Below are 229142 nucleotides of genomic sequence, written 5' to 3'. Positions count from 1 at the left end.
AGCATTAAACTACCAGGCAGTTGAAATAATAACTGATGATTTTGTGCATTGTACAAGCAAAAGGGCTTATTTTCAACAACATTAGTCAACAACATACAGCTGGTCTGGTATCAGTGGAAGTAAATTAAGTTTTACATATAGCAAACATTTCAAATGTCCAAACTTTTGCTTACTTACAAAGTCTTGTAATTGTTTGTATTAAAGCAGTGTTGGAACAGACTGTCACTGCACTCTCCACTGCAGAAATTAGACAACATTGCACATCTGGACCGCTGTCATAATGTTAACTAAGAAACATAGATAGATCATTAAATAGGCCATTATATATATATATATAAGTGTAATATATATATAAGTATAAGTGTGTGGGATAGGTTGTAAAGCCCTATCTAAGACCCTGGGACGCCTACAAACCACAGTGAGAGTCATTATCTCCAAATGGAGCGTGCTAAAGTACTGAAAGTGCAATAAAGGAGGCTACGAGAGGGACTGGGAAATGGTATCCATAGCACAGCTGCAAGGCAAAATTCACTATACAAAATTCACCAAGAGGAACGTAAAAGGCTTTTCTCTTCATTTGCCAAAACACACCTTGATGACCCCCCAAGCCTTTTTGGAGTGGAAAGCTTGGGATGAAAGCTACTTTATCAGATATAGCAGCACCAAAGAGGCCTGTGCGACATATACATGTAGTCAGAAAAAAACTGTACTAATTTTATAGGATTTACACAATACTCTGTATTTACATGTGTGCTTAAATGCAGGCTAATATTTATGCATGGTGCATCTTGAGAGTTGTAGATTTAATGCTGTATGTATATCTCCTAATCTTTGAACAGCAAATTAACAGCAAGTATATATATATAGATAGATAGATAGATAGATATACATTTCCACACCTAGGAATGTGTTTATTTGGCTTTTGTGTGTCTCTATGAGGCCTCTGCTGTGATTGTGCAGTATTTGTTTCTTTAGGGTCATCCTTTTTCTTGGAAAGGTGATTGTGATTAAGAATAAGGTGATAATTGTTTACCAGACTACCAGACTGTAAACTTCCGTCACTGTTTACCTGGGTGTAAGGTGAGTTGGTGGTGAGATTATTGATATCCAGACCTTGGGCCTTACAGGTAGTGACAGCTACAAATGGCATTAGGATTAACTAAACTTAACACTTACATTGTTATTTTAAAGCTAGTCAGATTCCTTTTTATAGTTTACGAATCAGCAAATGTATACATGGTTTATGTGTATTTAATTTGCATAAACAAATAACTACTTTGACCAAACCTGGGCTGGTTAGTAAGACACGCAAAGGTGCTCTCACCTCCATTTCCTTGCTCATCCCTTTCTCTCTACATCTCAGTTGGGTTTTTGAGCCTGGTAATTTATTTTGGTCCCATTTTTGCCTTAGTTAAACCTTTGTGTGAGAGGTTCTGTGCTTCTGTGATGGTGCTGACCTGCTGAGATTGCTTTTCTCCATTTCCCTCCCTTCTCCTAATTGTGTTACTGAAAACCCATTTTCTATTCAGTTTTGCCGTTGTTCAATTTCATGTCCAGTTAGTGATTTGTGGCCTGGTCTGCTATATATTATATGCTATATATAGTCTTATGGAAAAGCTTGGGCACCTCTGGTCATATAACATATTTTGTTTGTGTCTTAGTGTAAATAGGTGAACAAATCCAGTACAGGAAACTTGACATCTTTTGCTCCTATTTATTGATACTGATAAGTTGATGACTTTTAATGCATGTCAGTGTAGACAGACTTTAATTCTAGTCATTTTTGAGCGTTTCTACTGGTTCATTCATTATAAGATTTTTAAATTCTAAAAACATTTAATTAGTGAGGGGGTGATTCCTCATTCATCATCCACATTTCATGAATGTTAAATGAGTATCTAATAAACTACCTAGTAGTACAAATAACACATACTGTATGTGTGTAACACATGCTGGAGAGGTGTTTATGTGACAGATCAGAGACAGTTCTCCTGTGCTGCAGGTGTACAGGGTTAGGCCATTTGCCAGGCAGGCTGGCTTTTAGTTTGGACGGAAGCCAAACCAAGCGCACAGATGAGGTATTGAGAGGAAGTGGGCAAACAAATGCACAAAAGCATCAGTGTGGCACCAGTTAACCTCACAGCACCAAGCTAATGAGTCTCATCATCATGTTGTAACACACACATACGCATATGCACATGCATGCTCACACACACACACGTTCTTGCATATGTATGCATGCAATTTAAAAATGGAGTCCATTGCGCTTTAGCTGTGGCAGAGTGAACGTGACCTACAGTCATACAGCTTAGTTCACAGCCTAGTAGTGAACTGATGAGCTGGCTCAGGTGTGTTGGAAGAATATCTAACCCTTAGATGTCACAGTTATTGTTGACTGTATATTTATTTTTAATAAAAAACTATTTCTCATTCATAGCCCATTCACTCAAACAAATACAGACATTTCATCTGAACTGCTATTTTAAAGAAAATACCCTTATCCGGTTTGTATCGACTAGGATCCAAAAGATACCTCTAAGCTTAGATGCTACTAAACACAACAGTCAGTATGGAGACCACAATACTCTGCACTACACTTCAGTAGTGCGTTTGAAGACGGCAAGCAATTCTGCTGTTCAGACACCCAGGGGAAGTTCATTCCACCCCTTCGGTGCCAGGACAGAAAAAAGCCTGGCTGCTCGTCTTTAATGGATCTTAAAGGATTGCTTTTAACTGTTGTCATCAAGTACAGAGGGGCTGGTCCATTCTTGGCTTTGTAGGCCAGCATCAGGGTTTTGATTCTGATCCGGGCAGCTACAGTGTTTACAGTTGAAAATGTTTAGTATATTGAAAGTATTGAAAGTATTCAGAAACATTTGAATATAGAAGTTAAATTGAATAGAAATGCATTTTATGTTGTAACTATGAAATTAATTTGATTTAATTATGTAGGGCTGCTTACTAAAAGTTGACCAGTTCAATCATTAGTTGGAGAGCCGTCAATCGACTGAGAGTCTTCAAGACATGTTTTTTTTACGCAATATCATGGGCTGGTGATTAACTGGTGAGTCAAGCTGAAGCTGAGAAGCTGAGGTGGACAGGGTGGTAAGTTGGTGCCAGGACCTCGTTCTCGTGCTCTTCCCTGGGGCAATCCCAGGGCTCCGCCCAAGAGCCCTGTCAGCAGCCAAGCGTCTGGAGAGTGGCTGAGCATGCGCACTGCAGCCGCTTCCCCCTCATTAAAGTCCAGTCTGATTGGTCAAGTTTGTGTCGTCTGTGTCCCTCAGTTGCTGCTGTCTTGGTTTATCCCATCTTGTTTGTAAACCCTGTTTTGTGTTGCCCTAACTGTGCTTATTAAAGTCTTGCATCGTCCCATCCCTGCAAGTGTTTTCTGGTTTTCCACTGCCACGCCTGAACAGGCATGACTGTTGGGCTAGCAATAGTAATGTTTCCGAAAGGAATGAAGGCATTTTTGAAGGAAAATCCTAGCAAACTTGAATGCATGCTCTGTCTGCCTGAATTCCCTTTCATTCACCAACATCGAGCACGGCAAACCACCTGAAACATGTAAATTGCTGTAAGTGGCTATTCTCCACTTACGTGGGCAGTTATAATGCAGGCAGTAAGTTTATTTACAGGCTAATTCAAAATTGATGTCCTGTATGTCTCTGCTGGGCCGGTCATAACACAGGAAAGTATGACCACGCATCTGCATTGTGATTAAATGGGCCAGGCCAGACCTATTGGCAATTTGTTTTATTTTTATTTTTTTACCTATTGGCAAGTCCTAATATTTTTATTTAGCCCTAGTATATAGCACTATTATATAATTATAATATAGCCCTGGAATGATACATATAAGATAAGATAAGATAAGATAGTCCTTTATTAGTCCCGCAGTGGGGAAATTCACAGTGTGACAGCAGAAAGGGATAACAAGACACTCAGTTACAAAAATTTAGATAAATATATATTTATGGTTAGAGTATTTCTGATCAGATCATATCATTCCTATACCCTGAGTCACTGCAGTGTGTAATAAGGCCCTTCAGTCCAAGGACACTGCTGTTCCTTGTTTATATGCTGAATGGATCTCGCTCAAAGCTGAAGAAACCCATTAAAGCCAGTGTTGAATTACACGCAGTGTGCTGATTGAATGCCACCAGTCTCGTGTTTTTCCCTATCTGACTCAAACCCACATATTTGTAGAATGTGTAAAAGTAATGTGCCTCATGAGCCAAGTAGAAACTTTTAACACCGTTAACCGGATACCCCTCTGGAGAGCCCATCAAGTCAGCCCAGTGAGTATCAGAACACAGCATGGCTAATAAACACCGCTAACAACTCTGATCTAAACAGAGCAGTTCTGCATGAAAATTCATGGATTCTTGCAGCTAGTGCTTGGAGTATATGTAATTGATTCCAAAAAGCAAGGTAGCAAGGATTTTATCAATGCATGGGACACCACAAGAACTGAACAGTGTCTGCATGGAAGGGTTAATGCAGAATCCAGCCCTGCCCAGAGTCAGAAACCCATAAACACTGGTCGGTCCATCTCTATTATAATTGATTATATTTAGTAGAATAGCAATAAAATGTCATAGTCGTAAAATGTGCAGTGCAGAGGGACCACAGGAGCAGGACTGGACGCACTGCCTAAGAAAAAGACGTTTCTACACTTAATATACACTATAAACCTCTTTCTGATATTTGTTTTATAGACAAGACATTTGCACTTATTTAGATAGCAAGAGTGACAGTACAAGTTTCAGGGTCCCTAAAGGGAAGAGAAAGAAGAACATGGAGAAGGGGAAAGAGAACTAAAGGAAAGAAGAAGCAGCAGCAGATGAAGAAGCAAATAACCAAAATAAGGGTAGAAGCAGGAAACCTGAAATATTAAAGACAGAGTGGCAGAGGCAGAGTGGAATAAGGAGTGCAAAAAGGTCCTGGCTGACCATCTCCACATATGCTGTTTTGTGGCTATTGAGTAGCTAATGAAGGATTCCATCTTCGCTGATGTGCTCATTAGCTGGCTGGAGCAGATGGACGAACTAGCAGGAACAGGACAAGGTGCTGGGCCACATATGGGCGGCGTGTGGGGGAAGCTGCTGGACATCACTGACCAGCTGTGAGGGTCCATAATGGTGATGAGTTACCTGAAACCCCCTGGAGAAACCGAGACAGAACATGGCCTCAGTCAGACAAGCCCAGCATGGTCCGCCTCTGGCCCTCACAGCTTCATAATGCAGATTACACCAGTTCCACCTTCATTGTTCCTTTTATTCTGTTCATTGCCAGTAATAGTTTCCCTTTACTGTATATATTGGCCACATGGAGAAATGAGAGAGAATATATTGCAGTTTAGTAATTTCACTACCTTCGCATAATGACTATAGCTCTTTACCACCAGCCAACCCTAACCCGTCTTAACATCCCTTTTACATTGTCTTCTCAATGTCTTCTGGCCTCCATTCATCTTCCTTGCCTGACCCGGGTGGTTACAAACGTGTGCCAAATCAGAGACACCTGTTTCTGGTGTCTCTTCCTCTCTGCCAAGTTACAAACACACACTCCACCACACCAACTGCCAGTTCTCTCCCTCAAAGAAAAATAAGACATCGATGCCAGCCGTCACCATAGCAGGAAAGGGGTCTTCTCCGAGTGTGTCATTGACAAAGCATAACCACAATATTATTGTCATAAGGGTCTCGGAGAAATTCTCAGACTGCCTCAAAACTTTGCTGATACTATTCAAACCTGTTCAGATATGTTCCAGACAAGCCTTTCAACTCTTTTGAGGAAACGCAGACGACCTGAATCGACCCCTGCTCATCCTCAACAGGGGAAAAAGTTTGGGGAGGTGATCGTGTATCTGGTGGAGAGAAGAATGGGGAAAAGCAGGAGGAACTTCTTGACCAGCTTGGCCAGGTCAAAGGGCTTCTGTGTGGACAACACCTTGAGGTATGTCATCTGGAATACATCTGCAATTACATCCCAATCCATCACTTCTTTAACTGCAGAATAACCCAGCCCGGTTTACATCTAGTAAACCTGGATCTTTATAGAGTTAAACATGGAGGGTGAACAGGCAAAGTCTTTTCCATATTTTGCAAGCCTCCTTCCCAAGAAATGTTGATTTGTTGCATATTTGATTGATGCATTTCCTCAAGGCGAGCTGTTCTTTTTATAAAGCGTTATGTAAGCTGCCAGTCTGAGGTGATTTGATTTTTATGCAAATCGTAATGATAATGTGAAGGTGTGTTCCCAAGTTTCTAAGAACACAGAAATGATGACAGCATAATGACACAGAAGATGAAAATCTATCACTCTGCATGAGCTGGGAGGGGGTGTAACTAACTGCTACAATCAACCGATTGCTTGAAGAAATGACATTTGTGAACTCTGTAAACCGAGAACATTTGCACATCAATTGTAGCATGGTGCAACATCTAATTTCACTCTCTTTTAATACTGATTGCTCGTGGAACAGCCTGTTAGAACAGGTCAAAGACATCACTCACGAAGTGTCAGCCACAATGAAATGCGGCTGGTATGGATCCCGGTTCTCTGCTGTTTCAAAGCCGTGTTATCTGGGTTTCTGCATGCCTTTGGATGCAAGCTGAGGGTGGTAGCCCTGCCTGGCTGGGGCTGATACTAGCCTGCTGTCTGCCAGTTGGTGACGGGCGCCAGGCCTGCACAGCTGGCCACTGGCAGCGGTGGGAGTTGTTTTGGGCAGGCTGGCATAACCGCAGCCAGCAGCTCGCTGTGGTGTAGTGTGCCACGCACAGCTGAGGGATGGCACCATTCCCAGAATTGCAGCTTGAACTCCTGCGTCCTACAGCTCTGCAACACCCGATGAACTATTGTCTGAAGCCAACCGCAGGAAACAGCCTGAAAGAGACGCAAACTGACATTTTACAAGCCAGTGAGGATTAGATATCAGTGGCGGTTTGATAATACATTGGCCGATTTCAAATCCCACTGGTGTTACTGAGAAAACAAAATGGATAAAAACAGACACACACATGTTTGTGCCATCCATAGGCTAGACTGAGGAGAGACTGAGGAAACTGCCAAAAGGCCTGGAATCTGTTTCATGATACTAAAAAGTACATTGAAATCAGTAAGGTTTCTGTCATCAGCTAGCTGGAATTTAATCTGCTTTTATAGGAGAGTATTTGGAAGTGTATTTGGTTGCATATGTAATGCTTATTCTTATTTACATGAATCTCACCTCATTGTCTAAAATGACACTGGGATCATGCCAAGGTATAGCAAATTCTACAGCTAATTATTTCTTACCATTAAAGCAACATTATGTAGCAAATCTACCTTAAAACAGCAGCTTTAAAATCCATTGGATGCCTCACTGACTGGAATAGGGAGAACAGTGCCTCTGCCATTGCCACTCTCAGACCAGAGCGCTGTTGCTACACTATGTTACTTTGGTAGAATGCTGACAAGACCTCTCCAGACAACTGCTTAACTCTTGAACTCATTTTTGTGCAAAATCCTGTAACATTACCATGGAAGTCCACATGTGTGGGGGTGAAGGGTGGGGGTGGAGGGGTGCATGATGCATCACTGTAGTGGAGTAAAATTGAATTGCACTCCTTACCTGTAGAGGGAGCCCAAGAAAAACAATTCTTGCATAATGCTGCTTTAAACTGAGCCTCATCCTGCATTGGTGCCATTGTTTGTCCAATCCAGTCAGACGACCCAGCTACAACAGACATTGACATCTTGACCATATGGGACTGTTCAGACTTTTTTAAGAACAGGTTTAAGAGGCATTGCGAGGTAACTTGAAAGAATAAAAATGTAATATGCTAAAAGTATACTAAGCTAGAACTTGGGGGATGGGAGTTTCTTCATCAGATATTCTTGCTGGGTATACCAGGTATACATGATTTATGTAGGTTGCATATTTCTCATTCATAAATAAAATCTTGGTTATACTTGATTTACCCAGTAATTTTTTGATAAATGTTTTTCTATACCCTTTCCCTCCTTGTCAGCTTCCACATGTGTAAAACTGTGTAATAATAGTCTTGTGAGGTTTGTACCTGAGCACTGACCTCTGCCCTGTTAGACGGTGAGTATATGAAGACCCCTGTTAGAGCAGCTCTGCACATATATCCTGCTTCAGTGCCGTAATCATGTGCCTTTTGGAAAGGTTAGAGGGGTCAGCTGTAATGTGTCGCACAGTAACATGTGAGGCTGAAGGGCACAGTGGTGGTAACTATATTGCAAGCGTATTGAGTCATTCACAGGTTCACATTTGCTGCTAGAGCTAAACTTTTCACCACAGTCTATGGCACTGTTAACACTTGTGGTGTCACCACCATGCAACCACGACCCACACAATAAACAGGGTTTTATAATAGTGGGTCACCTACACTACTCGACAAAAGAGTAGTAACTGTGCCAACAGTGAAACTGAAGAACAGCTTCAAAGATGGTTAATGTAATTGAAATGGAGTATAGTAAAACCAAAAACTTAATATAAACTTAAATAAAACTGACCTCTATCCTCATAACTCTAAAAGCAATGTTGGCTGGTACAGGCATCTGTTAGCTGGTGTGGCGGAGCTGGGGAGGTGGTGACTGACCTGACGTATCAAAGGATATGTGTTAAAACAGAAAGATCCCAAACTCACACCAAATGTGGCTGTGGAAAGGATAAGGCAGGCTAACATCAAGTTTTTCGAATGGCTTTTCCAAAGTCCTGATTTCAACCCTTGCCAAAATATGTAGACTTGTCTTTAAAAAGTCAGTCAATGCCAGAAAACAGTCTAATTTAATCAAAACAGTTTTGTTGAAAGTGTGATGAAATATCCCACTAGAATTGTCAGAATTTTGTTGATGGCAGCAAAAAGCGTATTGTCATGTCTATTTTGACCTCATGTTGATTTAGGAACCCCCCCACAAGTGTTATGTATTTTGTCACTTATTCTGTTTTCAAAAAAGAACAGAATGAAAAAAAGACCAATTTTGACCTTTACATTGATGTTCATGATGATGTTCACCATAACTTTAACAAAACACAAAAACCTTGTATCTTCAAAACGTCAACCTTAAAGGAAAAGGGGGAAAAACATGTAAAAATATTCAGTTAGTTCTGACACAATTTAAAGAACAACAGTCAGATTTGTGGCATGTCAGACAACACAACAAACAGTGATACAACACCAAAGGAGATGCAAAAGGATTCCTCATAGCCATTATTAACTGAAACCTGGGATGGCAACATTATGGGATATGCAACTTTCAAAGCACAGAGAAAATAAGATGCTGTGCAGACTTGCAGTATATTTACACGTGAAACAGACTGCAGTGCTTTTGTACAACATTGCAGAATTAAGGATACAGCCTAATATGTATAAATTAAATCCTGTGGTTTATGTAGTTCCTCTCTGTATACAATTATACTGAAATGTAAGAGGAAGTTCTCTATAGAGGACTTGACTCAGCTGTGTTTCACTGGATTACTTAAATACACAAACACACACACACACACACACACACACACACACACCCTTCTCTTTCTTTATCTTCCAATTGGGACATCCATGGAGTTTGCTGGTGTGCTTTTTCTACCTCTGTGGGACTTCAGTGGTGGAGCTGTACACTGGGGGTAATTATGCACGGGTGACTGCTCTCACTGGCACTGTAATTAAACAGAGCAACAAAAACAAGGGTGGCTGGCACCCGGGATGACTATAGCGGATGTTTGTGTGTTTATGTAGGTGTGTTTGCGAGAGAGATTTGACTGCTAGCATTCTTTAGGGAATTCCCAGGTCGCCGCAGCTCTGATTGGAATAAAGGAAGGAGTGCACAGATACATGGTATTTACCAGGGTTTTGCAGAAATCCAGAACAGGTATTTAGACGTCTGTGTGAATGCTGTGTATCAGAATAACTGGAGGTTCCGTAGTTTGATGTCCGTATTGGATTTAAACAGGGTCTAGTAAGGATGCATGTTATAGTCAAGGAGACCTTCTGAAAACCTTTTATTTTTGCATTTATTCTTTACACATTTAAACATATTGACATTTCTACCCATTTTGGAAGGCCAATTATCCAATTCCTGTTCATGTGAACTCCCCCTCTCACTAGTAGCACCCCAACTCCAGGAGGGTAAAGCACACATGTGGAGCCAGCCACCACCTCTCTTTTTTCGAACTGCCACTGAAGCAGCATCACTAGGCATTTCTAATACACTTGGTCATCTGATACAACAACTAACAGACACCTGTGCTGATCATCAGACCAACCCTGAGAGAGCAAGGCCAGTTGTGTTCTATCGGGCTCCAGCTGCTGATGGCAAACAGCATGACCCATGATTTGAACCAGGGATCCTCGGCTCATAGGCAGCACTGACCACTGTACCACTCAGACCTACTTGTTTTGCTCTTGATTGTTTGAGTGAGTAGTATCACCAAGGCAAGATGCAAAGAGTTCTTTGAGACTCTTTTTGAGTTCTTTGAAAAAGAAGGCTGTTCTTTGAGAAAGAAGGCTCTCCTGCCATCAGGAAGAAGGTACCGCAGCATCCGGTCCAACACAACCAGACTCTGCAATCCCAGTCCCAAGCCATTGACTATTAGTGTGGGAATGTTTTCCACCAAATCTTCAGAAAATGGGTTAATGGAAAATGCTTAATTCCATCAATATTTACTAAATGAGAATTAACCACAGCCCTCTTTGGTCAAGCATCTGTAGAAAAAGGACTCCTGCAGAAGGGGGTGAAACAGTAAACAAATGTAATTTTTTACACTGTTGGTTCATCAAAATTACCCTCATTCGTGTCCAATTAGTTCAACAATCCAGACTTTGAAAAGTCCTCCAGTGAGAAGCAATTTGCAGACTATGACAACCATTACTCTCTGAGTGTTTAACAAGTAAATTAAACGAGTGACTGGGAATCCTGCTTTGTGTGGCTTATAGGCAAACTTCATGGGACGGTGTGCTTGTTTCCAGTTGTACAAGTTTCAGATGTGTGTGTGTGTGTGTGTGTGTGTGTGGAAACTAAGTGCAAACTAAGTCTAAATCTGCCTTTGTCTGATCTATGCAGTGCTGAAGTCACTCACATTGTAGCCGAAGGCAACCCAGCACATGAGCTGTGGCCATGGTTACAGGAACAGGATGTTCCACACCTGGACAATACCAATGTACTGGACATCACCTGGTTTACTGAGAGTATGAGAGCTGGCAGGCCTGTTCCAGTGGAGGAGCAACATCGCATACAAGTGAGCTTGAGCCTTGTGTATGTGTGTGTTTGTGTGTGTATGTTTGAGAGAAGGAGAGAGAGTGTATTAAGAAGGTGAGTTCAGTGGCTTTTGAGGCAGATGTATAGAGATCTATCAAGTCAGTGAAAAGCAGCAGAGACTGGCTGAGTGTGATAAGAGGCTGTACAGGCTTGTATAGACTATGTGCCAGTTTGTAAAGAAGTCTATATAGACTGCAAAAAAGGTAAGGTGACCGTGAATATGCATACAATGAACACTAGGGGGAGCTGTCAGCCCAGAGGGATGTACTCAGGGGGCACTTATGTTTTGGCTAAGCATTTCTGTATGTCAAAAAAATAAAAACAATTATGTAATGTAGGAAAACAGTCAATGAGAGTCAACGAGAGGGCTGAGGAAAAATACATATATCAAATTTTAATCAAAATTGGGTATTTAGACTTTCTGTACTGGCAATACAACATATGGACAAAAGTATTGGGACACCTTCCAAAATCAAGGGTATTAGCAGATTTAAAGATCTTGCTTTTATTGCGGTAACTCTCTGCAGTCTCTACATCCAGGGAAGACCTTCTACTAGATTTTGGAGCATTGCTGTGAAAATTGCATGCAGTGTTAGTGAGGTTACTGATAAAATTGTAGACACATGCATTTTTGACACATGCATATACTCTTGGTAGTCAAATGCATCTCTGGTTAGTCCGACTGAAATCTGATCACTGTGTGGGATGAAATATGCAAATATTGTGCGAACGATTATTACTAGTGTTTCAGTAGTACTGGGGGGAGTCCAGGTTGTACCTGGAGGGGTTTTGGTTGTGGAATATATGTCTCAAAAAGACAGGTGTGTTCACACTGCTGTAACACGTGACTCAAATGCATTTGTATCTGTTTTAAATGCGTCTTGGGTGAGTTTACACTGGCATTGTTATGTGGCTTGGCTTTATCCTGATACCTGTTCACACCTGGTATTTACATGTGTTTTGTATCTGGATAGTATCTGGACCTCCTTCCAGATCTACAACCGGATTCTGTTTACACTTGTCATTAAAATGCGTCCCCAGGGTTGACCAGATGAGCACTGATTTTTCTTCCCCTTGTAAAAAGCACACCAACGTGTACATCATTTCTGTCTTACTTCCTGTAAACAAAGGTTTTTCTTCATAATTGTCCTGCTCCAGGAGACTGTGAACAGTTTGGAGTAACAGTGGTGGTTCTACAACACGGTGGAACAATAGATGGTTTTTGCATTCCTGTGACAACAGAAAATATGTCAGACTATATAAACCACAAGGGAACACAGAGAGAGAGAGGGAGAGAGAGAGGGAGAGAAAGCAAGGAAAGCAAGAGGGAGAGAAGCCAAGGTCTACAGTAATTATTATTATACTATTAGTGTATTTTCCACTTTCCTAATGGAACCTAATCACAGAAAAGGGATTCCATTTACACTTGTATCAAAAATGGACGAGATCAGACGTCTCTGACTGCCTCCAAATGTGGTTTGGTGATTATCTATTAACATGATCTGATCACCAAAACAATGGCGGGTGTAAACAGACTCACAGTGACCGGTGCAGACGGGGTCTTTGATTGCTCTAAAGGTAGGTCAGTGTACTGCAGAGAAAAAGGCACCCATTCTCCTTTACCTCCTCTCACCTCTCTGTTTGGCTTAGAGTACATAACACTGTTTCTCTGAAACAGACCTCAAACAGCCGGAATGCCTCAATTGCACTGTCAGCTACAGTGTCTGAAAGCAGGTTTATCTGTGCGCTGGGAAATAATGAGGAGCATTTCCTGTGTTGGCCACGACGCCACATTTCATATCGCCTCATCCCCCGCTGCCTGACAGCAATGGAGTGATGCTCAGCACTGTGGGCGCCTGTGCCAAATAGACCCATCAGCGCTGCGCCTGCGCTCTTAGCGCATCGCTAACCAACGCTAAAGACAGATTTCTTTTCCCCTGGACTACACTGTAAGGGGCTTCCATGAGCATATGTGCTGAAAATAAAGAAATCTGCTGCCCGTTTCGGGAGACCCATCAATCTCACCACGCGCTCTCAGTGGGAAAAAGGAGAGACAGAAGTTGTCCATCTTGCACCTCCGCCAGGCGCGCCCGCAAAACTTCACTCTCCTCTGTGTCGCTGAAGAGTTATGGCCATGAACTCACGCTTGTCTTCTAGCTATCTTTAGAGTGTGGACCAGCAGAGAGTGTCTCATTTACTTTCCTTTCACTCCCCATCTAGACATTCAAGAGTGACTAGACTGAGGACTTTTATGGATACAATCAAGAAAAAAGCGAAGGAGCGATCCAGCCCAGACGCTTATTGACTGGTTTACACATTTCATTCACATTGAGTCTCCCCCCCTTTTACGCAGAAAGAACCATGTACACAAAAGGCATCTCTGGACTTCATTCTTCTAATGGACTGTTATTTTATGGGTGATAAAAAGAGAGAAGGAGGCTGGTGAGAAGGGGCAAAGTTAAATAAAGCTGCCTTTGTGAACATGTCCGCCTTTGCCTCTAGCGCTTGGACTACTGCATAGTGTGAAAAATGCCACGCTTTTGCAATTTTTCATTTTCCCCCCTCACATGTGCTTCTTTATAGGGGAGTACAAGCTATTACACCTATTGGCCTGTGATAGTCTCTCCAGTGTGGATAGGAAATGCTTAATGGTCATAGTCAGGGGTTGGTGTAGTGTAGAGGACAACAACACTGTCTCCCTGTGGCAGACTTCTCATGGCATGTTTGCCTACCTGTGTTACATGATTCAATGTAAGTCACTCTGAGTAGGAGCATCAGCCAAATGACATGAATGTAAATGTAGCTATTTCAACCGTAATGCCAGTATACCTGTGGTATAACACCAGTGTATGGCTAATTAAAAATTAAATTCCCCAAAATCAATTCCCCATTTTCGCTCAGCTGCTATTTCAGGTGCCAGAATTAAATGTACCGGTGCCAGCCCAGGTGGATCGGGGCCATAAGGGAAATAGCATTTGAAATCTATTGCTGCAGTAGTATTCCCAAACCTACTTTGGTCCAAACTTGCCTATACTTTACTGGTTTCCTACAGTCACTCTACCGTTATGGGTTCAAATTGGTATTTTTATGACATAAGCAAAAACCTAAGTCTTGCCCCACTTCTTACAATGCAGTGAGGTATATGCAGTATACTATATAGATGCAGTATACTATATACATGTATAGGGACGCATGTATCATTCATTTTTTTCTCAAGGGTGTATTAAGTAAGTTTATTGTTCTTTTGTTTGAGTAACTGTCTTTACTGTCCAGAAAAGGTTTTACTAGGTCATGGTGCATAGCTGTGAGAATTTGATTGAGTTTGTGAGGTCAGAATGTTGGATGATCACCACCCCTCCTCATCCCCACCTCATAACAGAAGTATTGGATAGTGCACCGTCCCATCATTTCAGAGAACAAAGTTTTACTACTCCACAGCTCCGTGCTGGGGGGCTTAATACCCCTCTAGCCCACACCTGGCATTAGGCATGATACCAATAGGTTTATCTGTTTTAGAGAGTCCTAGAGGCAGGCTGTGTGTGCATTTGCACATCTGTATCAGAAATGGGTGCTTACAGTAGCTGAAGTATTGTGACCATGAAGGGACAAGGTCAGCAACAAGGTCAGCAACAATTCCCAAACAGGCTATCACATTCAAGCGGTGATTGATTGGTATAAATGGTCCCAAAGTATGTCAAGAAAACATTGCCCACATCATTACACCACCTCCACCAGCATAGACTGTTAAAAAGGCAGGTTGGTTGTTGACTCCACAGTCTACCCTACCATTTATGCACCTCAAAGATTGGGAAACCGAGATTCATCACAACAGACTATGTTTCTCCTGTCTTCAACGGGTCAGTTTTGGTAATTCTGTGCCCACTGCAGCCTCAGGTTTCTGTTCTTGGCTGCTTATAGTGAAATTTGACATGATCTGTTGTTGTAGCCCAGCCACCTCAAGGTTGGATGTGTTTGATGAGTTATCTTAGTTACTGAAGCCTGAAAAATTCATATCCAAAGAAAATGACAAACACAAACGACTAAACACTGTTTAGTATACAACACACAGCAAATACTAAACTCATGACAATTTATTTTTAGTAAAGTCAGTGATTCTATACAGAACTTAAAGAACCATTTGAATGCTGTGGTTCTTTTCCTGATTTAATGGTCCCTCAAATAAATAGCACCTGAAGCGTGTTTTAATATGATGAGTCAAGGAACCCTTTTTCAGTCCAATGTAGATCCCTTTTTGTTCTGACAGTAAATCCACCTGAATAAGAACACATGCAGACAGACAGTAAGAGACCAACACTGTATATAAAGATGAGGGGATTGTGTGTGGAGGCCTGGTGTGGGACAGGGACAGTGTCAGCAGTGGAACCCAGGGTGGAACTGTGTGTCTGTGTGCCTGCACTGGCTCCTATCAATCTCGATCTGAGAGAGACAGGAAACCGTAAGGTCATAATCAGGAGAGATTTGACCCCATCTCCGGTCACTCTGAGGGCTGTGATCTCATTAACCCGAATGAACACGGCTCACCTGTGCGTGTGTAGATCATTATCCACAGCACGTGTTCCTCTCACCTGAGTGTGAAACTGGGCTCTTTCTCTCACACACACACACACTCACACACTAACACACACAGTCAGTCTCTTTTCTCCCTCTATCTCAGGGTACATTCCAGTTTTGGGTTTATATTAAAATCATGTGGTATAATGGCAGTAATGTATATATGAAATATGTGTGCCTGTCCAGAAAAAAGCCTATATTGTGTAAAAAATAGATTTCAAAGTGTCCTGGAAACTAAAAAAATTACATGCTTTGATATAGATACACTATATGTCCAAATGTTTGTGGACAGCCCTTCTAATGAATGCATTCAGCTACAGTTAATTGCTGATGTGCAAATGCACACACACAGTTCGTTTTGTCTCTGTAGAGAAGTATTACCAATAGAATAAGACTCTTTGGAGCAGATAAACAGGATCCTTTTGGCACCACTAATGGCAGGCATGGGCTAAAGGGGTATAAAGTCCCCATCACTGAGCTGTGGAGCAGTGAAACTTCTACAAAAGCAAGATAAACTCTTTTTTTTAATACCCTTGATTTTGGAAAAAAACAACAAATGAGCAGGTGTCCCAATACTTGTGTCCATATAGTGTCTCAACCTGGGCTGCATTCTAAATAAAGCAGAATACAGAGCAACTAATCAGAGCAGAGATAATTTACAGGAAAGGTTTTCTTCTAATGGCTCTTCCATGAAGGTCATATTTGTACAGGTGCCACTGCACAGTAGAACAGTGCACCACCGCTCATCTTTTCACATGGCTGAGTGTTAAACAGAGTCTTACTGGTAGTTGCATGGACCCGTAATGTTAACTGAGTTTTTGAATAGAAAGAATCTTTATATTGGCTTTTATTTTTCAGTCGGATTTTACTTTTTATGATCCGTCAGTCTTTCTTTGTACTGCAAAGGCCTCTTCTGTAGTTCAGAAGTACCTGCGGAGAACAGAATACATCCACACACAGTCTTCAGTCTTCAGCTATTTCCATATCTCCTGTTTTAGTTTCTTGGGTAGGGATTTGTCTCATTTACTTCATTCCATGGTCCTTCTAGGCTTTTAAAAGAGTTTATAGATAAGGATTTTAATTGAGGCCCCGTCCACGGGAGTCCAGAGATTTTTGTGTGCGTTTTTGCAGTTTTTGCTCCCTGAAAACAGAGCTTTTTGAAAACACTCTCCAAACTGGAGGTTGTTAAACTCTGTTGCCTCTGTGGTCACACTTCTTTACTTCTTTAAATCAAAGATTTCTGATTTGAACATATGAATGTCAATACTGTTCTGTTACGAATATAAAACGCTTGATTTTAAGTTAGAATCTGTAGTTGTGTGACTTGCCTAGTACACTACATAGGGAGTAGTGTGTAATTTGGGATTAAACCTATCTCTGGTACTATCCCCCCATACAGGGCTAGCATGCTCATGCCAGCATTTTCCCAGTGTGTGGACAGAGATATTTAAAAAAAAAGGAGGTAGGCAAAGTTTTTAAAAATATCCGGATATGTGTGGACGTGGCACAAAACTACACTTAAAAAGAACATGCGATGCTGATGTTTTTAATCTATCCATCTTGTGTAGTGCATTAAACACTGTACATGAAGGCGTTTATGTAGCTCTGGTTCCTGTAGAGTGTTTGATAGAGTCATGGTGTGTGCTTTTTTCACAGCAAGGGAGACTCATGGACTGAAAATCACCTTTGATTCTCAAGCATAATGAGAAACAAGAGCGTGAGATTAGTTTCTGATATAGAGTGAAATTTGCTTTAGGGAATGTACGTGGTGTAAGTTGATGCTTTTTAAAGGAGATGCCACAGGCAGTGAATATAAGTGTTTTCCCCTCTAATAGCTGATGCTGCTTGACAAGACAAAATATCCTTCTTTTCCCATTCTAATAAGTAACTAAATGCCTCTTTAATGGCTTGGAACAGCTTGGGAGCGGTTGCATTTACATTTCCTGATCTCAGCAATGTCACAATGTGCCGAGTTCGTTCTACAGGTAATTTGCGCAGACACAGAGCTCTATTGCATATTAATTCCCCAGAATACTAATGTCACACGCATAGCCCTTTTGATACCTTACCAGCGGCCTGTGTGATTTCAGTGCTGAAATGAAAAGGCAATTTACAGGAGGTAAATTGAATTACGGCTTGGTGAATTTTTTATAGGCCTGGCTGCGGGGAGTAATCGATTGTGTTGCTTTCTTATCTCTGTGATGAGGAGAAGCCATTAATGTGTTGTCCTAATGCCTAGGAGATCTAACGCTGAGGTTAAGTCGTCCACACTCACTTGGTTAGATTTAAGCTCTCGAGAAATAAAAGCTATAGCATGTTCACCTCAAGGAGATGGCTGATTTAATGCCTGCTTGTGTATTGTTAGTAGTCAGGAACCAAACTTGTGTTGTTCTAACTGTGATACACATTGGTAACTTCACAGAAAACATCACACCAGTACACCACTCCACAGTCTGCTAAATCTTCCTGAAGTTCTTTTGCAGTCACACAAGGTTTGTTTTTTAGTAAGCCTATGAACAGACCTCAGCGCAACTTCCACTGGTTCTGTTAACTGCCATTATTTAATTACATAAAGAACTGAAGTAACTGCTACCTGAAAATGCTTTGCTAGCTTCTTATAGCCGTCTTCTGCATCTCTTGGGGTGCCCATGCATGCATTGCATGCTGCTCATTTACATTTTTTCACTCTTAAATTGTAAAAACAATATATATAGAATATTTACAACATTCAAATTACAATATTCTTGCTTAAAATGTTGAAAAGAATGTTTTATCTTTAAACATTTTGAGATCAGGTTGTTAAATATTCATAGTAATAAACCACACTTGCTGCTTAGATTGGTTTTAAAGAATTTCTGTGAATTAGTGCCCAGGAGCACAGTACTGTTGGCAAATCCCTTAGAAGTAACAAAAATATGGTTGTGCTCACATAAAAACCTTGTATCTCTAAAATGGCAACTTCACAGGAGAAGGAAAAAACCTTCTGAACTTTCACTGGATGTCAATGTAAAATGATTTAATTCTTTAAGTCTTATTGGAGCAGTTCTATTGGTCCATTCATCATGAACTTTCAATAAATGTCATGTACAAAACAATCGGCAGATTCACATTATGTACAAAAGTGAAAGGAATATGGACAAAAAATATAATAATAATAATAATAATAATTATTATTATTATTATTATTATTGTTATTATTATTGTGTTCAACCAGCAAAGAAATTCTGTTTAAAGTGTTTCAAAGACGTGTTTGAAGAAGAGGATTATTATTATTAATTATTTGAATATTGTTTGAATATAAGCTCCCCAGACAAACTCACCTTGTGTGTTTAAGTAAACTTAAGACAAGACAAGACAACCATATTCACTATTTGTTTTAGACACACAGATGGAATTTGGCTTCTGCCTTTTACTGTGCAGTAAAACACACAGTGGACAGTGAGCACACATGCCCGGAGCAGTGGGCAGCCATTGCTGCGGCACCCAGGGAGCAGAGAGGGTGAAGGGCCTTTCGTGGCCGAAAGACATTTCACAGCTTGTGAATGGAAAGCACTTGGCTTCCAGGCAAGAATTGCTTCTAGAAGTCAACACAGGTCCTTCACAACCATTCCCTGAAAAAACACTCCACAGAAAACTGCATACCATGAACATACGCCTTTGCTCACTTCAGTTCGAGAATGGGATTTCTGCCCCTGCTGGCAGACCCAAATGACTGTATGCTTTGATACACCTGCTAGTTCAGCTACTTCCTTCACACTATGGCCTTTGGCATGCCCCACACATCGAACGAGACATTCCCTGCACTGTACCATCTCTTCTCAATCTATGAATCCTACCACACACCCGACAGGTATTTATAGTCCAATCATTCTTGTGCATCACCATCTGCAAGAGCCTGAAGTTACTACCCACTTTAACATGCAAGGTGGCTAAGTTTTGTGTACGGGGAGCTTATCTCTGTTATCTCTGAGTTTCAAAGACTTAGTGTTTGAAAGAGGAGATATTTGATTGTTTGAATATTGGAGAATTCGACCCTTCCTCTTTAGAGAGGCCACCCAGGTGCTTGTTCAGTCTCTTGTCACATCCAGACTTGACTACTGGAACTCTCTTCTGGCTGGTCTCCCTCTGCGCACCATCAGGCCCCTGCAACTCATCCAGAATGCAGCGGCACGGGTCATCTTCAACGTTCCTAAATTCATCCATGTTACTCCACTGCTGCGTTCTCTTCACTGGCTTCCTGTAGCTGCTGCCTGCATCAGATTCAAAACCCTGACGCTGGCCTACCAAGCCCAGAACGGACCAGCCCCTCCGTACTTGATTGCAATGGTCAAAAGCCGATCCGCACCGAGAGCCCTTCGAGCTTCAAGTACGGCTCGGCTCGACCCGCCATCCCCCAAAATCCACGGAAGACAAGCGTCCAGGCTTTTTTCTGTCCTGGCACCAATGTGGTGGAACGAGCTTCCCCTGGGTGTCTGAACAGCAGAGTCGCTCGCTGTCTTCAAATGCAGACTGAAGACCCACCTCTTCAGAGAGTACTTGGGCGAATAGCTGAGTACTATGGTCACCTTATTGACTTGTGCTTAATAATGTCTAAAGCTTAAAGGTATCTTTGAACTATTACTCTATTCTAACTAGCTGTGGTTTTTCTTGGGTAAATATCAAAGCACTTTTGTAAGTTGCTCTGGATAAGAGCGTCTGCTAAATGCCGTAAATGTAAATGTAATGAATATGGTTTGAATATATAAAGTTGTATGTAAAGTTAATGTGTCTATTGTCTTTTATACTGTTGGCATCTAAAGTGCAGAGGGGAAAAAAGGTCGATACTGAATGTAAATTGAATGTAAATGTACTTCGGTGTGTATCTAACTATGTGATTAATTCCGTAGCCAGCTGCATATTTTAATTAAAGCTCACAGCAACCTCCATTCCTCAGCCCTGTATCTTTAGAATAACTCGGCCAGTTTGCATTGCTTTGCATGTCATTACTGAATATTAAGCTTTAGATTGTAATAAGTAGGTTAAGAGCACCACATCAATAGTTAAATAATGTAAACTCAATAAGTCAAATATTGTTTTTTAGAAATTATGTGATATTACCATGTGATATTAAAGCTCCAAATCCAAATGCTTTCTCTGTCTGTCTCCTTTTCCTCTCTCTCTCTCTCTCTCTCTCTCTCTCTCTCTCTCTCTCTCACACACACACACACACACACACACACACACACACACACTCTCTCTCATTTTTCCTCTGTTCCTCTTTTTCTCTCTTTCTGTCTGGGTGCAGAAGCCCTCGCTGCAGCTGAAGACATGTCTGCCAGACACGTCTTTGCCCACTGTGTCTCAGTATGCATGCCAGAGACGGACCACGCTGGACAACCGCAACAAAGTCCTGACTGTGAGTGCACACACACACACACACATGCATGTGACACATGGAGAAGGAACGTTTCTTCAACCTGTCAATGATACTGGTTATTTTCAACCTTGTCCCATTTTTTCAATGTAACGCAGGCCAAATATGAGGATTGGGAAAAGTGCACACACGCGCACACACATACTGCACATCACCCTCAAATCACACAGGTGCTTGGTGAAATGGAGCAACATAAATGGAAAGCTGGAAACGTGTGCAATATTAAAAATTGAGCGATGCAAGTGATAGAAGAGCCATATTTGGGTTTGTGAAGAACTATGTTTGTATAGAGATGTGTGAGTGGGAAGAACCTAGGTATAACAGACTTTGACTTGTTGTAAAGGTTCTTCATTAATCAGAAGATACTTCACACTCACAAGAAAAACGGTTCTTTATGGAACTAAAATTAATGCCAGTGCTCTAAGAACCATTTGAATCATACAGTAAAAAAAAGGTTCTTCAAAGGATCTTTAGTAAAGACATTGGTTCTATATAAAATTGTGACAACCAGCAATGGCTCTTTGCAATAGTGGAAAACCTTTAGTACATGTTTCTACATAGAACCTAAAAATGGTTTTATATAGCACCAAAAAGGGTTTCCGATATCAGGTATACAGCTTTTCAGTACTATCAAGAACCTTTTTTTTTTGAAGACTTATGTATTCATGCATAAAAGATGAGCACACTCGGTTTGTACATTTGACGAAACAAAGGAAAACTTTTACTTTCCATCTATAATAAAGCAAGGTCGTTATGGAGAAATGTAAATAAAAGAGTCTGTCCTTTTTCAAAAGCATGAATGCGTGATTAAAATCAGGCAGCATTAAGATTATACAGATTCACCCTTGAGCTGGTCTCAACCTGCTCAGCAGCTTCATCAGATATTAATGAAAATACATAATCTGGATTGCTCAGTTTGCCAGTGGAGCAAACATGCTTTCAAAGCAAACAGATTTGCCAGAATCATCCCAGTCTGATAACAGCAGGGAGTCATAATAACTACAGTGATTTCTGTGAGGTAAAGCTACCTCTGACCTCACCTCATGTGGAGAGGAGGGTTTACTTACAAACACACACTCCCGTACTGCTAACTGGTGAGTCTTTCTGAAAAGAAAAAGTGAGCTGGCACACAGGCAGAGATAAGAGAGGTAGGAGAGAAGTAGAACCGCACAAAGAGGAAGAAAGAAAAGAGGGGGCAGAGCGTAGAACACATGAGAGCCGGTCACAGTCAAAGTGGTGGAGAGTAGTCCCTTCCAATACAGGCCACAAGCATGATTCCCAGTCCAGTACACCCACAAGGTGTACACCAGAAGACGAGAGAAGAGAAAATGTGAGGAGAAAAGATAAAAGAAGTGAAAACGAGAAAAGAAAAGATGAAAGGAAAATAAGAGATGATAGAAGAGAATATGAGAGAAGAGAAGATGAGATAAGAAGATAAAAAAGAGAAAAGGAGAAGATGAAAAGACAAAATGACATCAGTGGAGAAGATGATAAAGGGGATAAAAGAAGAGAAGATGGTACAGGAGAAAATGAGAGAGGATAATAGAAGAAAGGAAAAGAGAAGATGATAGAAGTGAGGAGAAAAGAAGATGAAAGAAGAAATCATAGAAAAAAGAAATGGGGGATGAGAGAACATGAGAAGAGATGATAGCAGAGAATACAAACTATAGCAGAAGAGATACTGTAGCACTAATTGCTCAAAAAGTGAATGCTGGATATGTCTTGTGGAGTCCCTGTCTCAACAAGTCAGAGCTGTTTTGGACCTACGCAATATTAAGTCAAAGGTTTATGTTATGGCCGATTGGTGGGTGAGAGAAAGATGAGAGACATGAGCAGAAGATGAGAGAAGAGAACAGGAGAGAAGAGTAGATGAGAGAAGAGAACAGGAGAGAAGATGAGAGAGGAGAACAGGAGAGAAGATGAGAGAGGAGAACAGGAGAGAAGATGAGAGAAGAGAACAGGAGAGAAGAGAAGATGAGAGAAGAGAACAGGAGAGAAGATGGGAGAGGAGAACAGGAGAGAAGATGAGAGAAGAGAACAGGAGAGAAGAGAAGATGAGATAAGAGAACAGGAGAGAAGAGAACAGGAGAGAAGAGAAGATGAGTTAAGAGAACAGGAGAGAAGAGAACAGGAGAGAAGAGAAGATAGAAGAACAGGAGAGAAGATGAGAGAGAAGAACAGGAGAGAAGATGAGAGAGGAGAACAGGAGAGAAGATGAGAGAAGAGAACAGGAGAGAAGAGAAGATGAGATAAGAGAACAGGAGAGAAGAGAACAGGAGAGAAGAGAAGATGAGAGAGAACAGGAGAGAAGAGAAGATGAGAGAGAAGAACAGGAGAGAAGATGAGAGAGAAGAACAGGAGAGAAGATGAGAGGGGAGAACAGGAGAGAAGATGAGAGAGATAAGACAGCTCTGATCTGTTGAGATAAGAACTCCACAAAACATATCCAGAATTTCAACGTTTTCAGACATTTTGTGCTACAATAGCTCTTCTGTGGGATCTGACCAGACAGGCTAGGCTTCTCTCACCTGTTGTCCTGTCCACTTTCGATAGGAACTAACCACTGCACGCCAGAAACACCCACAAGATCTGCCATTTCGTGGATGCTCTGACTGATCACAATTTTGTCCTTGTCAGAGTCGCTCAGATTCTTATTCTTGCTCATTTTTCCTGCTTCCAACACCATCACCTTTAAGAACTGACTGTTCACTTGCTGCCTGATATGGATATCCTACCCCTTAACTGCTGCCACTGGAACCAGATCATCAATGTTATTCACTTCACTTAATGTCAGTGGCTGATGTGTGTATGTGTGTGTGTGTGTTTGTGTGTAAAGCTGTGAAGCAGAATGTCTAAGGTGTTGGTGGTTGAAGATTAATGAGCATGGAATGAGGGTTGTTTTCCTTCACTATGGGGCCTGCAGTAGTGCACCGGATGCCCTGCCAGTGGCCTTGTGATGGTACTGCGAGGTCCACTGAGCAGCAACGCAGATGGATCTTTTTAACAATCCTGTGGGCAGTGCTCTCTTGCATTCCTGCACTTAATCACAGCAGGAGTACACACATGCTTACTCACACACAAATGTTCGTATTCCTGTCTTTGTGGTGTATTGCTATTGGCTTCTACAGTTAATATGCCTACTTAAAGCCTATTTATGTGTGTATCATTATATTATTGTATTAGTATTATGCAAATATTCATCAAGCATGTTTTTAATTGTTTCTAAATCATGCACTTTATCATTCTTAAACATAAACTCCAGGTTCAGGCCATGCCCAATTCCAATTCAAATACAAATACTTTATTTAATATTTTATTAGTATTAGTGTTTAGTTTGCTGTTTGCATGTACACAGTGTTTTTTACTTTAATAGCTGTTTCATGATGATTTAGTGATCAGTTAAATTAGTTAAATGTTCCAACAGTGCCATGGAAAGTATTTGCTGAGTATTTCAAGCTTAAGTTTTGTGACTTTAATTGAGGGAGAAAATGTTCAGATGTCGTTTGCAACCCTGTTATATTGTCTCATAAATATAACATGCTGAATTTCCTGCACAACATAGTTTGTACACTGTACAAACCAGATAGTGCTGCTGTCCTCTCATTGTGTCCTCTCAGTGCGATGAGCTGTTAGCAAGCTGAAGAGTTTGTAGCTGACTTACAGTAAGCCATTTATTTCCCTTCAAGTTTGTGTTTAGCTCTAGTTTGTGAGTCAGCAGAGGTAGTCCAGCATGTTATATTAGCTTTATATTAGCTTTTAGCCTAGCACAGATTCTTGTTTGAGTTTCATGGCATGTCAGTTCCAGTGGCCAAACCCCTACGCCACAAATGAATTGCATTTGGCAGCAAAAGCATATGTTTAACTTCACCCCCAAAAATCTGAAGGTGTTCCACTGACTCCATTGGTCAAGCACTTAAGGTTGCCTTCAGCCAACAGCCAACGTGACCTTTAATCTGGTCACTTTTATTGCCTTGTTGCTTGTGTGCAAGATATAAGATTTAGATAACATTATAAGAAATAGCTGGCTGGATGGCGCAGACTGCTAGAGTCTGCTCCTAACACACTCCCCGGGAAGCTGCACTGCTGCCATCCTCAGCACAGCAGGCTTTCAACCTTTCGGCCTCTGCATTACCAGCCTCACACACTCATTAACCACTGCTGGGAGGGGAGCCCTTTGAGAATGTGTGTGGGTGTGTGTGTGGGTATGTGTTCGTATGTTAAAATATCTCTATGTACTTGCTCAAAGGGAAACATTTGAATGCATGTGCGTTTGTATGTGTGTGTGTGTGTGTACATGTGTGTGCGTTTGTGTGTGTGTGTGTGTATGTGTGTGTGTGTGCATGTGTGTGTGTGTGTGTATGTGTGTGTGTGTGCGTGTGTGTGTGTGTGTCTATTTCCGGCTTTAGTGGTGTTGTTAGTCTCTGATCTTAAAGGGAACCCTCAATGTTAGGACATGTTGTCTGTTGTATTTTTTAACCGATGCAGCTACAAATGATCTCTCTCTCTCTATCTTTCATCCACTGAGCGAGAAACAACACGCACCACATTTGAGCATCACATTACCCAAGAACAACTTGGTAAGGTCATGGCCTAAAGGTTAGAGAAGTAGACAGTAGAAGATGAGGAGGAGAAAGTGCTGCTTTTTTAGCCCTAGTCACTACAGTGAGTGTGATGATTCACTGCCACATATCTTTCATGCAATGGCTGAAAGTTGGTTTCTAATTATTTACTGATTACTTTTCTATAGGACTGAATCTACTGCAACCATATTACATTATCACTGGTCAAGAGATTTTGCCATATTTTGTGTTTATTTTTAACAAACATTAAAAATTTGGTTTACACATATACACATATTTAACCGCATTGTACATAATTTTAATGCTTTTGAGTCTTACCATTCAGGGTAGCTTGAATGCCGTTGCATGATGTAAAGGTTCTTCACCAGTTTTTTTCATCAATTCTTCACATTTCCACATCTCATAAAAATTGATCATCAGGAAGCCCAAGGAGTGGCATCGCTCAAATAACTTTTTGTAGGACCCTTATTGTTAAGAGAGTGATTAGTTATATAACAGAACTAAATATAGGATTCAGACTTGGCTGATTCGGTCCATCCGTGGTATGGGAAAAAACAGAAATGTAAATATCTATTTAAATATGCAGATCATAAATGACCCCCCCCCCGGTTTGAAATAAACTCTGCCCACTAAATCAGCTCCACTTACCATATAGGAGCACTTTGTAGTTCTATATTTACAGACTGTAGTCTGACTGTTTCTCTGTATAATTTGTTAGCCCCCTTTCACCCTGTTCTTCAATGATCAGGACCCCATGGGACCACAGAGCATGTATTATTTGGGAGGTGGATCATTCTTAGCCTTCAGCAGTGACACCGTCATGGTGGTGGTATGCTAGTAATGTTGTTCTGGTACGAGTGGATCAGACACAGCAGTGCTGCTGGTGTTTTTAAACACCTCAGTGTCGCTGCTGGACTGAGAACAGAAATATTCAGCCAACAGTGTCTTGTGGGCATCATCCTGTGATGAAGGACCAAAATAATCTTTGTAAACTGATGAGCTTCTGTTTCTGACTTTACATCTAGGTCCAACTAGGTAGGAGAGTCAAAAGAGTGGACAGTGAGTAGACACAATGTTTAAAGACTCCACTAGCACTGCTGCGTCTGATTGAAATGTACCAGCGCAACACACACTAACACCCCATCACCTTGTCAGTGTCACTGCAGTGCTGAGAATGACCCACCACCCAAATAATATCTGCTCTGTGGCAGTCCTGTGGGGTCCTGACCATTAAAGAACAGAGTGTACGGATGCACTCTGCAATTATAGAAGTACAAAGAGCTCTTATATGGTGGAGCTGATATAATGGGCTGAGTTCATTCCAAACCAGGGGTGATTTAAGTGATTCTTATGTGCAACCTCACTTATATGCAGGAATAAATGTACTGCTACAGTGATGTGCACCTTTTATATTTCTCTTATTCCACGTTTACATCTGCGTATTAATATGCAGACATGCACCTAACACAGGCAGTCAACATTTGCTCATTTTGAGCTAGACTAAGCAGGCCTCACACTCCCTTCAAACCATTCATCTAGTTTGACACTGCTATAGAGCGACCGGCCAGCTGTCACCTCAGACAAAGACATACCAACTCTGTTTTTTTTGCAGTCCTGTCATGTTTGCAGTGCCAGCTTTGCCCTGGTTTGCATTTCATGCCTAACTAGCAAGCCTTCCCATCAGTCATTATTAATCAGCTGCACACACTTAAATCAACTCAATCTGGCCAAATCGGGCCTTCCGCCACTCCATAGCACACAGAGTAAGCGTGCTGTCTGCCTTGAGTATCAGAAATGCCTTAACATCTTTTGGCAGCTCCAAATGTGTTTGGCCCTCTAGGACTGGAGTCTGACACCCTTGATCTATCGTATGGCATTATATGAAAATCTCCGCTTGTGAAATGGGAGTTTAAGATGAAAATGCAGGAGGAGCGTTGAGTATTAGCAGACGATCCCTGAGCTTTGCTGCCAGTCCTGTCACATCCCTACAAATACGCTGCTTATGTCATTTCCATTCACAGCATTTTCCTTTCACCCGCTGTCAGTACTTTCTACCCATCAGCCCTTTGCAGGCTTGCTTACAAATAATCCTCAACATGTTGCTGTTTCACTGCACATCTAATATGACTACTATTTCATTGAAGTATGAGCTCTGGGTGAATGCTGCTGCTAACCAGCCTCCCTGTCATACCCTTTACATCGCTCTACTGTCATGTCTATCTCCAGAGTGAAGTGTGAGGGCGGTTAAATCATAGGCACCAACTAGGGGGGTGGGGGTGGGGTGGGGGTGGGGTGGGGGGGTGTTTGGGTTGTTTGCTCCCCACAAACTAAAGGGAGAGGGGGCATGCTTCTGTAATCCTAGTGATAGGCACAAGAAAAGCCATGATTGTGAAACTGCTGTAACAGTCTGCAATAGTGAAACCTTTGAGAACAGTTGGGAAGGTCTCAGCTGCAAGGTTGCTATGACAACCAGAAACACTCTGGTGTTTTTAACATGTGTGCTTTTTCGGTTGCTGGTAGTTTCCCCTGTGATGTTGCCAGATTTGCATTTTTCACGCCAATTTAGGGTACTCTGAAAATCCTATTTCGGTTGGATATGATGAATTTGGACACCTGGCAACCTAAGAACAGTGGCTTAAGTGGGAGAAGGTCAGTAGGAATATGAATGAATACTTTGATGTGATAAAAGATTTGGTTGTTGTGGGTTTTTACGCTCTCTTTAAACATTATCGTTTGGAAGAACATTTTGGGCTAGATTCTGCTTTTGGGGAGCAGGAATTTAGAAAAAAATTAGGCTGGTAGTCTGGCCTGTTCAGTCATAGCCTCTTTGTCTCTTAATTTGTCTGATAGTTTTTGAGGGAACTAAACTGTTTTAGAGAATAATTAGGTACAGCGCTAATCTAATCTAATCTAATCAGGCTAATCTAATTTTAGCTTGAGAGTCATTCTGCCCAACTAAAAAAAGCCTGCCCAGTTCAAGATGGTCAAGCTGGTTAAGCTGGTTAATCAACTCTAGGGCTTGACCAGCATAGGTTTTGTTTGAGTTTGTGATGGTTTAGCTGGCCTACAAGCATGGTCCACCTCACCAAGCTAAACAACCAATGCACTGGTTGACCCGCATGACCAGCAAGACCAAATTGGTCAACCAGCAATGACCAAGAATGACCAAAATCAAATGCAACATACACTGTGCTGGTCAAGGGCTGGTCAACCAGCTAGCTTACCAGCATAGGGTATGCTTTTGTCTGGATGACCAGCTTTTCAACCACCTTGACCAGCTTAGACCATCTCAGACCAGCAACTTTCACACAACTGTGACTTTTCACAAGGGTGGTCATATTCTTTTCTCCTCAGTGTCTTTTCTTCTGGACTTATTTTTTCATATTGTTGGAGAGGTAGGTTGTAACTAGTGGCAAAATTAGACCATGTTTACACAGACCTTTTTGAATCAGTAAAAACACAGTTTGCCTTTGATTTCTATGAGAAGGATGTGTTGATGAACTGTAGACACTAACGCCATGACGTGTGAAAATCTTTTCTGTCGACTCCAGAGCTGTACAGTCCCGCTCTAATGATATAGCAGGAACACCACTGGTTTGATAAACTCTCATATGTCGTTTTTCCTTCCCTTGCAAGCTTTCATGTTTGTGAACTTTCAGCTCACATCAGTCTCCATGTATAAACACGGCCACTACAAACCAGTAAAACAAATATCTAAAAGTGTGGTGAATAAGGCAGGCTTTTAGTTAGCTTGCAAGGGCATATGACACTAAGGCTAGGCTATAGCTTCCCGCTGCAGACCTTTTAAATTGGGTGTCTTTCTCTGGTCAGCTTGTTAAATCAAAATGTGAATAATGTTACATCCATTCTACAAGCGAGCTTTAAAATGGCATTGCATGAAATTAAGTCTTTGTAAACTTATACAAAGCAAAAGCAGCTACAAAACCAGCAACTGAAACTGTACTACTGCTAAAGCAACTTAGCACATTGCTATTTCAGCTCTTCAGTCACACCCCTCATCTTTGTCACAGAGAAAAACAGCTTCGACTCAGAATTCCTAATAAAGGCATGAAATGAATAAATAGTTAATACTGTAGAAAAGCTGACTACTTTTAATACTGTAGAGGACGTAGCAGTACAGATACCAGTTAGTCTTGTGTACACACTATCCATGGTCAGCTGTTTCCATGGTCAGCTGGTACATCAGCTGATCAGCTATAGTGGTCAGTACCTACCAAAAGTGGACCTGAAAATAACAAACAGTGAACCGGTGACAGGATCATGAGCACCTTAGGTGCCTCACAATTACAGCTTTAGCGCATAAGAATACACACTCTTTCTATCAACATTCTCATTCGCAACAGCTGTGTGCTTGAGCAGGAGAGGTGTTTGTGTGTGTCTGTGTGTGTCAGTGCATGTGTGTGTGTGTGTTATCCCCTTGGGGAGGATGTTGTGAACAAGTGGAAAATGACAGGTTCCTCTCCGGCACTCGCAAAGACGCATGGCGCTGTGCGGTCATCCAGTAGACGCCCTGGCACAACAGACCCAGAGAGTGAGAGAGAGAGAGAGAGAGAGAGAGACAGAGAGAGAGAGAGAGAGAGAGAGAGAGAGAGAGATGGAGGGAAGGAGGGAGAGTGAGGGCGAGTGAGAGTTAGAAAGGAAAGAGATGGAGAGAGAGGAAGACAGTGTGTTTTAGCCTTTTCTTTGATCCCTGTCTGCAGGTCAGTGCTTAAGGAATACAGGCAAATACAGTATCTGATACATTCATATTTATACTCTCTCTCTCTCTCTCTCTCTCTCTCTCTCTTATTATTTGTAATATTTATTTTAACAATTATAATATTTATATCATTTGTACGTTTCTTCCTACATTTACTCTGTCCTCTGTGCTAGTTTCTTATATGCTGTATATGTGCTCTGCAACAGGATGCGCTGGAGGTGCTGGCAGAGAACTATGAGTTCAATGACAGTAAAGGTTCGTGTTTGGGCTTCCGAAGGGCAGTGTCTGTGCTGAAAAGTCTGACCACTGCGCTGAGCTGCCTGCAGGACGCAGTGGACCTGCCCTGTCTGGGAGAGGAGAGCAAGATGGTTATAGAGGTGCAGTATTACTCCTAAGTCAGGATATGTCTGGATCTTTGACCTTTGTAGCTTACATTTAAGGCCGGATTCTAAGACAGGTATGCCGTTAAAACTCCTATCCACCTCAGCCTTAGCATAACAAGTACATCCACTGAAAAAGTAATCAAGATATACAAGTAATATAGAATTTATCCTTTCATTATATTTAGTTAATTTAAAAAATAATATATAAATAGAAACTTATAACAGAATAAAAGATACACTTCTAAAATCTTCAGATAAAACTGACCGTGTTGGAGCTGACACACAGGATTGTAGGAAATGTAAGGCAGTAAGGAATACATCTACACTGCCTCCAAAAAAAAAAAAGCAAGTACCTCAGCAAACAGCATTTTATTAAAACCTTTATGATTCGGGCATGACTGCCTGCCTTCCTGCTTCACAGTACTGTCTGAGTAGGCAGGTCCTGTTATGTTTCAGACACTGCTCGATTAATACACAAAAATGGCCTTGAGGGACACCTCAGGATTTGATGTGATTATGATTCAGAGGCTGTGATGCTTCTATAAAATAATTATTATTAATTATTATTACTTGATGCATCTTAATGAATCTTTTTTTGAACAGGATTTTCGAGTTCAGCGAAAGCTGAGACGTTGCTTGCTTGATGGTTGTTGTTGCTGCCAACCTGAGCCAAAGTGCTTCCATATGCTAGCTCATCCAACTTGTGTCTCTGTTATGCACATGTTACAGACTGTCCGGCACTGCACTTTCGCATTTCCGCACTTCCGTCAACATTAGGTCATCAATTAACATTCTTTGACATTTGTGAATTGATTCAGAATCATCCCCATCCACATTGAGATGCTTCTGGAAATCCGACCCCCCCCCCCCCACCCTTACCATGTACAGAAACAAGCATTTCCCAGAAGACTTTATTTAGCAGTAACTAAAGAAAACTCCAGCTTGTCCAGCAAACAAGCTTTTGTTGGATCCTCAATGGTAACAAAGTGCTCTGTCAAAGCTGAAAAACCTGTGGCGTGCCAGTGGCCAGACCAACTGTGACTGACTCTTTATTTGTTTAGCCACCCCGCTGCCTTAACTCCTGTTCCATTCATTGTTCGCTGCATTAGCCTTGTAATTGCCTTGCATTTTAAGCGCATAGCACTCACTGTAAACTGCTCTCAAATGCTGCATTCATCAACTCGAACTAATTGTACCTCTTATTTTCCTCCAAAGACAAAACTGACAAACTACAGACTTTTGTTTACTGTATTTATCAAAGTAACACTTTAAAAATGTTCAATTCAATCAGAACAAAATGTAAATGAACCAAAGCCACGGAGAGCAGTCATGTGAAAACACGTCAGCGACAGTCTCAAAGGGGTGTCAGAGTGTGAGAGGTGTGAGGTGAGGAAAGTGCAAGCTTGTGCTGTTGTGTTTGCGAATGTTTGTGTATGAAAATGTGTCTGTGTGTCAGAATATGGTTCACCGACTTGGGAGGCCTGGAGGTGTCACTGGTAATCCGAATGCAGAGCCTGAACTAAAAAGTGGGCTGCATACAAACGAAAGGCTGAGGTGCAGTTCTAACAGAACAATCCACAGACCCTGTTATAACCCACAGATCTGCTCATGAATGGGAAATACGGCATTACCTTTTTTATGTTTAGTTTTGTAGGCAATGAATTCCGCACTGTCTACAGCCTAATGACATAAAACAAAATGTAACTCTGAAAGGTTGTATGACACCTTCAAGATGTGTGAAGCAGATAATGATTCTTCTGGTTTTGTCTATTAAACATTTAGCCTCTTACATGCTCATTATGCTCTTTCATGTTTAGTTTATTTGTCTGGGAAAGCAAAACAGACACTCACTGAGCACTTTATTAGAAATTATTTGCCTATTATTAGAAATTAATAGGAAATTGCAATCTGCATTGTCAGCCAATTGTGTGAAAACCATGCATCGCATCAAATCATGAAGATATGGGCCAGCAGCTTCAGGTAATGTTCACATCAACCATCAGAATAGAAACAAATTGTGATCTCAGTGATTTTGAATGTGCCATGATTGTTAGTGCAAGACTGGCTGGTTTGAGTATTTCTGTAACTGCTAATCGTCTGGGATTTTCAGAGTTTACTCAGAATGGAGCAATAAAGTAAAATACATGACTCAGTACAACTGTAGTGAGCAGTAAAACTTCTCAGAATCCACAACGTGTTAAACTTTGAGGCGGATGGGCTACAGAACAGAAAGCTGAGGCTGCAGTGGGCACAGGCTCACCTAAACTGGACAGTTACAGACTGAAGAACCGTAGCCTGGTCTGATGATTCTCAGTTTCTACACACAGATGGTAGGGTCAAGATTCTAAGGGAAAAGACACCTCATTAGTGTAAGGATCCCATTGCCTCAAGTGCACATTTTTTGCTACAAAAAACATTTGAGCTACTTTCAGCATGACTACATGTGGTAGAATGGCAGATTAACAGCATGAAAGTGCTGTGAAGTGAGAAATCCGCAGGAATTGTATTGCACACTCATGTCAACATGGACAGAATCTCAGAGGGATGTTTTTGACATCTTGTGGAATTTATGCTAAGAAGAATTAATGCTGCTTTGAGAACAAAGGGAGGCCCTACACAGTATTAGTACAGTGTTCCTAATAAAGTGCTCTTGAGAGTTACACAAAGTTAAAAAGATCCATCGTGGTCCAACATTAGCATCGAGTGCCCGATTCACTTATATCAGCCCAGCAAATACTGACATTGTGCTGTCATGTTGATGGCCCTTCTGAGAATGGTCCACCACCCAAATGATATCTGGTTGGTGGTGGTGCTATGATGGATGTGTGCTTCAAGTCAAGTCAAGTCAAGTGGGTTTATTGTCATTTCAACTACATACAGAGTACACAGTGAAACAAAACAACGTTCCTCCCGGACCATGGTGCAACATAGACAGTGCATACAAGACACAAGTGCAACACAAACAAACAAGTGCGGACAGACAACACAGTACAGACAGAGGATAATAAATAATGACTGTAGTGTGCAAGTTGTGCAATGTGCGATAAATAGAGTCCAGTGAGGTAGTAAAGTTATCAGTGCAAATGCTTGTGCAAAAAATGCTTCCCATGTTATCTGGGATAAATGGTTGGAAACAGGGGGGCTATGCCAGACTTTTGAATGGTAGTATAAGTACATGGTGTGTCTACGAAATATACTGGCAGCTCAGTGTATCATGTATCAACACATGAAATTGTTTCTGAATTATAAGTAGAGATCTTTTTTGTTTCTGTTCCAGGAGATTTTGGAATGTGGATCCTCCTCCAGGGTTGACAATATTTTAGCAGATGAGCGGTATCAAACACTGAAGGTTAGTTGTTGACGAGAGAAAGTGATTTTTCCATTGTAGAAAAATTAAAGATCCAGTATATTGATATTTTGTGGAGGGCAAGAGAAAAAAACAGCCGATCTCAAATGTACTGCCCTTCAAACAAAACACTGGGCCTCAGGACTCTTATTGGTTCTCCAATAACAAAGCCAATGTAGATCTCCACTGCTTTGTTCTGATGCTAGGAGAAGTCAAATTTGTACATGCTTTGGTGTCTTGATTTAGTTAGTCTAGAGGGGTTTATAGTACTTCTTCACATGTCAATGACATTGATCTGTGTGAGCTTCTCTATGTTTTTTTGTGTGTGCACAAAGGTGATAAACCATGACATGCATTGATTGCTGTGTGTTTGTGTTTGTGTGTGTAACAGCTGTTTACCAGTGTGTTTGGAGTTGGACCCAAAACAGCAGAGAAGTGGTACCGCATAGGCCTGCGTAGCCTGGAGCAGATCCACTCCAATTCTAGCATCCACTTTAACAGGATGCAGGCAGCAGGTACCACACTCAGCTCATTGCCAACAGTGCTTAACACTACTTACCCTGTCATTTGGCTATGAAGTAAAATGACAGTTCTATTGCCATATTTTCATAATGGTTTCTCAAAGCTTCCGGAAACCTAAATCTGAGTTTTCTTTCTACATGTTTTACATGACTTGGTATTAAACTGAAGTGAACTTCCCGTTTCACCTTAAATGAAACAGCAGCAATTACAGATGATTGATATGACAGCAGTGCTATTTTAAACATCCTATATGACTTATATAAACACATTAAAACACATTAAAACATACAGAAGGATCCAATTCAGCAACCAACGCAGGGTACAGATTCGCTTTGGTGAGGAAGAAAAAAAAGAAAAACATTTATCCACAGTAAGGCCACTAAGAGCCAGTAAGTCCAGGAAGAGCACTTAATGCACCTTTTCAGGGCCACCGTGCTGGGGTCAGGGGAAAAGACGACCTAAATCACTGAACCATGTTGCTACAAGCTTAAGCAGCTCAGCGATCAAGGACACCAAAGCAGTTGTCAGACCCTAGAGCACTCCAGTTCTAGAACCACCGCAGAGGCAATCATGGATTTTCTTTTCTGAGGTGGGGCTAAAAAGGGGGCCACCATTCCTGTGCAGGAGCCAGATAAACACTTTCAAATCAGAAGAGTGATAGAGAAAAAAACACTGGAGAAACATTTCAATGTGAGCAACCAGAAAATGATTAGAGTCCCATGATGAAACCAATGCTAAGAGGACCTCTGCCCAATGTGGTGCCACTATGTTCTGGATGCTGGTGTAAAGCCCTAACACACTGAACCATAGCCACAAACAGACATGGCTCAAATTCTTCATGCCAGGCACCTCAAAAGCGGTTTGGAACTGGATTAGAAGAACTTTTCTGAAGTCTTTGTAAACAGCAAAGAAGAAGCGATGCTTAAAACTTTACTAGTGATGGGGTCCGTTCTGGATTGTTCCTCTTTGGCTTGGCGGCTCTGAAATGTCACCAGATTGCGCTCCAAAAAGTTGGAAAGCATGACAGAGACTTGATGAATGTACCTATCAAAGTGGCAGTCATCATTTGGCTGTCATTGTGTTGATACTGGCTCTGCTACTTGTGTCTGATTGACCGTCTGCAGGCTGTGTCTGGGGGCTGCATTGGGTCCTGGCCGGTTAAGCAGCCTGAGTCGTGCTTTGTAGCTTAATTTACTTTGGATCCCTTGTCGGCTTCTGTTTCTCTTTATCTTCTGGAAGATTCACTGTTTTCCGTGTGAGGAGAGAGCAATGCCCTGAAGACTAAACATGCTCCAGTGGCAGGCCCTGCCGCCACATGAGACCTTGCGATTTCAGACCGACGGAGGGGATGAGCTAGAGAGAGCGGAGTGAAATGCCAAGGCTCTGCAGCTCTCCCACAGAAATACACCAACACACTCCGTAATCAATCAGGCAGCTAAAAAGGCCAGCCACCAAAAGGCCACCCTCGCTTTCGTTATGATGCTTCTTGTGAGTTATGATCCCTTCGTGTTATTGCATTTTTTAAAGAAGTTACATTGCCTGACCCGGCGAGAAGTAAGAAACGCTGTGTCTTAATTTGACTTTCTAATGGAGGGTTTGGTAGTTAATTGCGGATTGTTATGAAAATCTGTTGTGAGGTGAAAGTTTAATGAGGCTCAGGTTTTTACCGCCACCATGCAACTGATTTTTAATAGGCAGTGCTGGTAGGTTTCCACACGCGCAAACACAGACTCACAGGCACACAGGCACTCATTTGCAACCTGCTGGCCTATAAACAAGCTCGCTCCTAAACAATTATGCAGATTGAGTTGAGGAGCTTTCCTGGAAATATACGAGATGCCTCAGGTGCACTGCACAACTAAACACATTGGTTGGACGCTTGAATAGATTTGGATTTTTTCCAGCATATTTTTACAAGACAATATGTGTTCACAGTGTTTCGGCTGGAAGTTCAATTTACTCTAATGAAATGTGATGAGAAATTTGTAAAAGGAACGGCAGTATACCAGCATGGCTTTATTATGTACAGTACAGGACAGTAATTGGCAGTACAGGGTAAAGGGAAGGATTTGCACTAGATGTTGGTACATTGTTGTGGTGATTTGATTGCATTCAGCCACAAGATTGTTAGTAAGGGTCAGGTATGGATGTTGGATAATTACTTCTGGATCACCAAAGCCACTCCAACTCATCCCAAAGGTACTGGATGAAGGAGCATTAATCAAGAGAGATGCAGTTCCACTGCTCCCCAGCCCAGTCCTAAAGGGGGCTTTATACTCCTCTAGGCCAGTGGTTCCCAACCCTAGTCCTAAAGGATCCCCTGCACTTGTTACTGTTTACTCCTCTCCCAACACACCTGATCCTGCTAATAAGCACATTAACAAGCCCTTTCTGAGCTGAAAACAGTAGGCTGCCTTTTTTTAGCCACTATATCATAGGAGACCTGTATAAAGCCTATAAATACAGCCTGGGCTTGGAGCAATTTCAAGGAAGCAACTGATGTATCCTTCCTGGTCCTCGGTTACCCACAGTTCTCTGTGCACATAAAATGTGAAGGGGAAAAACCTAGCACTACAGAAATGGTGGAAATGAAAGGGTTAGGTATAGGGGTCAGACAGTTTAAAATATTAGTTTTTATAGAAATTATTATTAATAAGCAAGAGGTAATTTGGGAACCACTGCTCTAGCCAACACTTTGCAATTGAGCATGATGACCTTAGGGCAGGCGTATTTCATGTATTTTACATCATAAAATCTCATTTTAAGTTTTACTGCTTCCCTTAAACTTATTAAAATGCAAAATAATAGTATACACACATACAGATAAACAAACAAACAAACAGAAAATTGCCCAATTAGGGTGGAGTCTCAGTTAACTGTTAAGTTGACTGACCTGTTGCTGCATGACACTACACAAGCTGTGTGTGTGCGCAACTAACATCTGTGTCAGTAATGGAAGAACTTTAAGATGAATGTAATCACCATTAAAAAGATTGTCTGGATACTTCTAGACGTATATTGTGTCTATTTTGACAGAACGCAATTTGGCATGTTATTGTCATTTTAAATGAGAAGTCTTTATCTTGCTCTACACAGGTCTTGCTCTTTGCTTTGTGAGGCTGCTAATTTGTATGCGAACAGTAGGCTTGTTAGGCATGCAGAATTGTACACTGGAGGCCAGTCTGGGGGCATAAATAAAAGGTATAGATGATAGGTGAGATTAACTGTGCTGGGCTCTAATAGAAGTTAACAATGCTGCAAATTGCAGCTGCAAAAATAAATAAATTAATGAAACAAATACAAATTAAGTTCCTTAACCAATAGCGAAGAGAAACGGTCATTGCTGGACCTCAGCTATAAACAGGGGCGTCACTAGAAATATATTAAACGTATTTGACATAATTGGTATCATCTGCAGCCCCCCACTGACCTTATAGCTGCTATCTGTAGTTTATCATTTCAGACTGTAGTCCTCCCATTCATCAATGATCAGGATCCACAAGGAGTCCACAGGTATTTTGCACAGGTATTTTTTGGGCAGTGGATCATTCTCAACACAGCAGTGACACAGATACTGTAGGAGTTTTGTCCTTGCTGAGATATGCATACGTATAATAGTTCCAGCAGCACTGCTTTCTAACACTATTCCAGAAATGATCCCCTGCCAAAAATATGTGATCACACCTATATGGTCAGTGGAGGTGGTAAAATGGACAGCAAGGTCAGTGTATCTAACAGTATTTTTCATTAAAAAAAGACCTTCCAAAACGTCCATCCAAATGGCCACAAATAACACACCTTCCTAAGGTGAGCTGTTTAAACTTTAGCTGGAGTGAATGCCTCTATAAACAATTCAGCAATTAGTCACAGTATTGGCCTCAAATTTTAAATGTAGAAATTCTGTTTATCTGCTGCCGTGTTAGAAAACATTTGAAAGATTGCGCCGTGGGTGGGGCTAGGTGTGCTTTGGAGTTTGGCACTGTGAAACACTGTGAAACAGTGCCAAAATAACAATTAGGTTTTTTTTTTTTTTTTTTGCTAAATATACTTTTTCATTTTGATTCTCAATATTTTGCTTGCAGATTTGATTATTTTGAATAAATAAACCTCTGGCACAAAATTAACTCCAAAGAGGTTTTACAGTGTGGTGGAATAATAAATAGTTCTCACATTTCTGTAACAACTCTATTAGAAAATACTGTTTAAGCTGCAATGGAACAAACTTTGCTCTCATCTACCAATGAATAAGCGTGAGCACAAACACACACTCATGAAAGGGAGCATAAAGGCAGAGAGAAGCCAAGAGCCAAAGTAATTAGTACTTGTATGAATGTTTTTGTCGATCGATGTATTCCCGCTTGCCTGAGAACAGAAAAAGCCTCCATTTACACTTGTATTAAATGTGGATGATGCGTTTACGCCTGGTTTTTCATGCTAGTCAAAGCCAGACAAGTAAAATCCGAATGTGATCCAATCAACAAAAATGCATGTTAATGCCAGGTGTAAGTCGAACATTACTAACAGGGCTCGGTTACAGCAGCAGAAGCAGGGCCTCCCCCAGGCCCTACCACCCTGCTATTTTTTAACGTTTCGAATTAGCAGACATGATGACGCTGCTGAGTGAAGAGGATGTGTATTTAAAATAGTAATGTACGTTTATATAGGGAGCTGAAGTTCATTTAGGGGAGTGACACCCTGGGAATAAACCACAAAAGACTAGTCTAGTGGGCGATGTTACCATATGAGAGCCTGAAAAATATTTGTGGCGTTTGCTAATAGGAAATAGATAATTAAAATGTTTTGGATCTTGGAGCTAAGAAGCCATGTGTAGGAGTTAAACTGCTCTATTTAGGCCATCTCAATCCCTAAAGGAAATGAAGCAACGGTGTTTGTGGGCGAAAGCCTCCGCTTCCAACCTGTTACAAACACTTCTTGAGTGCTGCTCCTCAGAAAATTGGCAAGCATGCCAATTCCCACCCAAAAAACCCATGTGACCCATTTCAGATTTCGATAAACATGAATTAGCAGCATGTGCATTATATTATTTCTTTACTGGAAATGCTGCACTTAGTAGTAAGTAGTAAGTAGTACTTGCATTGAATGCTTACATTGATTTTAATTTAGATTTTAATCACATATTTGACTTTTGACACTCTCAGGGTTCAGGATCTAGCATTCATATGTCTGAATGTATTTTTGTCAACAAATGACAAACAGACAAAAGTACTGCATGTACAATAGCTTTTAATTAAAAGTTTAATAAAATATCTCCTCTTTTTAACACAAAATGAGCCGTCAGTTGAAAGTGTAGGATCGGCACATTGAACTACATTTCTATGCTTATTTATGAGCTACAAGTGAAAGAAATGACACCATCTAAAGATTACTGAAGACTGAGACCCACCTACTTGTTGCCTAAAGGACTGAATCTTCGGCAGTGTCTATTTTTAATCCATTCATTTGTTTCTTAGTTTGATTGATTTGTTGATTATTTAATTCATTAATCTGAATTCTTAAAAATGTGTTATTGGTTCAGTGGCATAAAAACTTTCTATCCACTAAAAATATTCAAACAGCCATTTTTTAATAACACCATTATTGTAAATGAGATTTGTCAGTGTGGTTCTAGGAAGAACTCTTACATTGGTAAAGGTTCTAGCTATAGGTTATAGCTTTAAAAGTTTCTTTACATTATCACACCTATTTTTTTAAACACATGATGGAAACTCCTAATTTCTAACAACCATGCAAGACCTGATAGACCACCAAAGCTGCCCCCATCAGACACGATTCTTTAAGGATCCAAAGAGGTTCTTCTATGGCTTCCTTGTATGACATCCATCCATCCTTTAGGGAACCAGAGTGGTTGTTGTATGGCATCCTTCCTTCTATAACATCCTTCTATCCTTAGAGAACCAAAGTGCTTCCTCTGTGGCATCCTTCAAAGAATGCTTTGTTGCTTTTCAATTGTTAAGATTTTATTAACTCACTCACTCATTCATTTGTTGATCTGTTCTCAGGGTTCCTCTACTACGAAGACATCTCAAAGCCAGTAACTATTGCTGAGGCCAAAGCAGTGGGCTGTATTATCGAGGAGACTGCCAGCTGTTACAGTTCAAATGTCACTATCTCTCTGACTGGAGGCTTCTGCAGGTAAACAATCTAAGATGCCAGCCAAATGGCTTTGTTTGCTGCAAGCAGTAGAGCTTGATCTGATGTATCATGTATTGTTTGTAATGTCATCATGTTAAACATTTTACAACATGTCAGATTATTTGATGTGATTTGGATTAAGAGTCAGAGTTTTAGTGTTCAGGTCTGCTTTACATTTTCCTTGCAATCCATCCCTAGTAAAACGAGCATAGCCAGTCGCACACTCAAGGAGTGCCCCAGTACTGACAATGTAGTATGTGCAGTCCATTCAGGACCAGTGTAAAGATGAATTTTTGGGTGAATTCAGTTAATGGCTTGCTAAATTCATTATTTAAGGAATTTGCTAAGAAATGTGATTGAATGGCAGATTGTCAGCTGAACGGGTTGATTAGACCCAAACCAATTAAAAACAGGGCAGTCCTCCACAGCAAGGCTTTGAATCTATGCTGGGACCCGAGTCACATCTGCAGTGTGTTGAGCAATGCTTTCACTGGACACACCAATTGGGCTTGTACAACATGAACTGGTTAACAAAGGCCCACTCCTTAATTTGTAGAGTTGATTAAATCATCTTCACGTCTGATGATGCAGCACAGCAATCACAAAATCACCACTCAGCCGTGATCACTCCTCAGTTCTGAGTGGCAAGTCTGAATTTCGAGCTCCTCTCAGAATAGATTTCCTCATTAAGTGACATTAAAGTAACTGTCCATGAGCCTCATAAAGAGGCAGGGCACAGTGGGTGTTGCTAATGTGATGTGCACTTACTGTCCTTGTTAACACTTGAGTTTCCATTAACGGAATGATGGAGAACCTTTAAACATTTTCTCGTATTTCTGGAAAGACTGGGATGTTGTGCATTTTGATTTATTTATTTAATTTTAAAATTTTTTGTACCATGTACTAAATCAAGGTACTCAGAGGAGGTCTCAAAGTCTGCACAACACCACCTGTTTTCACTAATGAGCCCATACTCTTAACAAAAAGAGGAACTCATTAGGAAAATCAGGTGTTGTGTTGCGTGACTGAAACAAATATCTGTACACAGAATATCTCAGGCATTGAAGTTTTTTGTGATATGTAAGCAGGCACAGTTAATGTTTTACTTTTTGAGGTTCCCACTATGTAGTATGTGAGTAGTGAATTTAGTTTTTTAATTAATGTTTGAAATGATAGTGTTGTGCATCTCAGCATCTAAAGAGAGTCTTTAATTTGCTGTCTTTCATAAAACCACCTGTCAGTGATCAAAACCTGGCATCTGAGTTCATCCTGTCTATTTCTATATTGTTATATTCCAGTTTCACTGCAGAGAGACCTGCTACTCTACAGTATATTGCCTTTAAATTAAGTTAGTACATGATCCAAGTCTGTGTAGTAGACAATACATGCTTTGTATGATGTTCTTTATCTATTTACAAGAATCATCAGAAATTGTAAAAGATGAGATTAAGTGAATGGTCACACTCCTATGGATCTGTTGTTTGTTTCTGGAATGCTGTTCAGTACGTTATTCAGCTAATCACTTGTCCAGTTCTTTGCAGCCTTAAATCCTGAATGAAGTGATGCTTTTGGTGCAAGAAGAAACAGTGACATAACTGGTATACATTTTATAACAACATAACTGTATTTTACACTAAATGCCTGTAGCCTACTAAATGCACTTCATTCAGATTTTACCCATGTCCAAGTCCTGACAACCTTGTAAGACCTGGTAGACTATCAAAACTGCCCCTTTAAATGAACAGGGAAGAAAAGCTTCACTTTTCACAACAGAGCTCAAATAATCCACATCTTGGTGTGGCCTACCTTACACTGTGGGTGAGAGGATATAGTGCTGATTAACAAGCTCGTACTGAGAACAGGACATTAAGAGGAACTTGATTAAATCAAACTGCAGAGGCTGCTGGTGTTCTCAGACAACCTGAGAGCTCAGAGCTCAACATCATGGAATAAGTTTGGGATCCCTTGGATCCAGAGAAGAAACAAAACGCTTTCTGTTTTCTTCTATGTTTGAACTTGAAATGTGGAAGAATCACCATGCAGATTTAGTTGTGAGTTATGTAAATATATAACTAATATATAAAGATGAGAGAGGTCTGTAATTTTCCTCATAGATACACTTCAACTATGAGAGACAAAATGAGAATCTTTATTTTTTTCAGATTTTTAAAGAATTTATTTGTGGAAATAAGTATTTGGTCAATAACAAAAGTTCAACTCAAGACTTTGTAACATAACCTTTGTTGGCAATGCCAGGGATCTAACGTTTCCTGTAGGTCTTCACCAGGTTTGCACACACTGTAGCTGGTATTTTGGCCCATTCCTCCATGCAGATCTCCTCTAGAGCAGTGATGTTTTGGGGCTGTCGGCGGGCAACACAGACTTTCAACTCCCTCCACAAATTTTCTATGGGGTTGAGGTCTGGAGACTGGCTTGGCCACTCCAGGAACTTTAAAATGCTTTTTACAGAGCCACTACTTTGTTGCCCGAGTGGTGTGTTTGGGATCATTGTCATGCTGGAAGACCAGACCACCTTCAATGCTCTCACTGAAGGAAGGAGGTTTTGGCTTACAATCTCACGATACATGGCCCCGTTCATTCTTCCCCTAACACTTCCCTTTAAGTTGTCGTGTCCCCGTCCAGCCCCAAAGCATGATGTTTCCACCCCCATGCTTCACAGTAGGTATGGTGTTCTTGGGATGCAACTCAGTATTCTTCTTCCTCCAAACACGACGAGTTGAGTTTTCACCAAAAAGTTCTATTTTAGTTTCATCTGACCACATGATATTCTCTGGCAAACTCTCTGCAGATCATTCACCAGATCCCTCCGTTATTAATAACGAATAAATAACTTCTCTATGGCCTTTTTGACTGGAAGTGGCAGTACATGAAGGGAGGGTTCTGACTTTTGTACCAATGTAACAAAACACAATTTAATAACAGACACTGGAATCAAAAGGGACACATTTATTGTTTGCATATCATTTAGAAGCACAGCATCCCTTTCAACTGATTGAGAAGTATAGAGCCTCTAAATTCATTTAGAAGCAATATTCCGATCCCTCAACCCACATTTCGTATTCTCCTATGGCCATGGCGAACAGATTGAGAAGCACTGTATCCGCCTGTTTTTCCACTCTTCATCATGCCTCTTTTAAATATTGCACCTGTTTTGCTTGCTTGCACTTGTCTTCCCACAGACATGAAGCCTTTAATGAATATGCACTCGTATCACCTCCGAGCTGCTCCGGTCTGTCACCCTGCTAAATGAGCTCGCTTCGGTTACTCCGCTTAGGTCACACTGGCCGATGGGCACACAACTACCAAAATTCCATTTCCTGACATCCTCTACTCCATGTAAATGCTATGAAAAATGATATTTTTGTCAAGGCCTTGGGCTCTGTTACTGCAGAATAAGCTGGAAAAAGAGGAGACATAAATAAGGCTAGATGTTGTAATTGCGTGCAACAGTGTGGACTGATTGCCAGTGAACCAGCATGAGCACAAATAGCTGGTTCTTTGATCTCTTGCTTTCTTGCTGATACACATTGTAATGTACTGTAAAGGGAATTCCACCAATAGTTGCACAATTCAATTGTTCAGATTGTGAAGAAAGTCATATAAAGTAGTTTGGTGTGAGTCATAATTGTGTAATAATAGAAATCAGGACTTGTGGTGTCTGTGTATTTAGACATAGAGAATGAAGGCATTTTATTTATCATTTAAAATGACCACAAATTGGTAAAATTGTGGTAAACAAAAAAATAATGCACATAATACTCCACCATATATGGCTTTTAAAAAGAGTTTTTAGCCAAAATTAATGTGAACACATCATGCTACATTTAGTGCATTATCAATACATGAATTATTAATATAATGACATGTTGAATCTATATATAAAACAAATATATATATATATATATATATATATATATATATATATATATATATATATACAGTGAGTCCAAGAAGTATTTGATCCCTTGCTGATTTTCTTTGTTTGCCCACTAATAAAGACACTATCCTTCTGCACTTTTAATGGTAGATATATTCTAACATGGAGAGACAGAATATCAAGACAAAAATCCAGAATATAATTTTAAAGAATATATTTTAATTAATTTGTATTTCAATGAGGAAAATAAGTATTTGATCCCTCTTGCCAAACACACTCAATACTTAGTGGCAAAGCCTTTGTTTGCAAGCACAGCGGTGAGACGTTTGTTGTAGTTAACCACAAGTTTAGCACACACACCAGGGGGAATTTTGGCCCACTCTTCTTTGCAGATCCTCTCTAAATCATGAAGGTTGGTGGGCTGTCGCTTGGCAACTCTGACCTTCAGCTCCCTCCATAGATTTTCGATCGGATTGAGGTCTGGCGACTGGCTGGGCCACTCCATGACCTTAATGTGATTTTTCTTGAGCCAATCCTTTGTTGCCTTTGCTGTATGTTTAGGGTCGTTATCATGTTGGAAGACCCAACCACGGCCCATTTTCAGATCCCTGGCAGAGGGGAGGAGGTTGTCCCTCAGGATTGTGCGGTACATGGCTCCATCCATCTTCCCAGTGATGCGGTGAAGTAGCCCTGTACCCTTGGCAGAGAAACACCCCCAAAACATTATGCTTCCACCTCCATGCTTGACGGTGGGCACAGTGTTCTTGGGGTCATAGGCAGCATTTTTCTTCCTCCACACATGGCGGGTGGAGTTGAGGCCAAAAAGTTCAATTTTGGTCTCGTCTGACCACAAAACCTTCTCCCAATAACTTGGTTCATCTTTCAAATGATCATTGGCATACTTGAGGCGCGCCTCCACATGTGCTCTCTTCAGCAGGGGTACCTTTCGGGCACTGCAGGATGTGAATCCATTGTTGCGCAAAGTGTTGCCAATTGTTTCCTTGCAAACTGTGGTCCCAGCTGCCTTCAGGTCATTTGCTAACTCCTGCCGAGTGGTTGCAGGACGATTTCTGACTGTTCTCAGCATCATTGCCACCCCACGAGGCGAAATCTTCTTTGGAGCACCGGGCCGAGGTCTGTTGATTGTCATGTTATACTCTTTAAACTTTCTGATAATTGCACCAATAGTTGTTACTTTCACATCCAACACCTTACTAATCTTTTTGTAGCCCATTCCAGCTTTGTGAAGGTCAACAATTCTGACTCTGAGGTCCTGTGACAGCTCTTTGGTTTTACCCATGTTGGAGACTTGAAATCTGTGTGATCTGTCTGATTCTGTGGACAGGTGTTTTTCACACAAGTGATTAGTGAGAACAGGTGGCTTCAGGTCAGGTAACAAGTTGATTGGGAGTGTCTAACTGGTCTGTAAAAGCCAGAACTGCTAATGAATACTAAGGGATCAAATACTTATTTCACTCCATGAAATACAAATCAATTAATATATATTCCTTAGATTTATTTTCTGGATTTTCTTTTTAATATTCTGTCTCTCCATGTAAGAATACATCTACCATTAAAAGTATAGAATGATCATGTCTTTATTAGTGGGCCAACGAAGAAAATCAGCAAGGGATCAAATACTTCTTGGACTCACTGTATATATATATAGTGATATTAAAATGTCATTTTGCCATATTTCAGAATTCACCAGAAATTAAATATATATATAGTCTTTTTTTCCAATATCATATAGCCCAGAGTGCTGGTCAGATCAAATCAAAATCATATACTGCGTGTTGCTGCAGTGTTGTGTGAGGCCCCCTCAGACGCTGCAGTTGATTGAAGTGCAGTAGATGGCAATACGGACCTCCCGCACAGCTACACAAACCCAGAAGCCAGAGTTGAAATCTGCCCCGAGTGCTAAATGTTTCCAGCATTATTTATTGTATCTGACCTAAACTCACATATTTGCAGAATGTGTAAAACTGTCTATGATGGGGCCTGCGGTGCTAAAGGCGTTGGTGGTTTACCTCTAAAAGAAATTTAGCCTTAACTGCTGAAGCCTGCTGTAAATTATTCAGTAGCAAGCTGTCTTCCAGGACAGAGTAACTCTCTCCTTTGTGGGAATGACAGGCTGTCTGTGTTGTTTATGTAGCCACAGGTTTTCCAGGCTCCTGCAGTTACCTTCCCCTTGCCTCTAGTGAAAATAGTTCTGGGAATAGAACTACTCCACTGGCTCGAAATTGTCTGCTGTCTCAGCTCAGTGACTAACGCACAGACTCCCAAGAGTGTCAGTCTCCCAACCTGAACACGCTACGCTTCCAGATATGTCTGTTTTTAATGTCCTCCATGGCAAAAGGAGGAAAAGAACTGAGTAGACCACGGTGTGGGTAAAAGGGTTTGTTGTATCAGTGTGGCAGTGTTTGCAATGCTGTAAAATGTAACCATGTCCTGGGGGACTAGCTTGTGGTCTGCTTCTGTTGCTCTTGACACTTACAAACACAAAATTCACATGTACAGGAGCGTGCCACTCAAAATCCAGAATTTAGGTGGCGATGTATGATTTCCTTCTTTATGGCATAAAAGATGCCAGATTATCCTCAGGTGCTTACTAACCCTCCATGTGTTAAACTACCTTCCAGTAGGTTTCACTTTCAGCCCAGAAACACCTCAGCTAATCAAAAGCTTCTGAATGAGGATTATTAAGGTTGGAGCTAAAAGTCTACAGGTGGATGGATCTACAGTAGTGGGATTAGTGACCACTACTATTGTGCATATGTCAGATTATAAATAGACATATTCAGTCATGTAAAAAAAAATAGGACACAACTATGAAAGCCTTTGTTTTTATTAACATATATAAACATCTGGGCACTTGATCTTCATTTGAACAATATTGAGAGATGATTTCACACAAATATGACTCAGGTTATGCAGCATTCCACAGTTCTTGTGAGAGGTTTTTTGCTTCACCAAAAGTACCTAATGCAGTAGCTGACATTTCAGGCCGACGATGGCAATTAGAGAGAACTGCTACTTCCTGCTACAAGTCAGTCTACCATCAAAATAATTTAGGCTGTTATTTTAAGGTAAATAAGTTTGAAGTGGAGACTTCCAGCTTTAATTTAATTTAAGAGTTTTAAAGTATTACGTAACTCCTCATTTCCCAAAGTGCAAAAGAAATTGGTTAAACCAACAGTTATAATAGTTGTGAATATGAAGATTATTTTTATTACTTGGAAGCAAATTCTTTGCAGTCAGTTACTGCCTTAAATCTTGAACTCATGGACATCTCCAAATACTGAGCTTCCTTTTACTGCAGCCACCTCCAGTTGCTACTAGTTTGCGGGTCTTTCTGCTTTCTAGTTTTGTCCTCCATGAGTGAAAAGCTGCTCAGCTGGGTTGAGGTGACTGACTCAGCCATTTGGGAACATTCAATTTCTTCTCAATGCCTTGAGAAGCTCTTGTCTGCTTTCACAGTGTGTTTTGGGTGCACTAGGAAAAGCACTGCTCTGAAGCTGAAGTGCCTTATTTGGGGTGGAGAATTTTAAATGTGTTCCCATCAGCAATGAATCGAACCACAGTCAGCCTGAAAGCTGACCAAGACCCGCGACTTTTGGCAGACCATGGTTCGAGTTGTTTGGTCTGAACCTTAGTACAGGTTGAGTGATCAAACCTGTGAAAATGTGCAGAGCTACAGGAAAAATTTAATTGAACCACATGAGCCAAGAGACGTTTTTCAGGTCTTGTGGGTCAATGAAGGCACATCTCTGGAGGCATTCCTCTGCAGTAACATACACTCTTGAAGACACAGAAATTATAGACACAGAAAATGAAAAATAAGAGAGGTTGTATTCTTATCACAGACTGTTTTTAGAATTGTAATTAGATCTAATGATATGCAAATTCTATGCCAGTGTCACAGATGTTACGGTGCAGGTCTAAGCAACAGCAAGGACTGTGCTGTCATGCAAATGGCATCAGGTGTTTGAGCTTGCAGAACTGGTGTGAATGGCCTGGCTTTACAACCATTTTGTAGCAAGTGGTTCCAATTTCTGCCTCAGCACTGGAGTGTGTGTGATTGTGTGTGTGTGTGTGTGTGTGTGTGTGTGTGAGAGAGAGAGAGAGAGAGAGAGAGAGAGAACTGGGCCTGGGGGCTTGGTAAGCTTATGCCTAACCGTTCCTCTTGGAAGTACTTTTGCACATCGTGCAGTAAGCTCTCACTGGGTGTGTATATGTGTATGTGTGTGTGTGTGTCTTGTGTGTCTGCTTTTGGAAAAGGGACATCTGTGCCACCGCTATTCGCAGACGAGCATGAAGAGGATTAAAAATAGCTGTCAGGCCGTCTCCGCCATCAGCACTGTGTGAAAAGACTGCCAGGCATCTGGAAAAAAAAATATTTTGTGTACTTTGGAAAACCTGTATAATGTGACAGTTTAGTTACTTATTTATTGTTAATCAGTAATAGAATAACAGAAGGATAATGAAAAATGGATACATACGATTAAAATAATAATAATAGCAGGTATAACAAAGGATACATGGAGAAAAAGAAATGAAAAAAACAAAACAAAGAAATGTATTAAAAACAGAGGCCAGTAACTGTGTTCAGCATCGCTTTTATAGCATCACTTATCTCTAAATATTTGCTGTTAATTTAAATTTCTAGTTTATTTTAGTTTGCTTTATTATCAGATGCTTAGCCCATTGCATTAAGGAGCACATAGTTCTTAGGTGTTAGTACATGGTTTGAAAACAGTCAGAAAATGTATTATGCTATGCCAGGCCTGACACGTGAAGTGAAGTTCTAGGAGGTTATGATGTAGTTCCCAGTGAGATTTAAAAATACCATTTGCTAAGCTATATGCTTTAAGCCCAATGGGGATGCTGTTAGTTTTACATGGGGAGGTGGGGAAATGTAATTAAAACAGTCTCAATTTCTCAGTGATTTTAGTCCCGACAGAATGCGCCATGGCAGTCATTTTCACAGACTGTGCTCTCCCGCATCAGTAAAGATTCCAGCACGTCTGTAAAACAGGCCACAGGAATAACCTCAGGTTAAATGAATTCTGTGCAAAGCAGCATGTTGGTAAATATTTCGTCATACTCTGGAAAATGAGCTGTCTGTGTTGTCTCAAGTATAGAAGAAGCACAACGCTTCTGTGTAGAGTAGCCCATAGCCTAGTTTACTTCATCAGCTAATTAATAGCTCATTTAAATGTATTTTTATAGCCAAGTTTCACAATAATAATTAGTAATTATTCATAATTCATTATAATTCTTCTTATTATTATGCTTTTGTTATTATTATCCCTATCATACAATTTTGTAGAGCTGTAGAACTGTGTTCTTTGGAATGACGATGCCTTATACAAAACTTTTGGGATGTGTTGGGGATGAGGTGGGGTGGTGATTATCCAACATCCTGACCTCACTAATATCCTTGTTGCTAAATGCAATCAAATCTTCACAGCAACGCTCCAAAATAGTATTTTCTTTACAAAAAGCAGACAGTTTTAGAAAGTTTCTCTAAATGCAATAATCTAATGATTTTGCCATGCTGAATGATTTTTGCCAAGCTCTGAATGCACCGTAGCGTTCTGAATTGCAGCATGCTGTTTGTCAAAAGAAAAAGCCAACAGGAAGGCACTTCTGATAAAGACAAAACAGATATTTTGGAGAGTCTTTAAACAGTAATTGACAAATAAATAAATAAGCACTTAATTAAATAATAATTTACTGTTAGTAGTACAGTTAATTCAATATTTTCTAGCAGCTACATTGCCTACATTTATGAACATATTATAAAATGGTTATGGAAGAAGTTATGTTGTATGAATGCGTTATGCTGCCCCCATTCACATAAGGTCTTAAATGATAATTGACCATAGGATGCTCCTTGGTCAGTGTCCTCAAAGATTTGAAGAAGAGCTCATGTCCAGCATCGAGAGCTTATTGATTTGGAGGCCTGATCAGCTACTGTCATGCCTGCAAGGTGAAGCAGTACTAATATGGTATGATGGAACAGGGATTCCAGTATCTCCTCCTGAGGTGTTATTTGTGCAATTCCATGCAGGCCGGCACTTCCAAGCCGTATATTATTCATTTGTGTTTTTACCTTGTCATGTGCTTGTAAATATGCATGTATATTTCATCTGTGTAGTGCAGCAGATGCTGAATTATTTACCCCTTCTCTCACGCAACAGAGGTAACACAGTACATAAGAAAGCAAATTGCTGCCAGCCAGCTGCACTGCATTACTTTGTTCATAGTTCGTTTCGGTTTTTGGAAACACCATCAATCCCAAACAGGCTGTTATGATGGGTAATTGTGCTGGATGCTAAATTTAAAATTTTAACACTGTCTTGTCAGTTTGTGCCATTAGAGAGGATGCATTTCCAGGGCTGACAGGTGAGCTGGAGGATGAAGCTATATGATATATATACTGCCGGGCTAAAAAAATGGTCATGCACTCAAATATTTAGCTAGACCACCTTTAGCTTTTGGCACACAAGCCTCACTTCTGCAATGTCACAACATTTATTTCTGTCCAGAGTTGCAGTTACTTTTCCCCAAGATCTTGTATTGATGATGGGAGATTTAGACCACCGCACAAAGTCTTCTCCAGCACATCCCAACGATTCTCAAAGGGGTTCAGGTCTGGACTTTGTGGTGGCCAATCCATGTGTGAAAAAGATGTCTCCTGCTCCCTGAACTACTCTTCCATTGCTGGAATAACCTGGTCGTTCAGTATTATTCAAGTAATCAGCTGACCTCATTCTTTGAGCACATAACATTGCTGAACCTAGACCTGACCAACTGCAGCAACCCCAGATCAGAGCGCTGCCTCCACAGGCTTGTACGACCGGCACTAGGCATGATGCAGGGTCCGTCACTTCAGCCGGATCTCTTCTTACCCTGATGGCCCATCACTCTGGAACAGGGTAAAAGTGGACTCACCAGACCACATGACCTTCTTCCATTGCTCCAGAGTCCAATCTTTATGCTCCCTAGCAAACTGAAGGCATTTTTGGTGATTAGCCTCACTGACAAGTGGTTTTCTTAGGGCTACACAGCTGTTCAGTCCCAATCCCTTTATTTTTTCCCCTTTGTTTCCTTTGCATTGTGTGTGTGGAAATGCTCTTCCTTTCACTTTTAAACATACCCCTGCATTCTACTGTTGTTTGTCTACAATTTGATTTCACCAAATGTTTAAGTGATTGTCAATCCTGATCATTCACAATTTCTTTCCGATCACATTTTTTTCTCGAAGATGATGTTAATAATGCGTTGGACAGTTCTTAATCCGATTTTTGTAGTCTCAGGTTCACGTCTCCTTAGATGTTTTCTCTGCTTGATTCATGCTAATCATTAGATTAACAGATTAACATCTTTTCCACAACCATAGGATGTATCTTTCCACATGGTTGTTCAACAAATGAGAAGCTACTCACTGCCTCAGTTAGTGTTAAATAACATGTTGCCATGAAACATAATCACCCATGCAGTAAATATCCAATGTATCTTTCCTATTTGCTTAGTTAAATCCAGGTCAGACAGTATATTTTGATATATAATTAGCATGCAGCTTGATTGGATTGGAATTGGAATGACCTTAAAATAAAACAGATTTTTCTTTTACGGTGGGCTTGTGAAAATAAAATAATGAGCTCTGCTTTTATGGGCTTAGCTTAGCATAACCTAGCAAAGCATAACTTTTAACGCTGTAACTAGACTTTTTGTAATTATTCCAGAGTCGTACCACAGAGTGTTGCTGTCCTTCCTGTGATCAGCCGACTCAGTATGTGGTCAGCAAGCTAACGAGGTGGTGGTAGGGTCTGGGAGGGTTATTCTTCTTCAGCCATTCAGAAAATACTTGCATCAGCGTTTCTTCATGCCGTCCATTCTCTGGCCGGTGGTTCACCCAGTTGGCTAGCATTAGCTTCAAGCTTTTTTAATCCTCACTAAAAAGGCTACAACTTCAGAGATCTTGTGGAGTCCATGCCTTAGTGGTCAGATCTGGTGTGGCGACACCTACTCAATTTTGGGCAGTATTTGGGCGGTATTAATGTTATGGCTGATCGATGTGCACTTGTGTTGAATGTGATCAAAATCCATCTCTAGCCACCTGTCTTCCAACTAGCTTTTTTATTGAGGTCAAGTGAAATCAGTACTTCTATGAAATATTGACCAAGTTCATACATCAGTGATACACCACTTCCAAAAATCACAGAATTTTTTTTACCCTGGTTGCTGTTAAAGATAAATATATATTCATTCCCTTAGTTGCTGTTAACAGCAGATATGTTCTCTGTGAGCAGTTGAGTAAATTTTGCCAACAAAGCAAAACTCAGAGTGGAGCGCAGGCATGTCTCGCTATCTAAGTGAGGACTGGCAGAGCCTGTTTGAACCTGCCACTGCATTTCAGCACAGCTAATTGGATATAGAAAGAGGTTTGATACTTCAGCGCTGAGAATGCAGCTTGCACATGTCTCATACATTAATCATAAATATGAGACTCTGCCTAGATAAAGTGTTAAGTGCAGGTAAGAGGAAGGAAAAGTGCAAAGCGCCCAGGACTGGAGACCAAAGTTTCCCCAGAGACTAGCTTCTTGGACCAACGTTCTTCTGTTTTAAAAGCACAGAGTAAATTTACATCACCGACATAAAGACAACATCATGTTTCAGAAATAGTCACTATAAGACAAGAAAAATGTTTCTTAGGGCATTTTGTAGGTGTTTTAACTCCTTAAAAAGTCTGGACCAAGGTCGAAATCGAGGTTCATGTTTTTGTACATACGTCTCCCTATACTTGATATTGATTGGTCAGTAGAAAGATGTGCGTCCGATGTTGGCGTTTTGTCAATTTAGCAGTAGTCTTTCCATGCTAATATCATGGCATTACTACCAGCAGCACTAACTTCAGGTGCAGATTTCAAGTTTGAAAAGAATAAATGACTGTTCTCATCATACTTTTTTTATTATTATTTTAAAGTTTTATTTATTATTTTTCACCCAATTTTCCCCAATTTGGATCGCTAATTACACAATCCATGCATATTCTCCCCATATCACATGCTATGCTTCCGACCCTGTGAGAGTAAATATCGACACATGCCTCGTCCAACATATGCGCAGCCAGCCATCATCTCTTTTTCCGAACTGTCGTTGATGCGTTAACCAACACTCTCGGAAGAAAGCTTTGATGCAGTGGCCAGCACTGGCGTCTGGGGAGTTAGCACCGCCTACCCACCCTGGATTGTGCTCTCTTGCAATTGTGCTCTCTTGGGGCCCCGGCTGCCGAAGGCAAGCAACATGACTGAGATTTGAACCAGTGATCCTCTAGTCATAGTGACAGCGCCCCCCCCGCTATTCCGCTAGACCACTGAGGGGCCTAATTTTTACTGAAAGGTCTGAAGGTCTGGATCAAACAAGGCAGGTGTAAAACCCCCTGAAAGCAGCACTCTGTGGCATTTGAACCTTAAAATAACAGCTTCAAAATAATGTTGATGCTCCACTGACCTGCAATAGGGAGAGGAGCACCTCTATCATTGCCACTTTGTGCTTGGCACATGGTCATATTTGTAACAAATGCAGTAATATTACTCTAACACAGCAGTCCAAATGCTTCTTTCATGGTGGTGTCCCAAAGCAGGAATTCCACTTCGTGATTGTAGGGGTAACCCAGGAGCAAAAAATATCCATTCTTGCATAATACTGCTTTAATTTAACAGTGTTTTAGTAACATTAAATATAATAATGTTTGGATAATCTGAATAATTTAATGAACTCTCCAGTTGTTAAGCACAGAGATGAACTGTTCATGACGTGAGCTTTTGTTTTAAGCCAGTGGCATGGGGAACATTTCACTAGTAGAGGGAAGAATGGATTTAATGAAATACCAGCACATTCTGGATGCAAACATCACAACAACTGAAAACAAGCTGAAGATGAAAAGAGGATGGATTAGCATCCTAAGCACACCTAAAAATCCCAATGAACTACTTCAAGAGGGACAAGCTGAGGGTTTTGCCAAGGCCCTCACAGTCCCCTGACCTCTTGAGGTTTAGAGTCCAACACAGTTTAGTGCTTTCTCTGTTCAAACAAACCTACTAAACCTGCCAATTAACAGATGAGTAACAAGTGATTCTGAGTACGAAAACAAACAAATTAAAAATTAGTGGACACTGACCTTGAAGAACCTGAATTTAAAGAACCCTGAAGTATGCTGTCAACTTCAGCCAGTTGCACAACTCAGATGCCACAAGGTTGCTTAAATCAACACTGATGCTGTTAAATATATTATAAGTGTTGATTAAACACTGGCAAATTTGCTTAGTTAAATTACTCAGAGAGCAAAGTCTTATTTGTATTAACTTTTTCTTTGTTTGTTTATTTTCATTTATTTATTCTTCATTTTCATAGAATTAGAAGTTAAAATCACAGAGAAAAATGATCATAAAATTGCAACTACAATATTCAGTGATTGACCAAGCTAGTCATGCCAAGTTTGTATCAGTGTGTATCAACAATAAAAAAGCTGTGTTGTAGAAAGTTAAACATTTGTGAAGATTTGTGTTAAGATCATAACACTGTTATACACTGGTGTTCAGTGTGATGCTCACTCTACTTATAAAGAATCAAAAAGGCTTGTTATATATATATATATATATATATATATATATATATATATATTATGATTATTGGGGTGTAATGGAGCCATTGAATTTGCATGGTATTGTAGAAGTATTACTATGGCAGCTGTAGTCTTATCTCGTCTCTCTCCCTCTTGCTGACTTGTGTAGACAGAAATACTCAGACCCAGTTTTTGTCTTACTGCTGTGTCTGATCCACATGAACCAGCACAGCATACATTAACACACCGTCTCCACATCAGTGTCACTGCAGTGCTGAGAATGACCCAACACCCAAATACACCCTGCTCTGTGGTGGTGCTGTGGGCTCCTGATCACTGGAGAACAGGGTGAAAGGAGGCTACCGAAGTATGCAGACATATATAACAAAGTACGACTGGGTACAGTTCTGTGTATACAGTGGAATCATGCGATGATGTTTGCGACATATAATAAAGATTTGGCTCACATAACCTTAAAACATACGAACGAATCGGCAGATGACCTCTACCACTGGCAGAAGAAAGAACTTTGATCCAACTATGTTAACAGAGTGTTATATCACCTAGATAGGCACGGGTGTAATTTAACATACCATACCAAACGTGAGCTGAATGAACAGGAAGTGTAATGACATTGGATGAGAAGGCACCGAGCAGTCATTCGAGTACAAGGAGACAGTTATCTCTTCCAGCCTTTTCTCCTGTTGGTTGAAGATGTCTGCAACAGTCTGATAATGACATCATTCATGCTCTTGCTCTTTCAAGCCTTTCAGCAGCATGCCTGTGAGTGTGTGTGTGTGTGTGCGCGTGTGTCTCTTATCTCTCTGTGGTTCTAGCTCTTTATTTTGCAGGCTTTGACAGAAGTGTGGCAGGTTTGATTTAGCAGTGCTTAAATGGAAAGCTGACAGTTTTAAGCTCTTCAAAACACTGTTTTGCATCTGTGGAGCAGAATGCTGTCCCCAAATCATGGGCTACTTAACCATGAATCCTTTTAAACCTCTGGGGTGTAAAGCCTTGGTCAGGAATTGCTGCAATGGTGGTACGAGGGCCAGCACTAGCATATAAAGTAGCCCGTGTAATGTGTAGGGTAAAAATAATCAGTTACTGATTACCTTACATTTGTACTTGACTGGTGGGTCAAGGGCACCTTCTGTACTAAAGGATATTTTATATGGCTTTGTTTTATCATGTAGAAATGTTTACGTCCAAGAAAGGATGAACCACCTTTGGTTTCGTAATTCCGGAAGTGTTGGTGGTAAGATCCAACAGGACAAGACTAATCACTGGAACAAGAGAACTAAAGCATGATGGGAAAGCTGTTATTTTCCTTACATGGAACATGAACAGTACTTTACAAACAAACACTCCACTTAATCCACAACATCTCCACTTAATCTGGTTAAATTCCACATTCATTCTAATAACTGTTTAAACAGTCACAGTTTATAGTGTAGATCATTTTAGAGGCTTATGTTCTGAATTCTTATAGTCTGAGACTAAATAGAAGCATACATTTTTTTAAGAACCCCAATTGTTCTTGATTTTTTCTAAAGAGAAAAGGAAAACAACAATACATAGCACAGTTAGCAGTATGCTGAGCCCACAGTGTTCTCCCTTTAAGAGGTTAGTGAAGCGTCAAAGTACTTTTGAGGCTGCTATTTTCAGATAAAAATGCTCCATAATGTACAGTATGAGATAACTGTAAACTTCAGCTACTTAATCTACTTCCTGAAAGTTAACCTCTTACACACACTCTCTCAACCTCTCTGTTGTACTTGTTCTGTCTCACTGTTTTCAATTCTCTCATTGTCTTGCGCTTTCTCTCTCTCTCTCTCTTTCTCTCTCTCTGTCTCTCTCTCTGTCTCTTTGTCTCTCTCCCTGTCTCTCTCTCTCTCTCTCTCTCTGTCTCTCTCTCTCTCTGTCTCTGTCACTCCTTCGGTCTTGTGCTGTCTTTCATGCTTGCTTTTTCTTTTTCTCTGTCTCTCTTACTTTTTATGTTCCTTATGTGTCCATACATACATACATACATCTCTCTCTCTCTCTCTCTCTCTCTCTCTCTCTCTCTCTCTCTCTCTCTCTCTCTCTCTCTATTCTCTCTCTCTCTCTCTCTCTCTCTCTCTCTCTCTATTTCTCTCACTCCCCCCCTCTCTCTTTCTTTCTCTCTATTTTTCCAGTTTTACCTTATTCTTTTTCTCACCCTATTACTTCTCCTGTCTGTCAGTGGCTGGTGAGATGAAGCGTGGCAGCCGCCAGTGTCAGACACACGGCCCATTTGTTCTCCTTTATCTGTCTCCTTAACTGGGAGAGGTGCAGCTTTGCATCTGTTCATTCAACAGATCTCCATCAAAGGGCATGGATCGAGGCTAAGATAACAGGTCCTGCTTCTGTGCTCCTGGTAGTTTGAAGCTGAGTGAGCTATATGTGTAAAAACCTATATGAGGGCCTTGGCAAAAACATTCGCTTGTGCCTCTTGACGTAGTCCATTGAGGACTTTAAAATGGTTTTAGGATCTGTATTTAGGAACTGAATTGTTTTTTTTTCTCAAACAATGAAATGTTCCACATATCATATGTATTCATATTCATTACTCAGGTAGAAGTGGAGATACTAGGGTTTAAAAAGACTTCTACAGAGGTTGAAGTATCAACTTAAGCTTTTTACTCAAGTAAAAGTGTAAAAGTACTGTTTTTAAAACTTATAAAAGTAAAAGTAATGGAAGGAAAACAAATGCCAAAAGCTTAGGCAGCGCCACATGGGCCTATAATGCACTACCCCACCTCCCCCCAAGAAACATTTTTCTAAAAGCCATAATGACTATAATATTATATTAAAAGCTTAATGTTAAAAATGTTGGGATGTTTCAGCTGCATATCTGCCCATTAAAAAGAAATGTATTTTAGTAATAACAAATATATTAAAGGACCATCTATGTGCACTACTGAGCATTAACATGTGTTTCATGGAGGGGAAAATATGATGAGTAGTTGCCTATAAGTATTGTAATGGTGAGAAAAAAAGTCCAAAAGTCAAACTTCAGAGGCGTGTTGTCAATAACCTTTATTGAAATGTTAATGTGGGGCTTAGTCGGGACGTTTCACTCAGGTTCTCTTCCACCACTTCAGAGTTGGATAAATCCTTTGAATCTGAAAATCTATTGATATCTCTCTATAGTCTGTAGTCACTTTTTACAGTAACCAACATTTTGACCAGAGATGCCCAAACACACACACACACACACACACACACACACACATGTATCTTCATAGTTTGAACCATGTAGCTGCTCTGTTCACTGTGTGAATAATTCTGGATGACCAATAGTAATGCTCTAAACTATTTGGAATAAAGTCTTATTTTACATTCACTTTCATTAAATGTCTAGACTTTTTTGCCGTCTCCTGTAAAGTCACTATTTTGGAGATGTTTTTACGTCTTTAATTGGACAGCGAGGAAATATACATATGCTCACAACAAACTGGATCTAAAAACCTATGGTCAATAGCATTGTCATGTGTATGTGTGTCAGTGTATTCTCCCTGCTCTTTCATGTTCAGCGGTTCAGTACACTCACTGTGCTCCGAGCTACAAATGGCTGTGAGTTCATAGTGAGTTTTACCACAAATACAAGCAAGTGTGTTAGGAACCTCATCACACAGGTCTCCAGGGGGCTGCTGTAGATGGTCTGGTCCTTTTGCACTCCTGTGCCCGAAACCATTTTTTTCTGGATCACTGAAGAAGAAATCTTTACATCACTAGAAAATCCAACTGCCAGACTGCAGATCTGCACATATTGCTTGCTTTTGAAGTCAGACACACTCTGGCAGCAATGTTGAACTGTTGGAACATGGACCAAAAAAAAAAACAAAAAAAAAAAACACAACTTAAACAAATGTTTTGAGGGCGCTGAGAATCATGAAAGCTCTTGATGAAAACAGCAGTTTCTTTATGGTGTGATGAAAGGCGCTGTGTGATAGCAGACTAGCCAGCTTAGTTTACACTGCACTTCTGTGATTCCACCTTTGACAGCAAAAGAGGCAAGAAATGCGAGGTTTGAATTTTAGAGACACATCTTAACCGTATCCTCTGCTTGCTCTGGTGTTTTCGCCCTTCAGCCCCCCTTCCCCCTCCCCAAACCCTCCCATGTTTCAAGGCAGTTGAAAGGCAGTTGAGGCCATAACTTATGCTTTAGACGCTTCACAAAGAAGCCTTTTTTGCATGGTGTTTTGTGCTTTAAGGCGAACAAGAGAACTTTGATTCTTTATAGCCTTTAGGTGTTTTTCACAGCATTTTGCTTCACTTGCGTATCTTCTTTGGTTTCCAGAGCTTTATGAAAGCCTTTTTAGGTAACTGCTTAACTTTTTTCCCCCCTGCGTGTGTCTTGCTTTGCTGTGTACCCAGAGGGGCCCAGTGTAACAATTCCCCATTACCATAATCCTGAAACAGTGACACTCATAAAGGAAACAACAGCCCTGGCAGCTGAGACAATGTGGAGAGGAAGAGAGAGCTGCAGGGCTTAATGATGCATTCCAAATAGCTTGTTTGAGTTATGGGGGAAAAGCCAAAGCTATTACATATAGCAAATACCCACATAATGTAATATACCACGTTTCTTTCAAACCTATATAGTATATAGTGTATCTCCATATTTACACTGCAGCCACACAAAGCCTAGTATGTAATTTTATAGGGTCTGATGAGATGTACATGAAGCATAAAAAGAACTTATGCTGAGGTGACAGTAGAAGTAAATCTCTGTGTGCATGTGTGTGTGTGTGTTTAATTACACAGAGGGAAAGAGTTTGGGCATGACGTCGATTTCATCCTGACTGTACCTGAGCCTGGTAAAGAGGATGGACTACTTCCTGCTGTGATTGACACACTCAGGAGTCAGGTAAAGTACAAGCTTCCGACATTTAGCCTCCCAGTTACTCCAGGCCAGTGTCTGGATCTGAATTCGGCACAGTTTCACTGTGGGACTATGGAGATGTGGTGGTTTGTGTAGTGCAGTGGTCAACATCACCTTCCTTGTGGTAGACTAGTTCCCAGCCAGGCAAGCGCACCACGTTGCACCAATGAGGGTCCTTGGGCACGATTCCCAACAGCATATTCGCCTGCCTGTGTTATTTTGTTCCGCCTGCACCTTTTAACAGAGCGCTATCCGGCTATCTTCAGCATTCCTCAGAAGTCTTTATTGTACTTCAGCACAGCCAACAGGATGGCAGTTAACGTGTCTGGAAGTCCCTCCAACATTGGCGTTGTGCAAAAGTTCAAAGCATTTGTGTGACCATGCCCATCTGCCGTAGCGAGCTGTTTTCCACTGTACCAAGCTCAGCGGCAAGATCAATAGTAAAAGCTGTCAATCTGTGTCAACGTTAGCAACATTAGCAAGTTTAGCATTTTTACCACAAATATGAGTAAATGTGTCCCACCCTTCAGCACTGCATCTTCGGTTCAGTTTTCTCTCATGTTATTGGTTGCCTTGCTTAAAATGACACATGATTGGTTTTTCAGCTGAAGTTGAACCTTTTTAAACATGAGGGAGTTGAAAGTATGGTAAGTGTTTTGATTGAGTTAAGGGTTGAGTAATTGGTTGAGTTTTTAGGAACAGGCAGTAGACCATTAAAGCCATTTAACATTGCTTTTTGTCAATGTTTTATGTTTGGTACATGCTTTAGATAATATATATAAGTCTTTTACAAGATATATATAGCATAAATATATAGCACCTTTTCAGACAAACTTGGTAATCTATCATCCTATTATCAGCAAGGTTTTTGCAATGTTTCCTGCATTGTCTCAAAGATAAAATGTATTTCGCTCTTTGGAATCAACCATTCGCTGCGAGAGCCAGTGAAATCACCTACAAACCGGATTCCAAAAAAGTTGGGACACTAAACAAATTGTGAATAAAAACTGAATGCAATGATGTGGAGATGGCAAATGTCAATATTTTATTTGTAATAGAACATAGATGACAGATCAAAAGTTTAATCTGAGTAAATGTAGCATTTTAAAGGAGAAATATGTTGATTCAAAATTTCATGGTGTCAACAAAGCCCAAAAAAGTTGGGACAAGGCCATTTTTACCACTGTGTGGCAACCCCCCTTCTTCTTACAACACTCAACAGACGTCTGGGTACAGAGGAGACCAGTTTCTCAAGTTTAGAAATAGGAATGCTCTCCCATTCATGTCTAATACAGGCCTCTAACTGTTCAATCGTCTTGGGCCTTCTTTGTCGCACCTTCCTCTTTATGATGCGCCAAATGTTCTCTATAGGTGAAAGATCTGGACTGCAGGCTGGCCATTTCAGTACCCGGATCCTTCTCCTACGTAGCCATGATGTTGTGATTGCTGCAGGATGTGGTCTGGCATTATCTTGTTGAAAAATGCAGGGTCTTCCCTGAAAGAGATGACGTGTAGATGGGAGCATATGTTGTTCTAGAACCTGAACATAGTTCTCCGCATTAATGGTGCCTTTCCAGACATGCAAGCTGCCCATGCCACAAGCACTCATGCAACCCCATACCATCAGTGATGCAGGCTTCTGAACGGAGCGTTGATAACAACTTGGGTTATCCTTGTCCTCTCTGGTCTGGATGGCATGGCGTCCCAGTGTTCCATAAAGAACTTCAAATCGTGACTCATCTGACCACAGAACAGTCTTCCATTTTGCCACATTCCATTTTAAAAGACCCCTGGCCCAGTGCAAACGTCTGAGCTTGTGGAGCTTGCTTAGAAATGGCTTCCTCTTTGCACTGTAGAGTTTCAGCTGGCAATGGCGGATGGCACGGTGGATTGTGTTCACTGACAATGATTTCTGGAAGTATTCCTGAGCCCATTTTGTTATTTTCTTGACAGTGGCATTCCTGTTTGAGGTGCAGTGACGTTCTAAACCTGCCCTTATACATGGGAAAACATTAATTGTTGTCATCGTGTGATCACTGCAGTGGATGTAAATTAGAGGTCAGTGAACGCTGTAGCTGTGTGTCATGTGTGTGGAGAACAAAATACATGTGTTAAAATAAAACATTAGCTCTTGCAATGATAAAGGGGTTGAGAATAAATGCCTGTGGGCATAATCTTATTAGTGGAGGGTTTTTGCCGCCGTCCACACTACCAAAATTTTAACAAGTTGTCTCCAGGCATGTTTTCCTGTTGCAAGATCCTATCTGGCCCTGTGAGAAATTATAGCTGTGATGTTATTCATGACAACACGGTTTCCTCAGGTGTCCTATTATTTTATCACATAGTGCTTGTCTTCCACTGAAACAATATGAGCCCATTATGATGTGCAGGTCTGAGATGGTTATGTACCATACTGTTTTAAGCAGCTGGAAATTTATTTAAAGCTATTTCTCTTGGGAGTAAGTGTTTTTGTCTGTGAAACACCTTATTACTTTAGAATCAAAATAAATAAATAGATGGAGTTAAATATAAGTATGTTTTAATGGAGCAAAAATACTTGTTTGAGTGACAGGTGTTTTCTGTTATATTGATTGTTTAAGCAATTAACAGCACTGAGTGTCCGCTCTCAGTTTGAACCCTAGGTTAATCCCAAAACCCTAATCCAACTAAGCAGGCATTTCAATGGAAGAGACTGGGAGAAACCCCTTAAAACAAACTACGACTGAAATAAGCTGCTGTAAAAGCATAGAAAAGCATCCAAAAATGCAACAATTTGGTAATGGGTTGCAGCTTGATGCATTTATTGCAATCTCATATATACACTGATCAGCCAAAACATTATTACCAACGAAGTGGAAATACTTAGATTATCTTCCTCTTCAGTGGCATCTGTCAAGGGGTGGATATATTAAGCATCAAGTGAACAGTCAGTTATTGAAGATGATGTGTTAACAGCAGGACAAGCATAAGAATCTGAGCCACTTTTGACCGAGGCCAAACTATGATGGATAGACAACTGCATCAGACCATCTCCAAAACATCAGAAGTGTATTGTGGGGTGTTCCCAGTATGCAGTGGTCAGTACCTACCAAAAGTGGTCCAAGACAGGATAACCAGTGAACCAGCAACAGGGTCATGGGCACCTAAGGCTCATTGATGTGATCCATGGAGGCCCCACCTCACCTCACAACTGCAAACCTTGGTGCCAGATACCACAGGATGCTCTGTGTAGAAGCAGCTCCTGAAGTAATTTGAACTTCTCCAGCTTTTGCAGGAAATACATCCTCTGCTAGGCTTTCTTGTCATGGAGTTGATGTTTATATTCTACTTCAAGTCTCTGGTGATCATGGTTTCCAGGATCTACAGTCATCAGAGTCTTGTCAAGGATGGTGAGGGCTGGCAGAGGTGGGGTTTCTCCTGTCCACAGTCCACAGTCATCTGTACTATTTTGAGCGTGTTCAGCTCCAGTTGTTTAGCTCAAGTTGTTGTGACTGCTCCTGAGGACCAGCTGTTCAACCACCCATATGGAAGCAGACTTGTCATTGTCTCAGATGAGGCCACAGACTGTGAAGTTGTCTGCGTTGCATATTTGTGTTGTAACCACACTGCAGTGAACAAATATGAGTCAGTGAATTATTCTACAATGAATCATTTCACACCAAATCGCTCTGGATGAATTTGTCTCAACCATTAAATTGTGCAGACCTTTTGGAAAGCTTTTGGAATTCTCCTTTAGGATAGGAGCACTGAGTCTTCTTTTGAAGTAAGCGAATATGTATAAAGTGATCTAACACCATGTCTCCAGACAAGTTCTTATGTCTTTACCAAGGTAAGATAAGATAATCCTTTATTATTATTATTATTATTATTATTATTATTATTATTACTATATATATTTTTAATTTAATGCCACTGATTGCTTAAACTACAGGTCCCACATTGCATTGCTGAGGCTGATATAGTTTTGTACTCGACAGGAGACATTTAGTTTATTTGATAGTTCCATTTGAAGCTGTAGATAAAGTTTTTGAAAGGAAGAAGTTGAAGTATGTAGGTCTGGTGACTGAGGTGAGAGAGCGTGGGAAGCAAACATATGTTTGACCACTAGAGGTAGGTTTTAGGGGTTTTGTAGCGAAGTCTACCATGTTTTCGCTTGTTGGATTTGGATTCAGAGGCTGTGTGCTATGAAAGCACTACCAGAAGTACCTGGCAGATTCCCAGTGTTCAAAATTGTGCCCTATTCACCATCCCCTACATGCAAAAGGCCAGATCACTATACAGAGCCCTATTATATGAAGCACAGCTCGGCACGGTAGAGAACGATTTCGGACACATCACAATGTGTGCGAGCCCATTGCTGTACAGATTTTATTGTGCTGGGTTACCAGATTGCAACAGTGGTTTCAAAACCAAACCAAAATGCATGTAAAACCACCCAAAAGTAAACATCCAATACAGCTGATGTTGGTATAATAATGAACTGTTGATATCTTAAAAATGTACTAATTTTAGGTGAACAATAAATGATTTGCATACATATATTAATTTTAAAATGTTTAATGGTGTGTTTTCAATGCTTTTTTTTGATAGGATACATGACCCTATGCAATCAGCAAATCATTAGAAATAATTAACTTGCAAGCAATGAAAGAAGTATAACTACACTCACATAAAAAACTTGCTTATTATAAGCAATGCAACATCACTGGTCATTCTCTTCTCCAACAGCAGAGCTATGGACAGGTATATTGAAGCACCATGTACTCCCTGCCAGGTTAAATAGTACATGGATTGCATGTCCCAGCAACTTTGTGTTTGGTTTTGCACAGTGATAAAGGACCCTAAAATCCATTCAACTTGGCAGGAAACCTCCCAATTTGGCAACACTGGTCGCACAGTTTCAGACACCGCTCCCGTCAATGGTTGTGGATGAGAAGACCTGAGATTGGGTAGGGAATGGAAAGTGTGTGATTGAATATACCGGTGTAGCATGGTGGGAGATGTAGGCTATATTTTGCACATGCTGTTGATATGCTGTTGTTGAAGTTGTGCATAAATTCCCCACGGGACTAATGGCACTGATAATGCATTAACGGTGGCTCTTGGGCTATGTACGGCCATAGTCAACCAAAAGTGCTGGCTGGTTCTACAGTTAGGTAAGTTAGTTAGTTAGGTATGTGATAGTTCTGTGAACTGAACTTGAAGGAGCATGGTTCTGGTACACCAGACCTCACTGTTATGCCTTCTATAGGGGTCATGGCATTAAAAGAACACTACAATGAAAAAAGGGGTGTCTATTGACCCCTGTGAAGAGCTTGCAAGGTTGTAGGTGAGTTAGAATATGGGTGCAGGAATGGGCTGGGCCTGGTGTCTAATCCCATTATTAGGTGCATGATTTGTTCAGCTAATCCTGTATTATTTGACTGTATATTTTCTTTATATAAGAGAAATGAAGTGAGTGATCTCCAAGGTTACCTGTCTCTGTGTAATTAAAAGAATCAGTGTTATAACAGTGGTAAGAGAATGAGTTCTGCATATATCGGGCCTCCCATGTGTATTCTTTGCTTCTCGTTTGTTTGGCCAATTATTGCAGTGTTAATGTGTGAATGAAAGCGCAGTACACTGAGAGAGTGTTCCAAGTGTAATGTGACTCTCTGAGTAATGAGTAAGACAGCCCATCTGTTCTCTCTTTTTGTTAATATTTATTTAATCATTTGTATGGGTGTGTATGCATGTTCTGCATTCACCTACATACTGTATGTGCTCATTTGGCTTTTGAAATAACAGAAATAAGTGAAAGTGAGGCTGACTCTACTGTACTTGAGTTGGCACTCTGAACAGAAGAAGATCAATTCCTTTTAAAAAATGGGTCAAGACTTCAAACAAAAGTGTTAAGGACTGAGGTGGACCCGGGGGTCAAATTCCACCGCAGGGAACAAGAGAAGGAAAAAGAACAAATCTATACTTCACACCCGAAAGACACCTCGACTTGAAGGATCTCTTGCTCTCTTTAACACCATGAGAAAACTCTCTGCTTTCTCCTTACTGCTTTGCTCAGGAGCACACATGTCCTACAGCACATAGTTTAGCACTGGGCCTCTTTTTACAATTCTTGCACCATCAGTCTCAAAGCATATAGGCTTACAGAGAAATGTGAAATCACCCCACAAGCATTGCAGAGCCAAAGACATAAATATTACATTGTAACCCACACTTCTAATTCACTTCTTATACCCTTACACACACGTCGACTAGAATCAACAACCAAATTAGTTAGGCAACTAAGTCAATAGTAGATTAGTTGGTGACATTACGCATGTTTCTCCTACTAACTCTTGACAGTTCTAAACGTATGTGAACCACAGGTTCAAAGCCAAAGTTTAACCATAACAATGTGGACTCCAGTTTTACTGCTGCAGTGAAAACATATAGATGTGATTACACAGTGGAACTACAATGGAACTGCTGCCTATATCCCATCTGCAGTGAACACAAGTGGCAGTAAACATCCACGTCAGCCTCAGAGAAGAGCAGTTGGGGGTTAAGCGCATTGCTCAGGGGCAACTCAGCCATGGATATCCGTCCTGGGGATTAAACCAACAATCTTTTGGTTTCAAAGCTTTTGTTCACTAACCTTTAGGTCACGGCTGCCCCTTTTTCTTTATCATTATGTTATGGTGCTAGTGTTCAGTATTGTGGTTGTATATGTGTTAATGAGCTGTTCCTAGCTAAGACATGACATATAGGGCTAAAGACTTTATGCACATGTTTAAGCTGGTGGTTAAACTGATGCGACCCGGTCCTCGATCTGTGTGACTGCTACTCTCCTCTGAATGGACACTTTTAGAATTACTACATGATGAATGAACAATGAACCACCTCCTCCCAATCCCGGCACACACTCCACGGGTATTTATAGCTCGATCATCATCGTGCATCGGCATCTACGGGGCCTACCACCTTAAACAGGCAAGGTGACAGATTTTTTACTTATTGTTTTTACTGTCTGAAAAAGAACATAAATACACATGAAGAAGGACTGAAGAAGGAAAGAGGAAAACAATGATAACTAATAATAGTTAATTAGTAACAATGGTAAATAATTAAAACTCACTACCTCAGCATACAGAACACTCAACAATATGATGTACGTTTAGGTCTACGTACTTCAACAAAGGCCTCACTATACCTTGTAGTCTGTGTTACCCTACCATTCACTTCAACAGTAAGCTGTACATCATAAAGCTTAACTCAAGCACATTACACACTCAATAGTCAACAAGGTTTACAAACGCTGGTTGTGGAGTGTGACCATCCAATCTGCAGTCCATTCCCGATTTTCTTCACCTTCCTACTATTCTAAACACAGACCTTTAAAGGCTTGCTTATCTGCCTCAGCAGTTTAACTCCACCTAAATGCGTTCTCCACCTGTATGGATGCTACAATAATAATGTAAACATGCTCTCAGGCTATACCAGGATGAAAACAGTCCTCAGTAGGTGTGTGTGTGTGTATAGCTTTCTCGCCTTCTCTCCACATTTGTGTTTAGCCCTGTGTGGGAATGTGGGTTCCAAGTATGCATGTTTAGGATTTGAGAATATATGAGTAAATCTGAGTACATGCTTCTCCCTACACCAATATGACACAATGGGTTAAAAAGACAGGCATGTGAAAACAGATTGGGCAGTGCAGTAAAATGTTATGTAGTGAATGCATATGTGAGAGTGATGTGCATGTGCAACACAGAGAACAGGGACTATGGCGGAACCACGTCAGAAACAACATCCTCCCCCCCTTTCTCTAGTTTGTATTCCCATTTCACAGGTGGCTCCCTTTGCTAAGCAGCGATTACTGCACACCTTCCACCTGTGGAATCTGCAGTCAATATTAAAGAAAGAGAGAACACAACCACTCTCGTCAAATTATGACGCACAGGGCTGCAACAGCAGTTATATGTTTCATGCCATGATAAAGAGAAAGAACCTGATCTGTCCTGACATTTGAAATGAGTAAATGGGACTGTCTCCAGTAATGGTTGGAAATGCCTGTAGAAACACACTACATGAATAAAAGTATTGGGACACCTGCTCGGTACTTGGTCCCTCCTAATTCCAAGGATGTTAAATAAAGAGTTTATCAGACTCAGATACTAAGATCAGCAGCCAGAGCCTGAGAGAGCGTAATTGCCCATGCTCTGTCTCTGTGTTTCATTACTCCCATTGTAATGCTGGTATAGACATTTGCTTGCTGATGTATCAGAGCTTTATATAAGGCTGTCTAGTTATGCTGCAGGATGGCTGACGTTACATGTATCAGACAGGACATGTGCTTGTCCTTACCCTCCTAGTGTTGCAAGTGTCGCAAGTGATGGGTAAAGTAATTGGCTCAGCTAAGTTAGGTAAAAGAAAAGAGAGCCTATCCTGCTTGTGTTGGAATAACTGTCTCTACTGTGCAGAGAAGGCTTTCTACTAGACTTTGGAGCATTGCTGTGAGAATTTGATTGCATTCGGAAACAACAGAATTATTGAGGTCAGGATTCTGGATGATCACCACTCCACTTCATCCCCATCTCATCCCAAAAGGATGGGAAACATAGTTCCACTGCTCCACATCTCAATGCTGGGGGTGATTTACACCCCTTAAGCCCACACCTGGAATTAGGCATGGTGCCAATAGGTCAATGCCCTATTCTATAGACAGCACTTCTGTACAGGGATTATACAAGCTATGTATGTATGTTATGTAAGTTTGAGGTGCACTGTATGTATGTTATGTAAGTTTGAGGTGCCAAATGTTTGTAGACACCTGCTCATTCACTGCTTCTTCCAGAATTCGAGGGTATTATAATGGAGCCCACCCCTGCTGCTGCAGGAACAGCCTCTGCTCTCCGTAGAAGGCTCTCCATTAGATTTAGGAACATTGCTCCAAAACCAAACCTTTGGATACATAGTGTATCAGTGCTGCTCAGCTCACATTCTTCTCCTTAGCACATGTCAGGAGACTTTATTATTAAAATCTGTAGGCCCACCAGGCTCTTATTAGGGGCTTTTTTTGGAACATGACAAAGAGGAGAGGAAGGATATAAGAGGAAGGGAGGGAGGAGAGAGTGAGCGAAGACGTTTCAGGGTCTTTGTCTTTTGGAGGGGGGGCAGTGCACATAGGCGCAATCAGCTCTAAATAGCAGAGGGATGGAAAGCATGGGAGAAAAACTGAGTGAGAGGCTGTGAAAGAGACAGTAAATGTGAGCAATCGCAAAAGAGAGAAGAAGATGGAGCAGTGTTAAGAGAGGGGAAAATGGGGAGGGAGGTAGATAGTGAGAGTGAAAGAGCATGGGGTAAAGAGAAAGAGATAGAAGTGAAGGTAAAGAGCGACAGACAGAGGCCTGTCAGCACCTGGCTGGTGTGAGGAGTGTGTAGTAGGGGGGATAATGAGTGGGAGGTGTTTGATAAAGCTCACTCAGTGGCAGTAGCTACGCTGCTGATGCTGTTGCCTGCTGGCCCGCTCTCTGTCATCTCCCAGTTTAAAAATAACCCAGTGCCCACCAGCTTCTCTCTCCAGTCTTACTCTCTCACTCTCCCACTCTTTTTCTCTCCCACTCTTTTTTACTCACCCTCTTTCTCTCCTCACTCTCCCTTAATCTTTAATTTTCACTCTCACACACTTTCTCTCTCTCAGTCACCATCTCTCGCTCTCTCTTTCACTCACTCACTCTCTCTCCCTCCCTTCCTCTCTTGCCCTCCACCTTCAGTCCCTGCGGGTAATTAGCCCCCGTGTTAGCCCGTTAACTCTCTCCGCCTGTAGCACTGCCCTGCTGCGGAGCTGATGGTCCCTGCAGGCTGGTGGGTGAGGGCCAACCTCCGCAGGCCTCCCTGGGGCAGGCCAGTGTGGGAAGGCCGCTGATTAAGTGAAGGTAGCGGAGGTCGCAGTAAGGCGTGTAACCTTGTCATGGCTGAGCTGGGCCCCAGGGGCACGCACGGCGTCGCTGAGGCTCAATATCACACACCCACACTTCATTCATTCAGCCTGCGGGGAGGTAAAAATACTTCTGCGGAAAAAGAAGGGGAAAAAATGTCCTTGTGAAAATGGGCTTCATCATCTTTCATTATTTTTTTTTGACCTACAGCTGGGTATAAAAGCATAAGTGTGGGGCAGACAAAAAGGGCAGTCAGTCGCTCATACAGAGACAGATAAGAGCAAACTCTGGCCTAGAATCAGACGACATGATGAACCTGCTTGCCACTTGCCTCGATGCTGTTCACTGTCTCATTTTGTCAGTTTGATTAGTGAGCCTGTTGTGGTTAGGGATTTGCTCTGTTCTGTCTACCAGTATAGCGTAGTTGACCTTTTTAACACTGTCGTTGAAGGTCTGGGTGCAAAATAATCTGTAAGTAGTGTGTGTGACTATTCAAGCTAGGCCTTCTGTTCAGGCCATAAAAGTCAACAATGGGTTAAAAAAATGGGAAAAAAGGACCTCTGAGAAATGCTATCTTGTATGGAGTAATTTCACAGTGACTCCTTCAGTAAAGAGCCCTCGAACCTGTCAATACCGTTTCACATTCCTAACAAATGATTAATGCCTGGTTACACTATCACTTGTTTTCGGTCAGTAATGTATCCAGACCTTCCTAAAAAGCTTGAGTGATATTTTGTCCTGTGAAATGTTAGTTCTTAATCATGTTGGTGATTAATCTGACCTGTTGCCCCTTCAGTCTAGCTCCCAAAATTCCAACCAATGGGAGAGCTAACTTATCCATAACTGCACTTACAAATAATAATAAATAAATATAGAAACAAGAGTATAGCAGACCTACTGTACAATACTGAGGTACGCCTACTCTACCAAACATTTTTTCCTGTTCCCAGAATTCATCAGACCTTCTATGAAGGCCCAGAAGGCACTGAGAGTAGAAAGTCTTGAATAATTTGTCCTGGTGATTTTATATACAATGCTAATTTGATTATATTGGTTTGGGTGGTAATTACTAGATCAAATTCATTTAGATGATTTATTCAGTATTTTAACATTAAGCCAAAACATTATAGATGATACTGTTATGAAAAAAAAACTTGAACCTTATTATAAACTTATCTTAGAATTGTATTTAAAAGATTATTTTCCCCAGTTCTGATCACCACTTGTTTCTGTGGCATTTAGAATTATCTACAGCACTGCTCATCATTTGGGACACATAAAGCTTGTTGCTTTCATATAGTTACTCATTTTATACATTCATCTGCAATCATAGTAGTTTATATACACTTCAAAAAAGTGGGTTCTTCAAGAGGTCTTTAGGTTTTATATATACAACCATGACAACTTAAAGAACCATTTGTTTCCTTACCTGTGGTACTATATTTACAAAAAAAAAACCCTCTTGTCAATTGTTCTTTATAAAATGGTTCCACAGTACATACCACCTAAAAATCCTCTCTTACAGATTAAAGAATTCTAATCCTTTTTACTTATTGATCCCTTTTATGTTTAACTGAAAACATTAATATCACACTGTAAAAATGGTAACTGAAAAATGATTTCATGTAACTCACAAGCAAGTGAACAGAATTTATTTAAGTTTTTAATGCTTTATTTGTTTATTTAAAGTATTTATTAGAGCTGAAAATGTTTTTTTTTTCAATGTACAGAATCAAAGTGTTCACTGTGCATCATTTAAGTGGTAACCACTATGGCATGGACCCTGATGAGTTGTTATAAGTGTTGGGTCAGAAGAGCATGCAGACTTACCCCAGGGGCTTTTTTACATGCCATGAGCAAATGCGTATGTAATTACTAGCTCTGCTGGGTATGATTAAAAGTACAGTTGCAAAGGTATTGGGAAAACACCCATCAGTCTTAGCAGGCAGTGTGCATACTAACTATGCCCTGCATGACTTTTGGTATTTTTGAAAGCTAAAAAATATATCCTTTACTTTGTCTCTCTGTCGCTCACTCTTTCTCTCTCTCTCACACACACATCACTGTTTAAACTCTCTAATCCTCATCTGCTTGGTAATTTCACCGATCAAACTTAACAGTTCCCTTCACAGCTCCTAAAATCAAAGGCAAGAGCAGTTCAAACGTGTTGTGCTAACACAGGCTAATCTTGCTGTGAAGACGGAGAAGGTTTGAAGTCCCCCGCTCCGCTTTGCAGCCATCGTGACATTGGATCAGGCTGGCTGCTGTCCTCTGGGTCTGATGGGCAGGATGTGGCAGCTGTTTATGTCCCACTTAAAAGAGAGAGGACCATACAAATTCAAGAAAAGAGAAAAATATCAGGCTGACCTTTTTTGATAGCATTTGCAGAGGCTGCAACTCTCTCGGCCTGATTTTGTGAGGTTTTTCTGTGGGTTTGGTTAAATACAGATGGATTTCGACATCACCTGCAGAGCAGGCAGTGATTATTGTGGCTTAGGTGGCTTTATTCCCCTCAGCAGTAGACTAGCTTAAAGCTCAGACAGGCTCTTTATCTTTTTAATGACATTTTTAAGTTGCATTGTCGAATGGTGAACTAGCACACCTGCGAACATTTCATTTAGACCGAATCCATATACAGCACATACAAAACTGGGTGGGTGCTGTTTGGGGTGATTGTAGAAGCTTCTGAACAAAAGCTCCTGGGTTTTGAACATTGACAATGCTCTTAACATAGTGCTTCAAAGCACTACAAGGAAAGCTGCCCTTACTTGCTGTGTACTGTACTGCACTACTGTATTACTCTTTATATTGCTTGAGAGTGCAATCAAATCCACATATCATGGCAGAACCCAGGAAAGCTGGGATTTGCTGAAACTAAGAAGCTGGTATAGTAACTCTTAGCGAATGGATGGATTGGTTTCATTATTCGAGTGTGGGGTTAAAGCTGGCTGTGTGTGAAAGCTGAGACCAGCTGCAGGTGACCATGGTTACAGCTTGATTCATGGATATGGATCCATACTGATGGGGAGCGAAATGCTCCACGTAATTACACCCCAAATCAGCTCCTTACATCACAGCAGCAAGGATAGAGAAGTTCCTTTCCAGGTCTGCTAATGTTCCGCCGCTCACTGAGACTAATTAGAACAGTGTGTGTATCTGTGAGTGATAGATGGAGGGGGCATGAGGGCAGAAATTAATGGAGAAATTCACCCTCATTTTTAATGTATATTATATCCTCAGTCGTGGCCAATACAATTGTTGGTAAGCCAATAACATAGGCCAATATTAAGGACTTGTCTGTTTACGAAGAGGGAAAGTGCTGGTGCTGGAAATGTGCTGGTTCATAGTCTTTCCAGGAGTCTAAGCAAAACTTCATCTTCTCTTATGTTTTCTTACTGTGTTAGTAATTACATATCTTACCTTTAAAATTCAGTTATTCTGAATTCTCTTGATGTAAAAGCTCCCAATATTTGGCCTATTACTGAAACACTAACCAGCTATAAAAAAATTGCATATAGTGCATGGCTTGGGATGCAGAAGTCACATGTTCAGTACCTACATAGTGCACTGCATTTAGAGAATTGAGCCATGTTAGATTCCCCTATATGTTAAAATGTTAGCTAGCATGGGTCCTTTCAAACATTAAGATTGCTTGCACAAATTATAATGAGACAAGACACTCTCCTAGCATCTCCCATTGTAGTGATGCAACCGTGTAGATACCTGTACCTTGCCATCTCATTTCAGTGTCTGCCATCACAGCTCTTTAAAACCCTCCTGGAATGTCTGCCACCATTAGATATGTATAGATAACAGAACATTGTTAGAACTGACATATCTTAATTTGTGAAATCAAGTCTACTCATACAGTAATCTGGCATATGGCAAAGTATGCAGTTCAAATATATGACATAAAATATGTGGAATATGTGTGTTTTTATACAACATATATTTGAAATATGGCATTTTCAAAAATGGGTTATATATTTTAGCCATATTTCAACATACACAAACATACTTGTGACACTATATTAATATAAAGACAGCAAAATATGAAAATGAGAAATAAAAACAATTGAAATCTAAGGTCTTAGAAATCTTTTTTGTGTCATTTTGGAGCATTCCTATTGGTCCAGCCATCAGGAAATGTAAACAAAGTAAAGAACAACTGAGAGATTCAAATTTTGTCAAGAAGCGAAATGCAGGGCAGCTGCAATATAAATGTATATTACATATATTTATTATATTTTAAATGTATGTTTACTACATGTACAATATGGATATGCCAGTGATTTTGCAGTTATTACTGGCATATCCATATTGTACATATTGTGCAGTTATGCAGTCATTTATTAATTTCTAAAAATGATGCTGAATTTAATATCACTTAAGTTAACTTTTGTTAAACATCAGTCTATGACCAAAAATGTATTGTGTTGTAACCACATTAACTTCCAATACAGTATAATCACAGTATATTTTGCTGGAATTTGTAAGAATGACAGACTAAGTAAGTTTTGTTCAAACGTTCAAAAAAATATTTTCTTTTAATGAATAATTTGGAGCAAAGACAACATTTTTAAATATTACTAAAAATGTGGGGCGGCAAGTCCACATTGCAAAATGCATGACTATTCATAGCAATTAATATTCATTGTTAACCTAACCTGCTGGCAAAGCACCACTATTGAACTATGACTTAACATACTTATTCTTTATATACTTTATATATGACTTTGTATTATGTTTGTAACAAACAGTTGCACAAAAACAATGTGCTATACACAGAAAATCTACTTCTTTGAAGCTCAAAAAATTTATTCTGATATTGTTTATGTTTATATACATGTATATTATTCCAGTTATTTTCCATGTTAATTTCAGTTTAAAAATTGTGATCGTTGAGATCATATCAGTGTGACCATAGCAATCAGTACAGATCTGTTTAATCCTGTAAACAGCTTATGGCTGCCGGCAAGCCGAAAATGCTATTACAAAGTTCTATTACCAAAAAATAGCTCTACCCGTTTGTACAGAAGTCCCTGTAGTTACTGAATAATATGCGTTAGTGTGTAATAAGCCTTGCTGCAATAAGGGATTAACTAAGCCTGTGGAGTTTATTTAAATACTGATTGTATTCGTTAAATACAGTTATTATTAAAGAGTCTCCACAGATTTTGTTAATTCATGATTGTATTAAATGAACCTGGCCAGCAGTCATCAGATCTCTTCAAAGTCTTTAAGATTATCACTCCCAAAAGTTTCATCTTGTTCAGGCCTTAGTTATTTCGGTACTCTTCTACTTCATTGGCTTGTGTGTGGTGGTGTCTTCATATTAGGCTGCTTGATGGAGAGGGCTGCTTGATAAAGAAAGAGTGATGGGCTGTTTCGGGCGTGGCACACCACAATTACACTGCCTGTCATTTCTGACCAGCAGAAAGACAAAGAGACTGTGTGCGGGCGTGTGTGTGTGTGAGAGAGAGAGACAGAGAGAGAGAGAGAGAGAGAGAGAGAGAGAGAGAGAGAGAAAAAAGGAGAGTAAGAGGAAGAGAGTGCCGTGGCTCCTGTGGCAATTATTGCTCTTTAGTAAGAGTACCGCAGATTTATGGGCTGCAAGAGGGATATAGTAACTCAACAATTATTGCGGATACTGGAATTAAACCGACAATTTGTAATGTTAATCGCCTTAGTGCTGCCCCCATCAGGAGCTGAATAATCAGAGTGGGCCCAGGCCCAGAGGAAATCAATTTACAGCCTCCATCCTCAGCCAACCTAGACCATCTCTGTTTTCCCCTCTCTCTCTTGCTCTCTCTCATTCTCCCTTTTCTTCTCTAACTGCATCTCCTTCTCTACCCCCAGCCTTTCTTTTTTTCCCTCCCTTTTTGAGCACTCCTGATCTTCTTGCTTAATTTTCTCCTGCCCACTCTTGTTACTTTCTTCTTTTTTCCAGTTTAGCCTGTTCCTCATCCCCCTTTTCACCCACCATTACTCTTTCTCTCTTCCCTTCGCTTTCTTTCACAACCCCCCTCCGCTTTCCACCCCACCTCTGCCTCTCCTTCTTCCTCTCCCCTTACCTGTGCTGTTTCCTGCTTGCCTGCATCCGCTCGGTGGTAAAGTCTGGAATTGATTTCATTTCCTATGGAGTGGAACCATTTAGCACAGATTGAGAATGGCATCCTGCTGCTGCCGCCGCATTAAGGGTTACAATTTAGCGAGGCTTGTGTATTGAGAGAATGTGCCCTCTAGCCATCTCTGATCTTCAACAAAATTGGGCCGGGCGGGAAATAGTGTATATATTCAGCATTTATGCCATAACTGCAGAATTCGCCTCAACATGGCTTCAAAAAACCATTCATTAGCAGTCATCCAATTCACTTACCAAATCACAGCTCTTTGTTGCCGTTATTTATTTCAGCATTTCAGGCTTACTGTGGTCACTAGACAGTGAAATTAAGACACTACATCATTATGGCATGAATGTCCAATTACTAATATTAAATACAAAAAATCAAACGGATGTATTGTGTAGTGTCATATATAACTTCAACATGTGATTTTTAAGCATATGTTATTATATACATTGTTTACAACCTTCTACAACACACACACATGCATTGTAAAGGGCATTCAATTTCATTTATTCTTACTGTATATACTTACATACATGATTATTTGAATTAAATGATACTTTCCTATCCATATATGTATATATCTTATATCTTACAGTGTGCTCATTCTTCTTGTTGGATGCTGCAATTATTTTTTCAACTGCTAGATGAAACTACAGAGCTGGCGCATGTCTGTCGAAACCCATTTAAATCACAGCCATTCTCAGCTCCATGTGCTGTATTTGTCAGTTAGATGTGTAAAAGTAACACAGCTCATTAGGGAAGCACAGTAAACATTTTAACACCACTAATCGGATACACACTGAGTGTACATCACTTAGCCCAGTACACTGAGTATCAGAACTCAGCAGAGCTAGCCCCCACCACTAACAACACAAAAATATCCAGCACACAGTGCAGACCACATTAAACTATGACCAAAAGTACAGCAGCAGCAGTTTCCTTTAGAAAACTAAAGGAATCACGTCCAATGTGAAAGTTTTTAGTGCTAGATAAGCAGCTCAGGAATCACAGGCTATCTCAGCTGAGTTTTTAATGTGGTTGATTCCAGAAAGTAAAGTACATTTCATGTTGAGAGACAATATAGAAATATTACAGAAGCCCAGCAAGATGATGCATTACCAAGTTTGCCTGGAAATTTCATAATATAATAATCGATCACTGTGTGACTGATTCATCTATAGCTTACCATCTACAGCTTTCTTTATATGACTGTATCCCTACCATTAAAGTGTGAATGCATTTCGCAGTAACAGTAATAACTTTAAGCAAATCCATAATCCAATCTCCTATTTCAGGGCATTCTCCTGTACTCAGACTTCCAGGAGTCGACTTTTGACTTGAACAAGCTGCCGAGTCGTCGCTTTGAGGCCATGGACCACTTCGAGAAGTGCTTCCTGATTCTGAAGCTGCAGATGGGGCTTGTGGAGGGTCAGCAGGCAGACCCCAGCCGCAGGAGAGACTGGAAGGCTGTGCGTGTGGACCTGGTGGCCCCTCCGGCTGACCGCTATGCCTTCTGCCTACTGGGCTGGACGGGTTCCACGGTATGGGATAATGGTTGGTTGAGGGGAGGGTTTTAGTTGAGCAGGAACTTTGAAGATTAGCACTGTCAGATTAAGGGCAGTAGTGAAAGACAGGTATGGGTTGATTTGGGTCACCACTGGAAGCGTGGCACTCGTGCCCTGTGTCCCCATGCGGCCTGCTGGGCGGCCTTACCCATCAGCTGTAATTACAAGCTCATTCTCTGACCCTAGAGAACTGGCCCACAAAGCCTGGCAATGGCTGTAGAGCTTTCACTGAATTATAGAGGTAGAGAGAGAGAAGATTGACAAGGTTTGAATAAAGAATTTGAAATGCTCCTTGAAAGTTGTTCTCATAGAGTCTGCAAGCTGCATATCTTCAGTGTTTTCTTGTAAAGGGCTCAAGAAGGAAAATTGGAATGTGTTTTATTCAATCTATCCTTCATTCAGTTTTTTTTCTATCTGAGGAAACTGTTAATTTGTTCATTCTTCCCTTCATTAATGCCTTTGTTCATTTAAGAGTTGTCCCATGGCCTCCACTTAAAACTTTTTGTTGATAAACAAAGCTAAAATGGCCATGACCTTCAGGAGATTAACATAATGCAAAAAGCATTAGAGTTTAGAAGAGATTAATAGAATGCAATTTAAATAAGTCTGCTGGCCATGATAAGGCTTTCTAAAGAGATTAATGTCAAACGGTGCACTTAATGCAACATATCAGCAGAGAGCTGCATTTAGATAGCCAGTCCCGATTAGGACCACCCCTGACTGAGGCACTGCAACTTAAATAACTGTTTACCATTTGTTTAGGTTTGATAAACATTGACTTTGTGAAGGAGCAGGGTGATTGACAGCCTGGTGACGTAGTCCGTAGCTGGTAATGGCTGTTGTTGTGTGCTGATACTCTGAAGTCATTTAACTTGTGCAAAACCAATCTCACGATTAGCCGTGCTGCCAGTTTGCGAACAACTGGTAATTGCTTATTTCATTTGCGTGTTAAGGCGTGTTGCAGCACTTGTTAAGAAACTTTTGCTGGAGAGGATTGAGTGTGTTGGGTCTGTCTCTGCAGCAGTTTGAGAGGGACCTGAGGAGATTTGCCAGGCTGGAGCGAGGGATGCTGCTTGACAACCATGCCCTTTATGACAAAACTACGGTGAGCCAACACAATAAATACACTCGCTAATTCATTCTTAAATGTACATAAACATATTACATACATCAATCAACAGATATCTCGATTGAAAAACAGACAGTAGATTTGGATGAGGGTTATCAACATTAGAGTAGGAATCATGTGGATGTGGGAACATTAATTGACTCTGCTTTTTACATTATATGTCCAATTATAAAAACATTGAAAAAAAAAAGACATTGTTTAACTTTATTATTGTTTTTTTTAAAGCTGCAGTTCAGTACATGAATGTAGAAGAGTGGTGTCTGTTTACTGAAAAGCAAATCTAGCATAGATAAAACTAACCTGTCCCAAACCCCCCAAAAATGTTATGTAATGGTCCTGACTCATTATATTAACACCCTCATCATTTACATATACCCAGCCCACTAATGAAAGCCCTTTAGAGGCTAAATGCATCAACACCTTTGAGAAAATTAGGACACAAGGCTTAAACAGGCCAAAAGCTAAAGCTAGGATGATTGGAATAGGGAAGGTAGTAAATCTTAGGGAGCAGGAGACTGCAGGGTGTGGAGAGAAAGAGAGAGTGCACATAGAAAAGCAGAAGAGTGGCTATAATGGCAAAAGGTTCATGCAAGGCCAACTGAAGAGAAGGGAAGGGAAATGGCAACCAGAGGATGCCAGGGGAACATCACATGCTGTGGGGAAGCCGGTAAAGTGAGCGAGTCCTAGGCTAAAAGGTAACCACGCCGAGCAGCTATCTGACCGTGCACAAGGCCAAGAGGATACTAAGAGGACAGCAACACTGGCCGGTAAGATTTAGGAATAATTACATAAACAATTGGTTTGTGTTACAGTGCTAGGCTAGGCTATGCTACATGGCTACTGTGATCCATTGCAGTGCCATAAACCAAAGAGTTTTTTTTTCAGGACCCCACCATAAAAGGAAAAAAAGTTTGTTATGTTATTATTAACAGTTATTGAAAAAATGCGTAGTTTTTAGTTTAGTTTCCCTTAATGAAGCCCATTTAAGATTATTTTTAGAATGTTTAGAACATGACCATAAGCTTTCTATTAGCAACGTGGACATCAAGCGTCAATTCTCCCTCTTCTGTCATTGTACATGCCTGTCTGTCTATGGTTGGTGCCTATACCTGAAACTTTGTTTGGTGATAATTCTGAGATCAAATTTAGGCTTAAATGTTTATTATTTCATTTATTTAGCAGAAAGGTGCATGCAGGGTGCTGTAAGTAGAAAACGTTTTAACAGTATTTTAATTTATTCAACAGTATCATCATCAACATTACAACAGAAACTCAAAAGATGCATGTACCGTAAAGCCAGGCATACACAGTGCAGTTTTAGCCCAAGTCCGATTTGGTAGCTGACCGAATTTCAGGGTCGCTCTGAATTTTAGCTTGATTGGTTGATTTCATGTGCAGTGTGAGAGGGGAAGCAATGCCCGATTAACTGCCCAAATGAGCTCTGTGTGAGCAGATGGACGAACGGATGGATTGCTGACATGTCACAAATTGTGGTCACTTGTCTTAGAGATTAAGCAGTCCCACAAGTCGATTTTTTGATGTCACGACCTGTTTTCTCGAAATTCACAGACAATATCCACCTGTGCACCATGGAGTCACTCCCCTACATGTCTTAGCTTACCTCCAATTCTCCCTGCAAAATGGACATGTCTTCCCAGCCACCTGTGGGTCCATGTGCATCACCTCTTTTTTGGTGGGATTTCAGCGCACAGCATGGCAAAGCTACTCGCTTTCTCAACGCTTTTGATCTACAGGGCGCCAAATTCTGTTCAGTTGAGTGCTTGTATGTAAACAGAACTCCCTAGGGGTTGCGTTCCGCGTGCAGTGTGAGCATTTACATTGCAGCATGTTAGTCAGATCTACTACTTTCACACAGCGAAATGATTATCCAAATATATCTGGATTTGGTTTTGTTTAAATCTGAACAATTGAAGTATGTAGATATTTTTGTGAGGAGATCCTCTTTAAAACCTGTAAGAAATCAGGTGTCTGGATACTTTTGGACACATTGCATTTATCAAACACTTATATAAAAAGTGACTTACTGTACAGGAGAGGTAGGCTATAGGTACATGACCTTGGCTGCGGTGGCACCATGCTCTACCAAGAGCACTGTGTATGAATGCTTATATGTGTGTGTGTGTGTGTGTGTGTGTGTGTGCGCATCCTCCACATTTGAAAACATATTCAAATCACAAATATGACAATTCCCTCTTCGGCTCAGTGAGGGCGTTTGCTCAGGTTTGCTCTCTGTCTGCTGCTCACGTTTGTGTTTATGGATGTAAAAGGTGATTTGCCACACAGCCTGTCGTTTCTGAACGGAGGGATTAGGAGTGCTTATAGGGGAACTCCTCACGTGGGAATATGTAGGAGCGTTCTCTTGCTTTCATGTGAAAGCTTGGTGTCAGTACGCAGGCCTTGCTTCAATCATTGCTTTGCCTCTCGTGAGAGCATGTGTGTTGATGTATCAGGTGTTGTTCTCTGCTTGAGTAGTAGCAGCACGTAACACACCAGGCTTCCACTGGGAATGTAAAATAGCTAATAGTTTCTATTGTTATCTGGATGCTTGCGTAGGTTCGACTAATTGATATAGGGAACGTGAGGAGCATTAGCACTTTATTTTATTTATTTATTTCCTTATTTCTTCAAACAAATCACACATTTAGACTCACGTAGACATACAAACACAAACACAAGTCTCACATGGGGCATACACACCTACTAATGGAAGACACTCTGCATATTATGCACACAATTGTGTGGAAAATGATCCTAATGCCTTATTTAATTGAGTAATTAATTTAATCGACAACCTCTCGCAATTCCGCTCCAGTGCAAATGGTACAGTTCTTCTCTTCTGTGATCAACCCAGTTGCATTCAAGTTTCTCAACAGCACTGACAAGCAATGACACCTAGTTTGGTTAGGGTATTTGACCCAATAGCCCTATTACATTAACATATAATGACTGCCACACTGTTTCTGTACAACGCAGCAATCCATCACTGCCGTCACACAACCGCTCCCTATGACAGCTCGGCCTCAGCACTGCTAACAGCCAATCAGGACTGACACCGTGGGAGGTTTCCCCCAATGAGCCAGCAATAACATAACGAGTCCTGTCAAAGCTGTCACATATGGTGACAGTCTTATCAACGAACAGTTCAAATCAGTCAGTTTGAGGTTCAAACCTTAAAGACTATACTATTGGTTATACTCTTCCCTTTCAGATGCCCTCTGTCTCATTCTTGCTTACACTTGTCTTTCGCTCTTATTTCCATGTGTGCTTCTCTTTTGTTTGTGTCAATGTTAGCATTGTCTTCCAAAACAGTGTAATGCAAAAATTGGTATATTGGTATTTACCTTTTACAATTACATTAAAGCAATGAACATTAGATAGTTATATCAACATTCAGACTATGGGGTTGGAATAGAAAATACATTTAAAATTCAAATATCCTACATATATAAATCATAAATACAATAAAACCACTGCTTATGTTAATGGGATCTGTTCATATCACAAAAGTCCCTGTTCATAACAGATCACAGGTTTTGAGTGACAGATTGGATCATTTTTCAGCAAAAATAAAATAAGGGAGCAACTCTGTCCACTGAAACACCAGAGTGATGTCACATCAGATGTGTAACACTGCTCAATGTATTACTATTGTAATAGAAAGATCAACCACCTTTTGTGTCGTTGGTGGTCTTTGGATGTTATGCTGTGTTCTGGTACTCACTGTACTGGGCTGAGTGATGAACTCTTAGTGCGTATCAGGTCAGTGGTTTTAAAAGTATTTACTCTGCTTTCCACAAGAGACTCGTTGTGCGATAAGTCAATAATGTAATTATTGTGACAGGCCTAGTATTAGACAGTTCTGGTGAGAGGTCTAATGTACGTGCCACCAAAGTTACATAGTGCAGTAGCAGCATTCCAGGCCCAGATGGGCAATGACAGAGACAGCTTTTTCCATTCCATTCCTTCTTTTCACTGTCTGCATTGTTTCCCTTTGAAACAAACAACTGGACCACCTCAGCTGAACCAGACTGGAGCTTAACAGTAGGGAAAGTACTGGCTTATATAACTGTAAGACTCGAGAAAGCCGAACCTGGGAAAGCGAGTGGGGTCAAAGTTGAATGCTAACTTGCTACAATCTCTTCAGCTTGCTTACAGCACATCTCATTGGGAGGACACAATGAGAGGATGGCAGCACTACATGGCAAGACTATAGAATAATTACAGTGTTTTTTGTTACAGTGTTAAAACTATGCTACAAAATGTGGTTTCTCTGAGCAGTTGTAGTGCTGTAAACCATCCAATGAAGAGAGTTTTAAGCCCTCTGTGGCAGGGCAATCAGCATGTTTTATTCTGAGGCAAAATAACAGGGTTGTAAATGGGCTTGTTTAACAAAATGTTAGCCTTTTTCACTCCACTTTCAATCAAGGTCACATACTTACTATTTATACACCAAAAAAGCAACTTGGTCAATAAGTGTGTGACTCAATCCTCGAGTCTTCATCTCTACATTGAACTGAACTGTTGGGATAAGATACGGCTCATACAAAGCAGATTCAAATAAGATGTTGGTTCTCCAGCTGATGGACAGTGTGCTGAGTCTCCTGTCAGTCTATACTTCAGGTCCTGCTCCCAGGGCTCATTTGCATTGTGTGTTTGTCATGGGGACAGGCGGCCATCTTGAACAGGCATGTGGGTTTTCAAAACATGCCACTGGAGTGACTGAGAGGGACACACCCTGTCACTGCCAGTCTGCAGGGAGCAAAGAGGGTCAGCATTGTGGCAGATATGGAGGACAAAATTACATATTTACAATGTTTATTTAAAAGCAGGGGCAGAGATGGGCAGTGGCTTGGACAGGACTGCTGTTCTGCAGAGGAGGAGATGGCACTGGAGATGTTTATTCAGAGACTGAGAAGGGGATTTCTGAGGGTTTTACACACACACACACACACACACACACACACACACACATACAGATATACATATACACTGAAAAATGTTTGCTTTATGTCTCACATAACTTTATGGGAGAATGTATATTACTGTATAGTAAGGCTAAATCATTTTAAAGACCTCTGTATAAATAAATGGTTATGAGGCAATCAAAGTGATTCAGAGGTGCTGTGAAATACCATGTTCTACAGAAACTTACCAGAGTCAGAATTGTTCACAGTGGAGGTGAAAGGAACCAGACTTGTCTTTACTCCAGATTTATCACTTTTACTTCTGTTTATTCATCTTTAAATGTCCACTTCAGTATGAATGCAAATTATGATGTTTCTGTCCAACAACAATCTCTGCACCTATATGTAATAAGAATTTCCAAAACCTAAACATAAACCTAATCTAATCTCGGCTCTTTAAAAAAAAGGAATGGTTTTGCCCTGTTAAAAGTGCCACAGAATGCATTTATTATTTTTTTCTATTCCTATTATTTACTATTTTCAACTGCACAAGAGATAGGCTAGCATTAGCTTTTAGCCTCACACAGATCCCTTTTTGCCTCTGGTACGTTGTGTGTCACGTTAAACCCCTTAAACAGCTTATAGCCCACTTCTATTACCAAAGAATAGCCTCAACAGTTTGCACAGAGGTCCCTGTAGTTGCTAAATAATATGCCTTGGTGTGTAAGAAGCCTTGCTGCATTAAGGGTTAAGCTTCCGTTCTGCGAACATTGTGATAGGAAAAGCCACAGTCCCTAGTTCTGGCTCTTGTAGCAACCTGTATTCCCACAACTAGCATAACGAGTCTGGAGATACCACTTTGCCAACTTTGGCTGGGGCTTCTGCTAGTGTGCAAACAGTGTTTGAGGTTCGTAGTATGTCACTTCCATGCACCAAACCAGTGATATTCAACCATACCAAGCCAAATAATATAATATATAATATCATATATATAAACAAAAATATATATTTAGGTATATAAATATATGTGACATTTTAACCTTGCCCTGTTTTTCCTGCAAAATTCAGGACATGTTGTACTAAAAGTGTACAACACACAGATACCCCTTCATCTGTCACACTGTCACATTCCTCAATATAATGCCTTGGGCGAAGGTCAGTGTAAAGTGCGGTTGGAGATAGAGGAGATGTTCCGCTGAAGGAATTGTTGGACAGAGCGATCCACTCCTGCACTGCAGCAGCGCTATTAGGACTTTAATCAAGCTAATGAAGATCAATTAGGTGTCTCCTTCTGTGAGCCTCTGCTTGCACACATCGTTGAGCTTGCCTTTTGTTCCACTGCCCAAGGCTTTAAGCGGTGGCCTGACGTTCGTACCGTGAAGGCTTAATTAATTGGAAGAACGTATGGCCGGCACTGCTGAGATAATGATACTTTTATCTTTGTGAAGTGCTCTAATTGACCCTCCTCCCTCTCTGGAGATGGAATGAACTATGTCTTGTTCTCGTAAAATGGGTGTATACGGAGACGGGTGGTGGTGTGGTGTGGTTTAGTGGAGCTGGCTAATCATTGCTTGACTGAGTACTTGACAAGGTCATCCTGAACACTTTTTGATCCCCCCGACCATTGTCAGCCCTCTCATCCTGAGGAGAGATTACTCTGTCACATCAAAGGAAGGTCATGGCTGAACATGCACAAATTACACCAATTACAACCAAGCACTTACACAAATAACCCTGGCACCTCAACTGAAGATTCCTGAGTGTGGTAATTATTGACTAATAGGAATCTGTGACACATTATCTCTTAACTCTTGACTTTGCTGTGCCATGCAATCTCAGAGGATCATACAATTCTCAGGGTGATGCTGAAACACCCTTTTAGGACTAGTGTGAATTTTGTGGTTTCTTAAATTCCTATGCAAGTTTCAAGGCAGTTTTCCTTGATTTTCATTAAAACAATGGGTGTGACCATCTTTTGTTCGTTTTGCGCAGTGCTTCTGGTGCGATAGAGAAGCCGATTGTATAGATTACAAACACAACAATAATAAAGTAGTATAATATGCTCAGGGTTTCACAATATAAGAAGAATTTAGCTTGACCAACAGTGTTACCAACACAACACAAAAAGATGGAAGTGTTGTGGAGCACCATATACCTTATAACCACCACCTTCCAAAAAGGACCTGAGGACCTGAGGCTGTGATTGAATTTAAAACTTCCACCCAAATGACCATACGTCTGCTCTTACCATTTTGTAGAGAGAAAACCAACACCAGAACATGGCTCATTTATGAAGACAGGAAGGCAAATGTGGCTGTAGGAGTCTTACCCAAGGACTGTTATTAGTGTGGCGTGGTGTTGTGTGGAATCGAAACCTAGTCTCTCCACTCCACTACACCAACCACATTTCACCTATGTGACCTCATTTTCCCATTCAGGCATTAGGTTTGTGTGAGGCTTGATGGTTAAATGTTTCCATTATTGTTATTTTCATTAACTTACTTGGAGGCAACCATGGTCTAAAGGTTAGAGAAGTGATTCCCTTCTCTAACCTCCAAGGGGACCTGGTTTGATCCCCTTAACTGGCAGGAAGTGGTGGCGAGGGAGCAAAAGAACAGTGCTTTCTCCTCCCCCAAAAACATTTATGGTTGAGGTGCCCTTGAGCATGGCACCTAACCCCATTTGCTCCCTGGATGCCGATGTGGCTGCCCACCACTCCTAGTGTGTGTTCTCACTTCCTTAATGGAGTGTGTGTGTGTTTAATACAGGTTCAATTTAGAGGTTGAATTTCATTGTACTGATGTACATGCTAACCTCATGGCCCCTGGTTGAAACTAAAGAAATAAACCTCAGACACCATGTGCTGTTCGACTGGCTGCGTTTTGGGGTCATTCACCAAACTATCAGTTTAAAGGTTTTGTCCAAAGGTTTTGCAGATTGGAGTTGTGTTTACAGTGACTCTGGTGAGAGGCTGGTATGGTTTTTAAAGCCTGTCATCTATCATTCTTCCAGTGACTTTGTGGGAGAGTACAATTGTATGTGTTTGTTCATCCCTGTGTGTGTGTCTTGTGTGGCTAACTATGTCCTCTGCTGTTGGGCTGAAGGTGGAGGATAATTAATATGTGGTGTGGGTTTTGATGAATGAGGACATTGGAGGATTTCATCAGCCTCAGACAATCCTGCACCCTCCCCAAACAGGACGGCTGTGTGACCCCATTGACACCTCCTATAACACCCCTTCATGCTTTTGGCGGTCAGCACCAAACTTTCTGTGTGCACATGTACATTTGTGTGTGTGTGTGTGTTTGTTTTTGTGCATGTGTGCGCCCTGGAGTTAAAACAGGGCATTTTTAAATTGCAATTTCCTTTGTTTTTCTTCTTCAGGTGTTCTTGCTGGAAGCATTGAATTTTGGATTGTGCCTTATGTTAATGCTGTGTGTGTGTGTGTGTGTGTGTGTGTATTCTCTCTGGTAGGGTAATTACTCATAGCCAGGTGTAAGTGTATGATTAATAACCCTATAGTGTGCAGGCTTTGAGGCCGGATGTCCTGGCAGAGGGGCTGTAGCTGTGTCTGTCATATAACAGAGCAAAATTAATATCCCTTCATCCGAAGCAGTCCCACTCCAGTCTTCCGCACTGAGTACTTGTACCAAGAGCAAAGCTACAGCCAAGGCCAGCAGCTCTAAGCACGGGCATAACCACAGACTATACACACAGCTTTGGATTTCAGCTGGTTCATTAACCCTTTAAGGTTGAGGCAAAATGCAGCTGTTTCTGCTTGTTCTTCTACTCTTCTCCCTTGTTCTGTGCACAAGTCAGAGGCCACAAGTCAGACTTTTTAGTCTATACAGGACAAGATATTCAGGAGTTATTTCAGAGGGGATTAGATATTAGATAACCTTAGTAGATAAAGAATAGGAAAGACAGTGAAAACCTAGAAAGTGCATTTCCTCAAGAAAATGCAAGTATGATTGCAGCTCAGTGGTGCTATAATACAGGTATTGGTTGCTAAGGTGATGCTAAGTGGTTGCTATGATGTTGCTATGGTATTGCTAATGTGTTTCTAAGTGGGCGCTGAGGTGTTGCTATGGCACAGGTGTTGGTTTCTAAGGTACTGTTGGTTGCTAAGGTGTTGCTAAGTGGGTGCTGACTTGTGCTTAAATGTTGAGTCCAAAACCAGTTGACTTAATAGTGGGGTTCAAATAAGTCTGGCAAATAGAGCTGTGTCCACATATTTTTGGCTAAAATGTGGGCTTGGTCCAAATGCTCCTGCGTACACAGGCAGTGTTGGAGAGCATGGGAAGAAAGGGGAACATAGGCCTTCTCTCAGCTGGTGTGTGGGAGAGTGTGTGGGAGAGCTGCCCACATTTCAAAATTCATCGTTCAGGGGGAAAATAGTACAGATTTTACCAAAACTGTGTCGGATTGGTTCAAAAAGCCTAGTGGTATTGATTTATGATTGTGCCAAATTTCGTGGATGAAGCTTAAAAATGATGTGACTTGTAGAGAAGTCTGCATTTTGTGTTAAAAGTTTACAAATATATTTTAGTGCTTTCCTATGGGAGTGGATTTTGGCCACAGAATTATGTGCAGATGCTTTTTGTGTGCTACTGCAAATATATTATATATACTATTGCTGTATACAAGCACACTATTCCAGTTGGAACGGTGTCAGCATGTCGAAAACTGTAGGAGGAGTAGCGGCTCCAAATAAGAGACACACAGCACCTAAAGCTTTCATCTTTGAAAGAGAGGAAAAACTCAAGCTCCACTTTTTCCTGAGATCTGAAAAAATCCACACTTTCCATTCTTCAGAAACATTTAATGGCTGTGAGAAGACAAGTCAACACTGTGGGAGTAAAGTGGTGCATAGCCAATCAAGAAGCCCTTACTTAGAAAAAAATAAGAGAGACTAAAAAAAGAGAACATTAAATCAAATCAAACAGATAAGCTGTTGATGTTCTCGGAACAATGAACTCACCCCCCGAGTCCAGGACACCAGTTAGTGTGTTTGGGATTATTAGGATTGTGAGAAGCAGAAAATGCTCCAACGTCTAAGACTTTGGAGGCATGGTAAAATCTTCCAAATGTTTTTACATTACATGTTCTGAATGTAATCTGTCAGTCAGGACAGAAGAAGGCAAAACTTACTCTCAATGGAAGTCAATGTAAAATAAGTAATTTAGAGTATTTATATTGGTCTGTTCATCCAGAATTATTTACACAGTGCACAAAGCAGCTACAGTGTTAAAACCATAGAGAAAACTAAAAATGATCAAAATGGAGATATGTGGTTTTCACAGGACAGCAGTGAGATATAAAACATAATATAGCATAAAGCTATAAACTCAGTCCAGCACATTGTTGTGATTTCTGTGCTCTAACGCGCCTTATAAACCTGGCACCTCACCGCGGAGCAGGAGAATCACCTAACTCTGCTGGATTAAAGTCCTCCAGGGCCGGAGTTGGAACACTCCTGCTAGTCTGCCAGAGCACTGGTGGATTTATTTACAGAGTAGAAGGTAGAAAGTCTATTTACACACCAAAGCTATCAGTGCTGCAGCATGCAAGGTCTAACAGCAGGTACCCTTAACATTTATGCAGTTCAAACAGAAGTTCTTAGAAGTGTCATTGCTGCAAGTCATATCTGTGAGTCTGTCTGTCTGTCTGTCTGTCGGCCGCTGTTATTATGGTAGTGATATGGATGCTGTAGTTGGGGAGGTGGGCTGTGTGCTATCAGAGTTGCATCAGGCAATCTGTGGATGGTGGCTACAAACAGACATGGTCATCAACCATCGAGATATGTAAACTGACCTGCTCCTGTTGCCGTTCTCTTTTTAGTCATCTCAAACATCTAACCCTTGCTTGCACATACACACAATAAGAGAAGGTGAGTTGGTTTTGCCTCATGACTTAATCGTAATTATGTGTCACAGCTTGTTTTCCTCTACGATCATTTTGTACACCCTTCCAGTAGGAGTGAAGGCGCGAGAGTTCAGGCTTAATCTTTGTCAGAGAAAAGAAAATAATAACAGTGCAGTTCAGTTAAAGTTGTGGTTATGAAGTCTTTTTATAATAGAGTTATTATATTTTCTATTGCTGCTTAGTAAGGTGTTGATATGGTATAGGAGTCATTTGCTAAGATGTTGGCAGGTGGTTGCTAAGGTGTTGCTAAGTGTTTGCATAGGTGTTGGTATGGTACAGGTGTTGGTTGCTGAGGTGGTTTCTAAGGTATTGCTAAGTAGTAGCTAAGGTGTTGCTAGGTGGCTGCTATGCAACTGGGTTGGTTGCTAGGTGGTTTCTAAAGTTTTGGTTGCTAAGGTGTTGTGTTGGTATAGATGTTGGTTTGCTAAGGTTTTGCTAAGTGGTGGCAAAGGTGTGGCTAGGTGGTTGCTAAGAAGTTGCTAAGTGGTGGCTATAGTGTTGCTATGTTGTGGCTAAGGTGTGGCTAGTTGGTTGCTAAGGTGCTGCTAGGTGGTTACAATACTAATGGGGGGGTGGCTAAGGTGCCAATAGGTTCACGTTTATCTGGCCTAGAGAGTCCTATCCTATTGGCAGTCTAGATAGACAAGCTGTGATTGTGTGTGCATTTGCACATCTGTGTCAGCAGTGAGTGCAACTTTAAGGGGTGTCCACAAAAATGTGGACAAATAGTGTATATATTTGCTGCAGTCTTACCAGGTTTGTTAGTTTACTATATTTGCTGAAGTCTTAAGCCTCCAAGTTGTCCAAGATGAGTTGCAAGGCAATTCCCAGATCTGATCAGATTAGATCAGATTCAATGTAACTTTATTGTCATTGTGCAGAGTATTGGTACAGAGCCAATGAAATGCATTTAGCTTCTGATCAGAAGTGCACACTACAGTATTATCTACATATAAAGTGCAGGAGAGTGACCGTGGCAGAAAGCTGTGATTCCAACATGTGCAATAGTGCAGTGAGTGCAGTGATGCAGTTAAAGTGGTGGTGTGGAGTTCAGCAGGGTCACAGCCTGCTGTGAAAGTAGCTCCTTCTGAGCCTAGTGGTGGTACAGGAGTGGAGGCTCCTGTAATGGTTGCCAGACGGGAGGAGGTAAAAAGTCAGTGGTTAGGATGAGAAACGTCCTTGATGATGTTTCTCGCTCTGTTCAGGCGGTTCTAATAGTAAATGTTCTTAATGGTGGGTAACTGGGTGCTGGTTGGTGTGGCGCAACAGATAACACCACTACCTGCCAGTGAGCTACCACACCATGTGGGAGACTGGGGTTTGATTCCCAGGCTGCGCTACACCAATAAGATTTCTAACACTACATTGGCCCACCTCTATAATACGAGTTACCTTGTAAGTTGCTCTGGATAAGTGATAACAGCTAACAGCTAAATGCTATAAATGTAAATGTAAATGGGTGATGTGTTGGGCAGTTTTCACCACCCGCTGGAGTGCAGTCAGATGCAGAGCATCTGAGATACATTTTGAGAGAATGCTCTCAATGGAACAGTAGGAAGTACGTCTTTTTGGCCATGGTGGAAGAGTTTAGGGACCAGAGACCAGATCATCTGACTTGTGGATGCCAAGGGAACTTGAAGCCAGACACACGCTCCACTACAGCCGCAGTACAGTTCCTTTGATTGCAGTAGGGGTGTGTGCCAACCCTTCTAAAGTCCAACAAAGTGATCTAGTTGGTTTTCTAAATGTTGAGTGCCAGGGTGTTGTCATCACACCGTGCAGGCAGGTGCTTCACCTCATCCCCATAAGCTGTCTCGTCGTCACCTCTGATCAGCCCTTTCATCATGGTGTCATCTGCAAACGTGATTATGTATCTACCACATGCCAATTCTTTTTGCACTATTTGAAAACTCCAGCTGTCACACTGTTTACACTGTGTGAACATTTTATGGAGGAATTAGACCAATAGAAATGCTTCAACATGAACCTTTAGAGATAAACGCCTGTCCCACAAGGCCTGAGGTGATACAAATACACTTTAAAACTGTACTTACAAAATTATACTATCTAGCCTCTTTTGATTCCCAGACAAAAAGATGTTTTAAAGGCTTAAAGAAACTTTACATGACCTAAAAGTTCTGCCAATGTCAGATTTCCTCCTATAACCTTTACATTATGTCTGACTCTTGGACTCTTTTAAGAGGTTCCTTACAGTTACACACCTTTTTTGTTTAAGAATGTTGTGCTCAACAGTACGCATTCACACACACTCTTTCTAATAAATTTCAACCCTGATCCTTCTTTCTGTTAGACACCCCCTCCACCACCCCCCCCACTCACACCTCTGCAGTGGATGAGTGGACAATAACAGGGCAATTGCGTTGGGCTTTAGGGAGTGACGCTTTTGAAAACTCCCAGCTGGTGTGATTGGTGTGTGTGTGTGTGTATGTGTGCGTGTGTGCATTGGAGTGTGTATGATGAGGGTGGGGTCCACCATAAGGGAAGAGAAAAGGAACTAGCAGGATGGGCAGTATGGTTTAATTTAGTCCCATTTTACATCAATAGCCTACAGAGCATCACACACACACACACACACACACACACACACACACACACACACACACACACTCGAATGTCCTTAAACAGACTGAAAAGGACATTTAGGTGCTTTAAATATTCTTGATTGAAACCAATGCATCATTTATACATGGATGAAATATAACTTATATACATAATATCATAAATAGTATGATATAAAAATATTATATTTGAAAATTGCAGTTGTTCTTTACATTTTCATGATGCATAGAGCAATAGAAAAGGACTTTTAGCAAAAAACTCATGGGAGCCTGGGATTGTTCATAGTTATCATCCAATACTTGCTTTGCCAAATCAGTGCTTATTTAGGTTTAATCAGGTGAGCTGGTTTTTGCGTGGGAATTAAACAATTCGTTAAATGTTTTGGAGAAACCTGGAACTCACTATCACACAAGACCTTGACTACTTTCTGTAAATAAATTCTTGTTTTTTTTTTTTTACTGTATTTAATACATACTGTGTTTATGTGCTGTTCTAATGTTATGTGGAGTTTTTACAAGCAAAGATTTATTGGTTTTAAATAATGTGCTTAGATGCCTAAAACCTCTGTATAACACTGTAAATATGTAATAATAATATATTATAATATTACAATATAATATTACCTCAACACACTATTGCAAAAAGTGTCAAACAAGACATGAGCTGTTTCAATGCAGTAGTGTAGCAATGCTGTCATACTGCACAAGTGTCTGAGAGGACGCATGTATCATCGTCTTTAATTAGGGCTATTGACGCATGTGTTGCAGGGAAATGGTTTGCCATCTTTTGCTCTCACCCCCTCTGGAGCTTTGACTCACTAGTTGGGTGTGAGTGAGTGTGAGTGTGAGTGTGTGTGCGTGTTGTTTGCTGGTGCCCAGGTCACAGCAGAGGAGACTTCAGCCTCTTTGTTGCTCCTGAATGATTACAGAAGCTCTTCCAGTGAACACAGATAGTGAAGATAAAAGATGGACTTTCATTAGCCACAGCCACAGTGGACCGCCTGGCCTCGTTGGTCTGGTCACCGATGGCCTGTGCTGCTTTTGCAGTCAAGGTCAGCCTCTCTGACACATGCTTGGCTTGCAGACCGAATCAGACTCCTTTGATATATGGCTGTGTTTGTTTGGAGTGATTATACAAAGCACCAAACCTTTGAGCTTTTCAGACTATCACCTTCTGGTGGTGGTACGTGTGATAGGATGGCTTTTTATTTTTTTGCCGCAAGTGGGTGGACCAAACAGCAGGTAAATTACAACTGCAGGAGTTGAAGTGAAAGTGGGCTGGATGCATACAAATCACACACAGTATTTTACTGTACTTACAGACACTTGTACATTCACACATGGCAACAGAATCATACCTAGCTGTCAGTGATGTACATGCAGATTTATACATAGTTATTCACATACACAAATATCTACACTGAAATCTAATTTATTACACATCTAAAAAAAATCCAATTACAGAACGCAGCAGCAGAAGAGGAAGAGTAATAGTTCTTACTGATAAAATAGCCATTACCGTAAACAGTATTTCATTTTAATCATTATAATCATTTCACATGAATCATGCTGGGGGAATAATTGCCATTTTTCCCTTCTTGTGCACCATAATCTATCTGTTGAACAACCATTAGTACATTTTTAAAGAGCATATTTATTGGTGCTTTTTCTTCATTTTCTCCCCAACATTAGTTGTTGTCAATTTCCACCTATTACCATCTTTTCCCTTTTGCATGATACCAGTTATCTTGGATTGTAAAGTTAAGCATCTCTATGACATGATCACAATCAGAACAAGGTTGTGGTGTTGCTGTGAATCAGGCCTGGGTCTCAAGGACAGCTACACTACTTAGGAGCTCCCATAATGTTCTTTATTAAGCAGTGAGAAAACTATGCTAAGAAACTAGCAAGAGAAAAACGAGTGATGAGCTTCTAGCTAGCTGGAGCTAGCATTTCATAGCAGTGCAGCACCATAGAATAGCGGCAATAATGGAAGAGATCAAGACATCCTTCTGTCTGTGTGATGATAAAAAATAGTATCTGAGTTGGAAGTAAGGGGAAATTACCATTAGCAAAGATGGGTTATTGTTCAAACTGCTGAAAACAAATTCTGCTCAAAATGAGCGTGTTGTGATTTACAGGATGAAGTATGTTTACTATAGAATCCACAGATCTACAGTAAGACTTTGTAAAAGTATTGTTTACATGTTTTAATCAAGTAACAGTATAAAAGCACATGCCCCAAATTGTATGTAAAGTAAAAAACTAAAAGTACTTCTTAAAATGGTTTGTTGTAGATGTACTGTTTTAGTATTTCTTTGGCATCAAAGTCACTTCTTAAGTTCACTTCTAAAGTCTAGTAAAACATTTCTGTAGTCAGACATTATGTTGTAGTTGGCTATGTAGTTGCTATCTACTTACCCGTTTTCTAACTTCCGTTACCTGAGTTTTGTTAGTGGACTGAATTCCTCTCAAATCATATTTTCCAAGAAACAAACTTTACAAAAACCACAAAACACTCTCAGACTCTTGTTTTAATGTAATTGTAATATATTAATCAAGTAACAGTATAAAAGCACATGCTCCAAATTGTACATAAAGTAAAAAAGTTAAATAAAAACTGACACAACACATCTACAACCCCATCCAATCTGCTTGAACTGTGTTTTCGTTTCTTAACCTTTCACAGATTCAGATTAACCAATAGCAGCACATGCGATTATCTGACTTATTAGAAACTGTGCAGTAAAAACAGTAAACTTCAAACTTTAAAATAACGAGTCAGTTTTAAAAAAGTATTGAGTAAAAAGAACATTTTTATTGAGAAATGTAGGAAGTAGAAGTAAAAAGTATTAAGTGACAGAAATACTAAAGTGATGAACAGTGCAGCTGTATATATATAATTTTAACAGGGTTTGTGTGGGAGACTTGGAAGACAAGATATTAAAGGCAAAATATTTTTGTGAGAGTGTAAACATGATTGTTATTGACATATTCGCTGTACGTTATCCCTCTCATTACATGGCTGCTTGGCCCAGTAGATAAATTGATTGCTTTCCATGACACAGCTCATAAATTTGTTTAGACCCTGATTACCATACCAATCACATCTCAAAAGTGCTGGAAGCACTGCCCATAAAACTCAGGCCATCTGGAAAACTAACTGCAGCAGTGTTACTGTGCTATACACAAGAGTAGAATATTGGATTTTGAAAGTTAGAAGTCCAAGTCTTATCTATATCCAAAAAAACCCTAATAATACTAAATAAAACAACTCAAGTTTAGTCAATAAGCATAACCGTGGGTGGTGTTTGCTAAGCATTGCTACTTCCTCTCTCAGTGCTAAATCAGCTCTACATCATACTGGTATGAGAGGCATGGGTTTATAAAGTACTGTATTAGCAGGGATGCTTTCAGCATTTCAAAGGTAGGGAGGACTTTTCCATCCATTAAAAAGTGGGAAGCATATGGACACAGCTAGCACATCAGATAGCATAACACACATATTATATTTTCTAAATATTTTTTCATATAGTTGTACAGTTACAGATTGAAGCCTTTTCCCCACATTCCACAGTTAGACCTGCTTTACCATAGGAGTCCTGAAACTGTTTTGTTAAGGAATGTGATCCATTCAATTAAAATAATTGAAGTTACCTTATTCAATTAACCAAATTCCTCTCAGGAAGAATCCCAGACAGAATTCCTTGTAAGAAATAATTTCCAGGTGCATTGTTTTCCTTTTTCTTCTAGGCCAAATTGTTGTAGTAGTTTTGTGTAGAACTTTTTGTGTAGTTAGCCTTGTGTTAGTTGTGTTAGTTTTAGTTGTTAGCCTTGACTTTGTTTGGCAAACAGGAGTATGTTTGCAGAAGGATCTCCAAGTTGAGCACATTTTGAGGAAGATTCTTCAAAAGGGCTGCCAACTCTCACACATTAGCTGTAGGTCTCGAGTCATACTTTTAACACATTTTGAACAACTGTACGTTCCTCTCGTCTGAAGACCTTAAACACTGATAAAGTTTCCTACAGCTGCCGCTCCGGCTTTCACTGATCAAACACTCTGGACCGAGAATGTCAGCTTTCTGAGGGACTGAAGGATGTGGGTTTTGGATCAGTGCAAACACAGAACCCATATGGTACCCATAGCAACAGTGAATTAATGAGGGATGCCTGCAGAACTACATCGGGTTTGCCGCTTGCTCTTGTATCTGGAGTGATAGAAAGTAGAGAAAAACCTTCACAGAGAAACAAAAACTAATGAGAACTGAAGGACGACCAATGATTGTAAAATGGATTTGTTGTTTGCTCTGAAAACCACACCCATCAAATGTGAAGGATGTGAGATCACAAGAAGAACATGTGACAAAAGACAAGAAGAACCACTGCTGGTTGCGATTACCAGACTCTCATTATCTGCTTTGTATTCTGTGTTTTCTGCAACCGGATTGTATTCTACCCTTATTAGAGTAGACCAGCCAGGGTCAGAAGAGCTAACAACAGATTCAAGGCTCGATGAGAGCACAACTTGCCAGGTTGTAAACTCAGCTCATCAGAAGACATCTCTTCTTCTTGTCAATGTCTGCATTATTAGTAAGTAAGTTAAAGGTAAACAAAACCAATCTATATATATATATATATATATATATATATATATATATATATATATATATATATATGTATATATATATATATATATATATATATATATATGTGTGTGTGTGTGTGTGTGTATATATTGAATTGTTAGACACTATATGTACAAAAGTATTGGGACAACTGCTCGTTTACTGTTTCTCTTGAAATCAAGGGTTTTAAAAAGAGTTGATCCTGCTTTTCAAGGATTCAAGGAGACTTTAATGTCATTTGCATCACATGTGGTACATGGGGTGGAACAAAATTGAGATCTCAAGGTCCCAGTTACACCCAAAGAGCAATAAATTGAATAAATAAAAATATAATAAACAAAATCTAGAATGTTAGAAGGGTAGACATAAATAGGAAAGTTAGAAAGCAAAGACATTTTAAAAAGTAGCAGCAGTCTAATCACAATGTAAAAGGAATGTAGCAGCATGAATGAATGAGTAGTTGGAGTAACTGAAGGTTGTCTCCTAGATTTTGGGGGAGCATTGCTGTGATATGAATGCGTTCAGTGACAAGAGCGTTAGTGAGGTCAAGATGTTGAATGCTAACCCTCGACCTCATCCCCAACATATCCCCAAAAGTGTTGGATGAAGTAGATTGGTTTGGATCTTTCCAGAGTTTCACTGCTCAGTGCTGGCTTCATACCCCTCTAGCCCACAGCTGCCATTAGGAGTGGTGCCAATAGGTTCATATATATCTGCTCCAGAAAGTCCTATTTTAATGACAGTACCTCTCTACAGGGACTAGACAAGCTGTCTGTGTGCATTTAATTTGTATCAGCAATGGATGCAATTTAAAGTAGCTGAATGCACTCATTAGAAGGGGTGTCCACAAAACTTTGGACATATAGTGTGTGTAGATGTAGTTAATGTACAAACAGATATACCTTTTTGGGAAAGGCTTTATATTTATTTAATACATTACATAATTTTAGATCCCACTTTTTTGGTTCTGTATTCTTAAGAGTCTAATGTGGCCTCAAATAGCATTCACTAAATGATTCACATAGTTAAACTGTTAAGCATTGCTAAGTAATGACACTCATGGCTAGCATGTAAAATAAAACTACTGTATTTTCAATACCCTCCTCCCACTCCCCCAGCAGGCTTGGTTTACTTCAATCGTACTCCAAGAAAACTACTGACAAAAAATATCAGGCCTGTAATTCACTCTGAAAACATTGCATAGGAAACAAAGGGTATTGCAGATTCATACTGGATTTAAAGCACATCTTTCCACAGTAACCACACTGTACAGCACACTGTAATTTGAGTGATTACTCAAAATCAATGTTAAAAAGACCTTATGTCGAGAGTGGTCCACCAGCCAATAAAGTCCAGTAAACAAAGTTTCTGTAGTCAGACATTATGTTGTAGTTGGCTATGTAGTTGCTATCTACTTACCCGTTTGCTAACTTTTGCGTTTTGAGTTTTGTGAGTGGACTGAATTCCTCTCAAACCATATTTCCAAGAAAAAAACATTACAAAAACCACAAAACACTCTCAGACTCTTTCAGAACGGGTAACACTGTTTATCTCCTCTTTTTTCACTCTTCTTACACCGTGCAAGCCTACAGGATCAGTATGCAAACCCAACACATTAGCGGTGATATATTTAGACTGGAGACAGCAGGCCTGTTCCACTCCAACCTGCTGCACATCATAGAGGATATAAAAAAATTATTACGCACAAAATCTCTGCAAAATGGCTCAATTCTTCAGAACAATGGCCTGGCTGAGTGTATGCTAATGTATCTCAGCAGGAGGTGCACTGCTGTTCTTTGCTTGCTGCTATCTGCTCGCGTCTCTCCACTTCATCCTGAAAAGTGAGGAGAGGAATATGCGGGGATCGTTGTCAGACGTTATGTGCTGTACTATCCACTTTCTCTTCGCACTAATCGCGGTATTGAGGCATGGAGATTAGATCTCAGTGTGTGGCCAGTTTACGGCCAGAGCAGTATTGATCCTCACAGCTCTAACTTTTACAGTGCCAAACTCAGCTTCTATGTCTGGTGTGAAACTGAACAGTGTGAATAGAAGATGATGGGAGTCCCCTGTGTGGCCCTTTATGAAAATAATTTTGAGTCTTGTGGTTCAGGCCTGGGGCATCTATACCCCTAAAACTCCCTAAACTGTGTACGTAGGCCTACACTTGAGTTCTTCACTCTCATAACTGCATAAATTTTTATATGTATAATCAGTTTCATGGACCTTAAAATAGAACCCTGTGGGTCTCCACAAAATATGCTATGCTAATAGCAAATATTCAAAGTAGTTTCTGTATTAATAGCAGGGTTTATTACAGAAGAATAAACATAGGGTTCAAAAGGTTAAACGGCTTCTTGGACATCTATTGAATTATTTATTTGGATGTAAATATACACACACAAACTTATCAGTCTCCTTATAATCTGAATATTTGTGTGGAGGTATGCAGTGCCATGAAAGAAAGTATTTGCCCCCCTTCTGATTTCTAACAATAAATGTTTTTAGATCCTAGTACAAAATATGTGTATGGATTTAAATGATATATGAGAAGAAAACACAACTAAAGAAATAAAAATATAAAATCTTTTATCACACTGATAAGATAATTGCTCCCTTAATTTTATAGCAACAACTGCATATAACTGGAGCTCAGTCTTTCACACTGCTGTGGAAAAATGCTGGCCTTTTTTTTTTTTGCAGAGTAGCTTAAATTTAGCAACACTGAAACATTTTGTAGCAAGAACTTTTTGACCAGGGCGTCCCATAACCTTACTTATTTTCTTCTTTGAGCCATTCAGAGATGAACTTGCTCTTGTGCTTTGAATCACTTCTTGCATAACCCAATTATGCTTGAGCTTCACACAGGGACGTATGACCAGACATTCTCCTGTGGGATTTTTTTGGTAAAGAGCAGAATGAGAATCAGAGAAGTAATGGTTCACAGCACTGTATATGTTCATAAAATATGTCTGAAAGTAGTAGTGGTGGTGGTTGTGAGAACTTTTAACATCTGCAGGCTTCACAGTGATGTGTGAATCCACATATTTTCTTTGGGTCTACTACATACAAGTCTCTTCTATTAAAGATGTTTGCCTTTTTTATTTTCATCATTACAAGTAATCTTCTGAAACATAAGGCTGGATGCACAAAACGGGGGCATTTAAATATAGATAAGAGAAATGTAAGAATCCTAATGAGTAGTGCAGTGTCAAAAGGCTTAGTGTCACTTGTTCATTTCACTCCTAAAAACAAAGGTGCAACAAATGTTTTTCAGTGAGACCACAGAAGACTGCTTTTGGTTCTTAAAAGAACCTTGTTTGTGAAAGATAAGATGCAATGTGAGGAGCTTTTTGAAGGTTTAAAGATCCTTAACTTCATGTAAATTTATCTACCAATTTAAAGGTTTTTGAACTCTAACATCTCATACAAAAATGGTTGTTTATGGAACCAAACGTGGCTCTTCTTTGACAATGCTCAAAGACCCTTGTAGAACCCCTTGTAGCACCTTTGTTTTTAAAAGTGTTGTTGTATTAAAGTTATACTAGATATTCAAAATACGAAGGTGTTGGACTGTGTACACACATCTTGTATACCTTGGGAATGTATAAACGTAGTTAGAATGTGTCGTTTGTCAGTAAATGCTATTGATATGTTGGTTCAAAGAGCACAGATAGAAGAACGCAGATTTGGTTGCTGACCGCTCTGTGAACTCCAACCACTGTATGGATTTATGAAGTTCTAGCAGCAGCTCACCTGAATTACTTTAATGAAGGATTTATTTGATAAACTAAGGGCTGGTTTCCCAGACAAGGATTAAACCTAGCTCAAGACTACACAGCATTCTGAGTGGAGATTTTCCACTGAAAGGGAAATACAGTCCAGGACTTGGCTTAATACCCTGTGTTAGATTATAAGATTAGTTTTGCTAGCAGATCAATAGCTCTATGTATCATTTTCTCAGATAGCTTTTTGTACCTTATAAATAAGATAACATAATGCTAATTCTTTCTATTGGGCTTTTCTGAGTAAAAGTTGAAGGATAAAAGTAAAGTAACTTGTTCTCTTTGTTACCTGTCTCAGCTCACCATGATATGTGTGTTCACTTTTTTATACCATCTCTAAATATTATGATGGCATATAGTATTACTGTAACATGAGGCAGGTTCTGCATGCTTGGACTCGTAGCCAACTATCTATATTTTATAAATAAATTAGCTAGCAGGCTAAACACCACAGCACAGACCATTTTTCAGCTAACTCGGGCTCATTTAGAGGAGAAAGCCTCATATCTGAGAGCACAAAGTTTACTGAATGGTCTTAGTAGTGTTTTCAGACACATTAAGTAGACTGATTCATCCAGGTTTGCTTGCTTTTCCTTTCATTCAATCTCAGCAGTTTGTTGAACTTATATCTATGGGCCTGTTTTTTTTTTTCTCCCTACCTGTTTTCAGAGCATGACATCATTCAGCAGTGCGCCCCACAGCACCCCCACTCTGTGGCCATTTTAATGTACATGGAGAAATTAGCTTATTTGGCCATGTACTAGATAGACAGAGAACAGTAATTTGACACATCATATGTGCCATAATTTTGATATACCATCCTCATTCTGAGATATCATTATTATCTTCAAATAATGTGGTATACAGTATTACTGTTATACCACCCAACCCTAATTTTACCTTTAACCTGTGATTTAGCTAATTGTTTTATAGCTCAATGGTCTACGGTTGTGGCTGAAAACTAGCTCACACACACATACACACACACACACACACACACCTGGCAAATCACCTGGTTCATATTTCCCCTGGAACGGAATAAAAAGAGGAGAGATTGGCCTTTCATTTCAAGCCTCAGTCATTTTGTGGGGTTTTATTCCGTAGAGGTCAGAAAAACAATTAAGGGAGGTGTAATAGAAGTGTAAGGAGGAGAGGAGAGGATGTAAAATTGATGGTGTACCAGTGCTAGGTGGTGGATGGGGCGTTAAACTGGTGTGAGTGGGTCGGTAATGCGTGGGTGTCAACTTCTGCATGTCACTCTGAGTCATCAGGTGTGTGTGTGTGTGTGTGTGTGTGTGTGTGTGTGTGTGAGTCTGTCTATACACCATGCGCATTTGTGTGCCTGTACACCATGTGAGTGTGTCTGCTAGAAAGACAGGTGTAAAAGGAGCTGCAGTGTCTCTGCTGGTGTTGGCTTTGCTTTTGTAAAAGATGCAATTCAGGTCTTTAAACTTTCAGTTTACTCCGAAGCTACATCAGCTCTAATCCACAGAACTGCCACACACAGCATGGAAATGACTCTTCGTGTGAGCTGAGAGTGTGCAGTGGTGTCTGATAGCAATGCAGTGGAGATGTAAAGACACAGATGGTCAGAGACTAATACTACGTGTTGGGCATTCAGAGATGGGTTGAGTGATAGCGAGGTGTGTGTGTGGGGGGGTAAAATTAATCTCTCAAACAACATGATAAATCATATCATTTTATTTGATGGATTAAGCCGACATTGTGTCCCTTTGGTTATGTTTCTGTCTAATTTCCTCTCTTCTGTCTCTGTCCCTCTCTTTTTCTGTACACACCACACACATAAGAAAACATTTTTAGTGATTTAACTCGAGCCTATTTCTTTCTTTTATGTTGTACTAACTTTCCTTACTTTTGGAGCTTTTAGTCATCACCGACTAGTACATTTTGTAATGCTTCAGACAAAGTCAGACGCTCACAGATGTGAAAGGCGAAAGAAGCTTTACTGACAGATTCTAAATCCAAGTTGGTAGTAAAGTTCAGTTCCAGATTGTAGGCAAACAAAATCACACCAGACATATAATCCAACAAGGGTGAGGCGGAGACGTAGGCAAAAATACAAGTACAAGAGGTTGGAAATCCAAAATCCAATACACCAGTAAATAGTCCACTGGAAAAAGCAAAAGGGTAAGTCGAAATACAAAGGCAATGGTCATACATGATAAAGGAATACACGATAAATAACGCTCAGTAGATTAAAAAAGGAGTGATGCTATACTTCGCACCGGACTACTTTACAGTCCAGGCTTAAATACTAAATGAACGTCACATGATCAACAATACAGGTGATACGGATTAGAAATCCGGAGAACGTGAATGTAGATGGGAGCTTGAGCATGAGGGAATTTGGGAGATTGAGTGCAATGAGGCAACAGGCTGGGGCGTGACACATTTCTTATAGAACTGAATTAGTCACACAGTATTCTTCAAAAGTTCGTTTCTAAGGCCCTGTCCACACTTATCTAAATATTTTTGAAAACGCAGCTTTCTGTCCATCGTCAGCAGCGAAATACTCAGTCTGTAGGGCAGTACAAAACAACCCTAAAATGCTAGTGTGAGCAAGGCAGTTCAGCAGGGGGCGCTGACACCTTACAAAGTTTGACATGAAATTCAACAAAGAAGAACCTTATACCTTGACCCAAACCCCATTTTTTAATCTAAGTGCATTCTGCCACAGTGCAATAAAAGAGTAAGCTCATTCAGTTTCATGAGTGAACAGTGTGACGTTAAAAGCTGTTTTGCCAGTCCACACGAAAACACTGAAAACATTACCCCTAAAACATCATGTGCATGTATACAGGAGGCCAACGACAGCGTACAGCTATTTCTGATGGAACCTTTTTTTTAATTGTGCTGCAGCCAGTGGGATGAATGTGGTCTTGAATTGATAAAATCCACCTTGGTCCAATTGGTGACACAATGCACATACACAGCTTGTCTACCCCTGTAGTTCTGCCAATAAAATAGAACTTTCTGAAGCAGATCAACATGAACCTGTTGGCACCATGTCTAATGTCAGATGTGGGCTAGAGGGGTATAAAGCCCCTCAGCATTGAACTGTGGAGCAGTGGATAAACTGTGTTCTCTGGAATGATGGATGGTGCTCTATCCAATACTTTTGGGGTGAGTTCAGGGGTGGTGATCATCCAGCATCCTGACCTCACTAATGCTCTTGTCGCTGAATGCAAACGACAGATCCTCACAGCAATGCTCCAAAGTCTAGTAGAAAGCCTTCTTCCCTGGACAGTAGAGACTTTTACTCCAAAAAAGCAGGATCAAATCTTTTTAATACTATTGATTTCAGAAGAAACAACTAACGAGCAGGTGTCCCAATTTCTTTGTTCATACAGTGTATGTTTATATATGATATGTATGATGTATGATTCGTCCATGTCTCTTGATTTCAACAGTCACAGTACATGTGAGCTTGATGCTCTTTCCAGAGATTGTCATATTCTTTATACACCCCAGCCCGTCCCCAACAGACCCATTATCACATTCTCACTACAGACAGCCAGAGAGAGAGCGTGAGCGAGAGACAGACAGGGGAGGAGGAGGAGATAAACATGTACAAGAGAAAAAAGAAACAGTGTGAAGGAGTCTGAACATGCTGAGAACCTGCTGTATTTACATCTTTTTTCCTAATTTAAATTGAATTGGATGCCAGCTATAAACTTCATAATCCCACTCTCACAATCTGCCTGCATCCTATTATGATATTAAAGGAAGAGAGCATAAGGAAAAAAGGGAGTAGTGAACTTTGCGTGAGAAGGAAAGACGCATAAAGAAGAGCAGACAGACGGAACTGGTGGCTTTGGCTGTATTATTGATGAGGGTGAAGGGCTGAGGTTTGAGTTGTTGGGCCTGTGTGTTTGTCATGTAGTATTAATTTGCATGGTGATTGTGGTGACAGGAATAGGACATGGCTGCAGATCCAGTTTCACTAAAGCCTATGATTAATTCAGATCTCTCTCTCTCTCTCTCTCTCTCTCTCTCTCTCTCTCTCTCAATCCAGCTTGGTCAGGAAATGACTCAGATTTACAATGTCATCTGCAAATACTGTGGCCCACAGCCGAACAAGATTAATACGCTGAATAATCCCCATTGTCACAACATTATACGGTTATATAAAGGCATCTAAATTCAAGCTTGATTGATATGATGTATTATGGTTTCGTACTTGGTTATTAATAAACAAATCAAAAGCATTATACTGGGTGATGTGAAAGAAAACTGAACAATAACAATGCGTTAATATTATCTTGATAATTTACATCACAATGTGTTTTTTGAGTATATTCACTAGTAGCTTATATGTAGGACACTGAACATCATAAAATCATAAAACATAGACATGTAGACCTTTTTTGTTTGTATAATTTGCTTAATAGGCTTTCACCATTTGTGTGTCTATTCTTTCCCTTAATCTTTTTTGTGGAGTTATAAAATTACAACATTTTTGTAGGAAGAACTTGCCTAAAGCCCCTCCTCCCAGTCTAATGTCCTATGAATGTCCTAGCATCTCTACCTAGTTTACTTGTGTCTAAGACAAGTCTTTGCAACCTTCCACCACTCCGTCACCTCCCTTTTAACTCTATCATCTCTCATTCCTGGCTCCACTTATCAGAGGCGGGAGACTGACTTCCTCCCACAAGCAGGAGACACCTGATCTCCAGCCCAAAGTCATCTTCCCTCTCTTCAGTCTTCTCCCAAAACATAATATGCTGATGGCATGGTCCGAACAAAGACAGTAAATGTTAGATACCAAATAATGATACTCATAGTTGACCACAAAGATTCTGCTATATTTAATTTGTAAGCAAATTTGGGACGCAGCCCAAGTTCCTGCTGTCATTAAAGCAAATGAACAACGTATCTAATGCTTTGAAATTCTGAAATTGATGTGAAGCGCTCAAACATTTTGCTTTAAAGATTCTACTTTTATGCTGAAATATAATTTACATCAAAAATGTATTTAATTAAAAGGGGATGCAAAATAGGAGGATTTTCACAAGGCCTTTGTTTCTTTTTTGGAGATTTTTCAACACACTCTGTGTACTGTAAAAAAAGCTTTCATACTGTGTATAGCAATGTGCCATTTGTGCCATATCACTCAGTTTCCTGGCTAAGCTACTGTTATATCATGAGCGAGTCCTGACTGAGCCTTCACTGCACTGTAAGATGTTCTGATGGAGAAGTGTGTGTTGATTGGAGTAAAACTGAAGACATGAGGTGTTCACATTCACAGCATGAACCAACAGCCAAGTCTTGTAAAATAGAGCCATTGTTTCATTATTGCAACGTGAGGTGACTGTTAAATTCTCAGCAGTGTCTTTCGGTCTCGTTTTGTGGACTTGCTCAGGTTCAGTCCTGTTCAGTGTTTCTCTTTCTAGAATGTTCCCAGTCTCCTGAAATGCAAAGCAGAAATGTTTGGCTGTGTTTGATCATCCTCCCGCCTCTGCGAGTTCCACATAAACTGGCTTATTATGAATGAGCATGTTTATTCAGATATAAAATGTCGGCTAAATCAAATTACCTAGCATCTGTCTTCCTGGGAAGCGTCTTGGGATTTTATTGGAAGGGACAGTGGCGTGTCTGTGGAATTAGATTTGGAGCAGACATCAAACGTATGGCTTAATTAGAGCTTTGACTCTCCTCTCCCTCATTATGGCAAGTCACACACACACTTATCTACCCGGCACTCTCTTATTGGAGATATTACTATTATCATTACTGTCCTCATTACCTCCTTCTATGTCATTCTCGTTTTTTCTTTCATTCTTTCTTTCTCTTTTTGTCTTTTTTTGTATTTTTCATTCCTCTTTATCCACTGTCTTTCCCTTGCACATAAACTCTTATATATATATGTGTGTATATATATATATATATATATATATATATATATATATATAAACAAACTTGTCAGACAGTGATGATCTGTTATATAAATATATAGGGAATAATAATGTTGTCATCACCACTTTGGCTCTCTTTCTCAGAATGTTGCTTTCTTCCTCCCTACTGTGCATCTTCACTCAATGCCTCCTGCACACATATGTAAGCTCTTATAATAGCCTGTCATACACATTCATCTAATAGTCTGCTAGTAGTTGGCAGTAGGGCAAACAAAACGTTAATGGTATAATTAAAGTTTGACAGTTGTCTTGATGTTTGGACAGTGTGTGGACTGTGAGTGTGTCTATTTGGAGTAAAAATTGTACAGTAAAAAAGTAAAAATAAAATAATACTTTTGGCATGGTAAAATGTTTCATTCATTTATTCTTTTAAAAAACATAAAGATGTAAAATATACTTACATCTATGGCTGTCAGACACTGGTTGATTTTGTTAAATCTTATACGTCATTCACGCTGTTTATACAAGCTGGCCCTTGTGTGTTGTGAAGACTAGGCCTCGGGTTTTGAGGTATCAGCTAATGCAGCTGGCTGAGGATAACTTGGCAGGTGCTATTTAGATATAATTTAGGTATAACCTATTTAGGTATAATTTAGGTATAACTTATTTAGATATAATTTAGGTATAACCTATTTAAGTATATTTTAGGTATAAACTATTCAGGTATACTTTTGTTATAACCTATTTATGTATATTTTAGGTATAAACTATTCAGGTATACTTTTGTTATAACCTCTTTATGTATAATTTAGGTATAATGTATTTAAATATAATTTAGGTATAACCTATTTAGGTATAATTTTGGTATAACCTATTTATGTATAATTTAAATATAACCTATTTAGATATAATTTTGGTATAACTTTTTAAGGTAGAATTATTAGGAACATGTATTAAACACAACTGAACTCTACATTAAATTATTGAATTATACCGAAATACCTAAATTATATCTAAATAGTGCCTGTCAGGTTATCCTCAGGTATCCTTAAATCTCACCCTACACCTAACCCTAAAAAGGTAAGGTTAAATTTATGGTTAGGGTTAGGTGTAGAGTGAGATTTAAGGTTTAGGATAAGGATAGGGTTAGGTTTGAGTGTAGGATTGGTCTAATACATATTCAGTTGAATGTTAGTTGAATGTTAGGTGAGCATCTACAGGGCATCTGTAATGGACCATCTAAGTAAAGTGGTACTGCAATATATACACTAAATGTACACACAATATCAGGCTGATGTTCGTGTTAGATTAGGGGCTGACTCAAAAACTCCTTTTATATTAGTCTCTCATGTCTGCCACCTGAACTAAACTACCTCTGACAACACAACATCCCTGACTCAGCCATTAAAGGCAGGATGGTAGCCTGTTTGTTACTGTTTGTATGTTTGGTTATCTGTGCTTCTTTGTGACATACTTATATAAAGGTTGTGAGTGAATATATATACACACACATACACACATGTAACCTCTATATACAAAGGTTTCGTCAGTGCTGGAAACTGTAAATAAGCAAATTAAATGTGTAATATCAAAGCAAAAAGTGAGACATTTCTTTAATATTTGAAGCAAGGTTACTGTTGGTTAAAATTTGGGCACCTTGCATGGTTGGTACTTGTTAACTCCCGCTGTGGCTGCATGCAAATGCTTTTTCTAGCAGCTAAGAGTCTTTCAGTTTCTGTTTGGACACTTTTCACTCATTCTTCCTTGCAAAAGTTCTGTGAGATTCTTGGGCTTTGAGGTCTATCCACAGATTTATAATGAGGTATAGGTCAGGGGACTGTGAGGGCCTTGGCAAAACCTTCAGCTTGAGCTTCTTGAGGTAGTTCATTGTGGATTTTGAGGTGTGTTTAGGATAATTAGCTTGATGTAGAAGCCATCCTCTTTCCATTTTCAGATTTTCTTTTATAGGCGATGTGTAATTCTGGTCTGCTTCCAGAATTTGCAAGTATTTAAAAGCCATTTCTCAGAAATTTGAGATTTTAGCCAGGTGATATTTTACGTGGCTGCTACAATAGCCCAAAGCATTTTTTACTCCTGTGCTTAACAATTGAAGAGTACAATTCTGCACCTTTTTTTTTCCCAAAAACATACCTTGTGACCAAAGTGCTCAATTTCTGACTTCAGTTAACAGGATTTGTTGCATCAGGGCTTCTTGAGATTCTTTAAAAACATGACACCAAATTTGGTGGTGTAAAGGTTCTTGTCTGATGACTTGACCTTACATAAAGGTCATATTTGCGTGGGTGTCGCTGCACAGTAGAATAATGCACCACCACTCCAGAGTCTATTAGATTTTCCTGAAGGTCTTTTGCAGTCAAACAGCGTTTTGCAACATGTAAATGAGCTCTCTAACCAATTTATCTGATATGTATAACTGTCTGCTATGAGCATCTTGACCAGTCACAGTTCAAATGAATGTTTCTATTAAATGAGGGTAATCCATATGATACAGTCTCATTACTTATTCTCCAATGTTATGTGTGTTTGTGTTTTTGCAATACTAGTGTACCACTTGTCCATATCCTGCAGCTCTAGCAGACTTTCTCTGCTCCTTCTCTGCTCCTCTAGTTTTCTCTTTCATGCATTTACACCTTTCGAATTCAAAGCCCCCTCTGTCTCTCAGAGTGCTAGTGATAGTTTAACACAACAGATAATAAAGTGTGCACAGGCAGAACACTTGTGACGGCTTTTGAAGCTGAAACAGCTCCAGTGCTGAAACAGCAGCTCCGCTGGATGCCAGTGTCTGGGGCAGGAGAGGGGAATTTATCATGCAAAAGCGGATACTTTTGAAACAAACCAATTAATTATTTACAGGCTTCAGCAGAGCAGGGAAACTTAATTTATTGTTATCATAATAGGCCTGCACTTTCTATGCCTGGAGAGAGAGAGAGAGAGGGGTGAAAGAGAGACAGAGAGAGTAAGAGAGAGAGAGTGAGAGAGAGAGAGAGTGAGAGAGAGACAAAGAGAAAGAGACTGTTATTTCTTATAAGAGGAGCCTGGTCTCTGGATAATAGCAGGGAAGTATGAACTTGCTAAGAGAGGCCATCATTAATGAAATCCAGTGGGCTGTTATGAAGGAAATAATGAAATGCAGTTTTTGCTTCACATGACCACAAGCAACGACGTTGTTACTGCCATGCCAAATAATCAGCAGTGGTTTATGTGACAGGCGCTTCATTAGTTTCTATTCCTTTGCCTTCAGAGGGTGAAAATGCTGACGGTTATAGACTGCACAGTGTTAACCAGCACTTCTGGAAACTGTTATTGTCTACTCCCACGACTGATGAATCTGCATGTCAAAAGTTATCTCTCTGCACCTTCCTTTTTGAACACCTTGTTGGTGGTTTTGCTGATTAGGATGACAGATGACAGGTGACAGACGAGGCAGGAGCCCACACATTCATCAAAGAAGGACGGCTCAGCATAGAACGGTAACTGATAATACATAGGAAATTTCAAGAGTCCAAGATTTTGACCATGTGATCTGGTGACTTTTAATGTTTTAACCATATACCATTCTCTACCAACTTCTGTTTCTGGAGGACTTGATTTAAAGCTGCACTACGTAGCATTTTAACCCTTTAATAACAGCTTCAAAATCTTTATTATTGCTACACCTGTCTCTGCACGTTGCTTACTGCACTGTGTAACCTTGGAGAAGTGAGTCATCTTTGTGATTGGCTAGTTTAACCCTAATAAAGTTCCAATTCTTGGTTTTAACTAGTGTTGAGCACCAGTCAGTGTCCTCAAGGCACCTCAAGGTGCCATTAACAGGCATTATAGCCTAGTCAGCAGCAGTGTGGACGTTCTCAGAAAGTAAATAAAAGAGTTTAGAGTCTGTAGTGAAGAGCTATTTAAGAGTGGAGCATGAAAACAGACCATAATATCTGAAACTTTACACAATTATCACTGAAACGCTCTGTTTTACCAGTGGGCCATCGCACGCCTTTTTTTGTTTCAAAACCAGCACTGAAGAGCACATCATTAGCACACATTAACATGCTGCTAACTGCACTGTGTAACCATGGAGAAGCAAGTCATCTTTGTGTAAAATCCTGTAATAGAGATATTATCCCCCCCTATCTGATCCAGTCTCTAGATGCTGAGTCTGATCTGATATTTGTGTTGGTATGAATAATCCAACCACAAGGTTTAGATAAGATGAGCTGCTAATTAATACTGTAGTAAAATCCCTTTACTTTCAGTATCAGTTTCTATAACGAGACATTTTGGACTGATTGATTTAGTTTAGTAGAGACTTTTCTTTAAATGACTGTTTTATAGCCTGACTCTTCTCCCTGACCAATCAGCCCCCAGCTCTTTTACAACATTGCAGTCAACTCACTTCCTGTGTGTGTGTGTGTGTGTGTGTGTGTGTAGTGGTACACACTCTGGACTGATATCTGCTGTTGTTGTTGGTGAGCTGGTTTAAAGTGGGTGAATGTGCTGGGTTTGGGTATTAGCACTGGCTCGCACCCAACAATTCCAGGTGATTCAGAATCAAAATCAGAAATACTTTATTGATCCCAGGAGGAAAATTACAGTTGTTACAGCTGCAACCGTTCATATAAGAAGAAACACACTATAAAATAAACACTCTGTAAATAAACACTCTATAAAATAAAAAAATAATACATTTAGAAAATGTAGAAAAAAAATGAGAAACTTGAAATGTAAATATATATAAATTATGCATTTAGTAAAGTGGCATAGTGATAATAACTGTGTTAATAAATATGGAAATATTGTGCACATTAAATTTAATTACAGTACTATTATTATTGCACATATGAACAGTATACCTTCAGTATTGCACAAAGAACCGTAGTGTCACACACTGAGGGAGGAGATATGGAGTGTGATGGCGACAGGTAGGAATGACCTCCTGTGGCGCTCTGTGGTGCATTTCGGTGTAATGAGTCTTGCACTGAATGTGCTCCTGTTTCTCATCACTGTGTTGTAGAGAGGGTGGGAGCTCCTTCTGATTCTGGAGCCCCCTTACCAGGAAGGCCAATGAATCGTCCCTCACATGTGAGGGAAAGTGCTATGTTCAGGCCTTTTGTCCTTTTTTGTACTTTTTCTGCATATCCTAGTTTTTGGTTGCTAGTTCAGTCCTTTTGTCCTTGAAGAACATGGGGCAGGGGTCCAGATTAATTGTCCTTGGATAGTACAGCCAAAACCCTCCCTCCTGCTGACCATGGCCATCAGCACGTCTTTATGATCACAGTGCTGGAATTATTGGGCTGCAGGTAGGCAGATTAGTGGTGTAAGAAGCTGTAACGGGACGAATGTGTGGAGCAGGGGGCTGCATTTTACAGCTCAGATTGGCTTATTATGCTGGAAGTAATTGTAGGATTGATTAGTAAGGAACAGCAATCTTTGTCCTGTGTGTGTGTGTGTGTGTGTGTGTGTGTGTGCATCTGTGTAGGAGTGTGTAGGAAGCCGCGTGGAGGAAATCGGCAGGGAGAACAGAGAGCGTGAGTGTCTAATCGACTTCCCTGGTTTCTGCCTTCATCAGCCGTTTCTGCCCGTGTCTGCCAGCAATATAGACAAATTAGCTTTAGGGCAATCAAACGACTATTCAATTTATCACTTCCCTGCTACTAACGGCCACTTTTTTCTGCCTTGCAATAAAACCCAGAGACAGAAAGGAACAGTAAAATCATGGGGCGCAATGTTAGGAGCAATTTTGTTTCATATTGTATTATCTATGAGGTGCTGACCCAAAGGAACTGGAAGTTGTGCAAGTCTATATGTGTCTGTGTATGTGTGTGAGAGTGTGTGTATGTGTGCAATCCACACTTTATTTCCATCCCTTTTTGCCAAAAGGCCAGAACTCCAAACAAATAGGATTTCATAGTAAATGATTACAAACAAACAGGTCAGTGCTCAGATATTTGCTCCATTTCTTTGCTTTAGTGAAACTGAGAAATCTCATTTCATCTCCCGCAAAACAGGAGACACAAATCGGAGGTGTTTCATCTCGCCACAATCCAACTTAGGGTTTTTCTTTTTTTCTTGGCCATTTTTATTTATGCATCAGTTGAATGAAGAAGCTGTTGAATAGGCCGGCTCTTTGAAAACATCATGCATTTCCCACATGTGTCAAAATTGGCATCCACTTAATGGGAGATTTTTTCCAGTCTCAGCTTCTTTAGGGTGTCTGGCATATGAAAGCAGCTAGTGGCTGCATTCCTGCCTCTATTCAGCAGCAGTTTCCTTTGGACATACACTGCTGCAGCTTTGATGAAAGCTTTTTTTTTTTTACCTCTCGGCTTGAAAGAACTGTACAATGCTATATGATGGGGCCTGTAATGACTTCTGAACAGTGCTAGGCTAGTTACATCACTCAGCCAGGGCTTTATCAGAAAAGTTTAGAACAACAAAAAGCTTCTTTTATCTGCCTATCATAGCCCTGTGATCAAATCACCCAATCTGTCTGGTGTAATTCCAGTTCTGTTTCTGCAATATCCAGGTTTTAAGATTTTTTTTGTTATTTCAAATTAAATGTGATTTTTTTTCATTTTATCTGTTAATGTTTGATTATTCTAAACACAAAAACATAATGAGACAAACAAGACCAATAATTGCAGATGGAGAGGAGCAACTTGCTTTTCTGGCATGGGCAAAACCATTGCGGTCATTAACTAGCTATGAAATGAATGATTACACTATAAAATTTTATTAGAAGTAAGAAATAATAATGAGAATGTTTTTTTCGCTTTCAGATGTCAGAGCTAAAAACATATTTTTGCATGAGGCCTCTGTCATTCCTGAAACAGACAAACTTGGGAACAAGCCCAGAGCAAAAAGATACTGGAAATAAATCAGGATGCACACATTGGCACAGACTGCAAACTTGCAAACATGCAACTTGGACAGTTTGCAATGTAATTTGTAGACAATAGCTATGCTAAGCAGACGTCAACATGTTCTACATTGGTTTTATTAAGTTAGGTGTAGTTATTGTTTTTCTCAATAGTGCAAAAATGAATCCACATTCACTGGGGCTCCGAATTGCTCCGTGATCAAATGCGCCAAGGCTATGTCTCGGGAGTCACAAGTTCGAAGCCATGCCGCTTTGCCATTAGCGGCTGGAGTCTGAGAGAGCACAGTTGGCCATGCTGTCTCCGAATGGGTAGATGGCGCTCTTTCCCCTCATCAATCTTAAAGCCATGTTGACAGGCACAGGTGGAGGTGACCCAACATTTTTCCCAAGTGTACTGGCTGCCTGGCGATGCCATATCTATGGCAGTGTGAAAAGAGTCGGCTGTGCATGAATGGGAGGAGACATGTTAAGTTCTTACCCTCCTAGTGTTGGGAGTATTGTTAGGTAGTACCAAATTGGGAGAAAAAATGGAAGAAATCGACACAAAAAAAAAAGGATCTATGTTCACAGCTAATGTAACGTGAATAGTTAGTTAGTTCTCACTGACCCAATTAAATACCTTATATGAGTTTGTGTCCGAGTTTGTTAGCTAATGAACATAAGCCACTGCTGTCCTGTGTTTATGGGAGAGGAAAGATTCAAGCTTAGAATTCTCCTTAACCCTAAAAACACACATCATCTCTGACAGTGAAATCATGGTGAAGTAAGCAGCTAACTGTTTTGTGCTTTTTGTCACCAAGACACAATTTAAATACTAAAAAAAGAGATATTAGTCCATAAACAACTTAAATAAACACTCATGTACACTAGAATAGGAGATATTAGTCTATAAACAACCCCAATAAACATTTCTGTACAATAGAATAGGTAATATTAGTCTATAAATAAACCCAATAAACACTCCTGTACACTAGAATGGGAGATAGTAGTTTATAAACAACCCCAACAAACACATCTGTACCATAGAATAGGACATATTAGTCTATAAATAAACCCAATAAACACTCCTATACACTAGAATAGGAGATATTAGTCTATAAACAACCCCAATAACCACTCCTGTACAATATAATAGGAGATATTAGTCTATAAACAATCCCAATAACCACTCCTGTACAATAGAATAGGAGATATTAGTCTATGAACAACCGCAATAAACACTCCTGTACAATAGAATAGGAGATATCAGTCTATAAATAACCCCAATAAACACTTCTGTACATTATAATAGGAGATATCAGTCTATAAACAACCCCAATAAACACTTCTGTACAATAGAATATGATATATTAGTCTATGAATAACCCCAATAAACACTCATGTACAACAGAATAGGAGATATTAATCTATAAACAATCTCAATAAACACTCATGTACAGTAGAATATGATATATTAGTCTATGAATAACCCCAATAAACACTCATGTACAGTAGAATAGGAGATATTAGTCTATAAACAACCCCAATAAACATTCCTGTACAATAGAATAGGAGATATTAGTCTATAATCAACCCCAATAAACACTCATGTACAATAGAATATTAATTGATGAGTAACTATGCATGGTTATTTAATTAATAGTGCAGGAAAAGCCAATATCTACACTATATACTTCTAAAATGTTACCAAAAACAAAGGCACTATCCTTAATGTTTTGGTAACACTTTTTAACAACCAGTACGTTGAGCTGCTACAGTATTAAGCAGTGTTTTTGTGTTTTTGCCCTCAGTCCTGCCCACAGCTCCCAGTCTGTCCTTGAGATGTGTTCATTGCTAAACAGAACAGTAGATATTATACACAGTGTGTAAGGCTTCACATTTTCATAGAAAGCAACTTTTTAATTCTAGAATATAATAAGCAGTATAAACTTGCTCTGCAGCTGAGCCCCTTGTTTATTGTTGCTATGACAGCATTGTTCTGTTTACTTATTATTAGCTGCTTGCTAGCTGTAATCATATTAATGTTGCAGGAAGTGGAGAACAGAAGTGTGTGATGGGTTTGTTGAGCAATATGCCTCATAGCCCCACTGTGTCTCTGTTCTCTGAAATAAACAGAATAAATTGCTGCTTCTTGTAAAGTATTTATTCTGAGAATATGGCCTGAGAAATGTGTCTGTTTTATGCACCTATACAGTCTGCTTCTTGTACACAGTGCACACAAAAACACACACACTGTCTGTGATAGCCATCTGGGGTGAGATCACACCCTGCTTAGTATCAGTTTCACACACAACACACATAATTGCACAACAGTTATGGCAAGTGAAATGAATCTGCATCGGTGGACATCCAAACTGGGTCCCAGTAAGACTCCACTCATGATTTTGTCCATAACAGTTCATATTAACCAACTAAAAGGACACTCTTCTTGAAGTAGGGCATGGTTCAGTGTCATTCTACAAGTTGCAAAGCTTATAACCATGAACTGAGATTCAATTTACAGCTGCAAAGAACAGAGGCAAGATCTTCTACCGCTGACCAACCATTAGTTAAAGCAGCATCATGTGAGAATTGGTATTTTTTGCTTCTGGGCTCCCTCTACAGTCAGAAAGTTTAATTTCCTTCTGAGCCACCCCTCAAGAAGGACACACTGACATGCATTTCTGGACAAGCTGAGAGATCTATTACTGAAAGTGAAAGAAGAATGTGGACTGAGGCTGTAGAGTAATAGTACAGGATTTTACACAAATATCAAATAGTTCTCAAGAGCATGCTGAGGTTCTTCCAATGAGAAAAGATTTGTCATACATTTTATACTGATATACTGTCCCAAAAAGGTACAGATAATACAACATACAAACAGTTCAAACAGTCTCAATAACACTTTTTTGGCCTCAAGCTTGTTAGTCTCTATTTTTAAGACATAACAAAAGTAATGACCGGTCTCACAGGGTCATGGTTTCGGGGCCTCGTTGGCCCAGGCTCTGAAGCTTCTCTGCTCCAGCCATGTATGGCTGTCATGAATGTAAGCACAAGAAAAGTGCCCTAGCATGGAAAACTGTATTTTACCTGGCAAAGTTGAATAATGAAAGTAAGGTTGCATTAAAGTGACAAACGGTAAACGGGCAGTTGTGGCTTAGTGGTTAGAGCACCGGGATATTGATGACAGGGTTGTGGGTTTGATACCTGGGCTTGGCAAGCTGCCACTGTTGGGCCCTTGAGCAAGGCCCTTCACCCTCTCTGCTCCCTGGATGTCACAGCAATGGCTGCCCACCACTCCGGGCATGTGTGCTCACAGTCACTGTGTGTTTGATCAGTAGTGTGTATGTGTGTGTTCACTGTACAGATGGGTTAAAGGTGGAGAACAGATTAGAATAGGATACTCAAAGATAAACATGAACCTATTGGCACCATGCCTAATACCAGACATGAGCTAAAGGAGTATGAAGTCCCACAGCATTAAGCTGTGGAGTAGTGTTCATATGTCCTTGGAATTATGGTGCCCCATGCAATACTTTTTAAATGTGTTGGGGAGTTGGGGGTGAGGTGGGGTGGATGTAACATCCTTACATCTCTAATGCTCTTGTCACTGAATGCAATCAAATCCTTGCAGCAAAATTTAGTAGAAGGCCTTCCTGGACAGTTAAGACAAAGTTACTTAGACAAAAGCAGGATAAACCCTTTTTTTAATACCCTTGATATCAGAAAAACGATTAATAAACAGGTTTCCAAATACAGATTTGTGAATGTATCCTATGGCACCTTTCAACACAAATCTACAGATGATTCAGTTTCGGTAGACTCTTTTTTTTACTGCATGCTGACCAGCTCTTACAAAACAGTGGAATTTAATATCATCGCTATATTTAAAAAGTATCACTGGATAATCACTGAACCGTTTTCTCACAGTAGCTTAAAGCACAGTAATAGGTCGAGCATTCATGTGCTTTTATAATTGATACAGAAGGCAATCAATATCATGCAGTTGTGTTGTATATAGGAGCGTGGCAAAGCCAGTTCTCGCATTAAAAACAGCTACCATCAGCAGCCGCAGTGGAGCTAACTGAAAAGTAAAGACAGTGAGTTATATTTTCTGACCTTGTGATCGCAACCATCTATACATAAACACACACATACACAAAATCTGCCGTTGCAGCATTCAGACTTGCTTTCTCTCAGTATGACTGAAGTTTGTGAAACACAGTTGACTTCGTTGCCCTCATGCAGAGACTCCTCACGAGAGCAAGCTGTCAGTTAGAATGTGGCTGATGTTAGTGTTTATAAAGAGAACACATCATCTTCTCTTCTTGACTTCAGTTGAGGGATTTAAACAACCGCATCGTTGAGACTCATTTCCGGATCCCAACAATTTGCCCTGAAGCTACTGGCACAGTGCTTCTGTGGAGAAATGGAGAAAACACTGATTAACATTTTAATTAGATGAGTAGGTAATGATGGTAAAGTGCGAGGAATTATATGAAATGAAAATCAGAGATGACGTGCCTGGTAAAGAACACTATAGCAGTGTTGATAACCACTACAGTTTTAAAAATAGGTACCATAACAGGTAGTCGTCAATATATTATAGAATTTCAGAAGATTTCCACAATCACTTAACTTGGATGGGCCATTATTGATGCCCTAAATATCTCTTAGATCCATGATATTAGAAATATCCTAGAAATGATATATTGTGTCTAATGTGTCTATTGGAAGTAACCCTACACCTAACCTTAAACCCTGGACCCATGTCTTCTTTTTGGGATCTAAAAATGCACCTTTTAATTAATTAATTTCACCCCAGCATTTGTTTTTACTGTCACCACACATTCTCTCTCTGGAAACCGCTTTCCAGAGAGAGGGGCTAGAGGGGTAAAAAGCCCCCCAGCATTGAGCTGTGGAGCAGTGGAGCTGTGGATTTTTTGGGATGAGCTGAGGATGAGGTTGGGTGGTAATTATCCACCATCCTGACCTCACTAACGCTCAAATTTTCACAACAGTGCTAGTAGAAAGTAGAATAGAGAATGTTAGTCCAACAAGAGCAGGATCAACTTTTTAAATACCCCTGATTTTAGAAGAAACAAAGAATGAGCAGGTGTCCCAGTCCTTTTGCATATACAGTGTTCATAGTGTCCATATTACTTAATAAATAACTAGACATTTAACATGTGTCCTACTTTGCACTGTACAATAAAACATCTTCGTTTTGCATATCCAAGCTTAGAAAGCTGCGGTCAGAGTGCAGGGTTGGTTAAAAGCCCGAAAGCAGCAATTTAGTATACTCAAGTATCGAACCCACAACCCTGTGACCGATACTCCAGCACTCTATTCACTGAGTCATTGCTGCCTAATGCATCACTACAAAGTCATAAGTTCATCCCAAAGCCAGTACCACTACCTGCCTTTTATGTGTCAAAGATAAAGCTTGAGATTGGGGATTTCTTTTGACTGGAAAGGCCCTGAGTTATTGACACCCATTAGATTCATGTTTCTTTTGCTCTTGTTATGGTGGAAAACTCTGATAAACAGATCTTTTTTAAAAAGTTGAAAGCAAGCCAAACTGTTCACCAGGTTGTGTGTATTTGTGTGTGTGTGTGTGAGTGTGTGTGTGTGCGCACTGTGGATGCAATGCTATGTTCTGCACAGTAATTAATGCTGAGTATCTGAGGGATTGGGGGATTTTAGGGAATGGGCTTCTCACAAGCCCAGCTTAGCTCCGCTCCACGGCCGACCCTAATTTGTGTGCTGGCGAGAGCCGCTCTAAAGCTGCCCTCTGTCCACCTGATGCTGGATCTCCGTCTGCGAGGCCCTCTCAACTGTGGGTGCCCTGAGTCTCGTTAGCGAAGTCTCCACACATGCCTTTTAGATATCATCAAATCCCGATGAACGGAGCATGAAATCCTTCTGTTTTTGCCAAAACTGCCGTCGTCTGTTTTCGCCAATTCTTAGCTAGATCTCGTTGTGCTTGAGGTGTAAATAAATGATGCGTCTGTTACCTAGGATTGCAGTGATGAATCAAAGCCTGCTTCCGTTTCTTTGGGGCGAACAACAGAGAGAGCGAGAGTCAGAGAGAGCTAGGGAGGAAAGTCTGTCAAAGGAGAGATCAAGAAGTGGAAGTGAAAGTTAGTTCAGATCCTGAGGAGGAAGTACGAGGGGTTGAATGAGGAGAGGAAGAAGGTTATGAGGATCTAATTGAGATGCATAATTTACACAATGTTTGTTGTGGCTTTGATTTTTATCGGGAAAGACAAAAAAACAAATAAACCACAGAGTGATATTTGCTCAGTCGGAGCCCAGGCGTCCTCTGATGCCCGTGCTCGTTCAGCACACAAACCAGTGTAAACATACACAACCAATACACGTGACTCCCTGACCACCCTGTGTCTGATTTGCATTTTAAACAAGGCCTCTGTAGGCCATATGGGTGGAATGCCTGTAGTTCCTGCTCGCGGACAGACATGGTTTTCTGGTCTTTTTTCTGTCCTCTTTTCTGCTTCATCTTCCGCTTCATTCTGACACGTTAGTTCCAGTTTAACACTCCGAGGCAGGATGTGTCAGATTTTCAGCCTCTTCTCTGCAACGGTGCTGCTGAGGTAAGTCAGCTTCGCCTCGTGCCCGCTGATATCTGCCTCTATTTGACATTGTGGCACGAATGTGCTGAGAGCCTGACTCGCACTCTCTGGGAAATTTTAGCACCCATGTAAAATCCCCTTATTACACACACACACACTCACTTACACACACACACGTACTCACACACACAGTGTTCACACCAGATTCAACACTCCATGTCCTTATTACAACCTCCCTCTCTTCTCTTTCTTCCGCTCATGACATATCAGTAAAGACAGCCATAATGACTGCCTTAGAGTGTCCTTACAGTGAACATTCAGGACAAGGTCAAAGCTGTTTTTCTCAATGCTGACCCCTGCCTCAGCCCTGGCTGTGATTACATGGTCATGCAAACTGGGAGGGCTTTTCATCCCAATGCACTCTGACAGACTGGCTTCATCCCTCATTGGTAGTGCCTGCATGGAAACGGGAATGCTATCATGGAGAATCAAATAGAGGGATATAGCCTAAGAAGGAGCCCTTATCTACCCTCTGAGACACAACCTTATATAAACCCATGGCATCCAATATGTAGAGTTCTTTTGAAGGAGCTCGATGTTAGACTCTTAGGTTTAAATTTTAATCTCTCGGCAAGATCTTCATGAACCATTTGCGAAGCACAACTGAGCATCATTAACTATAGAAGTGACAAAGTTCTCAGAGTGCTGTTATGGACAGAGCTGGAAGGAAAGGGATGGGGAGGACGACTCATACATACTACTCATTCAGACCACACACATGACACACACTCCTCTTCAGTATTTCTTAGAGTCTTGGGTGATGCCGTGCGCTTTCACTCTCTTGTACTTTGCCTTCTTGAAACACAAATGTTAGTGTGTGATAAGTATACACAGCGGGGTGTAAATCACAAATTCAACAATATATTATTTTTGACACAATTACAATAACAAGTGATACTAGAGGAGAACTGTAGAACCACATCATCATATTTGCTGAGAATTATTACAATCTGTTCAAAATTTATTCTAAAATCTCTAACTCAAAACGTATGGTTGAATCTACACCTTTGTCAATGCATTATAGTCATCACCTGGTCATCTGATAATGCATCACCTGGTCAGAAATAGCAGTGAACTCAATGTGATCTTTATGTAGTATGTTCTTAGAGCAAGAAAAATGATTATATTATACGTTATATTATTACCATGAAACAAAAACAGTGGGTGTTGAGAGGAATGCTGTAAATCCAAAGCTTTGATGCATTACAAAAAGTGTGTTGACAGTGATAAAATTATTAAATTAATGTTTAGAGCCCAAAATGTTAGTGCTTTACAAAATGACAGAAATGATAATAAGAGATAATAAAGAGATAACAGAGATATAAAACTATGCAAAAAAACAATAACATAATTACATAAATGAATAACATTTATGAAAGAATATTCTGAAAAAAAAAAGAAATTTATGAAACAATCTGCATTTACATTTACGGCATTTTGCAGACGCTCTTATCCAGAGCGACTTACAAAAAGTGCTTTACTATTTACACAAGAAAACCTTGGCTAGTTAGAAAAGATTAATAGTTCAAAAATACCTCTAAGTTTGAGAGGTGGGTCTTCAACTCTGCTGTTCAGACACTCAGGGGAAGCACGTTCCACCACTTCGGTGCCAGGACAGAAAAAAAGCCTGGATGCTTGTCTTCCACGGATTTTGAGGGATGGCGAGTCGAGCCGAGCTGTACTTGAAGCTCGAAGGGCTCTAGGTGCGGATCGGCTTTTGACCATTGCAATCAAGTACAGAGGGACTGGTCCAATCTTGGCTTTGTAGGCCAGCATCAAGGGTTTTGAATCTGATGCGGGCAATCTACAGTTAACAGTTTGCATTAGTAAAATAAAACTGGAAGCTATTAATAAGAGTCAAAGCCCACACCATCCCATAAAATATTAGCTTCCTATAAGCTGATGTCACTGTATAGCTAAGACAGTAAAATACTGTATGAATGGTGATGTGTAGTGACGTATGTATAGTGTATAGCAATGTGTGGAATTATAATTAAGTAATAAATAAGTAAATAAATAAGTAAATAAATAAGTAAATACTCGTTTAATTAATAAAGTACAAAAAAAGTATTATTTTTATTTATTTATTTATTTATTTATTTGTTTGTTTGTTTATTTTTTGGTGGCATTATGTTGAAATGAGATGACAAACAATTTATGTTAAGGTTAATAAGCTTTACAAGACATTTACTTTAAACAATGAGTCTGTCCCAAACAACACACTTTGGAACTTTACATGCTGCATATACCTTATTTGGAATAGTAACAGTACTGCATGCGGTTCTTTGGATGATGTTTATATGTTTAAAATGATTTTTTGACATTTGTCTTTTTTAAGTATTCTGTGGGAAATTTCATTATTCTGTTGGCAGATCATTTGTCTTGCTTTAAGCTTTATTTTGTGGTAGAACAAGTGTGAGTTAACTTAGCTAACAATAAAATAAACAATTTAAATAATCCCAATAATAATCCAAATAATCTCAATAATGACATATTGAGACTGGTGAAAACCCACAGCTTCACAACTTCTTTAGCTTCAAATATTAGCAGCAGTGGCGTCTTCTGGAATGAAACTCCTCATGACTCATTTTGTCTTCTATCCACCTCCTTTCAATTAAACTCTGAGGATGGAAGGGTCTCCTGAGTGGATGTTCTTATAGCAAATAACCCTGCCTCGTCTGACCTTATGGAGGAGAACATCATCAGCAGTGCAACTCTTTGTCTCTGTCATGTCCTGTCTGTAAAATCATTGGTCAAATGCAGGCATTGTCCTCACAGCATGCCTACTCATCTCTGTCTTTGTCCTTCTCTAGCGTTGGTTGTACCTTTTTCAAGCAGGCTAATCGGTAAGCCCATCATTTCACTGGTGTTTTGTGTCCCTCCATCTCCCCCTCCCTTTTCTTCTCTCTGCAGAATACCTTCCTGCAGGCCAAGACAGAGGAGGACATCTTTGCCCATTTGGGGTTGGACTATATTGAGCCTTGGCAGAGGAACGCCTAGGCCTCGTCTTATTCATCATCTGCAGTCCTGCAGCTGTTCTTGTTCCCTGCTGTTTTGATAGCTCGCTGCTGGACTCATTTAATGTCATCAGTCACTGATTCAGCTTACCCAAAAGCCAAAGCGTGCTTTGATGAATGCTTTGCCATTAAGGTTTATTGTATGCTAATAGCATGAAACAGTGTTTGCATTTTGTAATGTTACTCTTTTGTTCTACTCTAGGTCCAAAAAAACTAAATATACGCAAATGTATATGATGCATATGTGGTGTGTGCCCCCCCCCTCATTTTGTGTAATTGATGGGTCTCTGGTATAGAGTAAGAGTGAGAGGGAGACTGAAAGAGTGCGATGAAGATGGGCAGAGGAGAGAGAATTGCTGTAATTGCCAGTGTACATAAATCTAGACTGCAAATTTAGGACCTTATGTGGCTATAATAAGCACAGGTGGAGCTGAATAGCGGTATAACTGATATTGGATTCTGCAGTCACTGAACATCATTTACTGAATACTAGCATCCAAGGGCCTCATTAGTGTACAATAGCCTTAGAATGTTGAAACAACAGCAGCCATTCAGTCAGAGATTCTATATGATCATAATCCTTAATATCGGTGTTTAGAGATTTAGGAGCGCAATACCACTGAATTGCTTTTGCATTTGGCCAAAGCTCTGCAATAGTCAAACTACCCAGTGAAGAAACCAAAGCAGATGGCCACGATTAATATCTGTGCTTAATAAAATGTGCTTATTTCTTAATTATGTTTAATTAGTGACTGTTTGGAGCTTCTATATAACTTTGAAGAGTCTTCATTCAGTTAGCATTCAGAGGCTTGTTTCCATCTAGAATGCAAACGGTGCTCTGATGCGTTCATGTATGCTTTACAATATGCTTACACTTCTGGGGACTGACATTTTTGCAGTAACTGCAGATGTTTGATTAGATTAGATTTTGGGCTGGAGTTAAATGGTGCAGCATTTACACCTCAAACAAACAACAAACAACTAACTTCTAATTAACAAGAAAGTCATGGCTGTTTTATTTTTCCACAGCAGTTGAACACACCAGCTGCTTTCATGTTGTGTGAGCATCTCATGATGAATTTTTGCCTTCTTCTGTAAAGTTGAGTTTTTGTGTGACAGTGACAATGATCTTGCAAAAAAAACAAACAAAACAAAAAAACTAAACCACAACATTCAAACTAAGTCTGTATTATATAGATATAGTTTGTGGAACTATTTCTTGTACTTCGCTGTGAGTTATTCATCTGCATCTTTGCATTTCGTTGGTGTCTCTATTTTTGCTGGTTTTGACATGTGTAATCTGGCAGTTTTTCTTTACATTAAAATTTCATGATGAATGGACCAAAAGAAATGGGTAAACTCTTCAACTGTGCAAATGTGCTGGTCATGTGACTGTATCAACAGCTTAGGGTTCAGTGCAGTGATGAAGTACGATGGCTTTGCACTTCAAGGAAGAGAATGTCCGATTGATTTCAGGAGTCCTGGCATCCTTTTTTTATTCATCCTGCTCTTGTTGAAGTAAACTGTCTCTACTGTCCAGGTAAGGCTTTCTGCCACATGTTGGAGCATTCCTGTGAGGATTTGATTGCATTCAACTACACAAGTGTTACTGAGGTCAGAATGCTGGATGATCACAACCCCACGTGATCCCCAACTCCCCAACTCATCCCAAAAGTTTTGGATGGAGCACCAACCATCATTCTAGAGAATTCCCCAATGCTGGGGCCCACCTGGCATTAGTCATGGTGCCAATAGGTTCATGTTTATCTGCTCTAGAGAATCCTATTCTATCGGCAATACTCCTCTACAGGGACTAGACAAGCTGTATGAGTGTGAGTGCATTTGCACATCTGTGGCAGCAATGGGTGCAACCTAATGTAGTATAATAATGTGTTAGGAGTGGACGCATGAATCCCATGGCATCTTAAAGAAGAACACAGAAGCCAGCTCCAACCAGTGATGCTCCTATTTAAGGAGCCTTAAATAGAGCAGCCCAGGCATTTCCAGGACTCGACCCCAGGGTCTCTCTCTCTCTCTCTCTCTCTCTCTCACTCTGTGCAAAATGGACATGGATGACAACAAAAAACAGCCTAAGCCACATCCTATATTTGCCATTTGAACTAGGTTAGGCTCTGTTATCTTAGCCATAAATTGCTTTACACTGAACTCTAAGGTTCACAGCATCGTCATAACTCACTACCACCCTGACAGGCTTTGCTGCCAGTAGTGGAGTCCCTATGAGTAATCGTCACATGTTCTCCTGTAATGAAGGTTTATGAGCTTCTGACTTAGTTGTTGGTGAAGATGACCAGCCAAGAAAAGACTCACACCTAAAACATGATGTTTTAGTGCTGTTCAGTTCTGTGAGGAGTGGAAATTCTCCTGTTCCTGTGAGGAAAAGGAATCAAATCTCCTGGGATTTGCTTTGTTTTGTTTACATGTTATTAAGTGCAATCTATTACAGCCTCTTCTGATCAAACATTTCCAACTATTAAATATCTCAACAGCTTCGGATGAATTTTTCCTTTAATGCTCTGTTAACTCTCATATGAACACACAAACAGCCATGATGATCAACAGATTAATTGTAAAAAATAGTTGATTGAAATATCATGGTAAGAAATACACCAGGGACCCATAATCAGTTCAATATGAGCAGAGTGTGAATGTTTTCACGTTTTTACTGTGACGGAGAGGAACTGCTACCCAGAGTGCTGCTGATTAAGGGATTTGTGAAAAAGCAATGTTCCAGTACTAACAAGTTGATCTGATAGCAGATGGACACAATGGACAGAGCTCATTCTCTCAGCTTTGTGCATGCTGATAATTGGGTCTGCTCTGGGTTTCACTGTGGAGGATTTTACATATTTAATTCTCATATTTATTTTGATCTTCAAATGTATTTGGATGCAGGCACTACAAATGCTAATCAGGCCTCTGTATAATTGTATGCTTTAAAATTGTATGTTCAGCTTTGACACAATTGCAAGCGATTAGCATAATTGTGTTTTTGAGGTTCCTTGGCTCTCTCTAGAGCTCTTTTCTTAAATCGAGTAGTTGGAGAGTGTAAATTGTTATTAAAAGTAGATTTTAACATGCCCATGGCACTCAAAGCTAACACTGTGTTATGTGCTGACAAGAGGTAACTTCCTCCTTTCTTTCCTTCTTTCTTTTCTCAGAGGCTTCTTTCATGCCGAGATCATTTGTTTTCAGCAACAAAGCATGCTATCTTTAAGCAGACAGTGAAGCATCCAGCCTGAATTCCACCCAGGCCAGAGTAATGTTGAGCGGTGGAATCGGAGATGGAGAACAATCTGTTGGTGTCGTTAAAAGTGAGGTTTGTTCAGCACTCGTAATGAGCCTCTGCAGTGGGAAAGGGAAGGTCATTTAGCCAGGCGTTCATTTGTCTGTCTGGAGGTTAACAGCGTGATGGAGAGCGCTGATGCTATCAGGACATGTTTCTGAGGCAGGAGGCTCAGTGTGTGCAATAAAAGGGAAAACTTTGACTTTCTGTGTCGTGGCTGGGGGAGGGGTGAAACAGGGCTTCATTGACAGAACAATATAATGCCTATTTGTCGAAGAGCAGGAGAAAGCAGCAAGGTTATCACTTTACTTGAATCTTGCTATACAGCATAGACATAACCATGGCAGATGGCATATGCTGTCATGGGATGTCATGACAGATCATGTACAGTGAAAGAACAGTGTCATGTGACTATTGCTGGAAGCTGGCATGGCAGATACTATGGTGTTAGATATCATTACTTTAAATTAGCATGTGACATTAATTGATATGACATCAAACACCAGAGCATCTGTCATGACAATTACTGGTGAAGTGGTGGTCATTCTGAATGTGAATGACATCTGCCTGTCGGAAATGGCAGTTCACTTGAATGGAAAGCAGAGCAGGAATGCAAAAAAGAACGTACAGGAGGGGAACATCAGGGCAAGAGAAATTATAATTTATTTATTATAATACTTTTTTTATTTCATAGCGCTTTTCAAAAATACATACAGATAGACAGTACTAGACATACAGGAGGTGCAGTTTAGGCTTGTGGCAGCTTATATGTGAGTATATGTTTTGAGATTAGATTTAAATAGAGAGAATTTGATTGTTTGACCAGTGGTGGAAGAGAGTTCCAGAGTTCAGAAGCAAATAAAGAAAATGCTCTGTCACCAAAGCCTTGGAGGTTAGATGGAGGTTCAGTGAGTAGTTCAGAAGTAGAAGACATGATGGAGTGAGAGGGTTTGTAAGCAGGAAAAAGATTAAGACAGGTAAGAAGGGGCAAAATATTTATAGGCTTTATAGGTAAGTTGTAAGGTGTATTTTGAACTGTAGGAAATATTTAGCATACAATTTAAAATAGACATTTTGGAGAATGAGTATAATGTGATGATGTGAGTGGTCTGCTGGTCTGACGCAGGGAGAGGGGACCTCAGCGGGCAATCTTCTAGCAGGTTGGGCTGGGTGGCTATTTACTCGGAGAAGGTAAAAAGTCAACATCATGCAGCAGAACCCACATCAATTATTACCTGGAGGGCTCAAGTGTTGTGTCGGCTGTGGTGCAACATTCTCTCAGCCTGATTCTACTTTTTTTGTCATTGCAGATTCCAGAATAATGACTGATCAGCACCATGTTCATTACTCAGCATTTGGCAAACAGCCTTAACAACATGTTTATGTGCATTGCTAACACTTTTTGCAGTTATATACAAAGATAGAACTGATTAATGTGAAGCAGCTTGTTTCAAGATTTGGAGGGTAAACTTTGCCGCATTGTACTCCCAGACAGTGATTTATTAGTTGTGCTGTACTGGCTACAGTACATGTGTCCAACCAGTCAAAGGCAATGGAAGCGGATGACAGAATAAGGGCACTGTGTATCCTCTCTTTCCTTCTCGCATCCTGTCACCCTGTCATCCATGCCGAGCGAGACCCATACACCGATCCTGTCTGTGCAGAGGAACAGGGAGGAGGATGAAGACGAGGACAGAGAGCAGATAGATTAGAACAGATACGACAGAACGTCTGGAAGCGGAGTGACAGGCCGTCATTCGCCACTCACCCACAGAGAGAGTGACTGCAAGAGGCCTCTGTCTGGTTAAGTAGTCATTAATTTGTCACACAGCTTTCGGCTGGCTCCAGAGCGTGTTGGCTGCGTTTAATGAGAGATGCTATTGCTAAATGACTTAATTAAACAAACAAGATTGCAGTGGCGGCCCTAGGTTGTTGATTCCAACAAATTTTCCTCTGTCAATTTGCGATCACGCAAAACGTATTCTGAGATTTGGATGTAATGATGATGCCGATAATGATCATTTAATGAGAATCGTCTCATTCAACTCGCATTAGTTTCTAATGACCAGTTGATAAAGACAGAGAGAGATAACAATTTGTTATGCTTTTCACATGAGTTTACTGTCTCTGTGAAATTAAAAACATTACTTTTCTGGCATGCTTTCCTGAAAGACCGAACATAACCACGATGATAACCACAGTCGCCATGCAAAAATGCCATAACATTGAAATCTACAGTGTCATCAGGGGGTGGGATGTATTAGACAACAAGTAAACAGTCGATGTGTTAAAAGCAGGAAAAATGCTCCGAGCCACTGTGATAATACCGCGAGAGCTAGATGACTGCATCAGAGCATCTGCAAATCTTCAGGCAGGTACTGTGTTGTCTTTCTGGTACGCAGTGGACAGTACCTACCAAAAGAAAGGACAATCAGTGAAAAGGCAAATGATCATTGATACCTATTGCTCACTGATGCAATTCTTGGTGGCCCGACCTCACAACTTACAGGACTTAAAAGGCCTGCTGCTAATATCTTGGTGCCAGATACCACAGGACGCCTTCAGAGGTCTGGTGGAGTATATTTCTTCAATGTTATGGCTAACTGGTGTATGCCATTTTCTTTTTTCGAAAATAGCCATGGTAAAATAAGGGTCATATATACATATGCTACATATGCCACAAATGATATAAACACATATATTTAACAATATAAAACAGAAAATTGCCACCATCGTGCAAAAACCTTGCATCTCCAAAACACTTTTTTAGAAAAAGAAAAAAACATACCTTTTAATGGAAGTCGGTGTAAAAAGTAATGAAAATAAGTAATTTTGGAACATTTCTATTGGTCTATTTTGACACAATGTAATGAGCAACTGCTAGATTCACATTATGTCAAAAAAGTGGAGTAAAAAAATTACAGAGATTCTGATTCTTTGTGGGGAACTAAGATCCCATTCACACCTGATCACATAATGTGTCTTGAGTATCAGGATTATATCTGGATTAAGGCTAAGGCACATACAAGTCTGAGTATAAATTCACGCTATATATACTCTTTTTAACCAGATACAGATCTGATTACTAAAACTACCTCAGGAGACGCATTAGAGCCACATGTTATATCAAATAAACACATCGGCCTCTCCAAGACACATTCAACAACCACAAGCCCTCCTAGTATAACCCAAACACCAGTGATAGTTGCCACGCAATGAACAAATTTACATATTCCATCCCACACAGCAATCAGATTTCAGTCTGACTAACCAGAGATGCATTTGACTACTGAATGCAAATGCATGTGGAAATGGGGTCTAAGTCAGGCCTAACAAATTATTTGACAAAATTGATGTATTCTAAACCCACATGCTCTCTCTTTTGCTCTCACTCTCTCTTTTTTTGACCCTTCCCTGGTCCATAGCTTGCGGGGGTTTCCTCCCTGTGAATACGGTGAAGGGGCTAATGTACTCATTTTGTAGCTCCCTGGATATAAAGCCAATAAGTTAACCCTTCCCTGAACTCCTACACCTGAACTATATATAGATGTGACCTCATTTCAGAAGCGATTTTGCAGATTCTTGCAGATATTTGGACTCTGTGGAATTTTAAATTTAACACATTTACGTTCATACATATGGATCACACTGCCACATTGTCGCATGCTTAAGGTCAAGTGCACTATATGCCATATTTTGGTGGATATAATGAAATATCAAGATATATATTATGCTGTTCAGCTTTCATTTTCACAGTTTTGTTGAATGTTCTGACAGGCTTCTTGTACTTTTGGCCTTTCAGTTGCTCTAAAAGTAAAGGATGTCTTGGATAGTGTTTTTTTTTTAAGTGGTTATGATGTTAATGTAAGCAGCATCTACAATGCCCTGCATAATTACTGGTATTTATCCATTGAAAAGAAAATGATTTTTGTTGTTTATCAGTTTGATCTTTTGCTGAAAAAAAGGAATTAAAAAAAGGGATTATGCAGACAAGAGACCTTTAGACCGCAGTTGACATGAGGAGCATCAGAGGATTTACAAATGAAATGTTCAAATGTTGTTCTCCTTCATAAATAAGTCAACAGCCATAAATATACATCCCACCTAAACATACTCATCTGTTAACCCCTTAAACAGCCTGTGGTCTGCTGGCAGGCTGAAAGTGTTATTACAAACTTCTATTACCAAAGAACAGCCCCATGGTACAATGATCCAAGTGTGCATACAAATCCATACACTACTCAACCACTCCTAGTCAGTGTTCACATTTACATTTATACATTTATGGCATTTAGCTGACGCTCTTATGTAGAGCAACTTACAAGGTTACTCGTATTACAGAGGAGGGCCAATGTAGTGTTAGGAGTCTTGCCCAAGGACTCTTATTGGTGTAGCGCAGCATGGCAGGTAGCGGTGTTATCTGTTGCGCCACACCAACCAAAAAATAACAAGCTCTTGCAGTGCAGTGCTCTCCCTGTCCCTGGCTTAAACTAAAGTTCTGTGGGAGATGTGTTTTGGCTATTTTGCTATATCGGAGTACAAACTGCTAAACAACAGAAATATATATTTTTTATTTTTATTATTCTTTGCCATAGTCATTGTAGCGGACACTGTCATTCTGGCATTGTCCTGTTCGGGACAGTGGAAACACTGGCAGAACTGTATTAACTAGATCAATTCTCTTTAACATTGGACACATATGTAAATGTCCACCGTCAGAATAAATGCTTGTACACAACACATGCTTGGATTAATTGTTACAGTACAACATTTTGTATTTGTATGTGAAAGAGGTCATGGGTCAAGCCCCTGCAGACAACATGACTGCCTTGCTTTTCTGCTCTAATGCTGACCTTTTCCTGCAGTGTGCATTTTAAATTCATCACAGAATGCACCTCCTCTCCTCACCAGATGGTCCACTGTACTGCTAGTTGAATGGGTCGACTCCCTCCAGAGCAGGTAGCCTCTGGTAGCTCTGAACACACTGATCCTAGGTCAGGGTAAAAAAGAAACTTTTTACAGTTAAAGCTAAAACTCTTCTTTAGAGGATAGAGCCCAGATCTGGTTGTTAGGACTCAGCAGTCCTGTTCTACTTCTCATGCTTCATATACTGTATTTGAGAATGCTGTAGGATTGCATGATTTGGAGCATAGTACGTGGAAAGACAGAGAAAGACCAAGGGCAGCTGGGTGGGTTGCTATATTAACTAGGCTACAGATGTATACATTGTTATAGTAACTGAGCAGGGCTTAGGTCAAGGTCAAGTATAAACAGGCTTGTTTTAAAAAGACTGACTTATTAAGTTAGCTTGCTTTGTGAAGCGCCCTCCGGTGGTTAAAATGACATAATATTTAATGTTAGTAAATAAAAACAAATACAAATACAAATATCAATACAGACAAACACGTGTCCAAAATGTCTTTTAATAAATGTTATTTAAGTTACTTCCATTGCTGACACAGATGTGCAAATGTACACACACAGCTTGTCTAGTCCCTGTAGACTGTAGTACTGCCAATAGAATAGGCTCACTGGAGCAGATAAACATGAACTTATTGGTATCATGTCTAATGCCAGGCCTTGGCTAGAGGGGTATAAAGACCCCAGCATTGAGCAGTGGAGCAGTGAAACTGTGCTCTCTAGAATGACGGAGCTCCATCCAATACTTTTGTGATGAGTTGGGAGTTATGGGTGAGGTCAAGCGGTGATCCTCCAACATCCTGATCTCACTAACGCTCTTGTCACTGAATGCAAGCCAATCCTCACAGCAGTGCTCCAAAATCTAGTAGAAAGCCTTCCTTAGACAGTAGAGACAATTACTCCAACAAAAACAGGATAAACCTTCTAATACACTTGATTTCAGATTAAAAAATGCATGCATCCCTTAACTTGTTGGCTTCATTTCATTGAGGAAATATCAGAGAACTTGTAGAGAGGAGAACTATCACCTAAAATGTCTTCAAGGTTTGTCAAACGCTAGAGGGCGCTCCCGAGCGAGTACAAAATGAATAGATTAATATTGAGCATTTAAATAAAATCAAACTTTGCTAATGTTTGGTCATTTTCATACTGAAAAATGCACCCAATTCCTTCACACAGAACAGCATAGCACGTTAACATGTTGCAAATACAGGTATGAGACTTGTAAGTGCCTCACTTGTAATGATGAAGTCAGTGAGTGCAAATCATGAGCAGACAGGGGTCTGGGGTATCAGGGGATTATAAACAGATTTTTATGGCAAAACATTGCAAAGTTAGTTGCATTAGGCAGTAAAAATTCAACCAATCAGCAGGCAGTAGCAGTAATGCTAGCATTTTTACATCTAGCCGCTTGCTGAAGCAGCAGGAAGAAGTGGGCTTACGTGCAGGTAATTTATTAACAGATACATGGAAACAAGGCAAGACAGGATACAAAGAAACCAGAATAAGCACCACTAAACACTAACCAGACAATGAGAGACACTGACCAGATAAATATAAATGAAAGGCATAAACCGAGCGAGGTAACAGTAAGAGACACTGACCAGATAAACATAAAGGCATAAACCGAGCGAGGTAACAGTGAGAGACACTGACCAGATAAACATAAAGGCATAAACCGAGCGAGGTAACAATGAGAGACACTGACCAGATAAATATAAATGAAAGGCATAAACCGAGCGAGGTAACAGTGAGAGACACTGACCAGATAAACATAAAGGCATAAACCGAGCGAGGTAACAGTGAGAGACACTGACCAGATAAACATAAAGGCATAAACCGAGCGAGGTAACAGTGAGAGACACTGACCAGATAAACATAAAGGCATAAACCGAGTGAGGTAACAATGAGAGCCACTGACTAGATAAACATAAAGGCATAAACCGAGCGAGGTAACAGTGAGAGACACTGACCAGATAAACATAGAGGCATAAACCGAGTGAGGTAACAATGAGAGCCACTGACTAGATAAACATAGAGGCATAAACCGAGCGAGGTAACAGTGAGAGACACTGACTAGATACACTTAGGAACATGAATCAAGCAAGGTAACAACTGGACACGGATTTGACAAACCGCTGACTGACAAGAACACGTCAAGGACAGGAAACAAACACATGCACTATGTACAAGGACAGACAAAGGCAAGCTTGAAACACGGGTGGATGTACACACAAGAAAGGATGAGGGACACCTGGACGAAATGAGAGGGCGTGGCAAGAAACAAGGTACAGGTGTGAACACTGAACAGGGGAAGCTAGGACAGATGAGATGTGCTAGAAAACACATGGCAGGGCAAAACAAGGGCAGGCTAGACAAACAACTGAAACAGGCAATGGCAGTAACTAAAACAGGCACAGTAAAACCAGAATAGAGGAGACGTGACAAATGTGACAAAAACCAGAACAAATGTGACAAAACTAGGACAGGCGTGACGTTCTATTGCCCAAAACCTGTTTGCTGAAAAAAAAAAAAAAACAGTAATAAACATGTTTGTTTTGTTTGCTTCTTTAGTGAAATTCTATTATCCAAATGAAAGAAGGTTTCCTGGACAAATGGTTAGACACTATTTTAACTTTGAGTTTTTAGCTGCCTAACTCCATTCATAACCATTCACTCAGGGCTCGTTCATGGACTGTCAATCTTTTGTTTGAAAAAAAATATCCAATGCATATCTTTTTATATATTTAAATATGTTATCTCTCTCTCTCTCTCTCTCTCTCTATATATATATATATATATATATATATATATATAGTGAGGAAAATAAGTGGGAGGGGTCTGAAATTTTCATCTTAGGTGCATGTCCACTGTGAGAGACATAATCAAAAAAAAAATCTGGAAATTACAATGTATGATTTTTTAATAATTTATTTGTGTGTTACTGCTGCAAATAAGTATTTGAACACCTGCCAATCAGCAAAAATTCTGGCCCTCAAAGACCTGTTAGTACGCCTCTAAAAAGTCCACCTCCACTCCACTTATTATTCTAAATTAGAAGCACCTGTTTGAGGTCGTTAGCTGCATACAGACACCTGTCCACCCCACACAATCAGTAAGACTCCAACTACTAACATGGCTAAGACCAAAGAGCTGTCCAAAGACACCAGAGACAAAACTGTAGACCTCCACAAGACTGGAAAGGGCTACGGAGCAATTGCCAAGCAGCTTGGTGAAAAAAGATCAACTGTTGGAGCAATTATTAGAAAATGGAAGAAGCTAAACATGACTGTCAATCTCCCTCGGACTGGGGCTCCATGCAAGATCTCACCTCGTGGCGTATCAATGATCCTAAGAAAGGTGAGGAATCAGCCCAGAACTACACAGAAGGAGCTGGTCAATGACCTGAAGAGAGCTGGCACCACTGTTTCCAAGGTTACTGTGGGTAATACACTAAGACGTCATAGTTTAAAGTCATGCATGGCATGGAAGTTTCCCCTGCTTAAATCAGCACATGTCCAGGCCCATCTTAAGTTTGCCCGTGACCATTTGGATGATCCAGAGGAGTCATGGGAGAAAGTTCTGTGGTCAGATGAGACCAAAACAGAACTTTTTGGTCTTAAGTCCACTTGCCGTGTTTGGAGGACGAAGAATGATGAGTACCATCCCAAAAACACCATCCCTACTGTGAAGCATGTGGGTGGAAGCATCATGCTTTGGGGGTGTTTTTCTGCACATGGGACAGGACAACTGCACTGTATTAAGGAGAGGATGACTGGGGCCATGTATTGCGAGATTTTGGGGAACAACCTCCTTCCCTCAGTTAGAGCACTAAAGATGGGTCGTGGCTGGGTCTTTCAACATGACAATGACCCAAAGCACACAGCCAGGATAACCATGGAGTGGCTCCATAAGAAGCATATCAAGGTTCTGGAGTGGCCTACCCAGTCTCCAGACCTAAACCCTGTAGAAAATCTTTGGAGGGAGCTTAAACTCCGTGTTTCTCAGCGACAGCCCAGAAACCTAGTTGATCTGGAGAAGATCTGTGTGGAGGAATGGGCCAGAATCCCTGCTGCAGTGTGTGCAAACCTAGTGAAAAACTACAGGAAACGTTTGACCTCTGTAATTGCAAACAAAGGCTACTATACCAAATATTATCATTGATTTTCACAGGTGTTCAAATACTTATTTGCAGCAGTAACACACAAATACATTATTAAAAAATCATACATTGTGATTTCCTGATTTTTTTTTTAGGTTATGTCTCTCACAGTGGACATGCACCTAAGATGAAAAGTTCAGATATACTGTATATATATATATATATATATATATATATATATATATATATATATATACATACAGTATATATATAATTTATGTTCCAGCACCAAGCTTACAAGAGAAATTCTGTGCACATTTTATAATTGGAAAATATAGATTCTGATTTATATGTAGTTTCTGCAGTTAATGGTCTTTGCCTTAGATATACTAGAAAGATAATTAAGTAATATGCCCATATAAACATAAATATATCCAGTTAGGTTTCACTGTTTATAAGCACAGTGTCCCTCTGTAGACTTCCATGTTAGTCTTAGTTGCAATGAAGTTGTACAAATCTGAGACGTCAGTCCTGAATACTGAATGTATTTGTCAAGGTTAGCTATTGATAATTGTTTGGTGTATAGGCTGCATCAATGATGTAGGTTTAACTTTGAGAATGTGTTCTTTAAATGAACACAAATGAGCAGTGTTCAGTGCAGAGATTAAAATCAATATTCATTTTCATGTCCATCACACAATATAATCAGTAATCATTTGTGACAACAACACCAGCCTGAAATTTATCATGTGATTGAAATTTAATTGAAATAGATTATGTGTATCACATATAATTTAAGCCAATCAGTCAGCTTCAGTATCTGTTGTTATGTGATTATAGTGTTTGTTCATTATTTCCCGCTCGGTCATGCTCGTAAGTGAATGTCTCTCTGGAATAGGGATGCAGGTTCTGGTCAGTCTTTTCTTAGGGCATGATATGGTCAGACTTCAACTCAAAACTCAACAAGTAACTTCAGACAGACATATCTTCAGTGTTGTTCTTCTCAAACTTCAGGAGAATGTATGTGAATGAGAAAGACAAGGCAACAAAATAAGCAGCCAGCCTGCATCTATGTCCCATCTATCCCCTCACCCACCCAACACACACAAAAAAAAGTTTTTTATGCTTATCTTTGAGGAACATATCTATTGACTGCAATATAACTGACTAAACTTAACAAACGTAACCATTTAAGAACCAACTTAACCATTAAAGAAACCATTTTGTCTTTGCACAGATCTCTCTGCAAGTGCAATGTGAGAAGTCTCAGGTTTTCCATTATTTTGTAGGCATTTGGACATAATAAAGAGCAAAATATTTGACCACACAGGTTTGGGATGTAACAAAATACAAGTACACAGAACACTTGGTAAAGTATCTATATTTAGGCCTTTAAAAATAATTCAGAAAACAGGTGGGATATGTATCCACTAAATAAAGAAAATGACTTTTTTAAAGGTTAGTGCATGGCATGCTCATTAGATGGGCAGTCAAACTAAAGGCACCTATTAAAGCATGAGTAGGCTGATAAATCACTGTGCTGATCAGCTATTTATCTCAGTGTTACTGAGCTCTACTAAAGCATGAGTAGACTGATACATCACTGTCCTGATCAGTTATTTATCCCTGTGTTACTGAGCTCTACTAAAGCCTGAGTAGACTGATAAATCACTGTGCTGATCAATTATTTATCTCAGTGTTACTGAGCTCTGCTAAAGCATGAGTAGACTAATAAATAACTGTGCTGATCAAATATTTATCTCAGTGTAACTGAGCTCTTTTAATGGATGATTAATGCGACCTGTGTCAACATTTAATTTCCAATACGTACATCGTTATCAGTAGGGAGTTTGTTAAATTAAAATATTAATATATTTAATATATGCCTTTTCATATTTAAGATATGTTCTAAGATTTGTTCATAATTGTGACTGTAAAACATTACAAAAAAGTACATCCTAGTCTCTGTTACCTGAAGCAAAACTGAACCAAAAATGTATTAATCGGCTTCACACTGTTGTATAAAGATGTCAGACTACTTAACTGCACTACCACCCCACTCTAGCCAAATCCCAGACGATTAGCACTCCAGCAGGCGTTCTCGTGCTATTAGGAGTTGCAGAAGCGCTGACATTTCGTCAGCCATGATAAGTCTTTTCGCATATGAGTACGTTGCCAGCTCCACCTGCTGAGACCTCCTCCAACAATGGAGAAATTCAGTAATGCAGGGAGGATTAACAGTCTAAATGGCATCATTTCGATAACTAAATCCCTAACCTTCTACTTCCTCCTCTCTTTGAAATATAAGAGCCCACATGATCGGACCCTCTTCAGAAGGGAAAAGGCCTGAAGTGCTATAGCACTCAGCCATGACTTTGTTCATGCTTAGGGTTATTTTCAGCGTGCGCCTATAATACATATGGAATATTTTGTAATTTTGCATGCTCATCAACATAGTTTTAAACTGAAACGGTTGGAGATATTTTACAGAACTAAATCAAACATATGTTTAGATATGTGGTTTAGACTGCATATTACTAATGATTCCAAATGACAGGATTTCAAATTGTAACCTGGTCAAATCATAACATCATACACCACATTATATTTAGTTTTATACAATGGTTAGTTCTGGGCACACAAGCTGATTGGTTAAGAAACATTATTACTATACACTGTATTACTCTGCTATACAATGTTAAACCAAGAAGTAATGTAAATGCCCTGAGTAATAAAACAACAACAAAAAACAACAACAAAAAACAAACAAACAAGAATGATCTAAACAAAACTCAAAGGATTAAGACAAAAATACACAATATTGGAAGCAGAGGCTAATTTATTGGGCTATGTAAGGAACTAGACAAGAAACTGTAAATGTTAAATTCACAGCTCTATTTGTTTATTTCATAACTTTTTTATTTTGCTAATTGTTGTATAAAAGAAAAAGGTTGAGGTTGTGTGTGTTATCATGAAGTAACAGGACGGCTGTGCTGAAATACGACTGCTTTACAACTGCTGTGCCGTTATTTCTCAATAACACACTCTCTCTCATAATCTATTGCTTCAGTAACTCATGAACAATCTTAAATTCACATATTTCTAACTTTCTAACTAAATTACCCCAAACAGTTAACATCCCATTACTTTTACTATTTTATGTGAACTCATATTTTGGATCATATCAAGTTGAAAACAATGTTTATGACTAACTTGTTCTAAAGCTCTGATCTTCATCTCACTACTATACACTGTGTGATAAACACATCTGTACATTCAGAATAATGAAAACAATCTAGAATCTATTGGTATTTTGTTTTAAACACAAACAAAATCCTAATAATCATACTTTTAATTAAGTTTTACAAATGGATAAATATTTATAGCTTGCATGTCTGGACATCTGGTCCTTATTTCTAAAATAATAATAGATAACAGATCAAACAGCTTTCTAAACCTATTATTTTATTATATTAGGCCTGCAAACAGCTGCCATTACATTATTCAACCCCAATTGAAACAAGAACAATTGCAAAAGTGCATTCTCCAAATTCAACACTAAATGCCACTGCAGTCTCAGAATTATTCACTCCCTTCATGACAAGCATCTTTATTACTTCATAGAGCAGCCTTTTAGTGTTCTGACCTGCTGCAAACATGATGCATAGCCAGACACCAGTGTTCTTGAGCAATCTTAGCCAATTCCTTATGGGCAGTGACCACAAGCTCACTAATATTACTAATTTGTTTGTGTGCTGCAACTGCCTTTTTCAAATCCCATCAAAGATTTTCCTATTAGGTTCAAGACCACATCAGGATCTTCCAGGATGTCTTCTGAAACCAAGTTTCGGTGGACTTTGAGGTATGTTTGGGATAACACTCGACCAAGCTTCTGCTTCCACACAGAATGTATGAAATGTTCTTGTAGGATTTCCTGATACTTCATTGAATTCATCTAGCCCTCCACACGCTGCAAATGTCCAGGGTCCAGAGGAAGCAAAGTAGCCCCAGAGCATCACTAAGCCACTGATGGGTAGGCAGGGTGTTCTATTCAGCATATGCCTCATTCTTCATCCTCCAGACATACCACAGATCTGTAGGTCTAAAAAGTTACTACTTTTGTTTCGGTCATTTTCCCATTTTGTTCTAACTGGTTAAAGGTTAAAATACTGGTTATATATAGAGTGAACCCATTGATTTGTTTTCTATTTCTCAGCTTTGGTTCAGTGGGTTCATTTTCTGCTATATGTACCCTGGTTGCTCTAGTATTGATGTAGGCAAGGGAAGCACTGCCACGTAAAGCGTTTACTGCAATGCCTGGTATGTGATAAGGAAATAAATAAATAAATAAACCATTTAAACTTAAATTTAGGAATTCAGACAGAAATGATTCTAAAAAGAAGAAATTAAATTAAATATTGAATCTCATTTTATACCTGGTAAAACAGTAGTTTAGACTGGATTACAGATAAATATAGATTCAATGCAAGTTCAGATTTCATAAAAACATTTGATTCCGATACCATGCAGAAAATATATGACTTTAGTGTGTAAGTGTGAACACAGGCAGAGCCTTAGTAAGCACCTGCTAAATGAGAGCTAATGCTGCACGGTGGGTAATCAGCGGCTCTTTGTGCAGAACTGAGCTGCGTCTGGGCGCACTGCTGGTACTCCTCTCATTGCTTTTATTGTTGCAGTACAGGGTGCTTAATGAGAGGCGACGGGCTTTACCCGCCGGGACGTAAAGCAGCTTTGCACATGTTCAGAGGAGATGAGAAATGGAGCCAAGCTTGCAATCCTAGCCAGGCCTGTACTGTATGCCTGGCCATGGCAGCGTCGCAGCGAGGTGAGGGCGCACAAGCATGTGCGGTTTTGTGAGCGAGCTTATTCAATCCCTGCCCCTCCCTCTCTGTGCATTTCTCATAATCAAGCATATTACCATTGTCGTGAACATAAGCCTCCACTATTTCATATCCACGACTGGAGGCTGTGCAGAGATCAGCTGCTTGTTTCATTTTCCTTTATTTCGCCCCAGAGCAAACCCGTGATGTGATAGTTTGGGATCGAGAGTGCCGCTTGTATTGGTGCTGTCAACACTGATCGCTGTGTGAATGGCTCTTCTATGGAGGAGGACGGGGGAGCTGGTGCCAGGAGCAGAAGCATGCCATAAACCTCCGCAGCTACTCCCTTCCCCAATCTAAGCATTAAAATGATCCATCATATTCTCGCCTTGGCTAATACAACCACTATTGAGATATCATAACAGTTTTATTTCCTCCCTTGTTTTTTTTACCTTCGACTAGCAGCGGCGGCAGCAGCAGCAGCAGCAGCAGCAGCACCCACGCCTATGTTGGTAGAGAGTTAGAAAGAGGAGCTGGCCCGTGGGGGCCGAGGGGATGATCTAACAGGGGCATTTGTTTCTGTCTTGAGTCCGCTCTCTCCTTTCCGCCCAGCCTTCTGCCGCTGCAAACAGAAGCCTTCGACTGGGAGGGCCTGAGCCACACTGCCACGGTGTATAAATAACAGTCACGGTGACAGGAAAACAAGTGTAACACACACCATCTGGCTCTCCACTGGTGTCTGGAGCGCAGAGGGAGGTTATATGTGTGTGTGTCGGTAAATGTGTGTTCCACAAGAAAACATTCTCACACTTTCACTTCTGGTGCACTCAGGTGCCAAATGGAAGAAGATTCTGCTCTTTGCTTCTGATAAATTTGTCCTTTGGTTGGTTTACATCTGAATAATAAAGTAGAGTTCAGATGAGTGATTTTACCATGGCTAGTTAACCCACAGTGTCATTAGGCATTAAGTGTAATAAAATACAACATGATCAAATACACTAAAGTTCAATAGACAAGTTCATTTGTTATAAATAATAATCACAATAAAAGCAAAGAGTGTGAGTGTGCTAACCCTGCTGAGAAAGCCAGTCAAGCAAGTTGGTTGACCAGCTTGTTTTTTGACCAGCATAGGGTATGTTTTTGTTTGTTTGATGATTTCACTGGTCTAACAAGCTTATAAACCAGCATGAGTGAGCTGGCCAACAAGTATGACCATGGTGTCTGACCAATATGACTAGCATGACAAAGCTGATCGACCAGCTTGGTCTGGTTGGTCATGCTGGTAAACCAGTCTGAACCAGTAAAGCCATCATCTTTAAATAAAGGTGTATGCGCAATGGAGCAAGTGAAGCAAGTGAAACCCCTTTTTGGAACCCCTTTTACCTTTATAATAATTTTATTTTCACAAATGTAAAGTAATGTGCAAAAGTCTGGACACCTCTCTTCAAATAACTGTCATGTCTGCCTTTGTTTTGTGTTGCCATGTGCTCCCAAGTTTGTGTCTTGTCTGCCCTAGCCACGCCTGTCTATAAGTGCTTCCACCTGTGTCTCCTCTTTAGAAACACACCCTTGTTAGTCCCAGGTGTTCCTCGTGGTTCCCTTGTTAGCGTCTTGTGCTGGTCTTGTGCATGTATGTGCGCAAATGGTCCAGTTCCTGCGTTTGTGTTCTTGCCAGTTCATGGTTTGTGGATTTGGCCTGTTTATGGGATTTTGGTGTTTATTTGGTAAGCTTGGATTGTTTGGTTTCTGTTTTCTTGTCTAGCATTAAAATATTATCTTCTGAGTACGTCCGCCTCCATCTCGTGACAAACCATGACAATAACATGCTTTGCTGTTTTTCTGATGGCATTATATAAAATGCCACATTTTATGCTCTATTTTTTCAACATGTTAAATGAAACCCATACAGATGTGTGCATTGAAATGTGGACTAAATTTAATTGACCAGAACTTTAATTGCTCAGACTTTTGCATATTAAAAACTTCATTCAAATTCATGCTCCTATGAAAAACAAACATATAGGTTAAGTGCAGAGAAAAATAATATAAAGTGCAGAAGCTTGATAACTTTAAAGAATAAAGAATAAACCTAGGTGTTACCTGAAGATGTAGAAGGAACTGCAGAGCACTGTTCAGGGTGAAGGGCCAAGGACAGTAAAGCAGCAAGCCCCAGCCTTACAGAAAAGCTTAGATTTAATGGAAGGACATGTCAAGAGCACAGGTTTGTGCGGGTGTGCAGATACTGTGGTGAAGAGCTAAACTTTCTGATTTCTGCAACGTGAGAACCAGAGCTTTGTATTTTCACAGGAAGATACTGACTAGATCTCAGCAGAGGAGTCACATGGGAGAACTTGGGGAGGTTGTGGACCAGATGAGCCACAGTGCTGTGAATGGTCTGAAAAAGAGAGTGAGGAGATGCCTAGAGCTTAAACATCTAGGAAGAGGGTAATTTTCTCATGTCTCTCAAGAGTCATAAAAATGGGGTGTCAGATGTGAGAACTGCATATTTTATGACTAATAAAGAGCCTATTGTAGCCTAATGAGACATATCACATATTTGGTTGATGCACTGAATGAAAGCTTTTAGTAAACTGTAACTTTATTTGCTTAATAGGTGATATTGTATATGTCCTTTCACTGAATAAAATGTGGTAGGTGCTATATTTCAGTCTCTCAGTAGCATTCTGTTCACCTAGAAAAGCAATTATACACCTTCAGCCTAACGTTCATGGAGTGAAGGAGTGTAATAAACCTTATTGTGGTCAAATTCTGCACATTTGAGTGTTCAAAATAGTGAAAGATCACAGAAAAAAAGATGTTTTTCTCTGTTTCTTATTCTTTCCAAATCGATTCTTTGGCTGAAGCGCATTCCTACTGAGAATTACTCATCTGTGAACTGGAGAAACGGAGATATTAATCAATGTAACCTTTGCGACTAACAACCTTGTTATTCCTCAAAGCCAAACAAAATGAGAATTTGGCCACGCTCGAGTCTTGTTATTAGGTCCGGTAGCTAACAGACGTAATATACTCGGCTATTGATCACGACGTGAGGACAGGCGAACGCGGCCATAGCCGTAATGGGATGAAAAATGATCTTTTTTCTCATAAGCGTGTCCCTGCTGTGAAACTCATAAGAATGCTGGTCTATTCTCATCTCTCTCTCTCTCTCTCTTTCTTGCTTCCCCTCTCTCTCTCTCCCAGAGGCATTGACTGTTGTTTCTCAGCTACTGGTCACTGAAGCAGCTCTATTCCTCGCCTCCTATTTCACCAACAGCTCTTTAGTGATTTTGACTGGTCTAATTTCTTGCACTGAGAGAGAGCCAGGGCTGTATTTGCTCACAGACATCCTCAGCAAACTCCTAGCCGTTCTGATCGCTCCTTATATATGATGTGGCATTCAGAGCCAATTTCCAATAAGTCTGTACACCTGAGGTTATGAATGTTTGCTGATAGACTGTGGCAATGTCTCAAAATAAGATACAGCCGTACTGCAGTGTCAACATAAAGAAAATTAAAGCTGAAATCTCATGCCGGACTGAAGGTTGCGGGCGTCTCTGTTATTTAATAGAAGCACAAACAAGTTCCCAGCCATCAAAGTTTAATTTCAAGCATCTGATACTACTGCGCGTGGTGTGCTTTCTAAAAGAGACAATTTCCTGAGCCTAAAGGGAGCAAGGCTTTTAAGGGATTTTTTAGGGTCAGCAGGTCAACGCCATGGGGCCGTTTCATAAAGACTTTCATAAAAAAAGCGAGGTGCACAAATTATTTAACCACTGTAACTTTAACTCCACTCTATTTGCCAGTCCCACCCTCTAATCCTGGTGTCCTCACCAGCAGGCCGCTGTAATCTAAACTCTATTACGGCTCAATCATTGAAATATATTTGCAATTCTTTGACTTAATACATTTAATCAAAGATGTTCATCCCAATTACTTGCTGTATTTGTGTTGATTGATTTCTCTGTCTCCCCAATAAAATAAATTTAAAAGGAGCTCCCGGTTGTGCATAGGTTCATGTGCCGTGTTTGGATGGAAGGCTTAATTTGAAAACATACTAATCAAGTATTTAATCATGGCTGTCTGCAGACATCAATACAACATCTGTATGCTGACAAGACGAGTTAACTCAAATCTCATATTGATTAATACAATGAGGAATTGACAATCAGACTGGCTCTTTTTCAGAAACAGTTAAAGTAAATTGGATCTTTAATATCAACACTTTAGAAAGGTGAATTTACAAACATGAATGCACTGTGAATTAAATTGATGCCTCTTTATGATAATGCTTGTATTCACACTTGACCCTGGATGTGAGTAACACTAAACCAACACCATTATTTTTTTTTTATTTCTAGTTAAAACTGCCATCAGGTATAAGTTATTTATCATAAAAAAATCATAACATAACATCTTTTTTAACAGAAACTTTCTGAAGGCAATCAGTGGCCGGGGTCAGAAAGAGCACATTTGGGTAGTTAGATGGTGGTCTCTCCCCACAGCACAGGCATCCGTTAGCTAGTGTGGCAGAGCTTGGGCCCAGGTGCTTTCCTTCGAGTTTGTCAACCACCCAGTGATGTTGCATTGACAGCGGTTCGAAAAAAAAGGGGGCGGGGGCTTAATTCTCATGTATTGCTAAAGGCATGTGGTAATTCTAGCCCTCCTAGTGTGGGAGGCATTGGTAGAAGGAGGCACAAACAGGTGGGTTAATTTGCAGTACTAAATTGGATTCAAAAACTTTAATAATAAAAAATTACACCAAAAAAAAAAAAAAAAAAGCATAAAAAAGAAAGTTGAATAGTCTTAGATATTGGTTGCATTTTCTGTTTCTCACAGTTTAAAAAAATTCAAATACATTCAATGATATTGAGGTCTGGACACTGGAGTGGTCATTTGTTTGTTGTTCTGAGAAAACCAGCAACTTCTTATGTAATTTGGATCAGCTACACATCCTAGTGTAGTGTTGACTGATTTTTGCATACTTGTTGCACATCAGTCCCAGTTTTTAACCTCGGCTGTAACCAAAATAGATCCCTACTCCCTCATTAGTATTGCACTATAAAGGGAGAGACTGTTTAGTTTACTAGGTAGCTCCATAAAAACACAAAGTTCTGACCAATGTGAATTAACATGTGTCAGCACACATCGCATATACAAACACATGAGTGGCTAAGCCGTGTTTAAATCTTCGTGTTTAAAGCTCCAGAGGGTCAGTCTGGTTCAATGCCATTATAATGAAAGAATGTAAGCTATAGCTAAGGAAGCATCTTCAATTAGGGCTCAGAAATGGAATAATAATAAAAAAAACTCAAATATGTTCACTGTGGGCAGAATCAGCATTTCCAATTTCTGTTATTACATTCCCACATTAACATACCATTCATTCACTGGATAGAACAATTTAAAAAGTTGAAAAATATACATGCTGTATTATTTAAACAGGACATGAAGCCAGAATGAGTGATAGTCTCAGCAGTGAGCAAACTGGTGAGCAAAACAGGGACTCCAGGCCATCCACACGCCACATGTTCTTTAGGGAACCTTCAAGGAAAAGGTTTAGAGGAGCCCACTGTTATAGACAACAGCCTTAGGATATTTCAGTTAGGATCATTGGAAGACAATCTTTATAGCCCAGAAATCTTCTATAAACTTCTTTATAAATTGTTTTTTTGAGGTAATTTGATGCTGAGAAATCCCTTAAGTTCTCACTGGCACCTCTAAGTGCATTGGGGGCATTTAAGTTCTTGGTGGAGTGTATGAGGAACTTCTTGAATTTAACTCACTGAAATAAAGGTTTGTGTAGGCATGGGAATGGGTTCTTCTAACAACCTTTTAGTGAAGGTTCTATATAGCACCTTAAGAGAGAACCCCCAACAGTTCAAATGAAAAAACCTTCAAAGGTTCCTCAAGAATCTTGTCTTTTTACCAATTACCTTAATGACACAGATTGTCCCTCCTTTGACATGATAGACCTCCTTGAAGTTATTGGGCTAGAACTAGCAAGGAGGGATGACCGAGAGAGAGAGAGAGAGAGAGAGAGCGAGAGAGTGGGACTCTTCCCCACTGCTCATAAGCCTGAGTCAACTGTGTAAACACAGACCGAAGGTAAGTATTTACTCTCCATGTCGCTTCCCTGACTGCTCATTGCCACGGCCAAATTACTCTGCGACACCCCAGGCGTTAGCCTATTACAGCAAGGGGTCAGTTTATATTTAGTGACAACAGTGGCCCTCTTTGAAATGGAAGACAAACATGAGCGGCAACCTCAGAGGCGCGGCGCTGGGAGCTGGGTATGTGTCCGAGCCTTAGCATCTGATAGCCATTTCTTTGATAGTTGTGGGAAGCATATGAAGGGAGCAGGACTGGGTAGGAGATAGCTGCTGGCCTGAGGGAGTGCTTTTGAACAGCAAGGCTAATGCGGCCCCATCAGAGAGGCGCTCTCGCAGGGAAATGTAACACTTATCACTGCTCATCTCTCTCACTCTTCACGCAGTGATAAATTAGCTATTGAAGGCAGGGGATCTGTATTAAGCAAAGAATGATGCATCCCGCTACGGAAGATGACCTTTCCTGAAAATCTCCTGCCAGACTGAGAGCACCAGAGAGAGATGGAGATACCCAGCGGATGCTTACGGGTGAGTGAATCCCTCACTAGCATGCTAAATGCTTCTAGTCTGCCTCTACCATTCCTATGCCTTAGATTTTAGCTCAGAATCATAAAGTAGGGTCAGGTGATTGGAGCCACATTGTCAGAAAGAGTGGCTGATATGTTTCTTCAAGAAACCTCTCTGTTATCCAAATGATATCATCCATAATTTAGCATTCTTGAAGGAGAAAGCAAATCTCAGCCCCTTCCTCTACCTTTTGCCTGAGGAAGCTCCAGAAGGTCAAGCTGGTCCAGTACCATTATAATCAAAGAATGTCTGATAAAGTTTGCTGGAGAAGCATCTCCAATCAGGGCTTGGAAATGAAATAAATCTGTTCACTCCGAGCTGAACCTTCATTTACATTTACATCTTGCATTTTAATACCGACAACACATTCAGAAACAAGGTGGAAAATGGTTAAAACTTTCCTGTTACATAGGCTTTACATGGGCCTACTACAATTTAGGTAAGGGATGAAGGATTAAGGATTCCTTTTTTTTTTAGTGAACAAGATGCCACTGAGCATGGCTGCCGTGTTGCGAGCTCCCTCTCCAGTCCACAGTCCACAGGTTATCTCACTTGTATCATCACACTTCCACCCCATACAAACACACTCTGCACACTGCACTCACTTACTGGAACTTGCTCCTATGCTTAGTCACACAGCACCCACAAAGTCTTCTCCCCACTCACACTGCATTTGTATTCATACTCATCCATTGTCTTTGTAAATAGTAACATAAAAACATTTGCAGCAAACCAGTGCAATATTGTACATAGAGAGTATGTATAATATATGTAAAGTGTATGCATAATGTGTGTATAGTATTTGTATAAGAAGAAGTTAACATTTATATATTCAGTATTTCTATTTTGTAAATACTTGCGTTCTTTTTTACTACCGTGATGGACTACGCACAAGTTTTCACTCTGTGTGGTAGTGTACTATGCAAGTCATTGTATATTTGTAAAAGAAGAGTATTTACATTTATTCATAAGTCCAAGTCTGAAATCTAGTGCAATCTGCTTGTAGATGTTGTAGTTTTATGACTTACATAGTTCACTATATAGGGAGTATAGGGAGTAAGAGATATGAGGTATAAGAAGAAAGCATTTAGCAGACGCTCTTATCCAGAGCGACTTACAAAAGTGCTTTGCTATTTACTTAAGAATAACCTCAGCTAGTTTGAATAGACTAATAATTTAAAGATTCCTCTAAGCTCAGACACTACTAAACACAAGTCAGTAAGATGATCACTCTGCTATTCGCCCAAGTACTCTCGGAAGAGGTGGGTCTTCAGTCTGCGGTTGAAGACAGCAAGCGACTCTGCCGTTCGGACACCCAGGGGAGGCTCGTTCCACCATGCATGCGTTGTGACATCAGCGTTTTAGTAAAGCTCTATTTTCCCTGTGAACACAACTGAACACTGAAAACAGCACTTTCAAAACTCTCCATCTAGGAAAGCATTTTTGAAAATGTTTCAGTGATGAGAACAGAGTGGTGAGTGGTTGGTGTGGCGCAACAGATAACACCACTACCTGTCACTGAGCTACCACACCATGTTGGAAACTGGGGTTCGATTCCTGGTCTGGGTGACTATGCTGCGCTACACCAATAAGAGTCCTTGGGCAAGACTCCTAACACTACATTGGCCCACCTCTGTAATACGAGTAACCATGTAAGTCGCTCTGGATAAGAGCGTCAGCTAAATGCCATAAATGTAAATGTAAACAGAGCTTTCGCATGGATGAGTATGTATAGTATATGTATAGTGTGTGTATAATGTGGGGGACAAAACACAGACAAATACCTCAGTTTTTAAATAATATCTGCAGGACCTTTATCCCACACTGTTAGTGCTGCTATAAATAACCTGAACTGTGACTGATTTAAAGTCTGTGCTTTTTAACCAGCATCAGATCTGTGGAGGTTCATTCATAAACTGTTCATAAACTGAGCTCATAAGTTCCCATGCACGTTTCTCTCTCTTTGACCACTCGCAATGTAAACTTTAGTTCAAAATTATATGATTTTTTCATTTGGTAACTTCAGAATCAACTCTGAAAATATTAAGTCATTGCTAGATGCCTGCTCCAACTACTACTGGGAGTAGTTCAGTAGATACTTTTCTGTTGTGTGTCTGAATTTGAAGATGTTAAGTGAACGGTTGGGAACCCATTTCTGTGTCGGGGTGTGTGAGAGACATTGAACAGATTGACATAATGAATGGCAGTGTACAGACCATGCAGGTTGTGCCACTGCTGTGACTCTTGTGAGGTAAATGTTTGATAAATGCCCAAAGGTCTCACTGATACAGCTTTTCTTGCTTCATCTCTGAAATGAGGCATCAGTGCTTTGTTGTGTTGGCAGTGTGTTTTGGGTCATTGACTGGCTGCATTTTGAAGTTCCTCCCAATTAGACTGTAAATTGGCTTCTTTAGACTTCTGAATTCATCCTGCTGCTACCATGATGCGTTTTGGCATCAGTACAAGTTAGTGAAACCATTCCAGAAGCAGCCCAAGCCATGAACCGACAAGTTTTTATTTTCTGGATCATGAGCAGGTAATTTCTTTCTGCACACTTTAGCCTTAAAATCACTTTGGTAGAGGTGAGTCTTGGCCTCATTAGTTCATAGTACTCTGTTCCAGAGCTTTTATGGCTCATCTTTGCAAATTCCAATCTGTGCTTCCGATCCTTACTGCTGATGAGTGGTCTGCATCTTGCATGGCCTCTGTATCATGCTCCATGTAGATCTGTATTCAAGCGCTATAACAAGTGAGAGCAAATGAAAGCAAGACTCAGTCAAGACCAGTGAAACATTATTGGGAACTTATTCCTCCTCAAACTACAGAAAGACAGACATTTTACAAAAAAAACCAAGCCTTAACTGCTTTCTGTCCAAATCAGGTAAATGGAATGGTGAGCTATTTCCCTCAGATTTACTTTTTACAGTGTTTTAAGTTTTTGTAAGTATATAATAATCCTGTAATTAAATACACAGTTATGTAACGGATTACATTTTCATTCAGTCTATGTTGTGGAAAGAGAGGATTAGGTCTGCACTGTACACTTTTCACTGTTCAAATACAAATATGACAAAATGTAAAGATTTTTTCCACAAAATAAAACTGTACACACAATAATAACTTTTTATGCTCAGATCATAATTAAATTTCTGCTCCTCTGCTTATAAACACACATTTTTAGAATCCAATCTAGTCAGCTAAATCAAACACAAGCGGTACAGTGGCTTTGTTTACAAGATTTTCTCTTTCTTTCTCAGTTTATAGACGAGGTGTTTATATGCATCTGATGAAAACCTGTTTGCATGCACGCTACAATAAATCCAAAATGACGTGCAGTTAGTGTACATGTTGCCATGACAATGAGCATTACGTGAGTCCAGTTGGAGTTTTAAGTATGTAATTACATTTTTTATGTTAATTTAATTGATGTTATGTTTTACAGTGATGGCAGACTCAGGGACATTTACCTCACATTCGCTTATCAAAGAAGGGGTGAGAGGAAGAGGTCATGTCCTGAGGCTTGCAACATTTTGAGGCACATGAGCTGGATGCCAATCCCACTGCTGAATACACAAAACCTCTGGATGAAAGTGTGCAGTAAAGACTGGTAGGACAGAGTCGTACTGAACAAATTCACGGATTTTGAGTGGAAGAAAAATTCCACGCCAGTCATTCATGATTTTTACTGCTATTGTTTTAATTTTATAGTTTTTATGGGCATTTTTGTTGGTCAACACCAAAACAAGAACAAATACCACCAATTCAGAAATAGTAGACCAAAATAACAAAATCTTGAGTCCAGACCCAAGTACTACGGCACTAGCTGCTCCCTTATAAATCAGTGTTCCATTTTATAACTGGAAATGATTAGTGCCAGTCAGGATAATTAATTATCTGTAATAATTATTATTAAAAGTACATTTTACTGGAAATGACAAATGGATCATGCCTCCATGTTTATTTCACCCATGATGCCATCCTTCGAGAATGCATTGCATTGTGGTCATTGTTTCATTACTATCTTCATTTCCATCCATGTAATTTCAGGCCTGTGAAACCTTCCCCTGATATTACTGCGCTCTAGAATTTTCCTGTCATATGCTGATCCATGTCCTACTGAGTGCTACCACCATGTGCTAACACACTTTCACATGAGTATTCAAATAGTGTTGGGTTACACACATGCATACACACACACACACACACACCTCCCTCCCCCTCTTGTCGTGACTCCCCTCCTCACCTGTAAATAATTCACACCTGTCACTCAGAGCTATTGAGCCAGCTGGTAATTGCTTTTATTAACTAACATCTATCATACACATGGTATTCTGACTGCTACAGCAGGTGCTGGGAATGGATACACCTACTGTCTGGTGTCTGTCTTGTGCAAATCCCCAGAGCTAAACGTCCTTCACTAATGTAGTGGAGGGCTTTGAGACCCTGAAGAAAACATTGGAGCAAGTCTCTGCTCTCCCCAATGAATTTGTAGACCTCATTACACTGATCAGTGTACCGCACGAACCATGTAGTGCTTCTTTAACAACCATGAAATGATTGGTTATGGCACAACAGATTGTGTTATGATACTCTGCGTATGCGAGTCATTCCTAAGTGTGACAAGCAAGGGTGAGTGGAGGTTGTCACTTTCTGAGCGTCACTGGCAATGCATTCAGAGACTTGCATTCAGAGACTGACAAAGGCACCTTCAGATCCTTCAAAAGAAAATCCAGGACTGGAAAACCAGCCAATTCCAAAACTCCAAGACTGCTGGGCTTAACAATCTTCACTCATTATTATTTATGCCCCCCAAAATTGTACATAAGCGTAGACCACTAGTGTCAGTGTTGTGGTCTACAGTGGTGTGGCTGATACTGGAGAGCAGACCATCACCACCAGACTGCTATGGGTTGCAATGTGAACCAGGCCTCCTGACTGCAGCTTTTCCTGTGCCAGTGTCTGCAGAAGAGGAGCTCAAAGCTGACAGGCAATGAGGCCGAAGACAGGGGGGGGAAACGGAGATCTGTGCTAGGATAACAGCTAATGCTAATCAACCCTTCTTACCATGTCTTCTCTCCATCGCCAGCTCCCCCTTAAACAGGATTGACCCCTTAAAAGCCTATGGCCCTTCGGTGGGTTAAAAGGGTTATTACAAACTTCCATTATCAAAGAACAGCTTCACCAGTTTCTACAGAAGTCCCTGTTAATGAGTAATATGCCTTTGTGTGAAAGAAGAATGTTAAGAGAATAACTGGATTACCTCAGCTGAACCAATCAGGAGCTAAAGTGAGGGGAAGGGAGTGGAGGCCAGACTAAAAGCTACCTGGCCACAATCACTTCAGCTTGCTAGCAGCACATTGCGATAGGAGAACACAATAAGAAGACAGCGAAACAATCCTGTAATGTGGGATTTTTGTCACAGTGTTAAAACTATGCTATAATATGTGGCTTCTGTAACCAAACCTTTTTTCAAAAGAAAGCATGCTTCACTGTGGAGCAAAATAACAGGGTTGTAAATACTGCTCACCATTCTCTGCTCCATAAAATCCTCTCAGAACTAACTCTGTCTCTTTACCTTCTCCGAGTAAATGGCCACCCAGCCCGACCTGCTGGAAGATTGCCCGCTGAGGTCCCCTCTACCTGCGTCAGACCAGCTGCCACCTACCAGTACAACCAGCAGGCCCCCCACCCACCACCACCCATACCAGACCACCTCCTACCACTGCTACCTGTTTAATGACCATATTAAAACCTAAATGGACTCGCAACTATCTGCCACTATTAATATCACCACTATTAAATATCCACACCATTATTAATATATTATGATTATGATCAGAGCAGTTCAACAGTATAGATGGTTTGGTAACTTTTATCAATAATGTTTAAATAGTTCTGACCAGAAGAGGATGGGTCCCCCTTGTGAGTCTTGGTTCCTCCCAAGGTTTCTTCCTCCAGCTCTGAGGGAGTTTTTCCTTGCCACTGTCGCTGTTGGCTTGCTCACTGGGGGTCTTAGATCCTTCATGTCTTCTGTTATTTCTTTTTTGTCTCTGTCTTTTACTAATTGCTAATTATGTAAAGCTGCTTTGTGACGACAACAGTTGTAAAAAGCGCTATACAAATATATTTGACTTGACTTGACTAAATAGGCCTGTTAAGCGATCTGAGCATGTTCTGCCCTAGACCAAAGGACTAACAACTATGCAGTTGATGGGTCATAACTGGTATGGTACTTTCTCTTCATGTCCTACTGAAGTTATTGAACAAATAACTTTCAGGACTTAATCTAGCGCTAAGCATTAGTCTGCCAGTCTGGCTAATGTGCCCACTGGAGTGCTCATCTCAGCCCTGCTGTTTTTACACCAGCCACTCATGCTTGTTAATTCTTAATTAATCAATGCATGCCTCTGGTCATCAGAACATTTCAGTGCACAGATTTCTTGCTGAGGAGGCAGGCCTCACAGGCACAGAAATCCCCTCACGTCCTGTACCTACTCTGCTCTTCTTTTAGTTCCTATCCTTTTTCTCCTCTCCACTCATCTCCTCCTTTCTCCTCTCTTCTCTGTTCTCCCCTTCATGCCGTTTCTCTCTTTTCCTCTCCTCTTCGCTTCTTTCCTGTCCTGTCCTGTCACTTTGATTTTCTTTTATTTTGTCTTTTTTCACCTTTTTATCTCTTTCATCCACTTCTTTCCCGTCCTCTCCTCCTTCCTCCTCTGCTCTGCTCTCCTCTGATGTCATCCTTTCTTTTTCATCTATTTCTCTTCATTTTCTCTCCCTTCTCTCTTTTTTATCCTTGTCCTCTCCTCTTCTCCTTACAACTTTTCTCACCTCATCTCCTTTCCTCTCCTCTTTTCTCCTCAACTCCTTTTCCTTCATTTTCTCTGTTTCCCTCCTTTTCTCCTTTCTCCTCTCCTCTTATTGTTTCCTTTCATTTTTCATCTCCCTCCTGCACCTCTCCTCTCCTCTCCTCTTCTCTCCTCTCCTCTCCTCTCCTCTCCTCTCCTCTCCTCTCCTGCATGCTTGAGGATTTTGCTTTCTCCCACTTTGAGATAAACCCAGCTGTAAATGACTAACACCGTCTTGAACCTGTAGGAAATGAGCTCTCATGAAAAGCACTTGAAGTCAATTCCATGTAATATTTTTTTCTCTGCTGATGTTATTAAGACCTTTTGATGTTTACTGAGAGCAGCCTTCTCAGTGTGGCAGCAGAAATGGGAGGTAATTAATGCCCGGGTGTTTCGCTGCTGCGACTCATCGCACGGCTGGGGATGGAGGATAAGCAGAAATGAAACTGCTGGGTTTTGTTTGCGTCTTGATGCATTTTGTTTGCACCAGCCTCTCCCTGCTTCCTGGGCCCCCACAACACTGGCTATCCTATGGCCTGTCCTTTTTACAAGCCTGGTTTAGAATTCTACTGCAGTCTCCATCATCATCATCATGCTTCTCAGTACCTTGAGCTTGACCAGAGGAGCTGTACTCACTATGCACAAATCATTAAATCTTCAGCAATTATAAATAATTCAGCAGCTCCAAATAAGACTCTGCTGCAAGAACATGCATGGGTATGTATGAGATGTATGTCTTATATGGTAGCATTAGATTGGTCAGACTCTTCACATTTCCTACAATGCTCCTAAAAAAAATGCTGCAGTGAAAGATCTGCTTTACATCGCATGACCCTGAATATGAATTATTTGGTGCATGATGGCCAATAATTTAGTCAACAGGCAAATGTTCATGATATTTCTCATTCTTCCCTTTTCTTGAGCGTTTCTGAGCCATTTCTGAAGCAGTAATGAATCATGAACCATGTGAAATTAGTTTTAAAAGCCTGAAAGTCACAGTCTGAAAGCTGAAACATTTTTCTATTCACAATTTCTTGCTTCCAGAACACTGTCCTGATTCAGAGGATACACATTTCAGCTATCCTGAGAGCCAAGGTGAAATTTTCTGCCATCCTTTCCTCACATGATGAGGTCTTTTTAGTGTTAAAGCTTGCATTTTTGTCATTGAGTTCAGAATTATCATCAGCCGAAATGCAGTCTAGAATGGTTTGGCAAAGTCAGATACATTTGTACTTGCCAGTTTTGTGAACTTGTCAGTACTTGTCAGTTTTTGCGTCCCAAAATGAACTTCCTGTCTAACCACACGTCTGACCAAATAGGTATAAAAGAATTGTCAAGTAATTCTGGATGAAAAGATAGTTAGTAGTCTTAGCTCTCCCAGCATTTTGCAAAACTTTCCGTAGTCAACCCAAAAGATCACACAAACCTCCACCCTTTCATGAACCTGCTTAGAAAATATCTTCCACCCACAACTTGCAGTATAATATACAAAACGTCTGAGAATAGAAGAGATAAGGGTTCAAGAGCATGTCCCGCAGAGCTAAACACGATATGATACGAGACGCCCGTTTTTCCCTGCACTGAAGGAGAAAAAAGAAGTCTATTCATATTTAATGGGAGTCATCAGAGAGAGATGAGGAGCTGTAGTTTTCATCTTCTTTGCACCGTGTTCAATTCGGACCCACAAGACTCAGAAAGGGTAGGTTAAATAAATCAGGTGGATGATCGGGAAGGCTGGAGCAGGGTGGATGGCAAAGAATGGATATGGATAAGCTCAGTAAAATGTTCTAATTTGACTGGCTTGTCAGTGGGGTGTAGAGCAGTCTTCAGGAGTATAATTAATGCGATGAGGCGGCAGAATATGAATGCAGACCAGGCAGATCCACACTATATGTCCACACACATACACAGTTTCTCTAGTCCCTGTAGAGAAGTACTGCCAACAGAATAGGACTCATAAGCATGATCCTATTGGTACCACACTGTTTAGCAGTGGAACTGTGTTCTCTGGAATGATGGTGCCCCAGCCACTGATTTTATGATAAGATGGGGAATTTTGAATGAGGTGGAGTGGTGATCATTCAACATCCTGACCTTACTAATCCTCTTGTTGCTGAATACAATCAAATTCTCACAGAAGGCTTCACAATCTAGTCACTAGAAAGCCTTCCAACTGACAGTAGAGACAGTTATTCCAACAAAAGCAGGACAAATTATGTTATAATACCTTTGATTTCTGGAAGAAATAATAAATGCGCAGGTGTCCCATTACTTTTGTCCATTCAGTGTATTTGGAACCTGTGGAGGAGTGGAAAGCAAATAGCAAAAAGCTGGTTTATGAATAGGGATGAATGCAGGCAAGAACCTTTAATGGCGGTTAAAACTTTGACTATGGGGCTGCCCTCCCTCTACTCCCTCTCCTTGCTTCAGAGACTACCTTCAAGTCTATAACTCCTAATAACCCTTGAATGTACGAAAGGTGTTGATGTTCTGTAATCAGAGCTGTTGCTTTTTCGTCTAACCTTTTAAAGACCGGAGAATGAGCCATTATCAGATACAGCATTTAGCCTAATTGGAAGTCTCGGATCTATTAAAAGGAGCTTTTACAGTAGTTAGAAAACTTGATGAACTTAACGAGTACTGCCTCCGCTGGCGCTCCCTCTGCTAACAAAAGGTTGTGACATCTTTCTTTTCCCTTGCTGGTCGACTCCGGAGGCACAGCAGACTAATTGTCACATTACTTGAAAGAGCGCTGAAGACGGTGATTAAGACTGCAGCGAGACATAACCGCTGTACATCCAGAGTCAGGCTGGAGGTTTCTCCGAGCGCCGTCTATTCTATTCATGAAGCAAATTGCAGGCCAAAACGGTGCCGAGCAGAAATAGCTTTGCAGAGCAGATAACAGTCAATTAAAGCAGTTAACAATCACCTCCTATGAGAAACAACAGGAGGGGAGGAAAAAGGGATCGACTGGGAAGGGGTGGGGGGTACAAAAGTGGGAAGAGGACACCAAAAGCTCGACAGCCTGGATTTATCTGCCCATGATTTATATTTGCTGTGCGCTAAATGAAGTGTGAAGGGAGCCTTCCTTCGAGGACGTGGATCATTTCCCGATTTATGGAGGGATGATGCTAGCACCGCGTTCGTCGCTGGCAGCAGCAAGCCAAGTACATATGCAGAGCATGCAAGAGGGGGGCTAGTAGGAGCAGGCAGGTGGAGGACGCCTCCTTCCCCTTAACAATGCGACCCCCTCGCCTCCCAGTCTGTCAAACACATGCCGACGGCTCCAGCCGAGGACGTCTGTTAGATGAATCACCAACAGATAATCAACAAAGCGCAACAAAATCACTTCACATTAGAGCAAGAATGGAGATAATGGGATAATAGGCTGTGTCCCCGGTGCAAAAAGAGACTTCTTCCACCTACAGTTTATCTGAGTTTTCCTCACCCTTAAAATCAATACAAAGACCACAGGATATTGTCTAAAAGACAGCCTGAAGTTATTGTCTGGGATGATATGCGATTTTGCTATCTGATAATAGCACTATCTGACGTGCCTTCCTATGCGCATTGATTAGTCTGTCTGTACACATGCCATATCCATTCCCAATTACTGTAAAGTCCCTGGGTGATCTATGGTTTCTTCTTTGTGATGGTTCAGCATTAATAAAGACTTGAACGAGAAAGGAACAGAAGGCTTTTCAGAAATGAGGGCATTTTCTGATGGATTCTAGCCTGGGCCTGAAGCCAGAGAGTGTTTGGAGAAGAGAGGTCCAGCCAGCTGTTCTGGTAAAAACAGGATGTCTGAGGTACATGAATTAATGATCCAATCTTTAGGAGACGACGTGTGCATTATGTAACATCGCCTCCTTGGTTGATGTCTGATGTAGTGCTGAGGTCTGGACGCCCTGATGGCGACACGTCTGTGCATGAATGCAGAGCAAGACATTCTGGGACTCCAGGCGGAAAATTCAGCCCAGTTCAGTTGCCAGCTAACAAATTTTTCAGGATGGTTGCCGAGTGTATTCACACCTCGGTGTCAGGGTGAGTTCGAAGCCTGGACACCAGTTCCCCACCCTTTTCTGAGTGGGTTCCTGTTTTTTTGTGACTAGATCAGTGTTATTTGGAGTAAAATGCACTTTTATCTCTGTACAAAGGTTGCATTGTGTTTTTGCATGCGTAACAGTATGCCATGACAAGTATCACAGCTTGTAACTGTTGTTTGTGTCCAGCTTTTTTGTTTTGCAGTTCTTGTTTAGAAGATTTTCGCCCATTCTCCCTTGCAAAAGAGGTCTATCCACAGAGTACAGAGATGTGTAAGGTTAGGCAACTGTGGAAGCCAGGGCAAAGTCTTCAGCTTTCACATTTTGAAGTAGTCCACTGAGGATTTAAAGGTGTTAGTATCATTATTTTGTGGTTTGTTATTTGGATTTGCTGGTATTCCATTTGATTCATGCTTCCCTCTACCAGTGGAAGGTTTTCTGTGTCACTGGGTGCAACAAAAGCCTGAAGCATGATCAATCCATTCCTGAGCTTAGCAGTTGGAATGGTGTTCTTTGTGGCCAAAAAGTCTGTTAGTCTATATTGGTCCCAAAGGCAGCAAACTTGTTTAAATGTTGAGTAAAAAAGCTTAATGTGGAACATTTTTTTGCACTGGGTACTTCCTGAAGATTGCTCCACCCCAATTCTAAGATCTGACTGTTAAAACCATCATGTGATTTGGCCATCACCGCTTGTGTTAATTCATAGTGATGTAACAGTGTCCCATAGTAGGGCAATTCACCCTACCTTTACAACGTCTGACACTGAACGTTTTGGCAGGAACGTAGGAAAGGTTTTCTTCTGATGTTTCTTCTGTGATGGTCATATTTGTGCAGGTCTCTCTGTACAGTAGACTAGGGCGCCACCACTCCAGCGCTTCCTGAAGGTCTTTTGCAGTCGAAAAGAGGTTTTGATTTGCCTTTCACATGGAAAGTTTTCTTGGTTTTCCAAAAAAAATGTTTTCAGTTTCAGTGTTTTCAGTGTTGAGTGCTACGTAACTGCTTAGAGGAGCCCATAGCTGACATAGAGCCACAGCCTTAACAGGCTAATTAAGGTCTGAGACCTTGGCAAAAGTTACCATGTCTTGGGATATCCAACGTTTTGCATGACGCTCCTTTTCTTTTTTTACTCAAAATTGTACAAAACTAAAAATGTACAATTTTATAATTTTAAGTGGAAGTGTTTCATCTTTAACTGAATCCCTTTTGGAGATCAGAACAACAAAACAGAGCCCAATAGATGCCCCCCCACTGATATGCTTATATGTAAATATATATATATATATATATATATATATATATATATATATATATATATATATATATACAGGACAGTAATGACATGCATTATAATCATTCAAATTGTCAACACATCACTGCTGATTCACTGAAAATGTTCTATTATGCAAGTCATGTCTCTTTATTGGGGTGCTGGTTGTGATAATATAGCTGTATACATAGTTATAAGCATAGGTGCATGCTGAATTTTGATTACCTTTCATAATTGTTGACCGGAGGACTTTTTTTCGGTCCTGCCAGCTGCTTGCGTATTTAATTGCACATTGTGCAGTTGGGCGGACCTCGTCTCTCTGACTGTGGAAAGGCAATTTTCCCTTTCAGCGCAGCCAAGCCCCCTCATAAGGGAGAGAGCAGCAGCAACTAAACATAGGCAAATCTGTAGGCTGGCTGAGTTCATATCTTCCAGCAGCTGCCCTATAACATTGTTTGAATAATTCAAAGCAGCAGCACATTTGCAGGGCTACAGTACCTGATACAGTTGCTGGAAACAGACAGTCTCTATAGACCAGTGCTAGATGTAACCCACATTTACCCTCATTGTTATTAGTGTGTATGTATAATACACCAAGCATGAGAGACATGGCTCAGAGTAGCGTCAAGGAGATAGAGTCAATATATATAGCACTATAGAAAAATAGATCAGACTGTTGGCTCCAAAGCCACATTTGCTCTAGTATTAATTCACAGTAATGATTTTGATCAGAAGTGAAGTGGTTCATCATTCTTATGGCATTAAAGAGAAGGAGAGCAACCAGAAGTTTGCGAGTGAGAGTCTGTATTCAGGAGGCAGCACCTATAAAGCCAGGTTTAGAGAATCCTCAGCCAGGGATAAAGTTTATCTCTAACAGAAAAGAACGAAAGGATTTGACTCCTATTTTCTCATGGATCTCATTCTGTTTCAACAGCTGAGTGATACCATTTTGATCTGGATCTCTCTGGGTGAGCCTGCTAAGCACTCTGCATGAAGACTGCCGTAATGTGGCTCAGCTAGACTCCTCCAGACACCCAAATGCGACGGCTTGAATGTTCCACACCGCTGAAAACTTCAGCATGGAGAAACAGTGTGGGAACATGAGCGGCTGGGTATGTGTGTGAGTGTGTGTTTGTGTGTGTATGAGAATAGAAAGTGAGAGAGCAAGAATTATAGCGATATCTCAAACTGTGACATAAAAGTTATCACGCTCAGTACTTTCTCATTGCTCTAGGATATGGCAAACATCAAAGTTTCCTTGAGAAGCAAATAAGAGGAGCAGAGCAGGGAAAAGATGTAGAAAATGGTTAGGGGCTAAACTGGGGTGAAAGTGATCTTTTGTTTTCTTTGGGGAGAAATCAGTTTAATGGCATTTCCAGGGCGATTGAAGACCACAGAGGTGATCAAAGCCCGTCTGGACGGCTCTGCGTTCTGACAAGATAAGACAATTTTGTCTCCGAGAATAATTTCTCATCCCAGCAGCCATTTGTAATACAGTCTTTATCAGATCAGCTGGTGTAAGTGCCTGTGCATTTTTGGGCAAGCGCAGGCTCTGTATCCTGGGTAATGTACCCAGTGCCAAACATGAATAAAGCATCCACTGAAACATGCTAGCCCCACAGCGAAGCTTTTTAGGCTACACTGGATGCTTATCAAATTATGCTGAGATATGATGATAAGGTTTGCACATAAAATACAGATAATGCATTTTTTCAATCGATCTTCACTCACTGAAGTAAAGGGAGTATGTTAGAGCTAAACTATTAAGAGCAGTGATGTAGGTTACATTTTTGAGAATGTTTATGATAGATTATAGAGAACGTGCAGTACTTTGATATATAAAGAAAAATGTTAGGCAGTTTCTCTGTCTTTTTGCATTATGGCAAGTCTGTTTTAGTGAAAAATTTAATATAATACTTTGGACACAAGGGCCTATGAAATGCGTTATCATATAAAACACTGTTCTACATAAATCTGTGAGGATGCGACACAATATGATAAGGTACCCTACAATGCTAAACAATGCGACACAATACAATGTTCTGTGATGAGCATTACAGTGCCCTGTGATAGGCATCGCAATGTGATACAATACTATATATACAATGTGATGTGATACAATACTATATATATATTATATATACTCCATTACATTTAGCAAAACACACACATGCCATATAATCCCACCCCATCCCTAAGTACTCATACACATGTCACATTTCCAACACTTTATATGACTACTCTGATAATGTTTAATAATATTTTTTATTGTTGCCGTCCAATTGTTGCTGTCCAGCAGCTACAGGGTTGAAAATGATGGAGAAAACAAAAAGCTGTCAAAAATAGAGATACATGTTTTTTATTGGACAGCAGTAATATACTGACATATGCACTATATAAACAATCTTACTGACTGAACAAAACAATGTATGCCCCATGCTGTAAATCTTGCTGTAAATCAGAGTGACCTGTTGCCTTAACTGTTTGCATATTTGCTCAGTTTTAAGCAAATACAAAAAAAAAAACAAAGAAAAAAACAACAACAAAGGAATGTGCACAAAGCTTTCTAACAAATAAACTAGTTTGCATCTAATGAAATATTTAAACAGCTGCACATTAAATTATCATGACTCACTGGAGGTCTGCTGAATACTACAAAATATGTAAACCACCATCTCTTCTCGCTCTCTCTCTCTCAGCTCTGCTATTAGTGTAACAGCATGTGCTTATTTGAATAATATCAATGTGAATTTCAGTGTTATTAATTTGAATTTGTGAAGCATTTTGTGGTTTGAAGTATAGCACTTAAAAAAAGATCATTATGGGATATTGCATTCCAAACATTTGAAAGTCAAGACGTCCAGTTTTAATTTCAAAGAGTCTTTGGGGTTAATTTCTGTTTGTGAAAGGTTTCACTTGTCTCTTCAATTACATAAACTAATGGTCACTATTAATAACACATATAAGCAGCAGCTGTAATATTATATTGAGTCATGTTACTGTAAAACTAAAAAAATGAATACGTAACCAGGTACTTACTTGATTCTCTGCATGCCCTCTCATGTTGGAAGCTGTTTTGGGAATATCATGAAAAGCTAAGAATTTCCAATGGTTTGGAATTTTAGGAGGCATATTTGAAAAGAACAGAAAGTATAAATGGGGTACATCTTATTAAGTGGTGTTATTTTCCATTACCCTTCTCTTCTCAAGACATCAGCGACCTAAATAAATAAGTAAAACTTATTAATACTTAAAAAGTACAAGGAAAAATGGACTTGTCAAAGTCTTAAATGTTAAAAACGTCTGTCAATTACATTGTATGGTAAAAAATCCTGAATAAAACATCCTGTATTCTTTACATTTCATTTAGACCTTTAAAGTGCCTGTTCATTTCAAATATGTTCCAATCAAATTCATATCAATGCAATAAATGTCATCAATGTAGTAAATTATCTTCATGCTGAGACCAGTACTGTAACAGAGGTGTGTAAATGAGTGAATAGCAGAGTGCTATGGTCACCTTATTGTCTTGTGCTTAGTAATGTCTAAAGCTTAAAGGTATCTTTGAACTATTAGTCTATTGTAACTAGCTAAGGTCTTTCTTGGGTAAATAGCAAAGTCGCTCTGGATAAGAGCGTCTGCTAAATGCTGTAAATGTAAATGTAAATGACTGTTAAAGCCTACTTGAATTTTGCAACATTTAGGAGTGAACATAGACTTTCTTATCTCTGCTGACCAATGATGAGTAAAACCAGTTTGGGCCTATATTTTTTGTTTTATATTTGAATCCAGATAGCTAGGCTAATTCAGTGAACTGATGATAAAGATAAAAATTGCAAATAGTTGCAATGGTTGACTCAAATAACAAGGAAATATATATCCAAGGAATATATATATATATATATATATATATATATATATACCGTTTCAGCTACTACACATGTGCATATGCCAACAACAAGGTAATATTTCTCCTGGATACACCTACCAAAAAGTGAGCAGGAATGTTGACAATGCACCATAATGCCTAATGATTAGTGTTACGAGCTATTCCATTCATATTTCAGCATTTTCATTTTATTTCTCCTTCTTTCTCCGTTGTTTTCCAACTGTGCTAGCTAGTGCCTGTTTGAATAGCTAATCCTTTCATATCTAAAAGCAAGGTCTGTTGTAATAAAGAGATTCATTCCAATACTTTCAGCTGCTGAAGGCAAAATAGTTCAACAAAACTGCAATACACCAGCTGAGCCCTGGCCTTGGCATGTACTGGCCTTACAGTCCAGAAAGCTTTTACCATAAATCCAGGCACACATAATTGCTTGCAGCAAAAATTCTTATTATTTATACAGATTCAGAGAACCATTCATTCAATTTGCATGATTTCCTTATTTGACAACTATCTGCTCAGTCGGGACACAGACCAGCTAGTTGGAACTAGAACTCTACTTGGAAATCAGATTTCAAATGTGACCTATGATTTTTTACCACATCCCTGGAGGAAAGTCCTGTCTGTGTTTCATATAATGTTGAGTATGGAGTAGAGGAGTTTGGAGGACTTAGTCAATGAAAACTAGGTGATATCTGTAACCCTGCTGTATCACATTTTCTAAACCTGATAATTAACTGACGAGTTCAGTCAGGAGTTTATTAGCATGGAAATTAATGTAATAATACATTTGCTTTAAAAAATACTTGAATTGAGACTGGTGATAGGACCCCAAAAGTTTGATTATCACAGGGACTCAGTGGGATACAGTCTCAGCAATACCATCGCTGTCTGTGGCCAGGCTGTGATGGCAACAGGCAATATGACAGCCAGTAAACAGCGTCTGATATTTCATATAGGCTGCTGTGAGTAATTATCACATGTATAATGAGTCATATAATGACACATTTTCCGAAAACTGAAGAAAAGTTTACATAAATTATTGCATTCAGCACTGCCAACTAGTAGGCAACTGAAACGCTAATGTCTATTGTTAATAAACCTGAAAATGACTTACAATAATAACTGTAGTTATAGTTGTAGTTATAGTTTTCACTAGGTTTTTCAACTAGTTTTCTGTATCGACTTGTAAGTTGATATAAGCCTAAGTTCCATTTCAACCTCTATGAATATTTACTTTCTAAGGTGCTGTTGTCTAAATGCCTGAAAGAACTGCTGCTTTGAAATGTGGCCTTGCTGTGCAATGGTGCCAAGATTGTTCAGGAGGTCACAATTAATTAATCTGTTATTTGAAAGCAGAAAACAGGTGCACAAATTAATTGCCAATTAGTGTAGAATGCTGTGAAAGAGAGGGAGTATTCAGAAGAAATAAAAGCTTAATTAGAGCAAGCTACATTTTAATAGTGTTGCTGTTATGCAGTGTTCCGCATGCTTGATTATTATCAAATGAATATTCACCCATAGGTATGACGCTGATGACTTTCTATGCTAGGGGACCAAAGTAATGTGAACGCGGCCCCATAAGGCCTTGTTTACTCTCTCTGCAGCAAGTGGGCGAACCCAGCTTAGCAACACTTCAACTTCCATGTATTTACATATATTTGCATATTTGGCATGCTTTTCACTTCTGGTGTGCCTCTTCTCCACATGTGAATTTCATTTTTGAAGCATACTTAAGGAGCTTAACTCTATCCCCATTCCTTGATATTGACCCACTTCTTAAAACGTTAATAACTTAAGGACACTACTCTTGGAGTAAGCCTGTTGTACTGGCTAACAGCAAGACTACCTTGTTGTTTAGTCAGTTATTTTTTAAAAGCAGATTATAGTAGGGCCAGAGGGATGCTGGGATTTCAGTGTTTGGCTTAAAGGTACAGTGTGTAAGACTCAGCATGCAATGGACTTTTCTTGCCTGCAGTGTTTTTCTGTCACTGCTGGTAAACTTCATGTTTTTGTAATAAAAATAGTTTGCTCAGAGATTCTGAGTGTAGCTTTAGAGAAAGTATATCTGGCTCTCTCTGGTTTAGTAGATTGACCCTCCCTCCCCCCAAATCACCAAAGCCGAATGCTTGCCAACACAAGCGTCTGTAAGCTGAAGTAAAAGAATTGGACAGTCAGTGTTCTCCTCCAAGAGTGTTGAGTTGTCCGGAGGTGTTGTGGTAGTGGCAGTTTGGAGTGACATGGAGAAAGCGTGTGCGAGTCTTCAAGCTCCTAGCTTTGATAGCATTACATATAGGACCTTCTCAATGATGAGTCATCATCTTTATTATCAAGTCAAGCCAAGTGGCTTTATTGTCATTTCAACTATATATAGAGTAAACGTTCCTCCAGGACCACAATGCAACACAGAACAAGTGCATACAGACAGTACAACACAATGCAGACAGTGCAGACGAGACAGAGTGCAGACTAGAACACTTGAATTAATAAGACAGAGACTGAGACAGTAGTGTTGTGCAATAAAATGTGCATACTATGTTAAAAACAGTAGAGTGCAGTGCAGGCGTAGTGTACTCTAGTGGTCTAGTGAGTGTACTCTCGCAGCTATTTTTAAAATAAAATTTAAAAATCATCTTCATCTTATACGTTTGATCCTATTCAGGGTTTTGGTGGTTATAAGGCAAGCACAGAAGGGGTTCCTGGCCCTCAGCAAGCTTTACCAGCTCAAGACTAGCTGGGACTACACAGGCCAGCAGGCCAGATATAATCCCTCTGGGTCTCCACCCAGTGGGATTACCCAGTAGACCTTAAACGGGAGGGGACATTCCTATCAGATGATCCGAACCACCTCAGCTGAAGAGCTGAAGACATGAACAACATGAAGAGTGAGCCCAGCTACCTGATGACGGTTGCTTGTTTCCACAATCTCGTTTATTCGGTCAGTACCCACACTTGTAGGTGAGGGTAGAGAAGTAGATCACCGGTAAATTGAGAGATTTGCTTTATGGCTCATTGATGGACCAACAGCAATTAGTTGGTGGTTTGATAATAGTGATAATGCATATTTTAATTTCTCTAATGGTCTTGTTTTTGAGTACAAAGCAGTTTTTCACTTTTTGGCATAAACTGAATCTGGCAGTTGTCCTTTACATTATGTCCATGTTTTATGAAGAGTGGACCAATAGAATTGCTCCAAAATAGCTTGGAGCAAATATTTTTAGATAGACTTCCGTTGGATGTAAATAAGGCTTTTTCCTTCTCCTTCAAAGTTGTGGTTTGGGACATACAAGATTTTTGCAGGACATTGATAATTAGCACTGTGTTTAAGGAAACTAGGAATGTATTTCATTGTTCATACTTAAAGGCAAATTATATTTGCTTCTTATTTTATAATATATCTTATATTTGCTTTGATATTTAGTTCAGATTTTAAGTTCAAATCTGGCTTGTGCTGGGTTTGTAGTGGTTCACTTGGTTCAGTAATCCACTGTTCATTAGATGCAGTATTCCGTTCACTATATATTTAATATATAGGGAGCTGATAAGAGGATGAACATGAATGAATGAACACAAGACTGACACTGCTCTATAGTGATATGTTCATGCTATTTGTGAATATTACAGTAAATCTACCCAATTATCCCTGTGTCAATGTTGTGCTCCAATGTTGTAAATAGACAGGCATATGTCATACAGATGGAGCATCATAAAGTGCTATGTCTTATATGCATGTGTGAAAATAATACACATATGCTGTGCAAATGAGGCAGGGAACACTCTAAAAAAACACAACACTAAAAAACAAAACAAAACACACAATTAAATAAATAATTATGTAGTTTGACTAAAATAAACACTGCTACTTTTTATCAAAAGTGGTCAAATGAGTTAAATTATTTGGTACCTCATTAAACCATTTCTTTTAGGTTAAATTAACTAACCATTTTACAGTGAATTTTGGATTCTTTAAATGCTTATGCAGGTTTTATGTTGTTAAGAAACCTGTTACGTTGATTTAATATAATCATTACAAGTAAAATGATTATATTAAGTCATTAAGCCCTCTTACCTCTTTATTGTTTTTATGAATCAGATTAAAGATAAGAATGCAGAATGAGATAAGGGTATACTGCATCTAATAAATAAATAAATAAATAAATAAATAATAATACTAATATATATATATATATATATATATATATATAAACAAAAAATAATCAAATATATTATAGCTGCTGACTTTCCAGGGGGCTGAATACTTTTGTAAGGCATTTTACTAAATATATACATATAAGACCACCTAATCACTTTAGGCATCTTTGGGATTCAGGATCAGGATTATATCAGGATAAGTCACGTAAAAATGCAAGTGTAAACTCAAGACGCATTTCAAACAGATACAAATCCAATCACTCAGACCACTTCAGGAGGTGGCTTGAGTCACATTCGAGCCACATGTCATAGCAGGGTAAACACATCCGTCTCTCTCAGACACATTCCACAACCAAAACCCTTCCACATACAACCCAAACACCAGTAGAAATTGTCATTTAATGAGCGATTTAGCATATTCCGCCCCACACCGCCGTTACATTTCAGTCTGACCAACCAGAGATGCATTTGACTACCCAGTGTAATTGCATGTTGTCAAAACTCTCATCAGGATATAATCCATATACTAGTCACATGAAATGACCAAGAGTAAATGGGGTCTTATACTATACTAAGAACAGTTCATTTGATCATACGTATGTTTACTTAACTTTTACTATGAACATAAGACTAACTGAGCTGAGCTGCACTGGCTTTCTAGTGCTTGTGAAGATTTAGGTTTCCTTAGGTGGAATCTGTGTGGGAGAGAAATGAAGCAAAAGCAAATGAGAAGAGAGAGAAGGAGAGAGAGACAAAGAGTGAGAGAGAGAGAGAGAGATAGAGAGAGAGAGAGAGAGAGAGAGAGAGAGAGAGAGATAGAGAGTGGTAGAGTGCAACAGTGGGCGCTAGTAAAAGAAAAGGGGGAGATTACCCTCTCTTTCTTTCAAGAGGTCAATTCTCCGAGGCCGAGCTGGGAGAGAGGACAGTAAATGAGTCTCTGGAGAGAGGCCATTACCGAACAAAATGACCCTCATCCCGGGCTTAAGGGCTCTGAAAAAAGGAGAGAGAAAAAAGAGAAGTCTACAGGAAGCGAAAGCTGTCAGGCAGTGATTCACACAGCAGTGACTGACTTCATGTGGCAAAAGTTTTAGAAAGGGTCATGCGAGCGTTCTCTAGGAAGATACGGGAAGATAAGCTTCAGTATTTTTTTTTTATCATTTTCCTCTTTCATCAAATGCGCATATATAATTAAAGGCTCATTTCTTTGAAGTATGTGACTCATTCATGGAGGAAAGAAGCAGTGTAGAAAACATCCAGAAGACAATGTATCAGTTCAGATTGTGAATGTAACAGATGGCAGCTGCAAACGTACGAATAAAACATATTTATACATTTCACACATTACCTGTTCCAAACACCACCTGATAAGGCTAAACACTAATCATAGTTGGAAAGGAAAACTGAAAAGGGGTGCAAATGAAATGTGTATTTTTTGTTACAGCGACGTGCCACGTCTGCTTTAATAAGAAAGCTCAGCTGTGGTGGTGTTTTTCTTGCTAAAGAATGTGACTGCAAACTTTTCAAGTATGCATTATGAAAAACCTCCTTCAGGTATGTTGTCATTTGCAAATGGGCCTATCACAATCATGTCTTAGTATTTATTATTTTATGATTCGTGAAGTATTGTATGAGTGTATGAACCAAAACCTGTCATGATTCATCTGTCCATGTCCATTTTCTAATGTCTCTTAATTCTTATAATAGACCTCTGAAGCCATACTGTCCTTCTGTAGTCTGCATCATGCTCATACCAGGAACTCTGGGAGTTAAATAAATTGGACGAACTGTAATAAAGAAAAATATTTCAAACCTAATTTGATTTGTTGATCTTTCCCCTGAATATCCTCTAAGGTCATTAGAAAGTCAAAATGTGATTTGACTACTAAACATTTTTTTATAAACTATTATATAACATCAGCTATTGGACTTGTGACTCAGACTAGAGACTTAGGACAAATATTTCACAACCTTAAACCTTAAATAAATACAACCTCATTTCCAACATTACATTAGTTATCTTACCTGTCAGTTTAGCATTTACGTGCACTATATCATGCATCTTGAGTTTCGGGATTATTTCTGATAAGGCCAAGCTTCATACAAATGCAAGTGTAAACACATTCACACATGCTATATGTGGTTGGTATGATGCAACAAATTGCACCACTGTCTGCCAGTGGGAATAAGGTTTGATACCTGGTGTGGGTGATTGTGCTGCGCTACACCAATAAGAGTCCTAGGGCAAGACTCCTGTTACTACATTGTCCTGCATCTGTAATACAAGTAACCATGGAAGTTGCTCTGGATTAAAGCATCAGCTAAATGCCATAGTAAGTAAAGTAAATATATATAGTTTTGAGTGCATAGAATTTGGGGTATTGTTAGTGAGTTTGCAGTTATTGCCAGTTATTGGAAATTGTAGTCAGTGGTTAGATGCAATACGTCTTTTTCTTGTGGCCCCACTTTTTTCGTTAAAAATATTAAAGCATCTGCAATTTAAACATATTCCTTAGACTACTTAGCATATCATTGGTCTCACACAAACATATTGTATCTCCAAAACGGCAGCTTTTCAGGGAAAAGGAAAATCCCGTCTTAACTTTTAATGTAAGAGAATGTAAAAAGATTTTGTTCCAGGTAATTTTGGAACATTTCTATTGGTCCATTTGTCATGCAATTGAGACAATGTAAACCTTTTATCTGCCAAAAATGGAGATACAAGGTTTTTGCTACTAATTAACTTTACACTTTACAATCAGAAAAAAATCATTAAAAAAACACATTTAAGTAAAAACCTTTTGGCACATCACTGAAGTTCCAATTCATCCCACCCACTCCTGATTTGGACTGAAGCCCTGTTGAGCGCCAGAGCAGACCAAGGTCAGCTCTTCAGTGTGAAGTGTTCACACACTGCTGGCTGGAATGACTGCAAGAGAGAATCCAAGCTGAAGCTTATGGCCGTACTCACAGAGCCGGCAAAAAAGGGGTCACACCTCTTGAACTTCTTTTTTTTTCAGAAAAGAAACATTTCAGCATCTATAACAGCACCTGCACTTCATGTCGTCATGGCGACTGACTTAAAATACAGCAAGTGTGTGAATCGTTCCCTGTGGTCTATGAACCAGAGGGATCGCTTTAATCCATGTGCAGTACACAAAAAAAGCAGCTCACTTTCTGACTGAACACCCACCCAGCTACATACGCACATACACGCACAAATGGCTAGTGGGCAGGAAACTACAAGGTCATGCTTACGAGCTTGACTGTGATTCTTATAAAGGAAATTACTAGGAAATCCTCAGGGATTCTAGATGTAATAAAAAATGAATGATGTCTAATATTACGGCCTTTATGCTTAGAAACATGGGTTACACACACAACGTCATTCAGGTCTCGTTTCCCGATATACGGTCTAGTTAAATCTTATAAAGGGCAGAAGAGCAAAATCCTGTTGCTCTTACGTGAGTGCTGTTTTAAACAAGCCAAGCGGGATGGCAACTGATCTTTTCCTCCAACTCACGAGCTTCCGTTTGCAGCATCAGGGAGAAATAGAAGCGCAAGCAGATCTCTCTGTGGTACTTTGAACTCCAAATATACGCCATTAAATAAACATTAAGCGCCAACTGTTATTTGAGTAGACCTCAGAGATAAAAGTTCACCATGGTCATGAATGCCATCTATTTTTAATTGGCTTTTAATTGGACTCATATTTTCAAAGAGGTTTGCTGCTTGCAAACTAATAAAGAATGGGAATTTTAAGAATTACAAGCATTCCCTCAGTTCTAATCAGCCTTTATGGCAGCCGAGAGGGTACGACTTGTCTCCTCGTATTTACAAGAACTATCAGAACAGACTTATGAGGAGTTATTGCCCTAGCTGCTGGAGCATCCAGATGTGAAACCAGACTGATGTGTATGTATGTGGGTGTGTGGCTTTAGTGGGTGTGTTACTGAGTACATTCATATGCATGCTCAGTGCTTTAGGCCTTTAATAATAAGCAGTTTGTGATGTTGCACAAGCATTATTTATATTGCTGCTGATCATCCATCTTCATGTCTGAAGTGGGGGCTCGAACCAGTTATTTGCTCACAAAAAGATGTGTGATAAATAAAACATTTGCACTGTGGAGTGTGTACGATGGCCTTTTGTTGCTATTTACAATAATGCAATTGCTGCCAAATGACTATGACAAAAGTTTATAGATGTGTTTTATATGCTACAATATAGTCCTGTTTTTTGTGACTGTGGGGAGAGAGGATCCTATTAAGACCATAACCAAACTAAGATTTGTATAGTCATGTTTAATATGCAGTGAGCTACCAGAGTTAGCCAGTTAACTCTTAACAACTTCATTCTTAACACCGTATCTTACCACCCTTTACCTTAAAACCACATTCCTGTTATTGTGTTGCTCTAGGCATGAACTTCACAAGACCTCTGAAGGTGTCCTGTGGTATTTTTCCACCAAGACATAGCAGCAGATCCTGTCCAGATTAGCTAGCTTCTGCTCTCCACACACATCAGTGGGCCTAGGGCACCAATGACCCTGTCACCGGTTTACTGTTCATTGTGCCTCCTTGAAGCACTTTTGGTAGGTGCTTACCACTGTATACCTGCACCACCTGGTTGTTGAGATGTTCAGAATGATATAATACAGATGATATAACCCTAGCCATTGCAGTTTGGCCTTTGTCAAAGTGGCTCAGATTCTTAAGCTTGCTCATTTTTTCAACACATCAACTTCAAGAGCTGACTATGCTATCATGATGAGATCATCAATGTTATTTACTTCAGCTGCCTGTGGTTTTAATGTTGGCTGATTGGTGTAGTCCTGCAAAGATCCATCCAATGAAACTTTCTTTAAGACAGTTTTCAAACTGGTCCTTAGGGATTCCCAACACATAGGGATAGGGTTAAAATGTGGACTGTCTGGGGGTCTCAGAGGGCCAATTTCAGAACCACTGTGTTAAGGAACCAAAACTGTGTTAAGGAACAAAATGGCTCCTCTATTTCATTGCTGTAAAGTAGCTTTTTCGGCACCCTTATTTTTGTATGGTGCATAGTTATTTGTAATTGTATACTGGAACTAGGGCTGGGTGATATGACTAAACGTTTTTAATGTTAAAGTATTAGCATACTGTGTGTTTACATATACAGTATATATATTTCACTGACTATGTTGTTTGAGCTGGTGAAAAAGACGGTACACTGTTGAGTGTCATCCCTCCAGAAAACAAACCTTTTCCACATAATTGATCCATGCACATTCATTTTTGGAAATCAATTGCACATAGATGGTAACCTGTGTAGCAGGTGCCATATTACGAATATGTAATTTTTTTATATTCTGTAGTATAATAATAGCTTTGTATATATACATCAATATTTACTACATATTGCTCAGTCCTAATTGATAGATTTGATAGATGTCTTTAATAACATTGTCAAAGAAGGTACATAATATACCTAATACAGTGGAAACTCGCCATCTTAGATCCTTTTCACAAACTATAATGAGTCACTCCTATTAAATCAGCAACAAGCAATATCCAAATCAGAGATAATGCTGCACGTGAGGCCCGTGGGAGCTCATTGAGGCCACAGACATCATTTGTGCCAGCAGATGGTCCTTTGTTTCACTTTGCTTGACATTTTTCTCCATTTTTTTTCATACTGCATGCCATTAATAGGAGTAGATGTATTCCTGGAGGCATTATGAAACTTGGTCTGAATTTGTCTGCCCAATAAAAAATTCATCAGTGTTAGAGGAGCGCAGCCGAATGGAGTAGTGGCCTGACTCAGGACAGGTCCTGCTGGCTTCGCTGTGCAAAAGAGAGATTACGGCCAGTAATCGCTATCAGCATCTCTCTTGCACACCTTGGTCTTTCCGTTTCATTCCAGATATCTTTGACAAGAGCCTGAGGGGGGAAAGAGAAAGAGAGAGAAACGGAATTATAGAGAGAGAGTCATAGTGAGTGAGTGAGAGTGAGTGAGTGAGAGAAAGAGAGAGGCAAAACTCCTTATCTACCCATCTCCCTCTGCTCCCATAATAGAAGGTGCTATGCCATGGCAAGGTGATTCTTGAATGCTTGCTTAATATGCGTAGGTCTCTGTAGGCCAGCATATGAGGCTTGGGATTTTGGTATCTAAGCTGCAGTTTGGTGATAAAGAGCTTTTTTCTTTTTATCAGGTGGCATTTAAATCTGATTTCTTTCTGAATATATTCTGCAGTGTTGAAGTCTACGCTTCTAATCTTCACTGATAAGAAGTGATCTGATGTATCTTTAGTTATTAAACTCAAGCATCACTGCTTGGCAAAATGAATGGCATTTTGAGAAATAAAAAAAACCCAATATGGATCTAAGCATTTAACTGTATGTTGTCCTTTTGTTTTCCCCTCATATGCTACATTTTTCATTTCTTTTTTCAATGAGAGGCTTTATATTAAAGTTTAGATGGACGTCAAACAACAAACAACACAAAATATGGCCATACCAACTCTATGTGTCCAAATGTTTGTGGACACCCCTTCTAATAAATACTCCGGAATCTAGTAGACAGCCTTCTCTGGACAGACAACAATACCCTTGTCTTTGGAAAAAACAATGAATGAGCTGGTGTCACAATACTTTTGACCATATATTATACATGTATTTAACACCAATAACCAACCTGTGAGCACTACTTCGTTACTGGATGTACTACCTACCAATAATTAAGCCAGAAGAAATAAGTTGAAGGTAGAGATAAGAGATATTATGAGAAATAAGTAGAGAAACTAGCTTTTATGAGTTCTATCAACAAATGATAGTATGAAAGGACTGTAAGACAGGCAGAAGAACTTGAAGAACTTTAGTTCAGGTAGCTTCTACTTGTGCTAGAAGGTCAGATTCCCCTGTGTTAGGTGGAGCTAAGAGATTTCACTGAAATAAAAGAAGGTGACAACACCTTGTTGTCTTTTGGGTGTTGTACCTCCCAAAATTAATTAAAAAATTCATTCAGTTCTTTCAAAACTCTGGTCTGGTTGTAACAATCAGTGTCTAATATTTAAGTAGTGTAATTTTATGTAAGACTGAAGAATGTAAAGTAAATTAAACACTGTCTAGCATTAACACACACACATATATGTATATGAATATATGCATATATGAATGTATATTAACATCATTAGGTATTTTATACACACAGTTCTTCCTTCCATCCTTATTGTCCCAATAGGGGGTGCTTTAAGGCTCTGAAAGGCACTGTACAGATAAGAAATCACACTACTTAATCCCACACCTAGTTTCCCAGAGAATTGGATAAGTGCATTTTTATATAGTCTCTGATCTGAACACATCTAGAGAAAAAAACTACCTCCAGGTATATTGTATTTGTCCTGCAGTTTTTCCATGTGGAAAATGCTGCATCTGGATTTGATGAATAGAATAAAAAAACATCATACAAAGTGAGTCTTTAATTGTTTCTTAATATGAATTGTATCATGATAATAGAATTACATATATATTGCACAGAGAATTGTTAATAATGGTGGGAGACAAGACTACTAGTTCTATGCAACATGGCAGGCAAACCTCTATTTCCATCTTTATCCAATCTGCACAATCAGAAGAGTTGTCAAGGTAAAAATGGGAAAGAAATTCTCACATTTGCAGCCCAAGTAATAGTCAAGAAAATTGGAATGGGCCAATCTCCCTACTGATGTCGATTCAGAGAGATGTTGTTTACCAAGTTTTTGTTGTTTACCAAAGGATTATAATGGATTCCAGTTTTGTGAAGAATGAATGCAGGATAAATAAAGGGATGTTCTGTACAATATACAACAACTGTGGGAGTAAAGCTTTAACTCTACCTCTGTTTGGCCAGTAGTGGGTAAAAAGTTGCTAGAAACATGGAAGCATATTTCTTTTTTATCTTAATTGAGACCAAGATGGACCTTTATATATAGTTGCAATCAAAATGATTAAAACTAACTTTCAGCTCTTTGCAGTAAACCAATCAAACAAGACCAATTTAAATAGCACAACACAACTAATATAGCAAGTGCTTTCTCCAAATGTAACACATAAAGCCACTTTTAATGACTTTGAATTACTCAAGACCCTGAATAGAATCCCTCAAATGAGCTTTGTTTGCAAGTTCAGGTAATACTGGCTACACTGCCTGGAAGTGGCAGAAAAAGTGAACTAACCAGTCGCCACCCAATTTCTGAGAGGGCAAGCAGTAAAAAACCTTCAAATGACTGCAAAATACCTGCAGCAAGATTTGGTGGCAGCAGGCACTGGGGGTTAAGTTTGCACACTAAGTCTCATACTAAGCATTGAAGATCTCCATGCCCCTCACAGTTCACAGTAGCCTGGTTTTGGATGAAGTCCAGCAAATCACAACAGGAATGTTGTGGCATTTTGTGTTGGAAAGTACTTCTTGTATTTGTTGTGCTGAGCTATATAAATTGATCTTGTTTGATTGATTTATTGCAAACAGCTGAAAGGGTGTACATTTTGCTAATGAAACTACAATGGAGGTTAAAAACATTATTGCAACCTTAAACTGTTAACTTACCTTTACTCCATTTTATCCTGTACCCATACCATTGTTGAGATCATTTTTGTTTGTTTTATTGGTCTACTATGTTAACACAGGCATTTTAACAACTAATATTAAATAATATGTTAACATTATAATAACAATTATGACAACCTAATCTAAGACATTGCATCCAAAGTCCTTGACTTTTATTGACCTGCTATTTTGCCACATTTCAGAGACCGATTTCCTCAGTGGTCATTTCTTCACCGAGCTTATTGCACTCATGTTGATTTAATGTGGGTAGCTCACACTGAGCTAAGAACCTCCATTGGTATAGGTTTTACATTTGCTTTGAGGTAAACAAAGAATCACAGATGAGCAGCTTTTCATTATCTTGGATTTGTTTTTTCCATTTTTACTCATCTTGATTCATTTCTTTTCTTTCTGCTGCTTGAAAGGAAACAACACAATAAGACATTTATATTTTTCTCAAAATAAAGCTGGGGATAATGCCAGGAATGCCATTAATCTCAAAGAAAAGCTTAATTTCTTGATGCCAATAGGTACAGAATGATGAATCTCTAAGTAGCTGAGCTTGAAATATTTCTGAGAGAAAAAAAGGTTATAGGACAGTGATACTTAGCATGAATGACATTAGTCCTCTATAAGTTATCAATTGTTGTGTGCACGCTATGAACCTATGAGTGAAATGAATATTCTCTACCAGTAGGATTAAGGATTCTCCACATACATATTTGAATTAGTTATAAATAATCCATAAAATTGACTGGAGTGAGAAGGCAGAGTTCTTAATGTAGAGGAATTATCTAATAATGTTTTCTAGAATATGCACAATATATCATTTCAGCAGTGTCATCGCAATGTGCACATGTGCAGTAGTCAAATTGCAGGATGTGCAATGTAACATGAGGCAAATTAAATCATACACACATGTGAAAATTTTGACTTCTGGAGAAATCTGGTGAAAATTCCTGTATTTTTGAATCCTGCAATATATCTCAGAACAACAAAATATGTCAATGTCAGTTGTTTTCAATATCCTGCAGTCAATTGTTTTCAAGATCCTGGTCTAGAACACAACTAAAGTCATCTCCAATTATCAAGTTAGACTTGGAAATGTTGAGTTCATATCTAAAACTTTTTAAACCAGTCCGCGCAGCTTGACTCGCTTAGTGGAAACTAGAATTTCCTTTGGGATGCAAACAATAAAAATTATGTTCATGAATTTGTTACTGTATACCATCCCTTACGCCAGGACCACGACTACAGCCATTCTTTAGAAAAGTGTTAACTGCATGCCACTCGCATCAAACCTCACTGAGTGAGACTTGTTTAGGTTGATTCCAACATTATTTGGCATACTACATCTAGAAAATGGCCTCCTTGTGGTTTATGTAAGCAGATTACACCATGCTAACAGATGCATTTGGGCTTCAGTAATTTAGCTAGCATTAGGTAGCCACTTTAGCCTTGTAGTTGTAGTGCAAGATAAAAGAAAAAAAGGCTGCATTAATATTACTAGATGCTGTGCACATCCTGGTCCAACACATTAGCAACACAGCAAATGAAAAAGGAATCTGGTAAAATGTAACGGATGTGTTTTGGGTGTAACATGCAATAAACCAATCAGCGTGTCACTTGCCATTCCCTTTAAGAGCCAGGGACTTTGTCGGATTGCTATTTCAATGGCTCAAAGCAAAGGCACGCGCCTGTGTTGACAATTCATTGCCAAGATAACAATGAACATCTGACTGTTGACGTCTGCCTAGGTTGTTTTCAGTCAGTGGCGCACCTGAGTTTTCCTAATCTAATCTCATGACCCTAACCCTAACCCTAACCATAACCATAACTTAACCAAACCCTTACCTTAAACATATCCATAGTAATTCTGTTTCTGCTGGAGTTGCTGTCCATTAATTCTTTTGTATTATCTCCATAATGGAGAAAAGCTGAAAGCTGTGGAGTCACTGTTTTCTCAATTCTCATTCGAGTACATTACATGTTGGGTTGTGTGTATTTGGCAAAACAGTGCATCCTTTGGACGGGAACTTGGGGTGCACTTTAATGGCACATCTTGTCTGCTCACTGGTGAGCCGTAATGGGACAGCGGTCAGTAACCTGCAATTCTGCTTTGAATCCAGGTCATGGCAGAGCTTTAGGGGCAGTGGTGGCTCAGCGGTTAGAGCACTGGGCTATTGATGGCAGTGTTGTGGGTTCAATACCTGGGCTTGGCAAGCTGTCACTGTTGGGCCCTTAAGCAAGGCCCTTCACCCTTTCTGCTCCCTGGGCGCCGCAGCAGTGCCTGTGAATGAATGGGTAAAAGCCAGAGGCCTAGTTCTATCTGTGTCCAACAAATGGTAAAACGGTTGTCTTGTCTAAAAAACATTATGACTTTTATGAGATCTTGTTGCCACATCCACCCACTCACCCAACCCTCTCCCACAAAAAACCCCCAAAAACAACAGAATAACAAAATCAGATGGACTCTATTAACTTTCAGCACCTCTTTTGGATCAGTAAACACTTTTCTGGATACAGGAGGCTGAACCTACCACTTGGTTTGTCCCACAAAGGTTTAGTTTAGCCTCACTTTAGTGAATGCAGCCCGGTGCATATAACACAGATGAGTGGTTTTCGCATTATCCTGAACTGGTCATTGAACTGCCAATTCCAACCTTGTGACAACCTTGCACATGATATTTTCCAGCATATGGTGATAATGCACCCAAAATGTGAGCTGGTATGGTGGCCTTCCTTCCTCAGGGTGAACACGCAAGGGCTTGATGTGCCTGATCAATAAGTGACCATTCCCCCAGACTGAGTACTTCTTTTAGCAGCTCTGTCACAATGTCCCTCTCGTTTTGTCCTGCAGCAGCTGCCTTACATTAGTGATGCACAGCTGGGTGTGCATAAATATTATTATTAATAATTGCTCCAATTCTGAAAAACATTTTATGACACATTCATTAAATATTATTTATTAGTGCAGTATCAGTGTGATTGTGTGTCGGTTTTATTATTATTTTTATTGTAATGTCTTTTATTTAATTGTTATTATTTTTAGTTTTGGGATGTTCAGTTCAGATGTTTCCATAATGTTTGTTTTTGTCTAACTGGTAATGTTGTGTAAGAAACATTCTGATGCAAACCAGTACTACGTCATTTCAGAACAATATTTTTGTAGCATGACAAGCTAACCTTTCTGAAATCTTAAAAAAAAACTAAACATCTCTATAAGTTTTTCTGCTAGCTGGGCTAGCTCAAGGTGATTGGTTGTCTAAGTGAATCACCAGAGCTAGAAGCATAAACATCAACCTATCAGCCTATCAAAGAACTTTGATTCATTGTTTGTCCTCATAGTTTTTCCTTGGCCTTATGTCAATTTTCCACAATTTCGATTACAGAGATTTGATTACGTTTAAGACAATTACTTCAGGTCTTCTCCTTCAGCTTTGCCATTTTTCCTAGCTATCTTGGGTGATGTGTTGTCTTTGTTAAATAATTGTTGCAGGAGCTACCCACAGTACATCGTACAACATCATTACCACTGAAAGTTTCCCATGCATTCAGCTTTAATAGTCTTGCCATCTGAACTACAGATATTAGTGACATATAAACAGATAATATTGGCTTCTGATCTAGCTCTACAAACCTACATGCTGTTTCAAATCTTTTTGGCATCATTTTGACATCTGATTAGCCTCACATTTGTCTTTTTTTGGCTTTAAAGGGTCTGTATTCATTTATTTTGCTTTTATGTCTTTTCTGCTCTTTTCAGCCTAGTACACACTACAGGAGTTAAAACGTCCTGGCCAATGTGGAAAACCTGAGAGACCCCACACATAATGACATTTTCCACAGATCTTTCTGTCCTTGAATGTTGTTAGTCATCAAAGTCCACAAACCACACTGAATCTGCCTTAGAGTCCTGACTGATGGCTCTGAACCTCAAATCTAAAAGCTTTTTGCAAACTGCTACACTGCACACAAAAGTCAAGAGGAAGAAAAGATTGTGAGCACGTATTTGAAAGCTGTTTATCTGGGCACTAATGTACTTAAACACTAATTTTCAACTAAATGCAAATAACATAAGGAGTACTGAAAATAATTTTAAGTGTTTCCAAACTTCTCCTTATTGAAGCCCAGTATTTTCTGTAGTTTATCCTCTTGTTATAGGGTGTGCTGGTGGTGGGTTTGAAGAAATGTATGCTGTAGCTGGCAGCATTAAAGTAAAAAAAATATAGTACCAAACCTTTACACTTTACACTAGCTTGAAAGATATCATATATTAATCTGAAAATAAGAAATATTTTATTATTTAATCGTTTTATTTCTGTGCACCAATGTTTTTGTTCACCTCATGTGTTTATGCAGTGTATACATGTATGTATGTATGTATGTATATATCTATGTATGTATTCACCTTAGGCTCTTGTTGCAGTATGTATGAGCCCTGACTGTAGGCTCTAAAAAACTTCGACATTTCTTGATATCAACACATGATAGCAAAAATGCTCTTTCTCCCATCGTACCGAACCCATACTAAACCGTGATGTCCAAAACATGACTGCTATGTTCCATTACACCTTTAGTTGTACAAATGATTTTAAAAATGGTTTATAATAATTATTAATGATATTTTCATTTTCAAGTTGTTATAAAGTATTATAAATTGTCCCACAAAGTCTCACAGTATATAGAATATACAACATGCTAACCCTTGAAGGGTGTAATGGTATAATGGTGGACCTACATCTTAGGGCAGGTTCCACAACCATACAACACAACCACACACCCTCTGAGGTGGTTGAAAGGTACCATCTTCATCTTACAAACTGCATGCATTTTTCACCAATCAAACCCTCCTGCATTTTCTCAGTGACGGCAGTGGGTGCTGAAATATAAATGTGCCCTCTGTTTGCCCCCTCTTTGCCGCTCAATACAGATGCACTACTAGCCAAGTATTGTGACACACATTTCAACAAACCCACAGAGTGTGGCAGGTGATCAGGAAGAAGGTAGAAGAGTACACAGCTGAGCAGGGATTTGAGACAGAAAACAGCTAATGTTGTATGAGCTCCCTCCAGGGAGAATTTAACTTTATTTCAAACCTACACAGCAAAGAGAAAGACACCAGTGCATTGTAGCACGTGCCCTTGAATGTTGCATTACAAAGCTGTTTACAGTGGCTGAAGGGCAACTGCAGCCACAGTTTGATAAAGAGATGAATGACTGCATGAAAGAATGAACAGTTAAAGGATATTAAAAGCAAATAAGAACAGTCACCGGGTAAAGAATTCAAAATTCAGAGCCACAGAGTCAACGAAAATAAAGAAAGAAAGAAATGAAAACCGAGTCTCTAGTTTGTGTCATGATCTATCTCTCTGGCCCTGTGCAGTATAAAGATGATGACATACTGTAGATGTTTAACTGGACAGAAAAAAAAACAATTGACTGGCTATATTGATTTTTTATCATATACATGATGGACGATGCAGAGATGATGTTTATGGAGTTCTCCACGTAGTAAATGAGGCTGTAGATATTGATTGAAGTAAGTGTATTTTTACAGTCAATCAGGCAGGCTGGCTCACAGGCAATACACACGTTATGAGCCACATGAAATTGATGCCACCAGTCTCTATTCCTAGACCCAGACGGCTTCATGATTCCATATGATAACGTTTGACGTTAACTTGACCTATGTTTGATTAACCTGTGTGTCTGCGTGTGTATGTGTGTGTCAGTGGTTATTTACCATAGACCAAAGTTTAGTCATTACCACAGTATAGTGATTTGCACACTGCATTGGTATCTATCTAATATATCACATTTACTGTAGATGCTCTCTTTCCACTGAATAAAAACTGTGCTGGGATTTTCAGACACAGAATGATGTATCAAGTCCAACATCCAGTGAGCGGCAGTTCTGCAGATAGAAACGCATTGTTGATGACAGAGGTTAATGGGGAATGGCCAGACTGGTTTGAGCTGATTAAAACACTGTTAAAAGAAACCTCTTAAGGTGCTTTGAGGAACTTTCAAGGACCTTTTTTCTTCCTCAAGGCACCTTAAGAGGTTCCTCCACAGTTTCAAATTGAAGAACCTCTAAAAGTTCCTCAAGTAACTACATTGTACATTGTAGCAGTGCAGTAACTCAGAAAAACACTCTATACAATTGTATTGGGTAGAAAAACAAAAGAACAAAAAAACACGCTAACCCTTGAATGGTGTGGAGAATGTTTTCTTGGCACACTTTGGGCCTGTTAATATCAATCAAGCATCCCTTAAATGCCACATTCTATTTAAAAATTGTTGCTGACCATGTGCATTCCTTAATGGCCACAATTGAACCATCTTCTAACGGTTACTTCTAGCATGCTAAAGCACCATGACACAAAACAAATGTCCTCTCAAACTGGTTTTGTGAACATGATGATGAGTTCAGTGTTCTTCAGTGGCCTTCACAGTCACCTGATCTGAATCCAATAGAACACAGTTGGGATGTGGTAGAAGAGGAGATACAGAGCATGATGGTGCACCTGGAATATCTACAGGAATTGTGTGATGTTATCACAACAGCATGGACCAGAGTCTCAAATGAATTTTTCCAACATCTTGTGGAATCCATGCCACAAAGAATAGAGACTTTAGAAAAAGCAAAAGAAGGCCCTAGACCAGTCTTCCTAAGAAATTTCTTAGTGAATGTATAATTAAAGCTCTGGATTACAAAATTTTAACTTCTTCTAGCTTCTCAATGCACCTATTCAGTAGTTAAAGCAGCAATATGTAACATTTTTATATTAAAATAACACTTTCAAAATCACGCTGATACTCGACTGACATGTAATTGGGAGAGTAGTGCCCATATCATTGCTACTGCAAGCTCAGCACACTGCTACTGCACTATGTTACTCTGGCAAAGCGGGCATGGAAAATACTCACAAGAACTGCATAATGCTGCTCTAATTCATATTTGTGTAATATTGTAATATTTGTAATATTACTCCGCTGCCGCAGTCCACATGCTTCTTTGACTTCAGATGCCAGTTCTGTAACTCTCAGCTTGCAAAATACACATGAAAGCATGTCCTTTAAAGGTGGCTCAAATTCTAAACTACACTTCCTGACTGTACGGAGAGCCCAGGAGCAAGAAATACCAATTCTCAGATAATGATGCATTAAGTAGTTCTTTGTCTAGTTAAATGCATGGAAATCCTCTTGTAGATTAATAGAATCTTTTAAAAATGGTTCTATAAAGTACCAAGAAGTGTTTCCCTATCGTTGTGAGTCAGATAATCCTTTTGGCTTAGAGTGTACACACCACAGAGGGAGACTTTATCCCCTGCAAATGAAGCTGATTAAAATGCTCATATTAAGCAAAGTGCTTTAATTAGGAGCATTTTATTTTTAAGCATAGCAGCTTCTAAAGAAAAAATACCAAATCTATATTTTATAAAAAAAAATATGTCTACATATTTAGTATCTACATTTTTAGTATCTGTTTCAGAAAGGCAGTAGTGTGATATCTCTAATTAATAACTCAAAACAATATTAATAGAGACTATAGAGTGAATGTTTAGTAAAATAATGTACAGAATGACTAGAAAACTGACCAGAATTGCACACTTTATATATCAAAATATATCAAAGACAATAGACAGTCCATCACCTGGCATGACTTGTCTTCCCGTTGACTGTTTTTGTCCTACCAGTATTCCGACCAGACCAACCTCCTGCCCTGGGACTGTCTGGAAGCTCATTCCCACAAGCAGTCCATTCTACAGTGGGAAACAGACAAAGTCAGTTTACAGTTTCCATACACTCAAAAGCATGAAATCCTTTTTATTTAGACATGCTTATTTGTTAAGTGCATTTAAGATTAACCTTTTTACTTGGATTTGCATTTTATTTTGTGTGTGAATAATTTCATTCTGTTTTGTTTGTTTTTCTGTTCCCTAATTTTGCGCTTTAGCATTTTATTCCAGGAGGATTAAGAAAGATAAAGCATTTCAATTGCTCCTGTGCTGATATATGCTGCACTGATGCTGTGTTTGAGTGCTCATCAAAAGGCTGTATATAGCAGATGTGTAACTAGTAAATATAACTTCACTCCATCTCGGAAGATCTGCCCACTCAACATGGAGATCTGTGGGATATCAAAAAAAAACAACGACATTGAGTCGTCCACAAACACTGAGAAATATCAAACGAAATGAATTAATTTTTAATAGCTAGGCATCGGAGTGTATCATCTAGACTCACTGGCTGTTCAAGCTCAATTTTCAAGGCCGAGTTTCTGACACCCTTTATAAGTTCTGCTGAAGTTCAGCACTGGAGGAACTTAATATGATACTTTTAACTTGTGCTCCAGTTGTTTTAAGTCTGCCTTCTGTAGATCACTGTCAGAATGACTCAGAATAAATGTATTTACTACATTACCCATAAAGCAGTTTTGGGATTCTGTGAACTTGTGAACTTCTGTTGTTAGGTTCACAAGGGTAGATTCTTATCTGCATTCTTGTCTGTGCTTGTCTGTGTCATCAGTAACAGCCCAAGTACTGTTCCATTCAAAAGTTCACAACTGGCCAAGTACCATCCGAATACCCGGATGGGTTCTTTTTCTGCTCTGTGTTATCAAGGATGCATCAGGACCAAGTCACATCACAGCCAAATATCCCAGAATGCATTAACCACCACGCTCCTGTCCCAATTGCAATATAACCGTACAGCGTCCTCCCGTCCTCTGGACTTTGTACTCGCGAGTCTACCAAGTACACCAGTCTGTACTTGGTGTACTTTGTATTGAGAATCTTCAATGTTTAATCATGTCAAAGCAGGAAAATTAGCCAACTGTGCTGGAATCCGGACTTCAACTCCTCATCTCTATCATAACACATAGCATTCACTACGCATGACCGTAGCAAAACTGACCGGTGAAACAACATACACTACCGCTCAAAAGTTTGGGATCACAGTGAAATTGTCTTGTTTTCAATGGAAACACACTTCAGATTATGAAACACAGCAAACAAACAGGACATGCAGACAGTGTCAGAGTAAGAAATATTGATTTGAATGAAAATGATGACTGTGTACTTCAAATTTTGCCTTCATCAAAGAAGCCACCTTTTGCAGCAATTACAGCCTGGCAGACTCTTTTTCAGACTCTCACTTTTCGAGGTAATCTGATGTGATTTCACCCCATGCTTCCTGTAGCATCTCCCACAACATGGATTAGCTTGACACAGTCTTCCTGTGTACCATACGGTCAGGCTGCTCCCACAACAGCTCAATAGGGTTCAGATCCAGAGAATGTGCTGGCCACTCTATTACAGTCAGAATTCTGTCTGACTCCTTATTTCTTAAATATTGCAAAAACAATTTGGAGGTGTGTTTGGGGTCACACTTTCCCCAGGGTATGGCATAGCGTTGCAAAATCTTGTGGTAGCCTCCTTTTTTCAAGATCCCTTCCACTCTGTATAAATCTCCTATTTTACCTCCAAAGCATCCCCAGACCATCACGCTGCCTACACCATGCTTGACAGATGGCATTAAGCATTGGTCATGCATGTTTTCATTGGTCCTGCGCCTCACCAATGTTGTTCTGTTTGATCCAAAGACCTCAAACTTGGACTCATCTGTCCAATGTCTTTTCTCTTTGGCCCATCGCAGTCTTTTCTTTTTATTGGCCAGTGTGAGGTATGGTTTTTTCTTGGCAATTCTGCCATGAAGTCCAGCATCCTAAAGTCGCCTCTTGACCGTTGACCTCTTGGTGTTTGACTGGTTTCATTTAGTGCAGCTGTCAGTTGACGGCCTGTGAGGCGTCTTTCTCTCAAACTGCACACTTTAAGATATTTATCTAGTTGTGCATCGCCCCCCTCTCCTTTTTCTGTCCTTGTTAGAGCCAGTTTGTGAGACTTGCTGATAATAGGACTGTATGCAAAATAAGCCTCTATACAAAAATATAGGCTTTAATACAAACTTTTTATTTTTTAAAAATCGTCTGATACACTTAAATTAATTGTGAAATGGACAATATTGTTTGTGAATTGCATGAAAATGTAAAAGAGGGAAATTTGCAAGTGATACTAAACTTTTGAGCGGTAGTGTAAGTACTGTTGCAAAAAAAGCTCTTAGCATATTAAGCTTTGCGGGCCTCATATAGTGGATTTGTTGAAATCTTAGTCATTTCTCAAATCCTCAAATTTTACTGATTATTTTTTTGTGTGGGTACTAATATTGGAATAACAACTTATATTGTTATTACTCGATATAGAAAATAAACTTAAATAATATTTATATATTCTACAATATATTATAATATATCATTTTATAAAAAATAACATTTTGCCTACACTTAGTTTTATGCTGCTGGTAAAGATAAACTACTAGCCAATCCCGAATTGCGGGGCGGGCCTGTCGGAATGTGGGCGGGGCCGAAATAACGCCAGTCAGACACAGAGCCAGGCAGGAACAGTGTCAAGCCTAGCCACTTTTGGGAGCGCAGGGTGCTCCGGCTGCTGCTGCCCTGCCCTCACTCGAGTAAGTGCTGAGCCGGAGAGGAGAGAAGAGGAGAGGAGAGGAGAGGAGGGGAGCGGAGGACAGCACGTCGCCATCCCCCTGTTCTGCGCCTGTGATTCCTACCGGTTCTGCCGCTGCGACTCCGCTGAAGGTGGAGCGATGAGTCCCGCGGATTCCTCTCCAAACGCCGACTGTTTGCGAGGTAAGATACACCCCTCTCCTCTCCGGGAGCCTTCTGCCGGTCTGCTCGCGCTTGTTGGTCTCCCACGATTTCAGATCATCAGTCTGATGGAGTTCGGGACTGAATTCATAGAGGAAAAGCTTGTTTTCCACACTGATGCTCAATATTTCAGTGAATGTCCAAACTTTAGCTGCTCTTGTGGAAGAATGTGAAATTCCCTCAGGGTGAACTTCTATGCTGAGGTGTGTTGAGGTGTGTTGTTCAGTTATTCCGTCAACAAAAGCCTCCATTTATTATATAACAGTAAGTCTGGTGTTCTTATGAAGGACAGGCTGCAGTGTGAATCTTCCACATGAGAAGTGAAGAGGACAGGTAATTCCTAGTACATGTGGCTATTCCTGACAGCTTATCAAGGCAGAGGAATCAATGACCTACACTCTTCTTGGGTAGACCTACAGATGATCCAGGATTTGGATTATTATGTGTGCATTTGCATGTAAGTCCCTTTAATATGATAGTATTTAATTAGGTGTTACAAGTAGAATAATTCACATCATAGATGCTTTTAAGATTTGACACAGACCAATGCATGTTTACTTTCACAGAGAGCATCATTTAGTGCAGAACATTTAATAAACCGAATTTATTAAACAGCATCCATATTGGGGCAGTTTGTCTCCATCAACTTACCAAACCTCAGAAAATGCAATATTGTTTGTCAAAATATACATAAAATTAGGCCTAAACCTTCAAAGCACCATGCACTGACCCCCAGGCTGCTATTGCGCTTCCTTTAGAGGTGCTTCCAGCTTAATTCCCTTTATTAGAGTTGATGTAGACAGACCTACCTACTGCAGTTTGGTTCCCCTCTCTGCCTGCCTCTCGCTTCAGGCAGCCTGAGCTGTTTAAAGTCTCCAGCATTACGAGTAGATAGACACAGCATGGCAGGGGAAAGCGCTCCAGGGATGCGCGCACCTGTGCTGACCCCATGCTTCAGTACAGTCTTTTCCAAAAACCTGCTGCTGGATTCCCCTCTGCTCTGCACATTTTTAAGTGTCCTTAGGTCCCATTAGCTCATTACCATGCCCTTTACGTGTGTTTGAGCATGGAGAACACTAAACTGTGCGGTGCGGCGGGAATGCGGTGTGGGGGGTAAGGCAAAACAGTTTGAAGCAGCAAAACTGCTTTAGTGTCTGGCAGTAAATTACAACAGCATCGATACCTATTTGGAGGTTCTTTCAGTGCAGTGAGTATTTGGAGGTTCTTTCAGTGCAGTGAGTCACAGCTAAGTAGATCAGTCTGACTTCAGTATAAATGAAGTAAGAGTTTTAATTTGAAGTGGCAGGGAGTCCGAAGAGTTTAAGATAAGTGGTAAGAATGGACTGCATGTCTGTCTTCCCACTGTAGATCTGCACCAGCGCAACAGTTGTGTGGGACTTACTGCCAGTTTGAGAACATCTGATCTTTTTGGAGGTAAATCTCTTTGCCACTGGCAGTCACTAAGTGATTCACTGTAATTAAAAGGATGAATGTGGATTGTTTTCAGTGCATCTGGTTGTCCTAGTGAAGACAGGCATGTTTTGGTCACCAAACATTTATAAGTTAAGTACATAAGCTTCAGTTTGAAGCTCTGAAAATCTCATAATTTCCTCCCCTCAGTAATATTTGCAGGTCATTTGTATATACTATTTTCCTTCCCCTCCAGTTGGTGGTTGATGTTATGTGGAAAAAAGTACAGTTTGTTGGCAGTAAAATGTCAGTGCAGAATTAGCTAAAAATATATATAATATAAATATATTATATATAGCTAATTGGCTTTTAACATAGCCTTCATATTAAGGTACCTAAAATCTAGGTTCTTACTAAGAGTGTAAAAATACACCATATCAAACTGTCATATACAGTTGTGGTCAGACATTTATGTACACTCATCCTGGACATATGGAAATATCACAGCAAATTTGAACTCTTTGAACTGTTCTTTTTCTGTGGTGACATCATTATATCTTTTATTATTACTTCATTTTTTTCAAAAATCATCACAGGGCCATAATTATACATGCACCCGTTTAGATTATTAATTCAGTGGGACTAAATGTTCCAAAATACAGTATATTTTTTTACTTTAAAAAGCCAATGCTTCTTACCGTCCTGTTAGTGATCATGATTGACTACAGCTCGTAAGTTGTCTAAGCCCACATAAAAAAGCTTAGTATGATGCTATTGATTGGATTGACCAACACTCTGAGGAGGGTATAGCTTCACAAGTCAGGAATGTCTTCTGGAGCCATTTCTAAATAACCACAGATTCCAAGATCAGTTGTACATAAGTACAAGATATTGGCAGGTGCAGCCACTTTTTCACAAGAGAGGAAATGCAATAAAGCAAATATGAGCCTCTCGATTCATTGTTTTTTTATTTAGTTTATTCCCCCGAGGTCCAGTTATGGCATTTGTGTGGATTGCACCCAAACCAGTCATAATTCATTTGTACATGACCATTTTCCAACATCACTTTATCTCTAGAATTAAACAGACTTTTCAGACATGCTTATGTAAATGTCTGTAAAGCATATGAAAATGATTCCTGTTGTGATTGGCAGTTCTTCCTGAACCACTCCCTATAATGTCCAAGGTTAATGGTCAGGGCTAGAATAGAGTAGGCTGAATAGAGTTTTCAAATAAATGTGTTGGTTTTTGTGGCATTGCAAGAACAGTGAATTAAAAAAGTTTTGGCAGCAGAAGTTCCATATATGGTTTTATGGACTGAAAAGTGACAGAGTGGCACATTCAAACTGAACTGCATTTATACTGGATAGAATATCGTTAATATACGGGTTTCCATAATATGGACCATTTAATGCTAATTCCACTGTATTGTAACTATAATAATAATAATAATAATAATAATAATAAAACAAGCTAGCCCAAAATGACAGTAGACCATCTCTCCTCAACAAACCGCTTTCTCTTTACTTTGAAATTTTAGCCTTTAGCTCACTTCTTGTAAGCACATTATTTGTGTTTGTAAACAATTTTTTGTTTAATTTTCTATTAAACTGAAATGGGAAAATAATTTCTGCCACTACTTATTTTTGCAGTATCAAAATATATCACCACTATATCGATATCAAACCACATTATGAATTTTGGGAATTGTTACGCCTCTGATGCTCATGTTTCTTGATGGCGTGTGCATCATGGAGGCTGTGGGACATGGGAAACTGCTGTGATTGACAGAAAGGGCAATTTCTGAAAGTCTCAGAGACGCTGTTCATATAAATGAGTAAGTAATCATATATCAATTAAACATCCTAAAACACAAGGCTGGTTTAGAGAACCATGTCTTACTGCCTTGTAGTAAATCAGTGACTGCTTAATGGAGGTACTGGTTATAGTGGGCTGTCATTAACTGACTTGTTCAAACTGAAGTGATATGAGCAGGTTTTATAGGTGTCTCTTATTTTCTGGTTCTGTATAATGAGCATGGGCTGGATGTGAGGGGCTATCAGTGCACTGATGGGGGGGGGGGGGGGGAGAGAGAGAGAGAGAGAGAGAGAGAGAGAGAGAGAGAGAGAGAGAGAGAGAGAGAGAGAGAGAGAGAGAGAGAGAGAGAGAGAGAGAGAGAGAGAGAGAGAGAGAGAGAGAGAGAGAGAGAGAGAGAGAGAGAGAGAGAGAGAGAGAGAGAGAGAGAGAGAGAGAGAGAGAGAGAGATGGGTGAGCAGGACGCTACTCATTATTTTCATACTTCACTGACTGCTGTGAATGGTTCAGTGTTTTTAACATGGCCTCAGAGTGTTTTCTGTTTGTTTATTCTTTATACAAACAGACAGATAGACATAGAAGAGACAGGGTTGCTTTGTCAAAGTCATTAATGGGCAAAATTAGAAGTACAGTTCTTTAAGACCAACAAATCTGTCACTGTCAATTAAAATAGCAATATTATAATCTACCAGTTTTTTGGTAAATGTATAAAGTAATCAGGCCACGCAACACTGATGAACTGTTCTCTGCATGCTAATAAAATCTTGACTTTATAAAATAAAGCAACCACAATCTGATTGGTATAGATTCAGCTTTAATTTAAAGGGTTTAACAAAAATATTACATTATTCATTTAGGAATTACATCCATTTGTTCCTTCATTTTCACAGGCTTAAAACGAATTGGACAATTGACTGATAAGGAGTGTCATGGCCGTGCGTGGCTTCTTCTCTCATTACTTCATGGCTAATTAAGGAGATAAAGGGTCTGGAGATGGCGTAATTAATGGATGCTATCGTTAAGCTGGATCAACAAAATAAACCTATCAGAGAGATAGCAGAAAAGTTAGGAGTGGCCAAACAATTTGGTAGACTCTTAAGAAGAAGGAATACAGTGACAAGCTCAGCAATAGCAAGAGGACAGAAGACCATGGAAGACAACTAAAGTGGATAATCGCAGAATCCTTATCTTAGTAAAGAAAAACCTTCACAGCAACTAGTTAAGTCAAGAACACTCTTGAGGATGTAGACTTTGGTATCATTGTCAAAATGTACAATCAAGATACACATTCATTAATTTAAATCCAAGTAGATTAAGTGTAATTGAAAACCACTGGTTTCATTCAAGATCGGAAAGGTCAGATTAGACTGCTAGAAACCATAAAAACCTGTGTCCACTTCTGGAGCAAGATTCTATGTACAGATAAAACTGAGGTTAACTTCTACCAGAAGAGTATAGAGAACAATCAGGAGGGTTCATGATCTGAAGCAGACCACATGATCTGATAGGATTAGCAGGAGGAGCAGAGCTATACTGTGTGTTTAGATTCAGTCACATTCTGCAAAACTGACAGGACTGCACTTCACTGCACAGATGGATAATCACCCAAAACATTCTGTTAAAGCAACCCAAAAGACTTACAAAATGAAATGTTCTTAAATGGTCAGTCACCCGACCTTAACCCAGTTGAGCAGTTTTTCACTTGTAGATAAACTGAAGGCAGAAAGGCCCACAAACAAGCAGCTAATAAAGGCAGCTGCAGTAAAGGCCTGGCAAAGCATTTCAAGAGTGGAAAAAAATGTTTGTTGATATTCATTAGTTTCCGACTTCAGGCAATCATTGACTACAAAGATCCTGCAACCAAGTGTTAAAAATGATCCTTATATTTATAGTTGTTAGTTTCTCCAATTATTGTTGAGCATGTGAAGAGGTACTGTGTAGAAATTGGCTGTAATTCCTAAAAAAAAGAAAAAAGTTTTTATTGCAATCTTTACAAATATTTTTTTGCATTGTGGTGGTTTACAGTGGCAACATTTCAAACATTGTGACACTGTCCAAATACTTATGGACCTGATTGGAAGTGGGAGTGTTTGTCATGCCCTGTTTCTTATTATAAGAAAGTCATGTATGAGAATTATTAGCAACTAATAACTAAGATTTGCCTGTTAATGGACTTGGTGATTTTTTTATGCAGATTTAATTGAGTGATTGTGGCAGTCCTCCAGAAACGCTATGTTTAAGCAAAATGTAACTTTGTTACTTTACACTCTTAAAAATAAAGTCTTTTTAAACAATGCCTTTTGAAGAAAATGTTTAGTCTCTAGGCCTATCACAATAATTATGCTAATTGACTTACTGTACAATATATGGACCTCAATCATTTTAGCTGACCTTAGTATTGCCTAGTTTGTTTACTTAGCAAGGAGAGCATATTAACATATTTGAGCCAGCTTGGGTTTTTATTATTGTTGAATTAATCTAAGATATTTATTCTTTCTTTATACTCCAATTTCAATTTCTGAACATTCTTAAAAGGCCATTACCCTTTAAGGTACAATTGCATTATTATGCTGATATATTATCATTATATCATTGGTGTAAAATGCTCTTAAAATGACAATGAAATAATTTTTCGCAATTATATCTGGGACACTATATTGTCCAAAAAAAAAATCGCTATTGTGACAGACCTATTGGTTCCCTAAAGATCTATAAGCGTGAAGAACATTTTAAAGGTCTAAAATAACCTTCACTTGATGTAAAGCTTCCTTACCAATTTTTAAAGGTTCTTCACGCTTATACACTTCTAACAGTCTTTATGGAACATGAGTATGACATTGGTTCAAATAACCAGTTAAAGCAGCTTTATTTTCAAGAGTGTTTAAACCACCGATCCTCTAAACACAGTGCTGAAAATAATAATCTATTCATGAAGTATTTTACAATTAAGAGACTAAAATTGGTATTCATAGCTCTCCAGTACACATTCTCTGTCACGTAACTCAAATTTACACTTCCAATTAGAGGTAACATGGGGACGCTGTTATATTAATATTTTATGATATTAAAGGAAGGAAACTATGAGCAAGGGGGAATGGTACATTTTTAAACATGTAAATGTATGCTGCTTTTTTGAGGGGGGAAAAGTAGACATTTTTCCCTTCAGGCAGTTGAGAAGCTATCATGAAAGCTCCAACACGTTCAGCTCTAATGTGTGCCAGATTCAATCTCCGGGCCCTAATATTTACAGTTAATTAATATTCTCCTGCTGAAGCCACGACTTACAGGCTGTCTGCACCAAGCACAATGATAAGAACTTAAACTATGCACGAGCAAAAAAGGAAAAAAAATCTCCTCAGCAAATAAATGGGTATCTATGCCACATTAATGGTGCGACTGTAATGTTCTGAGCAACAGCAGTGGCTGTTTGCTTAGAAAAGGCTTTTCTTTCTGTGAATAGTAGCAGTAATTCTGCATTGTGTTCCACTAAAAAGCCATAGTTTTCAGGTAGCCAGCAATGACAGTACTTACACCTTAACACCTTTATAAATAGGTCTAGGGGTGATGGAAAAAAGTGTTCCGATTTCCAAAGTGGCTCAAACTCCCCTACATACATATATACATACACCCACTTCTGTGCTGTGACTTTTTTAGTAGGGGGCTTCTCTCAGTGTTTTTTGCGTCACACAACCTAAAAAAAACATCCCAACTTACCCCTGCTTATACAACATGCTCATTGCATCAGCCTTTGTGTTATAGATTTCAGGAAATCATAACGCATAAAAATGTCTGCTAATGATAGCAGTGAGTAGCATCTACTATGTGTGTAAATAAATACTCAACTTTTACAAACATCTTACCTACTTATTCTACTTACAACCTTCACGGCTGTTGACACTAAGGTTGTTGGGTCGAATGAGGGCTAATCCAAACATATCTTATGGATTGGTTGTCGACAATTTCAAGCCCAGTCCAGTTCCGCTTCTTTGTTTTTACCACTTTGTTCTGGCACAGTGCCCTCTAGTGTCCTCTAGGTGCCATTGAAGGACAGTATTCACAGCCTGCAGCAGTGAGGAGTGTTCTCAGAAAGTAACAAAGCAGTTTAGCACCTGCAGTGTGAAACTGTTGTACAGTGGAACATTTAAACGTAACATAATATCTGTGCTTCTAGAGTTTCGACTGTCTTTGAACTTATTTCCTCCAGACGACTGTCTATTTTTGGTTGTTTTTGCACAATCAACCAAAAACCAGGTCGGGGAAATACACTCCCACCACGTCTATGTTCTTAAACTATGGCTGGGTAGATATGAAACTGTGGTGGAAACATGGTGGAAGTGATTTTACTGCAGTGTTAGAAAGTAACTGGGGCTAAATGGTCAGAGAAGTCAGTCTGGGTATGTTATAAGATATGAAACACTATAAAATGACTATTCATATAAAAAGCAGGCTTCTAAATGAAAGAAACAGCCAGTGTTCTGTCACTAAGTATTAATTCGTACAGTAGAGCTTTACCTAATTGTATGGATGGATGACTGTATTAAAACACAAAGATCAAATCAGTATTGGCTGATACTCCCCATTATAATACATAGACTGGATCAGGGGACAAACTGAACTGGATCAGGACATCCCAAGCTGTCACTAATTATTGATTACAGCATCCAGCTGTAATTTCAAATAAGTAGTTCTGAAAGTCTATAGCTGATCCAGAAAGATTAATGAGCTGCTCTTTGCCATTACCCAGATAGAGACGTGCATGTTGTGGTTGCTGTGCTTTTCAGCCTCATTTGTGTCTATTTGTGGTTAAATAAAAAAGTCAAGACAAGAAGTCTGCTAAGAGAAATGCCATTGCCTGGAGTGAACATGATGGTTGTGGGCATTAAGAAATGCTCATAACGCTTTAGGGTCGTGAGTTCGTTCCCTGATGCTGGGTACAAATGAAGGCAGGGCTTGGAGGCACATTACATACTGCACAACAGTTAAAAATAAAGCTGATAACTAACAGTGTCATACATGTGTGGGATTTATGTGGTGTTTAGAGTCGCTAGAAGCCACTCTTCCCTGTTTCTAAAACATTTTACATTCAGCACAGGATATCAGTACAGCAACTGTATTAACATAATGATGTACAGTACTGTACTAAAGTCTGCCCAGTTATTTCCAGTCTAATTTGAATAAATGACTGATTCATTACTTTTTCTTTGTTGTTTTTCAGCATTAGAAAAACAGTACAACACTTAATTAAATTATAATAATTACATTATTGATACCATTGTCATTATTCTTGTTCAGTACAGTGACTGTCCTTGCATATCCCAGCTTAGAAAGAATGCATTTAGTCATTATCATTTCAAATCATAGTCAAATGAGTTTTCTATGCCCGATGGCTGAGCTCACTCCTCACGATAGGATGAGTAGCTCTGATTAATTTATGACAGTAAATCTATTTATCTTGTCTAATGTTAAAAAGTTCAGTCTTCTGTTATTTGACTCTTAGGACCCCAAGGGAATTTCACAGGACGTTTTTGATAGGTGGACATCAGGATCTACAGTCACACATGCCAGATGTTTTTATTTTGGGAGATCCTAGGCTAATCCGATATGTCTTCATCATTTAAGAGGAACCAGTCTTGTTGGAGACTGATAATTACAAGGATATTCATAATAAATTCTTAATATATATAGTAAATATATATATATATATATATATATATATATATATATATATATATAGTTATATATGTGTGTATATATATATATATATATATATATATATATATATGTATATGTATATGTATGTATATATATATATATATATATATATACATGTGTGTGTGTATAAATACACACAGTATCATGTCTTCGTTCATTACATGTAGAAGCCGCTGAGCTGCTGAGTCTTTATATCGCTCAAAAACGGCAGAAACAGCAAATGAACCAGTGCTGTCACAATCTTAGAATTTTGGTATCGACCTGGTACCAAAGTACGAACACCTGCAGGTTTTTCAGATCTGAAGTGATCTTAGAGCTTGATTTTCTCCTTCCTCTCTCTCAAACATAAAAGCTTAAATTGTGGTTTGTCTGAATGTTTGGTGGTCTACTTTGTTTTACTTTGGTTTATTGTGTCTTCCATGGTTGTTAGGGGTCCCATACTCTGTGTATGATACAGTTTTTTGACCTTTTTGACCATTTTCTTCCTCATGCAAGTGTCTCCTGACAAATGAACGGCTGTCTTTTTTCCATTTTGACTGAAGATTCAATAAATTATGGTTCTGTCATCCCAGTCACGGGTATGCACTGTATATTTTCCTCAGGCGAGAGAGAGCTGGTAGAACAAAGCTTCAGATCAGAGCAGTCATGTGTCATAAGGGTTTAAGCCAAATTAAAATGATTGTTCCTCACAGTGAATGACTATATACCTGAGGCTACACACATCATGGTTCCCTCATTTGACCTTTACTTTAATAATTCTGTGAGTCTGAAGTTAAAGACAGCGTCAAATTGCTGAAAAAGTTTGGAGTGAGGTCCGTAACCATATTTCAAAGTTATTAACTGTATTTGACATATTTTACATCATACCATGCCTAAATGTAAAGTTTAGTCATTGATGCCTTTAAAACAATGGCCTAGATTTGTGTTTTTTGTCATGCCCACAGAGACCCTTCATGAGTTCTTTCTGTAAAATGGACTAGAAGATTTGGATTGATAGGATGGGGCTGACCAGATTTCTGATTAGCGCTTCGGGGTGAATGAAAGGATTGCTAGAGTGCTTTTGCCTCTCTTCTGTCAGTCTTGCAAGCCTCCCAAACCTAAAGACATCATTGTCTTTAATAGCTCAGAGATATAAGCGAGAACCCATGGCTAATTCCGTAAGTCTCCCGAGATCTCATTTATTAGCGTAGCCGACGTTAGTATTTTGGAGCTACCTCCCTAGTCATCCAACCTCTTTAGCGCTGTGAAGTGTGTGAGGACCATGAAGTTAGCTGCCAGAGCCTCTTTTCCTCTCACACAAGCCCATCCATAATAGATAAGTCACTGTAACTTACAGTGCAGGGGCATAACTAGGCTAATGCTGGGATTTGCATATTCATGCTTCGCTACATTATTCAGAGGCGAGCCGGGGCTTGTCTGTGCCTTTGCTCTGCGATCCTACAGTGAAGATGCCCGCGTGCGGCTAACCGCTCGGCCAATGGAAAAGTCCGCATTGATTCTCTCGTCTTGTGACACTGCTGTACCCCTGTAGCATCAAAAGAGCACATCTGCCCCTTGCCAACGGGAGGACTCATTAAAAAGGCATGAATTCTGATGAGCTTTCGTGGATGCATGCAACAGGGCGACAGGTTCCGCGCTTTCTTCTGTTCAGGTTGCTGTCGTTTTGAAATAATGGGATGGCTGAGTAGAGCGAGAGAAGCTGGGAGTGTGATGGTGGGGTGACGATGAGCCTTCTGACACCTAATTTGAGACTTTTCAAAGAGGGCTCTTCCCCCTTCCGCTATCACTGATTGTAAGGTAGCAGATGCCATCATTTCTGAATGTTATGAGAGGAATTTAGCATTCCGCTTGATGAATGGCGAGTTATTTATTCATCGGGTTTGTTCCCTTTAAGTCACAGCCAAAGAGCCACATCTGAGCGAGTTTGCCATTTTATTGCATGACTGGCGTCACATTGCAGGGCTTTTCCATGTGTCTTTTGATTATCCTTTTTTTTTTTTTAAGGGAATTTCTGTCTGTCATTCATTGTCTCTTTTCACTTTTTACCTGAAAGCTGTCAGATATTTCCTCAAAAATGTCAGTGACGTGTACTTTTGTGTTTACGTAAGATGCTTTACTGTGTTCTGAGGATCTGAAGATTTCCAGAAATAATTTGAAAACTTATTTTAATATCAATGTGTTATGTTAGATTGAGGCTCTTTACAGAGCTTTTTTTTGCTCTTTTTTCAAATCCAAGGAGATATTAAGATAATGAGGGCAGTCACTTGGCTGGCGCCTTGACAAGGTGACAAAGAAGAGACTGCGGACTGCTTTCATGCACACACATTATGCATATCAAATGGTGTCATAGCAACTGGTGAAAGCCTTCATTAAATGGCGATCAAGCCTTTTGTAAATCGTCTACTCAGAAAACCAAAGACGGAGCTGTCTCAAGTGTCTCTAGGTAGCTTTGACTAAAGGATGTCTAAACTCTAAATTGAATTTGGAAAGATCTGTGACTTTGAGGCAGAAAATGAGATTAAAATTGCTTTTTTGGAAGCAGAAAACATTGCAAAAGCTTTTCTCGGGTATGGGATTGAGTTTTGATATGACCTAATAGATGAGTATTGAAGAGTGCCTGTTTTTCCTTTTGCAATATTTAACTTATTTTACATTGAACTGAGAGCCTTATTTCTTTCTTAGTTGAACAACAAAGCTACGTCTTCCTTTGACAGATAGTCTTGTCAAGTCTTTTTCTAACATTCACACATCTTAAAACCGTGAACATAGATATGATGGCTCAGTCTATGACTCTCACACCCACCATCCTTCGTCTGAAAATTGGATATTTTGGCAAACTGGGCTACGACTCTTCACACCTCCATGCTTGCAAGACTTGTTGTGTAAAATGCAGAGTGACTCATTCAGTCATGTTTTCCAGATGATGTATGTGTTTTCATCTAGCTACTATATGTGCCTTAGGCTTGGGCAGTGCACCAGAATGTACCTGAAAGTTTACTGGATAATAGAATCGATAGGTTTGTTATTTTTCTGTGTATTTCAAAATGTGAACGATACAGATTATTTATTTATTTATTTATTTATTTATTTATTTAGGACTGGAAGTTTACTGGAAGGCCAGTAGAATGAAGTATTTAAAACATGCATCACTGATCTGTGATTTTTAAATATCGTAATTAAAATGTATTATGTTTCTTATACACTCTATCACTCCAGAGAATGCAGTTTTACTAAGAACCTTATGGCTCCCATGCGATTGCTCCAGAGCTAACTCGTACTATTTGCAACCCTTTATTAACAACTATGTAGAAGGTTTGTCTGGATACTATTGGACATATAGTGAATGAAATACAACTTATGTCAAAAAAAGGGAAAAGATGGAATTGAATATGTTTCATTGAGCACTGTGATCTGTACAAGCTAACTGCAAGAGCATACTTTCCTATAATTGGAAAGCTATTTTTAATAGTTTAGCAGCCAAGTATGGACTATCTAAGCAATCCCAACAGTTTGAAATTAACCTTAGTTAAAGCTAGTGTTGATGGAGCTTGTTAAAGGTGAGACATGATAGCATAAGAAGTTTATCATGTGTGTTGCTGGTGCTTTTTTTAGTATTAACTCCTAGCTATCTAAGCAGCATAGACAAATTAAAGTGATACAGGAAAAAAAGGACAGTGGCGCAAGTTTAAGAGGTGCTCTGCATCCAGAAACTGCCAACTAGCTGTAGTGGTCTTCTTTGCAAGCAATTAGGCAGCAAACTTGTTAACCATCATCTAAAGAAAAAGAAATATGTACAGTCAAGGCTAATGAAGTAATAAATAGAACATTGGTGTATTGGCTAAAACTGCTGTGGTGTACGCATTTTGATATTGAATTTCTATGATGTATAATTGCCAGCAAAGTGCTGGACAGTATATTACTGCTTAACTGCTATTGCAGTATTGGCCTTTGCTGTGATATTCTAGTAATCCCTGTGATAAATTCCATTTATTAATTGTACTACTAATGTCCTCAGATATCTTGGGGTTAAAATTTAAAACTATATATGGAGTCCCTTTGCTTCTTTTGATGATCTATGCTGACTTTTGTGGAATCCACTGTCTGTGATCATACTGCAAAAAAGGACATACTTTTAAGTCTATTGTAAATATCTGATATCTCTCATTTTTGCAGTGTTATTACTAACATATTTTGTACTTGTTTTATGTATCTTATTCTTAATCTTATTCAACTGGTGGATAACTTTGCTTGACAAAAACTAAGTGATCTGTTATTTCTTAAATAAAGCAAAATTATCTTCCAATAGAATAAGTAGATAATAAAATACTTTTAGTAGATAAATTCACTTAAAACAAGTAAAAATAAGGCCATATAAGTTAATATATCATAATATTGCTTCAATAAAGCCAAGATGAAAAATATTAGATATTTATATGTAGTCTAGATTAGTATAAAGTAGGCAGAGAGAGGTGGGGAGAGTTATAGTATGCCTACAACAATGCTCAAGTGACTGGGGTTAGATTTCCTGAAAGCATCTTAGCACAAAGATAAGTCAGAGGTTCTATGGGTTCTGGAGCTTATTATTTAATAAGAGGGCTGGCATGGTAGGCACTGAAATCTAAAATGATATTGACTCTGAAATATGTCTGAAAATAAATATAAAGTAAACAGATCTGTCCAAAATGTTGCAAGCCCCAATGTTTTTGTGGAGGTCTTAGACCTGCGATTTACAGAGTGTGCCAAAGTGTTTTTTTTTTTTTTTTATATATCCGAAAACATATTGTAATCATAACTTACTAAGTCTCATATAATCACAATATGATCTTTTTGTCCTCATCGTCCAGCCTTGTTCTGCAGCATTGGTGGAATGTTAAGTAAACCACACTCCACAGGGGGAAGCCTTCATCGCCCAGCAAATTAAACCATCAGCTCCCCAGTCGGAGTTAAATACGCAGAAATGACTCATTTAATGTCCGATTACCCCCTAATGCCATGGCGTAAACAATGGCTTGTGCTCAATCGCCAGATGTTAATACTCCTCTTCGTGAGATAACGGGCCCAGTCTTCACTGGGAGATGGCTTGCGTCGCATGCGTGTGTGGATGCAGATGGGTTTTATTAAAACATGCACAATGCTAGAAGAGTCCCGCTGTCTGGGTCATTATTAAAAGGCTCTCTCAATTCTGGAGATGCGTCTTCATTATGCTAGCACCCGCTTAGCACCGATAATGCTTGCTCATTTGCTGGAGAGCCCCTCAATTTTCCCGCAGATGATAATGCATATCTCTCACGGCAGTGTGGTTGACGGGAGCGCTATTCTCCGGGTGCTTGCCGGATTACAAAGGTTAATCAGCAATTTGAGGCTTATTGTTGCTAAATAGTCAAAGACCTACATGGACTGCGGCTGCCAGATAGAAGCGCGTATCAGCCAGACTGTGTGCTCAATTTGAATGGCGCCTCCCTCTAGCATGGTGATGGGCTTCTGTTTGATGTCTTCGTCTTTTCTGCAGCATTTTAACATCAATGCTCAGGATTACTGAAGATGCACAAAGCTCCCAGGAGCTGGATTCACACTGAAACAATAATTCTGTCAGCAGTTTTCGGTTCACATGTGGTGGCTAGCAGTTTTGATTTCCACTGCCTGGATGGACACAGGAAATGCCATTAAATTCTGGAAAAGAGGAGCATGTTTCGCATCTTAGGTAGTCATTATAGTCGAGTAAATTAAACAATCAGAGGTTTGACAAGGTGTAGTTTACTTTTTTCATGTGTTTCTTGTGTTTCTACCTGCAGTCTTTCAGTTCTGTCCTTTAGACCTCTTCAGACATCTCCCATTAGCTTTATTGATCAGTTAAGACTCATTTAAGTCATTATTTTATAAGCCATTTTACTTTGCAGAAAGAAAAACAGTGGTTGCCATAGTGAGTAAGCTGACTAAAAAGGGTCAGACAACCAATAGCCTGGACTCTAGAGATGGACACAGTGGACACGAGGCAGGTTGGGACCATGGATTCATGCTGTTGACAACAAATACCATCTATGTGCCTTGGCAGAACTGTAGATTTCTCAAATCAGGATATGTTTTCCAGTCTTCAGCCATCAATCTTGGTGAGTCTGTGCCCGTTGCAGCCTCAGCTTTCTGTTCTTGACTGACTGAAGTGAAACCCAACATGGTCTTCTGATGTTATAGCCCATCTGCCTCAAGGGTGTTTCACATTTGAGCTAATTATTTTCATTTATTGAATTAAGCAAGTTTCGGAAGTTTAATGAGACTTTTTTCTTATGTTCATACCCTTTCTCCACCTGAAAGATTTCAGCATTTCGCTCAGTCCTCAGTCTTTTAGACTATTTTGTAAAGTCATTTTAGTTTTGCAGAAAGTTAAAAGAACATTAGTTGCCATAGTGAGTAAGCTGACTAGAAAGAGACTAGTAGACAAAACATCATGAACAGAACATGACATTAGTGCAGACTGACCTGATCAGCAGACAACCAAAAGCCTGGACTGTGGAAGTGGACACAAGGTAGGTTGGGTCCATGGATCCCTGTTATTGGCAACAAAAACCATCTATGTGCCTCAGCAGAAATGTAGATTTGTCAAATCAGGCATGTTTTTTTTGTCTCCATCTGTCCAGTTTTGGTGAGCCTGTGCCCATTGCAGCCTCAGCTTTCTGTTCTTGACTGATAGAAGTGGAGACTGACATGTCAGACTGTGTTCTGTTGTTGTAGCCCATTCGCCTTAAGGGTGTTAAACATTTGAGCTAGCCATTTTCATGAAGTGAATTAAAGATTCAGAGACTTTTGTGTGTTTTCTGTGTTTCTACTTTCTTTACTACCAGAAAGATGCATTCTGCTTAGTCCTGCACAATTCTACTGATTCCAGATGTCCCTCGTGGTTTTATTGCATCTAAATGGCAACCAAAAAGCGTGGTCTGCCAGCGAATTAATTGCTTCACACATTTAACTGCAAGAGACTATGTGAATAATAAGAAGTGAATAATAAGCTTCAAGAGTAAATGGCTTAACCGAGAAGCCTAAAAAAGAAAGCAAAAGAAAGTTTCCGTTCCAGTTAAATTCCAGTGTTTTGGAGCTTGTGCTTTGATTTTTAGTTTATGTAGTAATGTAGTTAAGATGTTAACAAAACGTCTTCTGTTTCGGAGGATAATTCAGCACAGAAATCACTTTATTTCACAGTTTGTCACATCTCTCTGTGTTTACATCATGTCACAGTCCCCTTGCCAAGTCTGTCATGCCGTGTGCCCGACGCTCTCTCAGGTGTCACATCTGCCTACTCTGTTGTGTATGATACAGGAAATGGATTCAAGTGTGCTGGCTGGGTGTTGATTGGCTGAAACGTGACAGCTTAATCTTATGGGTTGCAGCCTGTTAATAGCAGCCTGACTCACTATTAGCGCTAGCGTTAGCATTTCCACTGTGGAGAGCCCACAGCTGGACAAGGCTCTTGGCATGTGAATTGACACTTGTTTTTATTGCATAAGAGCTGGAGCCGGTTGATGTGGAGAGCCTGAGAGAAAGTGGGTGCAGCTGTTTGCCGCCTGGTCTCATCCACTGAGCTGCTTCTACATGAAGAAGAAGCCTCAAAGTGACAATTTTTCCACAGCACCGCTTGCTTCTCAATTTGGTGCTTGAAGGCTGTGCATGCTGCAAGTACTCATCTGGGGCTGTGTGATATAGCACTCTAATTTATAATGGGGGCTGCTTTAGAACACGGCTTCTATTCTCAACCATCTGAACGAGGCCCGCTAGGTGCCTTAAAGTTTAACCGGGTTTCCTAATTTTTAAATGAGGCTTAGTTTTCGCCATTTCAGAAGGAAATGTATGATAGTATGGGGCTGAAATATGTGTCAATACTTTACTTTAAGAATTGTTCAAATATTTTTACATATTATTATATGGTTTATATTTGATGGGTGTGGGTGTTTGTTTGTTGTTACTGTGTGTGTGTGTGTGTGTGTGTGTGTGTGTGTGTGTGTGTGTGTGTGTGTGCATGCCCTCTGCAAATTCAGCTTTCTCTGCTTGTCTGACAGAAGTGGAACCTGATGTGGTCTTCTGTTGTTGCAGCCCATCCGCCTCACGGTACGTGTCCACTGCACGTGGCACGGAATTCTCAGCCCACTTCCTTTGCCAGGGTATTGTCTCTTGATGGGTATGTCTGTCAACCATGAAGTAGAAATACATAGAAATACATTTCCAATTTATTTTAAATTTTTTTACAGTTGAATCCAGTGACATGCATCCATGTTCAATTTTGCTTTCTTTTTTTTTTTTAACTGTACTTGGTTATAAATATGGAAATTAAACGCTCTACGTTAGCTACACCAGGGCACATACTGGTTGAGAAAGGGCAACAAAATGTTGCTTTTGTCTGATTGGTTGGCTCAGTGCAGCTGCCATATGTAATTTGCATAAATTTCAAGCCAGTTCTGCGTCGCCCGCTATCCCACCATCCCTCACTAATGTTTTCAGTACTACCCTTTGAAAATGAATGGTGGGGAAATTTTGGATTATGATTCATGTGCAGTGGGCACATACAGTCACGTTTCAGCATGTTCTGCGTTCTGAGGTGCTTTTCTGCCCCCCTCAGTTGTACAGACCGAGCAGTCTGGCCACTGTCTTTTGACCTTTCACATCAACAACGCATTTCTGTTTGCAGAACTGCCACTTACTGGATATTATTCCTTTATTGCCCCATTCTGAGTAAGCTCTAGAGACTGTTGTTCTAAAAACAACAGCCCAAACACAGCTCAATACAAGATTTCTAAAATAGTAATAGTCTGTAATAGGAAACATAGTTCTAACTGTTTATAGATACTAGCGGATGTGTAGAGTGATTGCCTTCCATTACCTGCTTTACTTAACTTTCAATGGGAATCAGTGTAAAAATATTTTAATCCAGGTCCAATTTTAGAGCATTTCTATTGGTCCATTCATCCACAATTCACAGAGCAGCTGAAGGGTTCAAATGGTGGAGAAAACTAAAAACAGACAAATGGAGATGCTTTTTTTTATCGGCCAGCAGCAATATATAAACTCACTGAGCATTTAAGACAGGTATTCTTTCCATGATGAATGCACACAGAATCATGCTGATTCAAGAAGATTCAGGCAATGTTCACATCAACCAGCAGAATGGGGAAAATGTGATCTAAGTGATTTTGAGCGTGAGATGATTGTTCGTGCAGGACTGTGCTTTCAGCACGACAGTCTCTAGAGTTTACTCAGAATGGCTTAATAAAGGAAGATCTAGTAAGCTGCATTTCTGTGGACAAAAATCTACAGAGAATAGCCAGACTGGTTGGGGCGGACAGAAAGGCTTCAGTAACTTGGTTAACTACTCAAATGCAGAAGAAACTGCAGAAGGCCACATCTGGTTCCAATTCTGCCAACCAAGGACAGAAAGCTGAGGCACAAGCTCACCAAATCTGGAAAGCTGAAGACTGGAAAAACGTAGCCCGGTCTGATTAATTCTGATTTATGCTGAGGCACGCAGATGGTACGGTCAAAATATGGTGCCAACAGCTTGAATCCGTGGATCCAACTTGCCTTATGTCAAGAGTCCAGGCTGGTGGAAGTGGTGTAATAATGTGGGGAATGTTGTCCTGCCACACTTTTGGCCTGTTAATACTGATCAATCATTGCTTGAATGCCACAGCCAGTATTTGAGTACTGTTGTGGACCATGTACATCCCATCCATACCAATCTTCTAATGGTTTCCCAGCCACTTTTGGGAAGTGCTCCTGAAACATGTGCACAAACTGTGTGACACAATCATGTCAGCATGGACCAGAATCTTCAACATCTTGTGGAATTTGTGCCAAGATCAATTAAGGCTCAGGCCAGTATTAGTATAAGTCTTCCTAATGAATTGCTTGATGAGTGTAGGGTTGCCAATACATTACACAATGCAGTTTGGGTCTAATGTGAATTATACTTTGAATTATATGGAACATAGAATGACTTAGTATAGTCCAAAAAGTTTTACAATATAAAAATAAGATTGATTAATTTCATAAATAATAAATAATTAACCTAAATTGAGTTTTAAGAATGATCAGGGTTTTTTTTTCTTCCTAGTAAATGTGCTTTTTTTACTTTGCCAGTCAGAGGGAGATGTGTGTTTAGGAACAGTTTAGTCCTACTGTAAGAGCAGAATAAGAAGGTGAACAGGGCTGAGGCTGTTCCAGACTGTGTGAAGACGAGGGTATGTTTGTGGTCAGAGTGTAAAGAGCTCGCCTTCTGCCAGCAGGGCTTTGTGAGTCACCAGAACCAAGCCTGAATCACAGCATTGGTATTTTTATGCCACCCCGCACCCCAGTCTACAGAAGACACCAGTGTTCACTGCTGATCAGCTTCATCAAGGACATATAGTGAATTGAAAAAAATTTAAAAATAGATCACAAGTTGGAGAAAAGCATGAGCTGTCAGGTGTTTGACAGTCATTCTGTATCATGCATTAAGCTACAGTATTTTAAGCTCCTGCAGCACCACCTTAACAATATTGCAGGCACTGAGAGATGATTAGTCTGTAGACATTTTGGGGTCGATCACTGCGCTTCTTCAACTCTTTTAGGTCAAAGTCCTCCCCACCCTTCCATTTAGAATAAACAAAAACACTTTTAATTAGAGTCTTAATGATTTTTCAGTTTCAGAAAGGAAGTGCCAATAAATCTGCTGGCCTTAGAGTCCTAAAGAGGGGATGAATAATAGACCTTTGTCCTGTATAGATTGTGCTCAAAACAGTTCAGCAACAACAACAAAAAACAGCTGGCTTCTCCATTGATCAGGTAAGTAGTACGTTTTCTGAGAATGAAAATGTTTATCTGTTGGCTAAATGCCACTATAAACTTTTTATGTGCATATGACTAATTAATCATGAAATCTGGCCTTCAGACAAATTCAGTTGTCTTCATTTAGTACATTTAATCATTTAAAGCAATACTATCAAATAATTGCCTGAAATGTGTAATTCTTTTTTTATTTTATAAACATTTTTTTTATTTTCTCATAAAAAAAGAAATTAAGCCTGATTTATTTTTTTTATGTATATCCATTATTTTATACTAAAAGCCCTTTGCAGAGTTTTGTAATTACGATTTCATGACATTTCATAAAATTCTTTATGGATTATACCATAAATTTACTTTCATTTTGTGCATCATAGATTGCAGTCTCGTTATTGCATTATTGCAAACCACTCCCAAAGTCCTCATTGGATCATGTAGTTGTGAGTTTAAGCATCATTCCATTTTACTAGACTGTTCGTGTGCACCAGTCATGTAATATACAACCCTAGTTAATACCAGCATAAAATCCCCATTTCATATTAATATTAAACAAATGAACTGAAAGCAAGCATTTGCATGTCTCTCAGTGGGTTGCGGCCTCTGAATGATTGACTGTCTCAATAGCGCACTTCAGTCTCACCTTTTGAGTTTGATCACTCTTCCCCATCAACATACAAGATGAGGAAAGCTTGACTTTAATGGCTGTATCATGAAAAGGTCATGGCTAGAGGGAACAGAGGGAAGACTGAGTGCATAAAAAGGCTATTATGCAGAAGAGAAAGAGTAAATGAGCTAAATGCCACCATTTGAAAGAATGTACTAACTGCTTAGTAAATGAAAAATGATGTCGTAGCGTTTAGAGGAATCGTTCAGCTTATTTCTAGAATACACACGTTTCAGGGTAATACATCAAACGCATATAAGGCATGAAACTGGAGAGAAAGAAGTGTCCTCAGCTTCTGTACCACAGTGTGATTCTTCAAAGCTTCAAAGATTCTGGCTCCAGTTTTCCCGAATTTCCTCTACTCCCATTTTCTCCAACAATCAAACAAGAACACCAGCCCACGCAATGTAACTGTCTCAGCTAATTTGCCACAGTGGAGTTACAATGATTATGGTATTTGGATTTAAAACTTAAATTATGCAATCAAGGACCATATCTCTTTTTCTCAGCCAAAAGAAAATGAGTAATTAATTCTCTCCATCAGCTTCTCTCTTCCCTCTCTTGGGGTGGGGGTACGGGACCATTATCAGTGAGGCTTTTTAAACGTGTCTGCATAGCTAATTAAAAGTTGAACCAGTTTGAGTCGCTACACCGGAGCCAATTAACTGCTCAGAAGCAGTAACCATTTCATGGATCCGTGAAGAAACATCTTCACTTTCACCTTTCAGCTGTAAGAAATGGACACGGTTTTCGCGGTTTGATTCTTTGCTCTCTTCTTTTTTTTCCCCCTCCTCTCCTGCCTCGCTGTATTCTTTCAGTTGGGCCCAGTGGGCGTTGTGGACATAAAGTATTGGTTGTAGTGTTGGTCCACGTAGCTTTTGTTTGAGGTTCGGCAGTCAGGATTGAAGCGAACACTGAGAAAGTTTGGTCTATCGATCGTCTTGGTCTGGCAGGAAATGATTGGTAAAGCCCTCGTAGATCGATGTTGTGTCTCGGATTTCCGCTCTGCCTCCTTTATCCTCCTCCCCGCGTCCTCCTCCTGCTGCCTTGCCAAAGACATTTTCAGACTGAGGGCTGAAATCAAATACAGCTTTTTCACACAAAGCATTCATTCATATTTAACATGGCTGGATCGTTTAGGGCAGCAGATTAAGAGCCTTACGTCTCCCTAAGCGACCACCTCGACACTGCAGAAGAAGGCAGAGTTAAGCTGAAGTTTGCAGATGTCTTCATTTTTAGCCTCTCCATCATTCAAACTACTGTAGCTCCCCAAACTTCTCTAATTAGCTATTCGGCAGCGGTGGGCGTTGGTCGTAAAAAGGGTCCAGAGGAGAACAAGGGGTGATAAAAGGCATTATTGGCAAAGCGACCTCTATCGCTCTTATCTCCCATAAACACTTCACTCACTTTTACAGGCGCAGGGAGATGGCACTGTAGGCCAAAAGAGGGTGAAGGCAGTATGACTTATTCATGAGGGTGGAGGAACAAGTGTGAGAGATGAAAGTGGTAGGGAGCGAAGTTTGTCCGATAAGCCCTCGTTGTGCCGATAAGGATTTGATTTTAAAACTTCCAAAGTGATCATCACTGCCAGCACAGTCTGCCTCGGCTAACTTTTTCATCTCTGAGGTCAGAATCAGACTAAAGTAGTTTAATCCATTTGTGATTGACATAAGAGGGAAATTAGTTCCTTTTATTGTGAAATGTAGCTTTTCTTATGCTGTGTTAGATGTGATCTTGTGCTAAATACATTTTATACAGGAACAATGCACAATAGCATTACATGCACATGCAGGCCACACTACAATTGTGTTGCTATAGGAGTATGGGTGGTGTGGCATAAAAATAAATCACAATACAAGACATTTTACGTGCCATTAATTATTTTTTTCTAATGTCTGATAAGTTGAAATAAAAAAAGAAGAAGCATTGGTAGTAATGGTGGTCCAAACTAAACCAATTAAGATGCACCAATAGAACCAATAAGACATGTAGTTGTCCAGTGTTCTACCAGTGCTGACATTAGCCATGATATACTCCAAAAATACAACTGTAATGTAATTTATCACAATAATAATAAATATCATATTGCTCAGCCCTACTTTAATATTTCAAGACTTGTGGCATGCCACGTATTATGGCATGACAGCATGATATGATCAATTACTCTTTTTGGTAGAAGTTTTCCCCTGTTCTCCCCATTTGCTACTGCCAATTAACCCACCCATTTGTAGCTCCCCCCTAGCACTAGCAATGCTCCCGACACTAGGAGTGTAAGGATTTAACACACGTCTTCTCCGATACATGCAAAGCCAGCCACCACATGTTTACGAACTGCTGCCGATGAGGCATTGATGGGCAGCTGACCCGCTTGGAAGAAAAAGCGATGGGTCCCCGGATCCACCACACCAGCTAACAGACGCCGGTGTCGGCCAACATCGCTTAAAAGTGATGAGGGGAGACAGCTCTGGCTACTTACCCTGAGAGTGCACAGCATCTGTACTCTGGCCGCTGATGGCAAAGCAGAATGGAAACTCCCAGGCCACCATGGTAGCACATTAGGCCGCTAAGCCACTCTGAGCGCAGATGATTTATTTCTTTTACTTGCAAATTATTCTGGAAAAACATTAAATGTATAAGGTAATGACGTTTTAAGCTCATCATGCGGTGGGCAGCCATTGCTGCGGTGCCCAGGGAGCAGAGAGGGTGAAGGGCCTTGCTCAAGGTTTCAACAATGGCAGCTAGCTGAGCCCACAACCCTGTCATCAATAGCTCGGAGCTCTAACCACGGAGCCACCACTGCCCCCAATATCAATATATCAATATCACTGCTACAATATCAATATTTGGGCCTCTGTGTATCAGCACTATTTTTAAATCAAGGATATTTTACAGCAATATTATACTGTATCAGTTTTCCTCCCCTCTTTAAAAAAAGCTCTCCAGTTTCCTCCCACGTCCCAAAAACACACAGTGTAGGTAAATTTGCTATGCTAACTTGCCCCTAGGTGTGAGTATGTAAGTGAATGGGAGTGGGTGGTACTTGTCCAGGGGGTATTTTTCTGTCTTGAACCCAATAATTCCAGGTAAGTTTCGGACCCACCACGACCCTAAGAAGCTGGTTAGCGGATAAGAAAATAGATCGATTCTGATTGTGTCATTTCAGTGCAGCAAAACTATGCATTCTTTATATTTATTAACATGGACATAAGCTATGATATGCACAGCTTACTCAACATAGAGTTAACAAGATGCATTTATAGCATGTGATGAACTGCACATTGAGTAGGTAAGCTGTTGGCTGTAAGAGTGAATGCTTTGCTATGAGGGATGGCATGGCATACTGCTGAAATCTGTTGTTGTGAGTGACTTTGGCATTGCTGTAGCTTTCCAGGCATTTATATAAACGTGCATCAGCAACAACATGGGCTAACAGATTGGTAAACAACCACTATACTCTCTCTCTTTCTCTCTCTCTCTCTCACCCTCTCACCCTCTCTCTCTCTCTCTCTCTCTCTCTCTCTCACTGTCCCTCACACCTTAGCCAGGATGGAGTAAGGAATATAACATTGTAGATCGTCATTATAGATAAAGGCTCTGGATGTGATCTGCTTCTCTCCCAGAAGTGAAATTACAGGCCTGCTACAGGAAGTTTAGCTTCAGCTCTGATTGCTCCCCCCTGCTCAGGACGTGATGTTTTCCAGTAAACAGCCCTGAGTATCACACAGCTACCACTGGCATCTCACCCCACTTACACAACATGTCTGTCCTATTCTTATTCCGACATAGCTATGTACAGTACTGTCAGTCCTATAGGAGCTGTTTAATGAAAAAGAGTACACAAATATGTCATTTGTCATGTCAGGAAGCATCATCAGAGTTTCATATTTACAAATTTTGTCTTATGTGTGGTGAATGTGAAATGTGTGTGGGATTTTCCCTGCATTTTGGTTTCAGTAAGAGCAGTGCAGTTGAGATTTACTGATCAGTAGTTCATTTCTAGTCACTTAATTAATATCAGAGGAATTTATGTGAACGCTCTACTGTTCAAACTGAGCCAAAGAATTATTTGCAATTATTTTATAGATATTAATAAGAAAAATTTTGGAGATAAATGGAAAGATAAACCTGCACATTGGCGTTCCATCCACATGAAAACACAAATTGAAGAGTTTTGAAAACTCAGTGTTTTTTCACAGTTTTCAGTGTTGTCGTGTGGACAGAGCTTTATACAAGCGTTGGAATGCACTATTAGCCAACAAACAAGGTTAGTTATTTATATGTTATAGCGCTTCTGTTCAGACCCTTAAATTGAATATGATGTAGAATGCTTACCTTAAAATAACAGCTTCAGTATCATTGTGATGCTCCACTGATTAGTAACAAGGAGAATAGCATCTCTATCGTTGCACGCTGCTACTGAACTATGTAACCTTGGTGAAACAGGCACGACAGCACTGGAACCATATTTGTGTAAAATTCACTAATATTAATCTACCACCTCAGTCCACATGGTGGTTCTGTATCTTTTAGCTTGTTAAATTTCGGGGGGCTCAAGGCATAATTTGTCTTCACTGGAGTAATTAACACTCTCCACCTGTAGGGGCAGCCCATGAGCACAAAAAAAACCCCAATTCTCATATAATGCTCCTTTAAATGGTATTTTACTGGGATGCCATGAAAGTCCTGTTAAATAGGATGTGACATATTCAGCATGAAACACCCAAGAGCTCCTGAATCATCCAGAAATGCATAAAAGCAAGAGTCACAGATATGCTTTGCTTTGCCGGCGCTGCTGCGTTGCTTTTGCGCTGTAACAACCAAGAGCAGTTTTTATTGCTTCTCCTCTCAAAAGCTGTCATTTTGTGGTAATTGTACTTGGCAAGTTTAACTGGGATTTTGACTCCGCTTGTGTTCACACTGACACACTTCTAGAGGTGGGGAATATGGCAGTATGGCAGCCAGTAAGACCCAGACAAAAAATCTAGTAGCGCCACATAAAATAAAATGAAACCTCTGAATACAGTGATTATTATTTAATATTTTACACTTCAGTGCACTAAAGCCTGACGAAACAGGACAAATGATGCTGTCTTTGTATTGAAAAAGTCAGTGTTTTAAGCACAAATGATATTCACAATCCGTGTTGGAACATAACTGTTCATGATAACGTTAAAATTGTCATAAAATTGCTAAAATTGCCATTACCATTAAATTACCATGGAAAGATGCACGTGTAAAGGGTCACTGCTGTTTGTATCTCATCCAAGTGGGCGATTTTTCAGGTAAATAGCTTTAAGTATTACTTTCTGAAGCGGGCTACAATGTCTGAACTGTGCTGTGTAAATATACACACACGGTGTCACTCTGTATGCCTGGAAGATCAAGCATATTGAGTTGTTTTTAGTGATTCTCAGTCCTGTGGGCATCTTGTAGTAGACATTTTTTGTTTTCCTCCTTCTGACAGCTACAGTTATTGAAGGGATTGAAGCTACAGTTATTCAGTGGGACGTGTCAACAGCGAAGACGCACAAAAGAGCAGAGCTGTCCTCAGGACTGGAATCAGGACTGCTGTTGCACATATTGCACATTTTTTTTGTTCCTTTTTTTCTTTTGCACAGTTTTGTTTTGTCTCTCTGCTGAGGCTAAAGTCTTGGCAGTGTAAGAGATGACTCTGATAGTTTGTCTCCAGCTGTAGTAATCCCACAATTTGGCAGTCAGCATTCTCTCACAGAAGGTCCCATGCAAACTCAGCCCTGTTTGTCGCCTTCCCTAAGCACATATTTACTGCTGTGGAAATCCTGAGAGCGCAGAGGTGCCTGCGCTTCCAAGTAAAAGGCAGGCATGGTTGAGTGAGGATGTGGCCCAGAAGAGGCAAGTAAACACAGAGCTGGAAGTACGTCCAACTGATATTGCTATCTCCCTGCTCCCAGCCGGGGGGAAGAAAACACAAATGTAGCATGCTGACTCAGCAATAGGGTGGAAGAAAATGACAAGAGTTTGAAATCTTTCCGAACTTCAACTAAAATTGAGTTTTGATACAGTAGATATGGTTGTTCAATTTTTTTTCTTTTTTTTTCTTTTTTTTTTCCCTTTTTTTGGTCCCGGCCTCTATCCAGGTAATTTAATCTTGGGTATCTGATGCTGAGTCCTGATTCGATATTGTGTTGTTGTTGTTTTTCTTCCTAGAGATAAGCACAGGGTGCACCTCAAGTGCATTAAAGTTAGTTTTAAAATCTATAGAAAAATGATTTTTAGTATGTGCACTGGGTTTCATCTTGCTGAAACTACCAGTTTATGGTGTCTTAAAAATGTGTTGTTATTTTGTGTGTATTAGCTGTGCTAATAGTCATAGCCTTGAAGAGTCACAATTATTATAAAATAATGATAAAAAAAAGTTACTACAATCAGTAATTTGAAAATCAATGAGCCAATAATGTATATTCCAAAATCCAGACAGCTTGGCTGTTAAAAAAAATGCATACATGCTCGCGTCAGCACTTCTTGGTTAGTCTGCAATATGTTTCTGTCACTAAATACACCCACTTCTGGTACCTCAACATCAATTTGCAATCAGTTTGCGGTGTAAAAGAAGGTATTAAAAAAAGTGTCAGTCGGGAATTGCTATCTGAATTAAAGTGTAGTATGAGTATTGTGGCCTATAACTGAGCCATCGTGACTGGAGGGATATCCAGAGCTGAGAGACACACAAACAGACACCAGTCACAGTGTCACTTTCTTTATTATTTTTATTGTTATTTTGGAGACCCACACTCAACCACCCACCCTCTTTTAACAAGAGATATGTGAAAATGTGAAAAACTATATTTATTCACATCCGTTTAAATATAAGGCATCTTTACCCCCTGTGAACTGGCTGAGAGATGTAATGTAACTTTAGCTAAAGTAACTTGGCCTTTACCAAACGACTGGCCACCTTTCTCTGTGTACATTTCTAGTCATGTGATCTACTTTGGCTTTCTGTGGTCTAGATATAGCTTCAATTTAATATACTACTGTCAAAATGTTGCGTGGCACATTGCATGGCACGATGCTTGCCACATATCTAACTTAACATTAGCTAGTTTCATCTACCTTTCTCTCTCCTCTCTCTGGTTTTCTAATGGCTCTCACTCTTGTCGGGTGTGTAGAGAGAGGACAAGGAGGAGAGAATAAAGAAATATGTTTGTTTTTTTGTTTTTTTATGAAAAGCCCTCTGAGTTTTGTAATTACGATTTCATGACATTTCATAAAATTCTGAAGCAGCGACAGCAATAATTGTGTGTAGTAAGTCTTTTAATAGGCTCTCATGACTGTCCTCCCCCAACTATCAGTGGCAACTCTGCCTGCTTATCACCCACCACACTATAGATCTAGGTATAGACCACTTAAGTTGTGCATCATTCTGTAGTTGACGTTATGATCTCTGAAATGACCTCTGAAATTGCCTTTGTCCCTTTCTGTGGTAAATAAGTATGTTCAGAACCCTATACATTTTCTCCTGTATACAGACTGGATCCTAGAATTATGAGTAAGCCTACATGTAAGCTCATGCTACTGCTCACTGATTTGACATCTTTAGACTTGCAATGAATCTTAAACAACCGCACTAACCAACGCGGTGTGGTAATCAAGTGATATCAGCAAGCTGAAAAGCAGTTGTTTACTACATTAGTCCATCAATATGACCAGCTTGGCCAAACTGGTCAATCACCTGATAGGCCATCTAAACCAGAGATGGGCAAAATACGGCCCTGGGGGACCAGATTCCAGCAGATTTTTTTTGCTTGTCCTGCTCAGGCACACCTGATTCAACTCACCTGTTAATTGGCAAGTTTAGTAGATCTGTTTGAGCAGAGAAATCAGCAAACTATGCTGGACTCCGGCCACCCATGCACACCCCTGATATAAACCATCACACTCAAATGAAATCATATGCTAGGCTGGTCAAGAGCTAAGCTGCTCAACCAGCTCACTTAGCAACATAGAGGATGTCTTATCCTGGATGACCAACTTTTTAAACCACCCTGACAATCAAGGACCAGCTTAGATCTTCTGAAACCAGCTACCAGCAAAAGGTAGTGCTGAGCTGGATTTTTCAGCAGGGAGAAAATGTACGTTACGATGCAGTTATCTGTTCTTCATCGAACACTCACTGAAACATGATAGAGCTTTCACTTAGCTTGCTTTGACGAGCCCTACAAGTTGATCTGCACTCAGGCTACACTGCTCTACATGACCAGATTGAAAATGGTTTTCACCTCTTCAGCCGAAGAGAGGCTCGGGCTTGGGATCGAACCTGCTATCTCCAAATGATTTGGAAGAGGCTTGAGCACCTTAGAGCCACTATTATAGTTTAGCATTTAGTAGAAAACACATCAACTGCTCTTTTTTAGAGCTTTGCAAACAGCACAATTAGCTGATACAGAGGCATTAATGCAGAACAGATGATTTATAGGAAGTTTTTCAGGTCTTGTAGCCAGGACTTGAATTCAGTCTATTTCTCCAGTGCACAGTGACCTGCAGTTCAGCCCCAGCTCCTGTGGTTTGTGCTGCTGTATGAGCACTGTCAGCAGTAAAGAGGCATGCTATAGTACCTCACTAAACGATCGGATAGATCTCATCAAACATTTACCCTCTCCCCACTGTCCACCACAAAAAAGAGCTGTTTTTTATTTGATGAAGAATTTCATTCATAATGAATGTGCCTTTGCCTCAGAGCAAGGCAAAAAGGGGAATGTGGTGGGTAGGTAGGGAAGGAGCATGGCTGTGTTTAATTATAGACAGAGTGACGAATCTTCTGGTTTGCACCTGGCCATTGATGAAAGAGAATCCACATTGGAAAAAGGCTCCATGTTGCCCAACAAAATCACTACAGCTTATGCAAAGTCTCTGCCTGCAGTTGGAACATGGTTGTTAAGGTTTTGCATGTTTTCCATAGTAAATCACTGACTTGTCTTTCATTTTCCTGACTCCACCTGTTGAGTTTTGACTGATTTACATGAGGCCTGTGGTTTAGAGTACATCCACCCTCAGTATCAGTGAATCTGCTGCACTCTCAGCACATTTGATAAATGCTTGAGTTGGTAACAAGCATATGGAGGAGGGGCTTAGTAAGGCTCGGGCAGGGTAGAAAGCCGCCAATAAGAGGCATTTCTGCTTCATATGTTGCCGTAGCAACCAATAGGAGAGTTCATATTCTGAAAGCCGCTGCCCACTGCTACGAAATAGTGGAAAAAATCTCTCTCCCTCTATTTTATCATTAATTGATGGTGAGTTACAGACGCGGAACTTTTTGGAACAGCAAAAAGATTAAATGTCTAGCAACATTTCCATAAAAAGGAGGCTCACACTTTAAAAAAAAACAGTAATCAGACCTTTTTGAGGATTACTGTTTATGTAAGTGGGTAAATACGTTAATGTAACATGATAGGTAACATATTTACAGTTCCATCCAGCGACAGCAATAATTGTGTGTAGTAAGTCTTTTAATAGGCTCTCATGGTTGTTGTAAGAGCTGGTCCTTTATGCTCCTCCCCCAACTAGCAGCGCCAACTCTGCCTGCTTATCACCCACCCCACTATAGATATAGGTATAAACCACTTATTGTGCATCATTCTGTAGTTGACGTAATGACCTCTGAAATGATGAAATGATGAAATAATGTTTGGGACAAAGACATGTTTTTCCTAGATATGCCCCTTCCTCTGCTCCACAGTTACATTACAAGAAAATAAAACTTTTGGGGTTCCCTGAGCCTTTAGCAACATATAGGTAGTTTTATCCTGGGGCTGCCCTACTGGTCCACCTATAGGAATCTCTGCCAATTGGGCTGGTTCTCACTATTATTATTTTGTATCCATATCGAGGCAGGCATTGTCATACAGCTGTTGAATTGATTGAGCTCCCTGTTGCTTTTTCTACACCTTGCTTTATTGTCTGATCCCTTTGATCAGATTACAGTGCTTGGCACACTATCCAATCAAAGAGATTTGTGTACTCATTTCAATTCAGCTACTACATCCCAATGTACTACACCCCCCCGGATGATATGCTTTCTGAATACTGACATGAAGTCTGTTTTCACATTTTACAAAGATTTGATCTCATTCTCAGTTTGTCCACCAAGATGAGGACAGTAGTACCTCCACTGCACAGGTGCATTGATAATGCTGATATCATTTTGCATCTCTGCTATTAATGGATCACAGGAACAACTTGTTGGTCAGCCAGATTCTAAATGTGTCAGATTGTTTTTAGAGGACAAAAGTTTGAAAACTAGCTCAGTTTTCATTGTGGAAATGTGGTTTCGGTGGGGTTAATGTGTTCAGTTCTGTGTTAGGGTTCCTTTGGTGTAGGCCTATCCCAGTATGGGCAATATAACATCATGCATTTGCACCCCTAGACATCACCCCAGTATCATTTGGTGCAGAGAAGTGGCTCATTACGCTTGGTGGCAGGCGAACAACAGCCACCCCCACACCTCCTAATAAAAGGACAGCTTTCTCATAAAGGCCAATATCTCACTGAAGGAACTGTGTACTGTACACATCTCACAAACCACCTGACCATGCTCTGACTGAGAGGCTGCTCCTAACTCTGGAAATCCATGTCAGGGTTCAGTAGGTATTTCTATAAGTTGAATAAATCACACTTTAACAATCTATAAATTGTATCTTGTTAAAATAACAGTTAAGGATAAGCTCACCCCTGTAGCATGTAGGCGGCTGTTATTATGGCTTATTATTGTTATTAGGTTGTGCTGCAATAAATTGGCCTTTTTGTATTCAACTTACATATAAGCATATTTTAATTTAAGTCTTTGTTCTTGTTTCCTGCTAAAGCGTGGTTTAATTCACTTACCAAGCCCCCCTCATTGTTATCTAAAAATAGCCTTGTGCTGCTATAGAATCTTTTGAAGGCCAATCTGACAAGGGCTGATGATGACGTGCGATGTAAAATAAATGAAAACCCAGATTATGAAACAAAGATGATAACATAAGATGAGGAATCTTGACTCCACTCCCCTACGGTCATCATCACCATCCTCTCTGACATTTTAACAATTTGACCATAGGATATATGCAGTACAAACAATGCCTAAAGCCTCCCGTATTTATCTGCGCTCTTTTTAATTTAGCCACACTAACAGTGACCGATAGGAATGGAGGACCATGGTGACATTTATCAGAATTCCCAGTCTGGCCTCTTTAGCAGATATCTAGGTCACTGGATCCTGGACATGGTTGAGAATACAGGGATGGATGGATATGTCCTGCAGAGGTGGTGTGATATGGGACATACACAAACAAATAACCAAAAAACAATCACACAAAAAAACGTTCAAAATAGCAGCAAATGGAAGTAAAAAAATATATTTCTTAAATTTTAGTAGAAGGTGAAAGCTTTTATTATATAAATCATTTCCTAACATTTCTATTAGGCCATTCATAATGACATTTTGGCACAATGTAAAGATATTTATTCATTATCTGTCCTACACACACAACCCTTACTCTACCTGTAATAAACCTGAAATAACTACATTTTGTCTTCCTTGTTTCATTGCCTTTAATGTTGTAGCATATGTCTGATCACTATACTGACAACTCTGATTTCAACAGGGTCTCCTTGTGATTATATGTTGTACGGATCACACACACCCTTCTATTTCGAGACCGGGAATTAGTTTTGAAGGGTTAAAGAGTTTTTTTTACATTAATGTGTATCATGTCATTCAAGGGATGTATCATGTAAATCCAATTATTTTTTTTTATCATAACATTAAAAACACACAAAATTCATTAAAGCTGCTATCCAAATACACTATATGACCACAAATATTGGGAAACACTTCAATTCAGGTGTGTCATATAGTCCCCTTGCAAGTGTATAAAATCAAGCACCTCTAGCCATGCAGTCTGCCTTTAGAAAGAGTAGTGAAATGTCTTCCTTCCAAGATATTTCTAAGAGCGGGGTCATCATGTTCTGAAGCACACGAGCATTAAAGTCGCCAACACTCCCCGTTAGAGCTGCAAAGGGGGACCAACTGCATGATAATGCTTATAGATTTAGAATGGGTTGTCATAAAAGCTCCTGAAGGTGTACTGTGTAGGTGTCTCAATACTTTTGTCCATACAGTTTTGGACAAACAACAATTTGTATTCTACAATTAAAATGCACAACTGATGTATGACATCCAATTAAACAGGACTAAATACATTCCTTGTAATGCAATGTGTTGTTGTTCTCAATTCTTTAGGCCCTAATGATATCCACAAAAATCAAATATTGTCATATTGCCTACCTCAACTATATAAGTACTGACCATGCAGGGTACACAAACCTATATATTGCCAATAAGTTGCTGTAAAAGTGAATGTAATTTATTGTGCAACACCAAATGGAGTACTACATCTGGACTTCCAAAGGGTTAATCCAGGGAATCAGTGAATTATCCAACACTGACAATTCTAGGAAAGAAAACACATTGTTTTTGCGTTTTATGACTGATGAGAAATGTGCTCTTAATTATAGAATGACCTTCTGGCAACCACAAGTAGAGTCGGATGTTAAAATGTACAGTAATCACTAAAGCAATTATCATTAAGACTAACTGTTATAATTTAATCTCTCTCTCTTTTTTTCCCTTTTCTCTCTGTAAGTCTACGCCTCTTTCTCTGTCCTCCTCCGTAATGCCATAATGAAGGTCTTAGCTGGCATGTGGGTGTGGATCACCTTACTCACTCGTTCCAGAAATAGCTTAATATCACCCTTTTTTCCATTACCACCAACTGTTCCCCACATTTGTAGCCAAAACAAAGAGTTGGCGGTCTGCCTGGCTCAACACCTCCTTCCCAGAACCACACCGCTCTGTTCAGAGGCTGTTAAATAGCCTCATGATTTTTCTGATTTCTCCCAAGTCTGATGTGTGCAAACACTTCAGCCATTATCACAGTGCATTTCTCGATTTGGCTACACTGCACACTAGACACTAGCAGTAGACTGCACGTCTTTGCAGTAACCCATTACGGTCTCATTGAGATTTACAACAACTGACAGTCTTGTAGAGGATTATTTGAGTGTAGAAGAGTGCAGCAGTCATGGGGGTTAACAGGTTAAGCCTTGTGGTGGTCATGGTAACTGTAATTGCCACCAGGTGGCGCTAAAACTATAGGTTTCTCCCCAGAGGACAAGAAGTTGACGACTGTTGAAGGATTAGAATGTTCATACTCCCTTCAGGGTCCGTCACACCAAGATATTGCACATACCTCAAGTCTGGTAATGTTGCTAACAATGTGTGAACGTTAGTGAAACACCACATTTAAATGTGATGTTTTGTAGCTTGCATTACATTATTTCCTAAGGAAGTAAGAACAATAGTTCCATTGCAATAGAATCCTGACCTGACTAAGGCTCTTGTTGCTGAATGCCATCAAATCCTCACAGCAATACTCCAAAATCTAGTAGAAAGCCTTACATGGACAGTAGAGATCGGTGCTCCAACAAAAGCAGGACATTTAAAAACATTTGTTTTTAATACTCCTGATTTTGGAAGAAACAATGAATGAGCAGGTGTCCCAATACTTTTGTCCATGTGCACATTAAGTAAATTTGGTATCTTCTTAAAAAATAATGTATTTATAATTGAAATATGTTTGAATATTAGATGAACAAGGATGAGGAAATTCAATTCCCATTATCAGTTTCCAATAAGGGTTGCAGCTGGACATGTGGTTGAGGTGAGGAGACGTGGTTACTTGGTTTGAATGTATAATAAAATAAACCAGCTTATTATGGGATCAAGTAATTTTTTTCAAGTGGAGTCAGGAATGTGAGAAGAACAGGAAACACACAAAGCCATGAAGTGCTTGTGACCTTCAAGGACTAAAGAGACTGGAGAATGGTCCTATGAAACCCTATGCAAGGATTTGAATTCTGGATGCAGAAAGAGCAAATGAGCTAGAGGTGTGAAGCAGTGGGGGCAGATTGAAGAAGATGGTATCAAGCATGTGAGTGCACGATCCTGCCCTGGTGAGACTGAGTTCAGCTTAAGAAGAAAATGCGCATCGGATTCCCTTAGAGGGGATGGCAGGAGTCCACCAGAAAAAAAAACAGGTGAAGGGAGGCTCGGGAGTGCAAAAGACAAAAGACGGAGGCGGAAGGAGACAACAGAAAAGGACAATGTCAATGGAGAGAGAAAGATGGCATGAACAGAAGAATGTAGATGAAAAGAATGTGAAGCGAGGGGCTTTGGAAGAATAGGGTTTGTGAACAGCAGAATTGTATTACTAAGGACCCAGATTCGATTTCCAATATTTCCCCAGCCAGCTTTGGTCAAAGGTCCATTAGAATGCAGCTTGTCTTGGTGTAAAGTGTGTTTCATAGAACCACAGGAATGGTTTAGCTGCTGTCATCATTTAAAGTACATTCACTACTACATTACTTCAGTAATTTTAGACAAAGATACCCTCATCAAACAGCAGGCTAAAAAAAATATTATACCTTGTATATGGAGCAAAGCTGAAAATCTAAACTACAAATTACACTCCTAAGTTACACAGTCAATAAATTAACCAAATGTACTTGATAATGAGATTTTGCTGATTGAACACAGCCAGGCCTGAAAACAGCCAGCTGATATTGATGTTTATTATCAGTTATCAGAGTAATGGTGTTGCCACAAAGCTTTTAACAAACACACTAAACCATTATCAGGAGAAACCCCAGGAGAGCTGTGAGAGGCAGCAAATCATCCAGGAAGTCACCAAAGATTTCAAGGTAACATTCCAGGAACTGCAGGTCTCTCTAGCCTCAGCTAAAGTTCATGTTTATAAAGAAAGGCGTTAGATAAAAGCAACCTTCATGGGAAGAAACATTAATGCTCGTCTCTCATTTTTTTGTGGCATGATCAGACCAGCTTATCTCTTAAAGGTGCCATAAAGCTATCCTGCATTTCATAGTAAGTACACTATACTGGACAAATTGTTATTATTGAAAGACTCATGAATTCTGAGCTGCATCTAAAAATTAATTGGGTTGTGCAACAGGACAGTGATCCAAAGCTGAAAAGAAAATCCATACCTGTAGGCTGAAAAGACACATTTCTTTTAATGTTTTGGAGTGTAGAGATTCAATAGAGATTCTGTTTCAGGGTCTCGAACGAGACACACTCTGCTGTAATAAGTGACTGTGAGAATGAATCATGTTTTCTGTTTTCTTTTGTATGTGATCTTTTGAGAGATGTATTTGGTTCAGTTATTACCATTGTATCCCCTGCATCTGCTTTTTTTTTTTTCATAATTGCCCCTAAACTGCAGTTAAAGCATAAACATCCTAACAAGAAGAGTCACACAGCGAAGGGAACAGCACTATAATCGCAGGCCTCACTGAATAATTATTATAACTAATAATTGTTTTATGCTAAATAGTCTTTAAATTAGGCTTCTCTCAGCTTGTCTCTACCTGCTGTTCCTTCTAATACTAAAGAAAGGGTCGACGCATATAAATGAGTCTCTTCATTAGCGCTCATTAGTAGTAAGAGCTATGTCTGTGAGTAACCTGCAGACTTACCACTCACTACTACAAGCTAGACAGTGTGTGTGTGTGTGTGTGTGTGTGTGTGTGTGTGTGTGTGTGGTAGTAGATGAGATTGATCAGCATCATTTTGTAGTTTTCCAGCAGTATCAGGACGGTCTTTTTGCTTTTCTCTATAGAAAAATGACTCCTTTTCCTAAATGCCCTACATGTGTTGTTCCTTGGACAGTCTCTTAGTTATTTGACTTTGAAGATCATTGAGTGGTTGAAATAGAAACATGACCACATAGGGTATGCTATGTGCTATAGAATGCTCAAGTGCACCAAATACTCCAAGTTATCCAAGTCATATTTGTGTAAAATCCTGTAATATTACTCTACCACCTCAGTCCACATGCTTCTTTCACTTCAGATACCGGTTCTATATCTCTGTTTGTCAACAAATGCATGTTTATCGCTGTACACAGGGGGGAGCTATAAGCGTGATTTGCATTTTTGGCTGTGGTTTAAACGTGAATTACACTCCCCACCTTTAAGGGGAGAAAAAATGCCAATTCTCACTTAATGCTGCTTTCTATTGTGTTGAATTGTTTGGGCCACCAAGTACAAAATGATTTATGACCTCAGAGCTCTGTTTACTGTCCTGAAAAAGAGAAAAAGGGCTACTTTTTGTATTGAGGTAACATGTAACACACACATTATAGTTGCGGTCACGCAAAAACCTCCAAAAATCTCCAAAATGTCAATTTTACAGACAGAGGAAAAAACCTTAACTTTCAGTGTATTAAAGTTTTTTATTCCAAGTAATTTTGGAACATTTCTATTGGTCCATTCGCCAAGAACAACTGCCAGATTCATATTATTTCAAAAAGAGAAAAAAAAAAGATTGTGAAATATTTGGCGAGGGTAGAGCAAATTAGTTATTATCCTCTGCTTCCCTCTGTGCTTTCATCAGCCAGTGGCCATGACCCAAAGACAGTCCAAAGCGTCAGAAACAGTAGCACGGTGCAGCTGTGAGATAGTGGCTAGTTGCAGGTGCCTTTTTATGTGTGTGTGTGTGTATGTCCTCTGTGTTAAGTGTATACAGCCACAGTGAGCTGTATCGAATAAGACAGCAATCTCGTCCCCACTTCTCGTTGTTAACATTGGAGCTGGCAGCTCCTCTACTGCTGTGCCGCTGACAGGCAAGCAGACATGTCAGTGTGTATCAGCTGCACCCTGGTGTCACAGTCCTGCACTGAGGCCCCTTCTCCCTCCCTCTCTCTCTCTCTCTCTCCTCCGCTCCAGCCACCCGGCTGCCCCAAGGCTCCTCTCCATCCCCAGTGCTCCGACTCGCGGCCCAGGCAAAAGCAGGTGTCACTGGCTGAGCTCTGAAAGATGTGCTTGAGACAAACAGAGTGAGGGGGAACCCAGCAGCGATGCTTCAAAAGATACTCTAAACACAAGTGCCTGCCGTTGAGCAGACAATCAACTGAATTACTGGTTTGTTTATTTGCATGAGCGTCTAACGATCCATTCTGCGATAACTGATGAAAGCGAAAGCGGTACATGTGGTGCAACCGTGAGTAATGCCTTTTTGCTGCTCTTTTTCAAAGTTGAAATCAAGGCACTTCTCTTTGAATAGCAGGCCGCTGGGTGGTAGTGTGTAATGGAGTTGTGAGGTTTAATCAGCTTTGAGTGCAGAGGAAAAATGCCATGAAAGTGACCTTTCACTGGGGGAATATTTTGACTAGAAGGGCTGACTGTTTAGTCTGAACAGAATAACTGTTGCGTTTCCACGGTCAGGGATTTGATGAAGCGTAAAGGTCAGACGTGGTAAATTCATATATTTGCATTGGAATTCTTGGAAATTGTGAAGACAATTGGCAAGGCTTTTTTTTTTTTTTTAAGTTTATCTCTCTCTCTACTCTTTTTCTGTTTGGCTGCCTCTCAAACTGTAACCCTGCCCAAGCTTACACTGCACTGAATAATAATCCTCCTTAAATAAAAGAAAATAACCTTTCCTTACCTTCCGTTTTGGTGCACAGGACTGGATTGGCATGTTTCCTTCTCATTTAACACAGTTCTTTATAGAAGTGTTCCAGGGCAGGTGTAATGTGTATTGATCTGAGGGAAGACTGTGACCTGGTAAAGTTAGATGGAGTGGTTTGGCCCCATTGCCTTGGATAAATGCCATGCATTGTCACTGACATTTTCTATCAGGAGCTGATTGTAGCTACTATTTTTAGGGCTACACTGGTGTGAGGACTCTGGGCTAAGGCCATTATTCAATATTTTTCATGTAAATATCTGCCCATACTGATGATGATACATTAGTGATAACACTAATGTTTATTAAATGTAGAAACTACCGAATTGACACACTTATGTGTGGCTCACGTGGGTGGAACGGTAGTAAGGTGGACATGAGCTCTGGATGGGCCCTGGGTGAGTATGTACATACGTTTTGAGTGGGACCCAGTCCAGGACAAGCACAGTATCCCAGAACAATAATTATGTCAGCAAATATTGGTTTAATATGTGTCAAATCTGAATACCTTTTTAACAGTTATCTGACAACACTTGATTCTCATGCCATCACATATTCTTACTATATTTGTGACCTTACTTGTATTTCTTAAGCTTTGTTCAGAGTGCCTTGCCCTACAAATCTGAACTCATTGGAAACCCATTTTTTTCCTTTTTTAGATTGCTTGTGGACCAGCGGCCACCTGTTCTTCTCGTTCCCCCGAAAGGTGGCTGCCACCCCACGCTGCCAGCCTGTCTGTGCCTCAGCTTTCTGACCTCCTTGAGACCATCCCCTGGACACTACTACTACTAGACTGATCACCATCCCTGTCTGCTGGCTGCTTTCTCCTCTGCTGCTCTCCCTGTCCATGGCTGGCCTGCTGGGTTCTGTGTTTCTCCTGGTCCTGCAGACTTATGCTGCCCCTCCAGAGTTCATCCAGGTGTGGCCCAGTGCGTCCACCTCAGGGCCTGGACACCTGGATAACGAGACAGTCACCCCTTCCCTGGTTCCTCCCCCAGGCACTAGCAAGCGCACCCCCCACAGCATCATCATAGGTGTCCGTAAAGGAGGCACCCGTGCTCTGCTTGAGATGCTTGACATTCATCCAGAAGTTGCAGCAGCAGCTACTGAGGTTCACTTCTTCGACTGGGACGAGAACTACGCCAAGGGCTTGGAGTGGTACCGCGAGCTGATGCCCTATTCATACCCCCACCAGATCACCATAGAAAAGACCCCAGGTTACTTCACCTCACCCTTAGCTCCGGCACGCATCCGTGCCATGAACTCCTCCATTAGACTCCTACTGATCCTGAGAGACCCGGCTGAGAGAGTGATCTCGGACTACACACAGGTCTACTTCAACCGACTGGAAAACCACAAGCCTGTGCAGGCCATCGAGGACATGCTGGTCAGGAATGGAGGTCTAAACACTCGCTACAAGGCCATTCAGCGCAGTCTCTATGACATCCACATGAGGAACTGGCTCCTGCACTTCTCTCTGGAGCAGATCCACATCGTGGACGGTGACACACTGATCCATGACCCGTTGCCTGAGCTGCAAAAGGTGGAGCGCTTCCTGGAGTTGCCGCCCCGAATCGTAGCCTCCAACTTTTACTTCAACCAGACAAAGGGCTTCTACTGCATCCGCAGTGATGGCAGAGAGCGGTGCCTGCATGAGTCAAAAGGACGTCCTCACCCACCCGTAAACAGTACTGTCCTCCAGCAGCTTCGCTCCTACTTCCGCCAGCACAACCGCAACTTTTTCCGGCTGGTCGGGCGCACTTTTAACTGGCACTAGTGCAGGAGGGAGTTAGCTGACCCAGTCAAGCTGGACCTGGCTTCCCTTCCTTTCCATCCAAGTCCAGTTAGAGGGCTTAATGACAGCGATGTTGAGCAGGGGTGCAGATGGAAGCACTTTACAAACTCCCTCCTTCCCCAGTACATCTTCTAAATGCCTTTAAACTCTTACAGAGTCTGTAGATTAACTTTGCGGTCATAAAATTGTAACGGTTATGAAAATAATTCATGGGACACCCTCAAGCATTGATCCTCTATATTATACAAAGTAACAGGAGGACGACTGAAGCAAAGAATTTTGTGAACTCATCTTTTTCTTTTTTTTTCTTTGTTTGTTTGATATACTTGTACTTGATAATAAATGGTTGCTTTCAAAATGGAACATCATATATCTGTTCTCCTCTCATTTTCCTCCCTCTGCCTTAAGATTCATCTGCTCAGGATTGTGCCCTGTGCGTGTCACACAGTCCGGGAGATGTTTGGAGTAGGCTTTGAGAAGGATTGGAGGTAGGAGGTGGAAATTATGCAGGAAAGCAGGTAGCCTAGAGCGGTGCTTTGGAGGAGCAGGGACCCCTAATAGGCTAAGACGTGGAAGCCAGTGCCCGCAGCCTTAGAATGTGAATCACGAGAGTCAGCACAGCTGCGGTAGTCGCACGCGTGCTCAGCAACACAACCTACCTCTGTTCAGCTTGCGTTACCGTACCACATCAAACAGCTCCTTCGCAACACTGACTTTGGGGGCCAATCACGCAGATGAGATTTCTGAGCTGAGATTTGGACTCATACCCGATGCACAATTGTTTTTGAAGAAAATGCTTGTGCTTGCTTTCGCTAGTGTTATAAAATGATATTCCAAAACAAATGGTATTAGGAATTAAATAGACTATGTGGAGCGGAGTGCATTCTTGCTTCTACAATTTTCTCCCAACAATGTGATGTTTGCTTACAGAATTTGCTGGTATTTATTGAAACCCATTCCTCCCTCATCCAGTAAAAACTTCCACTGGCTACAACACAAGCCTAAAGCGCGATTGATCCACCCCAGTGCTTAACAGTTGGGGAGGTGCTCTTTTGATGAAATTCTGCACCCTTTTTCTCCCAACATACCTTTTGCTTATTGTAACCAAAGCATTCTAATTTTGGCTGCTGGTTGTTGGAAGATTTGAGAATATTTATAAAGCTTTGGAATTTGCATTACCCACCTTGACAGATTATCTAAAAAAAAAGAAAATTCTAATTATCTACAAGAACATACTTAGTTTTTCATTATCTTAAATTCAGCAGATAAACAGAAACTATGTTCTAAATTGTGAATCGGATGTCTATTTGTTGGAAAAAGGTTATATTTTAGTGTGTTCCCTGTTGAGGATTTGTTCACTTATTGTCAATTAGAATTGAATCTAATCATTTGAGCAGTATTTTGTATGTTTTGTACGGCCGAAGATTGCCTGTCTATTTGGAATAGTTTATGTTCTGAAACATCTCACCATTTTTAAAACTAGTTTACTTGATGGATGTCTTAAATCAGCCCAGGCGCTTCAGGGGCTTGCTCCTTGTAGTTAGCTCAAAAACGCAACATGAACATGACTCTGCATTATAAATTATATACATGTTTCCTCTACTGTGTTTTTTTTATTAGCGTCTGAGCTACAGAAAACTGCATCATGAGGTTTTACTAACAAACTACAGGGTATATTGACCCCTGCATGACTCCCTCTATATCCCATCTTACATGTGAAGTGTGGATTAGAGGAGCATACTCTGTCTGATCAGTCAAAGAATCATTTCATTTTGTTCTTTTTTGCTAATTTAAAGTGTAATTGGAAATCTAACAACTGTGACTAGAGTAGGTGAAGGAAAGAGCTGCACATGTACTATGTGAGCTAGCTAGCCAAACATGAAAATTAACAACTAATAGGATTTTGTTGCTTTCTGACAAACCAACATCAACCAACATTCTTTGCCAGTTCATAGTAAATTCATCACAAAACAAGAAGAGAATGATAAAAGTAATGGTCATTACAGGAAACCTTCTCTTACCCTACTTGTTACATGAGGATTCTAAAGGATCTGACTGGTAAGTTTCCAATTAGTGCCCCAGATGTTGTGTAATTCATAGTAGAATATAAAGCTGTTAATAAAAACTATATTAATTTTAATGACAGAAAAAATTATGCATTAAACTACCCCCTGACGATTGCCCCTTTAGAGATGGCCAATATGACAGTGGTGTAATGTGAATACTTTTGTTATTACAATTAAACATAAGCTGCTCTGAACATATTGTGGACATTGTCAGTACTTACATAACACTAATCAACTGCATATTATATTACAAAGGGCCGAATTACTTACTCAGAAACACTGGGCACAAGGCAGGACTACCCCCAGACAGGGCACCAGCCCAGCACAGGGCATACTACACCACCATTCACTCCCACACTCACACCTAGCAGTAATTCAGGTTGGCCAAATTCACCTACCACCTCCAAAGATCAAACCCACAACACCAGGACCCTGGAGCTGTGTGACACACATACACTACCTGCCGCACCACTCTGCCACATTTCTGTGTTTATGAATGAAAAATAAAGAGATTATTAATGGCTTTGTCCTATACGCATCATACTCTGAGCAACTTGTAGGGTCTGAACATGTAAGCATATACATTACTATCCAAAA

General features: G+C 39.9%; 2 protein-coding genes across 2 annotated transcripts; both read left to right on the top strand.

The window, feature by feature from the left end:
* Positions 1–5764: 5764 nt before the first annotated feature.
* Positions 5765–123434, top strand: dntt (deoxynucleotidyltransferase, terminal). The gene is made up of 11 exons (XM_072677028.1): positions 5765–5958; positions 11071–11245; positions 21122–21232; positions 30757–30927; positions 34211–34282; positions 34671–34794; positions 40822–40954; positions 60277–60379; positions 77735–77980; positions 79026–79109; positions 123283–123434. Exons 1-11 carry the CDS (start codon positions 5765–5767, stop codon positions 123367–123369), a joined length of 1500 nt encoding a protein of 499 aa, XP_072533129.1. The 3' UTR covers positions 123370–123434.
* Positions 123435–186453: 63019 nt separating this feature from the next.
* hs3st1l1 (heparan sulfate (glucosamine) 3-O-sulfotransferase 1-like1) lies at positions 186454–227248 on the top strand. The gene is made up of 2 exons (XM_072677027.1): positions 186454–186699; positions 225344–227248. Exon 2 carries the CDS (start codon positions 225532–225534, stop codon positions 226459–226461), a length of 930 nt encoding a protein of 309 aa, XP_072533128.1. The 5' UTR covers positions 186454–186699; positions 225344–225531; the 3' UTR covers positions 226462–227248.
* Positions 227249–229142: the final 1894 nt, after the last annotated feature.

Source organism: Salminus brasiliensis, chromosome 4, assembly GCF_030463535.1.
Source record: "Salminus brasiliensis chromosome 4, fSalBra1.hap2, whole genome shotgun sequence".
NCBI lineage: Eukaryota > Metazoa > Chordata > Actinopteri > Characiformes > Bryconidae > Salminus > Salminus brasiliensis.
This window is presented reverse-complemented; position numbering and strand designations above follow the sequence as displayed.

Bases quoted from the DNA above. Each gene is read 5' to 3' on its own strand.
- dntt (XM_072677028.1), top strand. From the start codon at position 5,765: ATGTTCCAGACAAGCCTTTCAACTCTTTTGAGGAAACGCAGACGACCT. The intron at 21,233-30,756 runs GTGAGTGCACAC...GCTCTGCAACAG, and splicing joins ACCGCAACAAAGTCCTGACT to GATGCGCTGGAGGTGCTGGC. The intron at 34,283-34,670 runs GTTAGTTGTTGA...TGTGTGTAACAG, and splicing joins AGCGGTATCAAACACTGAAG to CTGTTTACCAGTGTGTTTGG.
- hs3st1l1 (XM_072677027.1), top strand. From the start codon at position 225,532: ATGGCTGGCCTGCTGGGTTCTGTGTTTCTCCTGGTCCTGCAGACTTAT.